Source organism: Chiloscyllium plagiosum, unplaced genomic scaffold (assembly GCF_037043375.1).
Source record: "Chiloscyllium plagiosum isolate Xiang-an unplaced genomic scaffold, Cpla_swu_hap1 HiC_scaffold_48, whole genome shotgun sequence".
Lineage (NCBI taxonomy): Eukaryota > Metazoa > Chordata > Chondrichthyes > Orectolobiformes > Hemiscylliidae > Chiloscyllium > Chiloscyllium plagiosum.
The window spans coordinates 3,686,017-3,974,374 of NW_028270186.1; the positions used below are offsets into that span (position 1 = coordinate 3,686,017).

A 288,358-nucleotide genomic window follows, 5' to 3' on the forward strand; every position below is an offset into this window, starting at 1 on the left:
CCTCCACCGCATCTCTTCCACTTCCCGCTCTTCTGCCCTTGAGCCCCGCCCCTCCAACCGCCACCAGGACAGAACCCCACTGGTCCTCACCTACCACCCCACCAACCTCCATGTGCAATGTATCATCCACCGTCATTTCCGCCACCTTCAAACGGACCCCACCACCAGGGATATATTTCCCTCCCCTCCCCTATCAGCGTTCCGAAAAGACCACTCCTTCCGTGACTCCCTCATCAGGTCCACACCCCCCACCAACCCAACCTCCACTCCCGACACCTTCCCCTGCAACCGCAAGAAATGCGAAACTTGTGCCCACACCTCCCCCCTTACTTCCCTCCAAGGCCCCAAGGGATCCTTCCATATCCGCCACAAATTCACCTGCACCTCCACACACATCATTTGTTGCATCCGCTGCACCCGATGTGGCCTCCTCTATATTGGGGAGACAGGCCGCCTACTTGCGGAACGTTTCAGAGAACACCTCTGGGACACCCGGACCAACCAACCTAACCACCCCGTGGCTCAGCACTTCAACTCCCCCTCCCACTCCACCAATGACATGCAGGTCCTTGGACTCCTTCATCGCCAGACCATGGCAACATGACGGTTGGAGGAAGAGCGCCTCATCTTCTGTCTGGGAACCCTCCAACCACAAGGGATGAACTCAGATTTCTCCAGTTTCCTCATTTCACCTCCCCCCACCTTGTCTCAGTCAAATTCCTCGAACTCAGCACCGCCTTTCTAACCAGCAATCATCTTCCTGACCTCTCCGCCCCCACTCCACTCCAGCCTATCACCCTCACCTTGACCTCCCTCCACCTATCGCAATTCCTACGGCCCTCCCCCAAGTCCCTCCTCCCTACCTTTTATCTTAGCCTGCTGGACACACTTTCCTCATTCCTGAAGAAGGGCTTATGCCCGAAACGTCGATTCTCCTGTTCCTTGGATGCTGCCTGACCTGCTGCGCTTTTCCAGCAACACATTTTCAGCTCAGTTTATCCTCAGACTGGTTGGCTGGTGTGTGACCAGACCACTTTGTTCAAAGTAATTTCTGTCACTCTGTAACTCACTCCTCTGTAAAGGTTATCAGCTTGTCATACTCAGCATCTCGCTGGACTTACTCTTAAAAATACCCTCTCAAGACTCTCCACATCTCAAACTGTCTTTCTTCAGGAAGACATATCTCTGAGCAGCCTTTTTCTCACCTGCCTTCATAAATGTCTGCCTCTGACTTAATATCAGTTTTGTTTTGTGACGCTGTCTTGGGAAGTGTTAGGTTAAAGATGCTACATAAATGCTCGTTAAATATTATAGGTGCATGGTTCCAGAGTTTCTGTTTTACATTTGCCACTCAGATGCAAATTGTGTGGGTTCGACAAATAACCATTTAAAACCCTTTGTTGTTAAATATTTGGCTGCTGCTTCAGCACCACAGGGAACACACAGCTGACCCAATGCAGCATGTGAATGCAATCTCTTCCCCCACCACCTCTTCAATGTCTTTGCTGATGGCGTGTTGAATTTCTGAATTAGGCTGAGTTTATTGGAGATTGCACAGACTATTGAAGACTGGGTTTGGTAAATAAACGGGAAAATGGACAGGCTACAGCACGGTCCAGGTTGTCAAGTCGTTCGTGGCAAGATTAGATTAGATTAGATTAGATTAGATTAGATTAGATTAGATTCCCTAAGTGAGATAATGTGCAGGGATACTGTTTGAAAACTCTCAGACCGGCCAAACACATAGGACGTTCTCAAGCGATGTTTTTAATGTTTGAGGCATTTTGAAGGATTTAGCAACATAAGCGTGGGCCACTGAGGGCTGCCACTCAATGATGGCCACGTGCCATCCAATTCCACTGATCCACGTTTATTGCCTCCCTTGTCCAAGATATATCGATTTAACTCTGAGCTGACTGTAAGCAATGACCCAGCCTTGACCTCTCACCGGGCAGGAAAATTCCAAACGCCCACAGTCCCCTGAGAGAAACGGATTCTGACTGGAAAAGGAGCTCCCTTATTTATAAGCTGCGTCCCATTTCCTCATCATGCCCACAGCGGGCAGCATCCTGGCATTACCCACCCTGTCAGTTCCCCCGAGGACCTCGCCCACTTCTGCAACCTCGCCTCTCGTTTCTCTGAGGGAAAGACCCAAACTGTGCAAGCTTCCTTGAGAAGATACACGTTTCATCCCAGCAGTGAGTCAATTTTTTCAGAATGTTTTTAATTTGCTCTGCATTTTACTTCGGGTGAGAGATCAGTGAGCAGTTCATCATGAGAGACTGATCGATGGAATGCAAGTAAAACTTAAGTTAGACTTGCTATGTTTTACTAATAATTTTTAGGAAACCCATTGGTTGGAAATCGTGTGTGTTGGAAGCAATAGAAAGGCCTGGGGATTTGCTCATGCCACCCATCTGAATAATTTACTGCCAGCTGCTGGGTCGGGATGTGTTGATTTGGTAACTTGTGAACTTGCCTGAGCTGAGGGTGATTGTACTGAGAGTCATTTAAGTTATGAGCTGCTGAAGAGATGTGATTGAACGCGGTGCGGGGCACTGGCTGTCGGCTATGAGAGTCCAAAAAGGGGATGAAGTTTTAGTGGTGTCAACCAAGTTCTGGGGAACATTGCACCGACAGAAGGAAGCTTGGTCCCTTTTTTCACTGATATAAATGATTTCAGTTGGGTTAGCCACAGGATGGGCTAACTTCCTGCTGGAGCATATCACAGTGGTGGCATTTGCGATCTACCCAGCACAATGGCTCAGTGGTTGGCACTGCTGCCTCACAGCGTCAGGGACCCGGTTTCGATTGCACCCTCAGGTGACTGTCTCCAGTGCTCCAGTTTCCTCCCACAGTCCAAAGATGTGCAGCTTAGGTGGACTGCCCATACTGTCCAGGGATGTGCATGTTGGGTTAGCCGTGGGGAATGCAGGGTTACAGGGATAGGATGGGGGGGGGGGAGGTCTGTATGTGTTGCTCTTCAGAGGGTCAGTGTGGACTCACAGGCTGACTGACCTGCTTGCACTCTGCAGGGTGTCTCTGATTCTGAGTCATTGTTGGAAACCAGCTTTTCTGTTTTGTTGCTTTATTTGGCATGGGCATTTTTGATGCCATGGGTTGGTGTTTGGAAGTGGAAAACTTTTTTTTTGCTCATGTTACTGAGTAACACATTATTTAAAGCTCAGTTTGTAGATGGGAGATTATTTGGAGTCCTCTCTGAGTGTCCTGACAGTGAATCCTGAAAATGGAACCTTCTGAGAAGGGGGGTGGGGGGAAATGAACAAATGGTTTTGTAACCCTCCAGATAGTAGCTTTTAAAGTGCAGTGATGGTCCAAAACTGATTAATTCTCAATTTGGCTCAGTGCCTTGACAGCAGCCTTTTTGTGCACAGGATGATTCCACATGCAGCAAGTGCTGGAGTTGTCCCTGGTGTGAGTCAGAGATTGTTGATAGATGGCTCAGTCAATATGTGTATATACTCATTTGATTTACTGTTTTCTCGTTTGATTTAGCCATCTCACTTCCTTGTTCATCTTGAGGATCAGCCCCTCTGAAGCAACAAAGTCCTGGTGGCTATTACAAACACATTGTGGTTACATGGATAGAAAACATGAATGAAAGCCACTGAAAAATCCACAGTGACTGAGCTTACTGCATGTTTGATTGGAGGGAAAAGTAGGCCATTCGACCCATCGATGGTGCTCCCTTATTCAATGAGGTCTGACATTCCAGAGCCCCACTTTGCTGCCTTATCCCCAGAAGCATTCCCTTCCTGATTAAAAGTGGCTCTTGAATATACTTAATGAGCCATCCTTGAGTGCCCTGTGTGGTAAACGATGCCATGGATTCACTACCCTGTGACAGAAGAAATTCCTCTTCATCTCTGCCTTAACTGTGTAACCCCATTGTCGAATGCCTCTGTTTCCCCTTGTGGGGAAGTCTCGGACCAATCTCTCCACACCAAGCCTGTTGAGCTTCCAAAGAACCTTGTATGTTTCAGTAAAGTTTCCTCTCGTGCTTCCAAGCTCTAATGAATACTGGCCTAACCTGCTCAACCTCTCCTCATATGATAGACCCTCCATCTGTGGGATTAGCCAAGTGCCCCTTTACTGGCATGTCTCTCATGCCAGTCTGTCTTTCCTTGATTAATGGGGCTCATAACTGTTGACACGAATCCAGCCGTGGGCTGACTAGTGACTTGTATAATTTTGGCAAGACTTTCCTGGTTTTGTACCCCATTCCCTTTGAAATCATCCCATTTGCCTTCTCTCTGAGCCATTGAACCGACAGTCAGAGAGTTGTACAGCATTGAAATAACCTTTTGGCTCTCCATATTTGTGCTGACCAACAAGCATCAAACTACACGAATCCCATTTACCTCCGATACCGTGCCATTTTAACTTCTCGGCCAGGTGAATCTTCAATATTGTGAGAGTAACTGCCTCCACCACCCTCTGGGGTAGCACGTTCCATATTTCTCCCACCCTCTGGGTGAGAATATTTATTCTCAGATCTCATCCTGGTTAGTCGTCATCTTAAACTGATGCCCTTTCACATTTGCCATGGGGAAAAGATTCTCATGTTCAACTCTGTCTGTGTCTCTCATAAGTTTGTATACCTCAGTTGGATCACCCCTCTGCCCCAAGGAAAACAAACTCATTCTATCCAGTCTCTCCTCATAAGTGAGACTTTCCATTCCTGACAACATCCTGGTGAATCTCTGCATCCTCGCCAAGGCAATCATGTCCTTCCAATTGTGTGGTGACCACAACTGCCCATGGTATTCCGTCTTGGATGCTAGCTTTTTCTGATTCATACCAAAGATCCCAAATCCCTCTGTACTATTGCTTACTGCATTCTTTCTCCATATAAACAATATTCGGCTCCTTCAGGCTTCCTGCAAAGTCTGTATCCTCTCATTTTCTCACATTATATTCCAGCTGTCTAGTTTTTGGCCACTCTCTTAACCTGTCTTATATCCCTCTGCAGATTCTTTGCATCATTGTCACCACTTTTCCTCCCAGCTTCCTTTGTGTTATCCACAAACCAGGCAATAAACTCATACAAGTCATACATTTGTATTGTTAAGTAATTGTGTCCCTAGCACTGATCCTTGTGGTACACCACTAGTTACAGTTGCCATTTTGAAAATTGGAGAGGTAAAAACAATGACTGCAGATGCTGGAAACCAGATTTTGGATTAGTGGTGCTGGAAGAGCACAGCAGTACAGACAGCATCCAAGGAGCTTCGAAATCGATGTTTCGGGCAAAAGCCCTTCATCAGGAATAAAGGCAGTGTGCGTGGAGAGATAAGCTAGAGGAGGGTGGGAATGGTGAGAAAGTACCGTAGAGTACAATGGGGGAGGGGATGAAGGTGATAGGTCATGGAGGAGAGGGTGGAGTGGATAGGTGGAAAAGAAGATAGGCAGGTAGGACAAGTCCGGACAAGTGGGCGGCATGGTGGCACAGTGGTTAGCACTGCTGCCTCACAGCGCCAGAGACCCGGGTTCAATTCCTGCCTCAGGCGACTGACTGTGGAGTTTGCACGTTCTCCCCGTGTCTGCGTGGGTTTCCTCCGGGTGCTCCGGTTTCCTCCCACACTCCAAAAGATGTGCAGGTCAGGTGAATTGGCTATGCTAAATTGCCCGTATTGTTAGGTAAGGGGTAAATGTAGGGGTATGGGTGGGTTACGCTTCGGCGGGTTGGTGTGGACTTGTTGGGCCGAAGGGCCTGTTTCCACACTGTAAGTAATCTAATCAAAGTCATGGGGACAGTGCTGAGCTGGAAGTTTAGAACTAGGGTAAGGTGGGGGAAGGGGAAATGAGGAAACTGTTGAAGTCCACATTGATGCCCTGGGGTTGAAGTGTTCCGAGGCGGAAGATGAGGCGTTCTTCCTCCAGGCGTCTGGTGGTGAGGGAGCGGCGGTGAAGGAGGCCCAGGACCTCCATGTCCTCGGCAGAGTGGGAGGGGGAGTTGAAATGTTGGGCCACGGGGCGGTGTGGTTGATTGGTGCGGGTGTCTCAGAGATGTTCCCTAAAGCGCTCTGCTAGGAGGCGCCCAGTCTCCCCAATGTAGAGGAGACCGCATCGGGAGCAACGGATACAATAAATGATATTAGTGGATGTGCAAGTAAAACCTTGATGGATGTGGAAGACTCCTTTAGGGCCTTGGATAGAGGTGAGGGAGGAGGTGTGGGCGCAGGTTTTACAGTTCCTGTGGTGGCAGGGGAAAGTGCCAGGATGGGAGGGTGGGTTGTAGGGGGGCATGGACCTGACCAGGTAGTCACGGAGGGAACGGTCTTTGCGGAAGGCGGAAAGGGGAGGGGAGGGAAATATATCCCTGGTGGTGGGGTCTTTTTGGAGGTGGCAGAAATGTCGGCGGATGATTTGGTTTATGCGAAGGTTGGTAGGGTGGAAGGTGAGCACCAGGGGCGTTCTGTCCTTGTTACGATTGGAGGGGTGGGGTCTGAGGGCGGAGGTGCGGGATGTAGACGAGATGCGTTGGAGGGCATCTTTAACCACGTGGGAAGGGAAATTGCGGTCTCTAAAGAAGGAGGCCATCTGGTGTGTTCTATGGTGGAACTGGTCCTCCAGGGAGCAGATCCGGCGGAGGGGGAGGAATTGGGAGTGCGGGATGGCATTTTTGCAAGAGATAGGGTGGGAAGAGGTGTAATCCAGGTAGCTGTGGGAGTCGGTGGGTTTGTAAAAAATGTCAGTGTCAAGTCGTCATTAATAGAGGTGGAGAGGTCCAGGAAGGGGAGGGAGGTGTCAGAGATGGTCCAGGTAAATTTAAGATCAGGGTGGAATGTGTTGGTGAAGTTGATGAATTGCTCAACCTCCTCACGGGAGCACGAGGTGGCGCCAATGCAGTCATCAATGTAGCGGAGGAAGAGATGGGGAGTGGTGCCGGTGTAATTACGGGAGATCAATTGCTCTACGAAGCCAACAAAGAGACAGGCATAGCTGGGGCCCATACGTGTGCCCTTTGGTCTGGAGGAAGTGGGACGATTCAAAGGAGAAATATTGCTCCTTTATCCCAACTCTCTGTCTTCTACGAATGAGCCAATCCTCTATCCAAGGCAAAAAAAATACCTCTAATACTGGAGGCTTTTGTGTTAGAAAGTAGTCTTCTGTGCGTTCGCTCATAGAACACCTTTTAGCAACACAAATATATCCCTACTTTGTCTATATTGATTCTGCTTAGGACCACTTCAAGAGGTTTTTAAGTAAATTTGTCAGGCATGATTTCCAATTGAAGAAGGTAATATTGACTGTTTTTATATTAATGCAACTCAAGTGTCTATTTTCTCCCTTTGTTGCCATCATTCCTTGGCTTTTAAAAGTTTCCAAACCCCTCTGGTTTGCCACATTGTATGCTTTTTCATTCAATTGATATAATCCTTTACTGCCCCGATTAACAATATAATTGAAATCCTCCTTCCTCGCTGAGGTATATCTTCAACATGGATCAAGTCATGACCTATTTTCTTAACTGTCTATCATTGTTCCTCAACCATCTTTTCAGTTAAACTCCTTTTCTAGTCCATCCCAACCAACTCTGTCCTCAAGTTAAGCATGGTTGTGTCTGGCCCAAGTTTGTCACTTTCAAACTGAATGCTAACTTTTACCATGCTGTCACCGTCCCCAGTTGCAAAATAGGCTGATTGAATCCACAACAGAGAGTTTGAGGAAACTGATGTGAATGCACTATATGAAATCTTCCTCTTGTTTCTTTTGCCAACTTGATTTTACCAATCTGCATGATCGTTAAAATCACCCATGATTGATGTGCTGCCTTTTTTTTTAACATATCCTCGTTATTCTCTGATCTGTTCTCTCTCTGGTAGTATTGATGGAGTTGTAAACTATTCCCACCATAACTTCTTTCCCTTGTTATTAGGTCCACCCATATGGATTCTACATCATCCAGCGCAAGACTGTTTCTTGCGATCATGCTTATTCATTGATGTTCAGTTGAAATTCTTGAATTTGTCAGATTCCTGTCTTATTTTTGAATCTTACTGCACTGAAAAATGATGGAATCTATTTTGATTGGCAGATATGTAGGTTATGCTAAGACTCACTTGCACCTTTTACCTTCTGGTTTACCACTGCAGTGTTGAGGAGATGGAATACTTGCAGGTTATTGTGTTCTTCACTTGGTGATAGTGTGACGTAAAAGGAGTCAAAATTGCTGTTGTGGTTAGAGAACAGCATCTCGGTCCAATCACATTTGCTGAAGGAGTTTCTGAGAGCAGCGAATCCCTCTCAGTCAAAGACAGAGATGGCTGAGGAAACTCAGCGGTTCTGCCAGCTTCTGTGGACAGTGGGAAAGCACAGCTGGTCAGGCAGCATCCAAGGAGCAGGAGATGTTGAGCATCAGCCCTTCATCAGAGCTGCCTGACCGGCTTTGCTTCTCCAGCACCACACTTTTCGACTCTGATCTTCACTTCCTCCAAGCTTCGGTGGAGAGGGAAACAGAGTTCAAGTTTCCAGTCCATTTCTGAAGAAGGGTCACTGGTCTCGCTGTCTCTCTTTCCACAGATGCTGCCAGACTGCTGACTCTTCCCAGCAATTTCTATTTTTGTTTCAGATCTCAAACATCCGCAGTTCTTTGTTATAAGCTTGTCTCCGTGCTAAGTTTCTGAGAGATGAGGCACTTGCTGGGGCATAATGTGCGATGAATGATGTCGTGCTTTATGAAGGATGTGTCTTTGATTATACCACCGTAACTAATGTTCACATCATTAATGTGCACTGCTTAGAAATCCAACTGCCAGCGATTGATGGATGGTTTGCAATGACTGTATACTGTAGGGAATAATGGATGATAAATGAAGTATCTGGTGGCACACACTGATTTGAGGATAGATCTGATCAAGTTGCAAAGACGCCAAGCCAGTCATTATGCTGTGCACAACATCCTCCAAATATCACACTTGTGTACATAACAAAGCTGTATCATGAGCTGAGAAACATCGTATGGTCCGACACTGCATATTCTAATGCTGCATAGTCAGCAGGCACATGACGCCAGATTATCGTCTCGCAGGTTCATTAGAAATCACAGGCTTTCAGAGCAGTGCTCCTTCGAGGGCAGCTCCATTCAGCAGTGCTCCAAAGGCATGTGTTTTCTAATAAACCTGTTGGGCTATAACCTGATGTCGTGTGTCTTGTGACTTTGTCCGCCCCAGTCCAACACCAACACCTCCACATCATTCGCGGCAGACTGCAGGAGTTGCTGCTTGCTGCTGTGTGAGGTTGGACTGTCTGTCTGTCTCTCTGTGTCCCGATATTTAATAAACTTACATGGGCTCAAGACATCCCGCAGCCAATGAAACATGCTTTTGGAAACACAGAAGCCATTTGGGTTGCAACACCCTCCCAGCGTTTGGAAGGAACAGTGCAGTGGGATTGCTTTTACACCCACCCATCCATCCACCCGAAGAGGCTGAGTTTAATGTTCACACCACAGGCAGCACCTCTGACAGTGCAGCACTCACTCCCTCAGCAATGGACTGGAAGTGGTCAACCAGGATTTTGTTTTCATATCTCTGCAGTGCGGCCTTTCCCTGGTGATTCAGGCAGGCTCCCAGTTTACAGTTGTTCGATTAGGCCTCCACTGTAGATCGTTCACCTCCGAGGCTAATTGTACCCCTCAGTTTGCTGTAAAACAGAAGCTGTCTGTTTATTTTAATGTTGGTGTGAAAGAGAGCAAGTCAGACCACTGATGACACCCGTGTGTATTCTATCAACTTGAACAAATGCCATGATGGAGCTCCACAGCTGCACACTGTCAATATGGCTGCTTCTTGCACATGGTTTTGGTGGACATGGGTTATCACAGCTGGGCCACAGAAACACAGGGACACACATCGCCACCACCCCCTCCCCAAACCTGGCCGAATATCCAGAACCCAGGTGCACTCTGACAATGAGAGCACTCCCACTGTTCCGTCATCATTTCCATCAACAAGCAGGAGCAGTTACCGTGGTGTTTTGTGTTGAGCGCTGGTGTGAATCCTCCCTGACCAGCTGCAGACAGCCACACAGTTTGCACAGTGGGTTTCTGAAAAGCAACCATGTTTCCCTAATTGTAATTTCAGTGCTATTTTCATAAGGAGAGGTTGAATTTTGAAAAACAACCATTTTATCCTTGCTTCATTGATTCTAGTTTTTGATCATGCAGCCTCTATGTTACCTGTCATATTTAACTACACAAAGATAAAGAGAGTTTAGAAAGGATCTGTCCCCTGTCACATGGAATTCCATTGGGAAAGTTGTAATAACTGCTTGTTTTGTTAGAAGTCAAAAGTTTTTAATTTCTTGCAGCAGTGAGACAGGCCAGTGTTTTAAAAAAACTTCAGAAACCTGTTCCTGAACGGCAAGGTTTACAACAAACCCTTGGAAAGTTACTAACTCGCACAGCCACCTGTGAGATGTCCCCTTCACTGTTCAGCAGTACTGGAAATTAACAAGTGAAAGGAAGACCTGCATTGCAATAGTGCCCATCCAAACCTTGGGAATATTCCGAAGCGCTTTCACAGTTGAGGCTGGATGGAGAATCTGTACTGATCCTTAAGATCCCCTCCAAAGAAGGGGCCAAATCCGAGGTCCAGTGGATGTCATACCATTGTGTCATCTCTCACTGCAGTAACGTGGAGCCTTGCAACCCTCAGATGTCTGCTGTTACCCCTCCATAACATTGGGATCCCTCGCTCCACCATTGGCGGCCTGTTTAAGCTCCGGAATTTCCTCCTCAAACCTTCACGTCTCTCTCCCTTTTCCTTCTGGTGGAACTGTACCAGAAAAGACATTTCTTTGACAGCGGTTTTTAATCACTCATTCTAATGTGACTGAGTGGCACAGTTGGCCTGTTAACAGCTCATTTGAGCATCCAGGGATAGTTTACTAAGTTGCAAGAGCACAATTCTAAGCAGACCTATTGCAGAATGATCAATGACAGTATTATTTGGAAGGAATTGTTATTGCAAATCATTCTTGAAAATAGTGAAGCAGTGTTTAAGAGATTATGGTTTGTGCAGACACTTATCTACAGGAGGCAGGAGGCTGATCATCAATTTCACTGTCATGGTCTAATTAATAATCCCAAATTATCCTTGGAATGAAAACCTAGCAGAAATTGATGAGATAGCTATGTGTCTTTGAAAAGATGTTCATTTATATCCTCTCTCTTTTACAAAGGTTGGAATTAGGAAGGTGAGAGTCTGCTGGAAGACTTGGCAAATTGAATACTTCTAACAACACATTGTGTACCGAAACACAGTTCAAACTATCAATGAAAACATGTCTGCAAGTCAATGAAATGGTGTTGAGAGCTGTTTCTTAGTGCTGTGTGTTTTTCCTCTTTGCAAAATTAATTTCTGTTTAACTCACACTTGAACGGGTTTTCTGTGTTTGGTGTGTTCTGTATTCGGAGATGGGCTGTTCGTGCCACTTATAGACAGAGGTGTCACATCGGAGATGGGAAGCCAGAGAAAATGGGTCACATTTGACAGGGACATTGAATTTGATGTCTCATTAGTTGGGGAAAGACCCAGATGCCTGGTGGCGTTTTCTTCAAAGGGGCTGAGCATCGATTGGATTAGGTCTTGGGTGTTGCAGTGCTGGGTATTGGCAAGAACAGATGGCTGGTATGTCTAATAAGCATTCCCTTTGGACAGAACAAACCACATGGGAGGCCTGTGCTTTAACCTCCGATATGGGCTGTGCCACAAAATTAGGGCATTCGAATTTCAAAAGAGGTTGGACAGCATGAGCTGCTGCTGCAGCGTCCAGTGTTGTGCTAGCCTTATTGCTGAGGCTGTGTTTAACCCCCTTTACCAGCTTCTTGTGTTCATTCAGTCTGACACTGGTGGTTTGTTCTTTCTGAAACCACAGGCTGGGCAAATCCGATCCAGACAGACCAACTCTCAATCTGCAAATTCATATTCTTGCATCTGAGTGACGAGCAGGAGGAATACACTGCTACCTAATGAAATATTATCATGTATTTCATAAAAAGTGCTCTGACAATTGATGTCAAACAGCTGAAACATTTTTTTTTAAAATGCTGGATCGTAGCAGGTCTGTTGGCAGCTCTGGCGAGAACAGACAGATTTGTGACCATTCATTAGAACTGGGATCAAGGAAACCTCACTGCAGTTTTCTCTCCTAACAGATGCTGCCAGACCTGCTGAGTTCCTCCAGCCCTTAATCTTTTAATTTCAGATCTCTGGTCATCTGCAACAACTTGTGTTTGTCTCTGGGCTTGAACTCAATTGCTCAGTTGTCACAAAATCCTTAACCCATCAAATCCTTGAAGGGTTAAAGCAATGTACTGCATGTGCTGGAGATCTGAATTGAAATAAATCCGCAAGTGTTGGAGGAACTCAGTAGGTCTGGCAGCACCTGTGGAGAGAGAAGCAGCTCGTGTTTTGAGTGCTCTGTGACTCCTCTTTGGAATGGTGAACACGTGAAGGGCCTGTTCTGCGCTGTATTGTTCTATGTACCCACAATCCTCCCCGAGAACCTGTATATCCAGAATTCATGTCTGTTCAGGTAATTACTGCACCTCTCACTGTTCTTTTGGACTCTAATCATTTGAGGTTGAGAGATAGCCAGAGGTATTAAGCTGAGCTGCTCAGGGCACGATTCATTGAAACACCTCGGGGAGAGTTAGTCAGTGGGTGTCAGAAAATACAAAGACTGAGTGCGAAAGATGTGAATAAACAGGGCATTTGTAATCAAAATATGGCAGCGGTTTACAAAGAAACCCCACTGTGCAAACTGTGTGGCTGTCTGCAGCTGGTCAGGGAGGATTCACACCAGCGCTCAACACAAAACACCACAGTAACTGCTCCTGCTTGTTGATGGAAATGATGACGGAACAGTGGGAGTGCTCTCATTGTCAGAGTGCACCTGGATTCTGGACATTCAGCCAGCTTTGGGGAGGGGGTGGTGGCGATGTGTGTCCCTGTGTTTCTGTGACCCAGCTGTGATAACCCATGTCCACCCAAAAGCATGGGCAAGATGCAGCCGTATTGACAGTGTGCAGCTGTGGAGCTCCATCATGGCAAGAAACTAAAGTCTCTGTTCTGTCACAGTAAGCGGTTAATCCACCAGCAGAGCTGGGCAACAGAGAGAGTTTCTCCAAGGATTCCAATGGGTGTCTTTTCTGGCTTTTCCTCAGGCTAATGTGTTGCTTCCCTCTTGACCCAATGATGGTTGAATTGTACTCGGAAGTCCGCAGAGACTGGCAAATCAAATTGAGATCCCATCATTTCATCATACTGATAGTCATTTGCATTATTATAGCACCTTCCACATCTTCAGATGCTCCACGGTACTTTGCAGGAAACAAAATCTCACACTGAACGACAGAGGGAGAAATTAGGACTGGTGAGAAAAAGCTTGCTGACAGAGTTAGGTTTGAATGATTTAAGGAGTAACAAGGAGGGAGGGAGGGAGAAGTTGTGAGGTTTGAGGAGGGACTTCCAGACCTGGGGGTCCTTGGGTAGTTTCGGTCAGGGCTGGCCAGTGGTGGAGTGATGGGAGATGCTCAAGAGAGTGAAATCTGTGAGGAGCTCTGAGATCTCTGAGGAAGTGACCACGGCAGGAGTGGGGAGAGGTGCAAGGAGGTTTGGAGAACAAGCATGTGGAGGAATTGATGATTGAGCAGCCCTAGTACTTGGCTCATTCTGTCAACCACACTCAACAGGAACATTTCTACTTTCAAGACATCCTTGCTGGAGCTTAGCTTTGTGCAGCTCTATGCCTAAGCAGGCTGTGTTCTGTGTGTGCTTGTTTGCAAACAAAGCTTTTCACTGTCCTTAGGTACATGTAGCTACAATAAATCAAATCAAATCAAGTCAGGAGTTGGCCGTTAAACCCATTGAACCTGCTGTGGCATCAAGAGAATGGTGGCTAATTATCCACTGGGGGGCCTCTGCTGTTTCCTTACGAGAGATGCACATTGTGTTTGAAGAGATGGAAGGGACAACACAGTGAGGATCAGGTGTGTTTGTATCTTCCTGATGACACAGTGAGATAAAACCAAATGCAAAGATGCTGTAACAAGAGGGAAACCACCACATCAAGTTTATCAACCAATTTATTGCAAAGATTCCAGTTAACACGGTAAATATCACCATCGTTTCCAACAATTTCACAGCATTGGTCTTTGTTCTGGAGTGAAAGTGTACGCCAAATACTTTCCAGGCAATCGTAGTAAGCAAAGCAGAAACAACCTGTATGTCTGTTTCCATATCTGTTGTCACCCTGGGCTGTCTCGCTAATGCAAACAGGCAGCTAGGAATACAGGTCTTTGAGGGGAAAGAGCCCCTGGCCACATCGTCACAGTTTATATCCCAGGATGGAAAAATCAAATTCAGGCAGCCACTTTGCACAATTCTCTGAGGTTCTGTTTTGCAGCATTTGACACTTTTTCTTTGAGGTCATCATAATCACAAAGCACAGAAAAACCCAAAATGTCTGCGCTAGCTTTTTGAAAGGCAATTGTGCCCAGTTTCCCGCAGAATGTCACAGTGATAAGTAGGACAAGACACTTTGATGTGTTGACCTTTGTTCTGTTGCTTGGAAAAGCACTGCTGGTTGGCAGATTATGTGTCAGTTATGTTACTGATTTCCACTTCAAATCCAAGTGAGGTGAGTCTGGTCGCAATGCTGATCCCAGTGTAGTCCGAGTTACTGAGGTAGAACAGAACGGCACAGAAAGATGGCTGGATGTTCATTGCAGAAGCTGATAGTGCAACAGCACCACAGTATGTGTTCAGTGGTGAGGTCTGGTCAGCTCCAACTCAAAGGCACACTGCAAGATATGGCAAGGGGACGTTTGGGATAGCTTTCTGTTTAAACCAGGGAGGACAGACCAGGTTTTAGTTTCTGAGGAAGGACATGTACAAAATGTTGACAGGCTTCCTTCCCCCCCCCCACCCTCCCACTTTACACTTGACTGGCCCTAATTCTGAAACCGACTTGGAGTGAGATTGCTGGATACATTGAGCATCACTGAGTGCTGCCCAGAACTCGGTCACTGACTCTGTCACAGTGATTCACCTGGTGAAACCCTGATCCCAGCTGCAGGGATATAGAGATAGGTGCAGCTTTCAGCAGGGAGTCACACTGTGCTGGCCTCATAACATTCCAGCCATGACCAAGGCATGGCTGAAAGATGGACAGGTCGGCAGCTCAGTGTACCTGCTCGTAGGGTCTTCACGATAGGTTGGGAGCAGGATAGAAGAGGAGTGATCAAGCAGTCGGCTATAGCACTGAGGTAGGATGAAATCTTGGAAGGATCGTCAAATGGGTCAAAGTAAAAATCGCAAAATGGCAAATACTCTGGTGAGTGTGTACTATAGGCCCCAACACAGTCAGAGAAAGGTAGAAGAATCAAATTGCATAAAAGTATATGTCTAACAAGGCTGCAGTGGTAGTACAGGATTTTAACTGTCCAAGTATTAACAAGGACATTTGTATGCAAGGTAGGACCATGGGGCTAATTGGTATGTGTCAATCCACAGTACAAAAGGACATCACAGAAATAGACATCAGCATGCAGGACTGTGAAATACTGGAAAAATTAACATAGTGGGAGAGAGGAGGTTTGGAAGGGTTTAGCAGCGTCAACACAGGAGAAATCTGCAAACCCCGACGAGATGTACGTCAGGCTGTTGAGAGAGGGACTATCAGGGACCCTGATAATAATTTCCACATCCTCCCTCTGACCACAGGTAAGGCCCCAGATGACTGCAGAACTGCTCGTGTTGTTCCATGATTAAAATAGAGAAGAAGGGATACAGCAGGGAAATACAGGCCGGTCAGTGGGGGAGAGGTTACCTGATTTGACTTCTGAGGGACAGAATAAATCGACACTTGGAGGGACACAGATTCATCAGGAACGATCAGCGTGGATTTGCGAAGGGAAGGTTGAATTTGACAAAAGTGAACAGTTTTTGCGGATGTAACCAGGACTGGTGATGAGCTGGGTGATTTTGGTATAGTCGTGATGGACTTCAGCAAGATTTGAGATAAGGTCCCACATGCCAAACTGGTCAAGAAATGAAAAGCCCCTGGGATCCAAGGCACAGTGACATGCTGCATCCAAGATTGGCTGAGAGGCAGGAAGCAAAAGGTGATGGTAGACGCATGTTTCTGTGACTAGAAGACAGTTTCCAGTGGGATTCCACTGGGGACAATGTTGGGCTCTTGCTGTTTGTAATTTGCATCACTGACTGGGACTTAAACAAAAGGAAAATGATCAAGAAATGGAGTGGTGACCAGCAGGAGTGGTAAACAGAGAGGAGATGGCTGGGAATTGCAGGAGGATATCAACGGACTGGTCACCTGGGCAGACAGCAGTGACAAATGGTATTGAACATGGAAAAATGTGAGGTCATTCAACTAGGAATGGCTGACAAGGCAAGGGTAGGACCCTACTGTGAATGTTAGGGCCCTGGAATGTACTAATGATCAGATGGAGCTGAAGGTAGCAGGACAGGTAGGTAAGGTCATACATAAGGCATGTGTGAATTCTGCATTTGATAGCTGAGACATAGAATATTAGAGCAGAGAGGTGATACTGGAATTGTACAAAATGGTGGTTTGGCCTCACCAGGAGATGTGCGCAGTTCGAATCACCATATTACTGGAAGCAAAAAGAATTGGAAGAAAGTGAATGCAGAGGAAATTTACCAGGACGTTGCCTGAGCTGGAGTGTGAACTCTGCTGAGGTTGTTTTCCATGGGGTCATGGAGGTTCAGAGGGGATGTTAAAGAGATGGTATATAAGGTTAGGAGGGGCACAGATAAGCAGGAGAGAAAGGCGCTGTTCCCATGAGTGACCAGAGAGTATGGATTGTGAAGGTAGGGGATTAAGAGGAGAGCTGAGATACTGTTTCCACCAGACAGTGGTGGGGACTCTCAAATGTATTGACTAAAAGCTTGGCTCAGTCCGAAACTCTGTCATTTGGATAATTTTAAATATTTATTTGTGTTGACTAGTGAGTACCTCCTGTTGTGCTGTCCATGTTGAAGGGTCTCCCAAATTTCCCTTGCTCGCACCCATAACTTGGCAGTGTGCCCCCGAGCTCTGGGCTGTAGTTTTTTTGAGCTCTTGCAGTACCAGTCTGTAATGAAACTGTCTGCACCCTTTCCAGAGCACCATCTGACTGTGAGGTCAATAGGTGAACTCGAGCTTGGTTATCTCTGGAGTCTGACAATTCACGGATCATCTCAGGAGTCAATCGACTTGAGAAAGAGGGAATGTTGAGGAGAAAGTGAGGACTGCAGATGCTGGAGATCAGAGTCGAGAGTGTGGTGCTGGAAAAGCGCAGCAGGTCAGGCAGCATCCGAGGAGCAGGAGAACCGACGTTTTGGGCATAAGCCCTTCATCAGGAAGGGCTTATTCCTGAAAAGAGGGAATGTTTCCCTGGCTTGGGGGGAACCCAGAAGAAAGGAATACCAAATTAAAACTCAAGCCAGGCCTTTGGGTGGAAGGGTGTGAAAGCATTTCCTCACCCCATGGGCAGTGGAAAGATACAAATCTCATCCACCCCACCCTCAAAATAAAACACTTGCGGGCCAATTGAAGATTTCAACACTGAGATTGCTCACTTCTTGTTCAGTAAAATTATGGATGTAAAAGCCAAGGTAGGTGGATGAAATGATAACAGAATTTGGATAAAACTCTCCATACACCATGAAACGGGCATGATGGGCTGAATGGCCTGCTTTGTCACTGGCTGTTCCAGAAATGAACCTTTTCTCTGGCATCTGGGCTTCAGTAACGGAGGTGATTTCAATGATTGGAATATTGACATTGCTCTGTGTGTATACGTTGTGGATGAAGGATGAAAGTGTAACTTTCATTTGCCATTTAAAGATCAGTTGTAGTATTGGCCAGGCTTCTCTAATGCCAATCAGATCTTGGTTTCCACTTGTTAAAGCAGTCCCGAAGAAAGATTATACCTGAAACGGTGACTTCTGCACCTCCTGATGCTGCCTGGCTTGCTGTGGTCTTCCAGCCTGTTAACCTTGGATTCCAGCATATGCAGTTTTGTCTGAAAAGATGGATGCTGATGACAGGCAGGGAGACTGGACAAGGAATTGAGGCTAGTTATGTTTCATGAAAATGGAGAATATTCATACTTCATTCCCTGGCCATCCAAGTTGGTCATCACTTGCTGCTGACCTGCTATTAGGAATTGTTGATCTTTTATTCTGAAAGGCTGTGCTGTTTTGGTTAGCCTTTTCCCTCTTCACCAACCTTTCAGTGACCCCACCGTTGTCGTGTCACCTTCAGAGAATGTGTTGTGCAGAAGCAGCTAACCAGGAATGGTGAGCGACTGTCGAATTGAGTGTTGAGAGCTCGCTGTAAACAGGTGAAGGCAGTTTAGCAGCAACCTCAGTCAGTGGTCTCCCACCTTCACAATGACACGTGTCTGTAAACATTGAGAGAGTGCATTGTCAGGCAGTCATTCTGAAGTCAGCTCAACTGAAGTCAAGTCATATGGCTTCACAGTGTGGAAATTTCTGACCGTGAGCTGGATGAACCTCTGATCCACTCAGACAGTGGTCAAACCTGAGCCAAGCAGCAAGTTTTCTTACACTTGTTACAGGGCAGTGGCGACAATCTCCTGGTAGTGAATGTCAGTGCTCTGCTTTTCACTGCCCCTAAGATTGCTCACCTTCAGCTCAGTGGAAAGCTGTTGGATGACTGTCTGCAGGCTCTGGTTCTGATGCAGCACCTCAGTGTAACTCTGCTGGAGCTGTTTCTGATATTCTATCACTTGTTGCTTCTCCAGTTGCCACACGAGGCGCTCCTGGCGAAAGTTGCAGGAGAGCTCCCAGTTGGATTTCTTCTCCTGCTCCAGCTGGGCCTGTAAGCTTGCCAGCTCCTCTCGCAGAGCCACAGAGTCTTGCTCAGGCTTGCGTCGGGCCGGCTCCCTGCAGCCGCCGTGGCAGGCAGTGGGATCAGCCTGTGTCGCGTGGATGTCCAGCTCTTTGCAGCCAGCCAGCTTGTGCTTCAGCTGCAGGATCTGGCCGTCCTGCAGGCCCACCTTTTCCCTCAGCAGGTCAGCTGCGTTCTTCATACGCTGCCTCTCGTTTTCACACACCTCCAGCTCTCTGTCCCTGGCTTGCAGGCGGTTCTGCAGCTCCTCTACTGCCTGCTCTTGAGCAGATTGCTTTCCTTTGGCTTCTCTCAGCTGGCTCTTCAATGACAAGAGCTCACTGCTCTTCTGCATCAACTCAGCTTGTGAGTCTTTCAGCTGCTGTTTCAGCAGTGAGATCTCCCCTGACTTCTGGCAAACCTGAAACAGCAATGTTGCAGAAGCTGCTGTCAGTGCAGTGCATTATTCACATGGAACACCAACAAAACCTCCATCTATTCTGTCTCTTGAAGGCAGTATACGATCCCTACCGCCTGACGGAAGGAAACGCCATGATAGACAAGAACATGGTCAAAAGGCTCGTATCAAAATCAATATCTTCAAGCAGGAGAGGGCGGGGACTTTGGAGGAAACAGTGAAAATAGCACACTCCTGGGTGGAAATGGAGAAGTCTTTGGAGCCCTCCCACCAAATGGAAGCTAGGTACAAGTGCTAAGAAAGATTGGCTCTGCCTGCTGACAATATCACAGCAACAAACTCAAATCCAGATAATGCATTTCACAGCAATAGGAAACATATCACTGTGGTTCCTCCAACTCCAAATCTCCCATTCCTCTCACAAGCAACTCAAACCATTTTGTTATAAAGCAGCTTTACATTTAATGTTGCTTGAAGGATTTTAATACCCCTTTCCCCAACTCCTGCAAACTTAGTTCAAGTTCTGTGAAAATGCCTGGACTGGTTTTTTAAAAATGCTTTAACAAGATTTCCTTGCAATCACATAATGAGGGATGACTGCTTCCTTGTCTGGTGAGGAGAATGTTTCATTTGGTTTAGATACTGTTTAATTGGTCATTGGAAAAATATTCCTTTATGATGTGACCTTGTGGAGTCAGTGGGCTGAGAGAAACAGTGAATTGCTCGATCCTCCATCTGAACAAAACAAACTCTCATGTCACTGCCTTGTTTTTCTGAACAATGAGCAGCTTGGAGAGGTTTTTATTGAGTTGGAGGCAAGCCTCCTAAGAATGAGCTTCCCAGCTGATCTCTCCAAGTTCAGAAGAGAAAATCCTCTCCATCAATTCAGGGTGAAAGCACTTGATTCTTTTCATAGACCATCTCAAGATTTTATTTCTGAGCAACTGTGCCTGCAAGACTTGAGAGACAATTGGTGACTTCACAATACGATGATGATGTCTAAAAGATGTTTGGATAAGTACTGGATAGGAAATGTTTGGAGGGATATGGGCCAGGAGCAGGCAGGTGGGACGAGTTGAGTTTGGGATTATGGTCAGCATGGACTGGTTGGACCGAAGGGTCTGTTTCTGTGCTGTCTGACTGTGTGCCAAGACTATACATCAAGAGGAACAGATTCCAATGCATCCTACACTTCAACCTTTTGCCTTTAAGAATAATTCAATGTTTTATTTCAGGCCAACACCAGCAGATAAATCTGTTTATTGTTTCTCTTTGCTGAAGAAGTTGTGTGTGTCTGTCTGTCTGTTTTGGGGATATTTATAGAGATGAGAATTAATACCGTCACATGACTGACTGACTGTGTACATTAACTAACTTTTACATCTTTGTCAGAGAAGTTTTGTGTTGACATCAGAGACTTGGTAATAGATCTTATTTCAAACCTGGTTTCATTGAGGTTTTAATTGGTCATCTTGGTAACAGGAAAAACATTTTTATTTTACAATGTGACCTATGGAGTTGTGGGACCAGAGAGACTGCGTACATCTCAAACCTCAGTCTAAAAAAGCACACTCACAAGTGACTGTGTCAAAAACTAAACTGGGTGAGTTTGAACTGTCAATATTCAGGCCTGCTTGAAACACAAGAGAGACAGTAAAACACTTAAATAGTCTCAAGTGCAGATATATGTAAGAGTGTCAAGTGTGTGGACAGTGTTTTAGCCATTTATAGAGCCGTGTTTTACCTTACAGTGATGTGAAAGAGCTTGCCACTAAATTCCAATGATGCTTTCCAGTTTGTTTATTCTGCTGAAGGTTTTCAAGAGAATTCTTGAGTTTGAAATGTACTCAACACACATGGTCCCTGTCTCTCAGAAGATTGGGACAACAATGAATGTCCTCAGAATTGTTGTGGCTTTCCCTCTCCGGTCAGTCTGAGAGTCTGTTACAGTCGCTGTAATATTGTAGCCTTCCCAGCGTTGGGAATACTGGTGTACCTTTTGATCAAGAGTGGGAGGGTGATTGAGAAACAAAGTAGGCTTGTTACAAACTGTACAGAGCCACAGCTGGAGTACTGTGTGCAAGTATGGTCTCCTTCATCAAGGAAGCCCACATTGCCAGTTCAATTGGCTGTTTCCTAAAAGGAAGCCATTATTTTCTTGGGGGAAGGATTAACCAGGTTGGGCTGATACTCCTTGGACTGAGAGGTGATCTCATTGAAACTTGACAGGGTGGATACCAAGAGGATGTTTCCCCTTTGGGGAGAGTTTAAATTAAGGAGCACCGTTTAAAGACGGGGATGAGGAGGATTTATTTTCTCTCAGAGGATTATGGGTCTTTTCCCCAGAGACAGCTGGAAGTTGGATCATTGAATATATTCAAGGCTGAGTTTGAGACATTTTCAGTTGAAAGGAGTCCAGGGTTGTTGGGGGCAGACAGGAAAATGGACTTGAGATAAGAATGAGATTAGCTGTCAATGTATTGGATAGCAGAGTGGGCTTGAGGGGCTGAATGGCTGACTCCTTCTCCAATTCACTAGTATTATGACCTACCTCCCATTTTGTTTCTTCCAGTTTTGGAGCAAGTTCAGTTTGTTCCCTTTGGTAGGCTTTGCATTTGGCGTTGAGGCTGTCATGCTCCCGCAGGAGTTGTGTGAAGTCTTCCTGAAGTTTGGCCTTGTCTTGCTGGAGTTGGCTGAGCTGGAGCAGGACCAGCTGGTGTTGGTTCCTTGGTGCCTTTGTTTTGGTGTCACCTGACTGCGTCAGGCTGGTTACCTCCTGTTTGTCCTGGTCCAGTCTGAGGACAGCAGTTGCCTTCACATCCTGAGCTTCCCATCCAGCTTCTTTCTGGGGCTGGGGAAGGTTTGTGCTGTGGCTGACCCGCCACTCCCTGCTCTCAGGGGTAGATGTGCTACAGCTTCCAGTGTTCAAGATGCTGTCCAGAGACCCCGCTCCCTGACTGATGTGATGCGCTGAGCCTCCAAACCTGCTGAGAAGGTTTGCTGTACTAACTGGCTCTGTGCTTGGAGTGGGCAGGCTAGACATGGAATTTCGACCCGAGTCTGACAGGGTACCAGAATGGTTTGTGTGTTTCTGCTCGTGAGCGTCATGCACCTCTGAATGCTTCGTTACCTTCGATAGATTGCCCTGAAATTCTCCCTTTTGATTTGCCAGCTTTCCTGAGATACAGTTCACATCGGCGTTGCCATTCCTGGGTGCCATCACCTTTAGCACTGTTGGCCTCACAATGTTCTTTCCTGTACTCTACCGAAAGAGAAGAAGACATAGTTAATCTCTCTTGTCTTGTATTGATGATAGGTTTCATCCACTTAACGGCCACTTTCTAACCACCCCACACTCAGAGGATTTACGCATAGGAAAATGGGCTGACACTGAAATAAGTTGTGGAGAGAATGGGGCAGTACAGGAGATTTCCCGCAGAAATTCCAGTGAAAGGTTACAAGTGGCCATTCATCCCATTTCCCTGGAGTTTCTAAAGGTTGGTGAGGGTCAGGAACTCCTGTGCTTTTGGATGCAGTAACCTTGAAAACAAACCAAGTCTCTTCCAACAGCTCCTTCCAATCTCATGGCCACAGCCACTGAGTAAGACAATGGCAGCACTACCTGCAACTTCCTTTCCAAGCACATACCGTCCTGACTTGGAAACATATCACTGTTCCTTCAATGTCGCTGGGACAAAGCCCTGGAATTCCCTCCCTCAGGTCATTGTGGGTGTCCCTACATCACAAGGACTGCTGCGGTTCAAGAAGGCAGCTGATTACCCTCTTCACCAGGACAACTCGAGATAGATAATAAATACTGGCCCAGCCAGCAGCACCTACATCCCAAAAGCAGTGTGGGCCAGGGATCCCACACAATGCTCTCAGACTGTGATGCACAGGTCCTGTTTCCTGAGCAACAAAGGTTCTGATGAAGGGTTACCAGACTCAAAACATCAACTCTGTGTTCTTCCCACAAATGGTGCTGAGTTTCTCATCAATAGCAGCTCATTGATATGGGATCTTACTGAGTGAAAACTGACCATCCTTTTTTCGGAAAATCACCAGTGCCTTCCAAAATTAATTTCTTCAGTTTGACAGCCGAATGACCATGTTGTGCCCAGTTACGCTCTGAGTTCCTACCTGAAATCTAACAGCAATTTCAATAAATCTTGCTGGCTTGTCCTGAACACCAGACCGTGTGAAAACAGTACGTCCCATCCTTCAGGTGGAAGGGAATGGGCAGCTAACATGAACCATACCCTTGTTTCACATCTCCCAGGAAGAAGCCATGTCTGGTCAGCTCTACAGATGTGCATTGGATCTGGACCAATGCAATCTTTTGATCTCAGTGGATGCATGAGAGCAAAGGGACAAAGGTTCAAGCCAGTAAATATAAATCCTAATGTTTTTGATAGATCCCTACAGGATGTCGGTGTTACTGGCTGTTGAACATTCACTGACTTTGAGAAGGTGGTGAGCTACCTTGGTGAGCATTGCAACGTAGGCCCACAACGATGTTAGGAATGGAGCTGCTGGGTTTGGACTCAGCAACACTGAAGGAACAGCGATATGTTTCCAAGTCAGGATATTGATAGGTTTGTAGGGGCGCATGCAGTTGGTGTTCCCCATTAACTCCTGCCCTTGTCTCCTGAATGACCAGGTTTGTGAGCTTGAAGATAGTATTGGGGGGGGAACCATGATGAGTTGCAGCATTGCATCTTGTAGATGGTACGTCCTGCTGCTACTGTATGTTAGTGGTGGAGGGATTGCATGTTGAAGGTGGTGGATGGGTTGTCAATCAAGTGGGCTGCTTTGTCCAGGATGGTGTCAAGTTTGTTGAGTTGTCAGAAATGCACCCATCCAGGCAACTGTGGAGTGTCCCATCACATTCCTGAGTTTTGCCTTGTAGATGGTGAACAGGATTTAGGGAGTTGGGAGGTGTGCTGCAGGATTCCTGGTCTGTGACCTACCTGAAAATATTCTTCATGCAACGAGTGATGCATCATTAAATTCTACTTGAAAGGTGTGGAAGGTTGATAACCTCAAATAGGATGACTGAGAGAAAGAATTGTAATCTGAGGAGGTAAAGCAGGTTGGGCTGAAAGGCCTGTGGCAATTCTCTGAACTCAACAGAGCAATAAGGAGATAGCAGGATTGTTCTGATGAGGTTCATTAACCGTAAAACGTGTTAGCCAAGCACCTGATCAAAGTCCAAAGTGAGCTCATTGATAGGAAAGTCTGCCATTTCCACCTGTTTGCACCAAACTACTTCAGGTTATCAAAATGTAGGACCTTGTAGCTTTCTCACACATGTGAGCTACTGATCTTTCAGGTGAAGTTGGTATTGGTGTCCTCAGTGTCCCCTCCTTACAATCTTGTTTGTTGTGAAACTGTTTGAGGAGAAAGTGAGGTCTGCAGATGCTGGAGATCAGAGCTGAAAATGTGTTGCTGGAAAAGCGCAGCAGCTCAGGCAGCATCCAAGGAACAGGAGAATCGATGTTTCGGGCATAAGACATTTCAGGGATTCCTGAAGAAGGGCTTATGCCCGAAACGTTGATTCTCCTGTTCCTTGGATGCTGCCTGACCTGCTGCACTTTTCCAGCAACACATTTTCAGCTGTTGTGAAACTGTTCTCTGGCTGTACAGGTGTGTCCTGACATTCAGATCAATCAATCACAACCTTCAACATTGCACCTAAAATTACACTCAACTGGACCCTGCCATTTCCACTGAAATTCTGTCCCTGTTCCTGAGGAACTTGTACCTGGTGCTGTTGTGATTGACATAGACACTCATTTCACGATCACCTTTCCTGACTGGGATCTCCCAGGGCACTTTGCAAGCCCGGTCACTGTCCTGGGTGAGACAGGGCACTCACCTTGTCAAGTTGGCCAGAGAATGGTACCAGTGTGGGTGGTGGCTCTTGCACATCCATGCTGACCGGTCCACCTTTCTGAGGCTTGACTTGGACAGTGCACTTCTTCAGCTTGCCTGTGTTGGTCAGCCCATTGGTTTTGCTGATACTGATGTAGAAGAAGTCCTCTGTTTTCTCGCACTCAGAGTTTGCTTTGGAGCCTTTGTTGCTTGCTTGGTGACTGGTGTCAAACCTCAGCAGGCCATCTTGTTGCCTGAGGAGCTTGTGGAGGTGGGTAGCCTTGATGTTCCCATACTCCAAGGCTTTGCACTGTTTCCCTTGGAGATTCTGGCCTGAAATGAGGCTGCTCACACTCCCCATGTTGCTTTCGGCAGGCCAGCTAGGAAACACTGAGGCAAGCTGCGAGTTATTCACCTGAGACGGAAGCTTGATTTGGACGTGTATGGCATCTCCAGTTGCCATAGCAAGTCCAATTCAACAATTTAACTCCATGGTGTTGACCTGCAAGACAAGATTGGAAAGAGAAGGAGAATCTAATTAATTAATTGTCAGCAATGAACCAATCAAGAAAGTCTTTTTGTTAATATTGTGCCTCTCACAACTACAGGATGTCCCAGTATGTTTCCCATCTCGGGGAATTCTTTTTGAACATTATAATCAGATTGCTGGCAACCGATCTAATGCACAGAAACCTCCCAGCAACAACAATGTGGTCATGTGATCACCTTTTCTTGTGCTCTTGTTTAGGGGATAGAAATTGGTCAAGGTGTTGGGGAAACCCATCCGCTTTTGTCTGGACTGGAAATTGTGGGATCTTCTCTGGCCACTTAAGGGTGACAGACCATGAATCGTTTTAATTATGGCACTTGTGACAGCACAGCACCCTCTCGAGTGTCGACCTAGAATTCTGAGCCAAAAACCACAGCACATCTATTCGATGGCCTGGTCTCCACAGCCCTTGTATCAATGAGTTCCATAGATTCACCACCCTCTGGCTGAAAAGGTTTCCCCTCAAGTCACTTCTAAAGGGTTGTCCCTTCACTCTGAGGCTGTGCCCTTGAGTCCTCATCTCTCTGACCAGTGGAAACATCTTCTCCACGTCCACACGATCAACAGGCCCCTCAATATTCTCCAAGTTTCAATCAGCGTCCCCCTCATCCTCCTAAACTCCATGGAATGTAGACCCAGAGTCCTCAACTGCCCGTCATATGACATACCTTTCATTCCCAGGATTGTGCTTGTAAACCTCCAATAGACCCCCTCCAAGACAGCACATCCTTCCTTCGATATGGAGCTCAAAAGTATTCCAGACCCTTATGCAACCTTAACAACACACTTTTGCCATTGCATTCTCAACCACTTGAAATGAATGCTAACATTGCATGTGCTTTCCTAACTGCTAACAGAACCTGCATATTCACCCTGAAGAGAATCCTGAAACAGGACTCCCAAGAACAGTACTTGAGATTTCCCCATTTAGAAAATAATCTCTCCCTCTATTCTTCTGACCAAACGTGCAAACCTCTCACTTTCCCACATTATATTCCCTGTACCACTTTTTTGGCCCTCACCTAACCTGTCCAAGACCTTCTGCAGCCTCCCCATTTCCTCAACAGCATCTATCCTTCCACCTATCTTTGTGTCATCTGCAAACTAAGCAGCAGTGCTCTCGATTCCTTCGCCCACATAATGAATGTATAACGTAATCATTGTAGTCCCAACAGTGAACTCTGTGCAACTCCATGATCTGCGATCCTGAGAAAGACCTCCTTTTATCCCCACTCTCTGCCTTCTGCCAGTCAGCCAATCCTCTCTCTGTACCAGTACGCTGCCCCTCACACCATCTTATGAAGTAGCGATTTAAAGCAGGGAGTGGGAATTGATCCAAAGAAACATGAATGTAAGATGGACTGAGATTTCATGCAGGCTTTCTGACGTGCAGAAGGCCTGACTACACACAGCACCAGGACACCTCCAGAGACAATCTGCAGGACTGGAATGGGAAATGAGAGCACTCACTGCTGCTTCACAGGATCAAATTGATTAAAGTGACATCGAAGCAATTTGAAAAAAAAATCATTCATATCTCAAGGGATAAGATTCCTGAATCACTCCCACTCTCAGATACAGACCTTGATGAAGATGATTAATTAAATGGCCAAATTACAATTTCATGTCGTAAATATTGCTGGCAGAATTGAATGTACAATAATCTATCCCTATAATTGTCTCACAGGGCTATGAGTGTTTACTCTCCAGGATTCGCTGGGGTGTAGTGGTTGCAAATGTCTTATTTATGTTTGTGGATGGCATTTTGGGAATCTTATTTGCCCTGTCTTAACCAGCCACTTCCTAGGTGAAGAATGTATACTTTAATCATCTGTTTGAAAATGTTCTCACAGACAATTCACATCACACAGAGTGCTCACAGTTCAAGCTGATAATTATTGGGGTGGGTAGGAGTAAAAATAATTGCAGTAAGACTGTCTGTAATCAGCAGCACAAGATGTGTGTTGGAGCTCTGCAGATATTGTCAGTTTAATGTGATATGGGCTTGGCAAATCTGTTTGGGGGCATTCCTGGAGAAATCATCTCACATACGCACACCTCACTGGTCTATTCTCCGAATGGGCACTTGAGAAAGGAACAGTCTTCTACTGACTTCATCAGTTGACCTTGAAGCAAGTAATTTCTCTGTCACTGATATCACTCAATGGAAGTGTTCAGAGGAAATGAAAGGTTTTTTTTTTAAAGACCAGATCTTCCCTGTGTTTTTTCTGCAGCGAGTATGATTAACTCCTCATTCCTGGGAACTGCTCTCACTACCTGGGAACTTACTGTAGAAGAATTGTGTGGACCTGTCTGAGTCGGAAAGAGACAGGAGATGCTGGAGAAACAGAGTGAATGTTGCCAGTCTGATATAACATCTTTACAACTGCAGAGGACTGGGAAAAGACAGGTTTCACTCGACAGAAAAGGAGGAAGGAGGAGCTGGGATAGATGGCCCAGAGTGAAAAACAAACACAAAGGCAGGATTCAAGATAATAAGGAAGAGATATAGCTGAAGAGTAGGTGTTAATGGCAAGGGTTACCAGCAACAAGTAGGTCAGCGCGACCGAGAACAATGCTGTACAATGAGACACAGGTTCTTGGAGGTGAAGAGTATCTTCAAAGTGGAGGACAGTGTTCATGGTCTGAAGCTGCTGGAGTCGGTGCTGAGTCTGGAAGGCTGCAAATTGCTGGAACAGTAAATGAGAGGCATTTTCTCCAGCTTGCAGTGGGCTTTGCTGGAGAATAGAGGCATACCTCAGACAGAAATGCTGGCACAACCAGAGGATATGTATTCAAATGACCAGTGACGAGAAACTCGCTCATTCCTGCAGAACAGAGGAGAGGTGTTCCGCAAAGGGGTCGCCTAGTCTGTGTTTGGTCTTGTCAGTGTACAGGAGCTGAAAATGTGTTGCTGGAAAAGCGCAGCAGGTCAGGCAGCATCCAAGGAGCAGGAGAATCGATGTTTAGGGCATGAGCCCTTCTTCAGATTCTCCCGCTCCTTGGATGCTGCCTGACCTACTGCGCTTTTCCAGCAACACATTTTCAGCTCTGATCTCCAGCATCTGCAGCCCTCACTTTCTCCTCAGTGTACAGGAGACCACATTGTAAGATGGGTAGATACATAGTCTAAGCAGATTACTGCTACCCCTCGAAGGTGTGTCTGGGGCTTCAGACAGTGAGAAGGGAGGAGGGGGAGGAGTCAGTGTGTTCAATGGGCAAACGTGAAACATCTCAGGTGACCTGTGACAACAGACCAACATTCATCCCTCCCTACTGTCAAATCATGACCTGATAATGACTTCAGTTCTGTGCAGGATATTGCTGTGCAGAGGTTAGCTGCAAATCACTGGACTGATTCCACTTCAGTAATACTGAATTGGCAGTGAAGTGCTTTGTAAGTATTTTAGAGTCACAGAGGTGTACAGCATTGAAACAGACCCTTTGTTCCAACTTGTCCATGCTGACCAGATATCCCAACCCAATCTAGTCCTATTTGCCAGCACCCGGCCCATATCCCTCCAAACCCTTCCTATTCATATACCCATCCAAATGCCTCTTAAATGTTGCAATTGTACCAGCCTCCACCACTTCCTCTAGCAGCTCATTCCATATAAGTACCATCCTCTGTGTGAAAAAGTTGCCCCTTAGGTCCCTTTTATATCTTTTCCCCTCTCACCCTAAACCTATGCCGTCTAGTTTTGGACTCCCCTAACCTGGGGTAAAGGCTATTCACTGCATCCATGCGCCTCATGATTTTATAAACATCTATTAGGTCACCCTGCAGCTGCCCACGCACTGGTCAAAATAGCCCAAGCCCCTGTAGCTCAAACCCTCCGACCCTGGCAACATCCTTGTAAATCTTTCCTGCATCCTTTCAAGTTTATCAGTGTCTTTCGTGTGTGCGGGAGACCAGAATTGAACACGGTAATGTATGTTGAAGCTGTGAAACGTGCTATCGAAGTGCAGCGTCTTTGTTTCTTCCTAATCCACTGGAGAACTCCTCTCACTGTCTGAAAACTAACTCAAGCTGCCTTTCTCTTGCATACCAGATCCTGTGTTGACACAGAGAGAGACAGATGGGCCACTTTGATCACATACGTGCAGTCTGACAACACATTAGGAATGGGAAGAATTGGAGCCTTTCACCTATTTGTACAGTCTGTCATTCTGTACATAGATTCAGCTGATTGAGAGGTCTTTTCACTTCATTCCATAATGCGTCTGTACTTTCAGCGTTCATGTCCTGGCCAAAAGAAATCTGTTGATTCCATCCCAGACATCTTTGTGTTTATTTCAAACCTCTGAAATGTGACTCCAACAATAGCCATTTCTTGAACTGATAGTCATCTGTTGTAAGTGTGTCTGAGGGAGCATGACGAAGGGAGCTGATGGCGTGTGTCACAAAGCTGCTCCCTTTTTTCTGAAAGCTGTTCCTTTTCTCAAGGTCACTGTGTCCTTGTTGTTTTTCAGAGGGGTTGTAAACAGCTCCTGGTTCCTATTAGACTGGTTTGGTGGAGAGATTAAAGGGTATAGAGAGGCCTTTTTGTTTATTTGTAAACAGATGAGACTTCAGGCCAAAGTGGTCATGTTTTAGAAGTGACCTGTATAATGGAAGGGGAGTGGTCAGCTCTCTAGCTGGGCAGTTCAGCCCAGAACTGGTTGGGAGTTCAGCAGTGAGCTCTGTGAAAACAGGCTCCCTCTCTTTCTGCCCTTCCAACTTCAACCTGTAAGCATCTGTTCCATTTTTTAAACTTTTATTTTAAGGGGGTTTGCTGATTGGGACTGTTGTGTATTTTCGGAACAGCACAATAAGTCTAGTTAGGATAGACTGAGTTGTGTAGGGGATCTTTGTTCTGTTCTGTGTGTTTCATTGTGTAATTTTGTGAAGAAACTTTTGTCTGTTTTAAAACCTGGTAGTCAACCGAGCTAACTTCGGGTAATTTTCACCATACTCTTACTGAAACAAATTGCAAAGTTTTTTAAATTGCCTGCTTAAGAATGTTTTGAGTGGTTTGGCCTAGTCCATAATATGTGTTAGGAGCTATCACTGCATTTCTGTCAATGTGAGGAAGGAGCTTGGTGCTGTTTGGATTCAACTAACCTCCCTCCATTCAGAATTCCCTCCACAATGACAGGAACATGGACTTTGAAACATACAGGTCAAGTCACCATCATCTGACAAGACCATAGGGCTCCTCTGACTTCTGAGAGAGAAGACTGGTGGTGGTTTAACCTGAGGGTCACCATGCCTGAGATGAGGGGAGAGATTGAGAAGGAGAGTCCTTCATAGTAGCCTCAGTCAGTGCAGGAATTCAACCCACACTGTCGGCCTCATTCTGCGTTCAGCCAATCAGCTGAGCGAAACCCCATTTTTGAGACAGAGCATTCCTGTGAACCAGGTTTTCTGAATCGGGGAGGACAGAAAAATCACTTCAATCTCAGCTGGTTCATGTGAACATTTGGGGCGGTACGATGGCTCAGTGGTTAGCACTGCTGCCTCACAGCAACAGGGACCCGGGTTCAATTCCCGGCTCAGGCGACTGACTGTGTGGAGTTTGCACATTCTCCCCGTGTCTGTGTGGGTTTCCTCCGGGTGCTCCGGTTTCCTCCCACAGTCCAAAGATGTGTAGGTTAGGTGAATTGGCCATGGGAAATTGCCCGTAGTGTTAGGTGAAGGGGAAAATGTAGGGGAATGGGTCTGGGTGGGTTGCGCTTCAGCGGGTCGGTGTGGACTTGTTGAGACGAAGGGCCTGTTTCCACACTGTAGGGAATCTAATCGAATCGAAAACAAAGTGTCTCCATAATCTTCGGTTCTTTATCGGTTGTCACAACACTTTGAATCAGCAAACATCTGGTCCTCTTTGATCACCACCTGTTAGAGATATTTGACGTCTGGACAAAGCCAGTGGAGGTTCTTCACCTGGGGCAGTTGTCAAAGGTGTTCCATCGGGAATGTTCTGGGAGGTAGTTGCAGTCTGTTACCTGTTGGTGCCTGGCCCAGTTGCAACTCAGCTTTCAGTTCACTTACTGCTTAAACTGTTCCAATCAGACCCTGGCACAAATCCGGACAACAGCTTGGACTTCTCACCAACCCTCTGAACAAAGCCACTTCAAATGATGGCGAACAGATAATATATTGGAGACTCTGAAATTGATCAATGGGAACAGAGCTCAGTCCCCCTCTCAACCTCTGACAACATATTGGTCAAGTTTAATACGTCATTGATGCACTTCTGCTAAGCCTGATTTAGTCTAGATTTTCCCTCTGATTTGGGGGCAGCTTTCATTCCAAGTTGTGGCCACTAAAATATTGTTTGGCACCAAAGAAGAGGAGGAAGATGAGAATCTGTGTTGCGTCATGAATTGTGTTCAGGAATGGGCTGATGTGATGGGAACGCATCGAAGAGAAGCTTTCACAATGGAATTGAAGAATTATTCAAAGAAGGAGAATCATTGCAGGGATGTGGGAAAAGGACAGGGGTTCACAGAGAGCTCTCTCAGGGCTCAATAGCTTTCTCCTGTTCTGCAAGTGATTGACAGTGCATGACATCTCCGTCAGATGGTAATGCAAGATGCTGAGCACAACTGTGTTGCTTCCTTCATGGAAAAGAGGGGATATGGACAGGTCAGATATTCATGGCCTTCCTTTCACTGGAGAACTGACAACTGGCTGTCATCCTGACAGTGCAGTAGCATTGACAGACTTGAGCAAGGAAAGAAATAGATTTCAAATAGAATCTCATTATCCTTGAAATAATGCACACTTTCACAAGATTAGTCTTGAAACTTACGGACGGAGCCTCTGTAGAATTCCCCCCTCCCCTGGCAGAGACAGGACTGTAACAGAGCCCTGCTGCGAACCGAAAGGGAAGGTGGATGTGCTTGGGGATTGTACTCCCCTGCCCTGCTGTCCTGATTTCACTGGTTCCCTCCTCACCATTTGCTGAATGGCATTCAAGCAACTTTCCCTGATGACCTGGGTGCAAAAAATGCACTGATTTATTTGGTGAGGCTTTGAAGAGAGCCAAACAGTGAAGGCTGCTTTCATCTTGCAGTCGTGGACTTGGATCTCGGTTGTTGGGACAGCCATCTCAGTTGACAGCACTACATTGGGGCAAGTGCAGCATTATCCATTTAAGGACTGAGAGCTGTCAGAGGCCAATCCTGAACTGGGACAGCGACTCGCCTGAGAAACGTTGACAAAGCATTTCTCACATTGTTTCCCAAGTTGTCTCTTGTTTTCCAGTCTTATTTGGAAAAGTTCCAGTGTTAATGATGAGCCCTGTCTGCTGCTTTTGGATAGGAGCCAACCAACCTGTCATAATGTGCAGGAAGCCGATACATACCTCTCAACTGCTTGAAGTTACACTATCAATGGGCTGTGCGGTCTAGCGTAGCACCCAGTACAGATTCCCAATGTGCCCAGAGTTTACGTATATCGTCCACTGAGCAGACATGGAATGACAATTGGCTGGCTCGGCACCAAAACGTCAACCGAATGCAAATCTGCCATCAGAAACAAGAGGTAGAGACAGGATCAGTGTTCATCCTCCATGATATTCACCAGATTGCAAACTACCAACACTGAGAAAACTCATGGCTCCAGCAATGGACAATCCATTTAGCAGTTAATGCTGCACACTCTCTGATGTCTCGGTCATGTGTTTTCCCATCTGAGTTACACAAGGTATGTTGTGCACTGAAACAAGAGGAGTGTCTGCAATGGTGGAGAAATGTTGGAGTGCTAAAAGCTGGAGCACACATTGCCACAGGATGGAACAGTCTGGAGAAGCACAGACAACATTGATTGGCAAGAGGAAAAAGAGCAAAACCCACCGAACCCTCATTGGCAACACATGGCTCCTCACAGTCAGAAAACGTTGTCTCATGTGAGATATGGCCATATTTCAGCTGCAGTTCATACATCTTGCAGCAAATTCTTCCACACACTGACACTCTGCACATGCTGTGGACAGAATCCAGTAACTCTGATGACAGTAATTCTGAACTGGACGGACAGTAACTCTGACTGTACAGTAACTCTGACTGTACAGTAACTCTGACTGTACAGTAACTCTGACTGGACAGTAACTCTGAGCTGGACAGTAACTCTGAACTGGACGGTTACTCTGAACTGTACAGTAACTCTGAACTGGACAGTAACTCTGAACTGGACAGTAACTCTGAACTGGACGGTAACTCTGAACTGGACGGTAACTCTGAGCTGGACAGTAACTCTGAACTGGACAGTAACTCTGAACTGGATGGTTACTCTGAACTGGACAGTAACTCTGAACTGGACAGTAACTCTGAACTGGACGGTAACTCTGAACTGGACAGTAACTCTGAGCTGGACAGTAACTCTGAACTGGACAGTAACTCTGAACTGGACGGTAACTCTGAACTGGACGGTTACTCTGAACTGGACAGTAACTCTGAACTGGACGGTTACTCTGAACTGGACGGTAACTCTGAACTGGACAGTAACTCTGAACTGGACAGTAACTCTGAACTGGACGGTAACTTTGAACTGGACGGTAACTCTGAACTGGATAGTTACTCTGAACTGGACAGTAACTCTGAGCTGGACAGTAACTTTGAACTGGACGGTAACTCTGAACTGGACAGTAACTCTGAGCTGGACAGTAACTCTGAACTGGACAGTAACTCTGAACTGGACGGTAACTGAACTGGACAGTAACTCTGAACTGGACGGTTACTCTGAACTGGACAGTAACTCTAAGCTGGACAGTAACTCTGACTGGACAGTAACTCTGAACTGGACGGTAACTCTGAACTGGACAGTAACTCTGACTGTACAGTAACTCTGAACTGGACAGTAACTCTGAACTGGACAGTAACTCTGACTGTACAGTAACTCTGAACTGGACAGTAACACTGAACTGGACATTAACTCTGAACTGGACAGTAACTCTGAACTGGACGGTTACTCTGAACTGGACAGTAACTCTGAACTGGACGGTTACTCTGAACTGGACGGTAACTCTGAAATGGACGGTAATTCTGAACTGGCCGGTAACTCTGAACTGGACAGTAACTCTGAACTGGACGGTAACTTTGAACTGGACGGTAATTCTGAACTGGACAGTAACCCTGAACTGGACGGTAACTTTGAACTGGACGGTAATTCTGAACTGGACAGTAACCCTGAACTGGACGGTAACTCTGAACTGGACAGTAACTCTGAACTGGACGGTAACTTTGAACTGGACAGTAACTCTGAACTGGACGGTAACTTTGAACTGGACGGTAACTTTGAACTGGATGGTAACTCTGAACTGGACGGTTACTCTGAACTGGACAGTAACTCTGAACTGGACAGTAACTCTGAACTGGACGGTTACTCTGAACTGGACAGTAACTCTGAGCTGGACAGTAACTCTGAACTGGACAGTAACTCTGACTGTACAGTAACTCTGAACTGGACAGTAACTCTGAACTGAACAGTAACTCTGACTTTACAGTAACTCTGAATTGGACAGTAACTCTGAACTGGACAGTAACTCTGAACTGGACAGTAACTCTGAACTGGACAGTAACTCTGACTGTACAGTAACTCTGAACTGGACAGTAACTCTGAACTGAACAGTAACTCTGACTTTACAGTAACTCTGAACTGGACAGTAACTCTAAACTGGACAGTAACTCTGAACTGGACGGTTACTCTGAAATGGACAGTAACTCTGAACTGGACGGTTACTCTGAACTGGACGGTTACTCTGAACTGGACAGTCACTCTGAACGGGACAGTAACTTTGAAATGGACGGTAACTCTGAACTGGACAGTAACTCTGAACTGGACGGTAACTTTGAAATGGACGGTAACTCTGAACTGGACAGTAACTCTGAACTGGACAGTAACTCTGAACTGGACGGTTACTCTGAACTGAACAGTAACTCTGAACTGGACAGTAACTCTGAACTGGACAGTAACTCTGAACTGGACGGTAACTCTGAACTGGACGGTAACTTTGAACTGGACGGTAACTCTGAACTGGACAGTATATCTGAACTGGATGGTAACTCTGAACTGGACCGTAACTCTGAACTGGACGGTTACTCTGAACTGGACAGTAACTTTGAACTGGACGGTAACTCTGAACTGGACAGTAACTCTGAACTGGACGGTTATTCTGAACTGGACAGTAACTCTGAACTGGACGGTAACTCTGAAGTGGACGGTAACTTTGAACTGGACGGTAACTCTGAACTGGACGGTTACTCTGAACTGGACAGTAACTCTGAACTGGACAGTAACTCTGAACTGGACAGTAACTCTGAACTGGACGGTAACTTTGAACTGGACGGTAACTCTGAACTGGACAGTAACCCTGAACTGGACGGTAACTCTGAACTGGACAGTAACTCTGAACTGGACGGTAACTTTGAACTGGACAGTAACTCTGAACTGGACGGTAACTTTGAACTGGACGGTAACTTTGAACTGGACGGTAACTCTGAACTGGACGGTTACTCTGAACTGGACAGTAACTCTGAACTGGACAGTAACTCTGAACTGGACAGTAACTCTGAGCTGGACAGTAACTCTGAACTGGACAGTAACTCTGACTGTACAGTAACTCTGAACTGGACAGTAACTCTGAACTGAACAGTAACTCTGACTTTACAGTAACTCTGAACTGGACAGTAACTCTGACTGGACAGTAACTCTGAACTGGACAGTAACTCTGAACTGGACAGTAACTCTGACTGTACAGTAACTCTGAACTGGACAGTAACTCTGAACTGAACAGTAACTCTGACTTTACAGTAACTCTGAACTGGACAGTAACTCTGAACTGGACAGTAACTCTGAACTGGACGGTTACTCTGAAATGGACAGTAACTCTGAACTGGACGGTTACTCTGAACTGGACGGTTACTCTGAACTGGACAGTCACTCTGAACGGGACAGTAACTTTGAAATGGACGGTAACTCTGAACTGGACAGTAACTCTGAACTGGACAGTAACTCTGAACTGGACGGTTACTCTGAACTGAACAGTAACTCTGAACTGAACAGTAACTCTGAACTGGACAGTAACTCTGAACTGGACGGTAACTCTGAACTGGACGGTAACTTTGAACTGGACGGTAACTCTGAACTGGACAGTATATCTGAACTGGACGGTAACTCTGAACTGGACCGTAACTCTGAACTGGACGGTTACTCTGAACTGGACAGTAACTTTGAACTGGACGGTAACTCTGAACTGGACAGTAACTCTGAACTGGACGGTTATTCTGAACTGGACAGTAACTCTGAACTGGACGGTAACTCTGAAGTGGAAGGTAACTTTGAACTGGACGGTAACTCTGAACTGGACGGTAACTCTGAACTGGACGGTTACTCTGAACTGGACAGTAACTCTGAACTGGACAGTAACTCTGAACTGGACAGTAACTCTGAACTGGACGGTTACTCTGAACTGGACGGTTACTCTGAACTCGACAGTAACTCTGAACTGGACGGTTACTCTGAACTGGACAGTAACTCTGAACTGGACGGTAACTCTGAACTGGACGGTTACTCTGAACTGGACGGTTACTCTGAACTGGACAGTAACTCTGAACTGGATGGTAACTCTGAACCTGACAGTAACTCTGAACTGGACGGTAACTATGAACTGGACAGTAACTCTGAACTGGACGGTAACTTTGAACTGGACGGTAATTCTGAACTGGACAGTAACTCTGAGCTGGACAGTAACTCTGAACTGGACAGTAACTCTGAACTGGACGGTAACTGAACTGGACAGTAACTCTGAACTGGACAGTTACTCTGAACTGGACAGTAACTCTAAGCTGGACAGTAACTCTGACTGGACAGTGGTAACTCTGAACTGGACGGTAACTCTGAACTGGACAGTAACTCTGACTGTACAGTAACTCTGAACTGGACAGTAACTCTGAACTGGACAGTAACTCTGACTGTACAGTAACTCTGAACTGGACAGTAACACTGAACTGGACATTAACTCTGAACTGGACAGTAACTCTGAACTGGACGGTTACTCTGAACTGGACGGTAACTCTGAACTGGACGGTAATTCTGAACTGGCCGGTAACTCTGAACTGGACAGTAACTCTGAACTGGACGGTAACTTTGAACTGGACGGTAACTCTGAACTGGACAGTAATTCTGAACTGGCCGGTAACTCTGAACTGGACAGTAACTCTGAACTGGACGGTAACTTTGAACTGGACGGTAATTCTGAACTGGACAGTAACCCTGAACTGGACGGTAACTCTGAACTGGACAGTAACTCTGAACTGGACGGTAACTTTGAACTGGACAGTAACTCTGAACTGGACGGTAACTTTGAACTGGACGGTAACTTTGAACTGGATGGTAACTCTGAACTGGACGGTAACTCTGAACTGGGCGGTTACTCTGAACTGGACAGTAACTCTGAACTGGACAGTAACTCTGAACTGGACGGTTACTCTGAACTGGACAGTAACTCTGAGCTGGACAGTAACTCTGAACTGGACAGTAACTCTGACTGTACAGTAACTCTGAACTGGACAGTAACTCTGACTGTACAGTAACTCTGAACTGGACAGTAACTCTGAACTGAACAGTAACTCTGACTTTACAGTAACTCTGAACTGGACAGTAACTCTGACTGGACAGTAACTCTGAACTGGACAGTAACTCTGAACTGGACAGTAACTCTGACTGTACAGTAACTCTGAACTGGACAGTAACTCTGAACTGAACAGTAACTCTGACTTTACAGTAACTCTGAACTGGACAGTAACTCTGAACTGGACAGTAACTCTGAACTGGACGGTTACTCTGAACTGGACGGTTACTCTGAACTGGACAGTAACTCTGAACTGGACGGTTACTCTGAACTGGACGGTTACTCTGAACTGGACAGTAACTCTGAACGGGACGGTAACTTTGAAATGGACGGTAACTCTGAACTGGACAGTAACTCTGAACTGGATGGTAACTCTGAACTGGACAGTAACTCTGAACTGGACGGTTACTCTGAACTGAACAGTAACTCTGAACTGGACAGTAACTCTGAACTGGACGGTAACTCTGAACTGGACGGTAACTCTGAACTGGACGGTAACTCTGAACTGGACAGTATATCTGAACTGGACGGTAAGTCTGAACTGGACCGTAACTCTGAACTGGACGGTTACTCTGAACTGGACAGTAACTTTGAACTGGACGGTAACTCTGAACTGGACAGTAACTCTGAACTGGACGGTTATTCTGAACTGGACAGTAACTCTGAACTGGACGGTAACTCTGAACTGGACGGTAACTTTGAACTGGACGGTAACTCTGAACTGGACGGTAACTCTGAACTGGACGGTTACTCTGAACTGGACAGTAACTCTGAACTGGACGGTTACTCTGAACTGGACGGTTACTCTGAACTGTACAGTAACTCTGAACTCGACAGTAACTCTGAACTGGACGGTTACTCTGAACTGGACAGTAACTCTGAACTGGACGGTAACTCTGAACTGGACGGTTACTCTGAACTGGACGGTTACTCTGAACTGGACAGTAACTCTGAACTGGACGGTAACTTTGAACTGGACGGTAATTCTGAACTGGATGGTAACTCTGAACTGGACGGTAACTCTGAACTGGACAGTAACTTTGAACTGGACAGTAACTCTGAACTGGACGGTAACTTTGAACTGGACGGTAACTTTGAACTGGATGGTAACTCTGAACTGGACGGTAACTCTGAACTGGACGGTTACTCTGAACTGGACAGTAACTCTGAGCTGGACGGTTACTCTGAACTGGACAGTAACTCTGAGCTGGACAGTAACTCTGAACTGGACAGTAACTCTGACTGTACAGTAACTCTGAACTGGACAGTAACTCTGAACTGGACAGTAACTCTGAACTGGACGGTTACTCTGAACTGGACAGTAACTCTGAACTGGACGGTTACTCTGAACTGGACAGTAACTCTGAGCTGGACAGTAACTCTGAACTGGACAGTAACTCTGACTGTACAGTAACTCTGAACTGGACAGTAACTCTGAACTGAACAGTAACTCTGACTTTACAGTAACTCTGAACTGGACAGTAACTCTGACTGGACAGTAACTCTGAACTGGACAGTAACTCTGAACTGGACAGTAACTCTGACTGTACAGTAACTCTGAACTGGACAGTAACTCTGAACTGAACAGTAACTCTGACTTTACAGTAACTCTGAACTGGACAGTAACTCTGAACTGGACAGTAACTCTGAACTGGACGGTTACTCTGAAATGGACAGTAACTCTGAACTGGACGGTTACTCTGAACTGGACGGTTACTCTGAACTGGACAGTCACTCTGAACGGGACGGTAACTTTGAAATGGACGGTAACTCTGAACTGGACAGTAACTCTGAACTGGACAGTAACTCTGAACTGGACAGTAACTCTGAACTGGACGGTTACTCTGAACTGAACAGTAACTCTGAACTGGACAGTAACTCTGAACTGGACGGTAACTCTGAACTGGACGGTAACTTTGAACTGGACAGTAACTCTGAACTGGACAGTAACTCTGAACTGGACGGTAACTCTGAACTGGACGGTAACTCTGAACTGGACAGTAACTCTGAACTGGACAGTAACTCTGAACTGGACGGTTACTCTGAACTGAACAGTAACTCTGAACTGGACAGTAACTCTGAACTGGACGGTAACTCTGAACTGGACAGTAACTCTGAACTGGACAGTAACTCTGAACTGGACAGTAACTCTGAACTGGACGGTTACTCTGAACTGAACAGTAACTCTGAACTGGACAGTAACTCTGAACTGGACGGTAACTCTGAACTGGACGGTAACTTTGAACTGGACGGTAACTCTGAACTGGACAGTATATCTGAACTGGACGGTAACTCTGAACTGGACGGTAACTCTGAACTGGACGGTAACTTTGAACTGGACGGTAACTCTGAACTGGACAGTATATCTGAACTGGACGGTAACTCTGAACTGGACCGTAACTCTGAACTGGACGGTTACTCTGAACTGGACAGGAACTTTGAACTGGACGGTAACTCTGAACTGGACAGTAACTCTGAACTGGACGGTAACTCTGAACTGGACAGTATATCTGAACTGGACGGTAACTCTGAACTGGACCGTAACTCTGAACTGGACGGTTACTCTGAACTGGACAGGAACTTTGAACTGGACGGTAACTCTGAACTGGACAGTAACTCTGAACTGGACGGTTATTCTGAACTGGACAGTAACTCTGAAGTGGACGGTAACTCTGAAGTGGACGGTAACTTTGAACTGGACGGTAACTCTGAACTGGACGGTAACTCTGAACTGGACGGTTACTCTGAACTGGACAGTAACTCTGAACTGGACAGTAACTTTGAACTGGACAGTTACTCTGAACTGGACGGTTACTCTGAACTGGACAGTAACTCTGAACTGGACGGTTACTCTGAACTGGACAGTAACTCTGAACTGGGCGGTAACTCTGAACTGGACGGTTACTCTGAACTGGACGGTTACTCTGAACTGGACAGTAACTCTGAACTGGACGGTAACTCTGAACCTGACAGTAACTCTGAACTGGACGGTAACTATGAACTGGACAGTAACTCTGAACTGCACGGTAACTCTGAACTGGACAGTAACTCTGAGCTGTACAGCAACTTTGAACTGGACACTAACTCTGAACTGGACGGTTACTCTGAACTGGACAATAACTCTGAACTGGACGGTAACTCTGAACTGGACGGTTACTCTGAACTGGACAGTACCTCTGAACTGGACAGTAACTCTGAACTGGACGGTTACTCTGAACAGGACGGTTACTCTGAACTGGACGGTAACTCTGAACTGGACGGTAACTCTGAACTGGACGGTTACTCTGAACTGGACAGTAACTCTGAACTGGACGGTTACTCTGGACTGGACGGTTCCTCTGAACTGGACGGTAACTCTGAACTGGACGGTAACTCTGAACTGGACAGTAACTCTGAACTGGACGGTTACTCTGAACTGGACAGTAACTCTGAACTGGAAGGTAACTCTGAACTGGACAGTAACTCTGAACTGGAAGGTAACTCTGAACTGGACAGTAACTCTGACTTTACAGTAACTCTGAACTGTACAGTAACTCTGAGCTGGACAGTAGCTCTGAGCTGGACAGTAACTCTGAGCTGTACAGTAGCTCTGACTGTACAGTAACTCTGACTGTACAGTAACTCTGAGCTGGACAGTAACTCTGACTGTACAGTAACTCTGAACTGGACAGTAACTCTGACTGTACAGTAACTCTGAGCTGGACAGTAACTCTGACTGTACAGTAACTCTGACTGTACAGTAACTCTGAGCTGGACAGTAACTCTGAGCTGTACAGTAACTCTGACTGTACAGTAACTCTGAACTGGACAGTAACTCTGACTGTACAGTAGCTCTGAGCTGTACAGTAACTCTGAGCTGTACAGTAGCTCTGACTGTACAGTAACTCTGAACTGGACGGTTGCTCCTAACTGGATGATTACTCTGAACTGGACAGTAACTCTGAACTGGACAGTAACTATGAACTGGATGGACCTTAACTCTAAACTGGACAGTAACTCTAAACTGGACAGTAACTCTAAACTGGACGGTAACTCTAAACTGGACAGTAACTCTGAACTGGACAGTAACTCTGAACTGGACAGTTACTCTGAACTGGACAGTAACTCTGAACTGGACGGTTACTCTGAACTGGACAGTAACTCTGAACTGGACAGTAACTCTGAACTGGACGGTTACTCTGAACTGGACGGTTACTCTGAACTGGACAGTAACTATGAACTGGACAGTAACTCTGAACTGGACGGTTACTCTGAACTGGACAGTAACTCTGAACTGGACAGTAACTCTGAACTGGACGGTTACTCTGAACTGGACGGTTACTCTGAACTGGACAGTAACTCTGAACTGGACGGTAACTCTGAACTGGACAGTAACTATGAACTGGATGGACCTTAACTCTAAACTGGACAGTAACTCTGAACTGGACAGTAACTCTGAACTGGACGGTTACTCTGGACTGGACGGTTCCTCTGAACTGGACAGTAACTCTGAACTGGACGGTTACTCTGAACTGGACAGTAACTCTGGCTGGACAGTAACTCTAACTGTACAGTAACTCTGAACTGGACGGTAACTCTGAACTGGACAGTAACTCTGAACTGGACGGTTACTCTGAACTGGACAGTAACTCTGGCTGGACAGTAACTCTAACTGTACAGTAACTCTGAACTGGACAGTAACTCTGAGCTGGACAGTAACTCTAACTGTACAGTAACTCTGAGCTGTACAGTAGCTCTGACTGTAAAGTAACTCTGACTGTACAGTAACTCTGAGCTGGACAGTAACTCTGACTGTACAGTAACTCTGAACTGTACAGTAACTCTGACTGTACAGTAACTCTGAACTGTACAGTACCTCTGACTGTACAGTAACTCTAAACTGTACAGTAACTCTGAGCTGTACAGTAGCTCTGACTGTACAGTAACTCTGACTGTATAGTAACTCTGAACTGGACAGTAACTCTGACTGTACAGTAACTCTGAGCTGGACAGTAACTCTCACTGTACAGTAACTCTAACTGTACAGTAGCTCTGACTGTACAGTAACTCTGAGCTGTACAGTAGCTCTGACTGTACAGTAACTCTGACTGTACAGTAACTCTGAGCTGGACGGTTACTCTGACTGTACAGTAACTCTGAGCTGTACAGTAGCTCTGACTGTACAGTAACTCTGACTGTACAGTAACTCTGAACTGGACAGTAACTCTGACTGTACAGTAACTCTGAACTGGACGGTTACTCTGAACTGGACAGTAACTCTGACTGTACAGTAACTCTGAACTGGACAGTAACTCTGAACTGGACGGTTACTCTGAACTGGACAGTAACTCTGAGCTGGACAGTAACTCTGAGCTGTACAGTAACTCTGAGCTGGACGGTTACTCTGACTGTACAGTAACTCTGAGCTGTACAGTAGCTCTGACTGTACAGTAACTCTGAACTGGACAGTAACTCTGACTGTACAGTAACTCTGAACTGGACGGTTACTCTGAACTGGACAGTAACTCTGAGCTGGACAGTAACTCTGACTGTACAGTAACTCTAACTGTACAGTAACTCTGAGCTGGACAGTAACTCTGACTGTACAGTAACTCTGAGCTGTACAGTAGCTCTGACTGTACAGTAACTCTAACTGTACAGTAACTCTGAGCTGGACAGTAACTCTGACTGTACAGTAACTCTGAACTGTACAGTAACTCTGACTGTACAGTAACTCTGAGCTGGACAGTAACTCTGACTGTACAGTAACTCTGACTGTGCAGTAACTCTAACTGTACAGTAACTCTGAACTGGACGGTTGCTCCTAACTGGATGATTACTCTGAACTGGACAGTAACTCTGAACTGGACAGTAACTATGAACTGGATGGACCTTAACTCTAAACTGGACAGTAACTCTAAACTGGACGGTAACTCTAAACTGGACAGTAACTCTGAACTGGACAGTTACTCTGAACTGGACAGTAACTCTGAACTGGACAGTAACTCTGAACTGGACGGTAACTCTGAACTGGACAGTAACTCTGAACTGGACGGTTACTCTGAACTGGACAGTAACTCTGAACTGGACAGTAACTCTGAACTGGACGGTTACTCTGAACTGGACGGTTACTCTGAACTGGACAGTAACTCTGAACTGGACGGTAACTCTGAACTGGACAGTAACTATGAACTGGATGGACCTTAACTCTAAACTGGACAGTAACTCTGAACTGGACAGTAACTCTGAACTGGACAGTAACTCTGAACTGGACAGTTACGCTCGATGTAAATTCTGAATAGCTCTCACAATTTTTGAGAAGATTTGTAGTTCAGGTTGATGATAAGTATGTAAGTTAGCTCGATGAGTTAGAAGGTTTGTTATCAGACGTTTCGTCAGCATGACTAGGTAACATCATCAGTGAGAGTTTCTGGTGAAACGCTGGTGCTATGTCCTGCCTCTCTGTTTATGGGTCTTGGTTTCTTAAGGTGAGTGATGTCATTTCCTTTTTTTTCAAGGCAAGGTAGATAGGATCTAAATCGATGTGTTTATTGATGGAGTTCTGGTTAGAATACCATGCCTTGAAGAATTCTTGTGTGTGTCTTTGTTTCGCCTGTCCGAGGATGTGTGCATTGTCCCAGCCAAAATGGTGTCCTTCCTTGTCAGTATATATGGAAACTAGTGAAAGTGGGTCGTATCTTTTGGCCAGTTGGAGTTCATGTATCCTGGTGGCAGGTTTCCTGCTCGTTTGTCCGATGTAGAGTTTTTTTTTCAATTCTTGCATGGAAATCTTGTAAATAACATTTAGATTAGATTCCCTACAGTACGGAAAAAGGCCCATCGACCAAACAAGTCCACACCGACCCTCTGAAGAGTATCCACCCAATCCCATTTTCATACATTTACCCCTGACTAATGCACCTAACACTATGGGCAGTTTAGCATGGCCAATCCACCCTAACCTGCACATCTTTGGACTGTGGGAGGAAACCAGCACACCTGAAGGAAACCCAAGCAGACACGGGGAGAATGTGCAAACTCCACACAAAAAGGTGGGAATCGAACCCGGGTCTCTGGCACTGTGAGGCAGCAGTGCTGACCACTGAACCACTGTGCTGCCCATTTTCAATCACTGTCATCAGATAAAATTAACTGACAATTTCTGACTGCCACAGCTTTTGTTTGCAAATAGAGGTTTAACTTTGTGAAGGATTTTCTGCGTCTGCTGGTAATTCTCTCAGAGTATCGGGTGATCTTGCCACAATGCCATCATAGGTCCACCCTCTCTCAAAGCCCTGCGATGTGGTCATTTTGGGGGCAAGAAGGAAAATGGGGTTGAGGCCACGATCAGATCAAACACACTGTTCTTGGCGGAATTGGTTGGAGAGACCTAATGGCCTGGACCTGTTCCTGATTTATATTGATGTGCCATGTGAAACTTTTCCTCATCCCTCTTCATCTCACCTCATCAATGCAGCCGGTCTCCTTCATAGGTTTATTCATGAGTGTGGCCCTCAAGTCCACCTCAGCCGTTCACGTCATCCACTCCCTCTGGGAGCTGTGTGTTGCTGAGAGCATTCTGGAAAAGATCTTGGCTTGTCAGAGATTTAGGTCTTCGAAAGAGGCAGCACAGGCGATGTGGGCCAAATGGCCTCATTCAGTACTGTGTAATTGTCTGAAGCCTCACAGCTTTGTTACAGGTGAAGAGCTTTGGCGTTGCAGCTTTGCTCGATGCAGATTTTACATTGTCACTCCACTTCGGCAAAGCGAAACAAATTCACATGATATAGCTTGGCCCAAAACAAGAAGCTGAATGTAATAAGAGGAGATCTCCTCACTGAACATTTTTTTTTATAAAAAAGGCATAATTAAATTAAAACAATTCAAGTACCTTGCGAGTTAATTTTCAGCTGAAGTGCAAAATATAAGCTAATGCTTAATGATGGTGAACAATTTAGCCAGTGCCTCTGAATAGATGCCTCTGTTTAATTCAGTCTTGTGGCCCTTGGTGAATAGCAGGAACACTTAAATTAAATGTTTGATCACCCTCATTACCAATGCACACAGTGTTGGATCAGTGATGCATGCTGTCACTGTAATCTCATTGCAATGCAAATGAGAGGGAGCTACTCTCAGCTTGTCATGCACAAAAAGACTGCTTCTGGCTTGGAATTGTAGTCAGGCATCACAACCCTTCAGTCTGTACTCTGATAGATAATTGTCTGTCGGGGTCCTGTCCCCTGGTGTGACTTCACTGGAAGGGAATAAGGGCGAATGAAAAGCAGGCAGCACACAGCGAGAGCAAAGTTTGGAGGTTTGCTTCAGCATTGACTGGCTGTAGTGGAAAAGCATTGACTTCGGCAGCCAAAGAACAGTTAAAGAAATGGCAAATTAAAAAAAAAACACATTATTTTCCTATATACTCCTTGGCAAAATGACACAAGAAATCTCCAGAAAATGATTTGCAGGGAATGTTTTGTGAAGATTATAATCTTTTTCATGTAACCATGTGTCCGAAACCTGCCATTGCTCTGACACTGGGTTGTTGCCAATTGTATTTGGGTCTATTTCTTGAGGGCTAATCCTTTTGGCTTTTTCCTTTTACTCCTCACTCTGAGTTCTTGACCAGTCTAGCAGCTTATTCCTTCAATCCTTCTCCAGTGGCTTTAACAATGAATGAAGTCATTGAAAAATGGCTGCTAATCCTCAGGCCCTGGTTATGTCTGGGGAGGAACAAAGGGTGCAAGTGCGGACTGTTTCCTAATAAATACCTTCAAGGGGTGTGGGAGCAGAGGCCCATGGGTTTATTTTCTGTCTGCAGCATTTATCAGTGAGGAAATCCACACACACTATTTGAAGTGAGACACGTAGACTGCAAAGTCGAGTCAGTGATGGATGATGTGGCACAGAAAGGTCACCGGTACTTTCAAAAGGGTCAGGCGGGACAATGAGCAAAATCTATGGCAACCAAGAACGTCAACACTGATGTGACCAATGGTTGGTTTGGTAACTCGGCAGCATCAGCCACCATTCACAAACCCATGCCAGGCTGAGCCAGTTTCTACTCTGCGATCAGCTAGAGACCTAAAGCCTGACCTTGAATGTCTGTAAGGTACAGGTACATGTGCTGAATGGTGCTCAGTAATGACCGATTCTCCCTCCCCTTCTTCAAGGACAATAGAGCAAGATTGCCAAGTATTTCTGACACCGTCTCCATCCCCAAACTAATCCCACTTCAGTGCGAATTGGTGTGTTTACCAGCTTCAGGCACCCAGCTCCCTTCAGACTGAAAAGGCAAACTTTGAGAGCGTGGTTTCAGTCCTTCCTTATGTCCTCACTGAATGCACTGAAAAGCCATCACATCCTATCAACACAAGTCACTGAGTTTAGTAAAGCCCATCACAATGGCTCAGTGGTTAGCACTGCTACCTCACAGCACCAGGGACCCAGGTTGGATTCCAGCCTCAGGGGACTGTGTGTGAGTTTGCACATTCTCCCCGTGTCTGTGTGGGTTTCCTCCGGGTGCTCCGGTTACCTCCCACAATCCAAAGATGTGCAGGTTAGGGTGGGTTGGCCTGCTAAACTGCCCCATAGTGTTCAGGGATGCGTAGGCTAGGTGGGTTAGCCATGGGAAATGCAGGGTTACAGGGACTGGGTAGGAGGGTGGGTCTGGGTGGGATGCAGTTTGGAGAGTCAGTGTGGTCTCACTGGGCTGGAGGGATGCAATGATTCTCTGAACAGCTGGCAGAAAAATTGGAGAGACAGTAAAGGAGATGTGAGTATTTTCTAATCAGCCTGTTCAGAGACGGGGTTATATGACACATCTCTGGGACAGTGTGACCGTGAATGGAGACATCCAGGCTCAGAGAGAGTGAGACTACCACTTTACCACAAGAGCTCCATTGAAGGGCAATTGACATTATCTGAGGTAATATGGAAGCAACAAACTACAAGTGGGATAAGTAAACAATTGCCTGCGGTTAACATGAGTCAGGTCCAATCACTTCATTCAGTGTGAAACAGAAACAGAAACAGAAATTACTGGAGGATCTTGGCAAGTCTCGCAGTGTCTGTGGAGAGAAAACAGAGTCAGTGCTTGGGTCAGTGACCAGTCATCACTTTTTGTTTTTTTGTTTCATTTGGCGAATGCGTCATAGATCAGCTTCTGGGCTTTCTTATCGTCCAATCATTCATGCATCATCATGAAACATTGAGGATTTCGGAAAAGCTTGTCGCTTAACTCTCAAAGGCTGCTTTCATTCTTGTTTCTTTCTGTGTCTGCTCTTTGAAGTTTGCATCGATTTGGGGGAACAGGAAGCAGCAGAGTAACCTGACTTGATATTGAGTGCATTGCCTGTTAAACGATGGTATTGTCGTCTCCAGCACTTGATGCTGTCTGCAGAACATGAAGCATTTCCCAGCTGATTCCTTAAGTACCATTATTATTGAATTGAAGAAGGTAATTCTGAATTGACGAGGCGTGCAGTGGTACAAAGAGTGCCTGCTGTCAGTTTCCCTTGATGAACCAGAGTTGGCACAAATCGAAAATAGTTGGAAGAAAGGGAAAAAAAAGGGGGAGGGAAGAAACTTGGTGTTTCGTAAAAAGCAGCGAGTTGTTGCGATCCGGAGTGCTGTGTTGAAAAGGGAATTGGGGGCTGACAGAGTGGTAACTTTCAGAAGGGAACTGGGCATGTCCTGAACAGAGAAGATTTGCAGAGAGGTGGGAAAACAGAGGTGGGATAGGACTGATTAGAGCCAGCACAAGACTAATGGGTAGAATGGCCACCAATTCTATGTTGAATGATTGTGCAATGCTCTTGTTTGGTGGCTCAGGAGGGTGTAATGAGATTTAAAGTTCAAGTGTTTCCCAGTTTTGGGGAACAGTGAGAGTGAGGAGTCTGTTTTTGAGCACATGGTGTTTGTATGACAGGACTGTCGGTGATTATTGTGGTCTCTCCCTGGTGGAGTCAGGTTGTTCGTGACCTACAAACAGTGCCCAGTCCATTATCACATCCATTCCTACCAGTAGATGAAGGAAAGGCAAGGCATATTGAAACACACAAAATTTTTAGGGGACTTGACAGGGGAGATGTGCAGAGGCTGTTTCCCCTTGCAGGGAGAGTCTAGGACCAGAGGGTATCATCTCAGAATAAGGGCTTTTTAAGACAGAGATGAGGAGTAATTTCTTCTCTCAGGGTGGAATGCATCTGTGGAATTCCTTCCCACAGAGGGCTGTCAGGTCTGGGTCATTAAGTATATCCAAGACTAAGACGGATTTGTTAATCAGTAAGAGAATGAAGGATTATGGCAAGAAAGGGGAGTTGAGGAAGATGAGATCAACCACAATCACTTAGAATTGTGGAACAGACTCAATGACTTGGTCCTGCTCTAGCGTCTTAGGTGCTGCCATGGAACAGCCTTAGCTGAACTCCCCTGAAAAGTGGAAAGCAAGTTAGATAAGGAAGGTTAGGCATTTTCTCCTAGATAGTGAAGACACAGACGACATCCACTGAATTGATGTAACATGGGAAAACTGCCAAAGGTCTGGTCCAAAACACCAGAGGCAACATGTTCATTCAGCCAGTTGTGGTCTGGAGGACAGTAGGAGCATTCCAGAGGCAATTGGACATCCGCCTGACAAGAAATGAATTTGCTGGAACTGGAGAGATTGAGCGAGCTGAGTCGGAGAGATTTCTCGAGGGGCTGGTACAGATCTGATGGGCTGAATGGACACCCTGACTGTTATACGATTGCAGAAAAACGACAACCGAACCGAGTGTATCAGACAGGCAGGTGAGGATTAGAACGGGACAGTGCAAAACATGCAGGAACATGAAAAGGCTATTCAGCTCCTTTGCTTTGTACTATCCCCCAAAGCCATCCTGGGGAATCTGCATTTCAGATTGTGCTTGTCTCTGGTCCATGTACTCCTCTAACCTTATCCACCAAAACTCTGTACATCTCAGTATTGAAAACTTTCATTGACCTAGTGTCCCTAAGGGAAGAGAGTCACACTGTTTACCCATTCTATGTGTGTAAAGAAAAACTTCCTAGTTTCACCCCTGCACAGCTTGGCCTGAATTTTCAGAGTCTATTCACTTCTGTTTGATGCCCAGACAGAGGCGATTGTCTTGTCTGTGAAAAAGATCAAGGGAAGCTGTAATGTTTTTTTTCCTAAGAGATTAGTTATGTTTACTGTTGACTGAACAAAAACTGTTGTGTATTTAGGATCATGGAACACACCCAGTTGAAGAATTGGAACACTCCTGGGGATGTTATAGTGTGCACAACAGAGGTGGAGTCAGTTATGGGTTTCATAATATTTCAATTTTGTTTCTTCCGACATGGTGCTGTTCATTGTTCAGGTGAGAATGTGTTTCATTTCATGGCAGAGACACATGTTTGTGTTAGTGACCTGGTCTGATCTGAGGTTCACTGCTCTCCATCTCCCGGACCCCTCCTCCGTTCTGATGTGTGGAGATATCCCTCCCTGGATAATAATGAGAATCATACACTGACAGCTCCTGATTCTGAGATAGACTTGTGAACAATGGAAAGGAGAGGGCGTGCAGAGTTTGGAAATAAATGATGCTGTTTGTTCAGAGGAACACTGAGAATTGTCGAGCTGATGTGATCGAGGAGGAAACTCCATTGTTAAGGTCACGGTCCCTGTAATTTTTCCCTTTAGCTGAGACTCTCAGTGATTGCTTCACCCAACAATTAACTCGGCCTTGGAGAGCTTCAAGTATCAAATTAAAGCTTCACTCAGAACAGGAATACTTCAGATCTTAGTGAAGACACAAGCTACGGTTTGTGTTTAACCCTCTGATGTGTTCTCAAGAAATGTACCAAACCACTCGGATCTGTCTGGGTACATTCTGGTTGTGCAATCTGTCTACAGTGAAATCATAAACTGCTTTTCTCTTCTCCTTGGACAGACTCACATTTCACACATTATACTCCATCTACCCAGTCCCAGTCACTCACTTCAACCCGTTCTGTATCCCTCTGCAGTCCCTGTACCTCTTTGCGACAATTTATTTCTTACTGATCTTGCCCAATGGATTCCTGATCGACACAGAATAGATTTTCTGTGTGTCTGAAGGGGTTTAATGATTCACCTATCGGGATTTCTGCTCACTGTGTATGTGAGAAAGAGAGTCTTCCTGGAGAGTAATTGTTCACGTTGGGAGAACTTCAGGAGCAAACTGAACAATTTGTGCATTTTGCTTCAGTTGAGAAAGTCAGGGATTCGTTTCCCTTTGATACAGGCGACCACCCTAAGCATGGAAAGGGTTCTTTTTTTTTAATTCAGTTTAGCAGTTCTTCAGGAATCTCAGCTGAAGATGAATGAGTAACAAGGGAATTTGTTCGAGTTATGAAGAAATCAGTGTAAACATTCCAATCCACAGGTGTTTGGTCAAAACCCTGAAAGGGTTATTTGAAGCTGAGAATGTTTAAGCTCAGTTATATGAAGGTTACAGGAAGAGGTTATCAGATTTTCAAGGTTGAGAGTTGAAGCCATAGTAAGTACTGTCCTGTAGATGTTGTAGAGAAAGGAACTCAGTTTGGAATGAGTACGTAAAGGGATGCTTTTGAATTTAATGGTATTTGTATCAGATGTTTCAAAATCTTTAAATGAAAATAGTTTGATTTATTCTGTTTAATCTCCTTTTTTTGTGTATTAAGCTTCTGTTTTACGTTAAAACCAATTAGAGTTAAGATGTACAGCACAGAAACAGACCCTTCAGTCCAACTTGTCCATGCCTACCAGATATCCTAACCTAATCGAGTCCCATTTGTCAGCACTGGGCCCATGTGCCTCCAAACCCTTCCTATTCATATACCCATCCAGATGCCTTGTAAATGTTGCTGTTGTACCAGCCTCACCACTTCCTCTGGCAGCTCGTTCCATACACGCACCACCCTTTGCGTGAGAAAGGTGCCCCTTAGGTCCCTTTTAAATTTTTCCCCTCTCACCCTCAACCTATGCCCTCGCAATTTGAACTCCCCCACCCCAGGGAAAGGACCTTGTATGTTTATCCTATCCATGCCCCTCATGATTTTATAAATCTCTGTGAGGTTAGCCCTCAGCCTCTGACACTCCAGGGAAAAACAGCCTCTCCCTATACCCTCTACTCTTGGCAGTCTTCTTCTCAGTCTTTTCTGAAACCGTTCAAGTTTCATAACATCCTTCCTGTAGGAGGGAGCCCACAGTATTCCAATGCTTATCCTTGATTTTAGATTCCTCCACAACCTCATCCTTCTCTTCCTCCTCTGGAATCAGTACTCTGGACAGCTCAACTCCCATGTGCTTGTGACGAGGTGGGTGACGTGAGCAACACTGACTTCATTCCTTGAATGATTCTTTAGGGTCATTTTATGATTTGAAGGAATAGACCTTTCCCTTAATCCTTCTCCCCCTCAAGATGGAAACACCAGCTTGTTTTGTTGTTTCCATGCCCTTAGTTACTCAGGTTTGTAATGGACCAGGCCAGACCTCCTACAAAATATTTTCAGAAGGTAGCCCAGACCCTCACTCTTCCTTATTTGAAAAGTAGGTGTGTGGCGGATATTCCAGGAGAGATGCAGCTGGTCACACCACTCAGCTTTAAGCAAAACAGCATTTATTTAAGCATAGAGTTGAAACATGAACAAAATAAAACGGAATTTAGAAAAACCTAACCATTGGAAAACGTAACCGACTCGATACAGCAACTTAACTGAGGAGCTGTTCCAATTCCCAGAATGTCCCATAAACACACCCTTTGGCACAAGGTAATTTCAAACCAAGGTTCTTACAGGCAGGAAGGAACAACATCTAAAGAGATTCCAGAGAGAAAGTCGGTCAGGAATCATTCACTGAAGCTTGTAACCTTTCCTGGATTCCAGCATCTTGTGCTGCCACAGCTAAACCAAACTAAACGAAACCTGAACTGGGAGACCTGACCATTCCCAGCCAATGTTAAACTAGACTCTTCCCAGACCCCTCCATACCTCTGCCTTTATCACCTCTCTTAAAAAAACACCCAAGGACAAAGTAACCTTACTGAGGTGCCAGCATTGTCACGGGATCCAGCAGTGGGATTGAATGAGGAGGAATACGTCTCCTTAGTATCAAGTCGTTTTTCCACTGTGGGCTTCTTCCTTCCAATAACTTGGGAAAACGAAAAGGCAAAGCATCAACACAGAGAGGTTTGCTAGTGAGGACAGGAGCTTTTCTTATTTAAACAGCTTGTGTTTGTAGCTGCACAATTGCTGCCAAAGCTGGGACCTGAAAACACAACATTAAAAAGGCCAGGTGGTGAAGGGAAAGGGACAGAGAACGAGGAGCCAGGGTCTGGGACAGCTCCAGGCACATCAGGGCTCTGTGTCTGGGGCGTCTGGCTGTTGGGGACTTCCTGTGATCAGCTTGAGTCACAGTCCTGAGCCAGGACTACAGTGGGACCCATGAGGTCCCCTGGGCCTGATGGCATTTATCCTAGGATTCTCTGGGAAGCAAGGGAGGAGTTTGCAGAGCCATTGGCCTTGATTTTTATGTCCTCGTTGTCTACAGGAATAGTGCCAGAAGATTGGAGGCTAGCAAATGTGGTTCCCTTGTTCAAGAAGGGGAGTAGGGATAACCCTAGTAACTATAGGCTGGTGAGTCTCACTTCTGTTGTGGGCAAAATCTTAGAGAGAATTGTAAGGGATAGGATTTATGAACATCTGGATAGGAATAATGTGATCAAGGATAGTCAGCATGGTTTTGTGAAGGGCAGGTCGTGCCTCACCAACCTTATTGAATTCTTTGAGAAGGTGACTAAGGAGGTGGACGAGGGGAAAGCGGTAGATGTGGTGTATATGGATTTTAGTAAGGCGTTTGATAAGGTTCCCCATGGTAGACTACTGCAAAAAATACGGAGGTATGGCATTGAGGGTGAGTTGGAGGTTTGGATTAGGAGTTGGCTGGCTGGAAGAAGACAGAGGGTAGTAGTTGATGGCAAAGGTTCATCTTGGAGTGCCGTCACTAGCGGTGTTCCGCAAGGATCTGTTTTGGGACCATTGCTGTTTGTCATTTTTATAAATGACCTGGAGGAGGGGTTAGAAGGTTGGGTGAGCAAGTTTGCGGATGATACGAAAGTCGGAGGAGTTGTAGACAGTGAGGAAGGATGTGGCAGGTTACAGCGGGATATAGATAAGCTGCAGAACTGGGCAGAAAGGTGGCAAATGGAGTTCAATGTAGCTAAGTGTGAGGTGATTCACTTTGGTAAGAGTAACAAAAAGATGGGGTACTGGGCTAATGGTCGGATACTTGGTAGTGTGGATGAGCAGAGGGATCTTGGTGTCCATGTACACAGATCTTTGAAAGTTGCCACCCAGATAAATAGTGCTGTGAAGAAGGCATAAGCCGTACTGGCTTTATTGGTCGAGGAATTGAGTTCCGGAGTACTGAGGTCATGTTGCAGTTGTATAAGACTCTGGTGCGGCCGCATCTGGAGTATTGTGTGCAGTTTTGGTCGCCATACTATAGGAAGGATGTGGAGGCACTGGAACGGGTGCAGAGGAGGTTTACCAGGATGTTGCCTGGTATGGTAGGAAGATCGTATGAGGAAAGGCTGAGGCACTTGGGGTTGTTTTCATTGGAGAAAAGAAGGTTTAGGGGTGACTTGGGAGAGGTGTACAATATGATTAGGGGTTTAGATAGGGTCGACAGTGAGAATCTTTTTCCACGTATGGAGTCAGCTATTACGAGGGGGCATAGCTTTAAATTAAGGGGGGGTAGGTATAGGACAGATGTTAGGGGTAGGTTCTTTACTCAGCGAGTCGTGAGTGCATGGAATGCCCTGCCAGTAGCAGTGGTGGACTCTCCCCTCATTATGGGCATTTAAACGGGCATTGGATAGGCATATGGAGGATAGTGGGCTAGTGTAGGTTAGGTGGGCTTGGATCGGCGCAACATCGAGGGCCGAATGGCCTGTACTGCGCTGTATTCTTCTATGTTCTATGACTCCTGTCCCTGCCTCTGACACTGAGTTAGGATTCTTGCTCATGTGGGGCATGTAAATGAACCATCTGGTTACTGTGCTGTAACTTCTGTCTGGATTGGGAACGTTTTACTGAGGCCACTGTTGTATTGGCTGCTATTCCCTGTGGGAGAGGAGACTCGAGGAACAGGAGTTGGCCATTTGGCCCATCACAATCATGGCTGGTGTGGTCTCTCCCTGTAGATCAAGCTCTGCCTATCTCAGGTTGAGATTCAGTGACCCAGACTCCACTGCAGTCTGGGGCAGGGGAATCCTACAGAGCGACAAGACCCATGTCCCATCGTCACAGCCAAACCTTTCATTTTTAAACCGTGTCCCCTTGTTTTCATGTGCACCCACCAGAGGATCGACACTTTGATCCCCCCCCCCAAGGCTGTGATCCATCTATCCTTATGCTTGCTTTGGATCATAAAGGAGGATACCACCACAAGAGGAGATGTTGAGAGATGTTGATTTTAATCTTCCTTTTCAGAAGGTTGAATCTCAAAGCCTTGCAGTCACCTCTCCCTGCGTTTTGTTGACACTTCGATAAGGTCGGTGTGCATGGTGTTCAATTCAGAGACATGAGAAAGCGAGACAGAGACAGAGAGGGGAAAGGAATAAAAGGGAGCTGCACCAGGTGATGGGAGAGACACAGAGACTGCCCCACAAAGACATCAGTGACAGAGTGCTCTCGGATCAATGAGGAGAAAGTGAGGGCTGCAGATGCTGGAGATCAGAGCTGAAAATGTGTTGCTGGAAAAGTGCAGCAGGTCAGGCAGCATCCAGGGAACAGGAGAATCGACGTTTCAGGCATAAGCCCTTCTTCAGGAATTCCCTGAAGAAGGGCTTATGCCCGAAACGTCGATTCTCCTGTTCCTTGGATGCTGCCTGACCTGCTGTGCTTTTCCAGCAACACATTTTCATCTCAGATCAATGTGGACAAGTGACTCCATCATTTCCCAGTTGTGATCTCTGGTGGAGGTCAGCTGTGAACCACATCTGTGTTGACTGATTTTATGGCAAAGGTACATTTTGGTAGCAGAGTTGGTGGGGTGGGGGGGGGGGTGCTATTGGATTTTAGCCAAGAAGTCTTGAATACAGTTTGATACCAAGTGAGACTGATTTGTGTTTCTACTTCAATCTAGTGGGAATGTATTGGGAATGACAGTCACATGAAACCTTCTGATAGTGAAGTTCAGAGAGTTCAGTGCCCAAAGCTGACACCTTGCCTGGAGCTTGTGCTAATTCACATCCAGATCAGATCTTGGCAGTGGCTTCTCAGAATCACTCAGGATTCTATCTTAGAGAGCGATCGGTTTGGGTCTGCCTGGGGGGTTTAACACCTCCATGATAAATGGAGAGGATACAATTGGGAAGTGATTAGGTCCATACTCGCCTGAGTTGAGATGAATGCAAGGGGATCTGACTGAAATGTATGAAATTGTAACTGAGTTGGAAAGGCTGCATGAGGGAGGGTATCTTTCCTGGTTTGGTTAAAACACAAACTTGCCGTTTTGACCCTCTGCTGCTCCTGTGTTTGCACAATGATTAGTCCATTTGACAGAAGGTGAACAGGATCCCTCCCAGATCAGAACCTGGGATAACAGAGAGAAGCTGAGGTTGTTCAGAGAAGGAGACTGGCAGGTGGTTCCAAATGACACAGGCCAGAGGGGGAGGCTGTTTGAGACACAGGGCAGGTGGCAGGGGGAGAGGGAGTGCACATTGGGATGAGATTTCTGCTTTTTGACAGTCAGTTGCTATGATCTGCAGCATGTTGTTTTGGAAGGGCTGCTGAAAGCAGATTCAGTTGTAGCTTTCAAAGGGAATTGGATAGGCACTTGGCACAGTGGTTAGCACTGCCTGTGTTCGATTCCAGCCTTTGGGTGACTGTATGGAATTTGCACATTCTGCCCGTCTCTGTGTGGGTTTCCTCCCACTGTCCAAAGATGTGCAGGCTAGTTGGGTTAGCTATGGAGAATGCAGGTTTAATGGGAATGGGACTGGTTGGGATGCTCTTCGGAGGGCCGGAGGGCCTGCTTCCGCACTGTCAGGATTGTATGAACGTTGTGACAGTCAAGATTTGAGGGGTCTGGGGTTGTGAGTGAGAGGGGGCTGGTTGGTGTGCTTTCTTTGATAGCCCACAATCAGTGAGTAGCCTTCTGTGCAACATGATTTATATCTGCAGGGATATCACAAAATCCTCTGAAAGGGGTTAGAGGGTTATTTCTCCCAGAGCAGAGAGTGCAGTTAGAGAACATGTCTTGAAATATCTGATGTAAGTTTTGTTCACAGGGTGTGGGTAATGTTGTCTAGACCATCATTTATTGCCATTCCCTTCTTGCACCAGAGAAGGTGGGGGAGAGGTGAGCTATAATTGATGCATTCTGTTTAAAAGCACTGTCAGCAGAGCAAGGGGATTGAGCTGAGGTGTGACTTCATACAGTCTGTAGATGGAAATTCACATCATTTTGTACAGGATAGAAGGTGGGGTTTCTCACATCATTCAGTGCTAATGAGACCACACACAGCTCTCAGAATCACACGTTTACACTGTGTACGTTCCCCAGCAGAGAGCGGAATGAAAAATCTCTGTTGGTCACTTTCAGCGGCTGGTCTTTTGTCAGCTGCTAGTGTTGGCCCTGAGCCCAGGCACTGAATGGGACTGAAGTAAGTTACAAGAACCAGAGCCACTTGTTCAATCAGAACAGCAGCCCCCTCCCACCCCCATCCCCCCAACAACCAGCACTAATCCTCTGGTGACAGTATAGCTGGACCCCCGTGACAACAGACACTTTATACATGCCCCACCCTTTTTGTGCTCTCCCTTAGCTGTCACATTCAGAACAGGAAGTGGTCTTTGTTTCCCATCTCTCTCTCTCTCTCTCTCCCCCCCTCTCCAAAACACAGACACACACACACATATACTCTGTCTCACACATTCTCACTCACACACACACATCTTCAATCCACATCCACATTCTCTCTCTGTCTCACAGTCATATACAGACATAGTCTTACACACAGATGTGCACACACATACGTACACACTCTCATAATCAACACTGCATACGTGCACTAACACTCACAGAAGAGACACATACTCATACACAGAGACACACAGAAGCCCAAATTGCACTTGAGAAGATGGCGAGGACTTTGGGAGGCTCTGAGCCCACTGTCAACCACAATGTCTGTGATTTTTGTTCAGAATTCAGCCCTCTCTCAGTCCCTGTCAAATTATCAACAAAGCTATTCAAGATCAGTTCAAGTGAGGAATAAAAGTGGTGTCACTGAGTCCACCGAACTTCAGATCGATGAATATCAGGTATTGGTGTATCAGGAGGGCAGTCAGCCCCTCGAACCTGTTCAGACCCTGAGGTGTCTTGTCAGGATAGATATTAAGGGAATCTCTCACGTGAGGAAACCATCTAAAACAAGGGGTCACCGTTTGTAAGTTAGAGGCCACCTATTTAAAACAGGAGAGATTCCTTTGGGTTGAGAGCCTGATGGAATTTGGTTCCTGGAAATGCAGAAGTGGATAGATTGCTGATAAGCAGAGGGAGGGTTGAGAGCTTATTGGGGAAGAGACAGGAATATGGAGTGATCAGATCAGTTGTGATCTTACTGAGAGGTGAAGCAGACACAGGAGGCTGCTTTGCTATTCCAGACTGTGACAACTAATCTTCTGACTCACTTTCACCACACAGCCCCATGTTGGTTTTATTTTGCTGGTTGCTGTGTGTTTTCAGACTTCCTTCCTATGAGGGGGAGCGAGGGCTGAAACTGCACTTTCCCAGGTAAAGCTGGAGTTCGGAGACAGGAATTGAAAGGTGCTGTGATATGCCCTGTTTCAGCAGCAAGAGATGATAGCACAGTGGTAACAGTTTGGTAATCCAGCAGGCCACAGTCAGGCTGTAGGGAGCATGTGTACTGGACATAGCACAACTGTCATCAATTGCTGCAAAATCGCTGGTCAACAAACTGGCTTCACTGATGCTGTTATGGAGAGTCATAGAGTCGTACAGCACAGAAACAGACCCTTCGGTCCATCCAGTCCGGACCGACCATAATCCCAAACTAAACTCGTCCTACCTGCCTGCTCCTGGCCAATCTCCCTCCAAACCTTTCCTATCCATGAATATATGCAAACGTCTTTTAAACCTTGTAACTATACGCACATCCAACACTTCCTCAGGACGATCATTCCACATAAAAAGCACGCTCTGTGTAAAAAAAAAAAGTTGCCCCTCATGTCCTTTTTAAAATCTCTCTCCTCTCACCTCAAAAATATGCCCCTTAGTCTTGAAATCCCCCACCCGAGGGAAAAGACAGCTCTCATTTACCTTATTTATTGCTCTCGTGATTTGATAAACCTTTATAACGTCTCCCCTCAACCTCCTACGCTCCAGTGACAAAAGTTTCAGCCTCTCCCCATAGCTCAAAACCTCCAGTCCCAGCAACGCCCTGGCAAATCTTTTCTGAAACCCTCTCCAGCTGAATAAAATCCTTTCCTTAGCACGGAAAACAGAACTCTGCTGCTCTCACCCAGTCTGGCTGATGTGGGACTGCAGACCCACAGCGATGTGGGTAGCTCGAAATGCCCCCTTAAACAACCAGAGAAAAATCACTCAGGTCAAGAGTAGTTAGGGATGGCAACAAACACTGGTCTTATTGGTGACACCCAAATCCTGTGATAGGATGAAAAAAGGATTTTTTGTTTGTGAAATTACTCCCCCGCAAAATGCTTTGATTGAACTCAGACTTGTGTCCAAACTGCTGAACATGTTGGAATCTGTATTGGTGAACAGGCAGGAGCTTCCCTCCTGTCAGTTGACACAAGACTATGTTGTTCATTGATTTGTTTACCCTACTCTCTGCATTACAGAATCACACAATGGAGCAGAAACATTCCAGACTCTGAGTGAGCCAAATGAAGTGCCTTTAGCATGACTAATCAAGACATCTTCTCAGTCTGACCATACGTGCTCCAAATATTTGGCAATGGCCTTTGTCGAGTCAAATTAGGCTCAAGTGTGTGCAAGTGGGTGTTGCAGGAGGATCCAGTTTAAATAAACACCCTCGATCCCTCTCCTCGTCAGTAACCCTTGTGGTTCCTGAGCTTGTTGGAGAATAATTTCACCCCATAGAACATGGAACAGCACAGGAACGGGCCTTCGGCCCACCATGTCTATGCAACCAGGATGCCATTCCAAACTCATCCCATCTGCATGCACATAGCCTGTATCCCTGTGTTCCCTGCCTGTTCACATCTCTGTTTAAATGCCCCTTAAACTTTGCAGTCGGATCTTCAAGCCCCCTGGCAGCCTGTTCCAGGCGCCTGCTACACTCAGAGTCATAGAGATGTATAGCACGGAAACAGACCCTTTGGTCCAACCCATCCGTGCCCACTCTGTGTAACAAAAACTTTCCTTCCTCACCTTAAACCTAGGCCCTCTGGTGTTTGAATTCCACCCTATCCGTGCCCTTCGTGTTTTCATAAACTTCTGTCAGGTCGCCCCTCAGCCTCCAAAGCTGCAGCAAAACAATCCAAGTTTCACAAACCTCATCCACTCGAATCCAGGTGACACTCTCCAAAGCCTCCACATCTTTCTGTTTGTGCTGTGACCAGAAGAGCACATAATCCTCCAAATGTGGTCTGACTGAAACACTTGCAGCATGACTTGCCAATCCCCTGACTGATAACGGCAGGCATTATACATGCCTTCTTTCTCACTTTGGGATGTGGAAACCAGCAAAATCAGCAACAGTTTTCCCCCCAGCACTTGCACTGTTGTTTACCAAACCCTGAAAAAGTCATTAATTTGATTGATTTATTGTTGTGACCTACCGAGATGCAGTGAAAAATGTTGTTTTGCGTGCTCTACAGGCAGATTGTACCATACAAAGTGCACCAGGGTAGCAGAACAGAGTGCAGAATACAGTGTTACAGCCACAGAGAAGGTGCAGAGAGAGAGAGAGAGACACACACACACACAGAGAGACGTTAACCTTTAAGAGATTTGTTAACAGCAGGGAAGAAGGGTTTGGAGAGATATGGACCGGGTGCTGGCAGGTTGGGTTGGGCTATCTGGTCAACATGGATGAGTTGGACCGAAGGGTCTGTTTCTGCGCTGTACATCTCTATGACTCGAAGAAGCTGTTCTTGAATCTGTTTGTACATGCATCCAAATGTTGATAGCATCTTCCTAATGGAGGAGAGTATAACTGGGGTGGGTTGAAAAATGTGGTGCTGGAAAAACACAGCAGGCCAGGCAGCATCCGAGGAGCAGGAGAATCGACGTTTCGGGCATAAACCCTTCTTCTCTGATCTCCAGCATCTGCAGCCCTCACTTTCTACTATAGCTGGGTGGGAACAGTATTTGTGTATGTTGGTTGCCTTCCCGAGGCAGTGGGAAGTGTAGATGGAGTCAGTGGATGGAAGACTGGTTTGTCTGATGAACTGGGCTGTGTTCACAACTCTTGATACCTTCTTGCAGTCTTGGGTAGAGCAGTTGCCATACCACATTGTGATCCACACAAAGAGGTTGCTTTCCGTGGTGCAGCTGCAACAATTGGTCAGAGTTTTTGTGGACATGCTGAATTCCCTTTGCCTCCTGAGGAAGCTGAGGCATTGCTGTGCTTTCTTATCCATCGTGTCTACATGGGTGGACCAGGTCAGATTGTTGATGTTCTTGACCTTCTCCACCCTCAGTATCATTGATACCTCCAGGGGCATGCCCTCCAGCCCCACTTCCTGAAGTCTCTGAGCAGCTCCTTTGTTTTGCTGATGTCAATGGAGAGATTGTGGTCTTTACACCACGCCGCTACGTACTCAGTCTCTTCCCTGTACTCCGTCTCGTTTGAGACCCAACCTACAATGATGGTGTCGTCAGCAAAGTTGTAAATGGAGTTGGGGTGGAATTTTGCCACACAGTCATTAGTTTAAGGAATACAGTCGGGGGCTGAGTACACTATCTTGTGCTGCACCAGTGTTGAGGATTATCGTGGAGGAGATGTTGTTGCCAGTTCTTACTGATTGCTGCCTGCAGGTCAGGAAGTTAAGATCCAGTTTCAGAAGGGGAGCAGACTCCTCGGTCCAGAGTTTGGAGATGAGTTTGGAATTATGGTGTTGAAGCTGGAGCTGTAATCAATAACTAAGAGCCTGATGTAGGTCTCCTTGTTATCCAGATGTAGGTGTCCTGATGTATGTATCCTTTTCATCCAGATGTCCCAGGGATGAGTGTAGGGACAGGGAACTGCCATTGGGAAGTGAATTACAAGATTCATGACAGTCTGGTTGGCTAGAGTTGATGTGATCCGTGACTAACCTCTTGAATCACTTCATTATTAATGAGGTCAGAGGCACCGGGCGGTAGTCATTGAGGTATGCTGCCTGACTTTCCTTTTGGTACCAGGATGGTGGTCTTCTTGAAGCAGGTGGGGACTTTAGATTGAAGTATGGAGAGATTGAAGGTGTCTTCGAATACTTCCACCCGCTGGTCTGCACAGGATCTGAGTGCACTGCCGGGGAATCGCTTTTCATGGGTTCACTCTCAAGAAGGTTTATCTAACGTCTGCACTGGTGACCTGGGGTACAGGTGTATCTGAGGCTGTTGGAAAAGGTGACATTGTTTCACTGAGCTTCTGTTCAAAGTGAGTGTAAAATGCATTGAGTTCATCGGACAGGGATGGATTGTTGCCTGCAGTTCTGTTTGATTTTGCTTTGTAGACCATTACATTGTGTAAGCCTTGCCACACAAATGATGGGTGATCGTGGGGTTGTTCTGGGTCTCGAACTTAGTTTGATATTTCCCCTTGAATGAAACGATGACATGAGAGAGATGCAGCAGCCCTTTGCAGGACGGTCAGTCTGCAGTTCACATGAACAGACCCTGAATGAATGGCTGCAACGACACAGTGTGTGAAGCAGATCCTCACGTACCTCAGATGGTGTCTCTTCTGACTGATGACCACTGTGATATTGACAAGCGTGGTGTGGGTGCACCCTGACCCAATGTGATAGACACTGGGGCTTGTGAACATTGCATGCCAGTGAGAGTCTCCCATTCAGTAACTTTGGGAAGCACTTTCCTCATGGCACCTCTGGTGTTCGGTGTTTCTGTCAGCCTGATACCACCCTTCTAATTACACAACTCAGGTATTGCTCACTCACTGATCACACAGGCCTGCCTGACTGCTCACAGCACGGTCACTCTCCCTTCTTCCTTTGAATCAGAGCTGCTCCCCAGGAGTTCAATTTGGGAGAGATTCTGCAGAGTCAAGTTATTATTTCATATAAGTTCGCAGGTTGATGGGGTGATTTGATTCTTCAAAGATGTGGAGGACAATTGGTAGGACAGCAAGAAATTATTTCAACCAGTTGGGGAGTCTAAGACGGGGGTGGGGGAGCAGAGTCGAAACGTGACAGAGAAAAGGTCCAACATACTTGAAAGACTCATCTGAAAATAATTGATTCAGGATCTGTTGTTAATTTGAAATGGGGAACTGGCTGAAGGTGTTCAGGGAAACGGTGTAAAGTGTGTGGAGTTTAGGAAGAGAGTCACAGGGTCAAATAGTCTCCTGTTTTCCCCATCATGAAAACAGACTTGAAAGGCACAGCTGAGCCAAGTGAACAAATTGCCTGATAGATAGCTTTCTGACAGACTAATTGAGTGCAATTACTTTGAAGGGCCCCTCAGATCACTCACTAACTAGCTCCTAGTCATGAGATTTAATTTAACAGGAGACAGAGAGAGAGAGAGAGCAACTGGAACAAACAGAATTCCTGTCTGAGAGGTTGTGGGAAGTTTGTTTGTGTTTGACCCTGGCCTGTGGCTGACTGGACACGCAAAACCAGGCCGTTTCTCGCTTGGGTAGAAAGAAGGTTCACGAAACTGCAGATGCTCACATGGCTGTACAAAGTGTCAGTGCCTTTTTATTCTAATGACCAAGTGTGTTCATCAACAAGATGTGTGAGAATAGTCTTTGTCTGCCTGGATTGGAATAGTTCCTCTGCTGCAGACAATGGTGGGGATTTGAAGCTTATTACTGAAGGTGAGCAGATTCCCTCTTGTTCACTCTGTGACAGTGTGGAATTGAATGAAAGATGAATACCGAAATGTTGAGGCTGTTGCCAGCTGGATACTTGGTGACATCAATCTTCCCTGGAAAGATATTGCTGGGATCAGATGGATATATGGTCTTAATGTGAAAGGAAATCGTTTTGATAATGATACGGGTATCTTGTTCCACTTTGTGGAAATACTTGAACAGAAGTTCAGCCGGTGACAACCTCTGATCAGAATATATTGACATTGGGAAGTCAGAATGGGAGAAAGTGAGGTCTGCAGATGCTGGAGATCAGAGCTGAAAATGTGTTGCTGGAAAAGCGCAACAGGTCAGGCAGCATCCAAGGAGCAGGAGAATCGACGTTTTGTGTATGAGCCCTTCTTCAGGAAAGAAGAAGGGCTCATGTCTGAAATGTCGATTCTCCTATTCCTTGGATGCTGCCTGACATGCTGCGCTTATCCAGCCACACAAATACAGAATGGATCAATAGGTCTCTCCGACACAGGCGGGTGGGCAGAGTCGTCTCGTTTTGGATTTGTAGTTTTGAGCTAGTTTGTGTGGGTGAGAGGTTTTGATGTCTACATTTGAATGCCCCTCCCTCTCCTGGAGTTCTATATTCTCTACTATGTATAGCAGTGATGACTGGCCAGGGTTTCATAATGACAGCAGGTTGTATCAACTTAACGTGCACTCTCTCGAACGCGGAGCATCTTTCACCAGCTTGAGCTCTGCACAGCCAATGAGACACACTTCCCAATGAATAGCTCATCCAGAGAACAGCACAAGCAAGCAGGGCTGATGGGCCTTCAGGATTCTATTGCTGAGTGATCTCATGTGGATGGGTTAGACTGAAGGGTCTGCTTCTGTGCTGTATGACTCTGAAGAATTTAACAGGTTGACATCAGGCAGTTAATTCCCACAAGGAGACTCCAGACAGAGGGCAGATTTCCTTATTTCTAAACAAGCCGGTGGGTTTGTCGCGGGTGATGCCAGGAAAACTTCCCCACTAACTGCAGCATGAGAGGTCAGAAGGCTGATTGTCCTGGGTCTGAACCACCTTGTTAATGATGAAACCCAACAAGAGGTTTTTATTCACCAACACGATGAAGGGTTTTCCAAGTAAGACTGAAAGATGGATTAAAGGTACAGAACAACTGGTCTAGTACGAGTTAAATGGTTTGAATGGCCTCCTGTGCTGTAGAAGATGCTCGTGTTCCCTGAGCTCAGTGAGCACCCACAGGAAACTGTCATTTCAGCAGCATTGGGAGTGGGGGGTTAGTGAAACCGCTGACCTTTTCCCACTAATCCCTGTTTACATTATGGCTTTCATTCTGTGTTCTCCGGGGCAGGATTGTAATGCCAGAGTCAGCACAGCACCTGGGATCCAGCTATTTCACTAGGTTTTACTGAAAGAGAAATGAGTTAACCATTCCGTTTCATGTCTGAATCAGAGCTGTGTCTGGCTGCATCAGTCAACAGGGCTTGCATCTGTTTGTTTTTTAAAAAAAGCCTGTATGTTTTATTGGGTTTTACTGTGAAGTGATGCTGAGCAGTTGGCAGGGACAATTGAACGAGAGGGGAGAGCTAGAGGGGAGAGCTGGAGGGAGAGAGAGCAGCAGTGAGGAATCAGGTATACAGACACAACACCACCAATGACAAACAACAAACACACTGTCTGTCTGTCTGTCTCTCCCTCCCCTACCTGGCAGCCCCTCTGAACATGCCTGCAGACAAAGAGGATTGCAGGAGGTTGTTTTATCTCACTGCAGAACCGACTGGCTTTATCAACAGGAAACATTCAAACTAGATGGAGCAGCTTCTCCAGAGGCCAGCAGCTTCAAGCACAGCTCTCTGACAGGATAAAGTGTGTGTGTGTGAGAGAGAGAGAGAGAGATCTCCTCTGTACTGTTCATCCCTGCTCCTGCTCAGTCCTACCTCACATTGCTCCCGTCTGCTCTGTTTGTGACCGGGAGCACATTGTGATGGGGCTGTGGCAATAATAGCAAATCGGTTACAGAGCTCTCCCTGCTACTGTCACTCACTTTTGCAGTTCCTTTCTGATTTAAGCACCCTGCTCCTTCTGAACACTCGCCTTTTCTGTCGTAGCTTGCAATACTTTGAAATTACACACTTTAAAGCATCGTACCTTCCTCCGTGCAATGACCCAACAGCCTGGTCAAGTCTGTTCCTTGTGGAGCACCTGGACAGCTCAAAAGTCTCGCTCCTCCCTCCATTGTATCTGTGGGAAACAAAGCCCGGAGTGGTGCTGTGACATCTCCTCCTGGTGTGGATCACTCAGCTTCACTCTCTGTTCCCTTTGATCTCTCCATCTGTTGTGGATGTGGGACATACACTGTGCACACACACACACACACACAGCCAGAATAAGAGACTCAGTGCTGTCAAACTGCCCCACCTCCTCTCAGTACAGAGCCAGCCTCCTAGAAGCTGTGTCACAGTCATTGGCTGTCCTCCCTCTGCCCCCACCCTCAGCCCATCAACCCCCCCCCCCCCCCGCCCCATGTCAGAAATAGACAGCAAACCCCGTTCTGACAAAGGGGCAGTATGTCTGTGTAGAAATCAGCCCTTCACAGGACCGGGATACCCCCCCCCCCCCGTTCTCCATCCCAGGTAGAATTCTTACTTTGCTGTCCACTATCCATCTGTTTAAAACCTCTTGCGAGGAATGAACGGCGGGGGGGGTTCAGCAAAACACCGCCGATGCTGGGAATTTGAGTTAGAAATTGCTGCAGCAAGTCTGGTAGCATATGTGCAGAGAGAGAGAAAGAGTTCATGCTGCCAGTCCACTCTGAGTCAAGAACAGAATTAACGACTCAGCTTTTTGAATCATCATTAATTCCAAAACCAACCCCCCAACAATTCCCGTGCACTCCAGTTCACCTCTCTCTCTCCTCTCGAACACCGACAGCCCCTTTTTCTGATTCTCTGAGCTCTCTCTCACTCCCTCCTGCCGTTCAGTGTCGGAGTGAATTTCCCAAAGCTCCTGTCACATTCTGTGCAGGGAGTGAGATAATGATCATGGTTGACCTGGTGCTCCAGACTGGCTCCATTTTGCAGGGTGCCACAGTGTCGACACCTTTCATCTTCTCCCGGACACGGCAGACAGGGTGTGCAGAGTGCAGAGGGGGGACATCATCGATTTATTCTGGCTGATGAGCCCTCCCTTGCTTTGCCCGATCAGGATGAATTTACATTTATATTATTCCCAAAGTTTTTTTTTAACAGCAACTGACGTTTGGTCACTGTTGTAGTTTCAGGGGGGGAAAAGTCTGCACAGCAAGATCCCACAGTCAGCACTGGGGGTGCTGGTTGAGAGATGATGAGGGGTCAAATATCCCTGTTGTTCCCTGCAATTATTCCAGAGGATCTGTTTAAAATCTCCTCCCAGAGTTTGCACTCCAGTCCCCACAGTGAGTTGATGAGGTACCAAACTGATCTGACCTCAGGAGATTTACATTCCTAATGGGAGCTCTTGGGCTGTGGGCTGTTAGAAGGACACCTTACACATTTTCTTTACAGAAGCACCATAGCACCCTATCTGGCTCCATCTCCGCGTGGTTTGGCAATGACTGTTCCCAAGACTGCAGGAAACTACAGAGTTGTCAATGTAGCCCGCACAAACCAGCCTCCCATCCATTGCCTCAGGAAAGCAACCAACCGAACCAAACATCCCTCCCACCCCAGTTAGACTCTTCCATCAGCCAGAAGATGCAAAGCTTTCGTTACACATGAACAGATGCAACAACAGCTTCTTCCCAGCTGTGATCAAACTTTTGAACAAACTTCTCAAATGTTAATTCTAATCTCTCTCTCCCTCTCCGCTGTAACACTGTAATCTGCACACTGCTCTGCTACCCTAATGCCCTTTGTATGCGACAATGTTCCTGTATAGCACGCAGAACAACACTTTTCACTATAACTCTGTGAATATGGTAACAATAAATCAATCAATCATGGAAGTATTTTTTTGGTCTGAGGTGTTCCCTCACTGATTGTCAGTGTGTGAATATGTCGTTGCGATCTCATCGATCAGCCATCGCTTACACAGACCTGCAACTAACTAGTCCCAGCAACTCTTGACAGAGCGATTATAACAACAGCTTTAAGAATGTCCTCAATCCATTGAATTCTGCACGCCACACTTTGAATTTCTCGTTGATTCTGGTTTTCATAATGAGGTAATCAAATGCCGCAAAATAATTGCTCTCACTGCAACAATTTTGTAAAACACTTGAAAAACAGCCTCTAAAAGCCATTGTGCTGACATCATTCCTTCATAACTGGTTGGAAACAAAGGCAAGAGCAGAGAGTTTCATAAGTGTCCATTCCATCTGACACATTGCAGAGTGTACTGCAGATAATGAGGTCAGCTAGGTGGACCTCAGAATCTGAGTTCCCTGATTGGGACTGTTAACCTGGTTCCATCAGGGAGCCCTGGCTGACTGACAGAAACAGGAATGTTCACTCTGGGAGCTGGCTGTGAGGGAGCTGGACCAGTATTCATCTACGTGTAAATAAAGAGTGACCTGAATACAGGATACCGGCCCTCTGTACGGTTATTCCAGTGGGGACGGGAGAAAACAGGATGTGACTGCAAAGTTTTTGAAAAAAAATCAAATGTCAGAGTACAAAATCAAAGGTGAGACAGCTTACACCAGTCAGGCTTGGAGTAGTTTGTTGTGTGTATGTGAGATATTGTGTGAAGACCCCATCCTTCTCTTCAGCCTGCATTAGCAGCAGTCTGTGCTCCGGATCGTAAAGACCTAAGCACCTACAGCCTCTGATGAACAGTATACCCTGGTCCTTTTGTTCAGTGAGCTCAGAGAAAGGCAGTCCATCTGGGTAATCAGAGGCTCCGATACAATCTCTGCCTTTTATTCTGTGCACTGGGAGATAAGTAGGCACTGGACAACAGTGGGGAAAGAAGCTGGTAGTCAGTCAGCACAGGAAGGGCATCTGAGAGGGTCAGACTGAATGACGTTGTTTGAGTTTGTTTTCTGAAGGAATATTCCTATGTCTCTGTCACACCGTCAAGCTCCCTTCCTCTTGGTGCTGGATTCACTGGGACCATGGGAGGGCTGTATCTCAGAGGCACCTCATCCAAATAGTGTTTTGATGTCTCTTATCAAATCCTCCTCATGGACTCCTCTACCCCCTCCCCCCCCCCCCCCCGCCCCCAGCCTTGTAACCTCTGTGACACCCTCCAGGCCCACAATCCTGAGATCTCTGTGATTCCAGCCTCTTGCAGACCTGGTTTCCACCTGCTCTCTCTCGCTCTGTCTCTGTCACACCCTCACATTTTAAGTAGCTTCTTCATACTGACCTCTTTGATCATGGTTTGGTCACCTGACAAATTATCTCATCATCAGAAGAGAGAGGAGCAGAAATTAGGCCATTCGGCCCATTGAGTCTGCTCTGCCATTGAATCATGGCTCAGCGGTTCTTGATTGCCAAGGGGATCAAAGGTTATGGGGAGAAAGTAGGAAAATAGGTTTTTCAATCTCATCTATCTCAGTCTTAAATATACTCAGTGACCTGGCCCCCACAGCCTTCTGTGGCAATGAATTTCCAAAGATTCCCCAATCTCTGGATGAAGAAGTTTCTCCTTTTCTCCATTCTAAAAGGTCTTCCCTTTGCTCAAAGGCTGTGCCCTCGGGTCCTCGTTTCTCTTACCAGTGGAAACACCTTCCCAACATTCACTCTCTTCAGGCTGTTCAGTAATCTCTAAGTTTCGTTAGATTCCTCCTCATCCTTCTGAATTCCATTGAGTATACTCAATCATTAGGGCCTAATCCTTCTAAACACCAAGTATCGACCCGGAGTCCTTGTATTCCAGCTTTTCATTCCTGGGACCATTCTCATGAACCTCCTCTGAACACGCTCCAGGGCCAGTCCATCCTTCCTGAGATATGGGGCCCAAAACTGCGCACAATCCTCCAAATGCGGCCTGACCAGAGGCTTACAGAGCCTCAGAAGTACATCCCTGCTTTTATATTCAAGTCCTCTCAAAATTAAAGCCAACATTGCATTTGCCTTCCTAACTTGCAAGTTTACCTTTAGAGAATCCTGGACGAAAATCCCAAGTCTCTTTGAACTTCAGATTTTTAACTTTCTCCCCATTGAGAAAATGGTCTTTGTCTCAGGGTTGAAGTTTCTCTGATGACCATGCAGTGAGGTATTATTAACTCGGTGTTGTAATGCCTCATGAGGTTGTTCCTGGCTGTGGGCCGTGGATTTGCTGCAGCCCAGGCTTGGTCCATGCTTTTCCCATATTGAAGAATGTGTCTCCCTCTCTGTCTCTCTTACACACGCACCTGAGTGTGGGGACCTGACTGGGTTATCTGTCCCATTGCCCCGAGGGTAGGCCAGGGATTGAGCCTGGGGCTGTCACATAGGCCCAGGTTTGAGGGGAGTGTGGGCTCCAGGGGGTGGGAGTGGCATTGACCATGTTTTGAATCTGACCTGTACAGCGTGTTCTTGTCAAGATGTTTCTTCTCTCCCCCCCCCCCCCCCGCCCTGCCCCCCCCCATTTGCTCTCAGTTAATGGGTAGCACGCTCACCTCTCAGAGAATTGCAAGGTCCCATTAGCAGCTGCTGCAGAGGTAGTGGTGGACAAGCAGGAGGCTGGAGGAACACAGCAACGCAGGCAGCATCAGGAGGCAGAGAAGTCCATGTTTCAGATGTAACCCTTCTGCACCTCCTGAAGCTGCCTAGCTTGCTGTGTACTTCCAGCCTTCTGCCTCTCCACCTTGGATTCCAGCATCTGCAGTTTTTCTTTGTCTCTAACAGAGGTTGTGGTGGAAGCAAGTACAATTTAGTCATTTAAGAAACATTTTGACAGGTGTATGGAGGGATATGGATCACCATGACTTGTTTAAATTATGAAAACTGGGCGAGATGGCCAAGTTGGGCCCAAAGGCCTGTTTCTATGCTGGAGACCTCTCTGACACCCCTCGGAATAATGTATAAAGCTGTCAGTGCAGCCCAGAGGGGGTGCTGCACTGTCACAGGTACAAGGCACACCCTTCTCCCCTTTCAGGTTGGACAGGAACGGATTTCCCTCCTTAAAGATCCTCGCTCAACATTACAGGAAGGGATCATGTGGTCATTTATCGATTCAGTGGTTCTGGCATCTTGCTCTGTGTAGTTTGCTGCCACATGAGGCCATTGTTTGTTAAGCACTTTGGGTCCTAAGATTGGTTGAACAAATGATGGATAGTTGTCTTTTACTTTAGTCCCAAGTGGTGCGTTTTAAACACCATTCTCAAGGACGGCACCTTTTGGGCGGCACGGTGGCACAGTGGTTAGCACTGCTGCCTCACAGCGCCAGAGACCCGGGTTCAATTCCCGCCTCAGGCGACTGACTGTGTGGAGTTTGCACATTCTCCCCGTGTCTGCGTGGGTTTCCTCCGGGTGCTCCGGTTTCCTCCCACAATCCAAAAAGATGTGCAGGTCAGGTGAATTGGCCATGCTAAATTGCCCGTAGTGTTAGGTTAGGGGTAAATGTAGGGGTATGGGTATGGGTGGGTTGCGCTTCGGCGGGGCGGTGTAGACTTGTTGGGCCGAAGGGCCTGTTTCCACACTGTAAGTAATCTAATCTAATCTAAAAGGACAAGAAAGAGGCGGAAGGGAATCTCGGAGCTCTGACACAGCTGCCAGTAAGTGGGTGGGGTGAAGGAGGCTGGGCTGGACAAGAGGCTGAACACAGGCAGAGCTGGAGAAACTCAGCAGGTCTGTCGAGACAGAGAGATAGGAAGTTCACATTCCGAGTCTCGGTCTCCAGCACCTACAGTTCTTTATTCTCCAAAAGGCCAGTCTGGGGGAGTGTAGGTATCTTTTTGGTTTGTTGTTGTCACATGTACTGAGATACAGTGAGAAGTGCATGCTATACAGGGAGATGTGCATTGTACATCAGGGTAGCAGACAAAGTGCTGAACACAATGTTATCAGCACAGAGAGTGAGACCAACACTCCCATTGGAAGGGTCTGCTCAAACCCTTGCAGTGTTGCTGAAGGAGGGAAGGTCATTCTTGGTCTCACAAGACAAGTATTTGGGAGTGAGCTAACTCCTCTGGTTTCTTTGTGCATGGCCCAGGGAAGCGTGTTGCCTCCTCAGGAATGTGAGCTCCTGGGGAAATAGTTCCCCACTGTCTGTGAGGATCAGCTCAGTGCTTTCCAGATGACTGCCTCTCCATTTGCTGTGAAACAGTGTGGGGTAAGGCCAGCACTCAGACCTTGCAATAGGGACACTGAGGCTTCTTGCTAAACTGCACAAAGTCTGAATCTGCATCACATCACACCACATCAGCTCCTGAGAGCACACACTCAGGGTGGGGATCACCGAAAGGGAACTGTGTGTCCAGAATAATAATGACTGAATTGCAAACACACAGGCAGGCAAATGCAGCTCACAGAATTTCACTGCCCTGTTTTCAGCTGAAAGGACTGTTACTCGAATCTGCTCATCACACTGACATTTTATTCTCTCCTATATAATTTCCTCTTCATCTCTTCTGTCCCCTCCCCTTCCCTCTGACTATGTGCAGGGATTTGTGGATCTGTTCCCACTTCACGTAAGGGTGACCAGCCTGAAAAGAGGATGGTGTTGGTGGGCTGTTTGATTGTGGAGGCATCATCCAGGAGGTGATCCTTTTCTGACTGGATTGAAAGACTGATCATGATTACAAGGTGGTTGTCTGAGAATGAGGCAAGGCTGAGCATTGCAGCCTTCAGTGGCGAGCTGATAACCACCCAGCACTGGGAATTTTAGATTATTTCATGGGATGTAGGCTGGTCCAACATTTTAGAGCCCAATGACTATGTGCAGAAATGGATGGTCAGTGGCTTTCTTGAAACCACTGTAGTCATGTGGTACCTGCACACACCGTGCTGTTACGGGTAGGAATTCTGCAAGAAGGGGGAAAAGAATCATTTTGGAGAAGAGACAGGCCAGTGACTTATGACCTCCAACACACTCCACCATCAAACATGTTTTGCCCATCTCTTATTCCCCTTGACCTGCATGACTTGGGGAAGAGGGTTTCAGATTACACCTCCCCGCCCCCATGAAGAAATGCTGATGTCCTGACTTTGTCTTGAAGGCCGAGCTCATTTGTTTAAAAATAGACAAAGACTACAAGTCAAAGGAGCAGAAATTAGGCCATTCAGCCCGTGCAATCTGCTCTGTCATTCAATTATGGCTGATAGGTTTCTCAACCCCATTCTCCTGCTTACTCCCTGAAACCCTTGGTCCCCTTGATACTCAAGAACCTATCTATCTCCATTTTAAATATACTCAATGACCTGGCCCCCACAGCCTTGTGTAGCAATGAATACCATAGATTCCCAACTCTCTGGCTGAAGAAGTTTCTCCTTATCTCTGTTCTAAAACTCTTCCCTTCACTCTGAGGCTGTGCCCTCAGGTCCTTGTCTCTCCTACCAATGGAAACATCTTCCCAAAATCTATTCTATCCAGGCCATTCAATATTCTGGAGTTTTCAATTAGATCCCCCCCCCCCCCCCCCCCTCACCCTTCTAAACTCCATTGAGTATAAACCCAGAGTCCTCAAACATTTCTCATATTCCAGCTTTTCATTTCTGGGACCATTCTTATGAACCTCCTCTGAACCTGCTCCAGGGCCAGTCCATCCTTCCCGAGATATGGAGCCCAAAACTGCGCACAATCCTCCAAATGTGGTCTGACCAGAGCCTGATAGAGCCTCAGAAGTACATCCCTGCTTTTATATTCAAGTCCTCTCCAAATAAATGCCATCATTGCATTCACCTTCATAACTACTGACTCAACCTACAAGCTTACTCACGACCAAGATTAGGCTAATTGGTCTATAATTTTCCATAATTTGCCTTACCCCCTCCTTAAACAAGCGTATGGCATTGGTGATTTCCCAGCCCTCTGGGACCTTTCCTGATTCTAGCGATTCCTGCAAGTTCACTACTAATGCCTCCACTATCTCTAAACCCTGGGGTGTAGTCCATCTGGTCCAGGTGATTTATCCACCTTCAGGCCATTCAGTTTTTCTAGTACCTTCTTCTTGGTGATGGCCACCATAGTCAGCTTTGTTCCCTCACTCACGTGAATTTTTGAGATATTACTCGTGTCTTCCACCATGAAGATTGACACAAAGTAATTATTCAGTTCCTCAGCCATTTCTTTGTTCACCAATACTATCTCTTGAGTGTCATTTTCCAGCAGTCCAATGTCCACTTTTGCCCTTTATATATCTAAAGAAACTCTGACAGTCCTCCTTTATATTACTGGCTAGCTTACTCTCATATTTAATCTTCTCCCTCCTTATTCCATTTTTTGTTGCCCTCTGTTGGTCATGGTAAGTTCCCCAACCCTCTGGTTTCCCACTGCCCTTTGCCACATTATACTCTTTCTCTTTTGCTTTTATGCTATCCCTGACTTCTCTAGTCAGCCATGGTTGCCTCATCCTCCCTATACCATGCTGCTTTTTCCTCGGGATGAATCTTTGCCGTGTCTCCTGAATTACTCCCGGAAATTCCTGCCACTGCTGTTCCACTCTCTTTGCTGCTTGGCTCCTCTCCCAATCAGTTCAACCCAGCTCCTCCCTTATGCCTCTAGTTGTCTTTATTCAGCTGTAATACCATTACCTCTGATTCTATCTTCTTCCTCTCAAATTGCAGAGTAAATTTAATCAGACTGTGATCACTGCCTCCTAATGGTTTCTTCAACTTAAACTCCCTTATCGTGTCTGCCTCATTGCACAACACCTAAATCCAGTATTGCCTGTCCCCTAATGGGCTCCACCACAAGTTCCTCCGAAAAGCTAATTTGTAGACATTCCACGAATTCCTTTTCTTGTAATCCACGACCAACCTGATTTTCCCGGTCCAGATGAAGGGCTTATGCCCAAAATGTCGATTCTCCTCCTTGGATGCTGCCTGACCTGCCTCGACACTGATTTTTCCAGTCCACCTGCATATTGAAATCCCCAACATCACTGTAAATTTGCCTTTTGTACACATCTTTTCTGTCTCCTGGCCTATCTTGCATCCCAGCTCCTGACTACTATTTGGAGACCTGTACATAAATTCCAACTATGTTTTTTTTTAAACTTCTGCTGTTCCTCAATGCAACCCACACAGATTCTACACCAGCTGATCCTACTTTGCTTCTTACTATTGATTTAATTTCATTTCTTACTAATAAGGCAGCCACACCCCACTCTGCCCACCTGCCTGTCTATTCGATAGGATGGATATACTATTTATAGTCATAGAGATTTATAGTACAGCACAGGAACAAACCCTTCAATTCAACTCATCCATGCCGACCAGATAAACTAATCTATTCTAGTCCCATTTGCCAGCTCTTGGCTCATATCCCTCTCAGCCTTTCCTATTCATATACCCATTAAATATTCTCATTGTACCAACCTCCACCACTGGCAGCTTATTCCATACACGTACCACCCTCTGCGTGAAAAAGTTGCCCTTTGGGTCTCTTTTATATCTTTCCCCTCTTGCCCTAAACCTATGCCCTCTCGTTCTGGACTCCCCGACCCCGGGAAAAGACCTTGTCTATTTATCCTATCCATGCACCTCATGAATTTATGAATCTCTGTAAGGTTACCCCTCAGCCTCCAACGCTCCAGGGAAAATAGCCCATGCCTTTTCATCCTCTTCTTATAGCTCAAATCCTTAATCCTGGCAATGTCTGTGTAGATCTTTTCTGAACTGTTTCAAGTTTCACAACATCCTTCCTATAGCAGGGAGACCAGAATTGCACACAATATTCCAACAATGGTCTAACCAATGTCCTGTACAGCCGCAACATGACCTCCCAACTCCTGTACTCAATACTCTGACCATTAAAGTAAAGCATACCAAATGCCTTCTTCACTATCCTATCTACCTGCGACTCCACTTTCAAGGAGCTATGAACCTGCACTCCAAGGTCTTTTTGTTCAGCAACATTCCCCAGAGCCTTACCATTAAGTGTATAAATTCTGCCCTGATTTGCTTTTCCAAAATGCAGCACCTCACATTTATCGAAATTAAACTCGGTCTGCCACTTCTCAGCCCGTTGGCCCATCTGATCAAGATCCTGTTGTAATCTGAGGTAATCCTCTTCGCTGTCCACTACAATATCAATATTGGTGTCATCTGCAAACTTATTAACTGTACCTCCTGTGTCATATTTGTACCTGGGTTGTGATGCTGACATCTATTGCCTGTGACTAATTGCTCTCGGATATGTGCCAGGGAGTGTTCTATAAATGGGGAGCACATAAAACCATTTCAGAGGGCCTTGGAAGGTCAACTGTGTGTCTGGAGTCACATGTAGGCCAGACCAGGTAAGCATTGGCAGATTTCATTTCCTACCATGCAGATGTGTCACCATAATCAGCAATGATTACGTGGTTGCCACTCTCCTTTCTTTCTCATTCCAGATTGACGTTAAATTCAGATGTCGCCATCTCTCATGGTGGGTCGTAACCCTTGTTCCCAAAACATTAACCTGGTCCCATTTGTGATAATGTCTCTGGGCTGGGAATCCAAATCCCCAGGGACAGGTGTTTGAATCCCAGGCTATACTGGAACTCAATAAAAGCCCGGACTGAAAAGTCAGTCCTCATGGTGCCCGTCAAACTCCTGCTGATTGTCCGGAAATGCCCATCTGGTTCACTGCTGTCTTCCATGTTGACCTGGTCTGGCCTGTGTGGGACTCCAGACCCTCGGCATACTCACGGTCTGAGATTACTCCCAGCAGTTCAGACCATTGTGCATTTTCCTCTCTCTCTTTAACTCCATCCCATTGAAGTTTCCTTGGCACCTGACCATGTGTGACAGTGGAGAGTCCCATCTCTCTCTGCCTATCCCTCCCTCCAGACAGTCACTAGATTTACCAATCCACAATTACTGTGTGGCTACATGTTCTCTGTTCAGGTAGCACATGTTGTACTGAATGGCTCAATCTGTCCCTGAGTGCTTGGGACGTCCTCTGTCGTCCAGAGGGTTTCTGGGTTAAAACCCTGGAAGGATCTCCCAAACAGCACTCTGTGGGGATCTCTACGCCACGAGGACTGCAGTGGTTCAGGAAGGCAGTTCACCACAACGTCCTCCAGGGAAACTCGGGAGACTCAGCCGGGGACACACGTGTCCCATGACTGAATGAAACACAATGTCAAATCTTGCGTACCCCCCATCCAATCAGTTGGAACATTCAGGTGAAGATGATTGAACGTTGTTGTCTTCGGACATTGGGGATCTGGAGGGTAGATGGAGTTGAGATACAGGAAAGCCCTGAGCTGAATGAATGGTGCATCAGTGCTGATGGGTCGAATGGCCTCTGCCTCTGGTTATTGCTTAACTACAAGAGGGTGTCTGAAAGTTCCCGCTGTGTGACCAGAGATGATTTCTTGAAGACTGTTTAATCAGGAAACACCTACAATGTCAAGAGAATGATGCCCATGTTGGGAGAGGTCACTGAAGTGAACAAAGGCATGAGTTGATTAATTCTGATAACAGCAGACTCCTGTAAGTAGTGTGTTCACTGTCTGGGATAAATGATGACTGTCATGAACTCACCACACAGTCGGAGGGCTGTTTTGTGTTACAGATCTCTCCACCCTCTCAGGATTGACTTCAAAGGCAGCTGACAGTGCAAGGCCTGGTCGCAGCCCAACTCGAGCTCTCTGTCAACAGCTCTGATTACCTCTGGGAACTTTGAGTCAACTTTACCTGCAGAGTCTTTGAGTAGGTGTGAAAAAGGACTGTTTCAGGTTTGTGTGGTTTATCCTGCTTGGGTCAAACCCTCTTCAATGTGGTTTGGTGTGCCTCAAAATTGATTAATGCTCAACTCAATGTAAAACTGATGTCTCTTCAATGCTTCACTTCTACTGTAGAGTCGATCACCACCCTCTGTGTGGTTATTTCAGAGCTTTATCTCCAGTAAACCACCGGTTTCTCAATGTCTGCTGCAAGTCTGTGTGAAGAAGGGCTTCACTGTTACATTTTTCTGAGATGTTTTCTTCCCTACTTCTGCAAGTTTATTTTTCCCCAAGGAAATGTTTTGGGCGCTTGTTATTTCAAAATGGGGCACCAAATACCCCAATTGGGCACTGAGTATTTCAGGGCAGGGGGTGGTCTCATTGAATTGTCCCAGGGGCTGACCCGGGTTCTGCTAACTGAAGGAGGTAAGCCCATGGTTTTCAGTTCGTCAGGAAGATGGGGGAAGAGAGAGTGAGCAGGAGATCAGGATTTGACCACCTCACTGTGTTTTTCAATCCTTCTTAAACAAAGTTTGATTCTCTTTCTCTACACACCCTCTCTCCCAGACTCTGAAAACAGAATTTACAGATGGTTCGAGTGTATTATGGATTGCTGCAACTCGTTTCATCACTGTTCATGACAGACCCAGGAGGGAGAATAGTAGATTGAGTCTTCCCCATGAGAGGGATGATAGGAATTGGTGCTGGCGAGACCAGTTGCCTCTGTTTGGAGCTGTCTGACGGTGAGTCTGAAGCCTCTCAATATTATTTCCAATTCCTCCTGGATTGCCCTGTTGGAGTCAAACAAGCACCTTCCGCTCTGTAACAAGAGAGAGTCTCGAGAGGTGTTCTTAAAGAAAACTTGTTGTTTCTTGGTGGGTGGTACTGGTGGCTCACAGCATCAGGAACCCAAGTTCAATCCCAGCCTCTGGACAACTGTGCAATCTCCACACAGACCTTCTCCCCGTGTCAGCTTGGGTTTCCTCCAGGTGCTCCAGTTTCCTCCCACAGTCCCAAAGATGGATTGGCTATGAGAAATTGTCCATACAGTCCAGGGATGTGTAGCCATGGGAAATGAAGATTGGGGGTGGGTGTGTGCAGTTTGGGTGGGATGCTGTTTGGAGGGTCAGTATGGACTCAATGGGCCAAATGCCCTGTTTAAACACTGTGTATGGATTACGTGCTCCTGTTCTGAGGTGGAAGGTAAGTTTTTCCAAATACGGAGCAGCCTCAGGTGGTTGTTCCGTATGGGTCGGTGCGTTGTTAAACATCAGAGCTATGCTGATGGTTCTGCCTCACTACTGTTTGATGCTGAGGGAGGACTGCTGCTGTTGGAATTAGGCAGGACTGTCAACAGGATTCAACACTCAATAACCCCACTCTCTCTCTGTTATTAATGTCCATAGAGATGTACAGCATGGAAACAGACCCTTCGGTCCAACCCGTCAACAAGTATGCCAAAGGTCTGGGCACCTCAGTGGCTTGGTGATGAACACTTGCCACTCTGTACTCCAGAGACAACCAGGAAAAGAATCATGAAAGACCAGGAGGAAACTGTGTAAACTTTGCTTGGTTTCCTCTGAATCTTTCACTGCTTTGTCCAGCCAAGTGTTTAACTACAAGTGTACAGCTCCTAGTAAGACCACCTGTTGGATACCCACAGTACAAAACAGTTCCTCTCTGATGAAGGGGTTATTTTCATTTGTGATCACAGTTTGGGTGACAATTAACTCTGTCACGCTCAATCTGTACTCTCTACTGCCTTGTTTAATGTGACTGTACACAACCTAAGATGTCACACTGCATGTCTGTGCTGAGGGAGTGCTGCACTGTCAGAGAGATGGTGTTTTGGATAAGATGGTAAAACCATCCTTCAGCCAATCTGATCACTGACTCCAAGCTGAAGAGGCAGTCAGGCGCTCCCCACCTCTACCCACTGGTCAGGGACCTTTCAGAAGGGGTTGACCTGGCACTGTCCATACACACACTCCCCCGATTTGGCACAAGTCAGCACGGCCTCTTGGCACGACAGGTAGAGCTGCTGACCAGATGAGGAGCAAGACCGGGAATTACCTCCCGAGCATCTACATCCCACCACAGGCACAAACGCAGACCCTGGGCCAGATCTGGGTAATTGACAGCTCAGCAACTCTTCCTGTTCTGGGACTCTATCTGTGCAGGTCTGCAGGGGCTGAGAAGGTGATCACATCTCCTCAGTATCATGTGAACAACCAGCTCAGTTTGGAGGCAGTCACCCATGAATTCAATTCAGACTGGTTCACCCCTGTGAGTGGGGAGAATGTGTGACCTGCTCCCTTAAAGGGCAGGTGAATAGTTTTGGACAAGTTTAAAAGCAAGCTAACTGATAAAAACAGAGGGAGAAAGGAACAGAGGAAATCATGAGAGAGTGAACCAGAGAGGTTCATATCGACACAGACACCAGTACAGTCCAGTCCAGTCAGGCTGAATGGCTTGCCTTTAGTTTGGGTATAACTCAGCATTTCAGTTCTGGAATGGCAGATGAGCCTTTACCTCCGTGGGCTGAAGTGCGTGTTCTGTGCTATACTGCTCGATGTTCTAGGTTCTTGGTTCACAGTACTACCTGAGGTTTGGCTGGTTCCAGATCTGATCACTGTTATGATGTATGGCTTTGTGCAGGATGAGATGAATTTGTTGACTCAAAACAGATTGCTGTCTGAAGTTTAAAAGATGTATTGGTGAGGGATTGTTCATCTGTCATTGAAAAGCTGCTCTGTTCTGATGTGTGTTTCAGTAAAAAGTCCTGAATCGATCATATCTGTTGGACTGAAAGATGGACCCAGATTTTAAAAGAACAGTGTTGGAAGGAAAAACCTTTTGAGTGTCTGAAATAGTGACTATAAATATTAAACTGTCACTGTGATGATCTCAGCTGGTGGTATTACTGGGAGGAGGTGGGTATTGCAGATGCTAGAGATTCAAGTCTAGATTAGTGTGGTGCTGGAAAAGTACAGCAGGTCAGGCAGCATCCGAGGAGCAGGCAAATCGACATCTGGGGCAAAAGCCCTTCTTTGGGAATGACGGTATTACTGGACAGTTTTCAGATCTCAGGGTGAAACTGGCAAAACAGATCTCATCATTGGTGACAATGGTGGTCTGTTGTCTGAGCCCTTTTGGACTCATCAGTTAGGAATGAATTGAGCCCGGTCTCCCACAAAACTGGAATGGTCAAATCACTACAGACACAGGTCGTTACTAATGTAAACTGGAACTGCTTTATGAAGGAACAAGTAACAGTCAGACCTCAGCACATAACAATACCCTTCCTAATCCTGCCTGAACCCTCTTGTTATTACAATACTTCCCAGAGTCTCCTGTACCTTGAGTTGGTGTTGTGAAATCAAGGGAGGCGCGGTAGTAGTTTGGCGCACCGACCTCTACACCGCTGAGGCCAAACGCCAGCTCGCAGATACCTCCTCCTACTGCCCCCTTGACCATGACCCCACCCCCCACCACCAAACCATCATCCCCCAGACCGTCCATAACCTCATCACCTCAGGGGACCTCCCATCCACCGCCTCCAACCTCATAGTCACACAACCCCGCACCGCCCGCTTCTACCTCCTGCCCAAAATCCACAAACCTGACTGCCCCGGCCGACCCATTGTCTCAGCCTGCTCCTGCCCCACCAAACTCATCTCCGCATACCTTGACACCGTCCTGTCCCCCTTAGTCCAAGAACTCCCCACCTACGTTCGGGACACCACCCATGCCCTCCACCTGCTCCATGATTTTCGCTTCCCCGGTCCCCAACGCCTTACCTTCACCATGGACATCCAGTCCCTGTACACCTCCATCCCCCATCACGAAGGACTCAAAGCCCTCCGCTTCTTCCTTTCCGGCCATACCGACCAGTACCCTTCCACTGACACCCTCCTTTGACTGACTGAACTGGTCCTCACTCTGAACAACTTCTCTTTCCAATCCTCCCACTTCCTCCAAACGAAAGGAGTAGCCATGGGCACCCGCATGGGCCCCAGCTATGCCAGCCTCTTCGTAGGATATGTGGAACAATCCATCTTCTGCAACTACACTGGCCCCACCCCCCACCTTTTCCTCCGCTACATCGATGACTGTATCGGCGCTGCCTCGTGCTCCCACGAGGAGGTTGAACAGTTCATCCACTTCACCAACACCTTCCACCCCGACCTCAAATTCACCTGGACAGTCTCAGATTCCTCCCTCCCCTTCCTCGACCTTTCTATTTCTATCTCAGGCGACCGAATCAACACGGACATCTACTACAAACCGACCGACTCCCACAGCTACCTGGACTACACTTCCTCCCATCCTGCCCCCTGTAAAAACACCATCCCATTCTCCCAATTCCTTCGACTCCGCCGCATCTGCTCCCAGGAGGACCAGTTCCAAAAACGCACAACCCAGATGGCCTCCTTCTTCAAGGATCGCAAATTCCCCCCCGACGTGATCGACGATGCCCTCCACCGCATCTCCTCCACTTCCCGCTCCTCCGCCCTTGAGCCCCGCCCCTCCAACCGCCAGCAGGACAGAACCCCACTGGTCCTCACCTACCACCCCACCAATCTCCATGTACAGTGCATCATCCGCCGTCATTTCCGCTACCTCCAAACGGACCCCACCACCAAGGATATATTTCCCTCCCCTCCCCTATCAGCATTCCGTAAAGACCACTCCCTCCGTGACTCCCTCGTCAGATCCACACCCCCCACCAACCCAACCTCCACTCCCGGCACCTTCCCCTGCAACCGCAGGAGGTGCAAGACTTGCGCCCACACCTCCCCCCTCACCTCCCTCCAAGGCCCCAAAGGAAACTTCCATATCCGCCACAGATTCACCTGCACCTCCACACACATCATCTATTGCATCCTCTGCACCCGATGTGGCCTCCTCTATATTGGGGAGACAGGCCGGCCACTTGCGGAGCGTTTCAGAGAACACCTCTGGGACACCCGGACCAACCAACCCAACCACCCTGTGGCTCAACACTTCAACTCCCCCTCCCACTCCACCAAGGATATGCAGGTCTTTGGACTCCTCCATCGTCAGACCACAACAAAACGACGGTTGGAGGAAGAATGCCTTATCTTCCGCCTAGGGACCCTCCAACCACAAGGGATGAACTCGGATTTCACCACTTTCCTCATTTCCCCTCCCCCCACCCTGTCTCAGTCAAATCCATCAAATTCAGCACCGCCTTCCTAACCTGCAATCTTCTTCCCGACCTCTCCGCCCCCACCCCAGTCTGACCTATCACCTTCACCTTGGCCTCCTTCCACCTATCACATTTCCAACGCCCCTCCCCCAAGTCCCTCCTCCCTATCTTTTATCTTAGCCTGCTGGACAAACTTTCCTCATTCCTGAAGAAGGGCTTATGCCCAAAACGTCGATTCTCCTGTTCCCTGGATGCTGCCTGACCTGCTGCGCTTTTCCAGCAACACATTTTCAGCTCCGTTGTGAAATCATAGTTCTCTTTCTCTCTCACTCTGGATGGTCAGTCAGCGTTTGTCTTTCCCATGCTGCTTGCTGAAGGTTTGCAGGTAAGTCCCTTTTTCATTTCTTTTGGAATGGTTTTCTGGAACGCTATTTAGTGTGGCCAATCAATCAGATTTGCAAAATGGTTAGTACCCTTGTCACTCATTTGGATGGCTTGCTAATGGTTATTTCTTTGTGGAGCAGGGCCTGGGTGTCTGCCTGTATAGTTTTTTGGTTGAAAATCTGCATTCCTCCTTTGTTTGGTTGATGTGTTGTTGATGGTATGACTGTCCAGGACAACTGCTGACAAAGTGTGCCCTTTGACACTATGCTGATGTCACCAGCACATGGCTGCAGCATGTGCAGACTGCCTTGTTTTGGGGTTTGCCATTTGCAGGGTTTTACTTGGCCAGTGTGTCCCATACTGAGCAGCCTTTTGTTGTTTTGGCCAAGTTAGCAATCTACTTGTGTCTTATCAGAGTCCAGGCTGCTTCACCAGTCAATGGAAATATTCACATGAGGCTGTCAGTGTTCTTTGAACAAGACAACGCAATTGTCAAATTGTGAACAATTCTACTTAAAACTGTTCCAAGTTTGAGAGAGAGAAGAGAGTTGGACAGGTTTCAGGACTAGAAAATCAGCATTTCTGATTGGATACAAGAGCCACATGATTCATATTGCTATGGTGATGGGCTTTGAGTGGAGAAGGGTTTGAAATTACTCATCCACAGGCAATCTGCAGGGGTCTGACAACGCGATCGCATAGACAAGCCGGTGTGGTTTACCACCCACCCACATTGCTACATGGTTATGACCAAATTCATGAGGAGTTAAATCGAGGCTGAAAGATTTGCCGAGCCTGAGCCGGAGTAGATGGTTTCTCAGCCTGCTAACATTAAACCTCAAAACTGTCAGAAGCCAGCAATCAGTGGTTCAGGGAAAACTCTCTGTCTGTCTGACTGTGTGTCTGTCTCTGTCTGTTTCAAGAACATTGCAAAAGTTTACTTGTGAAGTGCAATTTCCAATTGTTAATTGTGAAAAGGACAAGTTCCATCATTTCATGTCTAACTTGCAGACAAAAATAGCACGTGGTCAATGTTTTGGTGTTTATTTCCTGCCGTCAGCGATTGCAATTCTTTTGCGTTCTCCTTTTCAGGTATTTACTGGAAATCCACATTCACAAGTTTGACAGAGGTGATAGAAACTTGCTGCTGGAATCGACTTCTTCCCATGGATCCTCCATGTATTTACTGAAATGGTGATGAATCTCCGGTGAAGGTGGGTCTGATGTCACCAGCAGATACATTTCACCCTGAATTTGTACCCTGTGGACAATAAGGACTGTGTTGTCAATGGGATTGACTTTGCTGACAGGTCACCTGTTTGCTTTGGGTGCCTTTGGCTAACTGTTTTTACATTCTCCTACCATTTGTCTGCAGGGCTGATTTGAATTCTGCACTCCCCACCCCCCCTTCACGCTGGACAATTGCCCGAGTCTGTGTTTCTCTGTAGACGGAGGAAGTGAGGACTGCAGATGCTGGAGATCAGCGTCGAGAGTGTGGTGCTGGATAAGTACAGCAGGTCAGGCAGCATCCGAGGAATAGGATGTTTCTCTGTGGATGCCAGGAAGTTTGCAGTGTTGGGAGGTGTCCTTTTCTGGGTGGGTTGAGGACATCTTGTGTGTGGACTGTTCCTGTGTATAAATTGGCTGCTGTGTTAACTGAGGCGACAGTCATCAGATCGCACCGACCATCTCAGCTCTACGACAATTTAGGGACTTCCTGGGGATGTGAAAGCGGCTACATAAATGCAAGTTCTTCCAATCATTCTACCTGACCATTAATCCCAGATAATGATGATGAGAACTTTCAAAGGTTATTTCTGCAATTTGTTGGGAGACTTCTGAATTAACTCGTTTTTCAGATGAGCAGTTGGATAACATAACTCTCAGAATACAGTGAGTAAGCCTGAACTCGTTGCTGTTCTTTAAACGACAGGCCAAACATGCATGTACTGAACAAAGTATGATGTTTATTTTTCTTTCAGAACCTCAGAACTACGTGTTAGACCATTTCTCCCATTGTACTCGACGGTGGGAACAAACACAGGTATTGCTGGGAAAACTGACATTCTAAGAAAGGGTCACCAGAGCCAAAATGTTAACTTTGCTTTCTCTCCACAGATGATGCCAGACCTGTTGAGTTTCTCCAGCAATTTCCGTGTATTGTTTCTGATTTCCAGCATCCACAGTTCTTTGGTTTTCTTTGGTGGGAGAGGTTTGTTTCAGGTCGATTCTATTGGTATCCAAATATCTCACCATCTCAGCCCCAATATACTCAAACACTGACATTGAAACCCTCCAGGGTGCAGAATTCCCAAGTCTACAACCCTCCCTCTGAAGACGTTTCACCTCTTCTCAATCTGAAGTGATTAGCCTCTTATCCTGAGCCCGCGTCCTCTGAATTTCACAGCCTCTCAGTGCCAATCCCCTTCATGATCTTCCAAATTTCAATTCGATGACCTCCCATTCTTCAAAATCTCTGAGAGAACATTGACCCATTAAACCAGTCCATTCAAACTTTGTCACGCCACCTTGAAGGCAAATAGGAGACCAAGGAGACCAAAACTATCCACCTAATTCCCAGTGTGATTGATTTTTAATGCAGCCCTGCAGAATTGCAGCAAGACCTCTTTACTCCAACCCCACCTGCAACAAAACCTTGTCTACAAGCTGCCTTCCTCTTGCTAGCTGTACCTGCAGGCTAATTTTCATGGTGCCATGAAAGATAACAGGAGCCACTTCTCCACCCAAAGAGTGGTACGTGTTTGGAATGAGGTGCCAGAGGAAGTGGGGGAGGCTGGTACAATTACAGCATTTAAAAGGCATCTGGATGGATATATGAATAGGAAGGGTTTAGAGGGATACAGACTGAGTGCTGGCAAATGGGACTAGATTAATTAGTCGGCTTGGGTGAGTCGGATTGAAGGGTCTGTTTTCGTCTGAGTCTATGTATCTTTACACTAACACACAAAGTTTAAGATTAAAAATGGCAGGAGATCTCAGACCCATGTAATGCTCCTCGTGCTCAATGTGGGAGCTCAGGACACGCTGATGTCCCTGGCTCCTTCATGTGCAAAAAGAATGTCCAGTTGCAGCCCTTGTTAGGCAGCTTGATGGTTCTGGAGGTGTGAATGGACTCACTTTGGAGCATAAGCAATGCTGAGGGGGTTGTGCATAGCACGTTTAGTGAATTGGGCACACCGCAGATTAGGATTGCTGAGGGAGAAAGGGAATGGGTGACCAAAAGGCAGAGAAAGAGCAGGAAGGCAGTGCAGACATGTCCCTCCAAAACAGGTATACCATTTTGGATACTGCTGGGGGAGATGGCTCACCAGGAGAAGGCAGCAGTAGACAAGTTCATGGCACCGTGGCTGGCTCTGCTGTTCAGAAGGGCAGGAGAAAGAGTGGAAGGGTTAGAGTCAAAGGGGATTCAATTGGAAGGGGAGTAGATAGGCGTTTCTACAGTTGAAAATGAGATTCCCGAATGGTATTTTGCCTCCCAGGTGCACGGGTCAGGGATGTCTCGGATTGACTGCAGAATATTCTGAAGGGGGTGGGTGAACAGCCAGTTGTCAGGATGAATGCGTGGTTTGAGAGATGGTGCAGGAGGGAAGGGTTCAGAGTTTTGGGACATTGGTTCCGGTTCTGGGAGAGGTGGGACTATTACAAATTGGATGCTCTACGCCTGGGCCGGACTGGAACCAATGTCCTCGGGGATGCTTTTGCTAATGCTATTGGAGAGGGTTTCAACTAATGTGGCAGGGGAATGCAAACCAAATGAGGAGGTTAGTGGACAGGAAGGAGATAGGAACTAAAGCCTGTAAGGAACTAGGTAATGAAATCATCATGACTAAGGGAAAGAGTAGGCAGACAGCGAAAGATGAACGCAGAAGGACTGGTGGCCCTTGGTGCATTTGTTTTAATGCAAGTATTGTAGGTAAGGCAGATGAACTTAACAGTTTGCATTAGTACCTGGGAGTATGATGTTATTGCTATTACTGAGACTTGGTTGAGGGAAGGGCATGATTGGCAACTAAATATCCCAGGATATTGATGCTTCAAGCAGGAGAAAGGAGGTGGTAAAAGGGGTGGAGGAGTTGCATTACTGGTCAGACAGGATATCAAAGCTGTGCTGAAGGAGAGCACTCTGGAGGACTCGAGTAGTGAGGCAATATGGGCAGAGCTCAGAAACAGAAAAGTTGCAGTAACCATGTTGGGATTGTACGACAGGCTTCCCAACAGCAAATGTGAGATAGAGGTACAAACATGAAGAGAGATCATAGAAAGATGCCGGAGCAACAGGATGGGAGCGATGGGAGATTTTAATTTTTCCACATTGACTGGAATTCACTTAATGTTGGAGGTCTGGATAGAGCAGAATTTCGAAGGAGCCTCCAGGAGGGTTTTCCTTGAGCAGTATCTAAGTAGTCCAACTTGGGAAGGAGCCATACTGGACCTGGTGTTAGGAAATGAGCCCAGCCAGGTGGCTGAAGTTTCAGCAGGGGATTACTTTGGAATAGTGATCACAATTCCATAAGTTTTAGAATACTCATGGACAAAGACAAGAATGATCCGAAAGGAAGAGTGCTAAATAGGGGCAAGGCCAATCCACATTTGATACGTGGGAGGCTTTTAAAGGGAGTTTTTTACACAGAGGGTGGTGTGTGCCTGGAAAGTGTTGCCAGCAGAGATGGTAGAGGTGGGCATGATATCGCCATTTAAGATGGATCTAGACAGATACATGAATGGGCAGGGAACAGAGAGATATAGGTCCTTGGAAAATAGGCAACAGATTTAGAGAGAGGATCTGGATCGAAGGGCCTGTTCCTGTGCTGTAATTTTTCTTTGTTCTTAAAACAGATGTACAACTGCTGCAATTTGGATTTTCAACAGCAGATGGGTGTTAGTTACTTCTGTGAAAGGTATTTTGTTCTGGAAAAGGTCAGAGTGTTTCCAGAACAATGATTAAATGTAGTCATGAAGCAGGAGACTGGAGCATGGTGGTGTTTGTGGGGAGATGTTTATACTGTTGGATTTATGACAAGAGGAAACACAAAGCATGGTTTCAGAAGGCATCAATGTTCAATTCAAAAGTAAATTCAGTTTCTCTTCCTTTTGAAGGATTATGGAAACAAGTCACCTCAGCAGAAGTGTTCCATGTATGAGCTTTCTAATCCAGAAAAGTAATTGGTTTGAAATTTAAAGGTTATCAGATCTCATCCAGATTAGATTTTCAGATTTGAAAAAAGAATCAAATTGTTTGCACTGTCCATGGCAAAGAAACTGTTAAGTTGTAGAGTTGTGCAGCATTGAAAGAGATCTCTTGGTGCATCTCAAACGCTGATCAGATATCCTAACCTAATGGAGTCCCATTTGCCAGCACCCGGCCCATATCCCTCCAAAGCCTTCCTATTCATAATCCCATCTAAATACTTCTTAAATGTTGCAATTGTACCAGCCTCCACCACTCCCTCTGGCAGCTTATTCCACACATGCACCACCCTCTGTGAAAAAGTTGCCCCTTAGGTCCCTTTTAAATCTTTCCTCTCTCAATCAAGGAGAAGCTGAAAGAGTTGGGATAGGATTTTAATTTCTCTGGGCGTGAGTCTCTGTAATATGTTGTGTTGGGAAATAGCTGGAGACTTAGTTTTGCTGACTATTTTAAGATTGTAACAGCTCTTCTCTTGTTTGTTTTATAAATTTCTTTTGTGTAATAAAGTTTTGTTCGGTTGTGAAAGACAAGTTGCAGTCTCATGTGGATATGTTTTAGTGACTAACTATCATGTTCACTCTCTCTGGAAAGAAATCACCTGACAATCTATCAAGCCAGCTCTTGGTCTGGGATCTGACTGGTCCAGTACATGGGCAATCAAATCCCTTGAGATGGTTCATAGCTCCTTGAAAGTGGGGTCGCAAGTAGATATGATAGTGAAGGCAGCGTTTGGTATGCTTTCCTTTATTGGTCAGCGTATTGAGTGCAGGAGTTGGAAGGTCATGTTGCGGCTGTACAGGACATTGGTTAGGCCATTGTTGGAATATTGCGTGCAATTCTGGTCTCCTTCCTATCGGATGTTGTGAAACTTGAAAGGGTTTACAACAATGTTGCCAGGGTTGGAGGGTTTGAGCTAGCGGGAGGGGCTGAACAGGCTGGGGCTGTTTTCCCTGGAGCGTCGGAGGCTGAGGGTGACCTGACAGGTTTACAAAATCGTGAGGGGCGTGGATAGGATAAATAGGCAAAGTCTTTTCCCTGGGGTGGGGGAATCCATAACTAGAGGGCATAGGTTTAGGGTGAAAGGGGAAAGATATAAAAGAGACCCAAGGGGCAACTTTTTTCACGCAGAGGGTGGTACGTGTATGGAATGAGCTGCCAGAGGAAGTGGTGGAAGCTAGTACAATGACAACATTTAAAAAGTGTCTGGATGGAAATATGAATAGGAAGGGTTTGGAGAGATAGGCGCGAGGTGCTGGCAGGTGGGACGAGATTGGGTCAGCATGGACGTGATGGATGGAAGGGTCTGTTTCCATGCTGTACATCTCTATGATTGAGAAAAATCATTCTTATTGTTATTGCTTCCAGCCAGAGTGATTTTAACCTCATATCTCACTATTCTATTCCATCTGGTACCTTTAAACCAAGAAAACGTTGTGTTCCAAAGGAGAAACTGCTGTTTTGGTATTAGTCAGTAACATTGTGTTGCTGCTGCCTCTGTGGTTCCATCAGTCAATCGATACTGACCTCCAGTGGTTAGATCTTGCATGTGCCGCTTGTGGGGAAAGATATTTCTAGGAGTTTTCTCTCTCTCTCTCTCTTTCTCTGAGCAAAGATTGTTGATCCCAAAGAGTTGGCTTTCCCACCCTTGGTGTTTAATCTCCTGGCTAATCGATAACTCCACAGGTCACTGGGCACAACCTGCCTTGAAGTAAATGCTAATCTTGTCAACACAATTTCGTATAAGTCCACTCCATGAGTATATTGTGTGCAGACAGGTATTTTGTTTTGTGCAGGTGAGGTGTGGAGGGGGGAGTGAAGATGGGAACAGTATGACAGCTCAGTAGCATGCTCTCTCAGCACCCAAACAACATCTTAAATGTGAGGCTTTCAACGCAGCAAATGGCTAACATCAGCTCCCACCAACAATCCGAATTGGGACTGCCTCATTTTAAATTCTCACCAATGCCCAAGCTCACTTGACTGCTGCATTGATGTCTGACTACTGTCTGAATTATTCACATTCTCATCCTTGTTCTCACATCCCTTCATGTTATCTGCCCCCCCCCCCCCATCCTGTCTCTCTAATCTGCTTCCTGCACTGTCCCCCACCCCACCTCCAGCGTCATCTGATCTTGACCTCTCGCCCATTCACAGTTTTATGTGCCTACTAGGAAAGACTTCTCAGTTCTTGAATCATCATCACTCCACCTCGATAAGAGTCTTTAAAACGGACCTTAGCATTTGGTGCAGTAATTTGGTGTTTTGCTCCTGTGAAATGCCCTAAAAGTGGATTTCATGCTATAAAAGCCACAACAAGAATGCAAGTTCTCATCATTGATGGAGAAAGAAACAAGGTTTCATTGGTCACGAAACAAAAAGTGCTGGAGAAACTCAACAGGTCTGGTTGCATCTCCAGATAAGAAAAAGAAAACACCTCACTTTTTTTCAAGTCAAATTTGGAAGAGTCACTGGACTCAAACTCTGCCCACAGTCACTGCCAGACCTGCTCCATTTCCCCAGCACTTTTGCTTTTTGTTTCAGCTTTCCAGCCTTCAGAGGTCTTTGGTTTTATGGATGAGGGAGATACTGAGAGGATGTTTCGCGATGTGAAACCAGGGGATGCGGTTTCAAATGAAGTCCCTTAGTCAAGATGGTGATGAGGTGTTTATTCTCTCAGGGCTGTTCGTGTTGGGAGTTCGCTTCCACAGCGTGTTTGGGCAATAAGGATCAATGAATGAGCCAGATGAGGGTTTTGGGGAAAGACACAGGAGAGTGGATTTGAGGCCATGATCCTACTGGGGTGAAAGCCCTGTCCTATTTCCTGTGAGCACCTGCATACCTTCACTGCAGACTTCTTTGGAGAGAGTTCAATGCAGAGACTCGATTGTAGCAGGGGAATATGCACTTGGGCTGCATTTCATGGCATTCTCAGTTCCAGTTAGATTACGTTTCAGGCTCCTTTTCGTGATTCTCTTTACAGCAGTGCTGCCCTTGCCTTGGGAAGACCTCGCTGTGACTCTCTCCACCGTGTATTAACTGTGCTGAGCAATGCACATAGCAATCAGAGCTGCAGTGCAATGTGAGATGCTGTGTTTGTTGCAGGAGGACGAAGGAATGCATTGGCGACAAAATGGATTTCAAGACTGGCATTCAGAAATACCAATGACTGAGGTAAAACACAAAGTCTTGGCTTATTGATGTTGGGTGGAAGAGCACATCAAAGCCCCATATTGTCTCAAGTTAAAAATCACACAACACCAGGTTGTCGTCCAACAGGTTTAATTGGAAGCACTAGCTTTCGGAGTGATGCTCCACTATCACCTGATGAAGGAGCGTCACTCCGAAAGCTAGTGCTTTCAATTAAACCTGTTGGACGATAACCTGGTGTTGTGATTTTTAACTTTGTAAACCCTAGTCCATCACCGGCATCTCCAAACCATATTGGCTGGGCATAGAAGTCATTATATTCTATTTGTTCATGTTTGAAAGTTGAACTGTCCTCAGCATGAAGCTAACCCATTTTTAATCTGAAGGATGAAATGAATCAATCTGTCCAATTTCGAGGCTGAGTGGGCTCTGTTTCTGAATTGGCAATAAAGTCTGAGCTTATAAATACCTCCTAAAAATAATTCTTTTCAGGCATGTGTCTGGTGGCACACAGTTAGAGAGCCTGGATAAGATCTGAAAGGTGCTGGGTTCAAGTCCCAGTGTAGGGAATAAGCCTAGCCTAAGATAGGAAAGGTTAGAGTAATTAATTTGGTAAGTGAACTCAGTGCTAAATAAGATCAGATTCAGACTCAGTGATAACTGTAGGGAGTGTCACCAGAGGCTGCTGGGTTTTACTGCTGTTTGCAAAATAAACATTTCCTTAAAATCACTAAAGATTCCCCAGCCAGAATTTGAACCCAGGAGGTTGGTTTCAAGAGACCATTCCTTTACCACTCTGCCACCAGAGCTCACATGGAAAGCAGTTTTTGCAACTTATACTTAACATCTCAGCAGCATAATAGGCTCCTCACACAATAAATATACCCAGAGCATCAAACTTCACCAGCAACCACTGGCCAAATGGATAAAGCACTTGTCCAGTTCGTGGTAGTTACTTCCAGAAACATAGGTTCAAATCTATATTAAACCCCCAGCAAATAATTTATTATACAAATAATTGATTAATTAACTATCAATCAATCAATCAATTAATTAATTAATTAATGAGTATGCTTGCAGCAAAGAATCTTTCAGACTGCTGTTTGGATGTGAGTGGACCTTTGCCACCTTGTTCCCTCTGGTGACAAATCCAGACATTGCTGATCTCAGGGGCCAGCTCTGACTGTGGGCTCTTCACGTAATAAGTAACTTCTTTATTGAAGTATTAAAAATTATTGATGAACAATTGAAATAATCAAATTAATTAATTTGTAATTAACTAATTAATTGATCATTAATCAATAATTGAGAACATTTCCAGAGAATAACCATTTGGAATTGTTGTTTGAGTCTTCACTCTTTGTGACTCTGGGGTAAAATACAGACATCACTCCGTGCTCACCCACTCTGCTGGCCATTTAGAATCAGGACCCGCCCAGCTTCTGAGCTTGCAGCCAGAACAAGTGAAAGAAAGATTCCCAGCTCAATACTGTGGATTAAACGAACACTTTTTTTTTGGCATGGAGCAGGGATCACACACGGAAGTAGGTTCCTGGAGTGTTATTGAGTCATAGAGATGTAGAGCACGGAAACAGAGGCTTGGGTCCAACCCATCCATGCCAACCAACTATCCCAACCCAATCTAGTCCCACCTGCCAGCACCCGGCCCATATCCCTCCGAACCCCTTCCTATTCATATACCCATCCAAATGCCTCTTAAATGCTGTAATTGAACCAGCCTCCACCACATCCTCTGGCAGCTCATTCCATACACGCACCACCCTCTGTGTGAAAAAGTTGCCCCTTAGGTCCCTTTTATATCTTTCCCCTCTCACCCTAAACCTATGCCCTCGAGTTCTGGACTCCCCCACCCCAGGGAAAAGACTTTTGTCTATTTATCTTATCCATGCCCCTCATGATTTTATAAAGGTCACCCCTCAGCCTCCAACGCTCCAGGGAAAGCAGCCCCTGCTTCTTCAGCATCTAGCAACAACCTTGTAAATTTTTTCTGAAGTTTCAGTTTCACAACATCTTTCCGATAGGAAAGAGACCAGAATTGTATGCAATATTCCAACAGTGGCCTAACCGATGTCCTGTACAGCTGCAACATGACCTCCCAACTCCAGTACTCAATACTCTGACCAATAAAGGAAAGCATACCAAACGCCTTCTTCATTATCCTATCTACCTGCGACTCCACTTTCAAGGAGCTATGAACCTGCACTCCGAGGTCTCTTTGTTCAGCAACACTTCCTTGGACCTTACCATTAAGTGTATAAGTCTTGCTAAGATTTGCTTTCCCAAAATGCAGCACCTCGCATTTATCTGAATTAAACTCCATCTGGCACTTCTCAGCCCATTGGCTCATCTGATAAGTTCACATTATAATCTGAGGTAACCTTCTTTGCTGTCCATGACCCCTCCAATTTTGGTGTCTTCTGCAAACTCACTGACTATACCTGCTATGTTTATATGCAAATCATTTATATAAATGACAAAAAGCAGTGGACCCAGCACCAATCGTTGTGGCACTCCCCTGGTCACAAGCCTCCATCACCACCCTCTGTTTTCTGCTGTCGAGCCAGTTCTGTATCCAAATGGCTCGTTCTCTCTGTGATCCAACTTTGCTAACCATTCTCCCATGAGGAACCTTGTCGAACTCCTCACTGAAGTCCATATAGATCACGTCCACCAGTTTGCCTTCTTCATAAAACAGAATCAAGTTTGTGAGACATGATTTCCCATGCACAAAGCCATTTGTATACTCCAATCATGGTAACTTTCATAGCAGGGCTCAAACTCCCCAATTTGGACAGACTGCAGCACACCATGCTACAAGAGTTAAAAATCACACAACACCAGGTTATAGTCCAACAGGTTTAATTGGAAGCACACTAGCTTTCGGAGCGTGATTTTTAACTTTGTACACCCCAGTCCAACACCGGCATCTCCACATCATGCTACAAGAGGACAGAGTGACATGAGGCAGTGATGGCATCATCAGCATTTCCCATAAAAGTACACCTCCTCTCTGCTGCAAGACAGATCACAATAAGAAGGAGCCTTGTTGTCAAGGGAATGGTTACTGCTTTTGCTAAAGCAGATTCTTCAAAGTTACCCAGAACCAAAGACAATTTCAGGTCAGACAAGCACAGAAAGGTAGATTGGTGAGCAGTCAGATCATGCACATTCCCCCGAACTCCTTTGCCTCTATCTCTGCCTCAGTCATATCTTTATAACCTCATGCTCAGTCCCCTGTTCTGTGCTGTTCAGCACGGTGTGACATGTCATCACATCAGGAACACAACATAACTGCTGTTGGCCAGGAGCCTGGCATGACTTGGAATATCACAGACATTTTTATTCCATCGAAGTGTAAAATAAAAGTTCCTGTTTTGTTCTTGACTCCAAAGTAAATTTTTGAATCATTTTTCACTGCGAGGTGATTGGTGCACATGAGAACTGGAAAGTGCGAAAGAACAGTTGAACTTTGGGTCCAACATCAATATGTTCTTACTGCCTGAATTTTCATCTCTGCCATGCAGTCTCAGAATGGAAGACAACATTGCACATGTTCAATTTGTGATTAACAGCTCTACATGCTTAGAATAACTGGTGTTTCTTGCCCCATGTAAAATATGCTTTTTACCAAGTAATGGGTGTTTTTCACCCATCTTGTTTAACCAGCATCATTTGGATCCCCATCACGACGATGACCATTTCGGACATTTTTCAAAGATCAATGCAGATCACTCTCACACACCTTCAGGGAAATAATCCTGAATCTCCTCAATTTGGTGCTGCTCGTCCCCTTTCAAACGTCCACTGAGCTGGGATGAAGATAGCCCTCAGAATATTTGGATGTCGATGTCATGGCTGAACTCTTGATCTTCCTATCAGGGCTTGTGAATGGGTTGTGTGGCTAAAACAATGCAGGACCTTGTTCAGGAAGCATTCCCTCAGCACAGAGCTGTGCAGTCCTCATGTCACAACTTCCAAATTTGCTGAGCAGGAAATGCCAGCTCACAATTCCATGTCCGATGATCTTACAGAGACAGATCTCACCAGGCTTTCCACATTGAACAGTGATGTCAGAGACTTGTCTGACTCAGAACTTTGGGAGTATGTGAGGCTGATTCACCTCGCTGATTCATGAGGCAGAGTTCGTTGTTCACGAGTGGGAAATATCATCTGGAATTTTTCTCCGACAGGCTGACAAAAGGGACACACATTTACTGAGCACTTGAATAACAATTTGTGGTTGTTTTGACATGACAACAGAAGACTTTATCACACTCTATCTGCGACTGATCATTGAAACTAACAATTACTCCCTGAAACTTTCCTGATGGAGAAGTGTGATGTTAAGCTGATGCTGTCTAAAGTTGAATGTTCTTGAGGGGTTGAAAGAACAATCTCTTAACTTCTGATTCTTATTTTAGTTTTTGTGTGTTTATTTTTAAACTCTGGTTTGTAACCAAAATGGTGTTGGAGAATGACAACTTTGTACACTTTTCACTGTAATCATGTAATTCTAAATGCTGAATCCTTTTATTTTACATCTACCTTGCTTGCATTTCCCTTTTTAGTTTGCTCTCACTGTCTGGTTGGCACTCTCTCTCTCTCTTTCAGTCTCTCATTGCTGAAGTTACTGAATGAGATTCTGATTTGTTGGGTCAAGAATACATGCAGTAGCAACAATATTCCAATGGGGGTCACTGTCTCCCACAGTCCTCTCAGACAAACTATTCCTGGTCTCTCAAGAGATTTGAAAGAATTACTCTAACATTCTACTCTGGAGAAGCGTTATCCATGGCAACGGAAAAGTCAACTGGAAACCAAAAGAACTCAGTGCGAGGGCTGGATGGAGTTTTGTCTGTTTCAAAAAGTACTGCACAACTCAAGGAGCATCCAGAGGTCTCCCACAATCCCTCGTCCTGAAGTGACTTAGCAAACGAGGGAAGTCTCAAAAACCATGGCCCCTACAATGTAAAAACTGACAGTAAAACACTTTGAGGGGCAGAGACTTTGAGAGATAGTGAGGCACTGATGAGAGAGAGGGGTCAGGGTGCCAACCAGACAGTGAGAGCAAACTAAAAAGGGAATGCAAGCAAGGTAGATGTAAAATAAAAGGATTCAGCATTTAGAATTAGTGTTATTGTCACATGCACTCCAAGTTCATGGTTACAGTGAAAAGTGTACAAAGTTGTCATTCTCCAACACCATTTTGGTTACAAACCAGAGTTTAAAAATAAACACACAAAAACTAAAATAAGAATCAGAAGTTAAGAGATTGTTCTTTCAACCCCTCGAACATTCAACTTTAGACAGCATCAGCTGAACATCACACTTCTCCATCAGGAAAGTTTCAGGGAGTACAGACCAGAAGTGCTGGAAATACACAAGAAGTCTGGCAGCATCAGGGAGGAAATAAAACTACAAACGAGCAGGAAACTTGCCACCAGGATACATGAACTGCAACTGGCCACCAAAGACACGACCCACAATCACTCGTTTCCATACATACAAAGAAGGACACCACTTCGACTGGGACAACACACACATCCTCGGACAGGCGCAACAAAGACACACACAAGAATTCTTCACGTCATGGCGTTCTAACAGGAACTCCATCGATCAACACATCGATTGAGATCCTATCTACCTTCCCTTGAATAAAAAGAACCGGAAATGACATCACTCACCTTAAGAAACTAGGACCTATAAACAGAGAGATGGGACATATCACCTGCGCTTCCCTGGAGACTCTCATTGATGATGTTACCGAGTATGGGTGATGAAATGTCTGAAAACAAACCTTCCAGCTCAGTGAGCTAACTTACATTCTTATCAACAACCTGAGCGACAGATCTTCTCAAAAATCACGAAGAGAGTTCCTGTTTTAGGTCAAAGGGGATTCAGCAACACCACAAATAAGTTCCAAAGTTGCTGCCTGACCCACTGGGAAAGTTTACAGGAGGTCACAGTGTGGACAGATTGATTTGTGAATTCCTTCTGTTTGGTGCCTGGCAGATGTGCAAACAACACAAGATGTGCTGAGACTGGTGCAGAAGACCAAACCAGTAAACCATGAATGAACCTGGCCCCAGGTGTTTGAACTGTTTCAATGTGACAGTGGAATTATCTGTCCAAGGTCGTGCACAGGAACTGAACATTTCCCATGACAGACAACAAATGTACTGGTAAAAACAAAAACCGAAGTTGCTGGAAAAGCTCAGCAGGTCTGGCAACATGTGTGTAGAGGAATCAGAGTTTACATTACGGGTGCAGTTAACACTTACCCCGATTTTTCTGCACTGATGCTGCCAGACCTGCTGAGTTTTTCCAGCAATTTCTGATTTCCAACATCCACAATTCTTTTGGTATTTTTGTACATTACTGGCAAATCCTATTCAAGATGTCAATAGGCCAGTTAGGCACCTTGTTCCTTCAAAGGGAACATGTTGACCCTCATGTTGTAGAATTGTTGACAAGCTATGAACTGAGCACAAATCAGTCACAGTTAAACACTTATCAAAACTTGGTTTCCATCATTTTAAAATTACCTTGACTTTTCAAATCAAACAAAAACACTTTCAGCTAAAAATTGTCTTCACATAACAACTCAAATTGTGGGAGATGAAATTTGAACCTGGCGTCAGAAACAAACACAGAAATTGCTGGAGAAACTCAGCAGGTCTTGGCAGCTTCTGTGGAGAGAAAGCAAAGTTCATTGTTCAGATCCAGTGATCCTCCATCTGAACTTCTTTGGTTTTGTGAATTGGACTTGCTGACAATGGAAATGGACCAGTGAATACTGTCTCAGCTGTTGACAGGATAGATGCTGCAAGGTTATTTGTATTGACTCTGAGGGTTGGGGAGGGGGGAGGATTGGGGTCAGGGGTTGGCAATTTCCAACTGAGCTGAGGAGAAGTGTTCTTCACTTGTGAATCTTTGCAATTCCCTCTCACAGAGAGCTGAGGAATCTCAGTCCAGAGTCCAATCAAAGCATAGAGCCAGAGATTCTTCCAAAACTCAAGAGTCAGTCCAAGATTAACCCTGACCTTTACAGATTTCAGAAGCTAAATGGTTGGCTCCTGTTCTGATGTTTGTATGTGGTTCTGAGACCATTGGTTCCATTAAGTCCTGTCTCATGTCCATCCCCTTAACAAGGAACTTGAAACTGACAGCTAAAACTGAGGTTAGGACCTTGGCCTTGAGGAAGTGGTTCCGTGAGCTCACTCCGTCCCTCCCCAGGAACTGCACGCTCCCTGTCAGGAACGATTGCAGGCAACAGACAATCCTATCACACAGACAACAACCAGTTGCACAATCAGATTTTTATAGAATTCACAAGACATCAGATTATTTACAAACATTACAAAATCACATCCTTTGTAAAGCTACAGAGAGAGGAAACATTAACTCGTCATTAACGTGTGTGTGTTCTTCTGGAAGCAGAAACAAGAGATGACGGTGAAGGAAAGCTATATTTTCCAAGCCCCTGAAAAATGTAGAGGAATCCAACAATTCCTTCCTTGCCCACCTTCTCTCCTCAATGGGTTTGACTTGTTGCTGAGACCACTGACCATGGAGCAATGAAGCAGCTCAGAAACATGCCAGACAGCAGCTCTGCACAGGACTCAGTAAGCCCTGATATAATGTGGGCTAGACTGAAATCCATACCATGAATAAAGAAAAGGGTCCCAATGTTACTGCCTTGTTGGGCTCCACGTGAAACGTGAACCCATTTTCAAAACAGAGATCCCTCCTCCCTCCCTCCCTCCCACCAAACGATCATTTAGTTTTGCCTTTGGAGTACAATCACCAACTTCAGATTCAAACAATAAACCACTCAATGCCCTGTTGTCCTGATCCCTTTGGGTCAAATAGTCCAAATTTGGGAGTTGTATTTTCCCCACAGACCGGACATCCCTGAGGCTGAGCAGCGTATTTTGTCGCCATGAGGTCTGATAGATACTTTAAGAAAATTAGGGTGCAGTTGGTGTAGTGCTAAGGTCGCCAGAGTTTGGTCTTGGGCGCAATACCCATAAAGCTCACTGCCCCTCATTCTGCTCCCCTTCAATTCACTGTCTTTGGCCACTGTGGGAAAGCAAGGATCATTGTCTCAATGAATTGTCCTCTTGAGAACGAGATGACCCATGGAAACACTATTTCTCTCGTTTTGTTGCACTGACTGCTCCACGATGGACACATACAGTCAGGCTGGGTGGGAAAGACTCAGTGTATTGGTAACACAGCGGCTCAAGCTTTCTCCTGTCAGGTCACGTTCCCTGCAGCCCAGTATAGCCAAGAGAGAGAGAGAGAGAGAGAGGCAGGAGAGAATTGCATGGACTGCTCCCAGGATAGGCAGGAATGGCACAGAGGCAAGGAGCACCATTCACTGCTGCCTTCTCTCCACCTGTCAAACTGGACCAGCAGCAGACCCTGAAGAGGAGCCCCAGTCAAATCATACCATCAGTGCGGCAAAAGGCCATTTGACTCATCAGGTCCACGCCAACCCCCCGAAGACCCACCCTGCTACCCTATCCCTGTAATCTTGCATTTCCCATGGCCAAGCCACCTAACTTTAGACTGTGGGAGGAAACGAGAGCACCCAGAGCAAACCCATACAGACACAGGGAGAACAGACAAATCCCACACAGACAATGTCATTACCTTCATCGTGGGATGTACAAAAAGGGGGGAAAAGAAAGGTTCAAAACTGAGGAACTCCACATCAGTCCCCAACAACATTACTGCTTTTACCCCAAACCCACCCAAATGAGGATTCTTCCGGAAACCCGCAGATTAAACCCAGCTATGATGCGGTATGCTGCCTTTACGTGTTCTAGTTCAGTCATCTGCTACAATGGAGAGAGCTCGCAGATCATTCAGTTTGGCTTCATTTTCTTTCTCGCGCTGTTCATCAGTCATTCCCTGCTGCTCAATCTGGCCAGTCAGATCTCCAAATATCTTGGACATTTCTGTGTAGTACATGACCTGCAACAGAAGCAACAAACAGCAGGTGAAACTGACAAGGTATCGTACAGATTCTGTTCCGACTTTACCATGACGGCATTTGGGATGGGCACCCTTTCACTTACTGTGCCCTTGTTGCCTCAATGTTAACACTTCCATTCTCTTTCCAAATCCCTCCATATTCTCCTCTCTCTATGTCCAAGACCCCAGCTGTCTGGATCCCAAACTCTGGAATTCCCTCCATGATCACCTCCATCTCTCTTTCTTTTCGCTACAAGCCCTGTCACAACACCCCTCCCTGTGATTCTGCGTTACCATGATCCCAGGAAGCTCCTCGAGAATATTTTCTCTGGTTCAAAGCCTGATTGAAATCTACGTTGTTGTTGCTGCATAGTACCGTGTCACGTTTGCGAACTGAACCATTTGGAGAGCCACAGTTTCAATGAGCACATCAGAGTTTCCCCAATTCATATTTCCTGGAACTTGCTGAGTGAGTGAGTGAGCGAGTGCTGCCCACTGACTAACATTTCAACACTCCATAAACACTTGCCAGCTGCCCCAAAGTCCTCCTCAACTGAGATCACTTTTCAAATGGAGAAAACAAAAGACTCAATTGTATACAACAAGCTCCCACACAACAGACAACTCACCAGACGATCTGTTTTGAGGAATAAACATTGACCAGGACAGCGACGATAACCTGCCTGCTCTTTTTTGAAAGGTGTCACAGGATCATTTACATCCTCCAGAGGGGTCAGACAGGGCCATGCTTTAACACCTCCTCCAAAAGCTGAGAATTCTGACAGTGCAGCACTCCCTCACTGGATCACCAGCCTGGATTCTATAGAGGCTACAGCACAGAAAAACACTCTCCGGTCCAACTCATCTCAACTGACCAGACATCCCAATCTGACGTCATTCCATTTGCCAGCATTTGGCCCAAATCCCTCTAACCCACTTCTGTTTATATATCAATTCAAGTGCCTTTTAAAATCTTGTAATTATACCCATCTCCACCATTTCCTCTCACAGCTCATTTCATACACGTCCTACACTCTGTATGAACAAGTTATCCCTCAGGTATTTTTTAAATCTTTCCCCTCTCACCTTAAACCTAAGCAGTCTACTTTTGGACTCTCCTATCCTGGGGAAAAGACTTTGTCTATTTATCCTATCCATGCCCCTCATGATTTTATAAACCTCTATAAGGTCACCCCTCAGCCTTCGATGCTCCAGGGAAAACAGCCCCAGTCTGTTCAGCCTCTCCCTGTAGCTCAAACCCTCCAGACCCAGCAACATCCTGATCAAGCTTTTCTGAACCCTTTCAAGTTTCACAACATCTTCCCGATAGGAAGGAGACCAGAACTGCACACAATATTCCAACAGTGGCCTAACCAATACAGCTGCAACATGACCTCCCAACTCCTGTACTCAATACTCTGACCAATAAAGGAAACCAAACACCTTCTACACTATCCTATCTATCTGGGACTCCACTTTCAAGGAGCTATGAACCTGCACTCCAAGGTCTCTTTGTTCAGCAACACTCCCCAGGACCTGACCACTGAGTTTTTTTAAGTCCTGCCTTGATTTGCCTTTCCAAAACGCAACACCCTGTGCCTTTATCTGAACTGAACTCCATCTGCCACTCCTCAGCCCATCTAATCAAAATACCATCGTACTCTGAGGTGAGTTTCTACACTGTCTAGTGCACCTCCGATTTTGAGGTCATCTGCAAACTTACAATTTTTAAAGTTCACTCAAAGGATATCGGTGTCACTGGTTCAGCCAGCATTTATGGCCAATCCTAATTACCCAGAGGGTAGTTGAGAGGTAACCACATTGCTGTGGGGACAGAGTCACATATAGGCCAGACCAGATGAGGCTGGCAGTTTCCTTCCTGAAGGACATCAGGGAACCAGATGGCTATTTCCAACAACTGACAATGGATCATCAGACTCTTCATTCCAGATTTTATAGTGAATTCAAATTCCACCATCTACCATGGGAGGATTTGAACCCGGATCCCAGAACATTTCCGGGATCTCTGGATTAACAGTCCAGCGATAATACCACAGGGCCATTGCCTCCTCACTAACCATGCTAACGAGGATGAAAGACTCAGGAATAGAGAAGTGAACTCATGTACCTTCTCACTCAGAGGTGACAGTACAGACAGCTGAGCTGGCAGAAACAAGCTACAGGAGAAAGGGAGGACTGCAGATGCTGGAGATCAGAGCAGAGAGTGTGGATGGTGCTGGAAGAGCACAGCAGATCAGGCAGCATCCGAGAAGCAGGAGAAAGCCCACATTAGAAACAAGTGACAGGACAGGCAGCTCTGTCTGAAGCCCATGGAAGCAGAACGATGGATGAACTCCAAAGTCTTTTCCGCACCTAAAGTGTCATACAATTGGAAGTGGAGGAAGCCATTCAGCCCTTAGAGGCCGCTCCACTGTAAAAACAGGAACTGAAATTTGCTCCATTTAATTCTCCACTTTGTTTGAAGATGAAGAAGCTCCTTAAATCCTAGCACAAGGGTTAAGTCATCCTCTCTAATTTGTCATGTGGCTCAGTGCCATGACATTCCTGGGAAGCTCCTTGAGATGTACGACTTTGCTGAAGGCGCTATGTAAATATAAGTTGTCAGTGCATTTGGCAGGAGTCAGACTGCAATCCAATGAAAATCTGAGAGGAACGATGCAGGGTGTTTATCTGAGATAAATCTGGGTCATCTACAGCAAGCCATTCTCAAGCCAGACTCATCAAGATGGTTTACAACACAGTCTTCAAGTTGCCAGACAGGATGTGGAGTGACCTTTATAAAAACAGATTTTGTCAGTCTGCCTTGCACCCAATAAACAAGCCATCGAGATAAACCATTAAAAGGTAAGATTCCCTGCCACAGGTATACACCAAGATGAACACACGACAGCTGGAATAAGTATCCCCGAATGATCAGTGGTACCAAAAAAAACAAAACACAACTTCCGATCCGGAGAGGACCTGATAGAGCTGAGGCAGAGGACATGTTCTGTTGAGTGGGAGAAGCATGAATGACAAGACCCAAAGAAATAGGACCAGTTAGCGGGCCATTTGGCCCATCGAACCTGCTCACCATTCAGTCGAGTCATGGCTGATCTGACGGACCACGCATCCACATCCCTACGCTGGAACTGGGTGTAGGCAGTTTGAAACTGGGAGCTCCTCTCAGATCCTCCCAGAAAGGATCAGATGGAGGAAATCACAGCTCTTTGAACACCCATTCACTGCATGCCACCTTTCTGTGGCTCACCAACAGGTGAAGGAGATAGCAAAACAGAGAGGCAGTATTGAGAAATAGCAAAATGTTCGAAATCCCAGCCGAAAAGATGCTGAGCGCTGACAATAAGGTCTCAGAGTAAAGATACCACAAGGTTCAACCACATAACAGTCATCAGACATCAAAGCAATCTGCTCCACAGAAAGTGCTTTCAATCGACTGATCAGTTAAATAAACATCCTCCGCTTAGGGGAAAAACCAGCAAATAATATCTTCTCTGCAAGATAGGCAAACGCAGACTCATAAGTTGCTTTGCAGTTAAGCTCTAAAGGGATTCAAATGGAAACCGAAATGGAGATTGCCCTGACAGGGTGCTGGTCTCAAATAGCCCAACCATCCACAGGCAGGAGCTGGGAGGCAGCCATGAAGCAGAAACTAACATCTTCAATCAAACAGTTCACAAAGCTGATGATGATGCTAACTGAAATCTGGAGGGGAAAGCTCAACCACAGATGGTTGAGGGGAAGAAGGAGCCAGTGCAAGGTACATGGTCATTACAAGGTAGCACAAAAACTCATTGAAACATCAATAGGTTTATCACAATCAAATCCAAAAAGAGTCACATCTCTCAGGATTCCCTTCACCAGGCACATCAGCATTTGGGAGATATATAAGTTAGCATGGTCTTCGACCAAGATTAAATTCAGAAATTTGCTTCCTCAATGTTAATGATGTTTCCAAAGCAGTATTTTATACTTGTGCATCTTCAGACTAGCAATGCACCAAAATAATTCGATGCAGAAAGCATTATCCTCTATCATTTTGGGGGGTAAAGAGGTAAAAGTTGCAGGTTTCTTGAAACTAACAGTTATTTGACATTTGCTGGAGAGGCAGCATTGATAAATCAATATGTGACTGCATTGGCAAACAAATTCTGATGAGGAATGAGTCGTTCCAGTCAGTCAGTCAAAAACACAAACAGCTTTTATTCCATGTCTAACTCCAAAAAGCTGTGCAGTCACCACCACAATACTGGGATCTCAACCTGTGCTATTATTTGAAGACCAACTGTGTCAGGAATGTGGGAAACATTTCAACATTGTTCAAGTCAGCAAGATCAAGGTGACTCTGTCAACATGATGGTAAGCAAATGTTCACAGGCCACTGTATTAAGTGCAATTACAAACACAAGAATTAAGGACTGTTCAGACCCTCGGGTCTGCTCGCCATTCGATAAGAACATGGGTGATCAGGTTCTGCTTTCAATACCATTTTCCTATCTTCCACCTTGACTCCCTTATCATTCACAAAGCTGTCTCAAGGAATCTTCAATCAATTCAACAAGCGAGTCTCTGCTGCTGTGTGGCAGAGAGAATTCCATCGTGCCACAAGCAGGGGAAAAGACATTTCCTCAAGGTGATTGGCAATTAGATACACACATGCATTTGGGGTCTGGCTTTATCGCCCCCTTTTAAATTAGTGAGTGGTTCTATTTAAATAGAAGCACTGGCTAACTTGTTCATCCCAGGAACCAGCTGAGTGAACCCTTGAATTGGTTTGGACACAATTATATTCACAAGAGTGTGTGTCTTGTGAAATGTAAACCAGATCACTATTCTGTACCAATGGATCTCGCTGCATTCAGCGCACCCCCCATTTGTATCAGAGTTGTTCCTGACTGGAGGAGAAAGTGAGGGCTGCAGATGCTGGAGATCAGAGCTGAAAATGTGTTACTGGAAAAGCGCAGCAGGTCAGGCAGCATCCAAGGAACAGGGGAATCGACGTTTCGGGCATAAGCCCTTCCTGAAGAAGGGCTTATGCCCGAAACGTCGATTCTCCTGTTCCTTGGATGCTGCCTGACCTGCTGCGCTTTTCCAGTAACACATTTTCAGCTCTTGTTCCTTACTGACCAATCCATCTTCACCAGGAAGTCGCCAAATGCTGTCCTGGCACAGTGAAAAACGTAGTTTCAAGGAAATGCTCTGTTCCTGGGTTGAGATTGAAGAAGACAACACAACAACAACTTTGCCACATGTTTGCGCTTTACTGAAGGTGTCCTGGGTGAAATAAAATATCTGGCAATCAGGACAACAAGTTGAAATTGCCAAACGAGAAAGGGATTCCACATCAATGCTCAGAGGCAGCAGGGTATACCATCTACAAAAAGCACTGCAGAAATTCACCAAAGCTCCTTCATTCATACCTTCCAAACCTGCCTCTTCTCCCAGCTACTCGGATGAGGGCAACAGACACATGGGGTACATGGAGAATTGACTAACATTCCGCACCTTCCATTTACCATTTACAACAGTCAATGACAGCGTGGGAACACCACCCCCTGCACGTCCCCCTCTGAACCACTCACCATCCTGACTTGGAAATATATCGCCTTTCCTTCACTGTCGCTGGGTCAAAATCCTGGAATTCCCTCCCTAAGGGCATTGTGGGTCAACCCACAGCACATGGGCTGCAGTGGTTCAAGAAGGCAGCTCACCCCCACCTTCACAAGGGGCAACTAGGGACAGGGTAATGAATGCTGCCCTGGGCAGCAACATCTCCATCCATGAATGCATGTTGTCAGGATGGCCAAGAAGGGAAGATCATTGGCTCAAGAAAAGACAACAAGGTTGAACAGGCACATTTTGAAGGAACAGAACAGAAGATGTTTGAAGGAACACAGGAGCAGGACAGACCCACAGGATAATAATGCATGGCTTGAAATTGAAAATGAAAGGTTCTTAACAGCAACTGAAGAACAAAGTGCGAGTTTATGAAGCATGGGGAAGTCAAGAGGATTTGCCTGTCAGCAAATAACACATGGTGTTCTTCAGAAACCTCTCTCAGTCTCAGAACTCATTGCCACAATACGTTAAGCACAACTTGTTCCTTCTGTGAGCAAGACGATGTTTGGAACATTGAGATTTAGAGTTTAGATTCCTCATAGGGATGGCCTACTCCTGGCTGTGTTTGGCTCTATGACCTTTCATAGCAGTCCTCGGGCTAATTCATTTCAATGGCTGACACAGTCCTGAGTGCCCTTAGCCAATGACTGCTCCCCACTTTGCTCTACCCAAAACAGGGAGAAAGTTAGGACTGCAGATGCTGGAGATCAGAGTCAAAACGTGTGGCACTGCAAAAGTACAGCAGGTCAGGCAGCATCCAAGAAGCAGGAGAATTGACATTTCAGGCATGACAGTGTTGCAGCCGTCTGGATGGATTTACGTTGATACAACGAAAAGGTTTGACAGCCAGAAATACAATTCAGTTTTGAAGACAATAGTCAGGTGTCTCTCACTGTCATGGGGTAAATTCCTTTCATGTGTCATAGAGACCCTTCGGTCCAACCCGTCCATGCCGACCAGATATCCCAACCCAATCTAGTCCCACCTGCCAGCACCCGGCCCATATCCCTCCAAACCCTTCCTATTCATATACCCATCCAAATGCCTCTTAAATGCTGCAATTGTACCAGCCTCCACCACTTCCTCTGGCAGCTCATTCCATACACATACCACCCTCTGTGTGAAAAAGTTGCTCCTTTGGTCTGTTTTATATCTTTCCCTCTCACCCTAAACCAATGCCTTCTAGTTCTGGAATCCCCAACCCCAGGGAAAAGACTTTGTCCATTTACCCTATCCATGCCCCTGATGATTTTATAAACCTCTATAAGGTCACCCCTCAGCCTCCGACGCTCCAGGGAAAACAGCCCCAGCCTATTCAGCCTCTCCCTGTAGCTCAGATCTTCCAACCCTGGCAACATCCTTGTAAATCTTTTCTGTGTCGTGCAGTGATCGCAGACCAGCTTGAACAACCTCAGTGTATCCCTTCCACACTCAGGCAGAAGGCAGGACTCACAACTCACAACTATCACAACATGGAGACATCTCAAAGTGCACAAAACTCAGACATTTTCCAGGCATAGTCCGCACTGAAATGCAGCAAAGACAGCAGTTGGTTTTCGCACAGTAAGCTCCCACAAACAGCGACGTCCAAGTGAACCAGAATGTCATTGCTGTGTGAGACAACGCTGCTCCTTTAACAAGGTTATGCTGTCCTGGGTGTTTTTTTCCCAGAAGGGTTGTAAAGGCAGAGGCTCCTAGATGTCTGGAAATATCTACTTGAGGATGCTTCCAAGTCTTTTAAAACACTTGTACGATGAAAGGGGAATGGCCTGTTCTGCCAGATCAGGGTTTGATTTGATTTGGTTTGAGCAAGCAGTCTATTTGAGGCTGTTGGTCAAAGAAACAGCTCCATGCTGATCCTCTCTCTCTCTGACATCTCTCTTGTAAGGACCTGCATTTGATTTGATCTTTTTTGCCAAGAGGCTGTTGGTCAGTATGCTGCAAATCTTTGGAACAGCATCATTAAATTGCAATAGAGTCAACTGGGTCTTCAAATAGGTTGTGACTTGAAATGCAATTTTCTTTTGTTCATGTGTAAATACATTCAGTTTTGTTTAAAATTGAATGGTTGGGCCAGCTGCATTACTCCAGGAATATCCACTCTACACCTGCTTAAAACAACTGGAAAGGTTGGGCTACTTTCCTGAAATGTTTTGAAGGGGTCTGGCCTGGTCCATACCACCGCGGAAAGGCTTCCAACATCCTCCCTGCCGTTATTAGACTGATGAATGGACTCTCTAACTTCAAATAATGGCAACCTTGCTAATGTTGATCTTGCCTAATGCACACTCTGTGCGACATAAGCTGTTTGCCTCTGTCTAAGTGTTTATTTTTATCACCCTCTGCTGTGCGTGTCACTGCTTACTATGACCTGCCTGCACCACTCATAAACAAAGCTTTTCACTTTACTTCAGAACATCTGACAATAAATCAATGAAAACAACTGAAACAAAACCTGGCCCCCCCTGGACACCAGGACCAATCTGAGGGAACTGCTGAGGCCTTGGATTCCAAACTCCCTGGATAAACCCACAACCTTTTGACTCAAAGGCCAGTGCCTTACCCAGTGACAACCAACACACAGAGCAGCTCGTCCCGTCACACAGCACAGTCAGTGCATGAATAACAGCAGAACTCCAAGAAGTCAATGTGACTGGTAGCAACCAGTGTGGATTCAGCACTGAAATGTTTACTGGAGCTAAGTTTTCTCACACTCAGATTTTCGTTGGACATTGATTTTGAACATGGCTTGAAAAAAGAGAGCAATTTTATTTACAAAGACTCCACGCCATGTTGAGCTCCTGGTCTGATAACAACTGTTTAAATACAGATTCATAGAATCCCTGCAGTGTGGAAGGAGGCTATTCGTCCCATCAAATCTGCAATGATACTCCAAGCAGCATCTCAGTCAGACCCCCAACTCTATCCCTGTAACCCTGCATTTCCCATGCTTAACCCATCTAGCCTGCACATCCCTGGACACTGTGGGCAATATAACGTGGGCAATCCACCCTAGCCTGCACATCTTTGCACTGGGGGAGGAAACCCACACAGACACAGGGAGAATGTGCGAACTCCATGCAGACAGTGGTCCGAAGGTGATATCGAATCCAGGTCCATGGTGCACTGAGACAGCAGTGCTAACCACTGAGCCAGTGTTCCATCCCCATGTGACTCCACCATCTCCCAGACGGAGAGATCGTTGTGCTGTAAACTGCCAGTCAGCCCGCCCACAAGCATCAGGCTGAGTTCATAGCATCGAAAAGTGAGTTTTGCAATGAGCCCTGTGAGAAGGTTGGAAGACCGATGTTTATGGACGTTGCGAAGATTTAGCAGAAAGGTCTGTGTACATAGAAGCTGGAGGCAAGAGGTCAGCAAGCCAGGGTCTTGTTGAGGCCTCCAAAGATGTCAGCAGAACCACTGTTCCAATGTCTGCTTTTGAAACTTCCATTCCACACTCCAGTTCCAGCCAACAGGACATTGCAGGCAGCAACAGTTTGATTGGTTCAGGGGAGGAGAACAAAGATGCTCAATCTCCTCCTCCTGTTAAAAAACCACTCTCTGCCCTCTCTGGGAAGAGACTGCGTAACATTCTTATGCACTGTGTGAGGAAGAACATTTTAATAAGTTGGATGTTGGAAAGGTCCCCAGGTCTTATGGGATGGTGCAGGCTGCTGATGCAGCGACTCCCCCAAGACTACCTTACAAATATGGTGCACAAAACAGAGCAGTTTTAGAAGACACGGTGTCCCTTTGTAAATTGTATAGATGCAGACTTATCGGCGACATTAATCAGGGATGTGATATAGCTGTGGGAGTTAGTTTGGATGGCCCGTGGAGGGGGAGGCTGGAAAAAATACAGGTAAAATGACTGCTGCTCCCAGGGAGGTATGGTGAGTGAAAGAGAACAAAGAAATGTGATGTAACTGAAGTTCATTTGAATTGAGCTTAATGTAACTTTAATTTAATTTGATTGCAGTTCAGTTTAAGAAGATACATTTGTTCTGGTAGAGCAGTAGGTCGTTTATTATTAATAATACAGGTGGAAGATCCTTTATCCAAAATGCTCGGGACCAGCTGTTTGTTTGGAATTTTTCGGTTTTCAGAATAGTGAGAGTTTAAAGGTGAAATTTTTAAAAGTCTTACTGGAGGAACAGACTTCTAAAATAGAATATGCTTTGCCACGCGCCCCCCACGTCGCATCCGAGTAACATGCATCAAGTGGGTGTCGATTTGGATTAACCGTTTGCACGCCAAACAACCTTGTTAATGAGAAAAAACTTCACAAAAATCTTTTGAATTTCGGTGCGTTTTGGTTTTTGGATGCACAAATAAAGGATCTTCGACCTGTCTTATGGTATGATACTGTTGGACTACCTCTACCGTTTTGTTTTGTTTTAAATGTATGGTTGTTTTTGTGAAAGAGTTGAAAATGTTTTTAATCAAAATATTTATTAAAAGACTCTCTGTCACACTGAGTCATCACTGAATTAGCATCACTTGGTTAAAGGGCTTCTTTAAACAGCACTGTGGAAATGAAGACCTAATCAAGAAAACTGCATTTCATTTTGTTTCACAAGGTTCAAACTAAATGGTTTCATGTCAACCAATAAAATTAACCAGCTCCAGTGACAGAGCTCACACGACCCTCAAGTCTCTTTCAAATGCAGACACATGACAAACTCAAGACTTGACGTTGCAATTGAGTCAAATTATCAGAGTGAGAAGTCCACAACACATTCACCAATCATATCACACTCATCGCCATCACTTCACTGCCCTACAATGTGTCTTCATCTCTGCTGGTTTGCAGCTCCCCTAGCAGCTTCCTGCTGTACAGACAGCCCTGAGACCACTGACCTTCATCAGTACTGCTTGCTAATCCCCTTTCCTGCCTGCAGATTTCCTCCATGGTGGACCTGTTTCCACATTCTTATCTGGTGTTCAGTGACACTTCCAATAGCTGACCACATTGTAAGTGTTCACTCACTCCTACTTAAGAGTTCCTGCTCCTCACCTTTATGATTTCTTCACCATTCCTTCTGTGATAACGTTTCCACGTGTGGTGTGATCTCTTCTATCTGCCACAGCACTCAACTCCCTGCCCCCGATTCTCAAACTGGAAAGGTTGGGTCAGCGGCAACCCACTTCAGCTCATGTTGGCAAAAGCTACTGACTTCTGTCCACACCAACACCTGGCCTTATCAATCTTCAATCTCTTCAAGGTGTGAAACCTTCAGTTCTATCAGGACTCCCATTCATCATGCTGCCTGGATCAATCTGTTCATGTATCCTGCTGCTTCTCACTGCAAATGCATGTCCAGCACCACACTGACTTCCTCCCCTCTGCTGCGGAATCCTTTCCTTCAACTTGAAATCAAACCTGCCTTTCTCTTTGCGAAACTCCTTAAGAGTAACGAATTCCAACTCGTTCAATATTCTGGCTCGTGCCATCCTCACAGACACTCCCAGAAACCCAGCTTTCAAATCCCTCAACAATGTGACTGGATCCCCTCCAGGTCTACATTCACACACATCCCTGCACTCCAATTTCTGACCAACCTTCTCATGAGGGAAACTACACTATCTCACTTGAGAACTGGTGAGAAATTTTCCAAAAGTCAAGGTCAAGCACCACAATAACCGTGAATTACAGAAATAAAAACTCAGGTTCAAGGCAACCAATATATAATTGGAATTATCATGAATTTGGTCACAGAAAAGTGCCCAGCAGCAAATAAAACCTTTTTGGTTCAGAAACAGAGCTACACATAGACAAGATAGGCCCCAGTCCTGATCACAAAGGGCTAGGATGGAGGAAAGGAGTGGGATGGAACTAACAGTGATCTTGGCTGACCCCTGGTGGTCAGCTGACCTGCCTGGAATTCATCTGAAAGTGAAGTTCACAAATGTGTACCATGTCTGTGTCCACTTGGCTTCAGTGGCAGAACCCGGAGATTAGCTGAGTATCAGTCCCAGAGAGTATTGCTGGTGACTGAAAGGAATCATTCCAAATATGGTAGCCTACGATCCATCTCTGTTAACAAGGAGAAAACGAGGACTGCAGATGCTGGAGATCAGAGTGAAAAAGTGAGGTGCTGGAAAAGCACAGCCAGTCAGGCAGCATCCAAGGAGCAGGAGAGTCAACGTTTCAGATGTAAACACTTCACATTTCTAATGAAGGGGTTAAGCCCAAAACGTCAACTCTCCTGCTTCTCGGATGCTGCCTGACTGGCTGTGCTTTTCCAGCATGACAGTTTTGACTCGGTTAACAAGTATGACAGACGAGAACACATTCCCTGCAGCATTCATCAGTCATGCCATGCACTGAACAACATCACTGATGCCTGTTGCGGTAGCTGTTCCCCTGCAAAATGCAAGTCCCATGAAGGTTAGTGTGAATTGTACAAAGACACAGAGAGAAGAGAGATACCCCTATATAAATCAGCTTCCTCTAATTTCTCTTGTAAATGATGCACGGTGGCTCAGTGGTTAGCACTGCTGCCTCACAGTGCCATGGGTCTGTGTTCAATGCCAGCCTTGGGCCACTGTCTGTGTGAAGTTGGCACATGCTCCGGGTCTGTGTGGGATGCTCTTCGGAGGGTCCATGTGGACTTGATGGGCTGATTGGTCTGCTTCCATACTGTTAGGATTCTATGATGTCAAATTTCTTTGCTTCACTGGTGACAACAGTCTCAAGTAGATCTTAGTCAGTCTTGACACTGATTACTGCCGAACAGATGCAAGATATCATGAAAACACAGCCTAGTCTGGTCTCCAATGGAGAAACACAACCACACTTATAGAGATAAACTGCTCCAGAAGGACAGTCTAGATTAATAGTGGGGATGGGGAATGGGGAGAAACTGGGTAAATGGAGGGGTGGATAATGTGGAGAAACTGGGTTAATGGTGGAGGGTGGACAATGGAGAGAAACTGGATTAATGGGGGGTGGACAATGGGGAGAAACTGGGTTAATGGGGGGGTGGACAATGGGGAGAAATAGGGTTAATGGGGGGGTGGATACCATGGAGAAACTGGGTTAAAGGAGGAGGGTGGACAACAGGGAGAAACTGGGTTAAAGGAGGAGGGTGGACAACAAGGAGAAACTGGGTTAATGTTGGGGTGGGTAGTGTGGAGAAACAGGGTTAATGGCAGAGGGTGGACAATGGGGAGAAACAGGGTTAATGGCGGAGGGTGGACAATTGGGAGAAACTGGGTTAATGGGGGGTGGACAACAGGGAGAAACTGAGTTAATGGGGGTTGTGGACAATGGGGAGAAACTGGGTTAATGGCGGAAGGTGGACAATCTGGAGAAACTGGGTTAATGGCGGAGGGTGGACAATATGGAGAAACTGGGTTAATGGAGGAGGATGGTCAATGGGGAGAAACTGAGTTAATGGTGGAGGGAGGACAATGGGGAGAAACTGGGTTAATGGCGGAGGGTGGACAACGGGGAGAAACTGGGTTAGTGGCGTAGGGTGAACAATGGGGAGAAACTGGGTTAATGGACGGGTGGATAACGGGGAGAAACTGGGTTAATGACAGAGGGTGGACAATATGGAGAAACTGGGTTAATGGAGGAGGGTGGTCAATGGGAAGAAACTGGGTTAATGGTGGAGGGTGGACAATGGGGAGAAACTGGGTTAATGGGGGGTGGACAATGGGGAGAAACTGGGTTAATGGCAGAGGGTGGACAATGGGGAGAAACTGGGTTAATGGCGGGGTGGACAATGGAGAGAAACTGGGTTACTGAGGGGGTGGACAATTGGGAGAAACTGGATTAATGGCAGAGGGTGGACAATGTGGAGAAACTGCGGTAATGGGGGGTGGACAATGTGGAGAAACTGGGTTAATGGCAGAGGGTGGTCAATGGGGAGAAACTGGGTTAATGGGGGGTGGACAATGTGGAGAAACTGGGTTAATGGCAGAGGGTGGTCAATGGGGAGAAACTAGGTTAATGGGGGGTGGACAATGTGTAGAAACTGGGTTAATGGGGGGGTGGATAATGGGGAGAAACTGTGTTAATGGGGGGGGTGGACAATGTGGAGAAACTGGGTTAATGGCAGAGGGTGGTCAATGGGGAGAAACTGGGTTAATGGGGGGTGGACAATGGGGAGAAACTGGGTTAATGGCAGAGGGTGGTCAATGGGGAGAAACTGGGTTAATGGGGGGTGGTCAATGGGGAGAAACTGGGTTAATGGCAGAGGGTGGACAATGGGGAGGAACTGGGTTCATGGTGGGGTTAGACAATGGGGAGACTAGGGACGGACAATGACTGCCCCACTGGGGAGATAACCAACTCCCACAGACCTGGGATGACAAATCTAAACTTAACCTCTGAAATTTCCAGGCATGGCCTCACTTGGTTGACGTTCTGAAGTAACCTGTGAGGTGCATAACATGTTCATTTCCAGAGATATCTCATGCTCACGTTAAGGTGCAGGTAGAGGATGCTGCAAACTGCAGTGATCAAACAAATCATCACCAGATAATTTTTTTTTTGTCTTGGGATGTTACTCAACAACATATTGCCTGAAAAATATTGTCAAGTCTGAAATATTGGATCTGTGAAATAATTAAGTTCCCTCCCAATAAAACTTGCAGCCACAAGAATTCAAAAGTAAATAGCACCCAAAACCTGCCAGATGATGAAATTTGTTTTTGATTATTCATCATAGCATTTGCAAAGATGCCACTCTTGCAGAATTCCTTTTTCTAATTCCAAATGAGTGAAATCAGCAACAGAGTCCAACATCCCATCTTCACTGTCTGAAAAAAAACTCTAAAAACATTGCCATGACGATCTGAGGAAGGGTCACCTGACCCAAAACTTCGAATTCTCTTCAGAGATTCTGCCAGACCTGCTGAGCTTTTCCAGCAAGTTTTGTTTTAATTTCCATCACACATTTCACCTCCATCTACACTCTCAGACATTAGACCGACATCACAATTTTCGTGTCAGCATTTGCTGAATTGGCAATTTGTGTTCCAGGTTGTCAGTCTGTTCCTCAATCAACTGGCAATACCCAACCCATTTCAAGCATGTTGTATCCCCATTGGCGTGTGTGCGTGCGGATACAGGTGAGTAAAGGTTCCTTGACCCATTCCCTGTCTCTGACCCCAGCTGTGGTTGTTTTAAAGTGCTGAGCAGTCACAATGCCACTGGGTGCTTGGAGTTCCTCTTCTTTCCCTCTTGATGGTGAGGTCAGTGAAGACAGCTTTCCCCACTCAACAGCAGGGAGACGGCAGAGACATAAAATGTCACAGATTTGCTCCACATTTCCCCATCCTGGACATACAGGGCAAGGTGTTAAATCAATCTGTCACAGGTTACCTTCCTTTTTCAGTGAGCAATGTCAACAGGCAAAAACATTGCTGCCTTTGAAATGCTTATGACATTCCAATTGGAACAGCATCTGTGCACATAGCAAGGATATCTTCAGGCAACAGCCACTGTGATTCGGTGCAATGGTTTCACCTTTCCTCCATCAGTAACAGATGCTGGGAAACATTTGAAAAATCGTGCAATGCTATTTCTCACACCAGTCCACACCCCGACCACGCAGCCAAATCTTTTCAGCGTGAACCAAGCCTACCTCTCACAAAATCTGGGTCAAACACCTTCATCCCACACAATTACAGTGCTCAGCTCAGCTCCCGACTAATAGCAGTGTGGGCTGCAGTGAGTAATGCTGGTGTGAACTTCACCCAAAGCAGCCCCCACATCCAGGAATGCATCAAGTATCCTCATCACATCTTTAAGAAAAGCCCTGTCAGTGATGCTCCCTCCCTCCCTCCAGCTGGGCTTCGATTTTTTCTCAACTCAATCATCCTGAACAACTCATATATTTCGACACAGTTTCACAGAGAGGTATGGGAAAATAAGTGTAGTGAATACACAGCAAACATTGCTGCCTCATCAGATTAAAATTCATTCCATGGATCAACAACTCCAGAATTAATTCCCTTACACTTATATTTCCAAACTGGTTCAAGAAATATTTCCTATCTGTTTCCTTGTTTTTACTGTGAGAGTGGAGAGGATTAGAGATAGAGGACATTAATGATCAAGTTCCTCTAAGTGCAAAAATAACAAAGATTCATACAGTGCAGAAAAGACCCTTCAGCCCACTGAGTCTGCACTGACCTAACTACCATGAAGGCGCGCTAATCACAATTTCCTGCCCTCCCATGTCCTTGAATTATACTATGGTCATTCAAATATTGTTTAAAGGCTCTAAGGTCTCCAGCCTCCAATACCTTCCCAGGCAGTGTATTCCAGATTCCCAGCACCCACCGAGTGAAAAAGCTTTTTCCCAAATCCTCTCTGAATCTCCTTCCTGTCACCGTAAAACATCACCCCCTCATGACTGACCCCTCAACCAAGGGGAACAGCCGCTTCTCTGCTGTTATGAAGTTGGAGGCTGTACTTACCTTTAAGAGAGTGTGAATGCTATTCAGAACTGAGAGATTACAAGCCTCTGTGTATGTGAATGAGATAGCAATCCCAGAATGTACTGGAAAGTTGAAAAGATGTAACATTTGGCTGTGAAATGGATACCTGAGGTTTGGTTGCTGCTTTGACAACAATTTGAATTTAACCAATCGGTTTAAATTATGCCCCAGGGATACTAAAAGCTAATCGAGTTTGAATTTATTGTTTTGCCAACATCAAACCAATAAGACAATCTGATGTCAGGGGTATAAGAATGTGGACATTTTGAAAATTGGTCAGAGAGCAACTGCCGTCGAGAGAGAAACTCCGAGAGAATTAACATCTTGCTCTCAAAGAAATTAGGAAACACTCTCTATCACAGGTACCTTTTCATGTGAAACACACTCACAATAACAAGAAAGAAGATGACCCAGGGAGATCTTCAGCTGGAAGAGTGAAGACACAGAAGAAGTCACGGACTGTGTGGTTTTGAAATTAAGTTGATGTAATTTTAATAAGTGTCTTACTGGAAAAGTATATTGTTTTCGAGTTGCAGGCAGATATAGTAAGCAGTTAAGAGAAAGGGGAGTTTAGAGTTGTGAACAGTTGTTTAATGTTCCCTTTTAGAGTTAAGAAATGAATCAGTTATTTTCTTGAAATAGTGGAATTTGGGAGCTCTCTGTCACTCATATTTGAACAGATTACGAGGTGAGGTGAGCTTTTCTGTGTACTTGGTTTAATTAACAGAGGGGTTCAACCCCATGTCATAACAATATCCACCCTGTAATGCCCCTCATAATCGTGTAGACCTCAATCATGTCCTCACCATCCCCATCCTCCCCATCAGTCTTCTCTGCTCTCAAGAAAACAATCACAGCCCATCTAGTTTCTCCTTACAGCTCAGTGTCTCCATCCCAGGAACGAGTCTAGTGAATCCCCTCCAGTGCTGTCACATCCTTCCTGTAGTGAGGTGACTAGAACTGCACACAGTACTCCAGCTGTGGCCTCACCAACACTTTGTACAATGCCAACATGACCTCCTTATGCTCTCTGCCACGTCTGATGAAAACAAGTGTCCCACATGCCTTATTAACTATTCAGTCCTCATGCTCTGTCGATTAATTACCCCAGAGCCCACTGTTTCTCAAAGCGACCCAGTGACCTAACATTGTCAGTGACCAGGCAAAACAAGAGACTACCTCGAATAAGTCCTCTGGTGAAGCCTCTGTCACAGAGCCGTGATGAGAACAGCTGGCATTTCCATTCCCTGCATTTGACCGTGAAAAGAGGTGGGAGGTTTACAGGTGGGTGGCTGAGAACTGTTTCAGTCGGAGTTATTTCTGTATCGGATACACCAGAAGGCAGTGGGCAAACCCCAGCAGCAGTGCTGGGTGTCAGCTACAGGTAAACACCACAGCAGTGTTTCAGCCTTGCAAGGGAGTAAGCAAAACACAACCGGGTCAAGGTGCAAAATCACAAGGTGGCAAATCTTATGGGAATAGAATCACTCTTCAAACTGAGCCACAAAATAACAGCAGAAGGAACAGCAGGAGGCCATTCAGGCTCTGAAGACCATGCCACCACTGAGTTGAGCCAAAGGCTGATTTGTATCTCAACTTCATCCACCCACCTGCTTCCATCTTTACCATGTTGGAATAAAAATCCTTCAGTTCTGACATTTTCAGTGGACCTTGTACCATACCCTTTCTTTTGGGGGGAGGTGAGAGGGGAAGGCAGCAGGAGGGGAGAGAGAGCGAATGAGACAGTGAGAGAGATAGACAGAGAGAGAGACACAGTGAGAGAGAGAGTGAGAGAGATTGAGATGGAGATCCACATTGCTCCAGCACTTGCTTGGCATTTCTCCTGATCAGAGCTGGAAATGTGTTGCTGGAAAAGCGCAGCAGGTCAGGCAGCATCCAGGGAACAGGAGAATCGACGTTTCGGGATTTCTCCTGATCAGCCCAGCTCCATCCTCTTGTTCAGGCCTCTCCCACTAGCAGGAATGTCTCTGCTGATTCCCCATGTCAACAGCTTGAAACACCTTCGACCCTCCCGTAGATTCACTGACCCCTCTGGAATACAGCAGCCTCCACCTGAACAACACCTTGGCCAAATGCGGCCTATTTTCGCTGGAGGTTAGCTGAATTAAACTCAGAGCTCTGAGTGAACCTGAAGCAAGCTTTTGGAAACTGCGAGCCCTCCAACCGGGGAAGGTGGTGACAGAGTGGGAATGTCATTAGCCTGCTCATCCAAAGTCTTGGGGATATGGATTTGAATCCCACTGTGGGAGATGGTGAAATCTGAATTCAGTACAATTGACAATGACATTCTTCTTTACTAGTGCTGTGGTACCGAGAGTCATTAAAAAAAAGCCCAATTGGATCACTCATTCCTGGTTTGCATGTGACTCATGAGCCTTCTACAAAGGCCCAGCATACCTCATGTCAAAGGGAGCAAATAATGAATTCAGAATCTGCTCAACCCCTGTTCAGGTAAAAGTTTATCTTGCCTTTGGAATTATTTTCTGTCATTTATCCACAAGCACCCCCATTTTCTGCTCCACAGTACCTAGCTGCTGACCTTCCTTTGCTCCAGGTCAGCCAAGGCAACACCCCAATGAGGGGCTGGTTCATGCGCAGCTGCAGGGATCTCACCGTGTTGTCAATGCAGAGTACAGATTCCAGGTGAAATCGAGAATCCTGCAATCACCGCAGAATCGACTCAGTTTGGTGGTGGTAAATGTTAACGTTCTAATACGAGGGCAACAACCTGTTCTGACTGACAAGAGAAATATTGCAGGCAAACATAACAAGAAAGCCAGCAAATCAGACATCAGTCTCATTAGGATGGCAGTCCGGCTGACTGGTTCACTGCACAGAACCTCCCACAAACAGATTTTTCCAAACTTACAAAATAAATCCCAATCTTGCATCCATTCAACAATTCCTCAGAACTCAATGGTGGAATATTAAACCACAGAGAGCTGTGGTTTAATCAATTCCACTGCAAACAACCAGGGGTTTTGGAAGTTAAATGAGGTGAAAGCTTACCCATCAACCAGCCACCAGAGAGTTCAAACGCAATCTCGTCATCAGAAAAACAAAGGGAGAGGTTTGCAGAGATTTTTCAGACACGTGACAGAAGCAGAATCCACAGTCACTTTTTGAAGAGAGTGTGTATACATTTTCTTGAAGAAGGGAAAATTAAGTGCAGGCAGAATGGGACAAATGGTCCAGCCTTTTCCTTTACCCTGTCACAGACAGAGTGGGTCAAGCTCTGCTGCAAGATGGTTTGATTTCAGCATAGCACGAAGAATGTGTTTATCATGCTAACTTTTGTTGGAGGAATGGTGGACGTAAATGACCAATATTTTAGCACGGTCAGAACATGCTCTAAGGGGACTACAGGCACACATGTTTGAGCTCCCCAATACGCAAGTATTCATCCAGCACATTGAACGTAACCTCCAACAGGAAAAGCTATCGCAGAGACTCCCCTTATTTCTCTCGCGAGTAAATGCTGGCGTAATGCTGATGTGAATAGGTTAGTCATTCAGTAGCTCAGAGGTTCACCTTCTCGGGAAATAGGTTTGAATCCCACCACGGGACATGAATTTGATTTCAATGGAAACTTGGCCCAATGGCAGTCATGAAACTAATGTCAGTTGTTATAAAAACCTGCCTGATTTGTAAATGCTCTTCAGAGAATGAAATCTGCTGAGCGTACCCACTCTGAGCGCAGACCTGATGATTAACTGTCCTCTGGACAATGAGGGCTGGGCAATATATGCTCGGCCAGTGACACTCATATCCTGTGTATGAAAAAACATGCCCAATACCGAATCCTCCACTGACAGACCACTATACAGATTGCAACAGCAATGAGGTCACACTGAGTGGGTCTAAGATAGTTGTAGACCTGTTTGATCAGTTTCCGCAGCGCTGTGCACCACACTATTGGAAGGATTGTGAGCGCAATAGACAGAGTCAAACAGTGCAGTGCTGGAAAAGCCCAGCCAGTCAGGCAGCATCCAAGGTGCAGGTGAGTTGACATGTTGAGCTTTTCCTGATGAAGGGCTTATTAACAAAACGTCAACACTCCTGCTCCTCGGATGCTGCCTGACCGGCTGGGCTTTTTCAGCGCTGCATGTTTTGACTCTGATCTCGAACATCTGCAGTCCTCACTTTTGCCCAGTGGGGACAGTACAGAAGAGGCTAACAAGAGTGGTTCCACTAATGAGAGATTGGAAAATTTGGGACTGTTTTCTTTGGATCAAAAGAAAGCTGAGAGGAGATTGGCTCATATTCAAATACTTCAGAGTACGGACAAAAAGAGGGATAAATGGTTCCCACTTGTAAAAGGATCAAGAACAAGAGGACACACATATTTGAAATATTTTGTAAGAGAAGCAAACGCAAGGTGAGAAAGCACATTCTCACACAGCGAGTTGTTAGGGAATGGAATGTATGACCTGGAAAGGTTGAGGAGACAGGTTCAATTGAGGCATTCAAGAGGGCATTGGATGGTAATTTACAATTGAGACAATATGTAGGGTTTAGGAAAAAGCCAGGAGATTGGCACTGACATAAAACACTCAGAGACTTAGTTCAGACATGATGGGCCAAATCACTTCATGGCATGATAAGATTTCTGAGATTTAGTCAAGTATTGTCGTTACGGTGGGCTTAGGTCTGCATGATACCAGGTCAACGAGAGCAAACACCAGTCACTTGAAGCATGGATTGCCTTGCTGTGGGGAGGAAGAAAACAAAGACAGCTGGGCGGCACGGTGGCTCAGTGGTTAGCACTGCTGCCTCACAGCACCAGGGTCCCAGGTTCAATTCCAGCCTCGGGCAACTCTCTGTGTGGAGTTTGCATGTTCTCCCTGTGTCTGCATGGTTTTCCTCCCACAGTCCAAAGATGTGCAGGCCAGGTGAATTGGCCATGGGAAATTGTCCATAGTGTTAGATGCATTAGTCAGAGGGAAATGGGACTGGGTGGGTTACTCTTCGGAGGGTCAGTGTGGACTGGTTGGGCCAAAGGGCCTGTTTCCACACTGTAGGGAATCTAATCTAATCTAAAAACTGAAGCAAGGGTAGATGCAACTCAGAAAGGCTTGTATTTACTGATCACACTTTTCACAGGGTTGCCTTGCAACAATTAAGTACTCTGGAAATACAGAAACACAGTATTCAAAATCCACACAGCATGCTTCCACCAACAGCAGTGTGGCAATGACTCATTCATCTCTTTAAACAATACTCATTAAAACATATTGAGAGCATAAATGCTGAGAGAATATTTCCCTTCATGGGAGAATCTAGTGCCAAGAGGGCAGAGTGTCAGAACAAAGGGGAACCAATTTCAGACTGAGATGGGGAGGAATTTCTTCTCTCAGAGAGTTGAGAGTCACTGGGACTTCATGTCACAGAGTGTTGTGGAGGCAGAGTCCTTATGTCTATTGAAGGCTGAGATAAATTGATTCTAGATCAGTTGGGGAAGCGAGGGTTATGGGAATAATGCAGGCAAGTGGACATGAGGGATGTCGGATGAGCCATGATCTTATTGAATAGAGGAGCAGGCTCAACACCTACTTCCTGTTCTGATTTCTTATGGTCTTGTGGCACCTGGGGAGAATGCATTTGCTCTTCTTCAAATATTGTCTCAAGAGCTTTCTGAGCCACCTTACAGGATAGACAGTGGCATCCTCAAAAGTGCAGCACTTCCTCAGCACTGCATTGGAGTGTCAGTGCCAACGGTGTGCTCAAGTCACTGATGGCAGGGAGGAGGAAGAATTTCTTCACTTTGGGATTCCATCCTACAGGGGGCTGTGGAAGCTCAGTCATTAGCCAAGTTCACGGCTGATACATTTCTAAATGCAAATGACATGAAGGAAGAAGGGGACAGGGCAGGAAATTGGTATTGAGGTAGATGGTCTGTTCTAATCAAATATGGCAGAGCAGGTTGGAGGGCCTGAATGGCGTACTCCTGTTTGTACATTCCCATGTCGGCAGTTGGACATGAATCCAAAGTGTTTGAGTTCAGAGTGGTACCACTGTGCTAGAACTGACATGAAATATGAGCTGTATATTATTCCTACACAGAGATGTACAGCAAATCACAGTCACAGTATCCCTACAATGGAAATAGAGGCCATTCGGCCCATCGAGCCAAGACCGAACCTCCAAAGAGCATGCACCCTTTTGCCATAATCGCACATTTACTACAGTTAACCCACCTACCCTGCACATCCCTGCACACTATGGGCAATGTGGCATGACCAATCCACCTAATCTGTAGATCTTTGGACTGTGGGAAGAAACCCCCGCAGACACAGGGAGAATGTGCCAACTCCACACAGATGCTGGCCTGAGGCTGGAACCAAACGTGGGTCTCTGGCGCTGTGAGGCAGCAGTGCTAACCACTGAGCCATCGTGCCAGTGCACCCTGTGTCTTGCTCTCGAACTTCACTGAATCCAAACCTTGATCATTTTAACTGTGAGAACAATGTCAACATTTTAGTAAAGAATTTTCCCATTTCAAGCCTTGCACTTTAAGAGCAGACCAGTCAAAATGTTACAACTCTCTGAGATAAAACAAAGAACTGCAGGTGCTGGAGGTCTGAAAGACAAACAGAAATTGCTGGAGAAACTCACCAGGTCTGGCAGCATCTGTGGAGAGAAAGCAGAGTTTACGTTTCAGGTCTGGTGGCCTTTCTTTAGAATACATGCTATCAGACCAGTTAAGTTTCAGTGACCTCCACATCCCAAGAACAATTTTTGGAAGAAAAGATGAGGAATACACAAGCCCTGTTAAGGATTGAAGTTGATATGGGCTCACTGTGAGAGCTGAGATGAAGTGGGTGGCTATAGAAAGGGTTTTTTCAAAAAAGTGATGTCAGGACAAAGAGAGCACTTGTGAATGGTTAGCGCTCATTCAGACAGTCTTTTCAGATAAATGTGCTAGTTGCCGGTTGTCTTCTGAACTCAATCTATTGATGAGACAGAAGTGAAGGAGAGGTGGACGGACAACACATTAAATGGCCTCATCACTGTTGTCCCACTCACTGATAGGTGGAGAGTAGGAGGGAGAGGAAGGGAGAAGACGATTGTTGAGTATGGTGAGAGCAGGAAGTGATAGGATGTGATGGTCAGTGCTGGGACGGTGAGGGGGGGGAACAGGATGCAAAATCTGCTGGAAACACAGTCTGTCAGTCAAAGCCAAGTGTTGAGATCACTGCAGATAGTATTCTCAGTGGGATCTCTCACGTGCCTCGTGTGATTTTGGCCAGACATCACTATTTTTACACTCCACTTTTATTTCAAATAAAAGTTAACATTCCATTGATCTTCCCTATGACCTGCTGAACTTGGATGCTCACTTTCTGTGATTCATGGACAAGGACTCCCAAATCCCTCAGTGCCAAAGCATCCTACAGTCTTTCTCCATGTAAATAATATTCAGCTCCGATACTCGTCCTGCCAAAGTGCATAACCTCATATTTTCCCACATTGTATTCGATCTGCCAAGTTTTTGCCCACTCACTTAACCTGTCTATATCCCTCTACAGACTGAGTCATCCTCCCCACATGCCTTCCCACTGATCTTTGTGTCATCTACAAAGTTGGTGACATTCACTTTCTGAATCTCGGTTGTAAGTGATAGTGGTCCCAGCACTGATCCACTGGTTACAGACTGCCATCCGGAAAAAGCTCCGCTTCTGCCAACTCTCTGTCTTGTTTTAGTTAGCCAACCCTTTCTTCATGCAATACACATCATCCAATAGCACTTCTTTAAATATGCAGCACAAGTGATTTTGATTAAATAATTATTTACCTTTGAAAATTTGGGTCAAAGCAAAAACCCCACACAGGTGAAAAGCCGCTATTGTCACCAGCAGCATGGCAGGTTTGCATTGTAAATGAGGTTTGAATAAAATTGGTGTGAAACGTGAATTCATGAGGCACAAATGTAACTAATTCATTCGATGTATCAGCTCCTGGTCGTGCCGGAGAAAGATGAACAGCTTGTTGCTGAATATTGACATTCTAGGACAAACTCCTCCCGAGCAGTGGGATGAAGAGTTGCAGATAGGAGACCGTATCCAAGCATTCTGTCACACTGAGTCTTGATATGTTAACACGCTACGCATCATGGAAACATCATGGATTAAATGAGCCAGGGAATGCTTCTTGAAGAGAAATATGCCATCAATCTAATCTCATTTAAATGAAGTCTGAGTGCTGGCAGTGCAGCTAAGGATTAAAGAGAACTCATCAGTGCTTTGACAGCATGAGGAACAGTATAAGTGGCACATTCAGAGGAAGCTGAGAAACAGACCACTGCATTCATCACCACAATTAGATTCGTTGCAACTCCAGTGTACCTCAGAAAGAGCTGTGACACAAGTTCAGATGTCGAGTTCAGCTCGACTTTCAATGTGATGTGTGGAGCTCAGGACTGCAGTGAACAATTCACGCACCCCTGAACTTGAGACAAGCTCAGGTTAAGAGTTGGATGACGTCTCGTCAGAGCTCTGCAGCTGTTTAATGAATTCAGTGCTATTTGTTTGTGAAGTGGGGTTTTCTCCAAGCTGACACACAGTAAGACATTGCATTCCAAGCAATCAACAGTGCAATATCTATCGACTGCCAAACACACTGGGTCACTGTTTCAGGGCAGTCCACATCAAGTATGTCAACAGTGTCATGTTACTTTGACTAATTAGATCCTTTGCTTGTTTTAGCACAAACTGTCAAGGCAGATCTACTTAAATTCTGCTCCCCACGACTTTAAGTTTTCTCTTCTCTCCTTACAGAGGTCAAGGGTCCCAGTGCTTCCACCCTAGCAACCATTTCAATTTGTGCTCATGGAGGAAGTGCTCACGTGTGACCATGCCGTCAGTCCATTTACCCCGCAGATGCTGGGTTCTAACGGGCTGCACAGAAAGACAAGTCACAGTGGCACAGGACATAGGGGTAAGCTAGTGGTATTATCACTGCACTGACAATCCAGGGACCCAGGTCATGTTCTGGGGACCCAGGTTCAAATCCTGTCACAGCAGATGGTGGAATGTGAATTCAATAAAGCCCTGGAATTAAGATTGTAATGACGACCATGGAACCAATCTCAATTCTCGCAAGATCTCTGGATCATTAGTGCCCTTGAGGCAAGGAAACTGCCATCTTCACCTGGTCTGGCCAAAAACTGACTCCAGACCCAGAGCAATGTGGTTGACTCTTAACTATCCTTTGGGCAATTAGAAATGGGCAATAAATGCTGGCATAGCCAGCGATTCCCTCGTCCTGTTGAATGAATTAAAAAATATATAGGAGGGCAGGTGTGTTAATTCTGCTTCTCTTAACTATTCCCAATTCTGCCCAGCAACTCAAACATCTGACATCCATCCTTGGACCCAGTGATACTTGGGAGCTGTGACCATCAGCAATCTCTCATCTCTCTGCCCTGTTGTCTTCCGGGGGGGGGGGGGGGGGGCCTCTGCTAGCGACTCACTGCACATGCTGTCTTATTGAATGGGCCCCAAAGCTTGAGACTTCCAGCACCAGGACAGTGTACATGTGAACCATGTGGAGGCACAGGGAACTGGCACCGGCACACATTCGAGTGATACTGCCCCCTCAGCTGAACTGCCTCAGCCCCCAAAAGCTGCTTTCAGTGTAGGCACTGGGGACTGCTCAAGGTCCAGCAACAGCCTCCTGTATGGCTTAGACAAGAGCTGTAGATGTGTGGGCTGATAATACAACAAAGGTATACGCACACTTCCACACACAGTTCAGATAGTGAGAGAATGATGGGTGCTGTGCAGTTATTGGGTGCACTGACATCACTGTTTGGAGGTGTTTGAGTTGATGTGACCTGAATGGGAGCTGTGAGCGTTGATAGGCACACAGAAATAATTAATGTGCTCTCACAGGGAAATGACCCAGGAAGGATGCACTATTCAGGCAGTGGCCATCGAAAGAAGGTCTCCTGTAACCTAAGGTTCAGTGCCACAACATGACTGTTCTGAGTGAAAACACTCCTCCAACTGATCTCACACTTGGGGGAATCCTCGAGTGGACAACGTAGTGCAGCAGCTTCACATGCAAGTTCTCCAGATCTGATGGGCTTTGGAACTTGTCGAGAAATGGACCTCATCCCAGCTGACAGATCAGCCAACAGTGCACAGGTTTCACAACAATTCGCCAAAAACGTCACCACATTGCTTTCTGGGCCAAACATGGGAGAACCTGAACAAAACCAGTCAGAACTTACAGCTGAGCTGGTGACTGAGAACGTGTGTGGATCCCACTGGATCACTTTCATGAGGGAGGGAACTGCCCTTTCCAGTTTGCCTCTCCTGAACAGACCTGCCACATAGAAAGCAGTGGCACCAGAACTGGACACTTAGAAATTGCTCAACAACAAATGGAATCACAAAGTTGTCCAAATTCCACTGCAGTAAGGAATGAGCTGTGTTTTGGGAAGCCAAGCTCACAGGAAATGTAGCTGTAGGACAATGAAGAGATCAACAAGATGTAATCGCACTGCAGTCGCACGTACAAACCACAATCAGACAGGCTTGAGCATGGAACACTGGAACCTTCCGAGATGTCACAGGCATAGACAGAGTTTATATATCGGATTGTTCCAAGTTGTCACTTCAGGTGTGAGTTAGTGACATTGAGGCAAAGTTGGGAGTATCTCCAAGAATACCATCTCATTCTGACCCTGTCACAGAGGCTTATTTCAAAAAAAGAACTGACCATCCTGTTCTGACTGACAGCAAATGCAAATGCCTACTCCTCTCACCTGTACACTTCAGATGGCCAACTGTGCCACCAAGAATCATTTGGTGAAATCACACAGAACACTCAAAATTGAGGACCCAATCAACGTAATGTTTCTGGGACAAAACCGAGGAACAGGTTTCCCCTGTTGAATAAACCACCACTGTATCTCAATGCCAGGTAACAAGCTCAACTGCCCCGTCCTCCCATCTCACTGACTTGCGCGATCAATGTGTCCACTCAATAACAGCTGATCTATTCCTGCTCACACTTAATCTAAGATCACACTGTGGAGCAAGAAAAACCTGGCTCCCGCCTTATGCCTCTTCCGATCCTCAACGTACTGGGATCGCTCCAGGGCAAAGATCCAAAAGCTGGGAACACAACACACGAGGGGACAGAGTGAGTGTGAGGCTCTGAATGAATACTCCAGAGATTCAGCTTCCAATGAAGATATGTCAATCTGTCTTCAGCCAGTTCAGTAAAGGAGAGACAGCAAAGATGGATGAGAGAGAAAGAAAGATTAGCCAATCCGCTAAGAATCGAAATTGAAAATCAAAGCCTTTCATACGTGTATTTTGCCAAATTTTCTGGGAAAGGAAATAGTTCTCATTTTCTTTTAGTGAATATTCAGTCAAGAAATCGTGCCCCTATGTTTCCAAGCCTGAGTTAGTCTGGTCAACACTGGATTCCCCACAAATCCCACTCCCTTGACATGACTGACATCATTTTGGAGAAGAGAAAGACTGAGGAACATGGAAGGTACAAACTGGGACAACTTGAAATCAGTTTTGTTGATGTTCTGTAATGTTTTGCCACTGTTTGATGTCTCAGTTACATGCTTGTATCCAGCTCACCAGTTTGCAGTTCAATGTTTGAATGTTATTGCAGAATTCAGAAGGGCTTTAGATGTAACTATTCCACCCTAGAGAGGTGCGTGTCTGTGTCAACATCCTCCTTAAACTGTATTCCCCCATTTCTTTCAACTATTCAGATTCTCCTTGCTATTACCCACCAACCGAAACCTCTCCTCCTGACTTCTCCACCACTCCCACCCTATCCCACTGTGATGAACATAGAAATTATTCTCAATCATCATTTTTGGAATCTGAATAGAACAAATTAGAGGCAGATGGGTTGTAATCAGCAGGCAAAGGGATACAGCAAGGCAGTTAGATAGAGACCCAAACTCATGACTTCTAAAGAGTTCAAGTCAACTGCATCACAGACCCCTGGTAATGGATAATAAAAAATCAGGTTGTTTTGTCTAAGACAGGGGATGTGAACACACTGGGGCAATGAGTTTAGGTTGATCTTCAAAACAAAAGATTCACAGTTTCAATTCAGAAGAACCCAGAGTTCAGTTGAGAACAGTATTGTCTTTTTTTCTCCTCAGACGGAACTTGACTCTTTTTTGCAAGCTCAGTTCAGGAAAACCAGTGACCCCACCTGAAACATTCCACCAAACATCTTCTCAACCAGAGAATTCGTAACAGTGTTAGAACTGAAAAAGGCTTTATTCCATCAGGATTGTAAAACGTTCATAGCAGCAGACACAGAAAGAAGCTGCCTCCATAATCTGAGTATCAATTAACATTGAAAGGCAGAATTAGGGTTCTGGGATTGAGTGTCAGTAATGGACAGTGTTGGGAAACAGTAGGAAACTTGGTTTTGATGAATGTGTTAAGCTCCTTTTAACTATCATCTTTATATATTTATATATAGTTCTGTTTCTTTCTTTTGCGAAATAAACTGAAGGTCTGTTGTCCAAGGACATTTGCAGCCTCAGGTCAATGTGTTCTAGTCACTAAGCACAATGTTAGGCTGCAGCGAAAATTTAATGTGTGATCCATAAAGTCAGATTTGTCCAATTTTAAGATCAGCTAGAAGTCGAACACCAACCATTAAATCTAAGTCTTCCCGACAGTTTTCACCCAGCTCATTCCAAACCCCCTGCAAACTCATCTCATTGAGCAATGCCATTGCCAATCACAGACCATGCAGACCTTCCCTATCTCTGGTCCTGTATCCTTCCTTTTCCAAACTAACATGACCATACCTCTGAAGCCAGGTGACGTTCCACTCAAAAATGCATATGCTATTTCTCACCCCACATTATTTCCAACATCTGCACCACATCGCTTCTCTTGCCACACTCCTGCCTTCAAGTGGCTGCAGACAGACTTTGAAGGGTCGCAGCCACTTGCAGCTCAGGAGTTAAATTGGTTGGGGTAGACAGAACAGGAACGTGAGAAAGGGATACGAGAAACCGATTCAGCCTTTCCAAATCATGCAAACATTTCTACCACTGCATTTCGGCTTTGCTAACAATGCAAGAAAACTAAAGTAGGATAGGAAAATATGAAGAACTGCAAAACAAATGCAGAGGCAAGAGAGACGGCTGTGTAAAGCAGCACTTCCCCTTTGGTATCAGGGGGATTGGGTGCATGAAGCAGATGTGAGGACGGGTACTTGATCTGACCTTCAAGGCCACACTTCCCTTGAGACAGTATGGCTGCCCGCAGCTGCTATTCATGCTCATTGCTGTGTACAGTACCCGAGAACACACAGATGGAAAAGGACAACCAGGATACCAACATCCACGGCCAAATTAGCACAAAGGCCAAACGTGCATCTACATGAATTGCCGCGGTGTCTTTTCCCATCCAGAAAGCCACAAAAGTTAACTTCTCACATGGAAGGGTTTGCTGACTTCAGTCGACCTGCATGCTAATGAAAATCTAAAGAACTGTGCATGCTGTAGATCAGAAACAGAACCAAAAGTTGCTGGAAAAGCTCAGCAGGTCTGGCAGTACCTGTGCAGAGAAATCAGGGTTCACTTTTCAGGTTGGGTCTGAAGATGGGTCTTTGAGGTCTCTTCACTGATGCTGCCAGACCTGCTGAGTCTGGCATGGACATTTTAAATGGTAAGGTGGCACGAAAGACCAAGTGAACAACTGACTGTAACCCGGCTCTGACTCCTCATCAGTACATTCATGAGCTGAAACTGAGTGCTCCGGGTCTTAGGTACAATCGAAAACACAAGTTCAGTCTCTCTCGCTGCAGTTCTGAATGGTTGAACAAAGTGCATGGGGAACAAATCAGCAAGTTGTGAAGACAGACCTCACCGTATTCGACTGACAGTATGGTGACACAGGGACAATACGCAATATCTTTGAGGCAACCAGCTATCAGTCACGATTCACTGTTCTGATAATCTGACATCTCGTGGATGCAGCTCTGTACTGAGCAAGCTGCTGCTCTCGTTCAACATTCACAGAAATGGACGTGTAAAGAGGAGGTTGCAATTGCCAAAAAGATGGCAAAAGATTTGTGGCCCAGGTATACAATGCAAAACAGTGAAAGAAATATAGTTTCCCCCAGGTCTTTCAATCTATCTTTATCATTTCAAAGTTTCTCGATAACACTGATCTTGAAAAGATGGTGAATGGAGAGGAGGATAGAGCACAGAAGCAGAGTGGTGAAATGGACTGATAGGCATTAGAAACCACATCGCGTAATGTTCAAGGGGGCAAAAGAACACAGACTCAACATTGGTTTCCATCCAGAGGTCTCGAAACGTGATCGGTTAAATTGATAACGGAATTCATCTCCACATACCTTGATAGGACCCTGTCCCCCCTGGTCCACCACCCACGCCCTCAAGCTTCTCCATGATTTTAGGTTCCCCAGATCCCAATGGCTCATCTTCACCATGGACATCCAGTCTGTATACACCTCTACCGCTAAGACAAAGGCATCCAAGCCCTCCGTTTCTTCCTATCCCGACGCCCCCACCATTACCCTTCCACTCACACTCATTCGTTTGGCTGAACTGGTCCTCGCCCTCAACAATTCCTCCTTCAAATCCGCCCACTTCCTCCAGACCAAAGGGGTAGCCATGGGCACTCGCATGGGCCCCACCTATGCCTGCCTCTCTTAGTAAAAACAATGACTGCAGATGCTGGAAACCAGAGTCTAGATTAGAGTGGTGCAGGCAGCACCCAAGGAGTAGTAAAATCGACGTTTCGGGCAAAAGCCCTTCATCAGGAATACAGCTGTATTCCTGATGAAGGGCTTTTGCCCGAAACGTCGATTTTACAGCTCATGCCTGCCTCTCTGCCAGGTCTGTGGAACAGTCCATCTTCTGTAGTTACATCGGCACCATTTCCCACCTTTTCCTCCGTTACATTGATAACTGTATTGGTGCCACCTTGTACTCCCACAAGGAGGTTGAACAGTTCATCAACTTCACCAACACATTCCACCCCAACCTTAAGTTCACCTGGACCATCTCAGACACCTCCTTCCTCTTCCCGGACCTCTCCATCTCCATCAACAGTGACCAACAATGGAATCTTCTACAAACCCACTGACTCCCACAGCTACCTGGGTTACACATCCTCCCATCCTGTCTTGTGTAAACATGCTATCCTTTATTCCCAAATCCTCCATCTCCACCGTACCTGCTCCCAGGAAGACCTGTTCCACCACAAAATACACCAGATGGCCTCCTTCTTCAAAGACTCCAATTTCTCCTCCCAGGTGGTCGATGATGCCCTCCAGCGCATCTCATGCATTTCTACACCGCCACCCTCAAATCCCACCCCTCCAACCGCAACAAGGAGAGAACCCCCCGGTGCGCACCTTCCACCCTACCAATCTGCACATAAACTGCATCATCCGCCGACATTTCTGCCACCTCCAAATGGACCCCACAACCAGGGATATATTTCTCTCCCCTCCCCTGTCCACTTTCCATAAAGACTGTTTCCTCCGCAAATCCCTCATCAGGTCCATGCCCCACAACGACCCTCCCTCCCATCCTGGCACCTTCCCCTGCCACCGCAGAAACTGCAAAACCTCCACCCACACCTCCCCCCTCACCTCCATCCAAGGCCCAAAGGAGCCTTCCACATCCATCAGAGTTTTACCTGCACATCCTCACATGTCATTTACTATATCCATTCTCTCGATGTGGTTTCCTCTACATTGGGGAGACTGAACGCCTCCTCACAGAATGCTTCAGAGAACATCTCTAGGACACCCGCACCAACCAACCCCACTGCCCCATGGCTGAACACTTCAACTCCCCCTCCCACTCCGCCAAGGACATGCAGGTCCTGGTCCCTCTCATCACCACTCACTAACCACCTGACACCTGGAGGAAGAACACCTCATCTTCCGCCTTGGGATCCTCCAACTACACACCACCAATGTGGATTTCACAAGTTCCCTCATTTCCCCTCCCCCTTCTCTCAGATCCCACCTTCCAGCTCAACACCACTCTCATGACCTGTCCTACCTACCCAAAATCCTTCCTACCTATCTGCTCCACCCTCCTCTCCAAACTATCACCATTACCCCCATCCTCGACTACTGATCGCACTCTACCTCCTCCCCCACCTTGTTTATCTCACCAACCCCTCGGCTCATAAGCCTCATTCCTGATGAAGGGCTGTTGCCCAAAACGTTGATTCTCCTGCTCCTCGGATGCTGCCTGACCTGCTGTGCTTTTCCAGCACCCCACTCTCCACTCTGATCTCCAGCACCTGCAGTCCTCACTTTCTCCTGGTTAAATTGATCAGGCTGTCAACAAAGACATCTGGATTCTGGACATGATTTACAAAGAAATGAAAATTATGCCAAATCTTTCTAAAACACTGGTTCGGGCTCAGCTGAATAGACGTGTTGAATTCTGGGCATTAGTAATCAGAGAAAGATGGTGCTCTGGAGGGGATGGCCATGCAGAGGGTGAAAAGGAGATTTCTGAGGAAGGTCACAAAGAGCAGGATCTGCAGTGACAGAATCATAGAATCCCAACAGTATGGAAACAGGCCATTCGGCCCAACAAGTCCACGCTGACCCTCCAAAGAGTAACCCACCCAAACCTACCCCTTCCCCTATTACTCTACATTTATCCCTGACTCCTGTACCTATCCTACACATCCCTGAACACTACGGGCAATTTACCATGGCCAATCCACCCTGATCTGCACATCTTTGGATTGTGATAGGAAACCGGAGCACCCAGAGGAAACCCACTCTTCACTCCTGGTATCTTTTCATTGCACTGGGCCTTCAGACGAATGTTACCTTTCAGAGCGAAGACCATTCCATCACAGAACATCTACTTTACGATAGAAACATTGGAGAAAGTCGCATTTCCTCCTTGAAGCAGAACAGAGAAGGGCAAGAGCAACTGAAGAAAGGTGTTCCAAATCATGAAGGATTTCAACAGAGCACTGAAGAAGAATTAGACAGTCAGGTCAGTCCCTCAATTAACTGTAAAAGGGTCAAAGAGCCAGGCGGGAGGTGCAGAGACATGACCTCGTGTGAGGCACAGTACATTGCCTGAAAGGGCAATGAATGAATGACTCCACCTCCAATAGCTTCTGAGGCAGAGGGTACCGAAGTTACACAAGTCTCTGAAATGGAACTTCCCCACACCTCTGTCCTGAAAGGGATATCAATGGGGAATTGATAGTGGTATTATGGCTGGACTACTAATCCAGAGACCCAGATAATGTCTGGGCACCTGGATTCAAATCCTGCCACAGATGGTGCAATTTGAATGCAATATTAATCTGGAATGAGAGTCTAACAATGACCATGAATCCATCGTCAATTGTCAGAAAAACCCATCTGGTTCACTAATGTCCTTTAGGGAAGGAAATCTCCCATCTGAGCCTCGCCTACATGTGACTCCAGTTCCCCAGCAATGTGGTTGCCTCTTAACTGCCCTCTGAGCAATTAAGGATGGACAATAAATGCTGCCTGAGCATTTGAATTTTTAAAACAATTAAGTAGTATGCCCTGGTTCTTGATTCACCCATAAGATCCTTTCATTCCATGTTGTCAAGGGCATTTAGCATCTCCTAAGGGCACAACCACTGGACCAGAAGAGCACTCTTCACAATCATATATATCGCAATCAAGTCACCACTCATTCTTCTAAACCTCAGTGAAAACAAACCCAGCCTCTTCAACCCTTTCCTCATGAGACAACCTGCTCATTCCAATCATCAAGCTGGTAAAACCTTGTCTGAACTGTCTCCAATGCAGTTACAACCTTCCTGAAATAAGGAGACTGAAACTACACACAGTAATTGAGATAGAATTGCACCAATTCCCTGTATAACTGAAACAGAACATCCTTACTTGGATGCACAAAACAGAAACTGCTGAACGTAGTCCCTGTGGAGAGAAAGCAGATTTAACATTTCAAGCACAATAACCCTTCTGCAGGGTCTGCAATTCTGTTTTATTTTATCCTTCCTTTTACGTTCAAGTCCTTTGTAATTAAGGACAGGATCTAATTCGACTTCTTCATAACTGGCAACACTTGGAAACTGGCTGATTGTGACCCGTACACAGTCATCCCCCAGTTCTCAGTCATGCTCAACTTTTTTATTTCTCTGACCAAAGTGAGCAATGCCGCATTTTCCCACATTCTGCTCCATTTGCCAGAGTTTTGCCCACTCACGAACTACTGACATCCTCCTTCTGCCACCTTCACACCATTCCGACTCACCTACCCACACGGGTGTCACCCACAGATTTAGCCACCATGCCATCAATCCCTTCAGCTAAGTTATGGATATTGTCTGGAAATGCTGAGGGCCCAGTCCAGAGCCCTGTGGGATTCCTCTCGTAACATGTCCCTGAGCAGAAAAACACCCAGTGAGACATGTGCTCTATATTGTGCCTTCAGTCAACCTTCGAGCCATGCTAAAATGTCACCACATACACCACGGGCTCCCTACTTTGGGCAACAATCTCTTCTGTGGTAGCTGATTAAATGCTTACTATAAACCCCACAGAATGTACATTAACCGGCTCCCCTTGACCCAGAAGTTCCTTCGAAGAACTCCAACAAACTGGTGAAACATGATTTCTCCTTCGCAGACTTTCTGATTACCTTGCAATTTTCGAGGTGCACAGCAAAAAAAACCTCTTCAACAACCGCACTGCCTATGACAGATGTCAGGTTAACCCGCCCGTCACTTCCCATTTTCCTGACTCCCTTCCTTCTCAAAAACAAAGCCTCAATGGGTCACCGTGACGATCTGAATTGCCCAAAAGTGTGACTTCTACACGTCACTACTTCCCTTCCCCCGACACAAAGATAGAGAAGTAAACCACACAGGCAGAAAGCAACCTTTGAATGTGACCCAAACTTTCCAACAAAGCTCGGAGGAACATTTCCATCAGGTTAAAGAAAATGCTAATCCCTAAATACCACATTTTAGACTTCATTAAACATAGAACAGCACAGTACAGGCCCTTCAGCCCTCGAAGTTGTGCCAACCTTTTATCCTATTCTGAGGTCAAACTAATCTACAGAACCCTCCATTTTACCACCATCCATGTGTCTATCCAAGTGTCACTTCAATGTCCCTCATGTAACTGACTCTACTACTACCACAGGCAGTGCACTCCACGCACCCATCACTCTCAGTGACAAGAACCTACCTCTGACATCTCCCCGAAATCTTTCTCCAATTACCTTAACATGATGCTTCCTTGAGATAGCCATTTCTACCATGGGAAAAAGTCTCTGGCTATCAACTCTATCTGTGCCTCTCAACATCTTGTATACCTCTATCAAGTCGCCTCTCCTCCTTCGTCACCCTAATGAGGAAAGCCCTAACTCCCTCAACCATCCAGTCCAGTCCGTGCCTTCCAGTTCAGGCAGTATCCTGGTAAACCACCTCTGCACCCTCTCGAAAGCTTCCACATCCTTCTTAAAATGAGGCGATCAGAAGAGAACACAATATTCCAAGTGTGGTCTAACCAGGACTCTACAGAGCTGCAACATAACCTCATGGTGCTTAAACTCAGTCCCCCTGCTAATGAAAGCCAACACACCATATGCCTTCTTAACAACCCTATCAACCTGGGTGGAAACTCTGAGGGATCTATGGACGTGGACTCCAAGGTCCCTCTGTTCCTCTACACTGCCAAAGATCCTGCTTTTAACCCTGCATTCAAATTTGACCTTTGAAAATCAATCACTTCACACTTTTCCAGGTTGAACTCCATCTGCCACTTCTCAGCCCAGTTCTACATTCTGTCAATGTCCTGTTGCAACCTACAACAGCCCTCCACACTATCCACCACTCCACCAACCTTCATGCCACCAGCAAACATACTGATCCACCCTTCCACTTGCTCATCCAAGTCATTTATAAATATCACAAAGAACATAAGTCCCAGAAGCGATCCCTGTGGAACACCACTGGTCACCGAGCACCAGGCTGAATACTTTCCACCTATTACCACTCTCTGTCTTCTATGGGCCAGCCAATTCTGTATCCAGATAGCCAGGTTTCCCTGTATCCCATGCCTCCTTACTTTCTGAATGAGCCTACCATGGGGAATCTTATCAAACACCTTGCTAAAATCCATGTACACCACATCCACTGCTCTCTGTCATCAATGTGTTTTGTCACACCCTTAAAGAACTCAGTGAGGTTTGTGAGGCATGATTTGCCCCTCATATAGCCTTGTTGACCATCTCTAATCAAACTAGGGTTTTCCAAGTAATCTTAAATCCTGTCTCTCAGAATCCTCTCCAATAATATGTCTACCACTGATGCAAGAATGACTAGTCTGTAATTCCCAGGATTATCGCCATTCGCTTTCTTGGGAATAACATTTGCCACCCTCCAGTCATCTGGCACTACTCTGGTGGACAGTGAGGATGCAAAGATCATTGTCAAAAGTGCAGCAATCTCTCCCCTCGCTTCCTGGGTGTATCCCATCTGGCCCAATGGACTTCTCTATCCTCATGTTTTTCAAAATTTTCAGCATATCCTCCTTCTTAACATCAACCTGTTTGGGTATATCAGCCTTGTTCACGCTGTCCTCACAAACAACAAAGTCCCTCTCAGTAGAGAATACTGAAGCAAAGTATTCATTAAAGACCTTTCCACCTCCCATGACTCCAGGCACAAGTTCCCCCTGATTGGCCCTCCCCTCACTCTGGCTATCCTCCTGTTCCTTACATAACTGTAGAATGCCTGAGCATTTTCCTTAATCCGACCCACCAGGGCTTTCTCATGCCCCCGTCCAGCTCTCCTAAGTACATTCTTCAGTTCCTTCCTGGCTACCTTGTAACTCTCTCTCGAGACCTGTCTGATCCTTGTCTCCTCAAAATTAAGTAAGCTTCCTTCTTCCTCTTGACTAGGTGTCCCACATCCCTTGTCATCCAAGGTTCTTTCACCCTCCCATCCCTTCCTTGCCTCAGTGGGACAAACCTGTCCAGCACGATCAGCAGGTGTTTCCTAAACAACCTCCACATTTCTGTACTGCATTTCCCTGAAAATATCTGTTCCCAATTTATGCCTCACAGTTCCTGCCTAATAGCATTGTATTTCCTCTTCATCCAATTAAATACTTTCTCATACCGCCTGCTCCTAGCCCTCTCCAAGCCGATAGTAAAGGTGAGGGAGTTATGGTGACTATCACAGAAATGTTCTCCTCGATCGGACACCTGACCTACTTCGTTGCTAAGTACCAAATCCAATATGGCCTCCCCTCTATTCGGCCTATCTACATATTGAGGCAGGAATCCTTCTTGGACACATCCGACAAAAACTACTCCATCCACACTATTTCAACTAAGGAAGTTGCAATCAACATTAGGAAAGTTAAAGTTATTGACATGAAAGAACCACAACCATGAACATGTTTCACTGCAGTAACATATCAACCTCCCGCACACTCTGCTCAGAAATCAAATACAGAGGGGTGAAACATTGCTGTTCAAGTGCAGGAGGAATACTCAAGGCTGAACGATCAGGAGTCAAACGCAAAATCTCAAACCACATTCAATCAGATCTCCAACACTGTTCATAATCTGAACCACTTGCTTCACACGTAATTAACCAAACAGGTTTATTCTCTGATCTTTGATGAACATGTTACAGGGAGCACAGTTGATGTAACACAGCATGCTCCAAAGAATTAGAGGCAGTGCTCATGGATAGCATTCTGCAATCTAAATTTGCAAGACAACAGCTAAATACCTCAGCTGTCTTTTGAAAGTAGCATCATCATAAACAGTCCTGTCTATGTTTTTAATACTTGACATTTGTTGACAACACGCTAACTCATCTGGACTGTGTGGCTTGGAGCTCAGGGCTTGTAGTCATTGCTCCTGAGCCTATACCACAAAATTCAGTCCAATTAAAAGGGGGCGTCCACAGCACTGTTCGACAATCAAGACTGAGCAATTGGCCCACTGTCGGGGGGTCAGTGCTGAGGGAGTGCCACACTGTCGGGGGGTCAGTGCTGAGGAAGAGCCACACTGTCGGGGGGGGGGTGTCAGTGCTGAGGAAGAGCCGCACTGTCGGGGGGGGGTCAGTGCTGAGGAAGAGCTGCACTGTTGGAGGGTCAGTGCAGAGGAAGAGCCGCACTGTCGGGGGGGGGGAGGGGGGGGTCAGTGCTGAGGAAGAGCCGCATTGTCAGAGGGTCAGTGCTGAGGGAGTGCCACACTGTCAGAGAGTCAGTGCTGAGGGAGTGCTGTACTGTTGGGGGGGTCAGTGCTGAGGGAGCACTGCACTGTCAGAGGGTCAATACTGAGGGAGTGCTGCACTGTCGGGGGTTCAGTGCTAAGGGAGTGCTGCACTGTCAGAGGGTCCGTACTGGAGCGAGTGCTGCACTGTCCAAGGTCCAGTCCTAAGAGAATTCCCCACTGTGGGAGAGCCACACTGTTGGAGCTCCACCCTGTCACGGCTGCCCTTTTTGAGATGGTATTTCCAACAGAGGACATCAAAGATTTAATAGTTCATACCAGTGTGCTGGATAATGGTTATCTCAAGACAAAGTATTAATGTTAAAAGAGAAATCCAAACATACAGCTATTGTCTCAAACAGGTGAAGCACAAGATTTCACACATTTATATTTGCTGCACCAGAATTAAACAAAGCACACTGTTAATTTAACATCATTTATGTATCGGAAACAGGTTTTAGAATCTAAAAGTCTCAACAGAGCTCTGCTCATTCTGAATTTAATTGCACACAACAGTTCTACGTTCATGACACAATTTTGTGCCTCATTCATTTCCTTTGAGAGTACCAAGATGTGACACAGCTCTCAGAAATTCACCTGGATTATTCTCAATAATCCTGCTATTCTGAGGTATAAAATTGTTTACAGACCTTCGACAAGCATCTAGTTCAGCAAACTACTTCCATTGAAGCATTTCATAATTGAAGGCATCAATATTCAAGAACCAGCTCATTGCTTTCTTCCTTAGCAAGTCCAAAAGCAGGAAACACCCATGCTTCCTTAAGCCTTTGGTTGATGGCCTCAGGTTTTAACCAGCACAAACTGCTGGTCGCTTTGTCTTCTGGCCAGTAGAGGCCCAGAGAAACCCAACATAAGAGGTACCTACACCTTCACCCAGCTCCACAGCAATGGTCCACAGCTCGAGATTCAAACCCATCTTTCACATTTTCCTGGCACGCCCATTGGTCTGTAAAGTATATAGATACCGCAATGAAAAATGTGAGATGCATGTGCACATCTAAACATTTTTGTTCACAGAGTTTTGATTTTGAACTGGTGATTTAAGGATTTATTCGATTAAGAATTAACTGGGCCAGCCTTTTCAAAACCATTTCTTTGAACCAGTAGGTGCCAGAAGGCCTCCTGATCTATGAGCAGAACTGCACTCAGATTGCTGAGTTTAATGGCAAGGGAAGGAAAAATACACGAAGCTATTAACATGGTCAAATCTTCAGCCTTGTGTGCTCCACTAAAATATCACCACACGAAATTAAGAAAATAAAATCTACTAAGGCAGATTTCAGTCTGGGATCTGACTTACAACAGGAATAACATCATCTGGGATCTTCAAAATATTTGAAACACTTGCTCCCTTTATCAGCTGATCAGAATTCCATCCGTTTTTGGCTACTCATGCATAAGGACACCAGCAGACCTTGGATGGAGGTGTTAACCTGGCGCAAGGCCAACTATAACCAAATTAGGCAAACATTGGATAATGTGGATTGAAAGCAGCTCAGGGTAAATCCCCATTTGACACGTGGGAGTCTTCGAAGGACCAGTTAATTCGAGTACAGGACAAGCATGCTCATTCAGAAATGAAGGACAGGAATTGCAGGATTCCGGAACTGTACATGACAGGGGAAATTCTCAGCAAAGTCAAAAAGCAAGCATACCCAAGGTCTGGACAACTAAAAACGTACCAAGTTTGCTGTTCCTTGAAAACTATAGAGCAAGTAGCAAGGAGCTCACACAGGGAGTTAGAAGGGCGAAAAGGGACAATGAAATGTCCTTGACCAGCAAGGTTAAGGAGAATCCCAAGGTATTTTGTACATCCATTAGGAACAAGAGGGCTGCAAGAAAGAGCTTGACCGCTCAATGATGAAGGAGGGAGGTTAAGTGTACAGCCAGAGGGTGTCGGTGAGATCCTGAATGAGTACTTTACATCAGTATTCACCACAGAGAGCGACATGAAGGATTTGACATTAGGGAAAGAGGTGTGAATACTCTTGGACTGGTCAACATATTGAAGGAGGAAGTGTTGGGTGTCTTAAAACACATTAAGGCAGACAAGTTCCCATGGCCAGATGGGATCTATCCCCAGGATACTGTGAGAGACAAGGTGGGGGGGGGGAATTAACTGGAACCTTAACAGATATCTTTGCCCTCAGGCAAGATTCTGGAGGACTGGAGAATGGTCACCATTGTTCCTTTGTTTCAGAAGCTAAACAGATAACACAGGTAACGACGGGTTGGTAAGCCTGATGTCAGTGGTAGGGAAACTGTTGGAGAAGGTACTGAGAGACAGGATTTGTTCACTTTTGGAAGTGAATGGTCAAGATTAGTGGGAAAACAGGAAAACTGGGAAAACTTTAAAAAGCAACAAAGAACTATGAAGCAAGCAATAAAGAAAGGAAAGATAGATGATGAATGCAAACTAGCACAGAATATAAAAACAGGAGGAAAAGGTTTGATAAATATATAAAACCGAAAAGGGTAGCTAAAGTGGACATGAGTCCCTTGCAGGATGAGACAGGGGAATTAATTTTGGAAAATGCTGAAATGGCCAAGGCTTTGAATAACTATTTTGTGTCAATCTTCACAGTGGAAGATGTGTCTGACATGCCAAAGCCTGACGTTGAGGATACGATGGGAGGTGAGGATACGATGGGAGGTGAGGATACGATGGGAGGTGAGGATACGATGGGAGGTGAGGATACGATGGGAGGTGAGGATACGATGGGAGGTGAGGATACGATGGGAGGTGAGGATACGATGGGAGGTGAGGATACGATGGGAGGTGAGGACCTCAATTCAATTGTTATCACTTTAGGGGTAGTGTTGAGCAAACGTGAGGGGCTAAAGGGAGATAAGTCCCCTGGTCCCGATGGAATGCATCCCAGGGTGCTGAAAGAAATGGTGGAAGTTCGAGTCGATGTGTTAGTTGATTGGACTCTAGGCAGGTCCTGCCAGACTGGAAGGCAGCACATGTCACGCCACTGTTTAAAAAAGGTGGGTAGGCAAAAGGAATGTAACTGTAGGCTAGTTCGCTTAACATCTATACTCGGGAAAATGCTTTCTATCATTAAAGAAGAAGTCGCGAGACATCTGGATGGAAAGGGTTCCATCAGGCAGACACAGCATGGATTCAGGAAGGGAAAGTCATGTTTGACAAACTTACTGGAGTTCTTTGAGGATGTTACAAGCGTGGTAGATGGAGAGGAACAGGTGGATGTTATATACTTAGATTTTCAGAAGGCGTTCGATAAGATGCCGCATAAAATACTCGTCCATACGATAAGAATGCATGGAGTTGTGGGGAATGTACTAGCATGGATACAGACTGGTTAACCAATAGAAAACAGACTTGGGACAAATAGGTGCTTCTCTAGTTGGAAACCAGCAGTGAGCAGGGTGCCGCATGGGTCGGTGTTGGACCCGCAACTGTTCCTGATTTGTATAAATGATTCGGAAGAGGAGACAGAGTGTAACATATCCAAGTTTGCTGAAGACACTGAATTGAGTGGAAAGGCAAACTGTGCAGAGGTTGTGGAGGGTCTGCAGAGAGATTTCGATAGGTTAAGTGAATGGGCAAGGGTCGGGCAGACGGAGTACAATGTTGGTAATGGTGAGGTTATCCACTTTGGAAGTAAAAGTGGTCAGTCAGAGTATTAGATAAATGGTGATTGATTGCAGCATGCTGTTTGGCAGAGGGACTTAGGAATGGTCGGACAGGAATCACAAAAAGTTGATCTGCAGGTGCAGCAGCTAATCGGGAAGGCAAATGGAATATTAGCTTTCATTGCTTGAGGGACTGAACTTAAGAGCAGCGAGGTTCTCCTGCAATTGTAAAGGTGTTAGTGAGAACTGTGCGCAGTCCTGGCCTCCTTACTTGAGGAAGGATATACTGGCTTTGGAGAAGGTGCAGAGGAGGTTCACCAGGTTGATCCTAGAAATGAAGGGGTTATGAGGAGTGGTTGAGCCGCCTGGGACTGTAATCACTAGAATTTAGAAGAATGAGAGGGGATCTTTGAGAAACATATAAAATTATGAAAGGGATAGATAATAGTTGTAGGTTTGCTTGCTGAGCTGAAGGTTTGGTTTCAGACGTTTTGTCACCACGCTAGGTAATATCTTCAGTGAGTCTCCGGATGAAGCGTACATCCAGAACCTCAACCTGAGCTACAAATCTTCTCAAAACTAACTAACTGATAGTTCAGATAGAGGCAGGCAAGTTGTTTCTGCGGGTGGGTGAGGCTAGGACAAGGGACATGGTGTCAAGATTAGGGGAAGTAGACTTCGGACAGAGATGAGGAGGAACTGCCTTTCCCAGAGAGTAGTGAATCTATGGAATTCTCTGCCCAAGGAAGCAGTAGAGGCAACTTCATGAAAGATATTCAAGACACAGCTGGATGGATGTTTGATTGGTGGGGGAATTGAGGGTTGTGGGGATAATGCAGGTAGCAGGAGCTGAGCCAATGGATAGATCAACCACAATCTTGATGAATGGCGGAACAGGTTCGACGGGCCAAATGGTCTCCTCCTGCTTCTATTACTATGAAACTCTGACTTGTTAGTCGGAAGCAGCATGGGTTTGTGCATGGAAGGTTGAGTTAATTGAGTTTTTTGAGGTGATGACAAGAATGATTGATAAGGGAAGGGCAGTGGATGTTGTCTGCATGAACTTCAGTGAAGTATTTGATAAGCTACCACATGGTAGGCTGATACACAAGGTAGAGTCTTATGGGATCTGAGGTGAGGTGGCGAGATGGATACGGAGTCACTAAGAAGTCGAGCTGGAAAGGCACAGCAGATCAGCCAGCATCGGAGGAGCAGGATACTTGACATTTCAGGTCAGGATCCTTTATCAGTCCTGATGTAGGGTCGCAACCCGAAATGTCAACTTTCCTGCTTTACCGAAGCTGGCTGACCAATGCTGCTGTGCCCTTACAGCTCCACTTTGTATTAATTCTGACTTCCAACATCTGCAGTCCTTACTATCTCCAAGGAGATGGACACACAACTTGCTTGGTCATCGAAGACGAGAGTAGTGGAGAAAGGGTGTTTTTCGGAACGAAAATCAGTAACTCGTGGGATCAGTGCCAAAACCTATGCTGCTTGTGATATATAGAAATGATCTGGAAGAAATTGCAGGTGGTCTGATGAGGACGTTTGAGGATGACACCAAAATAGACAGAGTTGCACATCGTGAGGATGGTTGTCAAAGAATACAGCAGGACATGGGCAGAGAAATGACAGATGGAGTTTAATCTGGACAAGTGCAAGGTAATACATTTTGGAAGAAGAAATGCAAGTGTGAATTATACAATAAATGGCCGAACCCTTACAAGCAGTGACACACAGAGGGATCTGGGTGTATAGGTCCACAGATCCCTGAAAACAGCCACACAGGTCAATAAAAGGTAGCCAAGAGGGCATATTGCATTCTTGCCTTCATCAGCTGGGGCACTTAATATGAAAGTTGGCAAGTTCTGTTGCAGCTGTATAACACTTTAGTTTGACCACATTTAGAATATTGCATGCAGTCCTGGTCACCACACTACCACAAGGAAATGAATGCTGTGGAGAGGGTGCAGAGAAGGTGTTAAAGCTAAAGGCTGGGGTTCTCTTCCTGCTGCTGGAATTGCATGTAATCTATTTTCCTGAACTTGCCTTTGCCAAAGGTGTGTTTATAGAATGTTACTATATTGGAACAGTTAATTAGGAGTTGTTCATATAATATGTATGTATTATTTTGTTAAGCATTTGACTAGAGTTGCAGTGAAACCAATTCTTTTCTTTTTATTTTGTCTGTATTTTAACTCCAGTGTAAAAACAAAGTGTGTTTTCCTTCAAGACTGGGAATTTGACCCATTGAATTGCAGCCAGAACAAAATACCATTGACCTTTAAAATAAGAATAAGTTAGGGTCTAGACTATTTTCTTAATGTATCTCTGGTCAATAACACATGGAAGATGGTTTCTTCATAGACACATGAATAGAAGACCAATGGGGATAGAAACTGCATTTGGGTAATAACTAGTGGGTCTAAGTAAGGGCTGGGAGTCAGCACAGGATTGGTGGGCTGGAGGGCCTGTTTACATATTGTATTGTTCTTTGTTCAGATGCTTTTCAATCATGATCTGATTTACCCGTTTTCTCAACATCACAAACAAAAACAGGACAGTTTACCCCCTCCCCACTTCAAATTCTGCCTGTGTGAGGACACATCATGGGACCTTGGATGTTTAAGCATCTTCAATATCTGTAAAATTCCAAATTTTACAATATCAATAAAAGGTACATGCCTGGAGCAGGCAGACCCATGAAATTATACGTTTTGCCTGATACTGGGAGGAATCTTAAGTGGCGCTTAAACACTATCATAGACTAGATTAAACAATGATTTGTTTCTCTGCTGTATATGACAGTCAGAACAATGACAATGATTTTGCCATTTTGTCACAAGCCAGATAAGCGATGCACCTACAGACCCCATGGCAGAGTACTGTTCTTCCAATCCCCACAGTCAGGGTATTGAATCCTAGCCTCAACCATGTCACCTGAACCCACCACCTTCGGCATTAGTTTGGCAGGGTTTGTGGAAGCAACACAGCACATTGTCAGGCCACTTCAACATAGGACAAGAGGAGACATTTTGCTAACACTGCCCTCCAGAGAGAGAAAGAGAGAGACAGAGAGAATGAGTGTGTGTGTGTGTGTGTGTGTGTGTGTGTGTGTGTGTGTGTGAGAGAGAGAGAGAGAGAGAGAGGGAGAAAGAGAAAGAGAAAGAGAGAGAGAGTGTGAGAGAGAGAGAAAGAATGAGTGTGAGTGTGTATGAGAAAGGGGAGGGAGAGAGAGAGTGAGAGAGAGAGAGAATGAGTCAGAGAGAGTGAGAGTATGTGTGTGTGTGTGAGAGAGAGAGAGAAGGAAGAGAATGTTAACAGCTGGAGATTCATAATCTTGAAGGCCAGTTGGTTCTGGCTAACGGATAATGAGAAGCTTTTTCCTTCGAACTTTGTGCCAAAAACACAGTCAGATTGTAGCTCTTCTCATGTGTGATAGAAATGTACCTTTCAACTTCAGAAATCAGCAAACAAGATTGAAATTAATGACTCACTTCCAAAGGAGGTTGCTTGGAAGATTTTGCTCTGACTGTGCAGGTCATTTTGGGGATGCAATGATTTCTTTTTGTAAAGGATCCAAATTAGTTGTGACTATTCTTCCTCGAACTGGAATTTTTCAAACTTGGATTGATTGGCTGCTGGATTTTGCAACTCAAGACGACAAAATAATGATCAAACCGAGAAGTAGCAGAAAATTAATTGGGATTTTAAACAATATGCTAATCAGGCAAGATGAAAGAAATCTCTGGGATGAAAAAGCTGCAAGTCAAACAACATGACTAAATTGGAGTGTTCAATACAGAAGTCACAGCTCAAGCTCGGAACGCTGAAATTTTGGGAACTGACTTCCTTCACAGCAAGCTGCAGCAACAGCTGATGCTTCTCTCTCCATCTTTAGCCCACAAATTATCAATGGGAGTCTAGCAATAACTGACCAGAGGGCACAGTACAATCCATGTACTTAGGTTTCAACTGGATTCACATGCTTGCCCTGCAGCCTTGCACACTGACCAAGGTGGCACATAGATTTGATTTCACTATGCCTCTTGGCAATGAAATTTCTCCCTGATCCTGTGGCTCTCACAATGCGATCGGTCACCCCCTCAGGTCAGTTCACTTCTGCACAGTTCCCAAGAATGTAAACCTGCACACAGTCGTCAGCGAGCTGACAATAATACAATTCAAGAATTTGACTTCAGAGTTTAACTTGAGAATGAGAGTTATATGACTTGGATGTCCTGTGGAACTTTCCATAGGTGTGGTTCTGAACTATGAGACAAGTACTGCTGAACGTGCCTGCCAGTTTCAAACAGAACCTTCACTTCAAACACCAAACACATCCAAAACAGAAATGTAATCCCTAGTATTGTTGGAATACACACCTAACTCACTGCACCAGGACACCAACACAGATTTGACATACTTCCCCAGAGGCAGGTGAAAGAGTTTTCCCACGTCATGTATGTAACAAGTTCAAATCGCAGAAGAATTTATGATTAGATGATTCAAAAGTTCAAACAATCCAGACAATAAACTCATCAAGGGGATGCACCTAATGAACAGCAGGTTCTGCAAGAACTAGAAAACAGGGGAAGTTCCCCTTCATTTCCATAATAATACACTGAAATGGTATGATGAGGTTCCTTCAATTCCTGGAGGATAGGAATCCAAATTAGAAGGATACATAATCCCATCCACCCTGATTGGGAGCAAAAAATCTATCCAACAGTTATGGACTGATCAATTCCACAATGTATTCTGAAAAACTGAACACGGTTTGCAACATGCAACCATTAAGATGAAGCAAATTACCTTCTCATTTATGAGACAGCCAGAGTCATTTACAGCACAAAAAGAGACCTCTCAGCCCACTGAATTCATGCCAGCTCTCTGAGACTGAAACAATCCACCCACAGGGTGAGATTCAAAGTTGTGCAAACCCACAGCTGCTCAGTCATCAAAGTGACACAGTATAAGATCCCGACAAAACATAGTCATAGAGTCATAGAGATGTACGGCAAGGAAACAGATCCTTCGGTTCAACTTGTCCATGCCGACCAGATATCCTAACCCAATCTAGTCCCACCAGCCAACACCCGGCCTGTATTCCTCCAAACCCTTCCTATTCATATACCCATCCAAATGCTTTTTAAATGTTGTCATTGTACCAGCCTCCACCACTTCCTCTGGCAGCTCATTCCAGACACGTACCAGCCTCTGTGTGAAAAAGTTGCCCCTTAGGTCCCTTTTATATCTTGCCCCTCTCACCCTAAACCTATGCCGTCTAGTTCTGGACTCCCCCACCCCAGGGAAAAGACTTGTCTATTTATCCTATCCATGCCCTTCATGATTTTATAAACCTCTAAGAGGTCACCCCTCAACGCTCCAGGTAAAACAGCCCCAGCCCATCAACCTCTCCCTATAGCTCAAACCCTCCAACCCAGGCAACATCCTTGTAAATCTTTTCTGAACCCTTTCAAGTTTCACAACATCTTTCCGATAGGAAGGAGACCAGAATTGCATGCAACATTCCAACAGTTGCCTAACCGATGTCTTGTACAGCCGCAACATGACCTCCAAACTCCTATACTCAATACTCTGACCAATAAAGGAAAGCATACCAAACGGCTTCTTCACTATCCTATCTACCTGCGATTCCACTTTCAAGGAGTTATGAACCTGCACTCCAAGGTCTCTTTGTTCAGCAACACTCCCCAGGACCTTACCATTAAGTGTCTAAGTCCCGCTAAGATTTGCTTTCCCATAATGCAGCGCCTCGCATTTATCTGAATTAAACTCCATCTGCCACTTCTCGGCCCATTGGCCCATCTGGTCCAGATCCTGTTGTAATCGGAGGTAACCCTCTTCGCTGTCCACTGCACCTCCAATTTTGATGTCATCTGCAAACTTACTAACTGTACCTCTTACGCTCGCATCCAAATCATTTATGTAAATGACATAAAGTCGAGGACCCAGCACCGATCTTTGTGGCACTCCACTGGTCACAGGCCTCCAATCTGAAAAACAACCCTCCACCACCACCCTCTGTCTTCTACCTTTGAGCCAGTTCTGTATCCAAATGGCTAGTTCTCCCTGTATTCCGTGAGCTCTAACCTTGCTAACCAGTCTCCCATGGGGAACCTTGTCGAACGCCTTACTGAAGTCCATATCGATCACAATCGACCACTCTGCCCTCATCAATCCTCTTTGTTACTTCCTCAAAAAACTCAATCAAGTTTGTAAGACATGATTTCCCATGCACAAAGGCATGTTGACTATCCCTAATCAATTCCTTGCCCTGTCCTTCAGGATTCTCTCCAACAACTTGCCCACCACCAATGTCAGGCTCACTGGTCTACTGTTTCCTGGCTTGTCTTTACCGCCCTTCTTAAACAGTGGCATCATGTTAGCCAACCTCCAGTCTTCTGGCACCTCACCTGTAACTATTGAGGATACAAATATCTCAGCAAGGGGCTCAGCAATCACTTCCCTAGCTTCCCACAGAATTCTAGGGTACACCTGATGAGGTCCTGCGGATTTATCCACTTTAACACGTTTCAAGATATCCAGCACTTCCTCCTCTGTAATATGGACATTTTTCAAGATGGCACCATCTATTTCTCCACATTCCAAAATAATATGAGATTCAACCAACAGGTTGATATTTTCATTCTCAGAAATGCTGTAGTCCACTCAAATGTTCAGCTGAGACAAACGCAAGAATTGGAGCAGGTGTAGACTATTTGGAATGTGAACAAAAGTCTTTGGGTTGAGGAAGAGTTATAGCAAGCCTACTCGTGAGGCACATCAGACTGAACCATCACACAAAGCACTCAAACCTCTCTAAGCAAGAGGACATATGCAGATCCTGTGAAACAAAAATCCCATCACGATTGATGGGCAGGGAACTGAGAATCCATTCTCCTGTTGCACAGGGCACTGCTTATTCCAAGCAACTCGTGACCAATTCACAGTAAAGAAACGGTGTTGAGAGTGTCAAAAAGACAAGGCGAGGTGCGTACCTGGGCACGAATCAGTGCTTCAAAGCTTGGCTGGAAATAATCAATGCGGCTGTTGTAAAATTTTGGCATCTCTTCAAGCAGCTGCTTGTTTTTGGCTTCAAAATCCTCACGGACTGGCTTCAGCTCCTCTCTCGCCTAGGAAATGAAAATACCAAAGACATGTGATCTTGGGGTTTTGTCCCAAATTTTAAGCTGACTCTGAGGAACAAAAACTGGAAATAGCTGTGAACAATGGAAGAGAAAGTGAATGTCACATTGTCAAATTCAGCTGAACCTGCTTCAAGTTTGAAAGCAATTCTCAACGTCAATGAGGAACATGGTCGAAGAAAAACACAGTCAAGTCATGGAACCATGTATTTTTTAGACATGAAGCGTGTCAATTATACTTTTATTGGGTGGAGAAAAATAGAAATGGCATCATGGCTTAGCAAGAGGCAGACAGACATGTTGCTGACCTTATCAACAGGCATGCTGCCCAATCTATTCATTGTGTACTCATCAGCACAAATGCAAGAATACCACATTTCAAAAGCAGTTTTTCCTTCATTCACCGATGGCCAACAATTCCCTGGTGCACTCTGCATGGCAACATATCAATCGATGAGCCATCAGCACCCTTTCCCCATGCAGTATAAATCGCTGCCCCCTTGAAACTTGGCACTCTTGCATCTGCCCTGATGAATGCTCACCAAAACGCTTCAATAGCATACTGCCTCGTTAAGGAGTGCTCAACTTCGTCACCAACAAAAGACACAAATTTGTCAAGGAAGGTACTTGTGTGCATTACAATAAAGAAACAAACAGATATGATGAGCTGAAATAGTTGAACCTTGTAATGTATTTCAGGTTGTCAGCTTTAATAACTCTCTCTGAATCAATTTACTCAAAGAATCAGGAGGAACTTCCATTCAATTCTAATTAACCTGGATAAGTAGCCTCATGTTACAGAGGGGATATCATTGCTAAGCATTATTTCGGGAATAAAATTTTGTCATAATGTTATCTGTCTCCCATTTCTTTGGCATTACAACATTTGGAATTTTGCTTTGTTTTCGATGCCCAAGGTACGTAAACTGAGGGGAGATTATACTCCAACTGTCCAAAACTCTGGCAAGGCTTGAAGGATTGTATACAATTCTGATCTCCATATTTCAGCAGAATGTGATCACATGACAGATCTATTGGGGTGTTTCCACAAATGAAGACCATGAGCTTTTCGAAAGATTGGATAGGCTGAGCTCTTGTTTAGACTTCACTGTGCTATATAAAGTTAGGAAGGGGCCAATATGGAGTAGGTAAGGGAGGACACTCCTTCCATGAACAAAGAGGACAGCAACCAGATTGAGATGGATTGGGAGAAGGGTCAGGGAGGAGTTGAACAGAAACGTTTTCACCCCAATAGTTGTGAATGTCTGCAGTTGTGAATGTCTACCATCCCTCAAGGGTGGTACAAACAGAAACCCATCATTTTACCCTAAATCTTGGATATGCACCTTCCAGAGGGAAATCTCCAAGGTGCTGCGCAAAGCCTATTCTTCAGCTAGTACAGACACAAATGACAGAATGGCCTCCTGCTGTACCACATGCCTTGGAAGGAGCTACCTGCTTGAACTGAAAGTACCTCCATACTTGCTGGGTTCTCAGACAGACTACCCAGCCTATTACCTCCCTGGTTTGTGTTTTGTTCATGTCTGCTGTTTCCCTCTGCTTTCATCTCCACAGCTCGCTCTTTGCCTTTTCCTGTTATCCCTTGCCCCTGCATTGCAGCTCCCTTGATAGCTGTGGACAGTTATCGGACAGTCAGATACTTTGGTCTCATGGTCACCAGGGTAGAGATTGCTAATCTAGACTGAGCAGCAGTGCAGAACATTCAGTGACATGGGAGTGGGATCACAGGCTTCAGTTCCACAAAACCGTTGATCACCCCATCATGTCTGCACATCTTGAGGTGGCACAGTGCCGATGGTTAGCACTGCTACCTCACAGTGCTCGGGACCTGTGTTTGATTCCACCCTTGGGCGACTGTCTGTGTGGAGCTTGCACATTCCCCTCTGCCTGCCTGGGTTTCCTCTAGCCGCTCTGGTTTCCTTCCACAAGCTAGGTGGATTGCCATGGGAAAAGCAGGGTTACAGGGATAGAGGGGGTGGTGGGTCGAGGTGGGATGCTCTTTGGAGGGAAGGCATGGACTTGATGGGCAAAATGGCGTCTGTCTGCACTGTCGTGATCCTACGATCTGGATTGCAGCTAGTCTCCTTGTTGCACACATGCCCGAACAATATTTAGATTCAAAGGCAATTGACTTTTGTCTGCCCATAGAGAGAGAAGTCCATGTGAAGTTATCAGTCTCTTACTTCCTTCCCACAAAAGCCCCCTTTAAGTGGTTGGAACTATCTGCACTTCACGAGTGAACCTTGCAGGGCCCAAATTACATCTGCTACATCATCAAACATCAGCAACCCCTCAAGGCTGCGGGTCTCAGCTTACCTGGTGAAGCTTCACCAGTACAGGGCCAGACTTATCCTTTTCTTCATACTTCTCCACTTTGGACTGTAACCTTTTGTAGTCTTGTAAAGTCTGCTCTCGCCTCTTCACTGCCATGTTGAGACTTGGGAAGACGTTACTGAACCTTGGTAATGACAGAAGAAAACACAATTGAAGATAAGGTGCTGAAATGCTCCAATTATGGCCTTAACCATGGTACACTGTGCTTGGTTAGCTCACTTGATGGATGGCTGCTTTGTGATACACAAGGACTTCAATAGCGCGCTGTCCACCACTGACGCTCACTTGCAGCGGTGCATACCATCTACAAAGTGCTCTGCAGGAATTCACCAAGGGTCGTGTGAAAGCTCTTTCCAAGCCCAGAGCCACACCACTGAGAAGGACAAGGCTAACAGATACACAGAAACACCACCCACTGCAAGCTCCCCACCCCCCAGCATCCTGAATTGGCTACGTATCTCACTGACATTAAGTCAAAATCCTTAAAGTCCATTCCGTACAGGAGCAGGACTGCAGCGCTTCAAGAAGGCAGCTCAACACCACCTTCTCAAGGCTAATTAGGAATAAGCAATCAATGCTGGTTCAGTCAGCAATGCCCACATTCCATGAATAAAGATAGTAAAGGTTATTATGGTACATTTTAAATACTGTTGCAACTCTCCTTCTTGATCATGCTCATTCTGAGAAGACCCATTTCCAACTGGTTAATTCATTTGTATTTTAATGCTAATCAATGTGCTGCATTTGCTCCTGTGGTTTTAGATTTCCTTGACAAGTTTTCATGAAGGAATTCTAGTTCACAGGCATGAGAAGCAGAATAAGTACATAAAACCTCAACACATATCCAGCACGAGTGTGACAAAGTTTCTCCTTTCACAAGGTTATGTTGTCCTATTTTTTCAGAGAGGTCATAAACGACACAGACTCCAAGAAGTCTGGGGTTGAAGGGTTTTTGGGGCCAATGTGATAATAACTAACAGATACTGCCTCAAGTAGAGGCTTTCAAGTTTAACAAACCCTTGTCCAATGAAAGGGGAGCAGCCAGCTCTCCCAGCTCAGCTTCTCTCTGGTTTGGTTTGGGTTTTAGCAGTATTGTGGAAAAAGCTGCTGGACCCAAAGGAGTAGGTCCAGGCTGGTACTCTCTCTCTGACCTCTCTCCTGGAAGACCCCGGGTTTGGTTTTACCTTTTGCTTATGGGGATTACTGCAAGTATTTGGAACAGCATCATTAAATGGGGATTGTCTGTTGAGTTTTCGGAGAGGTTAAGTTACTCAGTATTCTGTTTTCTGTGGTTTGTGTTTCATTCGGTACTCTTGTAAATAAATTCTATTCTGTTTAAAACTCAGTGGCTTGACCAGCTGATTCTCTCCTGGAATATCCACACTATACCTGCTTAAAACAACGAACAAATTTTGAGAGGAGTTGTCACTCAGGTTGAGGTTCTGGATGTAGATTTGCTCGCTGAACTGGAAGGCTCATTTTCAAACGTTTCGTCACTAGACTAGGTAACATCTTCAGTGAGCTTCCAGATGAAGAAGTGGTGGCGTAGCCCACTTTCTATTTGTGTGTTTGGATTTCTTTAGATCGCTGATGTCATTTCCTGTGGTGACGCCATTTCCTATGGTGATGTCATTTCCGGGTCTTTTTCTCAGGGGGTGGTAAATGGGATCCAAGTCAATCTGTTTGTTGATAGAGTTCATGTTGGAATATCAACAAACACATTGACATGGATCCCATTTACCACCCCCTGAGAAAAAGAGGAAATGATATCACTGGGGTCAGCACGGTGGCTCAGTGGTTGGCACTGCTGCCTCACAGCACCAGGGTCCCAAGTTGAATTCCAACCTCAGGCGACTGTCTGTGTGGAGTTTGCAGATTCTCACATTCTCCCCGTGTCTGCGTGGGTTGCCTCCGGGCGCTCCGGTTTCCTCCCACAAGCCAAAAATGTGCAGGTCAGGTGAATTGGCCATGCTAAATTGCCCATAGTGTTAGGTGTATTAGTCAGAGGGAAATGGGTCTGGATGGGTTACTCTTCGGAGAGTTGGTGTGGACTGGTTGGGCCGAAGGGCCTGTTTCCATACTGTAGAGAATCAACCCAGATGGCCTGCTTCTTCAAACACCGCAATTTCCCGCCAGACGTGGTCGACGATGCCCTCCACTGCATCTCCTCCACTTCCCGCTCCTCCGCCCTTGAGCCCCGCCCCTCCAACCACCACCAGGACAGAACCCAACTGGTCCTCACCTCCCACCCCACCAACCTCCATATACTGCGTATCATCCGCCGTCATTTCCGCCACCTCCAAACGGACCCCACCACCAGGGATATATTTCCCTCCCCTCCCCTCCCCTATCAGCGTTCAGAAAAGACCACTCCCTCCGTGACTCCCTCGTCAGGTCCACAACCCCCACCAACCCAACCTCCACTCCCAGCACTTTCCCCTGCAACCGCAAGAAATGCAAAACTTGTGCCCACACCTCCCCCTTTACTTCCCTCAAAGGCCCCAAGGGATACTTCCATATCCGCCACAAATTCACCTACACCTCCACACACATCATTTACTGCATCCGCTGAACCCGATGTGGCCTCCTCTATATTGGGGAGACAGGCCGCACACTTGCGGAACGTTTCAGAGAACACCTCTGGGACACCCGCACCAACCAACCCAACCAACCCGTGGCTCAGCACTTCAACTCCCCCTCCCACTCCACCAAGGACATGCAGGTCCTTGGACTCCTCCATCGCCAGATTATAGCAACACGACGGTTGGAGGAAGAGCGCCTCATCTTCCGCCTAGGAACCCTCCAACCACAAGGGATGAACTCAGATTTCTCCAGTTTCCTCATTTCCCCTCCCCCCACCTTGTCTCAGTCAAATCCCTCGAACTCAGCACCACCTTCCTAACCTGCAATCTTCTTCCTGACCTCTCCGCCCCCACCCCACTTCGGCCAATCACCCTCACCTTGACTTCCTTCCACCTATCGCATTTCCAATGCCCCTCCCCAAGTCCCTCCTCCCTACCTTTCATCTTAGCCTGCTGGACACACTTTCCTCATTCCTGAAGAAGGGCTTATGCCCGAAACGTCGATTCTCCTGTTCCTTGGATGCTGCCTGACCTGTTGCGCTTTTCCAGCAACACATTTTCAGCTCTGATCTCCAGCATCTGCAGTCCTCACTTTCTCCTCGAGGAATCTAATCTAGTCTTATCAAGTATGGTGACTAAACATCTGAAAATGCACTTTGCAGCTCAGCGAGCAAACCCACATCCACAACTAGCAAAATTAGGGCGTGGGCTAAATTCTTGAAACATTTGGGGGGTCTGGCCTGGTCCATAACCCACTTAGATACAAAGGTACCTAGGTACAACTACTTCAGTTACGAGATTAGTTAGTGCTACAAAATCTCATATGGATCAAAGGGCCTGGGTTTCCCTTTCTGCACCACTGTAATACACTGCAATTATCTGTTAGCATCTATGCATGTACTGTTCTGTTCAAGGATGTCTGTCACCAAATGCAATGAGAGAACAGATGGTGGTTCTATGTCAGTGAAGGGATAACTGGGTGAAAACTTGATTGGATGGATAGAGATGTTGGAACAAGGAATCAGTGACAATTACAAACAAATCACTTGCAAAACAGCACAGATCCAGAAGGAACAGTGTCTCATCCTGCTGCAGAAGTACAGGCCAAAGGACAGAGCTGATTAGGAAATAGTGACTTTTATCACTAATACTTTGTAAGGTCTTAGTTTAGTTTGTACTTTCTCAGGGTTGTATTCTGTAGTGACAAGACACAGGAAAGAAGGGCCCAGGAGAAACGGATATTATTTGGTCTTAACCATCTTCCAAAAGGCTCAATTTGAAAGGGTTGAAGAGTTTAAAATCGTGGTGTGCTCACCCTGCTCCACATGGGAAACTGGGAATATTTCCAGGGCCTGGGACCAGCATGTGTGCAGGAAGTGTCTCCAGCTGCAGCTCCTGGGAGGCTGTGTTTCAGAGTTGCAGCAAAGGCTGGACACATTGTGCAGTGTCCGCTGAGCTGACAGAATCATGGAGAGCACGTAGAGGGAGGTGCTCACACTGAAGGCTACAACTCAGAGTTAAAGAGCACAGAAGCAGACCCTTTGGCCCAACCAGTCCATGCTGACCAAAATCCCAAAGTAAACTAGTCCCACCTGCCTGCTCCTGGCCCATATCCCTCTAAACCTTGCGTATTCATGTGCTTATCCAAATGTCTTTTAATTGCTCTAACTGTCCCCACATCCAACACTTACTTTGGAAGTTCATTCCACACATGAATCACTCGCTGTGTAAAAAAAGTTGCCCCTTATGTCTCGTTTAAAGCTTTTTGCTCTCACCTTTAAAGTATCCTCCTCCAAGTCTTGAAATCCCCTGTCGTAGGGAAAAGACACCTGTCATTCACCTTATCTGTACCCCTCTGTAAGGTCACCACTCAATATCCTGCGCTGCAGTGAAAAAACATCCCGGAAGTGACTTCACCTGATGAAGGAGCTACACTCTGGCAGCTTGTGATTTCAAATAAACCCACTGGACTATAACCCTGGTGTTGTGTGACTTTTGACTGTGAATATATTTGAGGCTGGGGTCGGGAAAGGCAGAGGCTTCAAAGGCCAGAGTCAGACAAGGCCACAGTAAAAACCTGAACATGCAGAGCGTTCAAAATAAAGTGAACAAATTAATCATGCTCAGCCTCCTTTGCTAATTTCAGAGCATGAGGAAGGAAGCTGTTCAGCACCTCAAAGCAAACTGTACCATTCCACTTACATGAAAGCAGGAGCATTCCATTTCTTAAGCCTGATCTGCCAACCAGTACAATTATAGGAGATTTTGCAACAAACCTGCTTTCCTGACGTCTCCCTCAGTTCCCAGAGGGCCTGAAACTCTGTTTACCCCAGCCTTAAATATATTCAGTGAAGGAATGCACACATTGCTCGGGGTAGAGAAATAAGAGTGAGAGTATGTGCGAGCATGTGTTAATTCCTCCTTATCGGAGACATCAGTGACTATCCTTTCTTCTCAAACAGGATCCCTGTGTTCTCAATTTCCCAGCCAGGGAAACCAATCTCAGTGTTAACTCCATCAAGCCTCTACGGAATGCTCACAAGTTCAGACACATGACCTCTCGTTGTTCTAAACACCAACACATTTCAGCTCACCTTTCCCAGCCTTTCACTGTAGGCCACTCTCACCTGGTGAAGCTCAGCAAATGATCTCTCTCAGCTCATTTTTCTATATGGGGTTCACACCTCCTAAGTTCCTGACCAAACAAAAACGATCGATCCCGTTCCAAATTTTTAGAGTGACTCCAAGTCTAAGCAGCTACTCTTAGAGTGTTCCTGATAACCCCTCAGTGTGGAAACAGGTTACTGGCAGCACACATCAATAGCTAAGGAGTGGGCTGATCAGTCTCTCCTGACTACTCTACCACTCAACATCATTTCCCATGGCCCTGATGTTTTCCATACCTACAATGATCGCAATCCATGTTTCAAATCTACACCATGACTGGAACTGCACAGCCCAAAGGCTCACCACTCTCTGGGTGAAGAAATTCCTCCTCATTTCAATGCGAAATAGAATGCCCTTTACTCTGAGGATTCACCTCAATCTCTCCTCATAAGATAGTCCCGCCATCCCAGGAATCAGTTGAGTCAACCTATGTTTCACTCCCTCTGTCTCAATACGTCTCTCCTTGGGTCAAAAGACCAAACTGCACACAATAACCCAACTGCAGTGCAACTTTGCTCCTGTACTCAAACCCTTCTGTAATTGCAGCCAACATATCACTTGCCTTCATTTGCCCTAACTTCACACGTGTTCTTTATACCAAGTGGTACCCCGGCCAGTATAAAAGGTCAAATAGCATCCTTACCCAAACCAACAAACAAGAGTATAACAGATCAAAATTGAAAGAACAAGGTTGATTTGTGAATATTCATTTGGTCATCAGCGCAAGAGCAAATAATGATAAAATGGAACCCAGTAAAGTCAGAGAGATACAGTCTTTTAAAGTTCAAAAGCTGCCCTGTTTATGTGACAGTGAATGTGTCTATGGAATGTCAAGGCTGCAGATAAAACCAATTGCTGAAAAATATTGAGTAAGTCAACACACAAATTCTTGTGCAGCTTCTGCTCATTCAATAACCTTGTGGCAGGAGGGACGTGAGCAAGAACGTCCATAAAGAGATCAAGGAGATCTGCAGATGACAAAATGAAGAAGCAGACTGATTAACTTATAATCAACAGGAAATGGCTGGGAACTATAAACAAACATCAGATTGTACAGAGGCGCGTATTTAGGAAGTCGCCGATATCGGCTAATCTCCAAACTCAAAGGAAGACTCAGTATGTGGAAAGCCAAAACAGCAATGTAGGCAGGCTGGATTTTCAGGCAAGCACAGTTTGTCAGTCAGAGATGGGCAAAGGTCACCGTGTCTCAAACACAAGAACAGATTCACTTGGAATGACAAAATGAACGGAGGATCAAACAGCAAATGAAACTCCCTGTGAAGTAATGCAGTCAGAAGCTGGGAGTTGACTAAACAAGGATGAAGAGACATGGAGATAAATTACCAATGCTCTAATCAAATATCTGTGTGTGCAGCCAAAAGATACTGGGTGTTTGAAACTGTTTATTTGCTCTACACATTGAAACTTGGCCATTGAGAAAGAGGAGACAAGAATCTCCTCACCATCAGCATCAAAGACATTTCCGATCAGCCGGACAGGTCCAATAAAGGGAGATAAAAGATAAAATGCAATGGTACGGAAGCCCATGTGTGTTGGCCCAGTCATGTCTAGAATGCAAGACTCCAGAACACTATGGCAAGCAGCACAATTGGCAGCTGAGTAGGAAAGGGAAACATGGAAGAACAATGAATAAGCAAAACAATGTGGAACAAGATTTTCCAGGAGCAGCTGTCAACTTGGAATATTCACAGCAGGAAAAGAAACATTCTCTCAGGTGAAGGCTATGTCGCCTCTGGAGCCTGTTCTGCTGTTCACTATCTTTTTTTTTAGATTCGCGACAGTATGGAAACAGACCCCTCAGCCCAACAAGTCCACACCAACCTGCTTAAGAGTAACCCACCCAGACCCATTCCCCTACATTTAGCCCTGATGAATGCACCTAACACTATGGGTAATTTAGCATGGCCAATCCACCTAACCTGCACATCTTTGGACTGTGGAAGGAAACTGGAGCACCCAGAGGAAACCCACGCAGACACGGGGAGAGCATGTAAACTCCACACGGACAGTCGCCCGAGGCAGGAATCGAACCCGGGCCGCTAGCACTATGAGGCAGCAGTGCTAACCACTGAGCCACGGTGCCGCCCCTCAATGCCACTTCCACACCCTGGTTCCATGATCAAAGGAGAGGGAGAAAAGCCAGCACAGACAGTTGGGCTTACAGAAAGGTTATGTCATTCAAAGGCGGCTTGTATTCATGGGGTCTGAAAGAGTTTTGTGGTCCAGTACCAACAGGAATCAACAAGGTGGTTTGTGTCCAAGACCACCGACTCCCAAAGGTAAAACCAGCCCACACCCTCAAGAGTTTGGGACTGACTGGATAACCAAGGCTTGCAACCAACTTGCCTTCAGCACCCCTTTGCATTGTCGACCAATCAGAAGTTAAAGCTATTCACGTGTAAATACCACACACACAAACAAAAAGATGAGCCAACAAATGTGAGTGTGCAAAGAAAATGTTATCTACCTGCACTGTTAAGCAAGAGGCATATGATTCAAACTGCAACCTCTCACCGAAATGTTTGGGGCAATAATCAAAACACAGAACATTTCAAAAGATTTCAAGATGACATGAACAAACGTGTAGAATGGGAATCATTGGAATATTAGTTCAAAGTTGCTAATTGCAAGGTATTACATTTTGGGAAGAGAACCAAGTGGTGACAAATTAATCGGAAAATAATCATCTAAAAAATGCACAGCGAAAAACCAGACCTGCAAGTATAAATACCCAAGTCAGAAAAGGTTGCAATACAGTCTAATAAGGTTGTTAAAAAAACAAACCAAACCAAATACACTGATTCACTCAGACAATCACAAAATACTGCAGACACTGGAAATCAGAAATAAAGACAGAAAATGCTGGTGAAACTAAACTACTCTTGCACAATCAATGGAGTGAAAAACATAATTAATGTTTCAAGTCCGATGTCACTTCCTCAGAGCTGGAAAATAGTGATTTTTATGCTATAGACCGATGGAGTGGAGGACAAGTGGAACAGGGGGTGAGGGTCAACAGAGTAAAAGACAAAGGGAGTGTTAATGGTGGTAAAGGAAAGATTGAGATAGAAGATAGGTGTAAATGACAAATGAGAAAAGAGGAAAACAGGTCTGTTCTGCTGAGTGCACAGCCAACCAGACAAGGGCTTGGATTTGTTTTATTCGACAAGAGGGTTGAAAGACAGAGTCTGATTCTCCAATTGCTCTGTCTTGCTCAATGTTTAGATTTCCATCCTGGGCCTGAAGTGTTCCAACAAAGTGCAACACAAGCTGCAAGAGCATCTCATTTCCCACTGAGGCACCTGACAGCCTTCAGGAGTCAGCAGTGAGTTCAACAACTGAAGGCCAAGAGCTCTCTCATCCATTACGATGACAGACTCCATTGCTGGCCATGTCTTTTTTTCTGTCTTTTTGTCTTTGCTTTCAGCAGTGCAGACTGGAAAAGAAATCATCATTCCTTCAGTGTCACTAGATCTTCCACCCCCGAATGACACTGTGGTTTAACTTGCAGCACATGGACTGCAGTGATTCGGGAAGGCAGCTCACCACCACCTTGTCAAGGCTAACTGGGCAAAAGTTACAAATACTGGCCAGCCAGTAACACCCCTATCTCATAGAACATAGAACAATACAGCACAGAACAGGCTCTTCGGCCCACGATGTTGTGCCGAACATTTGTCCGAGCTTATCCATGTACCTATCCAATTGCCGCTTAAAGGTCACCAATGATTCTGACTCTGCCACTCCCACAGGCAGCGCATTCCATGCCTCCACCACTCTCTGGGTAAAGAACCTACCCCTGACATCCCCCCTATACCTTCCACCCTTCACCTTAAATTTATGTCCCCTTGTAACACTCTGTTGTACCCGGGGAAAAAGTCTCTGACTGTCTACTCTATCTATTCCCCTGATCATCTTATAAACCTCCATCAAGTCACCCCTCATCCTTGGCCGTTCCGATGAGAAAAGGCCTTGCACTCTCAACCTATCCTTGTACGACCTATTCTCCATTCCAGGCAACATCCTCGTAAATCTCCTCTGCACCCTCTCCAAAGCTTCCACATCTTTCCTAAAATGAGGCGACCAGAACTGCACACAGTACTCCAAATGTGGCCTTACCAAGGTCCTGTACAGCTGCAACATCACCTCACGACTCTTGAATTCAATCCCTCTGCTAATGAACGCTAATACACCATAGGCCTTCTTACAAGCTCTATCCACCTGCGTGACAACTTTCAAACATCTATGAACATAGACCCAAGATCCCTCTGCTCCTCCACCTTACTAAGAACCGTACCGTTAACCCTGTATTCCGCATTCTCATTTGTCCTTCCAAAATGGACAACCTCACACTTGACAGGGTTCAACTCCATCTGCCACTCCTCAGCCCAGCTCTGCATCATATCTAAGTCCCTTTGCAGCCGACAACAGCCCTCCTCACTATCCACAACTCCACCAATCTTCGTATCGTCTGCAAATTTACTGACCCACCCTTCGACTCCCTCTTCCATCTCATAAAAGAAGAAAAAAAATTTGTTGCAGATACTTGACAAATATCTGTAACAGACAAAACATTGCAGTGGAAGGAACAGTTTACTCTGTTTTCCCACTCAGGTGATCCTTATAACCGACATATATTCCACACTGGTCTATAGTATTAGCCGGGACTAATTCCTACCTGTTTGTGGTTATGAAATCAGCAATTTAAAACTCAATAATTCCACTTTCATATTTTTTATTTTCATGTTTCCATCACATTCCAGCCTACCCCTGGTCATTCAAACTACTGCCGTTGTAAAATTACACAACCTTTGGAATGAATTCACACAATGACAAGGGAAGAATTTAGTGCAGAGGTAAGTTTGACAAGCAGTTGCCTGAACACGGATGTCAGCTTCTCAGAAGGAGCAACCTCCATTTCAAAATGAATTCAGACATCCTTGCAAAGACGGCGGTGAAATCCCCTCTTGAACTACTGAAGTCTTTGTGATTACTGTATACAATTATACAGTTGCTTCAAATAAAAGAGGTGCAGGGTCATTTCAGCAGGCAGGTGACAGCCAATCACACTGCTGAGAGTCTGGAGTCACATATCAACCACACTGCACCAATAGCAAACATTTCTTTCCCTGAACACATTTGCAAAGTAGTTGGGTTGTTTGGCCAGGAATGGTGTGTTCCATAAAGGGGTTGACTGTTCGCTCAGGTGGCTGGATGACTAAGAAAGACAGGGAAAGTAACAGCCAGAGTGAGAGCCAGACAGAGACAGAAAACATTCCCCATCCCTCAAGTGGGGTAGGGAGCACAATTGATGGATTAGTCTTTGAACCAAACTTCTGACCAGGGCCTGGTTACACCTGGCTCAGTTCCGATTACAAGTCGAGACCCAGCAGTCATGGGGTAATTGGATGAAAGGATCCAATCTCTTACCACGTGGAACAAACATGATGGCAAAGCAACTGAAAACTGATCAGATAACCCATTCTCTTTCTCTTTTACCTCACCAGTGTCAAAACTGCAGGGTCAGAAATTGAACTACATTCCCATTTCAACCCTCAAACAGGGTGCAAGAAGAGCAGTAAATCAATGCTGTATTGACCAGAAATGTTGATACATATTCATTCTTGGCAAAATCTCAGAGGAACAAGTACAAACAGCTTTACCTACTCCACTTGCGTGGCTTTGCTCAAATCATCAGTTGCTAAACACAAACCTATTTTGTGTGAAATCATAGAAAAATTCCAAGAAACCATTGAGCAATACAGCCAAAGTGGTATGAGCAAATTGCACTCCTTAATTCTGCTTTGTGAAACAATTTGAGACCCGTATTGTTAGGTCAACATGAAGGTGTCGGGCAGCTGAAAACTGGAAGGACAGCAAATGTCTGGAATTGCGCCCAGACCACTTCCGGGGGCAATCTGTTTCCACTAACTGAGGATAATTCATCAGGCAAGCCCTGTCACTGGGCATCCATCCCAAAGAAATGATTTACTGACAGCATGGAGAAGACTGCTCCTTCTCTGAAATTCAATGAATTCCCCCAGCTGCCTGATGTGGATTCTGATCTCTGATTTTGGATTGCTTTCGCTGACTGTGTCCTCTTCAGGAGCACCTACACATGGGCAAAGTTTCCTCACAGAAGTTCCCTGAAAGGAACTTACCCATTGGCCTTTAAGCCCAAGGTTTATTTCATGAAGAAGCATGATGTCAGTTTGTTTTTTTTTTGGTTTTGACTTTATATTCTTGTTTAATTTTCAAATATCAATCCACTTTGTAAAGATTAAATGTGACTCACTTCTGGAGAAACCATTGAAACCGAAGTGAGGGAGGACCGGAGGTAGCTCTGTCACAGCTCTTGGACTGGAGGTGGAATTTGAAGTAAAAGAGCAATGATGAAATACATTGGACAGCAGCCAACATGTGATGACTGTCTCATTTTGTTTCCCTTCGCTGAATGAAATGAACACTCCAGGGCAGGCTCATAAAGAATGTACTACTCATCAATCCTAAATAAATGCAGACTTGGAGCACAGTGGAAACCCTCACTTACTGATGTACAGACATAGCCAGTGGGACACAGACTGCCAAGACGGTGCCTGTAGTTCCAACAACCCACGTTTAACTAGCACCTGGAGCATAGTAAAGTGCCTCACGATGCTTCACAGAAGCAGTTGTTAAACAAGATTTGACACTCAGCTACAGTGCGACATGTAACCCAAAGCTTGGTCCAAGAGGTCAACTTCAAGGCACTGCTTAAAAAAGAGATACGAGAGGTGCTGAGATAACAGGTTGAGGGCCCAGGAAGTGGGAAGCCTGTCCACCAATTAACATCAGGAACATGTAAATGTCAAACCAGGCTTATCACTGAGTAGGCAGCACCATGAATCACTCAGACACACACTGCACTCAGAGTGAGAGCACACAGACTTAAACTCCACCCTCAGCAGACAGTATGCAGAGGGAAAGTCCGAGGGCAGCTCTCAGATGATGCCTGGGATCAATTCATCAACAGCTGGTGCAGGATAGCTAGAGCTTGGTGGAAGGGCGTGCCGCACTGTTGCAAATGTCAGTTTACGTGAAACATTAGACTGGGGCTCTATTTTCCCTCTCAGGTGTCATAGAGATGTACAGCGAGGAAACAGATCCTTCGGTCCAACCCGTCCATGCTGACCAGATATCCCAACCCAATCTTGTCCCACCTGCCAGCACCTGGCCCATATCCAGGTGGCCTGAGAAAATTCCATCACACTCCTTCAAAGAGCAGACAGCAGTTGGAGAACACTGCTTCCTCGTGCAACATTTCAGAAGAGATGAGACAATCATCATTACACTGGCAGCTTTGTCCGTGTTAATTATCTCCCTTGTTGCCAACTGTGACTACAATTCAATAGCTACTGCATGGGTTAGAAAGCATTGTGATATGAAAATGAAAGTCTTTCCTTCTGCACATGTTCATTAATGAAAAAGACACAATCGACTAGAGAGAGTATGTCACCATTTTATTAATGTTGCCCATGACACTACTCATGGTGAGTCACTGTGTTATCGTTCAGCTTTTTATGTCAAGTCAGAATGAAGTCGGGGATACTGTCTTCAAAAGACGAAATAATCAATATTATGCTTTTCCTGACTGGTATAAAGGCATTTAAGCTGTTACTTTTAGGATTTAATTCTACACTAACATGAAAAGAACAAACTTGCTATCTTTTTATTTTATCCTGTCCACTTCAGTGATGTATTTTCAAGTTAAGAATAGATGGGAAGGTGGGAATGCAGCTTAGCAACTGGAAACAGATCCTGGTATTCAGCTGCAGTCGGCAAGAGGGTCGAGTTGAGTTTAATCCTCCGACTGACTGACAAGGGAGGCTGAGCATTTGGTAGTTCAGAAAAACAACTCTGAGATTTGGGAGGACATGCTTCAGTCAATTTGGGGTGATGGTGGCTGGTTCTTCATTGGGTCCCTCTGCAACTAAACACAGGTGAGAAATGGGAGTTTTCACCATTCATTTCTGAGCGAAAGGGTTCAAGTTAGGATGAGGGAAGATGCTGCATGTGACAGCGGCTGGCAGTTCCAAGTGCCCAAACAACATTTCTCAAAGATTTTCTCCTTGAAAATATACACTCCAGAGGGGTACCAACATCCTGGAGGGAAGGGGGGAGAGATTTGCTCGTTGAGCAGGGAGATGGGAGCCTGAATTGTATCTCCAGTGTAGCGGACGTTGAGAGGAGTGAAGTCAAGAATATGGTTTCAAGATCATTGGATAAGTACTTGAAAAGATTGCAGATCGATGAGAAAATTGCAGGGGAGTAGCATTAATTAATTGCCTTTTATAGCGATCCAGAATGAACATTTTATCAATTGAAGAGTAAAAAAACATTTGTACCAGTCAAGAGGAAAGGGCTGATTGGTCGTTAAGTGGATTCTGATTGTCCATGTCAAAACATTCAGCAAAGTACAAGTTAATAATGACTGACAGTTAACTGCAGGTTTTTCTGAAATTAAGCTTTGATAAATATATCTTGTTTCAGCAGTTTTTGAATTTGTTATGTAGTCAATTAATGACAACTTAAGAGCCTCAACCCACAACTGCTCCAATTACCTTCCTTCCCCTGTAGGTGAAAAAAGTGGATTCTGTGCTAAAAGCAAACAGTGGGGGCAATTATAGGTCACAGATAAGGGACCAAGGAGCTCAGCTTCCAACCCACCGACACCTCTCTCCTCACAACCGCCACCCCACGATTCCTCCAAACACTCACAGATTTTACTCACTGGTGTAAGTGCGAACAGCTGCGCAGCCTGGGCTTCTTTCAATTCAGTCCAACTCCCAGTGGCTGCCTTTTTTTATTGACTTGCAGCTTCACGTGAGGAGGGACTTCACTGACAAGGCACTTGATAAGTTGACAAAGCTTCTGGTCAGATCTTTAGTGTCTGATTGGTGCTTGATGTAGCGGGTGTTCTTACTGTTGAAGATGTCCAGCCACAACCAGTGCAAACAACACTGTAAATCAAGGTCAATGAATGAGCAGGCTTACAATCCCGCCCTTTCATATTTATTCAACCTAAATTGACTGTTTAGTCTGTTAAAGCAAACTTCCTTTCTTCCATTTCACTGAGCCATTCACCATTGAGTCAACCAGATGTGAGAGGTGAACATTTGTACAATATGTTTCTACACCTCTGCCAAAGCTATGTTTGGGAGACCGTGAGAATCTGAGCAGTTGAAAGATTTACAAGGATGTTGCCAGGGTTGGAGGATTTGAGCTATAGAGAGAGGCTGAACAGGCTGGGGCTGTTTTCCCTGGAGCGTCAGAGGCTGAGGGGTGACCTTATTGAGGTTTACAAAATTATGAGGGACATGGATAGGATAAATAGGCAAAGTCTTTTCCCTGGGATCGGGGAGTCCAGAACTAGAGGGCATAGGTTTAGGGTGAGAGGGGAATGATATAAAAGACACCTAAGGGGCAACGTTTTCACGCAGAGGGTGGTACATGTATGGAATGCGCTGCCAGAGGATGTGGTGGAGGCTGGTACAATTGCAACATTTAAGAGGCATTTGGATGGGTATATGAATAGGACGGGTTTGGAGGGATATGGACCGGGTGCTGGCAAGTGGGACGAGCTTGGGTTGGGATATCTGGTCGGCATGGACCGAAGGATCTGTTTCCATGCTGTACATCTCTATAACTCTAAGATCACAGGAGTGTTCCGCTCAGCAGAAAGGGGGTTTGAAGTGTGTCTACTTCAAAACCAAGAGCATCTGGAGTGAAGTGGGTGAACTTGCAGCATAGATTGGTACCTGAGACTTTGATGTTGTGGCCATTTTGGAGACATGGATAGAACAGTGACTGGAACAGTTGTTGCAGGTTCCAGGATTTAGATGTTTCAGAAGATGGTAAAACAGGGGGAGGTGAAGCATTGTTAATCAAGGACAGTATAGTGGCAAAGAGGATGTTTGAGGATTCGTCTCCTGGGGTTGTATAGGCCGAGGTTAGAATCAGCCAAGGAGAGGTCACCCTGTTGGGAGTTTTCTACAGATCTCAGAATAGTACCAGAGATAAAGAGGAAAGGATAGCAAAGATGATTTTGGATAGTAGCGAAACTAACAGGGGAGTTGTTATGGGGTACTTTGACTTTCCAAATATTGACTGGAATCGCTATAGTTCAAGTACTTTAGATGGGTCAGTTTTTGTCCCATGTGTTTCCTGACACAGTATGTGGACAGGCCAACAAGGGGCGAGGCCACATTGGGTTTGGTATTGGGTCATGAACCCAGCCAGGTGTTAGATTTGGAGGTAGGTGAGCACTTTGGTGATAATGACCACAATTCGGTTGTTTCCTTTAGCGATGGAAAAGGACAAGTATGTAACATAGGGCAAGAGTAAAAGCTGGGGGAAAGGCAATTATGAAGCAATTAGGCAAGATTTCAGATGCAAAGGATGGGAAGGAAACTGCAGGGGATGGACACAATTGAAATGTGGAGCTTATTCAAGGAACAGCTACTGCATGTCCTTGATAAGTATGCACCCGTCAGGCAGGGAGGAAGTGGTCGAGTGAGGGAAGAAGTTGAATCTCATCAAGAAGAACGAGGAGGCTTTTGTAAAGATGAGATGTGAAGGCTCAGTTAGGGCACTTGGAAGTTACAGGTTAGTGAGGGAGAACCTAAAGAGAGAGCTAAGAAAAGCCAGGAGGGGACAGGAGAAATCTTTGGCAAGTAGGATCAAGGAAAACCCCAAATATTTCTACAGGTATGTCAGGAATAAAAGAAGGGTAAGATTAGGTCCTCCTTGCAAAACGCTTCAGAGAATATTTCTGGGACACCCACACCAACCAACCGCACTGACCTGTAGCCGAAAACTTCAACTCCCCCTCCCACTCTGCCAAGGACATGCCGTCTCCATCATCATGCCCTGTCCACCCGACGCCAGGAGGAAGAAAGCCTCACGTTCTGCCTTGGGACCCTCCAACCCCATGGCATCAAAGTGGATTTCACCAGTTTCCTCATTTCCCATCCCCCCAGTTCCAGCTCAGCACCGCCCTCATGACCTGCCGATATTCCTTCCCACCCATCTGTTCCACTCTCCCTCCGACCTATCATCATTACCCCCATCTCCATCTACCTCAAGCACTCTCACCTACCTTCCCCCCAGCCCCACCAACCTCCACCCCCAAATCTCTCCACCCCCTCAGCTTCCAGCTTCATTCCTGATGAAGGGCTTTTGCCTGAAATGTCTATTCTCCTGCTCCTCAGATACTGCCTGACCTGCTATGCTTTTGCAGCACCACACTCTCGAATCTAAGATTAGGGCCAGTCATAGATAGTAGTGGGAAGTTGTGCTTGGAGTCCAAGGAGATAGGAGAGGCGCTAAATGAATATTGTTCATCAGTATTCACACAGAAAAAAGACAACGTTGTCAAGGAGAATACTGAGATACGGGTCATTGATGGGATTGACGTTCACAATGAAGAGGTGTTAGCAATTCTGGAAAGTATGAAAACAGATAAGTCCCCTTAGACTGGATGGGATTTATCCTAGGATTCTCTGGGAAACCAGGGAGGAGATTGCAGAGCCTTTGGTTTTGATCTTGATATTGTCATTGTCTACAGGAATAATGCCGGAAGACTAAGAATAGCAAATGTTGTCCCTTTGTTCAAGAAGGCGAGTAGCAACAACCCGAGTAATTATAAACCAGTGAACCTCACTTCGGTTGTGGGCAAAGTTTTGGAAAGGATTAGAAGAGATAGGATTTATAATCATTCCTCAAGGAATAAGTTGATTAGGGATAGTCAACACGATTTTGCGAAGGGTAGGTCGTGCCTCACAAACCTTATTGAGCTCTTTGAGAAGGTGACCAAACGGGTGGATGACGGTAAAGCGGTTGATGCGATGTATATGTATTTCAGTAAGGCATTTGATCCGGTTCCTCACGGAAGGCTATTGCAGAAAATACAGAGGCACCGGATTGAGGGTGATCTCGCGGTTTGGATCAGAAATTGGCTCACTGAAAGAAGACAGAGGGTGGTGTTTGATGGGAAATATTTATCCTGGAGTTCAGTTAATAGTGGTGTACCGCAAGGATCTGTTTTGGATTTATTGCTGTTTGTCATTTTTATAAATGACCTGGATGAAGGCGTAGAAGGATGGGTTAGTAAATTTCCAGATGACACTGAAGTCGGTGGAATTGTGGATGGTGCTGAAGGATGTTGCAGGTTACAGAGGGACATAGATAAACTGCAGAGCTGGGCTGAAAAGTGGCAAATGGAGTTTAATGTGGAAAAATGTGAAGTATTTCACTTTGGAAGGAGTAACAGGAATGTAGAGTACTGGGCTAGTGGTAAGATTCTTGGTAGTGTAGAACAGCAGAGATCCCTGAAAGTTGCCACCCAGGTGGATAGAGTTGTTAAGAAGGCTTACAGTGTGTTAGCTTTTATTGGTAGATTAGATTAAATATATTAGATTAGATTCCCTACAGTGTGGGAACAGGCCCTTTGGCCCAACAAGTCCACACCGACCCTCCGAAGAGTAACCCACCCAGACCCATGTGGTAGGTGAAGTAGAGAGAATCTCAGGGACAGAAGCGGAGATGGACCTGGTCTCTCTTGTTCTTGGCCTGGCTGGTGTACTTCCTTTTGATGCGCATAAAAAAACCTTATCAATATCCTGACTTTCTCTGCAAGAAAAAGCTTTCTGCTGTGTTGGGTGTCTGAAAATGCCCCAGGGGTCAAGCGTGCATACCCCTTTGGATTTTCTTCCAAATATGGTGCACCATAAAACGGAGAATTTCTGGAAGACGTGGCGGCCCTTTTTGGACTACCTGGTCACAGATTTGTCTGCCACGCTCATAAGGGCTTTTATACTGCCATAACAATTGTGTTTCATGAATCCAACACCCAGAGAGGAGGAATGATGAACATTTGAATATGTATAAATTAATGCTCTCACTGGTTGAGAGCTATTGTTTTGTCTCGCTACACCATGTTATTATTTATTAGTTAGTTGTTAGTTATTAGTTTCTGCTTATTTATTTTGTTGGTCCTTTTTTCTTTTACATATACATATTTGTATATGAGTGCAGTTCTGTGGTTTTTTTCTTTGAACTGTTTTGCATTGTATTGTTTTGGATTTGTTGTATTATTTAAAAATCCCTTTTTCAATAAAACTTTATATTAATAAAAGCATTTTGAACAATTTGTAGGTGGGGTGAGGGGGTTGGTGGGGAGAAAGAAGGTGAGTCAGGCATGCACCACCTTATGTTTGTGTTTGGCAATCACAAAGAGATGAAGAAATAGAGTTTGTTTCCATCAAAAACATTGACCTGGGAAACTGAAAATGGATAGGGTTCACCAAGATTCAACTCAAGACTGGCAGCAGATAGTAAGGTTTGCAAACAGTGGCTCACACGGACATGAATTTTAAGTCAGATTGCCTGCACAATATTAAATGAGTAATCCGTAAATGTGTACAGCCACAAGATGTTTAAGGGGATTCGTGTGCTGTAGCATTGTGCTGCTTTTGCTGTTCTTCTAACAACTCTGTCAGATAACAGAATGTTACCACAAACTACTACACCCAAGGACAAGCACTGATGGTTAGCTGAGCTGTGTAATAGCTGGTTGGAATTTTCCTGAGTGCAGTTTGCCTATTTTCCAATAGGCTGAACAGCCAACAGCTACTTCTGCACTGAAGATTCTTCTTGTACACGATTGAATTACTACAAATGGTTACACTAATGTGAATCAGTGTGGAGCATCATTGCTGTCTTTGGCACAGCCTTGGGTTTGAGACAGAATTTTAAAATCAAGCAGATTCTGACTGCTTCGGCTGAGTGAGACTGGAATGCTGGGTTTGTAAGGTACTTTGGTGATCACTGCAAACCTGGCAACAAGGGTAAAGTTGCTTGTACCAACATCCACCAGGTTACCAACCACAAGATGAGAGGCCGCACTGACCAAAACCTTCAGTTGCTGGATGAACCCGAGAAGGAACTTTCGAGGAATTTCACTGAAGGCTTTTCTCAATCCAGCCAATGGTGAGACAGAGGAGTGCAGCGAAAGCAGGAGCGCACTGACAGCCCGTCTGGCTGCAGCGACAAACCCTTGCTGGGAGACAAGATCAGGCTGCAAGCAGAAGTGACAGGCTTGCATCATCACTTTCAGTCCCAATGCAAACTGTTGCCAGAGTGAAATGAGTCAATGAATATCGTATTTAAATCTAACAAAGCTTTCATCACGCAAACCCATTTCCAGAGACTTAGGCTGACCCCTTGTCATGTGCAGCACAAGTACTCACTTGTGCAAGCAACAAAAAGAAAACTCAGATAAAATACAGCATTGTGGAGACTGTGTGCTTGGACCTTGCAGGATATTGTCATTGAATTATGCTCATTATGACGAAGGGATCTTATCCACCTTTTCTAATGAGAAAATGTCATAGCTTTGTGGAATATGTGCTGCTTTGACATTTCATTCGGATTGCTGTAGCCTGAAAGATGACTGATGCAGAAAGCATGCAAATTGCCTTTCAGAGTACATAGAATATATATCTTTTTAAAAGAAAGTTTATCCCAGTTTGAAACATAGCCTCTGGTAAAATGTCACTCGGCCAAGCTGCACTGTGTTTGCCTCTACTTGTCCAATTAGCCCTTTGCCATTTACGTAGATTCCACTTGTTTTCAAATGTCATCTTGCATGTTTCGTAAAGATGTGATTTCTTGTGCACAGTGTGAGTTCTGTTCATCAAAATAAAGACAGAAATTAAAGCAAATTCCCAATACTGCCGCTCAGCATAATGTGAAAATCTTTCAGAAAAGATTCTGAGATTCATACTCTGTAATCAAGTTTCTAGTTTAAAGGGTTCATGATTGACTTCAATAGACAATACTTTGGTTGTGATAACATAACTGGGAATTTGAATAACAAAGGAAAGCAATTTCTGAGAGATTAAATGAAAAAAAAGATAAATTCTTCCACTAAAATAAACCTGACTGGGAAACAAGTTGACAATTGCTTGTCTATTTCCAAGTGTACAGGTCAAAATGCGAATTCATGAGCAACAACATGACGTGGTCAGCAATTGATTCATCATTGTTGATGTGTTTGATTCAATTACAAGCAAGTTGTCTCATGAAACAATTCAAACAGACCACCTTAAGCCACAAGAATCAGACAAAGACATTTCAGTCAAGCCAAATTCTTGCCCAATACCTTGGACATCACTTCTAAATCACTTTTCCAAAAAAAACATTATCACCTTTTCAAATTCATGAGTTATAATTTCCCAAGCTGAAACTTTATTGCTGGAACAGCACAGCAGGTCAGGCAGCATCGAGGGAACAGAAGATTCGACGTTTCGGGCACATGCCCTTCTTCAGATTCCTGAAGAAGGGCATGTGCCCGAAACGTCGAATCTTCTGTTCCCTAGATGCTGCCTGACCTGCTGTGCTGTTCCAGCAATAAAGTTTCAGCTTTGATCTCCAGCGTCTGCAGACCTCACTTTCTCCTCTTATAATTTCCCAAGGCTTGTTAATTAAAACAAACAAGTTTTATGACTGTGTGTGTGGGGTTCATGTACAATACTGTAACACAAGTGAATGTGACAGGAGAAATATCCACAATAAAATACAAGGTTTGGGTGCCCAGAGTTGTCTGGAACCTTGCTGCGAGAAGAATTGCCCTTCTTCTCACATTGCTAAATAACTATTTTAAAAGCTAAGAGTGAATGCAAAGGTCATAAAACATGTTATTTATGTTTAATAGTGTGGCATATATCAGGTTAGTTAAATTTACGTTTTTTTAAAAATACAAGTCCTGAAGCAGGGAGGGGAATGATCTCCAAATTAAACATGGAGCCTCTACCTCACACCACGAGTCAGTGTGAAATGGTGGGATTGCACAAAAGGCACATCATGATAATTTGACAAAATGTGAACTTTTGACATACTTGATTCACCCAGAAAGGGAAGGGAGCAGTTCAGTCAGAACTGCTCCCTGCTGCTAAGGTAATGTTAAGTTTGAAATACTTCCTAGAAATGGAAAATATTCCCCAATGCTCAGGTCAGTGAAAACGTTCCAATAATCTGTCTTTCGTGAGCCAATGTTCCTCTTTTTGAATCATTCATAACATTCTATGTGAGGGAGGACTCAAAGAGAAACCTTCCACCTCTCCTGAAGAAAAAAGTCACAGCAGATGTTTTTTACTTAAAATACTGGTTTATGCCGAACTCACGTTCCATCACATATCCATCAAAACCTTGGGAAAGCATTCGTGAATCACTGACAGGTTTTGATCCTGAACTGAACCATGAGCCACCTCACATGGGATTTGAGGTCTAACGAGCTGCTTATCTGTATATTAAGCAAGGAACCTTTCCAGGAATTATTGTCTGTTTTCTTGCTTTTACTGAAAGAGTTACTCCTGCAACAATCACTGTGAATTGTCAAGTGCTGAGACTGTGGCTGCTGTTTCCCACAGCAGACTGTTTTGCCATGGGAATGGAGGTGGCTTATTTCTTACAAAATGGATTTCATATTAACCATATAATTAGAGACCTACATCCACCCCATGTTATGTTATAATATGTAAATTACTTCACGGTAATGATTATAACACTTGAATCCTGGAAAACTCTGCTGTTCGGTCAGGGAGAGAACAAGGAAGAGACATGACTGCCAGACAAAATGTTTTCTGTCAATATGAAGTGGGAGGATTTTCACAGGAATATCCATTCACCACCATCAGCTGGCCAGTATCAAGATTGGTACTCCTGTACATGTGCACATACAGGAGCTCAGATCTCACAACACTCGGCTTTGACAGATGGGGAAAGAATAAGTACAGTGGTAACTGGTAAGGTGAGTAAATGCAGTGTTTAGTTTGGAGAACTTTCCCTTCTAGTACAAAGTGAGGACTGCAGGTCACTGTCCTCTTGATCTGTCCATCTTCTTTCCCACCTATCTGCTCCACCTTTCCCACTGACTTATTGCCCCCAGCTCCACCCCCACGCTCCTATTTATCCCTCAGCCCCCTTCACCACCCCACCCCCAACATTCCAGATGAAGAGCTTATGCGTGAAATATCTATTCTCCTACTCCTCGGATGCTGCCTGATCTGCCGTGCTTTTCCAGCACCACACTTCGACAACTTTCCTTTCTCGGCCACTTGTCAGTGACACACCTTGATCACATCACACTCTGCTCCCAACTAGATCAACGCATACTCAACCATTCCGATAGCCCATCGTGCTCCTTTTTTTGTTCTGAACCTATCAGCCTTCCTGCCAGTTAATCACTCCAGCCCTTGAAACGTCACAGACCTTCCCCAATGTTCGATCCTGCCTTGCCACTCCCTCCTTCCTCCAGTCTGTACTTGTCCAAACCTTGCCATGCATCTCTGCTGTTCACACAATTTCCGGCTCTGATGAAAGGACATGGAGCTGAAACATCAATTGTTCTGCCTCTCCAAAGCTGCTGCCTGACCGGCTGAACAGCTTTTCCTCTGTTAAGTCAGAGATTGCAACACGTGCAGGATCGTGCTTTCGTCTGGTCAGCTGTGTTCAAGACTGCTGAATCAATTTCCGAGGCATTCCTGTGAGCAATCCAGGGGGATAAAGAAATCACAGTGTTAAGCAAAAAAAGTGGCCTTTTCCTCTAGTTTCTCTCCACAGCTGGTTACCAGTTTTGAAAATACTGAAGATGGGAAAGGAAAGATGATTGAACTAGAGAGATTGCCTGGCAGCAGGAGAACAGACCAATGGATCACCAAAAGTTGAGAACCCCAGCAATATTCTGATCTTCCAGACCCTTTGCAAAGGAGAAACTTAACTCCAACATGAAAACGATCTCAACAAACAAAGGTGTGACACACCAGTCATTAAGTTCATTCCCAAATATTGGAAAGTGAATTTTGAAAAGACTTCCTCTTTTACAGCATGCCATTTCCACATTGCTGTAATAGTATTGACTGTCACCCCTCAGTTAAAGGAACTAACTGCAGATTTTAGATCAAGAGTGGCTCCTCAATTGGTTTGCTGCTTTGACCATGTCCTTCACTCTGCAGTGACAGCTCCAAAATCCACGGGAAGAACTGACTGAGAAAGCAACTGCATTTAAATTACTGCGTTCCCAACCTCCAGATGACTGAAAATACTTCAGCCAACTAAGTGCTCCAAGAAGCAAAGTTTAAAGGGTTTGTGCCAATGTTAGGCATTCTCATGTGAGTACAAATGGCCAAACAATACAATAGAATCATGGAATCCCTACAGTGCAGATACAGGCCATGCAGCCTGTTGACTCTGCAACAACCCTCCAAACAGCTTCATAAACGATCCCCATGACCCCACATTTCCCCTGGCTAATCGACTTAATTTGCACATCCTTGGACACGATGGGCAGTTTAGCATGGTCAATCCAAGTTGCACATCTTTAGACTGTGGGAGGAAACCCACACAGACAGGGGGAGAACGTGCTAACTCCACACAGACAGTCGTCCAAGGGTGGGATCAAACGTGGGTCCTTGGCGCCCATGAGACAGCAGTGCTAACGTGCCACCATCCAGTTTAGATCAAACACACCACTGAAGGAGAACTCCAGTTGACTGGTTTGAACTGCGATCCAATTAGTCTCATGCTCCATATCCCTGAATTTTTTTTCTCTCTCCTTCAAGTATCTAATAAGGAGGAAAACAATCTTTGCCCTCTTGCAGAAAGCTTCCAGCTGCTTTCACCACAAGAAATAAATCATGAACAACCAATCGCAAAAACATTTCCATGCTCTCTCACTCATTTCAATGATTAAGCTGTGATTGGTGTTTAGTTGACCGACATGCTTATTTGTTCCCACAGAAGGTTTAAAAAAATCCACTGGTTGGTGCTAAAATCCACAGACAGAGTGAATAGCTGCCAATTAGCTGATAACTTGTTGCTTAGTGACATCGCATCCAAAGAAGCAATACCACTGAACTCATTTCAATATTTCCGACAGCAGTGCATATCAAACTGATGGGATTGCTGGCTTTCAGAGTCACTGATCAAAGTGGGAATGTTTGCCTTCTGACAGTTTCACTGGCGCAGATTTGGATAATAGCGAGCAAGCGAGGAATAGAGTCAGAGGCTGTCAGCGAGAAGCTCGGAGAGAAATTGTGGCAGCAAACACAAGCACAAGCACGTTTTTAAAGTAAAAATTCCTGAACAAAAAGCTGCCCTGAAATTTGGTTTTGCGTCAACACTGTGCGCTCCCCACACAGACAGGTGGCACTGTCACACATGACTGTCAGGTACAACCCAAAGAAATCCCAGGTCCACGCTTCCATTCAACTTCTTCCAACTGTTACAGTTTGTCTCGTCTTTTTTTCCCCTCCAGGTGCTGACTCATGCCTCAAAAAGTATTCCTGGAGTGACTCTTCTCCACTTTCGGGCTAAGAAACACGACGTTTGGGAAACTAGCTTGACCATGGCGACAGCTTGAGCCCAGTGGTCAACCCAAGTAGGGAGTTCAGCAGGAGTGACTTTGCCTTCCCTGGACCAGATCACTGAGGCCCAGCTTGGGTTCAGCACTGTAACTCAGGCTGTCTTTTGCACTTGCTGGTCACTCCTTCACTGGGAGGCTGCCAAGAGACAAAGTTGTTGCCCAGTGCTCATTGACCTAACGTGGTGTGACCTCTTGACCTTCTGTCAACCACGGAATGCAAGTGGCTGCAGCAGCTTTGTCCAACTGGACAAATCGCAAATTGCAAAACACAAATCCCAAATCCTGTGTAGGCTTTACTTGGTCAGTGCGACATATTTCCTGAAGTGCATGAGAAAACTCAGCTCTGCTCTGAACAACAAAGTCATGGTTTCATAATCGCTTCATCCAGACTTTCGATTGCATATTTTAAAGTCAAGTTGTAAATCAACCACTCGAGCTCAAGTTTCAAGGTTAAAGCCATACTTCGGCTCGGTCTTTATCCCTGAAGCCCTGGACCAGTCCATATACTTGGATCAGCTTTAGTGACTCACAACACTTTATGGTAGCACTGACCACAAAACATAACATCTGCTAACCCTCTAACCCACTGCCTTGTTTGGCAAGGCCTGCAGAGGAGAAAAATATATTTTTCTTCCAAACAGAATTGCACTGTTTTGAGGTGTCAAGTAAACATTTCTCTCGAAGACACGTGGGTTTCTGCTACAAACACTGTATTGATCTCTCCTTTCTGGGTTAGCTTTTTTCCCTCTCTCCTGTCATTTTAGGTTCCACCCTGAGTACACACCATTCTCCAGCTGTGAAAATGCATACAACCACAGAATACTGCTGAGTCCATTACTGCTGAATCAAAACGTTTCTCTTCAGAAATACAGCACTTTGGGGGTGAAAATGTTCCAGTCACAGGTGGGTTAAATGTTAAGACAAACATTTGATAATCTCATTGGAAAGGGTGTGTGTGTGTGCACGCCTGTGTGAGCGCATCTGTGAGTGAGTGCGTGCATGTCTATGTGGGGGGGGTGTGTGGAGAGGCTGTGGGTAGCCATTCTCAAAGTGGGTCATGTGGTCCCATTAGTGGCATTTGAAAGGGGGGGGGGGGGTGAAGCAGGCGCAGACAGAAACTGTGTATGTTCGTCTTGTTTCCCTGTTTCAAAGGGGGCTTAAAAATGTGTTGCTGGAAAAGCGCAGCAGGTCAGGCAGCATCAAAGGAACAGGAGAATCGATGTTTTGGGCATAAGCCCCTCTTCAGGAATGAGGAGGGTGTGCCAAGCGGGCTAAGATAAAAGGTAGGGAGGAGGGACTTGGGGGAGGGGCGTTGAGAATACGATAGGTGGAAGGAGGTTAAGGTGAGGGTGATAGGCTGGAGAGGCGGTGGGGGCGGAGAGGTCAGGAAGAAGATTGCAGGTTAGGAAGGCGGTGCTGAATCTGAGGGCTAGGACTGAGAAAAGGTGGGGGGAGGGGAAATGAGACACCCCCTCTCCGGCCTATCACCCTCACCTTAACCTCCTTCCACCTATCGTATTCCCAACGCCCCTCCCCCAAGTCCCTCCTCCCTACCTTTTATCTTAGCCCGCTCGGCACACCCTCCTCATTCCTGAAGAGGGGCTTATGCCCAAAACATCGATTCTCCTGTTCCTTTGATGCTGCCTGACCTGCTGCGCTTTTCCAGCAACATATTTTTAAGCTCTGATCTCCAGCATCTGCAGTCCTCACTTTCTCCCTGTTTCAAAGGGGGGGCCCTGGAACCTGGGAAGAGCTCCTGGGGAGCAGGGGTGTGTGTGTGATGAGAATCACTGACAGTGCACGTAGGATAGAGAAAGATACAATGTCCAACGGTGAGGATCTTCACACATAGGAATTATTCAGGTTCAAAGTGAATGTGCACCCCTTGTCGAATACAAATCAGTCATGCTCGTATTCACAAACTCAGTGACTGAGGTTCATGATGACATCATGTATTCTGTAGCCAACGTCATGCAGCAGTTTGGTTTCTCCCAGCAGCTGCAGCTTCAGGCTTCTAACCTAACAGGATCAATCAGAGAAGGCATCGGATATTTAAACAGCCTTTAGGAATGCATGCTCTCCCCAAAGTGAACCTACACATCCGTCTGTCCATCCACCCACCAGGAAGTACACTTGAAGCCAATCTATTCTGGCCAAGTGGTTTAAAATGTAACGATTCACAGGCAGAATTTGTTTTCCACAAAAAAACACAACGACTTAATGAAAGGGAAATGTGAATCCATTCAGTGAACTTCAGACATGATCCAATGAGTCGTCAGAATTTCAGTGTGAAAGAAAAACTGCAAAGTTTCACAAGAACAACAAAAAGGGGAGAAATATTTCTACCTCTCAACAGGATGCACAAATCAGAAAGCTTATTGCCATCACAATATTTTACTGTCAAACATGATCAATTTTCTGAGACAGCGACAGAGCAGGGTTGAGAGAAAGGTCAGGTAGTAACCAAACAAAGGGAACTGCCCAGGTATGGACAAATAACCAATGAACGGATTAGTGCAAACCACCTCATGCAATCTTGCTGCAGCTTTGTTCAAGTTAACCCCAGCCACTCAGTGAAGGATCTCTCTCGGAACTGGTAATTACTGTGAGACACAAAGCTAGAGCAGTGAAATGTGCAGGCAGGCTGCTCACAGAATCACTTGGGAATGCTGTTAGAGTTTGTTAGCTTGGTGCCAGAATCCTAAATCCAGGCCACAGTAAAAGGTGTCAGTCAATGAGCTTCAGAACAAGCCAGGGGAATGGCCGGGCTGATCTGAAAGTAATTTTCACTGTCAAAACAAGTGTGTGTAACTGACTAAGAGGCTTTCATGTCCTTGCCAGATCCTTCCCCACAGCTGCCCCTGGCTGAGGGGTAACACTACAAGCTGCAGCCACACCAGGAGTTGATGCTCCTGTTCGTGGAAGGCAGCCCAATGCAGCCATGTGGCCGAGTAATGACTTTGTAACAGCACATGCCAAGTACAGTGCTGGCTTTAAGTCCTGGCTACACAGCAAAATGGATCGATTATGATACGTGCCACAACAACTCTGCAGTGTTCAGTCAAAGGTGACCTGGTCAGAGTTGTCTCATCTCTCCTTGAACACAGAACTTGAGTGCGACCAGTACGTTCATGTTCACATGTGGTTGCTTTCTTACTTGCTTGCCCCTCTGGGGCAGGAACCATGTTGCAGCATTGTTGTCTCTCTGCACATCCCTTGAGTTTATTCCCAGTGGCCCAACTCTCACAGCTCCCTTGCCTGCGGTGACAACATGCTGCCCAACCAGCGCTGCTTCTTTCAGCTCCCAACAGGAACAACTGCCAAGTGTCTAATCTGCTGTTACACTAATGGCACCGCTAGCCTTTCAAAAACAGGCCAGTGTTAAGTGCCCTGTCTGCCACTGGCAGTCACCTCACGGCATAAGACATCTCGAGGGCTTAAATCGAGTCGGCTGGGAAGAACAATGCAGACAATTTGGAACACAGAGTGGCATATGGACAAGGATGGTCCTTAAACACACAGCTACCAACATCCTCTTGCACTTGTTTGGGGTTTGGCTTGCGGAAGACACCGGACGTCCATGGAGGAAAAGCTTACATAATGAGGTGAAAACAAACAAACTGCAGCAGCCGTGTACACTAATCTAACAGCAAGGCCAGCCTGAGTCTTCGGTACACCCTGCTGCCTAATTACTATAAGCATGGAAAGTAACTCCTTCACTTTGTCACAAACAGCCTGATCTGTTTTGCTTCCTTAAACAACCCGGTAAAGTGAATCATTTGCAGCTGTACACATTGTATCAGAGCTGTGTATTCTTTTGACATTTTTACAATATTATAACACCTTGCCTCAGAGCTGTCAACTATTTTGCTGGTTAACTCTCATTATAAAATAACAAGCAATTACTTTATTTAAACTACCTAGCCTTCTTCTCATTTACTTTACACTGCAGACCTTCATGATGTTTTTGTATCAAACTTCTCCCGTTTCCTCCACTTCATTCTTTACCGTAAATCAGAGCACACCCATCAACCTGGCCTCTAAGACAACCACACTTCCCCAGACTCAACAATAACCACCTTGCATTGACTTAACATATCAGCCGATCCCACTTGCCTTCCTCACTCACACTGAAGTTTTCACCAGACAGAGGCATGTGACTGGGCCCAGGGGATAAGGAAGTGATATGGGCTACATATAGCTATATATGCCAGTTTATGAGATGCTAACATCATTTCTTGGTTGCCACTTCATTTCAGCCCCTCACTTCACTATCAGTGTCAAAGTCAGCTCCTGTTTATGGAGGAGCCTGACAAGGTCAACCTCCAGGACAAAGTCCACAGTGGCTGAGCAGGTCCCTCCGCTCAGTTCACACCTTCTGAAGTCAGTCTGGTGAACCTGTTGCCCTCGATTCTCCAAGTTCACGGTCCACACTGTTGACCATATCTGCCCATTATCTCTCAAAGTCAGACACCCCAGGCAAAGCAAACAATTAATCGTTGTTTTCAGGTCAGTTCCTCATCGTCGAGGCACAAGCCTCTTTAACACACTCTGTTGTTGCTCCACAGAGCTGGGCACAGAAGCGACTCAGATCGGCAAACCCTGGACATTGTTCAGATGCAACCATGGAGGCAGACAAGTGCAAAGGCAGGATCCTTTCAAACCCACTGCAATTTGCTGCTAATTTGATCCTGGGGCACTGAAGCCCCTTGAGCCTTCCCATTCCCCTTCAGACCGTTCTCCATGCCCCCTTCCCCCCCCCCACCCCCACCTCAAGGGCCTGTGCATCTCCTATGTCCTCCATGCGACTCACTCAGCAACAAACCACAATATCACATTATCCAATGCTGAAATACATTTACAAATACACCCAGTCAAAAGTTTGCCTTGAAAATAAAACTCTGACAACCTCACACAAGTTTCAGTCATAGTTATTACAGTCTGACGAACAGAAGCTTTACCTCTTGACATGACTCTTCACCTTTGTTCAAGCAAATATTCAAAGTTCCGTTCAAAGAGAGAATAAAAATGTCCATCAAATCAAACAACCACTCCACTTGAGTCGGTGTGAACAGACCACTGCTGTGAGAATATCAGAACTCAGCCAGCACCAGGTTGTAGTCCAACAGGTTTATTTGGCAGGACTAGCTTTCATAGTGCTGCTCCTTCACCTCGTAGCTGAAGGAGGAGCAGCGCCCCAAGAGGTAGCACAAGGTACTTCCAAATCAACCTGTGGACAATGACCTGGTGTTGTGTGATTTTTGAACTTGGTCCACCTCAGTCCAACACTGGCACCTCCACATCAGAGTTTAGCCAAGCATTGGTACAAATGCCAACTGAGAAACTTATATTGATGTAATTCACAGATAGACTTAACCACAAGGACTTAAAAATGTGTTGCTGGAAAAGCGCAGCAGGTCAGGCAGCATCAAAGGAGAAGGAGAATCGACATTTCGGGCATAAGCCCTTCTTCTGGAATGAGGAGGGTGTGCCAAGCAGGCTAAGATAAAAGGTAGGGAGGAGGGACTTGGGGGAGGGACGTTGGGAATGCGATAGGTGGAAGGAGGTTAAGGTGAGGGTGATAGGCCAGAGTGGGGGTGGGAGCGGAGAGGTCGGGAAGATGATTGCAGGTCAAGAAGGTGGTGCTGAGTCCAAGGGTTGGGACTGAGAAAAGGTGGGGGGAGGGGAAATGAGGAAGCTGGAGAAATCTGCATTCATCCCTTGTGGTTGGAGGGTTCCTAGGCGTAAAATGAGGCGCTCTTCCTCCAGGCGTCGTGTTGCCATGGTCTGGCGATGGAGGAGGCCAAGGACCTGCATGTCCTTGGCAGAGTGGGAGGGAGGAGTTAAAGTGGGTGGTTGGGTTGTTTGGTCCGGGTGTCCCAGAGGTGTTCTCAGAAACGTTCCGCAAGTAGGCGGCCTGTCTCCTCAATGCACATCGGGTGCAGCGGATGCAGTAAATGATGTGTGTGGAGGTGCAGGTGAATTTGTGGTGGATATGGAAGGATCCCTTGGGGCCTTGGAGGGAAGTAAGGGGGGAGGTGTGGGCGCAAGTTTTGCATTTCTTGCGGTTGCAGGGGAAGGTGCCGAGAGTGGAGGTTGGGTTGGTGGGGGGTGTGGATCTGACAAGGGAGTCGCGGAGGGAGTGGTCTTTCCGGAACGCTGATAGGGGTGGGGAGGGAAATATATCCTTGGTGGTGGGGTCCGTTTGGAGGTGGCGGAAATGACAAAGGATGATACGATGTATATGGAGGTTGGTGGGGTGGTAGGTGAGGACCAGTGGGGTTCTGTCCTGGTGGCGATTGGAAGGACGGGGCTCAAGGGCGGAGGAGCGGGAAGTGGAGGAGATGCGGTGGAGGGCATCGTCAACCACGTCTGGGGGGAAATTGCAGTGTTTGAAGAAGGAGGCCACCTGGGTTGTTCGGTATTTTCAGCAACACATTTTTAAGCTCTGATCCCCAGCATCTGCAGTCCTCACTTTCTCCTAGTTGATTTTAACCACATGGACGTCCAGGAAAGAAAACCCATCAAAAGCCATCAAAAGCCAATTGGGAATTGGTAGGAATCTAACTGATACAGTAATTTGAGAGAGAGCATCTCGTATTTTTATTGGGAAAAAAAATGTGGTTCATTGCCTCAGATTATTCATGTTTCGTAAGACTTTTTTCTGCTTTAACATCGGATCAAAATGAAGAACTTAATAAAGTCTGAGCTTAGTCAATGCTGGAGACACAGTGTGAGTATGTGAGAATTAGAAAGATATCAGTGGCAGACAGGAATACACTGCAGTACTGACCATTTAATCCTTGTTTCAGAATTCCAGCAATGGTGGAGGATTGGAACAACAAGTGGCCTTCCTATAACAGCATTAACATTCTAAAACATGGCTAAGCACTTCACAGTGAGGCGACGGAACACTATTTGACACTTGGCTACAGAAAAAATTCATACTCCATAATTCACCATAACTGGGCATCTAACAATGCAGTTTGTTAGTCGTGTGCTTGCAGTTTGCAGATTGTTTGCGTCACAAGCATAGTTTTTGTTCTGAGCTTTTCGTCATGAGCTGTAGTGTGTCCATAATATGTGGCTTGGTGTAAACTTTTGTCTTATAAAGTTCCTATTCAGCACCTTAGAACTTAGATGAAAGATGGCATCCAAGCCTGAGGGCTGCTTGTTTAGGCAACTTGCTTGGAATGTGAGCCAGTTACAAGGCATGCAACTGTACATCTCCTTCACCAATCAAGGACAGGTAGCAGCAGCTCCCATGGTGCATCACAATTGGCAGGCGGTGACTCTGCCTATTATCCCCCAACAATGTGGTGCCAGAGAATCAGCCTCATTTCTGGAATCAGTTGCTTGAGTGCAGCAGAGGCAGCAGTGCGAGCAATTGACCCAAGTACAGTGGAGCAAGCCAGAGCCATGCAGCCAAAGAACATACCACCCAACAGTGAGAGGCATTGCTACAATAACCAGACAGGATGATAAATCACTTTGCAAGTCATGACTGACTTCTGAATGATCCTTCGCCAATCTATCTGTAAGGCTCATTTCCGACCATTGGAGGGCTGTGGGTATGACACAAAACTATAACTGCTATGTCCTCAATGACATTTGGTCCTGCATGTATTTAACAGGAGTTGACATAAGTGAACACACAAGAAAAAACACTCATGACTTCAGTGCTGTTCAGTGACCAAAGGTATGCCTCCGACTGACATTTGCCACCACCAAAGAGTTCTCTTTCATGTAGGTTTCACTTCCCATGTCTGGCAGGATGATGGCTTGAATGAGCTGGTCTCAAATTTATAATTGGACACAAGGAAGCAAAGAGACAAAATAATAGTTGGTTTTGCAAAACAGCGTTTCGTGTGTGTGTCTGAGCGCATGTGGGAGGCAGAGTCTTGTTTCGCTGAGCTCAGTGATGTCATTGTTGATGACATGTAAGTTCCTGTTAAATGGCTGTCTTCAGAACCAAGCAGCATTGCAAACGATGGCAGAGGATTGGCTTTGTGTTTCCATTCTGACTTCAAGTCCATGGGGGCCTGCTTTGCGGAAATTCCCTGTGAACACGAACCAAATTTGGGAAGAGCGAGTGCAGGAAGCAGAGGCACAAACCCATGAATTGCATGCGATTGGCCTTCCTGAAGAGATTCCCACTGGGCCCTGATATTATTCCGTCAGATCCCCAGACAGCACTCCAGAAAAATTGAGTGCCATTCAAGCAACACTGAAATCAGAAATCCATCAAGCGGAATGAAGAATCCCAAGAGTAAGCAACAGAACAATCAACCAGGCCCATTCATATCCCAAACAGGAGACCTGTCTCTGCTGCCTATTTGCATAGATGAGCACCTTCTTCTTAAAATCATCAACTGAACGTCGAAAACATACAACAGCAGAGCACAGAAACAAGCATCTCAGCTCACCACGTCTGTGCTGACCACGATGCCACTCTCAACTAATCCCAAATAGTTCACATACTTCCCTTCCCTACATGTTCGTGTCTTAAACACATCTGCTCAACCATTCCCCCCCTCCCCCAACCCACAGCACATTACCCCATGGTAGGCTACTGCAAAAAATACGGAGGTATGGCATTGAGGGTGAGTTGGAGGTTTGGATTAGGAATTGGTTGGCTAGAAGAAGACAGAGGGTAGTAGTTGATAGTAAAGGTTCATCTTAGAGTGCAGTTACTAGTGATGTTCCGCAAGGATCTGTTTTGGGACTATTGCTGTTTGTCATTTTTATAAATGACCTGGAGGAGGGGCTAGATGGTTGGGTGAGCAAGTTTGCGGACGATACGAAAGTCGGAGGAGTTGTAGACAGTGAGGAAGGATGTGGCAGGTTACAGCGGGATATAGATAAGCTGCAGAGCTGGGCAGAAAGGTGGCAAATGGAGTTCAATGTAGCTAAGTGTGAGGTGATTCACTTTGGTAAGAGTAACAAGATGATGGGGTACTGGGCTAATGGTCGGATACTTGGTAGTGTGGATGAGCAGAGGGATCTTGGTGTCCATGTACACAGATCTCTGAAAGTTGCCACCCAGATAAATAGTGCGGTGAAGAAGGCATATGGCGTACTGGCTTTTATTGGTAGAGGAATTGAGTTCCGGAGCCCTGAAGTCATGTTGCAGTTGTATAAGACTCTGGTGCGGCCGCATCTGGAGTATTGTGTGCAGTTTTGGTCACCATACTATAGGAAGGATGTGGAGGCACTGGAACGGGTGCAGAGGAGGTTTACCAGGATGTTGCCTGGTATGGTAGGAAGATCGTATGAGGAAAGGCTGAGGCACTTGGGGCTGTTTTCATTGGAGAAAAGAAGGTTTAGGGGTGACTTGATAGAGGTGTACAAGATGATTAGGGGTTTAGATAGGGTTGACCATGAGAACCTTTTTCCACGTATGGAGTCAGCTATTACGAGGGGGCATAGCTTTAAATTAAGGGGTGGTAGGTATAGGACAGATGTTAGGGGTAGATTCTTTACTCAGCTAGTCATGAGTTCATGGAATGCCCTGCCAGTAGCAGTGGTGGACTCTCCCTCTTTATGGGCATTTAAACGGGCATTGGATAGGCATATGGAGGATAGTGGGCTAGTGTAGGTTAGATGGGCTTGGATCGGCGCAACATCGAGGGCCAAAGGGCCTGTACTGCGCTGTATTCTTCTATGTTCTATGTATTCTGACCACCTGTGTGTTTAAAACAAGTTGCCAAGCACCTCTCCATTAAACTTTGTTCCTCTCACTTTACACTTAAAACCCTCTTGGTATTTGACATTTCCACCCTGGGAAAAAAGAGTGACAATTCACCCTATCCATGCCTCTTCACATTTCAATCAGGTCACCCCTCAGCCGACAACCACCCTCGTGAAAATAATCCAAGTCTGTCTAACCTAACCTCACACTAATCCAGTCCAATCCAGGCAAGACCCTGGGAAACCTCTTCTGCACCATTTTCACAGCTTCCACATCCTTCCTGCAGGGCGGTAATTAAAGCTGAACCTTCCGAATGCAAGAATATACATTTAATCTTGAATCATATTTAATCAGGAACCCATCTCAAATTCCCCTCCAAAGTGCTACTCAATACACCTGACCAATCTATTTGAAAGATCCAAACAGGTTGTGGGTAAGTCTGGCTTGTTGGAAGATTTGGCTGGGGAGGGAATCGGGCGCTCACCTGTCTGGAATTTCAAGTAACCTGTGTCCAGCAAACAAGTACAATGATGAACAACTGAGGAGCAGGAGATAGCCCCCACCCCCCCGCTGACACTTCAGGTTCATCGAGCTTGTGCTGCTGTTTGATAAGATCACCTTCTTGTTCTCCAAGAATTTCTCGCCTTCATTGCTCAGTCCCTGCAGGGATGTCATGTTGAAGTTATACAGGACACTGGTCAGACCTGTTTTCCAGTACTGTGTCCAGTTCTGGTTGCCCCGTTATAGTAAGGATATCATAAAGCTGGAGAGGGTTCAGAAGAGGTTTACTGGATCTTGTCGGGTATGGAAGGTGTGAATGATAAAGAAAAGCTGGATAGGCTGGGACATGCTTCCACTGGAGTGTACCAGGCTGACAGGTGACCTTATCGAGGTTTATAAAATCATGACGGATATAGATAGGGTTAATGATCGTTGTTCTTTCCCTAGCGTGGGGGATTTCAAAATTGAGGCACATTTTTAATGGCGAGAGGAGAGAGATTTAAAAAAGACATGGGGGCAACTTGTTTATTTTTGTTTCCACTGAAGGTGGTTCACTTGTGGATTGAGTTTGCTGAGGAAGTAGCTGATGTAGGTACGATTAGAACGTCTGAATTACATTTGGATAAGGACATGGATAGGAAAGATTTGGAGGGATATGGGCCACAGGCAGGCAGGTCGGACAAGTTTAGTTTGGGATTGTGGTTGGCACGGACTGGTTTGACTGAAGGGTCTGTTTCTGTGCTGTATGACTCTATCTCCCTCTGTCATGAAAATATTCAAAGTCTCTACTTTGACTGGCTTTTCAGGAACAGAGTTCCAAAGATTAACAACCCTCTGAAGCAAATGATTTGCGCCGAAACTCTTGTTTTAAATACGCAACCCTTGGTATTGAAACAGTCCTTCACAAGAGGAATCGTCCTTTGCACATCCACCTTCAGAATCATTTATGTTTCAATTAAATTGTCCTCACCCAGTGGATATTGGACCCCAGTGCATACAAACTGAGCACAACCAACCTTTCTTCCTGAAACTACCTGCCCAGTCCATGTGTCATTAATTAAATTATTATTAAACCTTCTCTGAAGTGCAAATGCGTTCGCATCCTTCCTTCAGGAGGAGACCAGTACTGTGCACAGTACTCCAGGTGTGATCTCACCAGTGCAGTGTATAACTGTTCCATGTTCCCCTCACAAACAGGATAACATTGCAGTATTTCCCAAATACCTTCAGCAACTGAATGTTCACCTTTCGCATGCAATGTCTGTTTTTTTACACGGAGGGTGGTTTACGTGTGGAATGAGCTTCCTGAGGAAGTGGTGTATATGGGTACAGTGACAGCATTTAAAAGGCATTTTGATGCGTTCATGAATACAAACGGTTTGGAGGGAGATGGGAGGAGTTTAGCTTGGGATTATGGACTGGTTGGATCGAAGGGTTTGTTTCTGTGCTGTATGGATGGCTTTTGATGGTTTCAACATTTATTTTCCTATCTGTGTTCACCTCTCCAGTTCTGCCCAACTTTGTGCAATTGTATACATCATTTCTTCAAGTTTGATCATATCTTTCACTGTTTTAGTTAACTGCGTACAGTGGGTTCTCCCCATGGAATTTTTCTTTCTTCTTGCAGTGTCTATTCTGTGTATTCTGAAATGTCCCCTTAACCACCTATCACTGCATCTCAAATGACCTATCCATCAACCAGATTGGCCACTTCACTTCAGTTAGCTCAGTTTTCATGTCCTTCTAACTGCCCTTGCTTAAGTTTCAAAGACTCATCTTGGGGTCCTTCAAATGCTGAGTTGAATGGGTTTTTTAAAAACATTTTAATCTTCTGTGAGAACAGACAAGGATCCTTGTGACTCAGATTTGTTTGGCTTGTGATTCGCAGTCATTGGCTGATTCATATCCAAGCAGCTCCAAACCCACCCCCTCATCCACTTCCTTTACTTCCCACTCCAAAGTGCTCAGGACAAGGTTGCGAGCCATTACATCCAGGCTGTGCCGCTGTTTATTACTGGAAGTTCCTCGAGCTAATTCTAATGCTTACTCAATCAAATTCTTCTGGCTTCCACTGTTGATCTAGCGAGATACTTGCTGACTGAACAAGCAGTGATTAATCCATGGCGAGTGGTTTTTAACAACATTCCAATAAACAAGCAAAGTCAGCCAGGCTTTCATTGCATCTACTCAGGTCATTCACCTTGTTTAAACAGATTATCTCCAGCTTGATTTAGTTCCACAGCAAGAGTTAAGAGTTTACATATCACCATGAAAAGTGTTGCACTTACTTTTTCAGTGGTTCAATGGCAGTTTTCTGAATCTGATTGACCTGATGAAAAAAAACATAGAATTTTTTATATTGACTAACCACATTGAACTGAGATGAAATGTAACTTGTGTGTGTGAGATAAATGGCTAAAGATAGAAAGAAACCACAATGCCAATCACTTTGAGTCAAGCACATGGGACAAATTAAACAGCTTTTACACATGACTACCTTCAGTGTCATCAAATTTAGGGGATTTTCTCAAACACTAAGCAGAAAGCAAGTGATTAATTGACAAGGTTCTGATGGCACAGGCATGATTGAAATGGGCAAGGAGAGAATTCTTGGCCGATAACCCATCACAACAGCACATGTAAATCCGACCAATTAAATCATCACCGTCTCTCTTAGCTTCCATACGACTGGAAGAACAGGATGCCATTTGGCCCCTTTTCCCCATGCCAGCTCACTGGTACAATCATCCAGTGGCAACCCACTTCACTCTCTTACCCGTTTAGAATTTCTTTTTGAAATTTTATTAATTTACCCATTTCCATTGTTCTTTCAGGCAGGCCGGTGCAAATTGACTCATTGTCCCTCTGCTTACACGTTCAAGCACTCCCTTCTCATTTTCTCTGGAATGAATTCACACTTTGGTGCATCTCTGCTTCCTCTCCATTCAGGGAGAAGAGCTTCAGTTTCTTCATGTACCGTAAGTCCCTTTTCCTTGGGACCATATCAGGAAATGTCTTTGCACCCTCTCCAACGCCCTGACGTCCTTTATGAGGTGTGGTGCCCAGAGCTGAGCTGAGCTGAGGTTTTACCAGTGAGTTGTAAATGCTTAGCATAATGTCCTCACCATTGCAGACTATATCTCCATTGATAAGGCGGACGTTCTCACCTTTCCAACTTGGCAATGTGACAAACACAAAGAGATTATTACAGTGATGAGTACTAAACTTCAAGAAGACACGGAAAAGTTGGGGCCCACAAATTGCAAAGTAATGTGAAGGATTTTGAAGGGCAGCAGATGCAACTCATCAAACTAGTGCCAGGTGAGAGGAAATGCAGGCATGGAAATCGATTTGAGAAGCTGCGACTGTTCTCCTCAGAGAAAGGAGATTAAGATGAGATTTGCAACTCTTTTTGTACATTACCGAGATGGGGGTGCCACTGGGTGGGTCAGCATTTATTGCCCATCCTGAATTGCCTGGAGAGCATTGAAGAGTCAACCACATGGCTGTGGATCTGGAGCCACATGGGGACCAGACCAGGTAAGGATGGCAGTCTCCATGTCTAAAGGATATTAGTGAATTTGACACAAATATTCAAAGTTTCGAGGGGTCTGAACAGAGGAGAGAGGTGCAAGGATCAAAACCCAGAGAATCGTCAGGAATTATTTCCTTGAACTCCCTCATCTCTTCACAATTATGTCTCTTCCCCAAGCACTTGGACCAAGCTCTGAAACCCCTCTCCCAATGTTTGCTTCCCAAAGATGATGCAGTTTTTCTTTAGCTGCCCTTGAAGCTGCTGATTACTGAATGCTGCCTGGTTTTGCCACGACAAACCGACTTTCACAGCCAGACGTATCATGTTTCATAACAAAATGACAGAAAACCAGAATACTACAGCCGGTTTGGATGGATGAGGTTTACTTCCACATTGGGACGGCATGGTGGCTCAGTGGTTCGCGCTGCTGCCTCACAGCACCAGGGTCCCAGGTTCAATTCCAGCCTTGGGTGACTGACTCTGGGGAGTTTGCACATTCTCCCATGTTTGTGTGGGTTTCCTCCGGGTGCTATGGTTTCCTCCCACAGTCCAAAGATGTGCAGCTCAGGTGAATTGGCCATGGTAAATTGCCCATAGTGTTAGGTGCTTTAGTCAGAGGGAAATGGGTCTGGGTGGGTTTCTCTTCAGAGGGTCGGTGTGGACTGGTTGGGCCGAAGGGCCTGTTTCCACACTGTAGGCAACCTAATCTAATCTAACCCATTATGTGAAGGATGCTGCAGGAAGACTGATGCTGAAGCACAGTGAACAGGACATGAATTGCCTTCCACCAGACCAAGTACAAAGACTTGGAAATTGTTGAAACAACAGAGACTCCAGGTGACTTAACACAGGTTTGAAAGTCATGAAGGGATGGGACAGACAATTAAGGGAGGGCGCTCCAAAACAGGGACCCCTAGTCAACAAATGATTAAACACTATGGATGCAAGTCTAAGATATGTGATACCAAACACCATGTCAACATTATACAAGTGGTTCCTGTTCCATGGGTAAAAAATAGTCAACCACAAACTGTGAAATGATGTCTGACTCAAGCCATGAGATACAGCTGTATCCTCACCCATGCTTCGATGACATGACCAAACAATTTAATTGCTTGCATGAGAATATGGCAACTTGGACTGAATTTTCCTGCATGGACAACCCAACAACTGCCACTGATGACATGACTTTGAGAGTCACACCGTGCCTTGGTGAGACTGCAGTAACTTCATTAGGATCACCAGTCCAGTTTCACAACCAGCTGGTCATTGTTTCCTGACTTCTCACAAATTCCGAGGGAACACTCAAGCACAAGTGTGCCCTGAGCCTGAAACAGACTCTCAGCCATGAATGTAAATTCTGCTGAGATTGAAAGGTACATCCAAAATAAAAGACCAGTCAGCTCAGTCGATTTGCAGCGTTATGATTTCGACAGTCCATGAACCAGTAACATTTGGGCCTTAGGTCTGTGCTTTACGCTACTGCAAATCCTTCTTGAGACCACCTCCATGGGAGCCAGCAGACAGGGGCTGGGTGTAATGCCTCATTTGAAAGACAACACTTTTGGCAATGCTGCACTCATTGAGCCCTGCAGTGGAGTGACAGCCCTGGATGATGTGCTCAAACTGCAGGGTGGCACTTAACCCATAGTTTCTCGTGAAAAGGTACGGTGTCCATTTCAAAACACACTGTGATTCTTTTGGCAACTGGACAGTTAGCGAGGTTACTTTGGAGGGTATGAAAACTCAGTTACAGATAGCCTCAGTGTGAATCAGGTTACACTCAGGGCATCTTGGGGTATTTGGAAACCTGATGGTTTTTCACAGAAGCACACTATCTTGTCTGGCTGATTTGAAGTTGTGCTAACCAATGAATCAGTAAGTTGTGATTCTGTGATTTATTGATGCAGGACTGACTGCCACTGAGTGACAAATGAGGAACCAGAAACATCAAACGTGCTTCCCATTGTTGTCACATATGATATCACTGAGATCATGTCAAGTTCAAATCTTAGTTAATTACAAACCTTTTCCTGATTGAACGTATCCATTCTGCGCATTGCAGTGTCCAGAGCGGTCACCGTCTCCATAAACATCTGATCTTGTTCACACAAAGGGTTGGCCAGCAAATCCGAAGAAATTTTCACCGCTGACTTGGACATGGCTGGAAAGAACATCACAGAACCTCTTTTTAAAAAAAAATCTGAGGCACTTATGTTAAGAACACACCTACCTTCAATTCTGCCAAGTAATTCCATGTGACTGGAGACTGAAGCCAAAACTGATGATTGGTGAGTGAACATTTAATGTGTCATGGACCACTCAAAATATTCTTAAGCAGGCAGCCCAGACTAACTTTGCAATTTGCTTTGGTAAGTGTACAGTGAAAATTACCCGGAGTAAGTTAGCAAGATGGCTGCCAGATTTTAAAACAGACAAATATTTATTCATAAAATTACACAATGAGACACAAAGTATGGAATATAGAATACCCACAGAACTCAGTCTATCCAAACGAGACTTCATAATGCTGTTCCAAATACACACAACAGTCCCAAGAAACAAACCCCTTAAACACAGTCAAAATGAATCAAAGGCTTACAGTTCGAAGTTAGAAGGGCAGAAAGAGAGAGAGTCTAGCAGCCTGTTTCCACACAGCTCCACTGCTGAACTGACTCAAACTTAACTTCAGTTTTCAGGACTGACCACTCTCCTTTCATTATACAGGTCACTTCTAAAAACAGAAAAGCTTAGGCCTTAAGTCTCATCTGTTTATGTATAAATAAAAAGGCCTTTCATCTCTGTAGCAAACCAGTTGATTTGGAGCCGGAGTTGTTTACCCCTCTGAGAAAAAAAACCAAGGACACAGTATCCTTGAGTAAAGGTACAGCTTTGTGACAAATGGCAACACGACTTCATTCACCACTGTAAATGAGTTTGTGCTTCCATTAAAATAACACAGAGAACTACTGTGAAAATGTGTTGAGATAGAAACAGAGAATATAGGAGCATTCGCCCCTTCAAGCTTACTCCACCATTCAGTGTGGGAACAGCTGATCATCCATCCTGGTCTGCTGTTTGCATTCTGTCCCCATACCCTTTCATCCCTTTCGTGCTCATGAAGTTGTTTCTCCTTGCACCCTCAGGGCAGGGTTATCCTCCAGCTCTCCCACCCTGCTACACCCTCCCAAAGCACTCTCTCTAACCCCTTCACTGCAACTCATGTGGTCAGATTATTAATAGCACCCCCGCTTTCATTTTGTGCAGGAAATTCAACCTCAATTTCTACACAGAATCGTAGGGTCCAGACAGAGTTAAGTTTCAACACATGAATTTGTCTGGAAAAGCAAGAAAGTAATATACTGGCACTTCGGTTCCACGTTGTTCCATTATCAGACATGTGACTTTGGGACTGAACGACTCAACACCGAATCGAGCAGTGCTCCCGTGGCGCGACAATATTCAGATCAGTTGGGGTTCAGCAGCTCACAGTTAAGTCAGAAATGAAGAAGGGCTAATGCCCGAAACGTCGATTCTCCTGTTCCCTAGATGCTGCCTGACCTGCTGCGCTTTTCCAGCAACACATTTCCATCTAAGTCAGAAATGTGTCAATTCAAGTCCTGCTCCAGAGAATAGGGCATGTCATTTCACCTGACAGTTTCTGAGGGAGACATGAAATCTCGAACCCCTCTGCTTTCTCTGGTGGATGTGAAAAGAATCTCCAAAGTGTCCAAACTAAAATGGAACCTTCAACTTGGATCACTGAAATACATCTTCCGGTCATTATCATGTTGTTACTTGCAAGACCTTGACTGCATGCAAATTGTGCTTCCTATACTGTTCGGTAAAAACAATGACTGCAGATGTTGGAAACCAGATTCTGGATTAGAGTGGTGCTGGAAGAGCACAGCAGGTCAGGCAGCATCCGAGGAGCAGGAAAATTGATAAACACCTCAAAAGCAAAAGCACTGAATTAGCTGTTAAGTGCTTTGGGATTCCCTGAGGTCCTAAAAAGCATTACAGAACTGAGAGTTTTTGGTGGATCTATCTGGTAAATCAGCAAATATAGGTGGTGCAGTCAAGAATGTTTCAATTGCTTTTCTCTGAAAAACTGGTTTCTCAAAAGGCAGCTACCTGTATTGTCAGGCTGAAGACAAGAAAGACATTACAGGGATGTTATTTGCAGCATCCAACATTTATATTTTAAAATAAAACAACCAGCTTGAGTTGCAAAGTGTCAATTATCACTTTAGTGTGAGTCATGCAACATTCACTGTTTCTTTTTTGTCAGTGACCATTTAGCTCTATTACATAACGTGCATCCAAACCTCTCATGTTGCTGTAGAAGTATAATAGATGCCAGAGCTCAGGCAAAACAAAGCACATCTTGAGGTTCTGAAGTATTGCATTTGACATCATTCAAGGAGCCATGATTTGCAGCTCCATGCATGTGTCCCAATTATATGACAACAGCCTTGTGGGAGGCCCCAGTGGTTTCTCTTGCAGCCCACCATACTGATAGTCAGCTCATTCTTGATGACATTGACCCACTCTCTGTAACATGGGCCCGAATTTTCACCAATATTTTGGTTACCCAACCAACCTCTGATTGGTTCCTGACAAGTAGAGGACTTGTTTTCAAAAACAAAGAAATTATAATCACTCATCGACAATGTAAAATGAAGAGGAATTCATGTTCATTCAAAGTTCCTCGATGAATGTGTTTTGCAGGATATCTTTCCTTGTCATTTGATATGAAACAGCATGCTCTCAATAATTTAGCAGTGTTGCAATGGATGAATGGGATGTAGTAGAGTCTGCAGCAACTCTCACCAAATCTCAGCAGACACAGACATTGAGCTGTACCACCCCAGAAGTTGTCTGTTGGACAGAAATGGGAAAATACCACAAAAACTATTTTTGTTGGAGTACTTGGGGGGGGGGGCAGAATGTTTTCCATGTCATTCTAGCCAATGTTTCACCCTCAAACAGAATCCAGCCAACAGATGAAAAAAGCATCTGTGGAAAGGCTAACAAGACTGAGGTGTTTCTGGAAAATGACTGCAGTGATTTGGAGCAAGGTCAACCAGGTGGACATCCGACAATCGGAAATCCCTGATTGGGGCTGTTAACCTGGTCCAAATAGGCTGGACAGAAGCAGCAGAGAGTGTCTTCACTCTGAGAGCTGACTCTGAGGGAGCTGTCAAGGGCTCGCCACGTGGAAACAAAGGGTGATGGCATACTGGCGATTGCGCAGTTATTTCAATGACTGTCTCACATCTTCCAGCAGAGTTCAGACCAAAGGTCATTGAGCTGAAATGCTCACTTGGTTTTCCTTTGCCCAGATTCTGCCTCATCTCCTGACAATTTCCAGCACTGCTTGCTTTTACTTCACAGGTCCAGCAATTCCCAAATTTCTCCAGATTACAGAAAATAGATTATCTGGGCATTCACCTCAATGCAATTTGCTGTACATTAACTGGCTGCCACATTACCTACACCAGGAGCTACATAGAAGTATTTCTTCAGTTCTAAACAACCCTGTCATGAAATCAAAGGTCAGGAAAAGCTCCTTTGTTACTGTGGCTGACCTGAAAGACGAAGTATTTAAATGATAAAAGATCTGTGGACACATGGTTAGATTATTTATATGAGCTAAGTGAGGGAAACAAGAGGATGTGCTTTTTAGTAATGTCAACTTGGAAATAACTTACATTTCAGAAAATTTGTGATTTCTGGGAGTGTTACGGATCTTTGGAACAGGTTTCCTAACTCGCTCTGAAAAGGGAGCAGAGAATCCTCATTCCTGTTACACCTTGTCATCAAGCACAAAGTCTGTGCCTGTTTTATCGTTCTTTGCCCAACCTTCTCCTTGGCCACTGAGACAAAAAGATGTTTTTGAATGTGGTGTGAAGATTGGCTTGCCTCCCTATCTGCAGGCACTTTGAGGTTTGCTTTCCACATAACCCACACCTCTCCCAGTTCTGCTCAGGGCAAGTGCACAATCCTACCGATATCTGCTTCAGTGCTTTTCTTCATATCCTTGTGGAGTTTCTTAATCTGATCTTCCAGCCTGAACAGGAAACAAGGGGAAAGAAAAAGTCAACAGTCTCGCAAGTAACACTGGAAAGATAGCGTTTTCTGTCTTCATTAAATATTTCAACTCAAGTCATAAATACTGCACGCAAGAAACACAAAAATTAAGGATGCTTAAGCTTCAAATGACAACACATTGTTATCGGTTGTGCTTAATTCTCAGTCTTATACTTACTGCTGAAGTTTGCCATATTCTCGCTCAAAATCTCTCTCCACCTGCAAATTTAACAAGGGAGAAAAAGCACCAATTAGTAAAAAGAGGAGAAGTGCAAAGCTCTCGATATGCTGGTTCGAGTGGCACAGTTTCAGTTCAGAATTTATGCTTGCAAACAAAACGACTAAATATTCATAACACCGAGTTAGCAGAAGCAAGAGCATAGCAACAGACTGATCAATGTACATTAGGCACAGAATGAGGCCATTCAGTACAAGGAATCTGAGCCGCGTCTTGCCAAGAGTAATCCAGTTCATCAAACTCCCACATTCCTGCATAAAATCCCTCATATTTTCATTGCTCCAAGTACTTGTTCAAATCTTTTTTCTGGAAAAAACAACAGATTAGGGCGGCACAGTGGCACAGTGGTTAGAACTGCTGCCTCATAGCGCCAGGGACCCGGGTTCAATTGCTGCCTCGGGCAACTGTCTGTGTGGAGTTTGCACACCCTCCCAGTGCTTGCGTGGGTTTCTTCTGCGGTGCTCTGGTTTCCTCCCACAGTCCAAAGATGTGCAGATTAGGTGAATCGGCCATGCGAAATTGCCCGTAGTGTTAGGTGAAGGGGTAAATGTAGGGGAATGGGTCTGGGTGGGTTGCTCTTCAGAGGGTCAGTGTGGACTTGATGGGCTGAAGGGCCTGTTTCCACATTGGAGGGAATCTAATCTGTACCCAGTATCCTGTCAGAGAGTACATTATTAATGTGAACCATTTCTTTCCCAGTTTGAATAATACAATCTTGACAAGGTACACGACACTTGAGCTCTCAGTCGGAATGCAACATCTTGAGCAGGACACTGTGGTACAAGTCAATGGCAATCAGCCAGGGTCACTTGAATGGAAAGTCATTCGGATACTCCCAATCTTTCCTCACCCTATCATTGAACATGGTTGCAGAATCAAAGTGTCAATGCAAATAGAAAGACCATTCAGCCCATCAACTCTGCAGCAGCACGCTTCTTCAGCTGGGCTACTCAATGCTATCTCAGTCACCATACCAGTGCTCATACTGTCTCCTTGAATAACTCCTCATTCCCTTCAAACAGGGATGCATGGGTGCTTCAACAATAAGCTGCAGTTAACCAGTCCACCATCTCCCGACTGGAACCTCCTGTCAAACCCTCCAGGGATTATTAACCATCCACTTGTGCCTCTTTCTGGCTCTCCCGCATCATCTCGGCCCTGCAAAGCTGTCGCTCCTAGTGATCCCTAATTCCATCAGGAGTGGGTTGGAGCAGGGAGGCAGCTGTAAGGATTTTCAGGCATTGGCATTATTCGATTCAGGCCTCACCTTAGCCACAGGTTTGACCAGCAATGGACCATATCCCTAACGGGGAGGATATCCACAGTTTCCTATCTGGTTGTTCCAAACTCCATCACTCATGAAACTTTTAATGGCCACAACAGTGACAAATTTGTAACTGTTTGAAAACAAATACTCATAGCACAGAAAGATCTAAAAGGCAGCAACACAGACATTATATTTACAACATTACAAGACAAGATGTTTAATATCTTCGGATATTATCGTAATGAAGACAGGACATAGGCCCTTGGAACATGGTCATTAAAATCACGGAGGAACACTGCATGGATGCTTCAAGTCTTCCTATGCTATTACACAGTCATTTCTGAACTTGGAACTTAACGACCAGTGCGATTATGTGTAATTATTAAACTCAGAGCTCATCATTTGAACACTCTGGTTTTCCAAACGGATGCACCAACAACTGATTATTCATATGGTGAAACCACCCCCCTCGAGAGTGCAGCAAGGATTGCTGGACCTCCAAATGTGCTCACTCACCGCATCGTCAAAGGAACTCTGTCAGACACAATCGTCCAAGGGGAGGGAGGAAACTACTCTCCCTCAGCTGAGCACACTTCTGAATTTTATTTTACAGGCGTCCTTCACACTCACATCAGAAAACACAGACACACGCAGCTCCTTTCTCATTTACATTCCTGAAAAATGCTCCTTCACACTTTTCCTGAAGAAACACGACTGGGCAGACAAGTCAGCAGCATCAGAAAGTGTTACAGCAATGTAGCTGGCAGACAGCTCCTGAAATCGCGTGGACACAAGTTCCAGGCTGCCTGTTGAGATTGACTCCATAGAATCACAGACATGGACAGTAGGGTGGCACAGTGGCTCAGTGGTTAGTACTGCTGCTTCACAAGACCAGGGACCTGGATTCAATTCCACCCTCGGGCGACTGTCTGTGTGGAGTTTGCACATCCTCCTTGTGTCTGTGTGGGTTTCCTCCGGGTGCTCTGGTTTCCTCCCACAGTCTAAACATGTGCAGATCCAGTGGATTGGCCGTGGGAAATTGCCCACAGTGTTCAGGGATGTGCCAGCTTGGTGGATTATCTGTGGGAAATGGCAGGTTACAGGGATGTTGCAGGGAGTCAGATCTGGCAGGGTTACTCTTCAGAGGGTCAGTGTGGACACGATGGGCCGAATGGTTTGCTTCCACACTGCAGGGATTCAATGAGTAGCATCCAATCGAGGTCAACGTTTTCAGAAGGTCAGGCATTCAAACAAAAACCTCAACAAATGAGTCAATGAGCAAATTACTTCCGCATGCTCATTTCAACATCCAATTAAAACTATTTGTCCAATGAACTGTTCTTAGAGTATTTTCCACCCTTCCAGCTATTCCCTCGCTCCATTCTGCCTCAGGTGTTGATCGGGTTTCCCCTTCAATACAAGGAGAATATTTCATTCCATTATTTACGTATTCTGTCAGAGGAAAGGTGCTTTCCGAGATCAGCTGGATTGCAAATTCCTCCAGTCTGCATGCACATAACAGATAATCACGTCTCTGGATCCCTCCCCTTTCATTCGAATTTCCTGGTGTCTCTCTCTCTCTCTCCCCCTACACTTGACAACACTGTCAGAAATGCCTTCTCCCAGACTTGTACTGAATTGCAAATCCACAGACCTGTTTACTTGACAGGGGCATCATAGCACCAAGGACCTGGGTTTCCTCCGGATGCTCCGGGTTCCTCCCACAGTCACAAAGATGTGCCGGTCAGGTGAATTGGCCATGCTAAGTTACCCACAGTGCTCAGGGATGTGTGGGCTAGGTGCATTAGTTAGGGGTAAACACAGGGTAGGGGAATGGGTCAGGGTGGGTTAGTCTTTGGAGGGTTGGTGTGGAATTGTTGGGCCGAAGGTCCTGTTTCCACACTGTATGGACTGTAATTCAGTTTACTACGCAGCAGCTTAGACTGAGGAGGGACATGACAGGAAATCTATGAAACCACAAAAGGATTGTTTTGTGCTAGTTTACCAGATTGAAAAGGGGAGAGGAGGGACTGACTTGAGGCGAATTCAATCCTGTCTGTGCTGACTGTCTCCAGGCTTTGGTGAGTTAGGGTGCTGCATGACTGGGAATGGATGGATAATTTGAGATCGGAGGGATCTCCTGCAGTGGTTTAGATTGGTAAAGGTGAGAGTGGCTCAGAGAGAAACCCAGTAGCATGTTAACACGAGCTTTTTCCGTGTTACCTCACGATCATTACCGTGAGGTTGGTGAGACTAGCTGCTTTTTCCTTCCACCTCTCTGCTCAACTGGTCTCCAAGATTGAGTGCACAGTCTCACAACCCAATTCACTCAAACGCATGACATCAAATCATTTCAAGCTCTTCTCCTCCTCGGCCTTCCAACTTCTTTCGGCTTGCACATACTTTGAGATCGAAGGGCACAGTACGGATCCCAATGCGACAGTCAACTTAAGATCACTGAATCCCAATTGCAATCCCTCATCCCAGGCACAGTTCCTGAAAATCCTGCTGAATTCCATGTTCAATCCTCTTGTTGCCAGCAGTAAAACATGAGCTACTGACATGGGTTGCAAGAAAATCTTCCCTCTTTAAACAACTGCAAATAAAGTGCAACATTTTGCACAGTGACTCATCAGCGAATGGAGCATATTTCAAGTCAAGCTTGACAGCCCAGTCAATTACTGGTGTCAAACCCATCCATCAGACACCCCCTGCGCTTGGGCCATTGGACTCTGCAATTGGACTGTAATTTCTCTGCTGTTATGCTGTGGAAATGAATTCACAGAAACATTTAAGTTGTCTGAGAGAGATCTCCTCAATATGTCCATATCACATCTCCAAAATATAGCCGTTTCTTTTACGAGAAAACATTTCAATCTTGGTGGGAGGAATCACACCTAACTGCCTTCAAACCTTGTGATATTAGACCCTTGCAGCTGAGCACAAATGTGCAACTCCATGGTTTCAGTGCTTCTTTCCAAGGGAACGATGCAAGAGCATTAATTGGGCAGCGCATTCAGCACTCAAAACAAACTATTTTCATTGCAACGTGGATGATTCAGACGACACTATTTGACCTGCTAAACGCTCAGATCGATGAATCATTCACAGTATTAAGGGTTGGCCATTCACAGTGATCAGTGCAACAGGAACAGCAATCTCCAACTCAACCAGTTCCGACATTTAAAAATGTCACAAATATAATCACAGATAACAATAGAATAATTGAGGAAGTAAATGGAATATGTAGATAGCCCTGACATTGCATAATTACTGTGAAAAGCAGTGTTGAAGAAACAGTTGCCAAATCATGATGGGTTTTGACAGAGTTAATAAAGATAAAAGTTGTTTCCTCCGGCATCAGGGTTGGTACCAAAGAGATACAAATTTAATATAATTAGCAATAAAGCCAGAGGTGATGTGAGGATTTTTAAAAAAAAAAGACACAGGCATTTCTTATGAACAGGAATTCGTCGCTTGAAAAAATAATGCAATCAGATTAAATACAACCTTTCCAAACTAAATTATGATTAGTTGAAAGCCTATGGGAAAAGATCATGCAAGTGGAGTTAATTTCAGGCCCATAAATGAGTGATACACTCAATGGCCTCCCACGTGGGTGTCAGTGGCATTGCCAGCAGTCCCTGCTGTTCTTCATTCCCCTCAAGAAGACAGGGCCTAACCAACTCCTTGAGCTTCTGCAATCACTGCAGGTACACCCATAGCATGACTGAGGAGGCAGTTCCAGGATCTTGACCCAGTGACAGAAACAATGGCAATGTTTTTCCAAGTCAGGATGATGAGAGGTTTGGAGGTGGACAAAGTCCCTCTATCTGCTGCCCTTGCCCTTACAGTGGTCAAGTCCACAGGTTTGGAAGGCAGTGTCAAGGGAGCTTTGGTGAATTTCTACCATGCATCTCGTAGATGGCACACAGTGTTGCCAGTGGAAGAGATACTGAAAGTGGTGGCTGGGGTCACTCATAGGCAGAGGTTGGACAGGCTAGGACATTTTCTTCAGAGCGTAGGAGACTGAGGGGAGACCTTATAGAGGTGTATAAAATCATGAGAGGCATTCGTAGGGTGAATGCACTCGGTCTTTTCTCCAAGGTTGGGGTATTGAGGACTAGAGGATATCAGTTTAAGGTTAGAGGGGAAAGAATAAAAAGGGAACCTGAGGGGCAACTTTTTTACACAGAGGATGGTACGGATATGGAATGAGCTGCCACTGGAAGTGGTTGAGGCAAGTATATTAACAATGTTTAAAAGGCATTTGGACAAATACATGGATAGAAAAGGATTACAAGGGGATGGGCCAAGTGCAGGGAAATGGGGGTTGTGTGGATGGACATTTTGGTCAGCATGGAGCAGTTTGGACCAAAGGGCCTGTCTCCGTGCTGTCGGACTCTATAATCTGTTCCGAGACTTGATTCCCCACCTGAGACTTCTTAAACTCTACCTCCTGTACCAGAGGGAGGGACACTACCACTGCACCATAACAGCCCAAAAGCAAATGTTGTGGGCTGCTCATACTCTATCGTCACTCGGAACATTCATCAGCCCCTTTACCAGCAAGCATTTTCGAAGAACACACACTGCAGAGATCAAACCTTGGGATATCCTGTTTATGAGGCAGGCGCTCCTCTAGACTAAGGCATGGCACCACCCACCAGAACATCAGCCTGGGGTTCTGGGTTACCAAACCTGGAACGTTACCACGACACAAACAAACAACCAAGTGAAGATCATCAGCGGCACAGTGGCTCAGTGGCTAGCACTGCTGCCTCACAGCCCCAGAGACGTGGGTTCGACTCCAGCCTCGGGCAACTGTCTGTGTAGAGTTTGCACATTCTCTCCGTGTCTGCGTGGGTTTCCTCCAGATGCTCCAGTTTCCTCCCACAATCCAAAGATGTGCTGGTTAGGTGAACTGGTCATGCTAAATTGCCCATATAGTGAGGGGGTCTGGGTGGGTTACTTTTCGGAGGGTTGATGTGGACTGGTTGGGCCGAAGGGCCTGTTTCCACACTGTAGGGAATCTAATATAATCTAAACACAGTCAAATTTGTAATCTGGCTCATCAGCTGGTGGTTTGATAAGTGACATCCATTCCTGTACAAGGACTCATTCCCTGCAAACTAAAGCAATCTGCTCATTCTCTGTGTTCGATCATTTGTACCAACAAGGAGTTTGAAGCACTCAGAGCTCCCCATTGCTTTCTCCACAGCAATGTCTCAAACAATCATAGCTGACTTGTCAACCACTCAGCACTCTTTCATCTCTTCATATAAATAGCGCTCATTATTATTTGGGGGTGATCACACTGATCCTGAGTGCAGGACAAAGTGCATGTCTCTTTGGTCATCAACATGCAGCTGAAAGTGGCGATCCCTGAAAAGCCAGGAATATCACTGCCCTGATCATACCTACTTAAGTGAGCAACTTCCCAGCACAGCACATTCCCACCAAGGTCAGAAACTGTCCCAAGGCCCAAAGTTTTGTGGCTCCAAGTTTAATAGCACCAAACTCCTGCAGAAACACTGATTCCAGTTGGCAAGTGGCTCAACGATCGTGATGTGGCAGAAGCAGACAACATTCATTCAGATGAAAATCAGATCATTTCTTGCAGAATTAACATGTGAAACTTGTGCGAACAGCCATGCCCAAGACACTGAGAGAAAACTGTCTGAGTTCGATGACAACTCAGTATGTTGAAAGTCTTTCCCTTAAAGTCAGGGTCAGCTATTTGTCAAACCAATTGGTTGGGATTTTGGGCCATTTCAGAGACAGTTCAAATTTGATGGCAATGGGGCCACAGGGCACCAGATTGGGTCGAGATGGTTGATTTCCTTTCCTGAAGATCATCAGTCAACGAGATGGGTTTTTACAACAGCTTCATGCATGAATTTTTTTTTACATTTGAAATTTACTTTAATTATGAATTATTTAACTTGTTCAGCTGATCTGTTGGGATCTGAACTCATCTGTAGAGTGTTAGTCCAGGTCTCTGGATTACACAATGAGTAATGTCATCCACGTAACACCGAACTGTATGAAAGACAGGATCAAACAGTTCAGGTGTCAAAATACGCAGGTGGCATTCAGAAAGCAGAGACGTTCATAAATGATGACCACCAGACATTATTCAACACAAAAAACACTTCTGTTGTGCTTGAAATTGAAACAAAGACAGTTGCAAAACTGCTCGAACCAGAATATCTCCCTGTCCGTGTCTGCGGCTCTAACCGGAATATCTCCCTGTCCGTGTCTGTGGCTCTAACCGGAATATCTCCCTATCCGTGTCTGCTCTAACCGGAATATCTCCCTATCCGTGTCTGCTCTAACCGGAATATCTCCCTGTCCGTGTGTGCGGTTCTAACCGGAATATCTCCCTGTCCGTGTCTGCTCTAACCGGAATATCTCCCTGTCTGTGTCTGCTGTAACCGGAATATCTCCCTGTCCGTGTCTGCTCTAACCGGAATATCTCTCTGTCCGTGTCTGTGGCTCTAACCGGAATATCTCCCTGTCCGTGTCTGCGCCTCTAACCGGAATATCTCCCTGTCCGTGTCTGCGCCTCTAACCGGAATATCTCCCTGTCCGTGTCTGCGCCTCTAACCGGAATATCTCCCTGTCCGTGTCTGCGCCTCTAACCGGAATATCTCCCTGTCCGTGTCTGCGCCTCTAACCGGAATATCTCCCCGTCCGTGTCTGTGGCTCTAACCGGAATATCTCCCTGTCCATGTCTGTCGAACCGGAATATCTCCCTGTCCGTGTCTGTGGCTCTAACCGGAATATCTCCCTGTCCGTGTCTGTGGCTCTAACCGGAATATCTCCCTGTCCGTGTCTGCGGCTCTAACCGGAATATCTCCCTGTCCGTGTCTGTGGCTCTAACTGGAATATCTCCCTATCCGTGTCTGCTCTAACCGGAATATCTCCCTGTCCGTGTCTGCTCTAACCGGAATATCTCCCTGTCCGTGTCTGTGGCTCTAACCGGAATATCTCCCTGTCTGTGTCTGTGGCTCTAACCGGAATATCTCCCTGTCCATGTCTGCTCTAACCGGAATATCTCCCAGTCCGTGTCTGCTCTAACCGGAATATCTCTCTGTCCGTATCTGTGGCTCTAACCGGAATATCTCCCTGTCTGTGTCTGTGCCTGCTCTAACTGGAATATCTCCCTGTCCGTGTCTGTGGCTCGAACCGGAATATCTCCCTGTCCGTGTCTGCTCTAACTGGAATATCTCCCTGTCCGTGTCTGTGGCTCTAACCGGAATATCTCCCTGTCCGTGTCTGTGGCTCTAACCGGAATATCTCCCTGTCCGTGTCTGCAACTCTAACCGGAATATCTCCCTGTCCGTGTCTGCGCCTCTAACCGGAATATCTCCCTGTCCGTGTCTGCGCCTCTAACCGGAATATCTCCCCGTCCGTGTCTGTGGCTCTAACCGGAATATCTCCCTGTCCATGTCTGTCGAACCGGAATATCTCCCTGTCCGTGTCTGTGGCTCTAACCGGAATATCTCCCTGTCCGTGTCTGTGGCTCTAACCGGAATATCTCCCTGTCCGTGTCTGCGGCTCTAACCGGAATATCTCCCTGTCCATGTCTGTGGCTCTAACTGGAATATCTCCCTATCCGTGTCTGCTCTAACCGGAATATCTCCCTGTCCGTGTCTGCTCTAACCGGAATATCTCCCTGTCCGTGTCTGTGGCTCTAACCGGAATATCTCCCTGTCTGTGTCTGTGGCTCTAACCGGAATATCTCCCTGTCCATGTCTGCTCTAACCGGAATATCTCCCAGTCCGTGTCTGCTCTAACCGGAATATCTCTCTGTCCGTATCTGTGGCTCTAACCGGAATATCTCCCTGTCTGTGTCTGTGCCTGCTCTAACTGGAATATCTCCCTGTCCGTGTCTGTGGCTCTAACCGGAATATCTCCCTGTCCGTGTCTGCTCTAACTGGAATATCTCCCTGTCCGTGTCTGTGGCTCTAACCGGAATATATCCCTGTCCGTGTCTGCGCCTGTAACCGGAATATCTCCCTGTCCGTGTCTGCAGCTCTAACCGGAATATCTCCCTGTCCGTGTCTGCTCTAACCGGAATATCTCTCTGTCCGTGTCTGTGGCTCTAACCGGAATATCTCCCTGTTCGTGTCTGTGGCTCTAACCGGAATATCTCCCTGTCCATGTCTGTCGAACCGGAATATCTCCCTGTCCGTGTCTGTGGCTCTAACTGGAATATCTCCCTATCCGTGTCTGCTCTAACCGGAATATCTCCCTGTCCGTGTCTGCTCTAACCGGAATATCTCCCTGTCCGTGTCTGTGGCTGTAACCGGAATATCTCCCTGTCCGTGTCTGCTCTAACTGGAATATCTCCCTGTCCATGTCAGCTCTAACCGGAATATCTCCCTGTCCCTGTCTGTGGCTCTATCCGGAATATCTCCCTGTCCGTGTCTGTGGTCCTAACCGGAATATCTCCCTGTCAGTGCCTGCGGCTCAAAACGGAATATCTCCCTGTCCGTGTCTGCTCTAACCGGAATATCTCCCTGTCCGTGTCTGCGGCTCTAACCGGAATATCTCCCTGTCCATGTCTGTGGCTCTAACTGGAATATCTCCCTATCCGTGTCTGCTCTAACCGGAATATCTCCCTGTCCGTGTCTGCTCTAACCGGAATATCTCCCTGTCCGTGTCTGTGGCTCTAACCGGAATATCTCCCTGTCCGTGTCTGCTCTAACCGGAATATCTCCCTGTCCGTATCTGCTCTAACCGGAATATCTCCCTGTCAGTGTCTGTGGCTGTAACCGGAATATCTCGCTGTCCGTGTCTGCTCTAACTGGAATATCTCCCTGTCCATGTCAGCTCTAACCGGAATATCTCCCTGTCCCTGTCTGTGGCTCTATCCGGAATATCTCCCTGTCCGTGTCTGTGGTCCTAACCGGAATATCTCCCTGTCAGTGCCTGCGGCTCAAAACGGAATATCTCCCTGTCCGTGTCTGCTCTAACCGGAATATCTCCCAGTCCGTGTCTCTGCCTCTAACCGGAATATTTCCCTGTCCGTGTCTGCAGCTCTAACCGGAATATCTCCCTGTCCGCGTCTGCTGTAACCGGAATATCTCGCTGTCCGTGTCTGTGGCTCTAACCGGAATATCTCCCTGTCTGTGTCTGCGGCTCTAACCGGAATATCCCCCTGTCCGTGTCTGCGGCTCTAACCGGAATATCTCCCTGTCTGTGTCTGCTCTAACCGGAATATCTCCCTGTCCGTATCTGCGCCTCTAACCGGAATATCTCCTTGTCCGTGTCTGTGGCTCTAACCGGAATATCTCCCTGTCCGTGTGTGCGGCTCTAACCGGAATATCTCCCTGTCCGTGTGTGCGGCTCTAACCGGAATATCTCCCTGTCTGTGTCTGCTGTAACCGGAATATCTCCCTGTCCGTGTCTGCAGCTCTAACCAGAATATCTCCCTGTCCGTGTCTGCTCTAACCGGAATATTTCTCTGTTCGTGTCTGTGGCTCTAACCGGAATATCTCCCTGTCCGTGTCTGCGCCTGTAACCGGAATATCTCCCCGTCCGTGTCTGTGGCTCTAACCGGAATATCTCCCTGTCCGTGTCTGCTCGAACCGGAATATCTCCCTGTTCGTGACTGTGGATCTAACCGGAATATCTCCCTGTCCGTGTCTGTGGCGCTAAACGGAATATCTCCCTGTCCGTGTCTGTGGCTCTAATCGGAATATCTCCCTGTCCGTGTCTGTGGCTCTAACCGGAATATCTGCCTGTCCGTGTCTGCTCTAACCGGAATATCTGCCTGTCCGTGTCTGCTCTAACCGGAATATCTCCCTGTCCGTGTCTGCTCTAATCGGAATATCTCCCTGTCCGTGTCTGTGGCTCTAACCGGAATATCTCCCTGTCCGTGTCTGCTCTAACCGGAATATCTCCCTGTCCGTGTCTGTGGCTCTAACCGGAATATCTCCCTGTCTGTGGCTGCTCTAACCGGAATATCTCCCTGTCTGTGCCTGCTCTAACCGGAATAACTCCCTCTCCGTGTCTGCGCCTCGAACCGGAATATCTCCCTCTCCGTTTCTGCGTCGCTAACCGGAATATCTCCCTGTCCGTGTCTGCTCTAACCGGAATATCTCCCTGTCCGTGTCTGTGGCTCTAACCGGAATATCTCCCTGTCCGTGTCTGCTCTAACCGGAATATCTCCCTGTCCGTGTCTGTGGCTCTAACCGGAATATCTCCCTGTCTGTGGCTGCTCAAACCGGAATATCTCCCTGTCCGTGTCTGCGCCTCTAACCGGAATATCTCCCTGTCCGTGTCTGTGGCTCTAACCGGAATATCTCCCGGTCCCTGTCTGCTCTAACCGGAATAAATCCCTGTCCGTGTCTGCTCTAACCGGAATATCTCCCGGTCCCTGTCTGCTCTAACCGGAATATCTCCCTGTTTGCGCCTCTAACCGGAATATCTCCCTCTCCGTGTCTTTGGCTCTAACCGGAATATCTCCCTGTCAGTGTCTGCGCCTCTAACCGGAATATCTCCCTATTCATGTCTGCTCTAACCGGAATATCTCCCTGTTTGCGCCTCTAACCGGAATATCTCCCTGTCCGTGTCTGTGGCTCTAACCGGAATATCTCCCTGTCAGTGTCTGCGCCTCTAACCGGAATATCTCCCTGTCCGTGTCTGCTCTAACCGGAATATCTCCCTGTCCGTGTCTGCTCTAACCGGAATATCTCCCTGTCCGTGTCTGTGGCTCTAACCGGAATATCTCCCTGTCCGTGTCTGCGCCTCTAACCGGAATATCTCCCTGTCAGTGTCTGCGCCTCGAACCGGAATATCTCCCTGTCCGTGTCTGCTCTAACCGGAATATCTCCCTGTCCGTGTCTGCTCTAACCGGAATATCTCCCTATCCGTGTCTGCTCTAACCGGAATATCTCCCTGTCTCTGTCTGTTCTAACCGGAATATCTCCCTGGTCAGTCTCTTGTCTAACCGGAATATCTCCCTGTCCGTGTCTGTGGCTCTAACCGGAATATCTCCCTGTCCGTGTCTGCTCTAACCGGAATATCTCCCTGTCCGTGTCTGCTCTAACCGGAATATCTCCCTATCCGTGTCTGCTCTAACCGGAATATCTCCCTGTCTCTGTCTGTTCTAACCGGAATATCTCCCTGTTCAGTCTCTTGTCTAACCGGAATATCTCCCTGTCCGTGTCTGTGGCTCTAACCGGAATATCTCCCTGTCCGTGTCTGTGGCTCTAACCGGAATATCTCCCTGTCCGTGTCTGCTCTAACCAGAATATCTCCCTGGTCAGTCTCTGGTCTAACCGGAATATCTCCCTGTCCGTGTCTGCGGCTTTAACCGGAATATCTCCCTGTCTGTGCCTGCTCTAACCGGAACATCTTCCTGTCCAGGTCTGCAGTAACTGGAATATCTCCCTGTGCGTGTCTGCTCTAACCGGAATATCTCCCTGTCCGTGTCTGCTCTAACCGGAATATCGCCCTGTCCGTGTCTGCGTCTCTAACTGGAATATCTCCCCTGTCCATGTCTGCTCTAACCGGAATATCTCCCTGTCAGTGTCTGCTCTAACCGGAATATCTCCCTGTCCGTGTCTGCTCTAACCAGAATATCTCCCTGTCCGTGTCTGCTGTAACCGGAATATCTCCCTGTCCGTGTCTGCGTCTCTAACCGGAATATCTCCCCTGTCCATGTCTGCTCTAACCGGAATATCTCCCTGTCCGTGTCTGCTCTAACCAGAGTATCTCCCTGTCTGCGGCTCTAACCGGAATATGTCACCGGCACCGGCACAGTGGCACAGTGGTTAGCACTGCTGCCTCACAATGCCAGAGACCTGGGTTCAATTCCTGCCTCAGGCGACTGACTGTGTGGAGTTTGCACGTTCTCCCCGTGTCTGCGTGGGTTTCCTCCGGGTGCTCCGGTTGCCTCCCACAGTCCAAAGATGTGTAGGTCAGGGTGAATTGGCCATGTTAAATTGCCCCTAGTGTTAGGTAAGGGGTAAATGTAGGGGTATGGGTGGGTTGCGCTTCGGCGGGTCGGTGTGGACTTGTTGGGCCGAAGGGCCTGTTTCCACACTGTAAGTAATCTAATCTAATCTAATCTAATCTAATCTCCCTGTCCGTGTCTGTGGCTCTAACCGGAATATCTCCCTGTCCGTGTCTGCTCTAACCGGAATATCTCCCTGTCCATGCCCGGGAAGTATTCCGACAGGCACAGGACCCAATGAGTCATTTACCAGTTACAGAAACAGAAATCCTAACCTCTCTCAGTCTGCACTGCAAGAACTATTTCATATTCAGACCTGTAGTTTTCCCACAGCTTTAAAAGCCCCCACGTTCTGTGCAAGTGGCAACAAGGTTGTACCATGTGTCACGTCAGTCAGAGTTCCAACTGCACAGAAATTCAGTGTCAGGAAGCTGGGTACTGAACAACTTTGGTTAACATGAAAATGGTATTCACCCTGGATTTCCAAACAGACTGCAGAACCAATTGCACTCATTTAATTAAAGACTTACCAATACGGGTATTGAGTGAGGCAAAGCTTAATTAGTTTGTGGTTGAACAAAGCTGCTGTTTATCTGCACTTGCCTCAAGCCAAAGATTTCTTTTCAATCTGAAGTAAACTCTGATGTTCTGCTGAGTTGTAATATTTCTGTTTACAGCCATCTCAAAACAACATACTCCTGAACGTCATCGTTCTGGCCACCATTTAGACAAGAAGACACGACTATTGTGCCCTCTTCACCAGTTCAAATCTCGGAGTGTTTTTACACTTACCAAACAATGAGGGTGAACATAATTATGTCAAGAAGCAGCAGGTCGCATTGACTGCAGCGGGTGAGTGTAAGGGAATGGCCACACTGATTTGTTTCGGGTATGGAATGCACTGCCTGGAAGTGACAGGAGGCAAGTTCAATCCAGGTATTCCAGAGGTTATTATTTCTATTTGACTAGTCATCACCGTGCAGTCTTCCAGGGACAAGGCAGCAGAATGGCATGAAAACGTTCTGAGAGCCGGAACAGTCACAATGGGCTGAATGGCTTCCTTCTATGCTGCTGGGTCAGTCATTTAAGAATGAGGTGAGGAAACAGGTCTTCACCCATAGGGGCTTGTTTTGCAATTCTCCATCCAGTCAGCATTTGCCTACCAAGCTTTACACTAAACCAGATCCACGATCGCTCAGCGCCCCACATCACCCCTTCAGAGTACTGTACTCAGTCTCAATTACCCACAGGAAGACAGCTCACACTGTTACATGGTACTGGGTGCCAGAGTCACTTCCCTTCACAAAATGGGGAGACCACGGCAGTATGTGATATCACTGGACTGGAAGCACATGGGCCAATCCCACCACAGCAAATGGTGGAACTTAAATTCAATTAATATCAGCAATATAAAACCAGTCTCAAGCCTCAGGATCATGAAACTATCATCAATAGCCACAAATCTCTAGCAGGTTCTCTCATGTTCTTCAGTGAAGGAAATGTGCTATCCTCACCCAGTCTGGCCGACATTGGACTCCAGACCCACACTGATATGGTTGATTGACTTCTAACTGCCCTCCAGAACGTCCCAATCTAGTTAATCAGTTCAAAGGATTGGGCAATAAATTACGGCATTGCCAGTGACACCCATGTCACTTGAAATTTAAAAAGTTAAAACAAAGTCCATCAATCCGCTCCGAGAAACACACTCGAGGTGCCTTTTTGAATCAGTTCAGTTTCAAAATCAGTGTCCTGTTCTGTTCCAGAACGGGATTTCATGCAATGTACAACTACAATATATGATCCTTTCCGGGGCACTGCATAGAACAAGAGAGCACTTCTCAGATCAGGTGGGGACTGAACAAAAAGACTGACAATCTTTATTTATCACACCAGTAGGAACTACATTGCTACATCCCTCATAATGCAGGGGCCTACCATATTCAGAGGGTATTGAGGTTACAAAGTGAGATGGCACCAAGGTTATGTAGACATCAGTCATTATGCATAGGCCCTTGTACTCAACATTCTGCCACCCTTCCCTCTACATTTGCCAAGAAGCGAATTTCAGCTGCACTCTCTCTATACAACCTCTTCTTCCTCTGTTCCTCAACCTGCAACCTCACCACTCCCCACTCAGCATGTCACAAACTCTGCTAGTCACTGGATCTCTGCATATACACTGAGCCAGTAGCCCAGACTGTCTGCCTGACTGAGAATAAGATAGACAGACAGAGAGACCTGCCACTCCACATTGCAATGGTGCTCCATGCAGTGGGAACAGTGGCTGGCACTGTGTGATCAGTCTCACTGCAGGGTAAAAATCACCAAAGGAGAAAGCTGGACATAAACACAAACTGCAGAAAATAAAATTGTCAGGGAAGTGTGGAACCAGTTTTCATGGCATTGGAACAGCATCGCGGGTGAGAGACTCTCTCTCTCTCCCCTCTGCTCCTTTCCGGCATACAGCATTGCAGTGGATCAGAGCATCTCTGGTGGGTATGAAACGATCAGCCACACAGTCTCCTGACAAAACAGCATCAGAAGAGCCCAGAATGACCTGGAGAGAAGAGAGAGGAGAAACACAGAATGGCAGAGGAAAGCATCAAGCTCTGGCACTCTGTCACTGCAGCGACAAATGGGAACTTGCTCAAAGCCAATGAGCCATGCTCCAGGACCTGCCAGTTCCTGTACAACAGGAATTGCCAGAAAGGAGGAGCATTTTTTTCCCATAGCCTTCAATCTAGTTCTTTGGTTGAGCATTTGTTATCTGTCCCAATATCTCCTGTGTGGCTCAATGTCAAACCTGTCGCTGGGAATACTCCTGTGAAGCACATTCAGAGGTAATTCCTGCTGCTTTGTAACATCTTTCATGTGGTGAGAAATCCCAAGGCACTTGGCAAATGTTTTATCAAATCCAAATTTGAAACTAGGACTTGAGGCCAAAAAACAAACTTGATCGCGGATGAAAGAGGTATTTGCAGGAAAAGATTAAAAAGCAAAGAGGTTAAGGACTCAGGACCAAACTCAGGACCAAGGGAGATGAAGGCATATTCACCAACAGCACAACCAAGGTAATCAGGGGCACACACATTATTGATGCCGCAGTGAAACTATTCAGGACATTATTGAGTTGCTGCTGAGCAGACTAGCTCCAGTGCCTGTCTCTCTTTGTACCTGTCTTCACATCTCTGTGGTATGCAGACATTTTAACATCAGAGCCAACAAAATGGCAATCTCTAAGCTACCTGATAAGACTTGCAGGGGCAGTTGGGAGCAATATTTTTCGACAACTGGGCCATGGGTGTGTCTCAGAGAATTAGCTCCACAATTAACCTGACATTCCAGCGTTAAGTAGTCCATTTGCTTACGGGAATTCTTAGGAACAAATCCGTTTGATAATAAAGCTCTGAATTCACAACCACACCATATTCTCATACAATCACTCCACATGCTCACTTGTCACTTCAATCCACATGTCTCATGCAGAATGGATTTTGCCAGTGTTCAATCCACACAAGCATTTGCAGCTTTCAGATGAGAGTTGAACAGAAGGCATAGTGCCGCTCTATTCCAGAGGCTCTAGTGCATCACCCAGGAAGGTACTTCAGGTCAGTACTGAGGGACCAATGCAATGTGAAGAGGTGCCGTCTTTCCAATGCGAACTGTCTGTCTGCTCTCAAGGTTTGATGCAGAACCGTATGAAGGAGGAAGAGGAGAATTCTGGCCAACTTGTATCACGCAACAATCAGCACTCAGAGCAATGTTGCAATAGCCTACATCATAGAGCCACAAACAGCAAAGAATTCACGGAACATCTTTCACTATGTTGGGATATCCTCGACTGCTTCACAGCCAATGAAATACAGCAGAAGTGTAGGGAGACAGTCATGTCAATCTCTCCAAGGCCACAAACAGTTGGAAGAATGCCCCCCCTTTGAATCCTGATCATGCTTACCCTGTAAACATCTGACCATTCTGATAATAATGTTCACTGTTGCTCAATTTATAATTCTCCTCCAGCTGCTTTAATCAGGTTTTGCCAAACTCCATCCATCCAAAGACAGCATCAGGGTCCTGATGAAGACTCACCGCACTTAAAACATTACTTCTGCTTTCTTCCCATAGATGCTGCTGAGTTTCTCCAGCAATTTCCAGGTGAATTTCAAATTCATGTCCCCCCACTTGCAGAAATGCATAGCTGTTAGCTTCCACCCAATGCCCAGATGAGAAGTTAAACCGAGGCCCCCATGCCTTGCAGGTGTTGTAGAGACAGGTCCTAAACATTGCCTGAAGGTACATACAGTCTGCAGCAAGCTGCAAGTTCCCATCCAAGTCAAGTATCCTCGTGAGGGGCCACGTGTGCACAGCCTGTAATAAAAATAATCAACGGTCTACACACTCAATTGAACAGGGGGCACAAAGCTAAAAGATTTTGAGTGGCCTTTAGCACTCTCTAATATTTACCTCCCTTTTAAGTAACATCACACAGACACTGTGGAAGCTTGCTTTGCACAACGCAACGGATGTGTTTTCTGCAAAACAACAGTGCCGACACTGGCTGTGAAATGCTCAGGGATGCCCCAAAATAGTGAACATCAATACACATTATTTGGCTCTTGATTTATTTCTTTTTCAAGTAGGGAAAATGGGACATACCATCAGGAGCTCTTAATGGTTGCAAGAGAGATACACAATAAAGAAACACCTCAGGATAGATGATAGGACAATCTGCAGCTAGTCTCTGGTCCTGCCTCGCTACAGATGGTAAAATTCATACTGCCAGAGATGAAGCCCTAACTTTCACACAATTTGTCTTCAAGACTTACATGGGCAACCAGCATGATCCACTGCCATGGCAGTGAAAGGACAACGCCAGCCACTAAAGATTGAAGAATTCTTTCACAATTTTCAGACACATTTGGAAACAATGCCATAAGCAAAAGAATAGAAGACAACACAAGTCTCTGTCAGACTGGGAGCTTCCTGTCAGATCCCTGGAATTGCACAAGGATTGGTTGTGTGAAAATTCACCCGTGAGCTTGTGAACTCGTTCATGCAACACTGGAGGATTCCTGCACACATTTGTACACCTTCCTGAGGAAATACAAGTGAACACAAGGTGGTTTAAACACACGCTGACAAATTTGCAGAGCCAATCAATATCAAGTAACACTGCAACCACACCCAAAGCAGCATTCTGCAATCAGTTGATGACAAACATAACTGTGGCTCAATAAAAGGTAGCCACATATGCCCCAGGGAACATCTTAATACATGAACGATACTGTATTGCTCTGCTGCGCTGTCTACCAGACGAGACCTGTTTGTACAACTTCAACATGTCTAAGGTGTATACTAGAGGTTGGATCAGACTATATTCCAAGACTGTGGTGCTCAGTGTGACATGATTAACATCAGTGAGGCTCTTCTGAACAAGTGCAACTTCTGTAAACTCAGCGGAATACAACTCCTGCATCACTTCTGGTGTGCAACCTTCCACAATGTGTCATGTGATAGGATAAGGTAATGGAATGAAACAGCTAATACAATTAGCATTGGAACAACAAATAGCTGACAATGAAACCAATGGTTCATGACTGGTGGTCTGTTGTGCAGTTACATGCTGTCCAGTAATCATTATTGCCCCAAGCCGGACAATTTTAAAGCTCACATCTTCATTATCATTCCATCCCGTATAAAAGGTATAATCAGAAACATTGAAAAAAAACACCAGGAGATGGTGATATAGCGGTCACACCACTGGACTAGTCATCACAAGTAACCCAGCAATGCTCTGGGATCTTGGGTTCAAATCCCATCATGGCAGACAGTGGTGTTTCCATGTAATTAGTAATTGGAGAACGGAAAACTATTCTCAGTCATAGTAACCATGAAGCGATCAGGGATTCTTATAAAAACACACACCGATGGTCAGATTTCCTCCAGGAATGGATATCAGCAGTCCTTGCCAGTCTGGCCTCTCACACGTGCCATACCACAGCCAACTGTCTGACTCTCAACTGCACCGTGAGATGATTCAGCAACCATTCGATTTAAGGCCAATTAGAAATGGAGAACAAATGCTGGCTTTGTCAGTGACACATCCCATACAAGAACAAAATTCTCCTCAAAGGCAAATGTGAAAAGCAATGGATATATCTGTCTCTCAAACCCTTGCTAAGATCACAGCTTAAGTTGCACTTTGTAGCGCTCTCCCTGCATTCGTTGAGGGTCCAAACACGCACCAATACCAGCCTTGAATACACTCGGTCACCTCAGAACGCTGCAGCAATTCCCAAGATATATCGGCCATGAAGTGAGGAAATTTCCCCTCATCTCCTTCCTAAATGCTCAATCCTCTAACTGCAGACTGAGCTGGGAGAGCTGGGTGAGAAGGCGGGGGGGTGTGGGTGGTCAAGGGAAGGATATACATGTTGTTGTTTTTAAAATTTTGGACCTTTTTTTTCAAAAAAGACAACAAGATGCTCAACCATGATACCTGGAAGGAATGTACTGCCAATTGTTTGTGAGAAACACAGGTCAACATGCAAACTCGAGATGAAATTTGAACTGCTGCTCTGCTTCAGAGCACGAGGTGCTCACACAGAGTGACTCACAGGCAATTATCAACAAAAGCCAGTATTTTACCGAGATATAGCCTTCAAGGAACTATTTAAATCACCATTTGCATTAAAATCAAGTTCCTTTCCAGACTCTGATTCATGGAGGAGGCGTGTTGAGGGGCAATGGGAAAGGGGTTGCCACAAGAGCACAGCTGCTCCTTCAAATCCACACCAATGCAACTGGTTTCTGTATAAACCCAAGATATTTGTGCGTTTGCTTTTAAATATTTAGCTTTTTACTCCCCTGTGTAGTTTTAAAACAAAGCAAGTGGGAATTTAGCCCAAACAAGACAAGGATGCTTGTGCATATCAGTGTTGGCACACAGGTATTGCCAGGGAATTTTCACGCTGGGTATCACATATCAGTATTATCCTTTGAAGATAATGCTACTGGATAAGAAGCCCAGTGACAGGGCAAACTTTCAGAATGACAAACGTGGAGATAATCTTCAGGAACAGATCCACCACTTTCAACACATTTGGAGGGTAACCCACCTTTTATTTGTCACATGGAATGGTTATGAAGGAGTAAGGGTAGCTAGCAAAACTACCTGACAGCACCAAGTGTTCTAAACCAGATATAGTGTAACATGTGGTCCAGCAGCTAGTGTAGTTGGTTGCCTGGAGACAAAAACAAATTTGAATTCGGCCAATCCGTTTAAATTGTACCCCAAAAAAACCAAACTCCAATCAAGTTTGAAATTTGTACATTGACAATCTTAAAACCAATGACACAATCTGATGCTTTGGAGGTATAAGACTGGGGAGAATTGAACAGTTAAGAGGAGAACTGCCAAGCCAACGACATCTGCAGACTGCCCGGAGAATAGCTCTGTTAAAGGTACCTTTATCGATCAGTGACCTGTGAGGCAGAAATCCCTAAGAAGCAGAAAAAAAGTCAGAGGAAGATATAAAGGAAGATTCGACAGCTGGTTGGTTTTGAAATTTGAATTTTTGGTAAATCTTAATCGGGGGTTTATCAGACTAGAATTATAGAAGGGAAAGTAAAAGATAGTTTCAAGAAAGGAGTTTTAAATAGTTGTTAGTTCATTATTCTCTGTTATACTTTAAGAAATACAGTTGTTAATTTTTACTTTAAACTAGTTCTTGACCTCTCGAATTTTCACAGATTACTGCACGGGATAAGTTTTTTCTGTGTTGCTAGTTTTAAATTAAGCAGGAGGGTTTACCCTTTGTCGTAACAGAATTTTATCGCTCAATGACCATGTACCCAATTATCCATGCTGATGTTTATGCTCAACATGAGCTTCCTCACACTGAACAATGTCTCTTGCCTCTCCCTCATTTACCTCACTTCACCTCAAGCACTCTCTGAAGCTGTGATTTTCATATTCTCACCCTTGTCCGTGGCTGAAGAACTTTCTCCTCAATTCACAACTGGACTTCTTGGTGACCATCTCACGTCTAGTTGTGAATTCTTTCAAGTGGGATCACTTTTCCACTCCTCGCCTTTCATAATTCTGAAGACACCCGTTATAGTGACCCCTCAGCCTTCTCATCTCTGGAGACAAGAACCCCAACCTGTCAAGTCACACCTGACACAAATAACATGACAGTCATCGAGATGTAAAGCATGGAAACAGAGTCTTTGGACCAACTCATCCCTGTCATCCAGATATCCTAAATTAATCCAGTCTACTTGCCAGCACTTGGCCCATATCCCTCTATGTTGAAACTTTATTGCTGGAATAGCACAGCAGGTCAGGCAGCATCCAGGGAACAGGAGATTCGACGTTTCGGGCACAGGCCCTTCTTCAGGAATGAGCAGAGAGTGTTCAGCAGGAGAAGATAAAAGGTAGGGAGGAGGGACTTGGAGGAGGGGCGTTGGAAATGTGATAGGTGGAAAGAGGTCAAGGTGAGGGTGATAGGTCGGAGTAGGATGGAGGCGGAGAGGTCAAGAAGACGACTGCAGGTCAGGAAGGCGGTGCCGGGCTGGAGGGATTCGGCTGAGACAAGGTGGGGGGATGGGGAATGAAGAAACTGGTGAAGTCCAAGTTCATCCCCTGTGGTTGGAGGGTTCCCAGTCGGAAGATAAGACGCTCCTCCTCCGACCGTCGCGTTGTTGTGGTTTGGCGGTGGATGAGTCCAATGACCTGCATATCCTCGGTGGAGTGGGAGGGGGAGTTGAAATGCTGTGCTACAGGGTGGTTGGGTTGGTTCGTCCGGGTGGCCCAGAGGTGCTCTCTGAATCGCTCCGCAAGTAGGCGTCCTCGGTGGAATGGGAGGGGGAGTTGAAATCTCGGTGGAGTGGGAGGGGGAGTTGACACCGCCTTCCTGACCTGCAGTCTTCTTCTTGACCTCTCCGCCTCCATCCTACTCCGACCTATCACCCTCACCTTGACCTCTTTCCACCTATCACATTTCCAACGCCCCTCCTCCAAGTCCCTCCTCCCTACCTTTTATCTTCTCCTGCTGAACACTCTCTGCTCATTCCTGAAGAAGGGCCTGTGCCCGAAACGTCGAATCTCCTGTTCCCTGGATGCTGCCTGACCTGCTGTGCTGTTCCAGCAATAAAGTTTCAACTTTGATCTCCAGCATCTGCAGACCTCACTTTCTCCTCCATATCCCTCTATACCCTTCCTATTCATATACCCATCCAGGTGCCATTTCAATGTTGTCATTGTACCAGCCTCCACCACTTCCTCTGGCAGCTCATTCCATACACATACCACCCTCTGCGTGAAAAGTTACCCCTGAGATCCTTTTTAAATCCTTCCCCTCTCACCTTAAACCTATGACCTCTAGTTCTGGACTCCCCAAACCCTGGGAAAAGACTTTATCTATTTACCCTATCCATTCCCCTCATGATTTTATAAACCTCTGTAAGATCACCCTTCAGCCTCCAAAGCTTCACAGAAAATATCCCCAGACTACTCAGCCTCTCCCTGTGCTTCAAATCCTCCAAGTTCGGTAACATGCTTGTAAATCTTTGTTGCAGCCTCTCAAGTTTTACAATTCCTTTCCAAAAGCAGGGAGATTGGAACTGAACACAGTCTTAATTGCACATCAATTTGGGACCTTTGCTAGTGCTCCGAAATACGTACTTGAAAATCACAGCTGTCCGAATGCAATTTATCCCTGATCGGACAGCAATTTAACACGACTGCCCTACTTTCCAAATCTCATCCTATAATAATCACCATGAGTTATCAGGTTTGCATTTTTGATGACCTTGTCAAGATACATTGCAACTTCTCGGAACACCAATGCTGAATTGTCCAGTGAGCAAATGAGGAGGCCATTGTACCAATTGATTGCATGTGCAAACCACCCTCAAAACCAGAAAACAACTTCCAACACCAAAAGCTGAACAATCTGGCTCTTGGGTCAAACCCTTCAAACACGAGGCCAGACTACTCTGATTCTTACGTGACCCACAGCATTCTGGCGTGCAGCCAAGGTCAGACGGAGAAGAGGTGACGCAGAAACATGACCAAGGTGCAAGAGGGGGCTGTGCCCATCCATCCTGCAGCAGAATCAATACCCTGGCACAAATCTGAACCGACAGCTTGGCAGAGGGCATAGTTTCATATTTTACAATAAAGTAGGATAACATGAGAAAATTCAGAGCAGACCAAGTGTTCACAAGAAACAGTTAAGGGGCAATTTGGCACACTTTGATCATCAGGGATTATTACAGGAGCACCGTACCACATAACACACAATGCATTATTCAGCCTTCAAGATCCACTTGTGTGCCCAAATGCCATAAAGTCTAATTGTGAAATAGTCCCAGCCACAGGTCAGAGTTTACTGCTGTTTGATGGAGGAACAGTGCTCACAAGTTTCAGGCTTCAGGCCAGCAATTTGCACTTAAATGACTGACTGACTGATTTCTCTGGAATGTGGGGACGGGCCGCTGGACACAGCAGCCTGGAGTGTGCTGGAAGGAATGGTTTCTCAGACTCAGCAAGGTGAAGTCACCCAAATATCACAGTGCCCTCTGCAGATCACCTGGCAACAGGTACGTCACTCTGCGTCTCACAAAATTCAGCCAGCAGAACTAGTAAGGTGCAGCACTGAGCCCAAAGCAGGAGCTGGAATCTCAATCTGAACATCAAGCCAAGTGGAAAGAGAGAGTTAGACAGTGATGAAGGAACACCTTCTAACGAATATAAACTTCGTGGGGAACAAGCTTTGCAAGCTTAATCTGAATCTGAAGTCAATGTTGGAACTATGTGCGCCCAACTCAGTGAGGTGTCATCTTCTCCCAGATAAAGCAGTGTTCTTTCTCAACATCAGCTTCCAGATTTCTGTCTTTCTCCATCCATGAGCATTTGTTGGAAATCTGACTGGAAACGCACAAAGTGACATGAAATATATTCAGCTCTCTGTTCTTTCCACAGTGAATTCTCAACATGTCTATTTGCACAATATAGATTTTGGAGAGAAGGGGTCATTTCAATTTCAGACCACTTCCTGCTAATATATGGCATCAAAATATTCAACAGTCCTATCCAAACAGTGCAAACTGATGAAGAATTTAGCTGACCGTGAGAGAATAAAAATATTCTTTGGCTTTGAAATCTTATACTTACAGTCTTCGGCACAATCTGTTTCTTGGGCTGACCGATCTTGAAAGGAATCCTGTAAAAACCAAATGCAAGATTTCACCATTCTTTGTGCTCAGAGACCCTTGTAACAGACAATGTCATAAAATGCTCTGAGAATATAACACCTTGCTTTTCCAATGTACTGACTGCACACACTAGATGTCTCCCCATACTGTGACAAAAGATAGTTAACGGACACAGGATACACAAACACATCCAAAGTCCATGGTGTTTCGAAGCAGACAAGCCAGATTCGCCGCTCTCGAGTGTGCCAATGCCTCACAAGTTTGGAGGAGGAGGGCAGGGTGGTAGCGCAAGGATCCTGTCTATTTTTAACATGCCAGTGTGAGGGGCTGGAGGGATGAGGGAAAAGCGCAGAAGGACAGAAGGAGAGCACTAACGGAAATCTCCAGTTTTATTCAATGCCGTTCACTGGCTGCGATACTCCGGGAGACACGCTTGCTCTCATTTCTTGGCTCTCTCTCACAACAGGAAGCTGGGTGAAGAATGGGTTTAACCTGATTTGCCAATATCCCACAGCCAGCTGGCTACAAATGGAGACTGAAGTGCACCAGGGAGGCCTTCTGCAAGTGAACACCAGGGTAGCATAAAAACAATCAGGGAAGTGAAATGAAACTACATTTGCACCTTTACTCAGTGCCTGAGAAGTGTTCTATCTTTGAAACTTCTAAGACATCAATAACTGACTGCATCGGATAATGCAGCGAGGATGGAAATCACTGGGATGGATATAGATAAGGTGAACGGCAAGTGTCTTTTCCCCACAGTGAGGGATTTCAAGCCATAGGGGCATATTTTTAAGGGGAGAGAAGAAAGATTTAAGAAAGGACATAAGTTAGATTTACACAGAGTCGTTCGTGTGTGGAATGAACTTCCAGAGCAAGTGGTGGATGTGGAGACAACTACCTGATGAAGGTGCGGTGCTCTGAAAGCTTCGACTTCCAAATAAATCTATTGGACCATAGCCTGGTGTTGTGTAATTTTTAAGATTTATAAAGATTTGGATAAGTTCCTGAACAGGAAAGGTTTGGAGGGCTAGGCAGGTGGGACTAGTTTAGTCTAAGATTTGGTTGGATTGGACTGGTTGGGCCGAAGGATCAGTTTCCATATTCTATGAGTTGATATTCCCAGGCACGGTGTATCTGAAAAAAAAATCCTCTTCCCATTCTCATTTTGTTCCTCAGCGGCAATCATTTCTGAAATAACAGATAAAAGAAAAGGACAGACAAACCAAAGTAGACGCACTGATCTGTGAGCAAAGCTATCTGACTTCAGAACAAGAGAAACAGCACAACACATCTGAAAGGAAAAGCAACATTCACAGAGTGGTTACAGCAGTTGTCTATCCCATCCGGGACATCTATACCAGCTCAGTGCACTGGTCACATCGCAGGATTACTGCTGGTTCAAAGTTTTAAATAGATATTCATCAAGGTACACAGATTAAACAGAGCCAAATCAGTTTCCTCCATTTTTCATTGCAAACCAATCTTTAAAATATTTTCCTGTTATCAGAAATTAAATAATTGTTTCCATGTGTAAATTACTTACGCTTTGTTGTCACATTAGGAAATGTCATAAACTCTTACAAATTGCTGAATGCCTTGTGAAATATGATCTTGGAGGCGGGTAAATCACAGTGGACTCTCAGAGGTCATGATTAGACCTAATTACATGAAGGCCCTGTGTCGCAACATCAAACCATGGTCAAAATACAAGCCGCACTGCAACGATTTTCACAAACCAGGGATAAATGTGACCTCATCCAGCTGGGCAAAACAAGCACATGACACAAAGCAGTTTTTTCATCATTCTGATCATCGTGGGGGGGTGTGGGGGTGGGGGGGGGCTCTCTTTTTATTTTGTTTCACTCCAATTATCGGTTGAATGGCTGCAATACAGACTGGCTAAAAATCTCTCATTACACGATTTCCAGCGTAGTTGGATTGAGTGATAAATACAGAGTCGGAAGAGGAGGATGTGGATGAGTCATTGTCAAAAATAACCCTGAATAAGGAAGGGGTTAATCGTGGGCTGCAGAAAGAAAAGGGTTCTCCAAGCAATTACGTTGATTTAGATTTTTTTTTATTTTTAAGTACCTTTCACCATCAAAGCACTTTCCATCTCAGCTGCATATGTGTACGATAACTCACACACTCACAGAGATATCCTTTCCCCAGAAATGGTAGCAATGCTAAGCAAATTCTCAAAGGTGCCCTTTGTGATGAAAGGTGTAAAGTTAGAGGGGATATCTTGGGGATTTGGATTTAAAATAGAGGCAGATCTGTACGGGTTAGTTGTGTGAAAGATTTTTTAAATAAAACTGGTCGAAAGTCATTAGCAATTGTGACCTAAGTGAATCAATTCCAAGACAGCACATCACTGCATCAAGTGGCCTGGTTGGCACTTGAATGCTTACATTGCTAATTTTGAAACAGACCAGAAAGTCAACAGGCTTCAAGTCTTTTGAGTTCAGTTCAGAACGAGGAACAATCGCTCAAAACTGCAAATGGTAGTGTTCCCAAATATCTACCTTGGTGAGTTGTGGCAGTGCATCTTATGGATGGTTCATAAGGTAGCAACTGAGCACTGATGGGGGAGGAAGTGAACGTTGGCAGATGTGATGCCAATCAAGCACCGTGTACTCACACATTCACTCAGTCCACCAGCATCACTCAGCAGAAGCAGCAACAAAATGATGGAAGGTTCATGCCACCAGACTTGAAGAAACTGTACAACAGTCTCCGCAGTCCAAGGAAAAGAAATTGGAAGGAATCATCAAAGTAACAATTCCAAGAGTTGAGACACGGGTTAAATTTCTCCAAAATTAACTATCTGCAAAAGATAGTTTTCACGAACAAATGAGCTTTTTCTCCTGCTAATGGTGTTACAATCTTTCCAACTGTCTTACACAAATATCAAAAAAGTTTTCACCAAAAAAGAAACGATAACAATTTTCTGTCGTTCACAAACATTTTGTGTGAACATCTTGAAGTAACTAACAGCCATGGTGGCCAACTCCAGAAACGAAACGTATGATCTATCAAGCCAGGTTCCATGCTCGGATCAATATCTGGGATCACAAGATCTTGTACAGACCGAGAAATGATATTCCTTGTTCCTCTGAACTCTTCTGCAATGTCCATTTGAAGCATTACTTAAAAATGCAGCCCTGCACTTGGTCAGGAAAGGACAGCCAAGGGACATGGTGAAACAACGAGACCTTTTGCTTCAACAGAAGCATTTGATATTTGTAAAATATATATCATGACCATCTAATGTCTCAAACCAATTGACAGTTAACTGTGTACTTTCTGAAGACAGGCCACAGTTTTAATGTTGGGAGTAGGAAGAGAATCTGCTTTCTGTGATGTTGACTGATGATTAAATATTAGAACACCAGGGAGAAGTCTCTTGCACTTGTTCAAAATGGTGGAAGGGAGTAGGCACCTCTGACAGTGCTGTGCTCCCTCGGTACTGCACACTGCAGTGTCAGGCTGAATGCGTGGTCAAGCCATGGGACCCAGAGGTGGATACGCTCCCAACTGCACTTTGTTGACATTTCTTCCAAGGACTTCCAAACCTGCAGCACTTACCTTGGGACTCCTCTTCATGTATGAGGCATAGCTAAGTGACCGGAGCTTCCTCAGCTATTGGGAGACATCAGAGACAAGCAGAAATTGCTCTCACCCTTAGTTCTGCATCACTTTGTATTCTGCATGCTTGCACATGTAGCATGGGAGTCTATTCAGGTATTTTATCATGCAAATCAAAGGGCAGGTTCCTTCAATCCAAAACCTGGGAACCACTGCTTTTCAGACCAAGAATATTTTCAGTTTTTGGACACAATTACCCAACAGTCTAAGATCTTTTGCTAACCATCTCACCACCAAGAACAAAATATTTATTTAACTCAAAGTCATTGTTGGTTGGGGAATGGGTTCATGTTATTTTTATCAAAAACCTGATGGCATCTGCCAATGTTTGCTTCCCTTATCTCTGTACTACGTCCTCTTTGACTCCATTTGATGATACACTTGCCACGGAAGTCCGTTCGTGTCTCATGGCTCTGTTCCAGCCTTTTGGGAGAAGTATCTTGCTTGGCCTGAACAGACCGAATACCATGTTGGGATTAGGCCTTTGGAGAAACACTTTGTTTATGGGTTCATGTGGGAAAACAATGCTCTTATCCCCCAACAGGCCTGAACTCAGCCTGTCTACAGGCTTATTTGGGTTTGCTCAGGCCATCCCTCAAAATAGAGGAGAAAGCTTACCCAGTCAAAATGCACAAAGACCGTGTGGCACTCCTGCTAACCATATCAATGCATCAGGTCCACAATTTGCTCAGGCAGACTCAGTGGGATATCACGGTCCTGACAGGAGGCCATTGAACCCAGAGTCCATGCCAGCCTTCTGCAGAGCACGTCGAACTCCAAGTCTGATAATACCAGCCAGCTAAACCAGTTGATTAGAAACTGGGGAGGAATCCTGATTGATTGTTCAAAGGTGTTCAAGAGGCCAAATCAACTCAGAGCAGTAGGAGACCCTTCGACCTTTGATCCTGTTCTGCCATTCAATGGGACCATGGCTCATCTGCCCGTGTTTCACAATACACACTTTCATCGACTCCCAATAACCTTGGACTTGCTGCCTGACAGAAATCCACCCACCTCTGCCTGAAAAATATTCAATGACCCTACTTCCTGAGGCAGGGGGCTCCAAAGTACTACAACCCTCAACAAAAATGATTCATTTGTCCAAAAATGGCCACCATCATTTTTCAACAGCATTCCCTTGTTCTGGAATCACCCACAAGGGAAAACATCAGATCCACATACCCCTCATCAAGGCCATTCAGGATCTTCGACATTTCAATCAAGTCACTCCTCACTTTCTAGATTCCAGTGAAAGCCAACCCAACTGGACCAACCTTTCCTCATAGGACATCCAGGTCCCAGTTGAGAAAACCTCCTTGGTATCAGCCGCAATGGTTTACATTCCCTCCTTAATGAAGGTGACCAAAACTGTAACACAATTGACACCGCCCAATAGAGATGAACAAGCTTCTTTTTTATCGAGGTACTCATTGGCAAATAAAAATCACCTCATGCTGAAATTGAAACCACAGAGCGGGGAAAGCTGATTCCATGAACTCCAAGCCCCAGAAAGAGCATGGCAGCTCCAGCAGTTTCTGAAGCTATGAACACCAACCCTGTTAAAACGTTGCCATTCAACCCATTCTTAGGCTCTCCTTTCTTTTTCAAATGCAGGTGGACCTTCCTCGAAAATGTTCAACATTATTTCATCCCAAAGTGGCTCTCCAATTCACTCCTGTTGCCTGGATCTCCCCCTGCAACAGAGGGGCAAATGTTTCAAAAAAAAGAGTAGTTTTTGTTAAACTGGCAGCCAGATGTTTGCTCCAGGACTTAGTGACTACAGCTGAATTAACTCTGGGAGTGAACAGAGTGCAATTTTGCGTTAAGTCTTGATAGACAAACAGAAAGCTTGAGAACACTCTTGTCCTGTTGCAATCACCGGGTTATCACATAAAACAGCCAATGGCAACTTTATGGGTATTTGAAAACTCGCAAAGAGGGAAACTGGAGCTCGACTAACAACTGTCACATCAAGCTGGAGATCCAAAATTAAAACGGATAGAATCAGCAGTCCAGGCAGCAACTGTGGAGCAAGAAATGTTTTCAGCGAGTACACAAAGACAACACGGCAAGACTGGAGATAGGGCAGGGCAGACATCAGATGGCAGCAGTGGGCTACAGTGACCAACTCGTCCAAAAAAAGCTGTGTCCCAATGATCTGCGAATGGCAGTACATTGCACAGGAAGCAAAAGCAAAAGAAATGTCAGATTACAAAAGGAACTTTGATTATCTGGCATTCAATGAACCAAATTTCAGATTATCCGAACAGGGTCTCGATGCTTGGCTCACTATGTAATCCAGCATTCAATTATCCGAACGAAATATTCCCCAGCTGTGTCCTTCGGATAATTGAGGTTCCTCTGTAATTGCTGTGATGAAATTTCAAGGACTTGTTTTGTGTACCGAATCGAAAGATGAAGAGTCACAGATCCAAAATTCTCTCTTCACACATGCTGCCTGACCCTGAGGAAGATTCCCAGCATTTCCTGGCAATGCAGTCTTTTCGGCTATGCCGGGAAGTACACAGAACAGTTCTGGGTGCTTCGGTAATGTTGTAAGGTCACTGCTGCAACGTACAAAAAGATGATAATTTCTGTAATGATATGACTAAATAATCTACCTACGCGGTATAAATCAGGGATAAACCTTATCCAGGACACACAACGTTGCTGTCTCATCTCGTGCATCCACCTGGGGCTTGAGCTCAACAACTCATTTGACAAACAGCAGCATCACGACCAAACTAAACAAATGGTCACACAGCAACATGCAGAAAGAAAACTCTGGGCACAGGTTCAGGCCAACAACGACTCTGTCCACCATCTTCAGTCTGCAGCTCAGACAAGGAAAGAAATGCTGCAAATTCAATCTTTCCACTGGCTTTCAAGGACCGAGGTTCCAGCACATTATTCTTTGAAGTTTCCATCACATACAGACAGGGTGGGTCAGAAGGCATTTCATACACATGCCTTATTGCTCAGACCTTTGATTATAGGATTGGGACATGATGTTGAGGGTGTACAGGATGTTGGTGAGACTTCCTCTGGAGTACTGTGTGCAGGGCTGGTCTCCCATTGATTAGAAAGATATTATGAAACTGGAAATGGTTCCGAAAAGATTTACCAGGATGCTACCAGGAATGGAAGGTTTGACTTACAAGGAAAGGTAGGATCGGCTCGGACTTTTCCCACTGGAACATAGAGGTTTATAGATTGTTGAGGGGCGTATATAAGGTGAACATCAAGTGTCTTTGCCCTTGGCAGAGGATTTCAAGATGAGGGGGCACATCTTTCAGGTAAGAGGAAAAAAATTTAACAAAGACATGAGGGCAATTCTTTTTTTATACAGAATGTGGTTCGTGTGTGGAGTGAACTGCCAGAGGAAGTGATGGATACGGGTATAGTTAGAATGTTTAAAAGACATTTGGATAAGTACGTGAATAAGAAGTGTTTGGAGGGATGTGGGCCCAGCGCAGGCAGGTGGGGCAAGTTTAGTTTGGGATTATGGTTGGCATGGACTGGTTGGGTCAAAGAGTCTGTTTCTGTGCTATAAGATTGTTTCCTGTTTGGATGCAGTTTGTACAATGTAAGTGCTCAAAGATGGAAGAGAGAGTACCATCATTTTGTTGCATTGCAGGACAGATGGAGTGCCATTCAAATTCCAGCTTCGATTCTCATAAATGCTGACCCGAGCAGTGATTATGCACTGGAGATCATGGGGCAGCAAGTGATTGACAACATGCTTCAAATTCCTATTAATATTGAATAAAGTCCTCTTTCACCATATTACAACAAGCATTATGCACACTGCGCACTTGCATGCACTTTGCAACTATTAAAATGAACACGGCCTGCCAGCCATTCAAAGTTTTATCAAGGGCAATTGTACAGACTTGCAGCAGCCAACCTGCAATGCCAGGGGCCTTGTGTTCATATGCAAATAGGGTCACTTTAACACAAGTGCTGACAAAGTAAGAAAACAGGTTTCAAAGAAGATAAACTGTCAGCGAAATAATTCAAATATCTCAGCACAGCCTTGGCATTCAGAGTTTAAGAAGTGAATGAACAGCCCGTTTCATTTCTCTCTCATGTCACAAAGGCTAGTCTTGCCGCTGAGTTGAACATGGTTGGTGGTTTGAACATTGTACTGACAACACAAAGAGCCACGTGTCCGGGTTTTACACTGTTTTGTCACTGCTGAATGCTGCCTGTTGCCTCAACCATTGAGCTATTTGAGCCAAACTTTCTCCTGGCTCTGGAACAGCTGCTACTGCAGCACAAGACAATGAGGGCTCACAAGGGTTGCGTTGTACGTCAAATTCACTGTGATGATCCGCTCTCCTCCTCATGAGACAAGTAACAATTCTGTTACTTCTGTTAAAGCACAAGTGCTGACCAATTAAATCAATGACTATGGGAATAAGAATAAAGTTCACTTTCTGACAAACATACATGGACTTCAGTCACCTGGAATCTCTAAACTCCTCTCCATCTCCCTTCTCTTCTTCACCAGAGGCCTTAAAAACACTTCTTTCAGCATTTTTTAAGTGCATTTTGCACGGCTCAGTGATTATCACTTCAGTCTAGGAGCTGTTGTAGGATTGGTGTCAGGTTCACGAAGGTAAAACGCAGAATCTTGGTTCTCATATCCACAAGCAATGATACAGCAGAAGCGGACAGCCTTTGGCTCAGCTGTCACCAACACCCATGGAATGGAGGTACCCCATTCCCAAAACCCCAGTCAGTCCTTCACATCTGTTACATAGTTCGGCTCATCTGCACCCAAAACCCAGTTTGTTCTGCCTTACGTTTTCAAACCCTCAAGTGAGCCACGGCCTCACCAGCTTCTGTGGAGGAACACAGAGTTCCACGTTTGCATGACCCTTTGTGAACAAGTGCTTCCTGACATCAACCCCCAGTACGTCGGTGGGCGTTTTCCTGAGAACAATTCCAGTGTTTCCTCAGCAATAGGGTGGGTGATTGAACCCAAAGAACTGCAGCTGAAACAAAATCAGAATGTACTAGAGAAACTTAGTAGGTCTGGCAGCATCTACGGAGAGGAAAAACAGACTAATGTTTCAAGTCAGAATGTTTCTATGCAGAAGAGGAGTCACACTGCACTCAAACGCTAACTCTGCTGCTCTCCCACGGATGTTGCCGGCCCTGTTGAATGTCTCTAGCACTTGATGTTTTTATTTCAGATCTCCAGCATCTGTGGTATTTGACTTGCATCATCTGCATGGTGACTGGAGGTGGCTAACTCTCCTCTCAGCAGAGGAAGTAGGATGGACTCTTCAACAAGCTCAGGTTCATCCTGGAGTAAATAACAGCATATCGTTGACAAGATAAATGGTGCAAAAAGACTTCGTTTCAGGCCGGAGAGAGAAGACATAACTATCAAGAAGTTTCATGCCATAATGAAATGCAAGAGGAGGAAAAAGAACCCACACGACTTTTCGGTTTGATGGTTTCCATCGTAATGGATTGGCATAATCCTTTGCAGCAGTTTCCCCAATATCTAGTCTGATGAAAACATGACTGACTGGACTGACAACTGAGCGCACTCCAGGTGAAATGAATGAACCAAAGCTGTTGAGGAGCTTTTGAAGTCATCTCCACAACCCATGTGTACCCAAGTCACTCTGAGACACAGACAGCTCACAACACATTGGTTACATTCTGTACTCATGCAGAAGTGGGAAACAGAGACAGCACTCAGCCTCCTGTACCTACCCTCCTGTTCAATTACATCAGGACGAATGAGGATCTCATTCACACATCATTCCTGAACCTACCAAGCTACAGATCAAGCTGTGGAAATGGGTTTGGCAAGGCCAGCTCTTTTACAGCTGCTGCCAATGACCTGGACTGAATGACCTCTTTCCGTGCCATCAATCTGCAATGTTTCTGCATCACTGCAACGATCTAGACATCGGTTTTGGGCTCGCGAGAAAACTGTTTCTCTCAATCAATCCTCCTCACTTTTGGTCATGTTCAGCCACTCAGCCTTGAGGCTGGACTGCTATACTCAAGCTGTGGTGTTCAAGTGAAATATCTGACCATTCTCTTGACAGCCTGCAATGATCGAATCCCAACTGCTGTCTCAACACAACAAAGAAAAATCCAGACTTGAATTTCTGCAGTGACTTGCACAAACACAGGATATTTCAAACCATTTGACACCCAGTGAGCTGATTTGTGAAATGTAAGTGTGTTTGTAACATGGCAGCTAATTTCTGTACATAGCAATGTTGTCATAACGCAAAAGCCTTACACTGAGGATACTGGAGATCCGAAATAAAACCAAAGTGCTGATGAAACCCAGCAGGTCATGCAGCCTGCACACATAAGAGAGAAAAACAGAGTTCGTGTTTCAACTCCAATCTAACTCTGTCTCAGGATTAAAGACAGAGGTGGAACACGCCTCTGAATGACACCTACTCTGAATCTCCCTCACTTCTCCTGATTCAGGGATAACACAGTGCCATTCCTTCTGTGATACCTGACCTTTCAATCCCCATCATCCCCAAACCCAACCTTTTTCCGACAATATGAACCCATCATCTTGTCACCTCTCTCTACAGTTTTGAAGAAGACTCAATGCAATAACAATAGCTCTTTCATGTGATCGAAATGGAAGGACAGACGTTAGCTTGGGCATGCACGAGAATTCTCCAGCTTTGTCTTTGAAACAGCACCTTTACCATGAGCTGATGGGACCTCGGTTTCAGGTTTCATGTCTAACTGCATGGCATTGGACCCTAAACCTAGATTATCTGATCAAACATCAAGAGTGCAGAAGCTCCTGTCTCAGAGCTGAGATACCAACCAGAGTGGCAGTTCTGTAGGATAGGTGACTTCCATCAACTCTAGATTGGCTATTGCCCTTATAAGGTGCATTTTTAAAACTGTGTCTCAGTCACATGGACACATTGTGTTGACATCCAGAGTCTTTAAGAAATGCAAAGTTCTGTGGCTTTACAGCAATCAATGAGTTCTAGATGCAGACTTGAGGACATTACCATACAATACAATCACAGATAATAAGTGCGTACAAAACTCCAAGACAATGTTGTATACTGTACAACCCATCCTTTTCACTCAGTAATAATATTCCCACCTGAGACATCTGGAATGCGGCTGCTCCATGTTTGACCTTGCAATGCACTGCCAGAAGTGACATCTTTAGGGTAACGTCACATCCCAAGGATTTAAAAGAACAAACAGCATCATTTAACAAAGAGCTTCAATGCTCATCAGTGAAATGACTCACTTGGTCACATCGCTAACTGCCATCCTTTTGCCCAGGTGATGACAGCAATTGCAATTCTAGAGCATGACAGTCACTGTGATGTGGTCTGAGAAGGTAAAATATCAACACAAATTTCTTGGTGCACACCAACATTTGGAGTCACAGTGGGTGACAGTCAACTTCAGATTGATTGCTTCATTCACAGTGACAGGATGAACACCAGCTTGAATTTTCATCCACTAACTGACCTTGCAACTCAAAGGAAAGCCTCAAGTCATTGATTCCTGTATTGACGAAAATCATATTCCACACTCAAACTTCACAAGTCTCCATACCTCCTTAAAAATTCAATAATTAAACACTTCGCAAGTACAGAGTTGGCTGTGAAATATTTTGGGCCCTCTTTTTTTTTTAACCTTCTTTCCTGACAGACGGTAAAAACTAAAACTGCTTAATAAATGAACAAAACACCTTGTGCGAGAGTTTCACTTCAGGATAGGCACACAGAGGACAGGTAAAAACAATGATGACTGCAGATGCTGGAAACCAGAATCATGAAATCTGGAAATCAGGAATACAGGCAGATGAAGGGCTTTTGCCCGAAACGTCGATTTTCCTGCTCCTCGGATGCTGCCTGAACTGCTGTGCTTTTCCAGCACCACTCTAATCTCCACAGAGGACAGGTGTGAAGTGCTCCATGACCAACGTGAGTTTAACATGTTTTATCACTCTGTGGAAAATCTTGCTGTGATGTTTTCCAGTGGGGATACAGGTTATAAATTCAGAATTGAATACCACCCAGCAATCTGACAGAACAGGAATCAGAAAACACCACAGTGGATCACACAGATCCTGCGAGCATACGGAAATCAAACCTTAGGTCCGTGCTGTACATCTCTATGACTCCTCCCAGACCCTGCTCACAGCTCAGAACTGGAACCAATGCTAATCCAAAATCCATCTCCCCATCTCAATCCCTCCCTCCCTTCCAGTCTCTGACTACGCAAACAGCTGAAGGCATGGCTGTCCATACTTCACCCATGCACTGGGATCCCTGAGTACCAAGCACCTCCAGTCGGATTCCCTCTCCATCTCCACTCTTGATAACTGTTGCCCAACACGTCCTCACTCTGCGGGCAGCCCAGTGATCATGTTTTCTCTGTAACCATGGCAACTTGAAGAGCCAGACACACAGCTAGCCAGTGTGGGAAATTTTTGGAGTTCTGCTGTGGGACTGTGCAGCTCAAAATCACAGAGCACCAATTGGCCAGTCAGGTCAACGCTATCTCTGTCTGACAGAGCAACTCCCTTTCATCCCATCACTTTCTCTTACACAAGCCTTACACAAGTCCCCTCTTCAGATCATGATCAACTCCCCTCTGAAAGAGTTAGATGTGTTTCGAGGAGACACAGGAAGCACCACGACAGGAAAATTATTAAAACTCAGAAGACATCTGGATGGGTATGTGAGTAGGAAGGGTCTGGAGGGATATGGGCTGGGTGCTGGCAGGTGGGGCTAGATTGGGTTGGGATATTGGGTTGGCATGGACGGGTTGGACCGAAGGGTCTGTTACCGTGCTGTAACATCTCGACGACTCTTGGCAAGGGCATACATGTCGACAGAGAGACACATGCAGTAATGAATGGGGCGGGAGGTTGCAAGGATGGGCACGTTACTGAAATGAGGGGCAAACAGACATCCGGCGGAGGGGTGTTGGGAGGTGGGGGGGCGGTTGCTGTGGTTGGGGGGGGGGGTGAGAGATCTGGGGGGCAGGGGTGGTTGCTGTGGTTGGGGGGGTGAGAGATCTGGGGGGTGGGGGGTGGTCACTGTGGTTCGGGGGGGTGAGAGATCTGGGGGGTGGGGGGTGGTCACTGTGGTTCGGGGGGGTGAGAGATCTGGGGAGGTGGTCGCTGTGGTTGGGGGGGTGAGAGATCTGGGGAGCGGGGGGTGGTCGCTGTGGTTGGGGGGGTGAGAGATCTGGGGAGCGGGGGGTGGTCGCTGTGGTTGGGGGGGGTGAGAGATCTGGGGGGTGGGGGGGTGGTCGCTGGGGTTGGGGAGGTGAGAGAACTGGGGGGTGGTCGCAGTGGTTGGGGGGGGGAGAGATCGGGGGGGTGGTCGCTGTGGTTGGGGGGGTGAGAGATCTGGGGGGGTGGGGGGGTGGTCGCTGTGGTTGGGGGGGTGAGAGATCTGGGGAGCGGGGGGTGGTCGCTGTGGTTGGGGGGGTGAGAGATCTGGGGGGGTGGTCGCTGTGGTTGGGGGGGTGAGAGATCTGGGGGGTGGGGGGTTGGTCGCTGTGGTTGGGGGGGTGAGAGATCGGGGGTGGGGGGGTGGTCGCTGTGGTTGGGGGGGTGAGAGATCTGGGGGGGGTGGTCGCTGTGGTTGGGGGGGTGAGAGATCTGGGGGGGTGGTCGCTGTGGTTGGGGGGGTGAGAGATCTGGGGAGCGGGGGGTGGTCGCTGTGGTTGGGGGGGTGAGAGATCTGGGGGGGTCTCTGTGGTTGGGGGGGGTGAGAGATCTGGGGGGTGGGGGGTGGTCGCTGTGGTAGGGGGGGTGAGAGATCTGGGGGGGGTGAGAGCCATCCCTGGGGAAAATAACCTCCCCCCCCCGGGGGGGACATGCCCGCTCAGCCTTTCCCCCCACCCCCTGAGCCCGATACCCCCCCCCCCCGGGTACCCAGTGTGTGTCTGCCCCCCCCCCTCCATGTGACGGGGGGGGGGAGGGGGGAACCCTGTTTTGCCCAACCCCCCCCGTCCCTGTGAAGGGGGAGGGGGGGTACTCTGTCTCTGTGTGTCCCCCCCACCGGAGTGTGGGGTGGGGGGGGGCCTGTGGGGGTTTCCCTCTCTGGGCCCTGGGAGGCCGACGCTGCGGCAGCGGGAGGCGGGAGGCGGGAGGCCCGAGGCCCGAGGCCCGAGGCCTGCTCCGTCTCTCTCTCTCTCACTCACTCACCAGCTCATCCCGATCCCGATCCCGATCCCGGATCCTCTCCCTCTCCCGGTGTGACTCCCGGACTCTGTCCGCCAGGCCCCCTCTGACACCGTGACGGGAGGGGGGGGGGGGGGGAGAGAAGGGGGAGGTCAAGGGTCGGCCCCGCCCCCTCCTCCCTCTCTCGGAGGTCACGGTGACGTCACTCCCCAGCACAGCAAGAGGCCACAAACCAGGCCCTTTCTACCCCCCCCCCCCCCCCCCCCACACACACGCACGCTCTCCCCACCCTGGGTCACCCTGAGGGCGGGAGGTGACACCCTTGACCCCGTGCCATTCCTGACCCCCTTCCGCCCCTCACCCCCTCCTCAGGTACATGGGCAGCCACCCCCCCCCACCCCCAACCCCCTCCCCCACCTCCCCCCTACCCCAGCAAGACCCGGACGGCGCCCGCGAGTGCCGAGCAGCCGCCGCGTCGTGTGCCCACCTCACAACGGGAGAGGGTCTAGCCACCGCCGCGTTCTCTCTCTCACTGAATTCCCCCGCTGTCAACATCCAGAGGGGGTGACCGTCAACCAGTTGCTCGACTGCATTGGCCGGGAAGGCGGAGGCAGAGGCAGATAACCCCCCTCCCCGCCCTGCCTCGACTCCCCCAAAGCCTGTCCACCGACTACAAGGCAGACACCAGCAGTGTGATGGAATACTCCCCTCCTGCCCTGGACAGTTGCACACACACACCCAAAAACACTCAAGAAACTTGATTCCATCCAGGACAAGGCAGCAGCGCCTCGAACATTCCCTCACTCTGCCACTGATGCACACCGGCACCGCGTGTGCAAAAACGCACTGCTGACGTTCACCAAGACAGCACCTTCCAGACCCACAATCTCTACCACCTCCAAAGATAATGGGAACATCCCTCACCACCAGCCCCCGCCACTCCCCCACATGTTCCCCTCCGAGTCACTCTCCATGCTGACTCAGAAATATATCAGCATCCCTTCACTGGGTCAAAATCCTGGAACACCCTCCCTAGCAGTACCCTGAATGCAACAAATGTCACAGAGTCTGCAGCAGATCAAGGAGTAAACTCTGTACCATCTACTCCAAAGCAATCAGTAATGGCAATACGTACTACCCTAACCAGCAACACCCTGATGCTGAGAACTAGAGTCATAGAGATGTACAGTACAAAAATAGACCCTTCGGTCCAACTCATCCATGCTGACCAGATATCCCAACCAATCTAGTCACACCTGCCAACACCCGGCCTATATCTCTCCAAACCCTTCCCATTCAGATACCCATCCAGATGCCTTTTAAATGTTCTCATTGTATCAATCTCCACCACTTCCTCTGGTAGCTCATTCCATACACACACCACTCATCAAGGAACTATGAACCTGAACCCCAAGGTCTCTTTGTTTGGCCACAGTCCCCATGGTTCTACCATCCTCAGGAGAATTCATACTCTCAACAAACAGTATTTCAATTCCATCTCAAACATCAAAAACTGTAAGTACAACAAACTTTTATCTCCATAACCAGCGCTCCTCGAACATTCCAGAAGATTCCCCTGGCCTCGGAAACACCATTAGCCATGCGGCTGATGCAGCTACCACCCCCACGCTGATTGATGATGTCACTTCTGCCCCCATCATGGCCACTCCCGCAGCCACCTCCGCCCCTCACATCATCGCCAATGCCACACGCTCAGTGACTTCCGCCATCCCTACTGCTGTGTCTGCCACCACTTCCGACCCCACCAACGCCACTCACCTGCATTCTGCTGACACGCCCCCCACAGACCCCACTGTCACTATCCCCACCCCCCAGAACCCCGAGGGGGACACTACCCCTGCTCATGACTCTACCCCCATTCCCCCCACCATCACACCCACTCCAGGTACTGGCTCCGACCCCACTCCCAGCTCTATACCCACACCAGCTCCCAGCTCCCAGCCCTGCCAAGTTTTCACCATCCCTCCAGACCTCCCCCTCACTGAGGACGAACGATCAGTCCTCAGCAAAGGACTCACCTTCATCCCACTCCGTCCACGCATCAATGAATTTAATACACGCCGTGACATCGAACAATTCTTCCGTCGTCTCTGCCTCCGAGCTTACTTTCACAATCAGGACTCCCGCCCACCTTCCGAGGACCCCTTCGCCCACCTCCAACACACTGCATCCACCTGGACACCCCGCGCTGGCCTATTACCTGCCCTCGACCTCTTCATTTCCAACTGCCGCCGGGACATTAACCGCCTCAACCTGTCGACCCCCCTCCCCCACTCCAACCTCTCATCCTCACAACGCGCAGCCCTCCAATCCCTCTGCTCTAATCCTGACCTCACCATCAAGTCAGCGGACAAAGGGGGTGCAGTGGTAGTCTGGTGCACTGACCTCTACATCGCTGAAGCCAAACGCCAACTCGAGGACACCTCTTCCTACTGCCCCCTTGACCATGACCCCACCCCCCATCACCAAACCATCATCTCCCAGACCATACAGAACCTCATCACCTCAGGAGATCTCCCACCCACAGCTTCCAACCTCATAGTCCGGGAACCCCGCACTGCCCGGTTCTACCTCCTTCCCAAGATCCACAAGCCTGATCACCCTGGCTGACCCATTGTCTCAGCATGCTCCTGCCCCACTGAACTCATCTCTACCTACCTCAACACTGTCCTATCCCCCCTAGTCCAGGAACTCCCCACATACGTTCGAGACACCACCCACGCCCTCCACCTCCTCCAAGACTTCCGTTTCCCCGGCCCCCAACGCCTCATCTTCACCATGGATATCCAATCCCTCTACACCTCCATCCGCCATGACCAGGGCCTCCAAGCCTACCGTTTTTTCCTCTCCAGACGTTCCCAACAGTAGCCCTCCACCGACACTCTCATTCGTTTGGCCGAACTGGTCCTCACCCTTAACAATTTCTCCTTTGAATCCTCCCACTTCTTCCAGACCAAAGGGGTAGCCATGGGCACACGTATGGGCCCCAGCTATGCCTGTCTCTTTGTTGGCTACGTAGAGCAGTCGATCTTCCGTAATTACACCGGCACTACTCCCCACCTCTTCCTCTGCTACATTGATGACTGCATTGGCACCACCTCGTGCTCCCGCGAGGAGATTGAGCAATTCATCAACTTCACCAACACATTCCACCCTGACCTTAAATTTACCTGGACCATCTCTGACACCTCCCTCCCCTTCCTGGACCTCTCCATCTCCATTAATGACGACCGACTTGACACCGACATTTTTTACAAACCCACCGACTCCCACAGCTACCTGGATTACACCTCTTCCCACCCTACCTCTTGCAAAAATGCCATCCCGTATTCCCAATTCCTCCGCCTCCGCCGTATCTGCTCCCAGGAGGAGCAGTTCCACCATAGAACACACCAGATGGCCTCCTTCTTTAGAGACCGCAATTTCCCTTCCCACGTGGTTAAAGATGCCCTCCAACGCATCTCGTCCACATCCCGCACCTCCGCCCTCAGACCCAACCCCTCCAACCGCAACAAGGACAGAACACCCCTGGTGCTCACCTTCCACCCTACCAACCTTCGCATAAATGAAATCATCCGCCGACATTTCCGCCACCTCCTAACAGACCCCACCACCAGGGTTTATATTTCCCTCCCCACCCCTTTCCAACTTCCGCAAAGACCGTTCCCTCCGTGACTACCTGGTCAGGTCCACGCCCCCCTACGACCCACCCTCCCATCCTGGCACTTTCCCCTGCCACCGCAGGAACTGTAAAACCTATGCCCACACCTCCTCCCTCACCTCCATCCAAGGCCCTAAAGGAGCCTTCCACATCCATCAAAGTTTTACCTGCACATCCACCTATATCATTTATTGTATCTGTTGCTCCCGATGCGGTCTCCTCTACATTGGGGAGACTGGGCGCCTCCTAGCCGAGCGCTTTAGGGAACATCTCCGGGACACCCGCACCAATCAACCAAATCACCCAGAGACTCAACATTTCAACTCCCCCTCCCACTCTGCGGAGGACATGGAGATCCTGGGCCTCCTTCACCGCCGCTCCCTCACCATCAGACGCCTGGAGGAAGAACGCCTCATCTTCCGCCTCGGAACACTTCAACCCCAGGGCATCAATGTGGACTTCAACAGCTTCCTCATTTCCCCTTCCCCCACCTCATCCTAGTTTCAAACGTCCAGCCCACACTGTCCCCTTGACCTGTCCGGACTTGTCCGACCTGCCTAGCTCCTTTTCCACCTATCCACTCCACCCTCTCCTCCCTGACCTATCACCTTCATCTCCTTCCCCACTGACCTATTGTACTCTATGCTACTCTATCCCCACCCCCACCCTCCTCTAGCTTATCTCTCTACGCTTCAGTCTCTCTGCCTTTATTCCTGATGAAGGGTTTTTGCCCGAAACGTCGATTTTGCCTGTCCTCGGATGCTGCCTGAATTGCTGTGCTCTTCCAGCACCACTGATCCAGAATCTGGTTCCAGCATCTGCAGTCATTGTTTTTACCTCATTGACTGTATATGTCCTGCCCTGATTTGCCCTGCAAAAATACAACACCTCACATTTCATTAAATTAAACTGAATGTGCCACTCCTCGGCCCATCAGCCCAGCTGATCAAGGTCCCGTCGCAGTCTGACCGAATCTTCTTCACTCTCCACAACCACCAATTAACCATTTCTCCCAAATTCACATCCAAATCATTCATTTCAATGACAAAACGCAGTGGACCCAGCACCAATCCTTGCAGCACACCACTGGTCACAGACCTCCTGTCCGGAAAACAACCCTCCACCACCACCCTCTGTCTCCTACCTTCAAGCCAACTGTGTATCCAAATAGCTTGCCCCCATCTCGGTCACTCACATCCTTTAGTGAAGGAAGTTTGTCTTCCTTAGCTTGTCAAGCTCACAGGGTAACTCCAGACCCACAGCAATGTGCTGACTGACCTGTTCTCTGAAATGAGGTAAAAACAATGACTGCAGATGCTGGAAACCAGATTCTAGATCAGTGGTGCTGGAAGAGCACAGCAGTTCAGGCAGCATCCGACGAGCAGCAAAATCGACGTTTTGGGCAAAAGCCCTTCATCAGGAATAAAGGCAGAGAGCCTGAAGCGTGGAGAGATAAGCTAGAGGAGGGTGGGGGTGGGGAGAGAGCAGCACAGAGCACAACAGGCCAGTGGGGGAGGAGATGAAGGTGATAGGTCAGGGAGGAGAGGGTGGAGTGGATAGGTGGAAAAGGAGCTAGGCAGGTAGGACAAGTCCGGACAGGTCAAGGGGACAGTGCGGGCTGGACGTTTGAAACTAGGATGAGGTGGAGGAAGGGGAAATGAGGAAGCTGTTGAAGTCCACATTGATGCCCTGGGGTTGAAGTGTTCCGAGGCGGAAGATGAGGCGTTCTTCCTCCAGGCGTCTGGTGGTGAGGGAGCGGCGGTGAAGGAGGCCCAGGACCTCCATGTCCTCGGCAGAGTGGGAGGGGGAGTTGAAATGTTGGGCCACGGGGCGGTTTGGTTGATTGGTGCGGGTGTCCCGGAGATGTTCCCTAAAGCGCTCGGCTAGGAGGCGCCCAGTCTCCCCAATGTAGAGGAGACCGCATCGGGAGCAACGGATACAATAAATGATATTAGTGGATGTGCAGGTAAAACTTTGATGGATGTGGAAGGCTCCTTTAGGGCCTTGGATAGAGGTGAGGGAGGAGGTGTGGGCGTAGGTTTTACAGTTCCTGCGGTGGCAGGGGAATGTGCCAGGATGGGAGGGTGGGTCGTAGGGGGGCGTAGACCTGACCAGGTAGTCACGGAGGGAACGGTCTTTGCGGAAGGCGGAAAGGGGTGGGGAGGGAAATATATCCCTGGTGGTGGGGTCATTTTGGAGGTGGCGGAAATGTCGGCGGATGATTTGGTTTATGCGAAGGTTGGTAGGGTGGAAGGTGAGCACCAGGGGCGTTCTGTCCTTGTTGCGGTTGGAGGGGTGGGGTCTGAGGGCGGAGGTGCGGGATGTGGACGAGATGCGTTGGAGGGCATCTTTAACCACGTGGGAAGGGAAATTGCGGTCTCTAAAGAAGGAGGCCATCTGGTGTGTTCTGTGGTGGAACTGGTCCTCCTGGGAGCAGATACGGCGGAGGCGGAGGAATTGGGAATACGGGATGGCATTTTTGCAAGAGGTAGGGTGGGAAGAGGTGTAATCCAGGTAGCTGTGGGAGTCGGTGGGTTTGTAAAAAATGTCAGTGTCAAGTCGGTCGTCACTAATGGAGATGGAGAGGTCCAGGAAGGGGAGGGAGGTGTCAGAGATGGTCCAGGTAAATTTAAGGTCAGGGTGGAATGTGTTGGTGAAGTTGATGAATTGCTCAACCTCCTCGCGGGAGCACGAGGTGGTGCCAATGCAGTCATCAATGTCGCGGAGGAAGAGGTGGGGAGTGGTGCCTTCTCTGAAATGGCTGAGCTAACCACAGTTCGGGATAATAAGTAAGTTCTGGTCTTAGCAATGATGCCCGCATCCAATGAAAGAATACAGTTTTTTTCTGAATTAGCCACCCATCCAAATCCCACTTTCCATTGAACTGTTTCTCTCCCATCTTGTAGGTGACAGCACTTTGAGTGAATATCACACCCCAAAACCCTGCTGTCCATTTCTGAATTCACATCAGGTCCCTGTTCACTGACCTATCCTTGCTCCACCTTGATTTGAGAGATTCCCCCCACTCTACTCTCCATCGTTGGATAACCAGCCACTCAGGTTTTGCGAGACTCTTCCCAGGTCTCCACTGGTTCTTGTGGGTTCTCTCCGGATTGCTTGCACGTCCTGGTTTGTCAGCTCACCTTCAGCTCCGTGCCGTTTCCCCCATCCCTCACATTCTGCTTCATGTGGGCTGCACCATGGTAACCAAATGGTGCCCGTCTGCAGCAGCTCAGTGTCTGCACCAGGATGCTCCAGAATGAACGCAAATCCTTCTCCCAAGCATCAGGAGCCAGAACAGAATCATTGCAGAAAATTGGCAAGGGTGCCAACAAGAAAAGGTAGCGTCAGTCACCCAGGTCACAACAATCCCTCCTTTCCAAATGGGGAATGGTTACTCATAACAAGCTGACATCAAAGAAACAACATTACAAGAAGGAGACATCAAATGGCTGAGAATATTATGAAAGAACTTAATCGACAGAAGCAGGAGTAGGCCATTCATCACAGCTCACCCGTTGCAGGCCTCAGCTGCTGTTTCATGCTAGCTCCTCATTGCCCTCAACTGCGTGCCATTTGACAATCTGTCCGCCTTCTCTTGAAGTACTTCCAAAGATTTCAACACCACAACTTTCTGGGACAATGATTTCTGGCCATTCACTGCCACCTGAGAGAAGGAATTCCTTCATATCTCAGTGTTAAATGAGAGTCTGCTTCTTCTGGGAATGTGTCCACCACTGGGTGGAAACGTCTTCTCAGTATCCAACCTGTCAAGCCCCTCAGAATGTTGTATGTTTCGATAAGATCACATCTCATTTTGTGAACCCGAGTAAATAAAGGCCTTACCTGTTTCGAAACTTTTGATAAATAACCCCTTCTTCTGAGTGAATCAACGTTCAGCTGCCTCCAATCTTTTCTGAAAATACAGAACACACCTTTAAGCTCTGAGATCAATCCATCAGCGACAGAAATAGTATATCAAGAGAATAGGAACATAAAAACAGAGGAACAGGAGGAGGCCATTCAGCCCCTTGAACCTGTTCCACCATGCAATGAGATTATGGTTGATCTGTGGCCGAACTTCATATATCTTCCTTTAGCCCATATCCCTTAAAATCTTTGCTTCTCAAAAAATAATGGATCTCAGATTTGAAGATAACAACTGATTCTGCGTGCACTGCCATTTACGGAAGACAGTTCCAAAGCCCTCCCACCCTTTGTGTTTTGAAATGCTTCCAAACATCTCTCCTGAATGGTCTGACCCTCAGACAATGCCCCTGGTTCGAAGATCTCCAACCTTGGAAATAATTTATCTTCATTTGCCCTGTCTTTTCCTATTAATATCTTGAAGATCTCAATCAGATAACACTGTAATCTTCAAAATTCTAGAGAAAGCAGGCCTAATCTCTCCTCATAACTTACCCCTGAAGTCCAGGTATCATTCTTGGAAACTTGCATTGTACTCTCTCCAAGACCAGTATATTCTTCCAAAGCTGGTATGCCCAGATCTGCTGACAGTATTCCAAATGAGGACCAATCAGGGTTTAGTATAACTGCAGCACAACTTCTGCATCTGGATGTACTTCTGGCCTGTAGATATCAAAAACAGCATTCCATTTGAGAGTCGTCGAGTCATACAGAACAGAAGTGGATCCCTCGATTCAATTAGTCCATGCCGAGCATATTTCCAAAACTAAAGTAGTCCCATTTGCCTGTGTTTGGTTCATACCCCTCTCTACCTTTCCTATTAATGTACCTGTCCAATTTTCTTTTAAATGTCATAACTGGACCAGCCTCCAACACTTCCTCTGGCAGTTCATTCCATATACGAACCACCCTCTGTGTGAAAAGGTTGCCCCTCAGGTCCCTTTTAAATCTTTCCCCTCTCATCTTAAACCCTGTAGTTTTCAACACCCCAAACCAAGGGAAAAGATCTTTGCTGTTCACCTATCCCTGCCCCTCATGGTTTCTGAACCTCTACAAGGTCTCCCTGCAACCTCCTCCACCCCAGTGAACAAAGGCCGAGCTGATCCAGCCTCTCTTTATAACCCAAAGGCTCCAGTCCTGGCAACAATATTCTCAATCTTTTCTGAACCCTTTCCAATTTAATAATAATCTTCCTGTCGGATACATTACTTGTCCAGGGTGCACCAAAGCCATCCTGTGACAAAGTGGCAACCCTGTCCAGTTCATCTCTCAGCAATGCCACAGAAACCCATTCACCTTCTTGATTATTTTCTGCACTTGTTTGTGACATTTTAAAGGAATAGACACCTCAACCCCCAAGTCTATTTGCACTTTGTTTCGGTCATCCATTGCTTTTAACTGCATGCTGTCCAGAAAGTACCCTGATCTACCCTTTTTCAATCCAAACCTCCCACTTGCTTACGCTGAACTCCATCTGCTACTGTTTTGCCCATTCACTTAGTCCCTTTGGAATTTTATCCATACCGTCTATAATGTTACCAAACTTTGTGACATCAGCAAATCTGGATTTGTATGGTTTTCAATGGCATTATCCAAGTGATTGGTGCAGATTGTGAATAATTGAGGCACTAACACAGATCCACATGGAACACCACGGGTCACACTCTGCCAATTTGAGTAACTCGCAAGTATCCCCACATTCTGTCATCTGCAACTCAACCAGTTTCCCAGCCATGTCAATAATTCGCCCTCAAAAAACGTGGACTCCTTCCTGAGTTAATAGTCACATAGATGAGACTTCATCAAATGCCTTCTGGAAATCCACATCAACAACATCCACCGACAGTCCCCTGCCCATGATCTTAGTCACCTCTTCAAATGAATTCCATGAGGTTTGTCAGGCAGAACGGACCTGTTATGAATCCTTGCTGGCTCTCCTTGTTTAAATGGAATTCTTTGATCTGTTTGCAAGAATAAACACAAAACCAATGTTGCCACAAACTGCTTACCCCTCCCTTGGAGTCCCAACCCTTTTACACGTCTTTCTGGAGGATTCATCACATGATCTTTCACCTCCGGTGACTCCATCTTTCCACTTGCCAGACACTGATTACTTTCAGTCATGGGAGGTTGGGGACTGGACCAGCATTTACCGCCCTTCCCCCGTTATCCTTCAGAAGGTGATGGTGAGCTGCCTTCTTGAACTTCTACTGTAAGTGGACCCACAATACCCTTGAGGGGGCACTCGCAGGATTCTGACCCAGCGACACTGAAGGAACAGTGATATATTTCCAAGTCAGGATTGTGAGTAGCTTGGAGGGTAACTTGCAGGGGATGGTGTTCCCATGTATCTGCTGCCCTTGTCCTTCAAAATGGCAGTGGTTGTGGGTTTGGAAGGTGCTGTCTGAGGGCCTGAAGAATTTCTGCAGCGCATCTTGTAGATGGTACACACTGATGCCAGTGGGTGTTGGTGATGGAGGGAAAGAATGTTTCAGGGAGTGAATGTGGTGTCAATCAAGTGGCTGTTCCGTCCTGGATTGATTGACTGACTTCTCCATCATTTCAATGTCGCGCCTTCCCACACAAAGAGAAAAGTGACAGGTTCTTTGATAATCTCCTGAATAATTCTTGACTGTCAGTCAAAAGGCAATTTTCCCACCTCCAATATTTTTACAACTGAGATGAGGAAGTTCTCAAACAAAGAGGAAACAAGGGGCATGCAGTGAAATGCTCCAGAGGTTGTTTTGCCTGGGTTGTCTCCAGCTTTAATCTGTAATTCCCGGAGATTCCAGGAGAATCCAAAACTGAGGCAGCCCTAGCTGTTTTGTTTGTGTGGACACTTTGTCCTTGGGAGAGAGAGGAGATTTGACAGAACTATGAGCAGTGAAGACACAGCTGACAGAGAGAAACTGTTGACACCAGAGAATTAATAAAGAACCAGAGGGCGCTGATTGAAGGTGATGGGCTAAAAAAGCAGCAGCAGTTGGAGGAAAAGTCTTGATCACACAGTGTTTACTCGAGATAGATTCAACTGAGGCATTCAAAAGACAATTCAGATGATCATCAGCTGAAGACAAAAGATTTGCAGAAAAAGGCAAGGAGAGTGGGACTAAGTGAGTTTCTGTTGCAAAGAGTTGATGCAGACCCATTGGGGCTGAGTAGCCACCTTCTGTGCTGTGACCATTCATTGACTCTCCCAGGCTCCGACTTTCAGCCATTGAAGATTCAAATCTGAAAAGCCTGACATACACAAAAAGTTTTTATTCAGACAAAGATTCTGAGAGAGATTCGGATTCGGGATCAGAAGGAGGGTCTCAGCTGAGAGAAAGCATTTGCTGCACATTCTGGAACTCTCTCCAAGGGACCAATGTGGCACCCCTCTCAAAGTCACATCTCCCGAGTGTAATGACGCCCATCAAAAGGAGGTGTTTCCATCACATTCGCGGGATGGAAGATTGACACATAGTTCTATGGGCTGAGGTAGACATGGTCGAAAGATACCCAAAACAATGCTTGTGAGTGTGGCATGACGGTTCACAACATGCATTTTCACAACTGAGCGACACTGTAACCAAGAACCAACAATGTCAGAACTATCTGTGGGACATCCTGAGCACCAGTGACAACAGCAGCATGACAACAGGCACCAACTGTGGAACCAACAACCCACAACAACAACATCTGGGCAGCCACTTCCAGATTCTGAGCATTCACTGGAGAGGGACAGTTCCCCTGAACTCCCAGTTAAACCGATGCCTGACGTTTATTCATGACTGGCCTTTTGTTCCGCTCTTCCACACAAGAAGAAATATCTTCCCAAAGATGACCCGATCAAAGGTCATTTTAAAGACCTCTGTCAGGTCACTTCCTTTTTATTCAGAGATCTTGCAAAGGATTGCACATTTCTAGGCAGGTCGGAGACAGTAAAATCATTTCCTCAAACAGAAATAAATAGTTGGCAAAGGGAACAAAATGTTTCCAGTGGCTCATTGAAGGTTTCAGCCCAACATACCTGATCTGTGAACTGCCTTGTTGGCTTGCCAAAATCTGGTCAGAACGTATTACCAAAACAAGTAATTCCAGTAACACGGCCAGTAATGTCAAGGGGAGAACTCACATGGTTCGGCTGAGTTCTGTACAACTGCTCAAATGGGAACACCAAGCTGTGTTGCAGGCACCAACCGGAAGGTTGAGAAAAGGCTTTTTATCAAGTTGGGAGGTGAAACCAGGGTATCATTCATTTGGGTCTCTGGATTGCTCGTGGTATTACCATGATGCCATTATCTCCGTGTGGACGTTAGAAACCAAGTACATGAAGAAAAGTATCTGACTCTGAAAAGCGAACGCGAACCGGGAACCTGCTGAAACAGAGAACAGTGTCAGCCAATTGAGCCAGGTCTGGTGCTCACCTACCAATCTGTGACACAATGAGAAAACAGCAGCACCCATGGGTGACACCCCATCATACTCACCATCATCATTCATATGCAGCCAGTCATTCAGATCAAAGAAGGGCCATAAGGTACACTACTCCTTCCACAGGGAGCACAGGCTTCACCAATCACGTTTCCACAATCTTTTCATTTATTCTTAACTGAAACAGAAGAACATAAGAGATAGATAATGGGTAGGCTATTTGGCCCCATTGATGCTGCCCTGTCATTCAATGTAATCATGGCAAAACATGGGCTTCAACTCCTGTTGGAGCCCTTGTGAAATGTCATTATTTTTATGTTATTTTGGTTTGTAGCTGTGAACTGGGAACTGAGGTGACGTTTGGACTGAGGCTAACAGCTTGTGTTGAAAGAGAAAAACTGATCAAACAGGTTTTGTTTATTTGTGAGGCCAGACCTGGAAGTGAATTGCAGGTTTGTCCCTGATCAAAAGGTTCTGCAAATGCTTTCTCATCAGGGAAGAATATCACAATTAATTAGATTTCAGCAGTTGGCTATTAATGTGGTCAGTACTTGGGAACTCGTTTCAATAAGTCTGGAAAAGATCTTGTGCTCAAACATATGGCAGATGTTGAGTGGTAACTAGGACCTCATGGAGGACATAGTCAGTCTGTCAGGGGTGGTCAGGTTTGAATTGGGTTTTGGTCTGTGTTTTCTGAGAGAAGGAATCTGGCTGGTGATGCAAAAAATATGAGGATGTGAAAACTAACTTCTCTTATCAGCTTTTGTGTGTTCAGGGAATACAAAACTAATGTATAGCTGTGACAACTTTTATCTGAGTGAACTGCAAAGGTGACCCTGATTGACATCTTCAGAAAATCATATGTGCCTGTGGGACAACACATCTTGAAAACCGTTTTCGTAATCTGGCCAATTTGTTATTTTCTTTGACTTATCCCTGAAACATGTTTGTCTGTCTGCCTTTTGTGTGAACAAGTAAAGACAAAAAAAACCTGCAGATACTGGAATCCAAAGTAGACAGGAGGGAGGCTGGAAGAAGACAGTTGACCCGAAACGTTGACTTGTCCACCTCCTGGTGCTGCCTGGCTTGCTGTGTTCTTCCAGCCTCCTGTCTGTCTGCTTTTGTGTGAATGGGACTGAAAAGAAAGTTCATTGTGTTTACAGCACAGACCAATGAGATTACTTTATTGTTTAATTATGACTCAGCCAAAGTTACTATATTGTTAATAAATTGCTAATTCTTTTGTTTAAGATACAAACCAGTGCCTGGAATTGATTCTGGGATTAGTGATGCAGAAGTCGAGAGTGTGTTGCTGGGAAAACACAGCAGGTCAGGCAGCATCTGAGGAGCAGGAGAATCGATGTTTCAGGCAAAAGCCCTTGATCAGGAATGAGGCTTGTGGGCCGGGGCTGTGAGATAAAGGGGAGGGGGTTGGGGGGAATCACCACACTCTCCATTCTGATCTCCAGCATCTGCAGTACTCACTTTTTCCTTTGTGATTCAAAAGTCTGAGTGGAAACCAGGGGAGTCAATTTTGAGGGTCTTTGAAGGTTATAATTTTCCTGTGTTCTGAACACAGAGATGGAAAGGCTGCTTTGGTTCAGCTGTCTGTCTGCACGTTGTAACACTCCACCTTCCCACCCGCTCCTCATATTCTTTCATTCTCCGAGAGGCCAAATATCTGTCAATCCCAGCCCTAAATCAAGTCCACTAATCCCGCAGCCACAACCTTCTGGGGCAGAGAATTCCCTAGGATTGACAAATGTCTGAGTTAAAAAAAACACTTCTCATTTCAGTCCAAAATGACCCACATCTTATCCTGAAACTATGTCACTCTAGTTTCAACATCCCAGCTAAGAGAAAAAACTTCCCAGTGTCAGCCCCAACAAACCCCTTTCAGATTGTTGTATGTTTCAGTGAGATCAAATTCCAGAGAGTATTGTCCCAAATTCCTTAGTCTCCCACTGAAGGATAACCATCTCATCCCAGGGACTAGTTTCGTGAGCCATCCCTTGACTGTCTCCAATGCGAATAGATTGTTCCTTTAACGCAGAGGGAAAACCTGCACACTGTATTGTAGATGCAGTTTCACCAAAGCCCTGTACAATTACAGCAAGGTTTTCTTATTCCTGCACTCGAATCCTTTTGCAGTAAAGGACAACATAGCAGTTAAAAGTTTTCCTTTTCCAAGTACATCCATACTTTTTGAATGCCAACACCTGCGTGTTTTATTCCTCTGACCCAAGTGGATAATGTTAGATTTCTCCATACTATATTCCATTTGGCGTAACACTAACTTAGCCCGTGTAGATCTCCTCGAGCCATCTTTACTTCCTCCTCACAACTCACAAAAGGTTTTGCATTATTTTTAAATTTGGAAATCCCACAAATGGCCCTGACATCCAAATCATTGATAGAGATTGTCAACCGGTGGGACACAAGCATTGATCATTGCAGTCACACACTTTCCAGAGCTTGAGGAGAAAGTGAGGTCTGCAGATGCTGGAGATCAGAGATGGAAATGTGTTGCTGGAAAAGCGGAGCAGGTCAGGCAGCATCTAGGGAACAGGAGAATCGACGTTTCGGGCATTAGCCCTTCTTCAGGAATGCCTTCTTCAGGCATTCCTGAAGAAGGGCTAATGCCCGAAACGTCGATTCTCCTGTTCCCTAGATGCTGCCTGACCTGCTGCGCTTTTCCAGCAACACATTTCCACCACTTTCCAGAGCTTGCCTTCCTGAGAAAGGCCCATTTATTCCTGCTGTATGCATGTTTAACCAACTCTAAATCCACTCCAACATATTAAATTCAATCCCATGCACTTGATTTTTTGTTTTACTAACCTCCATTGTGGAACTTCTGAAATATCGAAAGACACCACAACCACTTGGAACCCCTTATCAACGCTGCTCATAATATCCTCAAATCATCTGATCAGTTTTATTCAATGTGATTTCCCCTTCATCAGTCCATGTTGACTTTGTCCAATTACCAGGAAGGGAGGCTCAGGAAAGGTCAGGAATAGCAGAGAGCTGATATTTCCCGGGAATGTGACAGGGTGTGCCTGACCCTGAACTGTTCCCTCAGGTTGACATGGAGCTTAGCTCAGAGGGTTTCCTGCTGAACTGACCACCCAACATAAGGAACATTCTACCATGGTACAAGGGTTTTAAGATTGATGCAATCGATGGGCAAGGTGATCCTCTGGTCTAGATTCACCAGAATCTCATGAAATGGCAGGATAGGAGCAATGACCTGGATAACCTCTTTCCTAGTGCTACAGTCCTCTGTCACATCAACAATTTTCATTTTTCACAAGTTTTTCTGCAAACTAATATGTCAGTTGAGGACACGGGCACCAAATAGCTTGCAATTATATAGTGCCCTGAAATCTAATAAAGTATTTTGAAGAAATCCCCAAGTCCCACAGTTTCATACCATTAGTAAAACGATAAGTGATACCCCAGATGAGTTATTCAGGCAGGCAGGGAGATTTGAAGGAGCACCTTACACTGGAAGAGACAGAGAGACTGGAGGGGCATTCCAGAGCTCAGGGTGCAGACAGCCGAGAGCAACACAGCTAGCAATGGAACTATTCAAATCTGGGGTGGACAAGAACCACATGCATCATTATCTGTGTGAACATTTGCTTATGGATTGAGAAGCACTTACAAATGCAGTAGCACTTGTCATTTGGATGGTCTTCGGAGTTTTTGGCCAATTGTTTATGGACTTGCAGACCTCCCATACTGTTTGTCCTGACTCAGTTGTCAAATTGTTGGTTTTACTAACAACACAAGGGTTTATGCCTTGTGAAAGATTTCACATCAGTCATTCAATCAACTGAGTTTCATTGCAGCTTGAATTTTATGGCCCATTGTAGCCATTATTCCATCAAAACCTGCCACATGGCACTGCATGTAGTGCTTTTTGCCCATTTCTGAAGAGCAGGGGCCTTCTCAGCCTGTCCAATGAAAAAGGTCTGGGAGAAGGCCTGGTGATTGGTCTGAATGGAATCGGGGCCTCAGGGTCTTGCAATACCTCAGGGGAGGATAATGATTCCAAAGGCTGGGAGCAAGGCAAAGGATTGAGGATTTAGAGGAGGTGGTGAGGGTGGGGGGACAGGGTGGGGGGGGAGACAGTGGTGCTGAGGTCAATGTTTGGTCAAAGCTCGATTGTCCCACAATAATCTGCACACCCATGGCCATGATCCACACAAACCCATGGAACTATACATCACCTATGGTTCCAGGAGTCATTGGGCAGATCCTGAGTCAAGCAGCCTGACAAGAAGATACTCAGGTTGGTCAGAAAACATCTGGTCAAACAGGTTGAACTGATGAGGGTTGGGCCACCAAGTGGAATTCCACTCACCATCTGAGTGAAAGGTGATGCAGGCCAGACCTGAGGGGCCCAATGGCCTTCTGCTACTCCTGGTGTTCTTTTGTGTGTTAAAGTTGCAGAGGGGGAGAGGAAGAATTTTGGAAATAAGTCCAGAGCATGATAATGAAGTACTCCACCATATCGGAGTGATGACAGGGAGAAAGTTACAATTTGAAATGAGGCAAGTTGTGATCGATTGCAAATTGAAGGAGAAACTGAACAGATTGAATGATCCATGTTTCAAAGCTTTGACCAAGAAGGATTATACAGGCTGAGCCTCCTCAAGTTGGGAAGCAGCATGAGAGAGATAATTTCCTGGTCAAAGGGACCAAAGATTAATGAAACCCCTTCAGGCAATTGGCATTGAGGTTGTGATGACAAGATGTGTGAAGTACAGTCTGTTGGGATAGGTACAAGAAGGGTCAGAGGTTACTGGAAAGATTCTACAGGTTTAGCAAAAAAAAACCATTACGACATCACAAGCAAGTATTTCTGGGATTCTAACAGAGAGCAAATTTCAAAAGTGTTTCTTTACTTTTGGCAGGCCTGAGGTTGGGATATTCTTAGATAAATTCAAGGCTTTTGATTTTAAGCAGAGTATTGGTATTTCAAAAAGATGAATGTAACATATTCATGAACGTAACCATAATAATACAACATATTCAAAACGCATTCGCAAGATTTTATCACCGGCACTACCTACAAAGCAAAATCTTTCACAAGCAAAGACCTCAGACAGGTAAGATCCTGCTCTCCTGTTCTCCTTGAATTGAAGTTTCAAACATAATCGAAAATTCCCCAATTCAATACATTCCCACATGAAGAATAAAAAACAAAGGTCTTTAGGATGCAGGGCAGTCATAGACATCATTGTAGAGCCATACAACACAGAAACAGACCCTTCGATCCAACTTGTCCATGCCAACCAAGTTTGCCAAACTGAACTTGTCCCACCAAGGTTTGGGAAAATGGCCAAGAATTACATCAGTAGTGAGAAAGAATACCATTGTTACGCAGGGAAACATCTTCCCCAGAGTATCGTGCATCTCAGAACTCACTTTTTGTTAAGCTCAGATATGTTGGTTTGTACCCAATTGTAAGCTGGTACCGTTTGCAGCCCACAGTAACAACTTGCACTTATATGGCACATTAACAGGTCAAAAGATTCTAAGGAGAATGATTAAGACTGACCCAGAGCCAGATGTCAGGTGTTATGGACCAGGCCAGACCCTCTCAAAATATTTTAAGAAGGTAGCCCAGACCCTGGCTGTGTTAATTGTTTTAAGTAGGTGTAACGCAGCTATCCCAGGAGGGATGCAACTGACCCAACCACTTAGTTCTAAACAAAACAGAATTTATTTGCAAGATTACCAAATGAAACACAAACAAAAGAGCACAGAATTCCAAATAATTCAACCTATTCGCAAACTCATGACTACCCTAACTTAATGATGCTGTTCCAAATTCCTGCCACAATCCCCATAAACACCTCTTGGCACAAAAGGAAAAATCAAATACAAGGTCTTACAGGAGAGAGAGAGAGAGACAGAGATGGCAGAGGGATTCAGCTGGAACACCTTCTTCCATGTCGCTGTTTCTTGGCCAGCAGCCTCAAACTGACTGACTGCTTTCAGTGAACAGCCAGACTGCTAAAACCCAACTCAAACCAAACCAAACCAAACCAAACCAAACCAAACTACAGAGAAGTTGAACTGGGAGAACTGGCCATTCCCCTTCCATTGTACAAATGTTTTTTATTCAAAAATTTGAAAATCTTTTTCTCCGTGACAGTATCGGTTAGCTGTAATGAAATTGGCCCTAAAACCTTTTAAACCAAGACATTTCAGAATCACTGCTTTCACAACCCCTCTGAAAAAAAAAGCCAGGACAGCTTGTTAAAGATGTAAAGCACGGAAACAGACCCTTCGGTCCAACTCGTCCATGCCAACCAGATGTCCTAACCAAATCTCACAAAATCCTATTTGTCAGCTCTTGGCCATATCCCTCCAAACCCTTCCTCCTCATATACCCATCCAGATGCCTTTTAAATGTTGTCTTTGTACCAGCCTCCATCACTTCCTCTGGCAGCTCATTCCATACACATACCACCCTCTGCGTGAAAATGTTGCCTCTTAGGTCCCTTTTAAATTTTTCCCCTCTCAACCTTAGCCTATGCCCTCTAGTTCTGGACTCCCTGACCCCAGGGAAAAGACTTTGTCTATTTACCCTATCCATGTCACTCATGATTTTATAAACCTCTATAAAATCACCCCTCAGCCTCTGACGCTCCAGGGAAAACAGCCCCAGCCAATCCAGCCTCTCCCTATAGCTCAAATCCTCCAACCCTGGCAACATCCTTGTACATCTTTTCTGAACCTTTTCAAGTTCCACAACATCTTTCCGATAGGAAGGAGACCAGAATTGCACACAATATTCCAACAGTGGCCTAACCAATGTCCTGTACAGCCGCAACATGACCTCCCAACTCCTGTACTCAATACTCTGACCAATAAAGGAAAGCATACCAAATGCCTTCTTCACTATCCTATCTACCTGTGACTCCACTTTCAAGGAGTTATGAACCTGTACTCCAAGATCGTTTTGTCCAGCAACACTCCCCAGGACCTTACCATTAAGTATATAAATGCTGCCCTAATTTACTTTTACAAATGTAGCATCTCACATTTATCTAAATTAAACTCCATCTGCCACTCCTTGGTCCATTGGCCCATCTGATCAAGATCCCATTGTACTCTGAGGTAACCTTCTTCGCTGTCCACTATACCTGCAATTTGGTGTCATCTTCAAACTTACTGACAATAGCTCCTATGTTTACATCCAAATCATTTATATAAATGACGATAAGTAGTGGACCCAGCACTGATCCTTGTGGCACTCCACTGGTCACAGGCCTCCAGTCTGAAAAACAACCCTCCACCACCACCCTCTGTCTTCTACCTTCGAGCCAGTTCTGTATCCAAATGGCTAGTTCTCCCTGGATTACATGAGATCTAACCTTGCTCACCAGTCTCCCATGAGGAACCTTGTTGAACACCTTACTGAAGTCCATTCAGAAAATGCGAGGGCAGGTGACCAAACATTTGACCAAAGAGACTGATACTAAGGAGCAATTTGAGGAAGGGGAGGAAGGTGGAGGAACAGAGTGGCACAAACATTAACAATGCAATGAGAAGACTTACAAAGGACTTAGATCAGTTTTGCAACTAAATGAGAGAATAAAAGATAAAATGAAGTATTGCACACAGAAGACTAATACGAGAGTGCACATCGACAGAGGTTAGAGTGAGGGTTTATAATGCAATGGCCACACTTTGTTTAGTGTGCAGTGCACACTTGTTGTCAATGAACTTCATCAGGAATGTGTAGTTGCTGTGAAGGACTGGGAAGAGAAGAACAAGACTGAGCACAAATGTAAAGGGGAAGTGTGATGTGGAAAGATAAAACTTGTCTTACTCCTTCTGCCCTGCAACCACTCTATCACAGCACACTATCCAGAAAGGGGCACCTTCACAACATCCAGGAAGTATGAAAAGATATATCTAAATACATCACACAGAACATTAATTCACCAAAACAAGACTTAAATGCATGCAGTTGAACTGATGCAAAATAAATGTAGTATGAATATTAGGGGAACATATCAATTTGGAAGGCACAACAAATCATCTTCAGTACCTGCCAGGTGAAATAGAAGAAGTACCAAAGGTACTCTTGTTGAAAACCCTTTCCCTACTCAGCTGATTGAACTGGTATACTTGCAGTGGTCAGTTTCCACAGAATAAATGGCTTCCTCTCACCATTCAGTTCAGTTATCTTCTCTCCACCAGCAACAATTACGTTGGTCACAAAATATTGTAACAAGGAACTAAATTGAGACATTCCTCGCCACTTTCACACACAAAAAATTGCAATAGTTTCCATAAGTGAAAACATTTGTACAGAAGGAGCGCAGAGCTGGGAGGAAAACGATCTTCTGGGATTCTGGAGAAAGTCAGACGAGGGTTTTAAGCAACCCTCAAGTGAGATCAAAGATAGGACTTGTAGTTCATACAGAAAAATAACATGCAAGGAAAAAAAAATAGCAGTTACACTTTGTCTCATGAGTACAGAGAAAGTGCTTCAAAGAGTGAATTCGGCTATGGCCCTTTTGTTGAGACTTGTGTATGATTTTCACTTGTCCCAATGCAGTACATCTGTGCCACAGGGAAACATACACCCAAGATACCTATTATTTCAGGAGGCAAAGGCAGGTTACTTAACTGGCTTTCTGTTCCCTATAAGCCTTGTGTTAATAAGGAACAATGTCAAAACAGACAACCATGCAGGTTCTATCATTGTCATTAGGCTGCAACTGGATGTTATTATCTGAAATATTTTCAGTTTTCTGTGTAAAATGCTCAAGTTTTTATTGTCCCTGAGCATGAAAGGATTGGTTTTAATGGCATTGGATGAATGCTATGTTCACACAGATCCAATCTTTTCTTCAAAACATTCCTACTTGGTCACCTCAGTCGAATTCCAGTGATAGCAAATGGCACATCTCTTTAATTATTGGTACCAACTTGAACTGTCCCAAGGTCCACACTATGTTTGGAAATGATGTGAATAATTAAAGACTTGTAAAATTTGCACTTGGGGGGTTTATTAAATTGCTCTTCCATGTCCTGTGAAATCAAATGAACTTTAGATTGTTTATACTTAATATTTTATCTTACCCTTTTTGAAAACTATTTTTGCAATTTTCTTTTGAACACTGAACTTACTCATCGCTTTTTCAGTTTATTTTGTTCGACATCAACTAAATAAACAACTCTTTAAAGTCAAGGATTATTCATTTGCTATAATCCCTTCCAATCAATTTTGCTTGCATCATTTCAATTTGATGACAGGCTTTACAGAATTATTACAATACACTTTATAGAATGTAATTTCATGATTCACTTCATGCACCCAATATTTGAACTTTGGGAAAAAATCTTGCAAAGTTTTTTCCTTGATTATTTCAAATGTTTGAGAGAATTCACATCCAGCTGGCCTGGGTATTTACATATTTAGACAATGATTGTATACTTTCCTTATTGAGGAAATTTGGAGTATTGAGGATTCACCCAGATTTTCCAATGCTCCAACCTCTATGTAATTTATTTAGTTTGTCAGAACACACATTGAATTATTAATAGCATTCCAAATATTTTCATAGATCGTCAATGAATTCATTGGGTTGATTCCAGAGGTGATGGTTTTGTCTTATGAAGAGAGGCTGAGCAGTTTAGGCTCAGACTGTCTGGAGCTTAGCAGAAGGAGAGAAGATCTCATGTGAAAAGTCTCTTGTTCAACTTGAAAGGTGCAGAAAGGATTTACAGGGATGTTGCCAGGGTTGGAGGGTTTGGGCCACAGGGAGAGGCTGGGGCTGTTTTCCCTGGAGTGCTGGAGGCTGAGGGGTGACCTTATAGAGGAACGTGGATAGGGTAAATAGACATGTGTGTGGGGGAGTCCAGAACTAGAAGGCATAGATTTAAGGTGAGAGGGGGAAGATGTAAAATGGACCAAAGGAGCAACTTTTTCACACACGCGTCTGGAATGAGCTGCCAGAGGAAGTAGTGGAGGCTGGTACAATTACAACATTTAAAAGGCATCTGGATGGATATGTGAAAATGAAGGGTTTCAAGGGATATGGGCCAAGTCCTAGTAAATGGGATTAGTTTAATTTAAGATATCTGGTCACATGGACGTGTGGAACCGAAGGGTCTGTTTCTGTGCTGTACATCTGTATAGCTTGGTGGGAGAATCTAGAACAGCAGGTGATACTTTTAGGATAAGGGATAGCAGATTTTTTTTTTTAAAAAAAGAGATATGCAGAAATAACTTCTCTGAAATGGTCCTGAATGTGTGGAATTCACTATCCCAGAGTGTGGTGGATGCTGGGACTATTAAGGAAGAGATAGACAGGTCTTTAATTAATAACAGGTTAAAGGGTTATGGAGAGCAGGCAGGAAAATGGAGTTGAGATGGGCGTGAGGCCAGCGATGATTGCTTTGAGTGGAGGAGCTGAATTTCCTATCTCTGTTCAAATGTCTTACATTTTTATTCAATACCTGAATGATGGTTCGTTAAAAGAACTGTGATATTTTCACGGTGTAAACATTGGTGAATGTTTCCCTGCCCCCTTTCAGCACCATGTTTAAACCTTCTCATTCAGGTCTTCCTTTACAGAACAATTAAAGATTCCCAGAGTTGGAAATACAGAGCCTATTTCTGAGCTGAAAGATTGACTCCGTGGGATTACGGTGAACCGGGAGGGGTTTTTCAATCCAGCTAGTTCATTCAGACTTCTACGTAGCATGCAAGATGCATGGATTCTATGAATACAAGCCTCCCCATCCGGTTTCAAAAAATCATAGAATCCCTCCATTGGCCCAACAAGTCCACACCGACCATCTGAAGAGTATCCCAACCTGACCTATTCCCCTTCCCTACAATTCTCCATTTTCCATGACTAATGCACCTAACCTCCACATCCCTGGACACTATGGACAATTTAGCACAGCCAATTCACCCTAACCTGCACATCTTTGGATTGTGGGAGGAAACCAGAGCACCCAGAGGAAACCCACTCTCTCAGTGGGTTTGCTATTCCCTCTCCTGATTCAGCCCTTGTTTTTCCCCAGGGATTCCCTTCAATCCATACGTTAAATGATTGGGTCAAATTTCCTGTTGCATCTATTTGGGATGTATCTGTTATTATTCACGATGCATTTGGCGAAGCATATGATATGGGTCAAGCACAGGCAGGTGGGATGAGTTTAGTTTGGGATTATGGTTGGCTTAGACTGGTTGGGCAGAAGGGTCTGTTTCCCTGCTGTTTGACTCTGTGATCCCCGGTTCTGATCTTCCAGAGTGGAGAGAACTCTCTCAAACCTCTTCACAATCGTTAAAGACTTGCATCAGGTTCTGAAACAGAAACTACAAGAAAAACTCAGCCGGTCCGGCAGCATTCTGAGGAAGGGTCACTAGACCCGAAACACCGACTCTGTCTTTCTCTCCACCGATGCTGCCAGACTTGCCGAGTTTCTCCAGAAATGTCTCTGTTTGTTTCAGATTTCCAGCATTTGCAGTTCTATATTTTTTTTGGGGGAGGGGGGTGTTTGGTCTCAAACAGGCGGTCAGGCGGAGTAAAGCGGGGGGGGGGGAGGGAGAGGGCCTCAAGTTCGCGTCGTCGGTCAATAAAACGCGGAGGGACTTATCTCAGCAAACACAATATATTTATGTTTCAACATTTGCCCACAGTGCAAATGGTACAACAATACATTAGGTATCTTTCAAATGGCGATACTTGAACTAAATTACAGTATTTGCATTACAATAGACAAGAAGCCAATGGGAATATCGGTGAGAAATCACCATCTCTTCACAAAATCAAGCAATGCACCTTATTATAAGGTACGATAACATCTTAAAAATAACGCCACAAAATAGAATTACATCTTTGTTCAAAATACTGTATGCAAAAATCTTCCCCAAAAAAGCATTTCTCACAGGTTTCTTTCGACTGGAGATATCAAACCACTTTTGATCCCATGTCTGACATAACAAGGTTCACATGCAGACATTAAAAACTGGAAAGAGCAAAAAACTAACGAGAACATTCTGTCTGCCATGAAAGAACAGCTTCAAACTTTTCTTCTTCTTGTTGTAGCGCGCAGTTTCCAAGGAAAGAAATGTTAGCGTGCATTGGCATGCTTTAACATTAATGACTGGGAGTGCTCAGTCAAGGTGCGGAAGTGCTCCTCTGTAATTTCCCTCAAGAAAACTGAAAGGCGGGGAGAAACGGGGGGAGGAGGGGATTAAACACAAGTTCGGCGTGTACAGGTAGCTGCGATTATGCGGATGGAGCGTGCACTCCCAGCCTGGTGTCCGTGTACAAGGGCAGTGCAAACACACACACACAGAGACACAGACACAGACACGCAGTGGTCAACCCACAGGGACACGGGTGGAGAGGAGGCTGCAGGGTGTCTGCTAGCTCCTCCCACTGCCCAACGTGACCAGGCGCACTTTGACTGTCCTTTGCAAAGTGTCCTTTCCTCCATGTGTGTGTGCGATGGTGATGGTGATGCGGATGCTGAGTTGTCCCTTCGGATGGTTTGGCCAGCAACGCTTTGTTCCCCTTATCTCTGACAGCCTCCCGAGGAAAGTGGGAGGGAGGAAACATTGAGCAAATTGTGCAAACTGTGAGGGGGAGGGGGTCCCAGGCAGTTTATCTTTTACCTTTGAAAAGGTAAGAGGCGAAATGGCCGGAGTCTTGTCGGTGCCCCGTGGGCAGTACATTTTACAAAGAGGTAACTGTGCTCCCTGATACCCCAAACCTGCCTGGGTGAGCACAGGAAACTGTCCAAAGTGCTAGCTTCCTCTCGGTGAGATCGGGCTGGGGAGGGGTTTGGGGTGGGGTGGGGGTGATGTTTGTTGGTCCTCCTTGTCCACGAATATCCAACGGTCAAACTGAGAGCCGTGCAGTACACTCCTCCTGACTCCCAGTGCCAGCTCAGAGGCCAGTGGGTCGCACATCCTGTGCAGTGGGGAAGGGGAGAGAGGGGGCAAGGGGAGAGAGTGGGGAAGGGGAGAGAGGGGGCAAGGAGAGAGAGGGGGAAGGGGAGAGAGGGGGCAAGGGGAAAGAGGGGGAAGGGGAGAGTGTGAGGAAGGGGAGAGAGGGGAAAAAGGTGGGGAGGGGGAGAGAGGGGAAGGGGTGGGGAAAGGGAGAGAGGGAAAGGGGTGAGGAGGGGGAGAGAGGGGGAGGGGAGAGAGGGGAAGGGATGGGGAAAGGGAGAGAGGGGGAAGGGGTGGGGAGGGGAGAGAGGGGGAGGGGAGAGAGGGGAAGGGATGGGGAAAGGGAGAGAGGGGGAAGGGGTGGGGAAGGGGAGAGAGGGGGAAGGGTGGGGAGGGGGAGAGGGGGGAAGGGTGGGGAAGGGGAGAGAGGGGTGAAGGGTTGGGGAAGGGGAGAGAGGGGTGAAGGGTTGGGGAAGGGGAGAGAGGGGTTAAGGGTGGGGGGGAGAGAGGGGAAGGGGTGGGGAAGGGGAGAGAGGGGGGAAGGGTGGGGAGGGGAGAGAGGGGAAGGGATGGGGAAGGGGAGAGAGGGGGGAAGGGTGGGGAGGGGGAGAGAGGGGAAGGGTTGGGGAAGGGGAGAGAGGGGTGAAGGGTTGGGGAAGGGGAGAGAGGGGTTAAGGGTGAGGAGGGGAGAGAGGGGAAGGGATGGGGAAGGGGAGAGAGGGGGGAAGGGTTGGGTTGGATGGGGATGCACAGAGATCTCCCCCCCCCCCCTCCCCCACCCCCAAACCCAGCGCAGTGCCTTGAAGCTGTGCTATGACGGGTCTGTCCTTAGGCACAGCTGGAGACTGGAGTGTGGGGAGGGACAGGAGGGGTAGTGGTTACAGAGCCCCCGACCCCCACCCCCGGCGCTGCTGCTGCTGCTGCTGCTGCTGTCTTCTCCAGCCTTTTCTCCTTCTGTTTCAGGTGGATCTTGGCGTGTCTCTTGCGCTCGTCGCTCCGCGCGAACTTGCGGCCGCAGAAGTCACACGAGAAAGGTTTCTCACCGGTGTGGGTGCGGATGTGGGTGGTCAAGTGGTCACTGCGGCTGAAGCTCCTCATACAGATTCGGCACTGGAACGGCTTGTGGCCGGTGTGGATGCGTAAGTGCCGGGTCAGCTCGTCCGAGCGAGAGAAGCGGCGGTCACAGCCCTCCGCCGGACACGCGTGAGGCCTCTCGTGGACCGGGGTCTTGCTCGGCCGGTTCGGGTACTTCCTGGGCCGGATGGGTTTCAGGCTGAGCGGAGGCGGGGGTCCTGGGTGGGGGCTGTAGCTGCTGGGCAGCTGCTTGGAGTCAGTGTACGCCTTGATAGTGGTGAGGGGGGTGAGAGGTGGGGGGATCCGGATGGGTTCCACAGCAGCTGGGAGGTTGTGCAGCTCCTGGTGCTGCTGGTGGTGGTGGTGAGGATGGTGGTGCTGGTGGTGCTGGTGGTGATGGTGGTGATGGTGGTGTTGCTGGAACAGGTTATAATCCGGGATAACAGAGAACAGGTTGCTGCTCCCGCCACTCTCCTTGCTGTGGCAGTCCTGAGCGGAGTACAGGTTCACCGAAGTCGTACTGCTGCTACTGCTGTTGCTGCCGCTGCTCACCGGGTTACCCTGAGGGTGGTACACCGCCTCTGGGTACATCTCCCCGCACTGTGGGAACGAGCTGCCCGCTTGCTGCTGCTGCTGAGCCTCATACAGCGGCTCCAAGTCTCCCTGAGCCGGCGGCAGCAACGGGCATGCCCCGGGCCCCTGCGTGTTACTGCCGCCGGCGCCACTGCTGCTCACCGGCGAGTGTGACACCCCGAAGATGCCCGCCAGGTTAATGATGTTCTCCGGGCACCAGTTCGAGCCGCCCAGCGGGCCGCCGGGCGGAGAGTCGAAAGCAAACTTGCCCAAGTAGGTGAGCCCCTGGCCCCGGCTCGGGTGCTGGAAGGTGTGAGGGTAGGAAAGCTCCTGACTCCCTTTGTCCATCGCCACGTCCATCAGTCCATCTGAGGAGGGGAACAATAACATTGCACATCAATCCCTCAGCCAGGGCATTGTGCTACTCCCAACAACACACCATAGTTCAGCTCTTTAAACCCAATCGCACAATCCCTCGGGACAATACTCATTCCTGATGTTTTTTCCGGAAACATCGACTCTCCTGCTCCTCGGATGCTGCCTGACTTGCTGTGCTTTTGCAGCACCACACTCATCTTGACCCCAATACTCATCCATCCCTGTCTCCTCAAGTTACCACTGTTTGGGAGCACATGTGTCTCTGCACATGTGTGTGGTGTGAGGGTGTGTCTGAGTCTGAGAGAGTCATGTGTGTATGCGCGTGTGTTTGACTATGTTTTGTGTGTGGGAGTATTTGTGATGGTGTGTTTAAATGTGAGGATGTCTGTGTGTTTATGCTAGTTTTTATGTGGGGTGTGTATATGTTTGTATGTGTTAGAGTAATGTGAGAATGTGTATGTTTGTCATCGTGTCAGTGTGTGATAGTACATGTGTGTTTATGATGGTGTGTGTGTGGGAGTGTGTCTGTGTGTGTGGGAGTGTGTCTGTGTGTGTTTATGATGGTGTGTGTGTCTGTGTGTGTCAGTCTGTGGCCTGTGTGTGCGTATGTGTGTGTGTGATTTTGTGTGTGTGTGTATGATGGTGTGTGTGGGTTTGTCTGTCTGCCTGTGCCCAGTGTGTGTGTCTATGTGTGTGTGGGAGTGTGTCTGTGTGTGTGTGAGATTGTGTGTGTGTGGGAGTGTGTCTGTGTGTGTGAGATTGTGTGTGTGTGGGAGTGTGTGTGGGAGTGTGTCTGTGTGTGTGTCGATGGTGTGTGTGTCAGTCTGTGGCCTGTGTGTGCGTGTGATTTTGTGTGTGTGTGTATGATGGTGTGTGTGGGTATGTCTGTCTGCCTGTGCCCAGTGTGTGTGTCTATGTGTGTGTGGGAGTGTGTCTGTGTGTGTGTGAGATTGTGTGTGTGTGGGAGTGTGTCTGTGTGTGTGAGATTGTGTGTGTGTGGGAGTGTGTGTGGGAGTGTGTCTGTGTGTGTGTCGATGGTGTGTGTGTCAGTCTGTGGCCTGTGTGTGCGTGTGATTTTGTGTGTGTGTGTATGATGGTGTGTGTGGGTATGTCTGTCTGCCTGTGCCCAGTGTGTGTGTCGATGTGTGTGTGGGAATGTGTCTGTGTGTGTGAGAGATTGTGTGTGTGGGAGTGTGTCTGTGTGTGTGTGAGATTGTGTGTGTGTGTATGATGGTGTGTGTGAGTGTATGTGTGTGTGTGTGGAGGTGTTGCTGACATGTTGCCTACACTTTGCACAGTTAGTTGAACAGCTGATGGACCGTAATCCAAAAAGGGGACCGAACAAGCCAACAAGGAGGCTCGACCGCAACTGTGAGAGCCGGGATCCCAGGCCGCTGGGAAGGGGAGGGGTGTGTGTGTGTGTGTGTGTGTGTGTGACAGGGTCAGGGTTTGTGCCAGCTGGAGAAATCTGCGTTTTATTTTCTCTCTGCAAATTGACGGCCGCACATCCAGCAGGTAAACACACGGAGTGAATAAAGCAGCGGCCGCTTTCTGCATCCAGCCCTGAACTCTCTCCACACACACACACACACAGAGCGGGGGGTCAGGGGGGAAAGTCCGAGCACATTGTGGACAGCACTTGTCAGTCCCTGGCAGCTGTCTCTCTCTCTCTTTCTCTCTCTCCCCCGCAATCTCCACAGTGTGTAACATCACCGTTTTAACCTGGAGGCGAGGTGCGTTAATTCAGCGGTTTATTCAATCGACCCCTCGCCCCGTCCCTCCCTCGCCTTCATCATTGATTATTGGGACATACCGGGCTCCAGAAACATTGTCAACAACACAAAATCCTACACAGCCCACATCCTGCAAGGCACGGTCAAACAACTCCGTGCACCGAGTCTAATCCCTGGACCACACTCTGTCCCTTGGCTCATTTCAGAGCACACAGGAGCCCTCTGACCCTGGGTTCGACGCGCACAGAAAAACCCGCAGGATGTCAACTTTCTCCACAGCACCGAGCGAGAATAGGAGATCAGCCAGGCCAGGAGCCCTGGGGGAATCCAATGTCTTACCTGCACTCATCTGGCCGTACGCGCCGCCGGCGTCCGAGTTAAAAATGTTCATGGAAGTTGGCGCGGCGGACACGATCTCATCCTCGGGGTAGATAGTATCCTGCAGGGTGTTTAGCAGACTGCTCATGGTCTTCTCCACTAGCTTCCCGGTCATAGCAGAGCGCAGAGAGCTGGCTGACTGGCGATCCCCTTCTCCAGCAAAATAAAAATCACACAGTCCCAGATCACATCGAGGGATCTATAAACACATGCCCATATCGAGACTGAGGTAGAAGAGAGATTCCTGCTGCTGTCCTCTCCAGGCTGGGGAAGGGGGGGGGGGGAATGTGCGAGGGAGGCGGACGGGGGTGGTTGTTGCTGTAGTGTGATGTGTTTTTTTTATAATCCTGAGGAGAAGACAGGAGCAAAATCCGCCAAGGCAAATCCTTGCAACAACAACAAAACCGAGAGAGCCCCACAAGCAGCAGGTGGAGCAGGCTGTAGTCACAGAGGGGATGTACACAGAGACAAACCCATTGTATTTCAGTCTTCTTGTCTCTTGATGACAACACATACACAGAGAGAGATGGAGAGAGATGGGGGAGAGAGGGAGGAGGAGGGAGAGAGAGAGAGAGAGCTTGCAATACCACACTGACTGGTCTGCCCGTGAATCGCGGTGCCCCGGCTCGCTATATAGGCGGCCGAGGAAAGCACCGTGACGTAGATGCCCTTACATGGACATCGAACAGGAGCTCAGCTCGCTGACGTCGCCGCCTGGAAACGCACTTGCTGTCAGATGCTGGGGCTGACACACACTGAGATACACACACACACACAGAGAGGCAGGCACAGGGAGGGGGGGGGGGGTGGTGGCGGGGAGCAACCCCTTCTCCAAACCCCCTCCCCACCCCCCCCCACCCCAGCAAAAAACAATATAGCACAATCCAGCAGCTCCCTGCACAAGGGGTTGAGAAGCTATGGGTGTGTGTGTGTGTGTGTGTGTGGTGAGACTCAAGGGCAGTCTGACATATCCCCTTCCCCACAGCAACCCCCCCCCCCCCCCCCATCTCCCCTCCCCAGCTCTCTCCCCTCCCCCCCCACCCCCCCAGCTCCCTGGGGAGCGGAAATCTCGTGGATGGGGAAGGCAGTGTGTTTGCACTTGGAGCTGGGCTCGCTTCCCATCTCCGTGTGCACTGGAACTCCATATTAGGGCAAAGGCAACTGGCGTCACGGCACTCCCCGTCCAAATTTGGCTCATTTTCCGGCGCGCGTGTGTCTTTCCGTCGCCGGAAAATACTGTCTGATCGGAACCCACATCCTTAAAAAGCAGCGACGTAATGGTTACTTGTGGCCTTACTCTCTCTCTCTCTCTCTCTCTTCACAATCGCTCGCTCGAATAGGAAAATACAACACTTTACAAAAACAACACATACACACACACAATCCACTTCCTGATTTGAAAGTAACAATTGGTGTTTGTCAATTGATTTCCCATTCTCTCTCCAGGCCATATCTCAGGGATAGCAATTTGAAACTCTGCTTGGAGTCATAGAGATGTACAGCACGGAAACAGACCCTTCGGTCCAACCCGTCCATGCCGACCAGATATCCCAACCCAATCTAGTCCCACCTGCCAGCACCCGGCCCATATCCCTCCAAACCTTTCCTATTCAACTTGAACCCACTGATGGGGACAATCACACAATGACCGCGAGCTCTCTGATAACACACAGTGCAAACTTGTTCTCTCTCTCTTCCACCGATACTCCTGAAAACAACAGGCAGTCCTGCACGCACCCCTCACCTCCCCGGCAACAGCCCCCGACATGTCAAGTATTAAACCATAGCAGTTCAATTTCAAAGCACAACGTGACCGTGATGGTGTGATCAGCATCAGCAGACCGGCTCTGAAATGGACAATACCTACAGGTACCGGTATTCACAGTTTACAATCTGGCCCTGTACACAAAGGGCACCCAATCACAGCCACCCCCATAGCAAAACAACTGGCAAGGCATGTCCAATAGTGCTTTGCCCTCTCTGTGCAGCACAGAAATGGCTCACTGCTCTAATCACACCTCTCAGATTTATGGCGCTCGGCACTTTCAATGTCGACCCCAGGCGCCTCAGCACAGCTGCTGGCCACTGCTCAGTGCTGCTTGGTACTGGTCAGTGCTGCTGGCCACTGCTCAGTGCTGCTTGGTACTGGTCAGTGCTGCTGGCCACTGCTCAGTGCTGCTTGGTACTGGTCAGTGCTGCTGGCCACTGCTCAGTGCTGCTTGGTACTGGTCAGTGCTGCTGGCCACTGCTCAGTGCTGCTTGGTACTGGTCAGTGCTGCTGGCCACTGCTCAGTGCTGCTTGGTACTGGTCAATGACTTCTGAAGAAGGGCTCATGCCCGAAACGTCGATTCTCCTGCTCCTTGGATGCTGCCTGACCTGCTGCGCTTTTCCAGCAACACATGTTCAGCTCTGGTCAATGTTGCTTGGGACTGGTCAGTGCTGCTGATTAATGGCCAGTGCTTCTACTTGGCACTGGTCAGTGCTGCTGCTTGGGACTGGTCAGTGCTGCTGCTTGGCACTGGTCAGTGCTGCTGCTTGGGACTGGTCAGTGCTGCTTATTAATGGTCACTGCTGCTGCTTGGCACTGGTCAGTGCTACTTACTAATGGTCACTGCTGCTGCTTGGGACTGGTCAGTGCTACTTATTAATGGTCAGTGCTGCTTGTTAATGGCCAGTGCTGCTGCTTGGGATTGGTCAGTGCTACTTATTAATGGTCACTGCTGCTGCTTGGGACTGGTCAGTGCTACTTATTAATGGTCAGTGCTGCTTGTTAATGGCCAGTGCTGCAGCTTGGGATTGGTCAGTGCTACTTATTAATGGTCACTGCTGCTGCTTGGGACTGGTCAGTGCTACTTATTAATGGTCACTGCTGCTGCTTGGGACTGGTCAGTGCTACTTATTAATGGTCAGTGCTGCTGCTTGGGACTGGTCAGTGCTACTTATTAATGGTCACTGCTGCTGCTTGGGACTGGTCAGTGCTACTTATTAATGGTCAGTGCTGCTGCTTGGGACTGGTCAGTGCTACTTATTAATGGTCACTGCTGCTGCTTGGGACTGGTCAGTGCTACTTATTAATGGTCACTGCTGCTGCTTGGGACTGGTCAGTGCTACTTATTAATGGTCAGTGCTGCTGCTTGGGACTGGTCAGTGCTGCTTATTAATGGTCAGTGCTGCTTGTTAATGGTCAGTGCTGCTGCTTGGGACTGGTCAGTGCTACTTATTAATGGTCACTGCTGCTGCTTGGGACTGGTCAGTGCTACTTATTAATGGTCAGTGCTGCTTGTTAATGGTCAGTGCTGCAGCTTGGGATTGGTCAGTGCTACTTATTAATGGTCACTGCTGCTGCTTGGGACTCGTCAGTGCTACTTATTAATGGTCACTGCTGCTGCTTGGGACTGGTCAGTGCTACTTATTAATGGTCAGTGCTGCTTGTTAATGGTCAGTGCTGCAGCTTGGGATTGGTCAGTGCTACTTATTAATGGTCACTGCTGCTGCTTGGGACTGGTCAGTGCTACTTATTAATGGTCACTGCTGTTGCTTGTTAATGGTCAGTGCTGCTTGTTAATGGTCAGTGCTGCTGCTTGGGATTGGTCAGTGCTACTTATTAATGGTCACTGCAGCTGCTTGGGTCTGGTCAGTGCTACTTATTAATGGTCAGTGCTGCTTGTTAATGGTCAGTGCTGCTGCGTGGGACTGGTCAGTGCTACTTATTAATGGTCACTGCTGTTGCTTGTTAATGGTCAGTGCTGCTTGTTAATGGTCAGTGCTGCTTGTTAATGGCCAGTGCTGCAGCTTGGGATTGGTCAGTGCTACTTATTAATGGTCACTGCTGCTGCTTGGGACTGGTCAGTGCTACTTATTAATGGTCAGTGCTGCTGCTTGGGACTGGTCAGTGCTACTTATTAATGGTCACTGCTGCTGCTTGGGACTGGTCAGTGCTACTTATTAATGGTCACTGCTGCTGCTTGGGACTGGTCAGTGCTACTTATTAATGGTCAGTGCTGCTGCTTGGGACTGGTCAGTGCTGCTTATTAATGGTCAGTGCTGCTTGTTAATGGTCAGTGCTGCTGCTTGGGACTGGTCAGTGCTACTTATTAATGGTCACTGCTGCTGCTTGGGACTGGTCAGTGCTACTTATTAATGGTCAGTGCTGCTTGTTAATGGTCAGTGCTGCAGCTTGGGATTGGTCAGTGCTACTTATTAATGGTCACTGCTGCTGCTTGGGACTCGTCAGTGCTACTTATTAATGGTCACTGCTGCTGCTTGGGACTGGTCAGTGCTACTTATTAATGGTCAGTGCTGCTTGTTAATGGTCAGTGCTGCAGCTTGGGATTGGTCAGTGCTACTTATTAATGGTCACTGCTGCTGCTTGGGACTGGTCAGTGCTACTTATTAATGGTCACTGCTGTTGCTTGTTAATGGTCAGTGCTGCTTGTTAATGGTCAGTGCTGCTGCTTGGGATTGGTCAGTGCTACTTATTAATGGTCACTGCAGCTGCTTGGGTCTGGTCAGTGCTACTTATTAATGGTCAGTGCTGCTTGTTAATGGTCAGTGCTGCTGCGTGGGACTGGTCAGTGCTACTTATTAATGGTCACTGCTGTTGCTTGTTAATGGTCAGTGCTGCTTGTTAATGGTCAGTGCTGCTTGTTAATGGTCAGTGCTGCAGCTTGGGATTGGTCAGTGCTACTTATTAATGGTCACTGCTGCTGCTTGGGACTGGTCAGTGCTACTTATTAATGGTCAGTGCTGCTTGTTAATGGTCAGTGCTGCAGCTTGGGATTGGTCAGTGCTACTTATTAATGGCCAGTGCTGCTGCTTGGGACTGGTCAGTGCTACTTATTAATGGTCAGTGCTGCTGCTTGGGACTGGTCAGTGCTACTTATTAATGGTCACTGCTGTTGCTTGTTAATGGTCAGTGCTGCTTGTTAATGGTCAGTGCTGCAGTTTGGTACTGGTCAGTGCTCTTATTTTCCATTGGTCAGTGCTGCTGCTTGGCACTGGTCAGTGCTGCTTGTTAATGGTCACTGCTGCTGCTTGGCACCGGTCAGTGCTGCTTGTTAATGGTCAGTGCTGCTGCTTGGCACCGGTCAGTGCTGCTTGTTAATGGTCAGTGCTGCAGTTTGGTACTGGTCAGTGCTCTTATTTGCCATTGGTCAGTGCTGCTGCTTGGCACTGGTCAGTGCTGCTACTTGGCACTGGTCAGTGCTGCTTGGTAATGGTTAGTGCTACTGCTTGGTACTGGTCAGTGCTGCTTGGTATTGGTCAGTGCTGCTGCTTGGTACTGGAATTCTACGTTTTTCATATTCTTCCCATGGGTCATATGGTTTAAAATGCAATGCCATCTCAAGGTCTGACTGGGGATTGGACAGGTTTTGACATCTCACTCTATGCATTGTCTGCAGCCTTCAGCCTCCCCCTCCCCCTGGCACCACCTTGTTCCTAGTCACTGGAGACAGCTGCTAGAGCTCTGACACCAGGGCCTTCAGTGACAGAGTTGCCGATATACACAGAGCCCATCTCGGTGCATGGGGCAATACCAGGGTGTCTGTCAAACCAAGTGCTGAGTGAAATGTGGCCTGCTGTGTTTTTCCAGCACCACCTTTTTCACATCCATGAGGGTGACATTCCTTCTTCCAGTTCACGAATGTTGGAGGGCAGTTTCTGTAAACAGTGTCATGGTGAAAGCAACAGTCTGACTGGTGGAGGTGACCGGGCTTGCCAAGGCAGGTCTGGCCTGGCCTGGCTCTGCACACACCTTGGCTCATTGTATGGCACTGCAGGATAACGCTGATTTTTATCTATCAACAGTGCACCAGCCAGGATTGCTGGATCAAATGTGTACTAACCCAAGTGATTGCAATGCTTTTAAAAGGACTTTTTGGACTCCATTCAGAAACAAGGGGTGCACATAGCAATGAATTGTGTAAGAGAGGGGCTTTGAATATTGGGTATGAACTGGGCCACACTCCAGTGTGAATAAAGTGCCACAGATGCTGACAATCTGAAACTGCAACAGAAAACGGGGGAATCACTGAGCAATATCCATGGAGGAGGCATTTCAGAAGGGACCCTGAGAGAAATTGAAACTGCGCTGTGAAATGGCCAATACGTCATGGGGTCTTAGACCCCAAATGGAGGCCATTCGGTCCACCATGCCCGTGCTGGATTGTAGAGCTCAACAGGGGGCCACGAGGCCTTCCACAAGATCAGATGGCTCAGCTGGAGGCCATTCAGGCCCACCATGCCCGTGCTGCTTCTTTGACGGCTCGATGAAGTGAAGGCAGTGGCATGTCTAAATTTCCCCAGTGTTGACTTGTCTGGGAGGAATACACCCACACACTTCTCCCACCCCATCTGATTTCGCCTCTTGGTTGAATTTCAGGAACTGGGTTGGGGGTGGGGGCGGGAGGTGTGGTGAGAATCAGCATTAACCTTGGGTCCCTGTGCAGACTCACAGTGAGCACCGTTGACAGTCTCTGCCCACTGCTCTGTCCTTTGCCACAGGATCACAAGGACAGAATCACGCCACAACAGCCTGGCCCGAGATTCTGACATGTGAAAGACTGGTTCCTTCTCCCCATGGAAGATATTGGGACTAACCTCAGCAATGGTGCTGAGCCATGTGAAAATGCCAAGAGGAAAGCAGTTGGCGGCCATTCAGCCCTGATTTGATCATGTCTGATCATCCCCCCACTCAGTCTCCTGTGCCCTTTTCCTCTCTTTCCCCGTTTGATCCCGTTAGCCGGAAGAACTGTCGAGTTCTGAGGAAGGGTCACTTCACCCGAAAGGTTAACTCTGATTTCTTTCTCCAGATGCTGTCAGCCCTTCCAGCAATTTCTGTTTGGGGACTCGATTTACCTCCTTCTCGAGAAGCCAATGTTTTGACCTCAGCTCCTTTTGTGTGTGTGTGTGTCTGTGGCACAGAAGTTCACGACATGAAGACATTTCACTCTGTCCCAGTCCTAGGCCAATACCCCCCCGGAGCGTGACCCTGCAGCCTGCCTCCTGCTCACTCTGCAGCAGCTCCCCAACCCTTGCTGAACAGAGGTCTATCTGCTTCTGCCCTGACAGATCACAGAGTGTACAGCAAGCCGTGCCTGCACACTGCAGAGTGCTGGGTCGCGCAGGATGTGAGGGAGATTTTTGATGGCTATGTGCCAGTGAAATATGTGGCCTTCACCTCCCACCCCACCCCTCCCCACCAACCAACCCCAGCCACCCTCTCTCCCTCCTTCCCAGTGAACGGTCAGGTACATGGAGAAGCCCTGAAGAGGGCAGCAGCCAAACTGGGAGTTGACCGTCTGGCAGCACAGAGAGAGAGTGTGTGTGTGTGTGAGAGAGATGGTGTTCCAGGGATTCCCCCGAATGACGTTCGTGCTTCCAGCTGTACACGGGTCCAGGCACGATGCTGCTACCTGCAGAACCAGAGAGAGCTCTCTCCCTCTCCCCCGCACTGCTCTCTCCCCGGGCAGTCTCTCACTTTGCTCAGTCTTAAAAGGGCAATGGAATAGGAGAACACATTGAACCGCAGAAAACATCGTTGCTGAACCAAACACACAGAGAGAGAGAGAGAGAGCAGCGCTCAGAATCCTCACTGTGTACCCAAACGGCAAACTCTGCAGTTGGCTGAGGAGCAAAACAAAATCCCAGTCGATGCCAACTCGCCGTCCCCACCAGCTCCCGCCACACCCCTGGCGTCAATGACCCGGTGTCTGGTGCTCACGGAGCTCCTGCACCTCTCGGTCAGACTGTCCAAGAACTGAGCGACCGCCTGACTGAGGGGAGACCTTCACCAGAGGCGAAAGTCCAATCTATCCGCCCCCAGCAGCACCAGCCAGCGAATGTCCACCTGGGGAATGACTGCTGCCTGGCTTCATGTGACCATTCACTATGCAACATTGGGAATGGGGGTGGCTCACTGCAGTCCTTCTTGGGCCAGGCTGATGGAGGTGCACTCACTTCTATGGGGCACAAACACGGGATACAGGGGGAAAAACACTTTCAACACACCTTTCCAACCTGGTCAATAACAGAGGATTCAATCTTAAGATGGGGGCAGAGTGTTTATAGGGAATTCAGGGAAACCATTTCTCACCTGGTGGAGTGTATCAGGGACTAATTGTCTAAAAGGGTATTAGAGGTGTGACTGCTTAACACAATGAAGTCAAACTGAGAGAGGGAGTCACAGAGCTGTACAGCATGGAAACATACCCTTCGGTCCAACTGGTCTATACAGACCAGATATCTGAAATTAATCTAGTCCCATTTGCCAGCATTTCGCCCATATCCCTCTAAACCCTTCCTATTCATATACCCATCCAGATGTGCTTTCAATGTTGTCACTGTAGCAGCCTTCATCACCTCCTCTGGCAACTCATTCCATACATGCACCACCCTCTGGGTGATAAAACAAAGTTGCCCCTTGGGTCCCTTTTGAACACATGAAAGCACATGAACAGGCCCAAGTGCATGACAAAGGGCCCAACGGCTTTTTCCCATGCTGCAAAACTCTAGAGCCAAATTGCTGAATGCCTATTCTCGGGGAATTTAACCAGTTGAGCAGCATTTTTTCCAAGTACAGGGCTTTCACTCACCAGTTGTTATACAGAATGCAGCAAGGAGACGGTTAGAGTTGGTCTATCTTCTACTTATATTCTTTCCCTTTTCAATGAAGAATGAGGAAGTGCTGGGAAGATGAACCAGTTGATTGTCAATCTATTCAGCTGGGTCTTTTTGTAATGTGAGAATTCGTTCTTCGAAGTTTCATTTTTTTTTCTTCACAGACACAGAGGGAAGGGAGAAAGATCTTTTCTGCGTGATGGTTCTGGGTGGTTCTAGCTTACACTGCCTCATCAATCTGGAGCAAACTGCAACCCAACCAATCTAAGGGCGATCGTCAGGCAGTCTTCCATAACTCACAGAATTCTGGCCCTTTTCTTACTCAATAACATATCAATCTCACTGCTTCAACAGGACGTAAGTCTTGAGCAGCTAAAAAAATGTGCATTGCTTGACTTTTCTGAGGTTGCAAAATTCTCTTGGTAGTTCAGCACTGCCCACCCCCCAATGCAGTTTGTAATTCAAAAGGTTAAATAAGTGGTCCCTTACAGATACTGAAAAGGGAGGAGATAAAAAGACCAGGTGTCACACACCTATCAGATGGAAAGGTCCTACTGGATCAGAAGAGAGTATAGGCAGAGTGACTGAGTGTGAACCATAGTGTTACACAGATAATGGTTTTCCTGGAATACTGTAAGGGGAAGGTTAGGAAATGATGGATGCTCCATTGAACTTGGAGGCTGGTGGGTGGAAGGTGACGACTAGGAGAGCCTGTCCTGGTTCTGGGATGGATGGGAAAAAGGATAAGGGTAAAAGTGCAGGAAATGGGAATGACATTGTCAGAGGGTCCAGCAAACCAAAGTTACAACTTTCAGAAGGTGTGATTGATGTGAGGAAACTGGGAGAGCTGAACAGCATGCCTGCAGGAAACAAGGTGTGAGGCAGGGCATCTGAGGTAGCTGCTGAAATCAGTGGATTTATCGTCAATGTTTCTTGTAGAGACTGTCCCAGATGTGGAGGCAGAGAAATCCAGGAAGGGAAGGGAAGAGTCAGAAAATGGCTCATGGAAGTTAAGAGCAGGGCAGAAATTGGAAGGAAAGTTGATTAAATGTTGGTGTTGAGGGCAAGGGCAGGATCTGGCAGTGAATGCTCACGAATTTCATACTGCCACTGTTAATGTCCTGGCAAGGAGAGCAGAACATGCTCACAACTTTTCACATTTTAACTGTGTACTTACCATTTTCTCCTGCATCAAGTTTCTGTCCACTTTAAAACACAGTAATGTTTCAGTCTTTTCTGTGAACCATGTGAATAGAACTGCAGAAACAAAACCATCCTCGATCAGGCCATTAATAAATCGATATCAGTTATTCATAAATTGCTGCCTTAGAAGGGCAAAAAAAGCTTGCATTAGAAATTCCAAGTGTAGCAAACCTCAAAGAAAGAGAAGAAGAGATAATCTAGGTCTAATTTCAAGCAATCAACATGCTTTCAGTTCCATCAAACTGCATATAATATATACTGGGCAATTTCCCTGTAATCAGCTGCAAATTGCTTCTCTCTAAATGTGTGACAGTGATGTAAGAGGACAGTTTAAAGCCTTTCCCTGACCATTAAACTGATCTGTTCTCTTGTGGTTTGGAATAATATTGTGGCATTTTGACCAAATATGATGAGCAACTATGAAATTCATTGAAGCACAGAATTGTGTGTGTGTTCTGCCAAAACAAGATACGACATACTGTACGGCGCCTTCTTTTCATGGCACCAGTCTGAGGTACAGGTTCAGATCATGTCTCAAAATGTCCCGTGGTCTTCTTGAGAGGTCAACCCTTCAGGAAATTCCAAACTTCTTATTGAATGTCAGCTAAATCATCAGTCTGAGATTGAGGAGTGAGATGAGGACAAATGTCTTCACTCAGACAGAGGCTGGTGAAGTTTTGGAATTCTCTGTCCCAAAAGGGTCTCGAGGCTCCGTGATTGAGGAATTTCAATTTGGAGTTTGATAGATATTTACATGAGGGAATGAAGGGGGAATGGTGGAGTTGTGCTCAAAACATGGTCCTGCTGAATGAAAGTCTATGTGGCTTAATCCTGCTCCTATCTCTTATACTTTAAAGTCATCAACATAATACCAAATGCCCTCTCGCTTGTGTCAGCCTGAGATCAGGAATAGCATTAAAATATGAACATAGAGTATGGGATAAACGTAGTACCTCTGGCAGTATCTGAAGAGAGAAAAACAGAATTAACATTTCGAGTCCAGTATGATTCTTCTCTAGAAGACCAAAGAAGAGTGATTGGACTGTAAACATTACTGCTTCTCTCTCTGCAGATGCTGTCAGACAGGCTTGAGTTTCTCCAGCGTTCTCTGTTTGCATTTCAGCTTTCCAACATCCAGAGGATTTATATCAGGGGCAGCACTCTTGCCTCATGTAGCAATGTCACTGGGTGAGCAATCCAGAACTACAGATTAATGTTCTGGGGACATGGTCAGACCTCACACAATACCAGGTCTTTGTGAACAGACTCCACCTGATAAAGGAGCAGCGCTCTGAAAGCTTGTGATTTCAAATAAATCTGTTGCACTGTAACCTGGTGTCATGTGACTGCTGGAGTCATAGCAGATGGTGAAATATCAATTCAGTACAAACTCGCCTAATGGCAAACATGTCGATTGCTGTACAAATTTATCTGGTTCACCAACGTCCTTTTGTGAAGGAAATCTGCCAGCCTTACCTGGTCTGGCCTACATGTGACCCGAGACCCACATGAATGTGCTTGACTCCAAATTGCTCAGAGGGAATCCCAGCTAATTGCAATTGACCTCTGCGCAATTTGGGATTGGAAGTAGGTGTTGTCCTAGCAAGTGACACCCACATTCCATGGACAAATTTAAGGAAGTTATCAGCCACACAGCAGCTCAACCTTGCTACACCCTTCACCCAAGCACTGCTTCCATCAGGTGTGTGCAGTTCTCCTATCACAGGTAAATATTAGATTGGCCTCTGAACTTCACTGACATACACAAATGAAACACTAGGCCATAGTATTGGCTGACACTTCAGTGCTGTTCTGAAAGAGTGCTGCAGTGTCTGAGTGTTTGTTTTCAAACAAGATGTTAACAGGGTGCCCTGTCTTCCAGTTTACCTGGAAGGGAGAGATCTCAAACTGCAATACCAGAGTGATACCTGAATTCCAACAGTTAAGCTAAGGGAGATCTTTTGTACTTGACGAGAAGAGATTGTAACGATGCTTTAATAAGGTTATATTGTCCTTCATTTTTTCAAGTGAGGTCATAAAAGTAGAGGTGCCGATTGGTCTGGAAATGGCTATTTGAAAACAATGGCAGGTGAGTGGACTGGTCTCCCAGTTCAGGTGTTTTCTCCTAGTTTGGTTTAGTTTTAACAAGCAGTCAGAACACTGCTGGGGACCTCGAGAAGCAGCTCCAGTGAAACAGGTTCCAAGCTTCAACAGATGTTTCTTGCCTGAACTTTCTCTCTGAAATCTCTCCTGCCTGTAAGAACCTGTGTTTGAATTCACCTTTTGACAAGGGGTTTGTAAATGGGATGTTGCAGGAATTGGAACAGCTTTGTTAAGTTGCAATTGAGTTGGTTGGGTTATCAAATAAGTTGTTATTCTAAATGCTGTTTTGTTTTGTTTGTGTTTCATCTATAGTGTTTGAATAAATTCTATTTTGTTTAAATCTGAGTGGTTTGATGAGCAGCACCCACCTAGAATATCCATTTTACATCTGCCGAAAAAAAATACAAATTCGGGCTTGGGCTACCTTCTTACAATATTTTGAGGGAGTCTGGCCTGGTCCATAACAAGATTTCACAAACCTGGACTTTATTCCACAAAAACTGGTATGATTTAAGGAGAGATTTGTCACCTTTTTTTAAAATTAGAAGAAACCTGAGATACCAGCTACTCACTCAACAAATGAAGCCACAGGATTCCATGGTTTAGAATAGAAACATTTCTGGGAGAAAGTGAGGCCTGCAGATGCTGGGGATCAGAGTCGAGAGAGTGTGGGGCTGGAAAAGCACAGCAGGTCAGGCAGGATCCAAGGAGCAGGAGAATCGAAACATTTCTACCTATAAGAGGCGAACAAAGCAAAAACTAAAGATGATCTGAAATAAATGATGATTTAACACCCAGAATCGACATAAGTTAAACATGAATTAACAGGCAAATTGTGGTCAATTATAAATTGTTCTTTAAACGGCAGACACAAGCAGGGCAGAACTTACAAACTGGCTCATCAGTCTATTCAGAATCTGGCAATCACACTCTGTCACAAAGTCCTTCTAAAATTTGTCTTTCTCATGAAGCATTTTGGTTTCTCTCTTGGAGATGCTCTGCCTTTAAGAGGTTGTCTGATCTCCAGCCAACAGCTATGCACAACCAAAAAAGAAAATGCTGGAAAATCTCAGCAGGTCTGGCAGCATCTGTAAGGAGAGAAAAGAGCTGATGTTTCGAGTCTCACTGACACTTTGTCAAAGCTAAACAAAAAGGGAGAAATGGGGAGGTATTTATACGAGGTTGAGAGAAGGTGAGTCCTGGCTCCAGAAGCAAAGGTAGTAATAAAGAGGTGACAATGACAGTGCATAGAGGGATTATTGGGAGATTAGGAGCTGGGAATGACCAAGGCTGAAGCCAGTGCTATGTGACAAAATATGTTGGGAATGGGGGGGAATGGGTGAAGCAGAGGCAAAATGGAAAACGGGGGAGAAGGGTAGCAAAGGGGGAAGAGGAGAGGAAAACGGTGATAAGAGAGTGGAGAGCGAGAGAAAGAGAGACAATCAAGAAATAAGAGGTACAGAACAGTGAAAAAAAATTTAAGAAACTAGATAAAATAAATGAAATTAAATTACAGAGCAGAATGAAAACAGAGGGGTCGAGATGGGATAATCATCTGAAGTTGTTGAATTCAATGTTGAGACCGGCAGGCTGTAACGTGCCCAGTCGGAAGATGAGATGCTGTTCCTCCAGTTTGCGTTGAGCTTCGCTGGAACATTGCAGCAGGCCAAGGACAGACACGTGGGCATGGAAGCCCATTCGTATGGGCCTGTGGAATCTCCTCAGTGCAGTCTTCATCCAACACATAATGTTGTCTAAGTAATAGAAACAGAAGAAGAAACATTTTCTCAGCCTCTTGATCAGAACTCTACCTTCATCAGTCTTGCTGTACAGCACCACTGGGCTTATCAATTTCTACTACCCCACTTAGACTGATCAATGTCTTTTTACATCTCTCAGCGAGATTAATTTTTCCCAGACGATTTTCTTTCTAAATATCTATTTATTACGGTTTTCTTCAAAACTGGGAAGCTCAGTTTCTTTTCTCTGTCTCATTCTTTAATTTCTATTTTCAGTTGGGGGTCTGCCTGAAAACCAACCCAAACTTTGTCATCCTGAAGAATTAAAAAATCATTGTGCTTTTACTTTTGGATTTTTAAGTTCTGGCCTGAAATGAGAAAGCACTGTTTTACAAACCAATGTTTTGAAAGGATGGATGTGTGTTTTGAAAAGCAAATAATCTGAAACTCATGACAAGCATTGTAAATAGCTGTTTGAACAAGCAGTAATTAAATTGGTTGCAGATGAACAGGAGGTGAGATGTTGTGTTCAGATGCAGCTGGGTGGCAACTAGAAGTTTATTGAAGAATGGACAAGAGACAAGTTATTGATGGCAAAGGTCTTTTGCCTTCTGCGTGTTTTTTGTTAGTTAACAGAACAGAACGGTGCTGTCAACAAGATGCAGAGAAGGCACTTGTTCTGCAACAACTCAGATACTGTCTCACCACAAACCTGAAGAAAACCAGTTATCAGTGAATTGTCACCTTGTGTCTCTCCCAAATTAGTGGAAACACCCAAAGAAAGGTGATCGAAAAGCAATGTTCTGATCAGCATAAGAATCGTAACAATCATCTCAGCAACTCATGAACAGAAATTATGGAGCTGCCTCCCAGTTTTGCACTGCCCATAACTGGTTTTATCCTGTTTGTGTGTGTAAAGGAAAGTTAATAAGGAGATGAGAGTTTTCATTTCTAGTGCTACATGTCGATGGTTTATAATTGTTTACCTGTGGTTAGAATTGTATTGCTTGTAATAAATAATAATTCTTGTTAAGTTTAGAAACCTGAGTCTAAAAACCAAGTAAATGGTTTCGTTAAAATCTTTAACTTTTGTGATAACTCTGCGAATAGTAGGGCTAGGTTTCCAATGCGTGACCTCAGTGAGTTTTGCTCGCATGAAGGGATATGGGGAAAAGGTGTATAGAGAGAGTTAACCATCAAACTGAACAGTGGAAAAACCTCTTGTGGCTGAAAGGCTTACTGTTTGTTCCTCAGCTCATCTTAACAATATGTGAAGAATACCAGGCAGCATTCCACTGTGTTCTGATCAAAAATTAACTCAAAAATTAGATTCATTTCATTGCTGCCTTATGGGAGCTTGCTGTGCAGAGATTGACTGCTCTATTTGCCTTTGTCACAATGGTCATTGTACTTTTAAAATAATCAAATAGATGGGAAATGCTTTGGCCTTTCCTGAGGTTGCGTAAGGCAAGATATTAAAGCAAGTTCTTGACAGCGTTCACTCTTGACTGTAGTCAGATGTGCAACATTCTATTAGGATATAAGAAACATTGCAATGAGATAATTTTTGGAGTGATGGCATTTTGAGTGATCTTGGCTAGCCTCCCAATAAGAATGGCCAAGGCAACTCCCGTGCTCTGGCATCTTCCATGCCCACTTGAGAGTTGACCATTTTACCTGACAGACCTTACCACCGACAGTCCAGCACTCCCTCAGTATAGCGGCCCATAGGGCCTGCCTAGATTTCACTCTGCAGGCACAACCCTCTCAGCAAGAGACACTGAGCCTTGGCGGGTTCACAATTAGCAGACAGAAATGGACAGAACTGAAATAAAGCTGGGGCAAACATTTTCCTCAGGGTCCCACTGTGCTGCAGAGAGTTGTGTTGATGACTGACGTCTTGAACACAATGTGAACAATTTTCTTTCGTGCATCCTGTCCTGAATACTTTGTACTTGAATAAAAATAGAAAGCTTCCATTTAGCAAAATAAATATTCCACACTGTACCCAACTCTGAGCAGCCAGAAACCCCTGTGTATTCAGAACCAGCTTGCCAAAATAATTCCACCTGGTGAGTTGATGTTCCCCCTTTGTTTCGAAAATGGGCAAGACACCTTTGTTCATCACAGTTGATAAACGGTCAAGCAAATCGTGGGAACCGACATGTTTGAGGTGTGTGATCCTTGAGAAAACCTGCTGGTCAGACTTGCTGAGTTGGGCTTGCCACTATGTCGTGAAAGGTCCAATCATTTGAGCCAGTGATTTGACCTATGTCAGCAGAACAATGTTCAATATTGGGAAGTGTGGTCAATTCTGCTGTTTTTCTCCAGCAGACATTTCCCTCACTTCGCTGCAAAGGATCCAGAGAAGGACCTTAGGATATACACTGGAGCAATCAAGTGTAATCCACATCAATGACTATCCAGTCTGTTCTCAATCAGAACATGACAAACAGGGGCAGGACTGCACCATTTCTGCATTCGATAACAGCATGGCAGATCTGATGTGGCCTTGACTCCACTTTCCTGTTTGACCCTTGTACCAAGGACTGCCTTGTCAATCAAAACTCTGTTAAACTCAATCTTGAAAAAGAATTCAATGATCTAGCATCCACTGCTGGGTGTCATAGAGTCATAGAGATGTACGGCAAGGAAACTGACCCTTCTGTCCAACCCGTCCATGCCGACCAGATATCCCAAACCAATTTAGTCCCACCTGCCAGCACCCAGCCCATATCCCTCCAAACCCTTCCTATTCATATACCCATCCAAATGCCTCTTAAATGTTGCAATTGTACCAGCCTCCACCACATCCTCTGGCAGCTCATTTCATACACGTACCACCCTCTGCGTGAAAAAGTTGCCCCTTAGGTCCCTTTGATATCTTTCCCCTCTCACCCTAAAACTATGCCCTCTAGTTCTGGACTCCCTGATCATCGTCTGAGAGTCCATCTTAAATGGGAGCCTCCTTATTCTGAAAGTGGGACCCCTTGTTCTCAACTCACGCACGATTGGAACTTCAACATGCACCCTGTGTATCACCCCTCATGTGGTTACACCCAACCGTTCCCCACAAGACAAACCCAAACCCATTCTCTCGAGGAAGCCACCCAGTGAACCTTTCCTGCTATCACAAGTAGTTATCTTTCAGATGATTGTTTTGTCCAGCTGCTTCACTGTTTGGTGATGACATGTTCTGAGGGGTGTCAGCTGTGGCAGACCTGGCCTAATGCTCTGGGTCAGAAGGTTGCACTCCAGGTAACTGAGCACAAGCTCAATGCTGACTCTCCAATTCTTCACAGTCTCTCAGCAATACTTACTCTTCAGTCAACATCAGTCAGAATACTGATCATCTGGTCACTCTCTGGCTGCCTGTTCAAGCCTCGACCACAAATTGGCTACCATTAATTCCCACATAACCAAGTGCTTGCAATTTTAAACTACTTCATTGAGATGAAGTTCTTTGCGGTGTCTTGAACCTTTGGAAGGTGCTGTATCAACAAAAGCTCTCTTTTTTTTTGCTTTTAAGTCCAGTGTAAAACAGTCCCTCCAATCTGACGTTCACAACCTGAACTAAACCACTCCATAATACCTCTGAGAATTTTATCCCCTCTTTCATCTTTTTTGCTGTGATCCCAAAGGTAGAACTGTAAGTCTCCTACTGCAGCCTTTCAAACATGTTCCGAGGACCACTGCCATATACTTAGGAACTCTCTGCACGCACCAATGGCCCACAATTTCCCAGGAGCTGCTGCTGCTCCCTGCCGTCACTCCCTGGCAAACATAACGGACAGGAAGAGGGGAATGGTCACAAGGGAGATCTATTTCAAGGTTAGCTGCCCAAAGTGACACACAATACCCACTACACGGCGCCATTCACAATCTCTAGAGATTCACATAATGCCCTCAATCTCACAAATATTGCCATACGAAGGTAAAGATGGTTTTTACAGTCTGACAACAATCCATCCTTTCTCTCTTCATACCAAGAATGTCAACAACTGTAAATGCCAAGTCAGTCACAGTCTGGTGCCGAGATACATTGACATAAACAATACTGGGTAAAAGATTCAAATACATCCAAAAATAGGGATCGCCAGTGTTCTAACCATGAATCCCTCATGTCCATGATGGAAATAACCACAGAGGAGTGCAGCTTTCGCTGAAATTGCAGCAGGGTAGTTTATTTTCTTTGGGAAATGTCTTCTGCCATCTTGCTGCCAATTGGATCCGTTTTTAAGCTTTCTGTTAATGCGTGTTTAGCACAAAGGCGTCAGTAATCAGCCAATTGCCAGCAATACCAATGCTTCATCTAATGGTTTAACAATGATTTACATAATCAGCTCCACTGAAGTTTATATTTCAATGATTAATTTAGTAATCCCATGGAACACGATAAGGTGAATGGCTTGCATGCACTGATCAAACACAAATGCTACATACGGACTGTTCGGGGCACGAAAACCAATGGAGCGTATCAGTGACAGATCACTCACTGTCACAATTTGTGACTCTCCGAGTCAGTTTCCCAGTGTTGCCATTAGCACTACTTAAACAGAGGTTCTTTCAAAAACTGAAAGCAATACCGAGGAATAAAAAGGACATGCGAATGATGTCTATTCTGTTTTCATTTTTTAATGTAAAGAAAGGATAGTAATTATGACTGCTGGCCAGTTACCTTCAATCCGTTTACTGGATGCGGGTTTCTGAGTTCTTTATGAGATTATGTTAATCTAACTTGACTCCCTCCTCCTTCATTGTGACCTTACATTATTGCTAACACTTAAAATGAATGACTGATCAGTCAAACTTTGCTGTGAAATTATCCCTATAAAATGTGTTTGACAATTTTATTCAGAGTGGTTAAAAGAGATGCATATCATTTTCAATACAGCGGTATCACCAGAGGCTGATGAAATTCACATCGTCGGTGAGAAACATGAATGGACATCCCAGTTATTTTTGGATGCAAGTGGGATTTCTTCCAACATAAAATTGAAAAAAAAAATGAACCGTAGGACAATGTCAGAATAACACTGACCCATGTCGTTCAGTGAGAACAAGCTAAGGGCTTGTTGGATGTCAATCAAGACTTTTTCCCAGATAAAAACCGAAAGAACTGCAGATGCTGTAAATCAGACATAAAAACAGAAGTCGCTGGAAAAGCTCAGCAGATCTGGCAGCACCTGCGGAGAGAAATCAGAGTTAACGTTTCGGGCCAAGTGACCCTTTCTCAGGACAGATTTTAGCCAGCCTCAGTTCAGTCATCAACTCTCCCTTCTGAGTGAGAAGGTCATGGAGTCCAGTTGCACCTGAGAACCTTGGGTCAGTCATCTCAGTGGATGCACAAAAGAACGACGCTCCAAGGAATTCATTCCAGAGAGCTCAGGCCTCAGGGCCTGAAGGCATGGCCACTGATAGTGGGCAGGTTTGAAATGGTGGAGGGAAGTCCCTGACAGCAAGGCCAAAGAAATTGAGGGGTAAACAAGGAAACGAAGGAGGGCTGGAAGAACAGAGAGCGATGAGAACATGGAGGGATTTGACAGGAAGAGGACTCTTGCCACTGTAACTCCGCAACTAGTATATTCTCAGGAGGAGGGAAGGAACTGGAGAAAACTGACAAGTCAGAGGGAACAACAGGCTCTGAGAGTTTCTCTTAATTCACATACGACTCTGAGCAGACTGCAGTGACTCACTAAGACTGTTAGCTGAGCCCTCTGCACTTGGGTCACATTTTTATCCATCAATAAATTGTTGTTGCCTTTTTCCATGGATGCAGAGCCATCACAGACTGTGTCATTGGTATAACACATGGAAGGCAGGATTAGCCATTATCATATCAACAAAATGTACTGACAGAAAACAGCCACAGGATCCCATACGTATATATTGGTTTGCTTTGCTGGTGCCTGTAACTGGTACAGTTTATGCAAATGTCGCTTTGTGGTCATCAGTCACTACTCTGGTTAAGTGTGACTTTCACTTGGAAATTTAACGAGAGGGCTCAATATTTACTTTCCATTCTCAGCCAAGGTCACGGACTGTCTGAAATGTTTTTATCTGCACTCACAATGAACTTTGATGGCAGTAACAGACAATGTTGGGCAGCCTGGTCTTTAAGAGGAAGTTGAAACTTTATTGCTGGAACAGCACAGCAGGTCAGGCAGCATCCAGGGAACAGGAGATTCGACGCTTCGGGCACAGGCCCTTCCTCAGGAATGAGCAGAGAGTGTTCAGCAGGAGAAGATAAAAGGTAGGGAGGAGGGACTTGGAGGAGGGGAGTTGGAAATGTGATAGGTGGAAAGAGGTCAAGGTGAGGGTGATAGGTCGGAGTAGGGTGGAGGCGGAGAGGTCAAGAAGAAGACTGCAGGTCAGGAAGGCGGTGCCGGGCTGGAAGGATCCGGCTGAGACAAGGTGGGGGGAGGGGGGATGAAGAAACTGGTGAAGTCCAAGTTCATCCCCTGCGGTTGGAGGGTTCCCAGTCGGAAGATAAGACGCTCCTCCTCCGACCGTCGGGTTGTTGTGGTTTGGCGGTGGATGAGTCCAATGACCTGCATATCCTCGGTGGAGTGGGAGGGGGAGTTGAAATGCTGTGCCACAGGTTGGTTGGGTTGGTTCGTCCGGGTGGCCCAGAGGTGCTCCCTGAATCGCTCCGCAAGTAGGCGGCCTGTCTCCCCAATATAGAGGAGGCCACACCGGCTGCAGCGGATGCAGTAGATGATGTGGGTGGAGGTGCAGGTGAATCTGTGGCGGATATGGAAGTTTCCCTTGGGGCCTTGGAGAGAAGTGAGGGGGGAGGTGTGGGCGCAAGTGTTGCACCTCCTGCGGTTGCAAGGGAAGGTGCCGGGAGTGGTGGTTGGGTCGGTGGGGGGTGTGGATCTGACAAGGGAGTCGCGGAGGGAGTGGTCTCTACGGAAAGCTGATAGGGGAGGGGAGGGAAATATATCCTTGGTGCTGGGGTCTGTTTGGAGGTGGCGGAAGTGACGGCGGATGATGCGCTGTACATGGAGATTGGTGGGGTGGTAGGTGAGGACCAGTGGGGTTCTGTCCTGGTGGCGGTTGGAGGGGTGGGGCTCAAGGGCGGAGGAGCGGGAAGTGGAGGAGATGCGGTGGAGGGCACCGTCGACCACGTCGGGGGGGAAATTGCGGTCCTTGAAGAAGGAGGCCATCTGTGTTGTACGTATTTTGAACTGGTCCTCCTGGGAGCAGTTCAAAATACGTACAACACAGATGGCCTCCTTCTTCAAGGACCGCAATTTCCCCCCCGACGTGGTCGACGGTGCCCTCCACCGCATCTCCTCCACTTCCCGCTCCTCCGCCCTTGAGCCCCGCCCCTCCAACCGCCACCAGGACAGAACCCCACTGGTCCTCACCTACCACCCCACCAATCTCCATGTACAGCGCATCATCCGCCGTCACTTCCGCCACCTCCAAACAGACCCCAGCACCAAGGATATATTTCCCTCCCCTCCCCTATCAGCTTTCCGTAGAGACCACTCCCTCCGCGACTCCCTTGTCAGATCCACACCCCCCACCGACCCAACCACCACTCCCGGCACCTTCCCTTGCAACCGCAGGAGGTGCAACACTTGCGCCCACACCTCCCCCCTCACTTCTCTCCAAGGCCCCAAGGGAAACTTCCATATCCGCCACAGATTCACCTGCACCTCCACCCACATCATCTACTGCATCCGCTGCAGCCGGTGTGGCCTCCTCTATATTGGGGAGACAGGCCGCCTACTTGCGGAGCGATTCAGGGAGCACCTCTGGGCCACCCGGACGAACCAACCCAACCAACCTGTGGCACAGCATTTCAACTCCCCCTCCCACTCCACCGAGGATATGCAGGTCATTGGACTCATCCACCGCCAAACCACAACAACCCGACGGTCGGAGGAGGAGCGTCTTATCTTCCGACTGGGAACCCTCCAACCGCAGGGGATGAACTTGGACTTCACCAGTTTCTTCATCCCCCCTCCCCCCACCTTGTCTCAGCCGGATCCTTCCAGCCCGGCACCGCCTTCCTGACCTGCAGTCTTCTTCTTGACCTCTCCGCCTCCACCCTACTCCGACCTATCACCCTCACCTTGACCTCTTTCCACCTATCACATTTCCAACTCCCCTCCTCCAAGTCCCTCCTCCCTACCTTTTATCTTCTCCTGCTGAACACTCTCTGCTCATTCCTGAGGAAGGGCCTGTGCCCGAAGCGTCGAATCTCCTGTTCCCTGGATGCTGCCTGACCTGCTGTGCTGTTCCAGCAATAAAGTTTCAACTTTGATCTCCAGCATCTGCAGACCTCACTTTCTCCTTTAAGAGGAAGGCAATGCTGTGGGATAGAAGCTGGTTTGTTTATGAATGTGCACAAGAAGGGCTCACATTGTGTTAACTATGACAGTACTGACTGTTCCTGAAACTCATTCAGTCAGAGTTGATTCCTACTTCGAAGAGAGAGAAAAGTTTGGAGATGACAAGTGGTGGGAAGTTGTGGGTGTGCCCTGATGGATGTAAAGCAATGAAGATGCGCTTGACACTTCAGAAGTTGCATGGCCATTGCCAGCGATCAAAGACACGGAATTAGGCAGAGGAATGCAGCTGAAGGCAAATTTCAGAAGGATGCAAGAATTTTGTGGTGTGAGAGTCTTCCCTTCATATATACTGGGAAAATACAACAATAAAGGGGAAAGGAGAAGGAATTTCTGAAACATGGACAAGAGCATCACAGTGGCTCAGTGGTTAGCACTACTCCCTCAGAGTGCTGGGAGCCCGGGTTCAATTCCACCCTCAGACGACTGCCTGTATGGAGTTTGCACATTCTCCCCGAGTCTATGTGGGTTTCCTCCGGGTGCTCCGGATTTTTCCCACAATCCAAAGATGTGTAGTTCAGGTGGATTGGCCACGCTAAATTGTCCAGAGTGCACGAGGGATGTGTAGGTTAATTGGATCAGCCATAGGAAATGCAGTGTTACAAGGATGAGATGCTTTGGATCTGGATGCGATGCTCTTCAAAGGGTCAGTATGGACTCAGTAGGCCGAATGGTCTGATTCCACACTATTTATGAATTCAGTGAATGTGTTCCAAGCCTGAAGCTGATTCTGGAGGGAGGAGGGAGTGAGATTGCACAGGAATGCAGTTGACAAGCAGCAGTCCCACTGCTATTAGGTGGAGGAAAAGGACAAGGAAATATCAGAGGTGGAAGTACTCAATTTCAGGACTGAAGCAGTGTTTGCCTTGAGGTGGGTGAAAACCAAAGACTGATTGGAGCAACAGTAATCGATCAATGGGATGCCTTGAAAGTGAGATTGTTAAGGAATACACTCAACAAGCTCCCAAGGGAAGAAAGGAAGGGGCATCCAAAGTTACATCTAATAAGGACAACAAACAATAGAGTTTGTGCTGGTCTGGAGTCCTTCAAATAATAAAGTCCCCAAGGAGATTTTCAAAGGCATTATCAAACAACAGCTATGCAGGTGAGATGTTCGAGCTGACGACTAATAGCCTTAAAAAGTTTATAGGAGGAATTTGAGTGAGGGAGATGCAATTCCTGAGCTGAGGGACCAGGCTGCCGAAGGCATGGCTGATGGCTGCCAATGGTGGAATGATTAAAATTGGAGGTGTTCAAGGGGCCAGAATTAGAGAAGGCAGAGGTGTCAGAGGGTTGTGGAGTTGGAGGAAATTCCAGAGATGGGTGGGAAACAGGGGGTTTTGAAAATAAAGAGAAGAACTTTTAAAAAGGAGGCTTTGTTTAATTGGGAGCTAACATAGATGAATGGCAGGGTTGAGGAGTGAATGGAGTTTGGTGTGAGTTAAGAAATTGAATCAAGCTTTTGGTTGGCTTTAAGATTACAGG

General features: G+C 46.2%; 4 protein-coding genes and 1 long non-coding RNA gene across 6 annotated transcripts in view; 1 reads left to right on the top strand and 4 right to left on the bottom strand.

The window, feature by feature from the left end:
* Positions 1–15,500: 15,500 nt before the first annotated feature.
* On the bottom strand, positions 15,501–66,830 carry LOC122543025 (leucine zipper putative tumor suppressor 1-like). Of its 2 annotated transcripts, XM_043681202.2 has the most exons (5): positions 66,572–66,830; positions 33,104–33,263; positions 25,209–25,706; positions 21,882–22,592; positions 15,501–19,333 (listed from the first exon to the last, which is right to left on the bottom strand). In XM_043681202.2, the coding sequence occupies exons 3-5, from the start codon at positions 25,665–25,667 to the stop codon at positions 18,635–18,637; spliced, it is 1,869 nt and encodes a 622-aa protein (XP_043537137.2). In that variant the 5' UTR covers positions 25,668–25,706; positions 33,104–33,263; positions 66,572–66,830; the 3' UTR covers positions 15,501–18,634. The 2 variants fall into 2 exon arrangements, with proteins under 2 accessions (XP_043537137.2, XP_043537138.2); XM_043681203.2 differs by lacking the exon at positions 33,104–33,263.
* An 11,957-nt stretch (positions 66,831–78,787) lies between these two features.
* On the top strand, positions 78,788–89,186 carry LOC122543226 (uncharacterized). The gene is made up of 3 exons (XR_006309965.2): positions 78,788–78,946; positions 84,853–84,974; positions 85,136–89,186. It is a non-coding gene; the product is annotated as an uncharacterized LOC122543226 (long non-coding RNA).
* Positions 89,187–99,441: 10,255 nt separating this feature from the next.
* Positions 99,442–235,854, bottom strand: bin3 (bridging integrator 3). The gene is made up of 9 exons (XM_087984461.1): positions 235,763–235,854; positions 221,873–221,921; positions 197,390–197,430; positions 197,130–197,191; positions 193,146–193,282; positions 189,872–189,912; positions 152,642–152,783; positions 150,158–150,292; positions 99,442–101,119 (listed from the first exon to the last, which is right to left on the bottom strand). Exons 1-9 carry the CDS (start codon positions 235,768–235,770, stop codon positions 100,973–100,975), a joined length of 762 nt encoding a protein of 253 aa, XP_087840587.1. The 5' UTR covers positions 235,771–235,854; the 3' UTR covers positions 99,442–100,972.
* A 25,372-nt stretch (positions 235,855–261,226) lies between these two features.
* egr3 (early growth response 3) lies at positions 261,227–265,445 on the bottom strand. The gene is made up of 2 exons (XM_043681700.2): positions 264,807–265,445; positions 261,227–262,724 (listed from the first exon to the last, which is right to left on the bottom strand). Exons 1-2 carry the CDS (start codon positions 264,958–264,960, stop codon positions 261,538–261,540), a joined length of 1,341 nt encoding a protein of 446 aa, XP_043537635.2. The 5' UTR covers positions 264,961–265,445; the 3' UTR covers positions 261,227–261,537.
* A 12,126-nt stretch (positions 265,446–277,571) lies between these two features.
* pebp4 (phosphatidylethanolamine binding protein 4) overlaps positions 277,572–288,358 on the bottom strand; it is a 553,891-nt gene continuing 543,104 nt past the window's right edge. The window contains exon 7 of the mRNA XM_087984378.1: positions 277,572–278,525. Coding sequence (XP_087840504.1) covers positions 278,323–278,525 — 203 coding nt within the window. The 3' untranslated portion in view covers positions 277,572–278,322. The remainder of the gene's footprint in view (positions 278,526–288,358) is intronic.

Excerpts from the sequence above, each read along its gene's own strand:
- egr3 (XM_043681700.2), bottom strand. The coding sequence starts at position 264,960 with ATGACCGGGAAGCTAGTGGAGAAGACCATGAGCAGTCTGCTAAACACC. Across the intron at positions 262,725-264,806 it reads GTACGGCCAGATGAGTGCAG|ATGGACTGATGGACGTGGCG; the intron begins GTAAGACATTGG and ends TCCCCTCCTCAG.
- bin3 (XM_087984461.1), bottom strand. Across the intron at positions 197,431-221,872 it reads AACAGATTGTGCCGAAGACT|GTGGAGAGAGATTTTGAGCG; the intron begins GTAAGTATAAGA and ends TTAAATTTGCAG. Across the intron at positions 197,192-197,389 it reads GAATATGGCAAACTTCAGCA|GCTGGAAGATCAGATTAAGA; the intron begins GTAAGTATAAGA and ends TTTCCTGTTCAG.
- LOC122543025 (XM_043681203.2), bottom strand. The coding sequence starts at position 25,667 with ATGGCAACTGGAGATGCCATACACGTCCAAATCAAGCTTCCGTCTCAG. Across the intron at positions 22,593-25,208 it reads TCTCTGGCCAACTTGACAAG|AGTACAGGAAAGAACATTGT; the intron begins GTGAGTGCCCTG and ends CTCTTTCGGTAG. Across the intron at positions 19,334-21,881 it reads TGGAAGAAACAAAATGGGAG|GTTTGCCAGAAGTCAGGGGA; the intron begins GTAGGTCATAAT and ends TTGCTGTTTCAG.